The sequence below is a fragment of the Oncorhynchus tshawytscha genome, linkage group LG07 (genome assembly GCF_018296145.1).
Source record: "Oncorhynchus tshawytscha isolate Ot180627B linkage group LG07, Otsh_v2.0, whole genome shotgun sequence".
In the NCBI taxonomy this organism is placed as follows: domain Eukaryota; kingdom Metazoa; phylum Chordata; class Actinopteri; order Salmoniformes; family Salmonidae; genus Oncorhynchus; species Oncorhynchus tshawytscha.
This window is the reverse complement of record NC_056435.1, coordinates 7,267,691-7,556,048: the sequence shown is the minus strand read 5'-3', so window position 1 is coordinate 7,556,048 and position 288,358 is coordinate 7,267,691. Positions and strand designations below refer to the sequence as shown.

At 42.8% G+C, this 288,358-nt stretch overlaps 10 protein-coding genes and 1 pseudogene across 19 annotated transcripts; 7 read left to right on the top strand and 4 right to left on the bottom strand.

Annotated features, from left to right (window-relative positions):
• Window positions 1–22,043: 22,043 nt before the first annotated feature.
• LOC112255416 (complement C1q-like protein 2) lies at window positions 22,044–24,007 on the bottom strand. Its single transcript, XM_024428400.1, has 2 exons — window positions 23,167–24,007; window positions 22,044–22,616 (listed from the first exon to the last, which is right to left on the bottom strand). The coding sequence occupies exons 1-2, from the start codon at window positions 23,752–23,754 to the stop codon at window positions 22,437–22,439; spliced, it is 768 nt and encodes a 255-aa protein (XP_024284168.1). The 5' UTR covers window positions 23,755–24,007; the 3' UTR covers window positions 22,044–22,436.
• A 1,450-nt stretch (window positions 24,008–25,457) lies between these two features.
• On the top strand, window positions 25,458–32,141 carry LOC121846829 (proline-rich extensin-like protein EPR1). Its single transcript, XM_042324994.1, has 10 exons — window positions 25,458–25,482; window positions 26,742–26,985; window positions 27,250–27,364; window positions 27,547–28,368; window positions 28,662–29,115; window positions 29,162–29,237; window positions 29,355–29,538; window positions 29,832–30,752; window positions 31,046–31,802; window positions 31,867–32,141. Exons 1-10 carry the CDS (start codon window positions 25,458–25,460, stop codon window positions 32,139–32,141), a joined length of 3,873 nt encoding a protein of 1,290 aa, XP_042180928.1.
• Window positions 31,820–36,339, top strand: LOC112255407 (proline-rich extensin-like protein EPR1). 2 transcript variants are annotated; one of them, XM_042323985.1, is made up of 10 exons: window positions 31,820–32,320; window positions 32,614–33,254; window positions 33,530–33,644; window positions 33,827–34,102; window positions 34,367–34,858; window positions 35,126–35,386; window positions 35,521–35,614; window positions 35,714–35,833; window positions 36,028–36,127; window positions 36,291–36,339. In XM_042323985.1, exons 1-9 carry the CDS (start codon window positions 32,150–32,152, stop codon window positions 36,093–36,095), a joined length of 2,238 nt encoding a protein of 745 aa, XP_042179919.1. In that variant the 5' UTR covers window positions 31,820–32,149; the 3' UTR covers window positions 36,096–36,127; window positions 36,291–36,339. The 2 variants fall into 2 exon arrangements, with proteins under 2 accessions (XP_042179919.1, XP_042179918.1); XM_042323984.1 differs by having other exon boundaries at window positions 35,708–35,833.
• Window positions 36,340–38,618: 2,279 nt separating this feature from the next.
• LOC112255143 lies at window positions 38,619–47,668 on the top strand (annotated as a pseudogene).
• A 456-nt stretch (window positions 47,669–48,124) lies between these two features.
• On the top strand, window positions 48,125–58,068 carry LOC112253727 (acyl-CoA-binding protein). Its single transcript, XM_024425691.1, has 4 exons — window positions 48,125–48,205; window positions 48,816–48,933; window positions 57,259–57,321; window positions 57,427–58,068. The coding sequence occupies exons 1-4, from the start codon at window positions 48,197–48,199 to the stop codon at window positions 57,498–57,500; spliced, it is 264 nt and encodes an 87-aa protein (XP_024281459.1). The 5' UTR covers window positions 48,125–48,196; the 3' UTR covers window positions 57,501–58,068.
• Window positions 58,069–58,192: 124 nt separating this feature from the next.
• Window positions 58,193–78,496, bottom strand: LOC112253726 (secretin receptor-like). 2 transcript variants are annotated; one of them, XM_024425689.2, is made up of 13 exons: window positions 78,301–78,496; window positions 76,078–76,177; window positions 75,248–75,343; window positions 70,184–70,281; window positions 69,904–70,013; window positions 69,579–69,711; window positions 68,114–68,267; window positions 67,880–67,940; window positions 67,710–67,779; window positions 59,271–59,362; window positions 58,883–59,021; window positions 58,763–58,804; window positions 58,193–58,625 (listed from the first exon to the last, which is right to left on the bottom strand). In XM_024425689.2, exons 1-13 carry the CDS (start codon window positions 78,361–78,363, stop codon window positions 58,473–58,475), a joined length of 1,311 nt encoding a protein of 436 aa, XP_024281457.1. In that variant the 5' UTR covers window positions 78,364–78,496; the 3' UTR covers window positions 58,193–58,472. The 2 variants fall into 2 exon arrangements, with proteins under 2 accessions (XP_024281457.1, XP_024281458.1); XM_024425690.2 differs by having other exon boundaries at window positions 58,981–59,021.
• On the top strand, window positions 75,237–100,843 carry cfap221 (cilia and flagella associated protein 221). 3 transcript variants are annotated; one of them, XM_042323983.1, is made up of 25 exons: window positions 75,237–75,365; window positions 79,419–79,573; window positions 79,975–80,075; window positions 80,222–80,308; window positions 80,419–80,514; window positions 80,854–80,954; window positions 82,301–82,404; window positions 83,173–83,332; window positions 86,939–87,071; window positions 87,334–87,466; window positions 87,756–87,867; window positions 92,006–92,093; window positions 92,861–92,950; window positions 93,100–93,195; window positions 93,798–93,885; window positions 94,078–94,175; window positions 94,327–94,407; window positions 94,587–94,694; window positions 95,516–95,677; window positions 96,186–96,344; window positions 96,566–96,666; window positions 99,360–99,455; window positions 99,541–99,660; window positions 100,226–100,285; window positions 100,412–100,843. In XM_042323983.1, exons 2-25 carry the CDS (start codon window positions 79,441–79,443, stop codon window positions 100,545–100,547), a joined length of 2,643 nt encoding a protein of 880 aa, XP_042179917.1. In that variant the 5' UTR covers window positions 75,237–75,365; window positions 79,419–79,440; the 3' UTR covers window positions 100,548–100,843. The 3 variants fall into 3 exon arrangements, with proteins under 3 accessions (XP_042179917.1, XP_024281456.2, XP_024281455.2); XM_024425687.2 differs by lacking the exon at window positions 75,237–75,365 and adding an exon at window positions 78,891–79,029; XM_024425688.2 differs by lacking the exons at window positions 75,237–75,365; window positions 93,798–93,885; window positions 94,078–94,175; window positions 94,327–94,407 and adding an exon at window positions 78,888–79,029.
• Window positions 100,844–138,109: 37,266 nt separating this feature from the next.
• Window positions 138,110–178,987, bottom strand: LOC112253728 (gamma-aminobutyric acid receptor subunit gamma-3). 2 transcript variants are annotated; one of them, XM_024425692.2, is made up of 9 exons: window positions 178,115–178,987; window positions 177,398–177,549; window positions 167,255–167,322; window positions 161,716–161,936; window positions 159,824–159,906; window positions 148,513–148,650; window positions 145,515–145,667; window positions 142,292–142,500; window positions 138,110–139,862 (listed from the first exon to the last, which is right to left on the bottom strand). In XM_024425692.2, exons 1-9 carry the CDS (start codon window positions 178,165–178,167, stop codon window positions 139,551–139,553), a joined length of 1,389 nt encoding a protein of 462 aa, XP_024281460.2. In that variant the 5' UTR covers window positions 178,168–178,987; the 3' UTR covers window positions 138,110–139,550. The 2 variants fall into 2 exon arrangements, with proteins under 2 accessions (XP_024281460.2, XP_024281461.2); XM_024425693.2 differs by having other exon boundaries at window positions 138,110–139,832.
• A 2,758-nt stretch (window positions 178,988–181,745) lies between these two features.
• Window positions 181,746–213,931, bottom strand: LOC112253731 (gamma-aminobutyric acid receptor subunit alpha-5-like). The gene is made up of 10 exons (XM_042323982.1): window positions 213,117–213,931; window positions 212,403–212,487; window positions 212,094–212,218; window positions 210,542–210,609; window positions 206,268–206,488; window positions 203,239–203,321; window positions 191,927–192,070; window positions 187,306–187,458; window positions 185,130–185,341; window positions 181,746–184,866 (listed from the first exon to the last, which is right to left on the bottom strand). The coding sequence occupies exons 1-10, from the start codon at window positions 213,133–213,135 to the stop codon at window positions 184,561–184,563; spliced, it is 1,416 nt and encodes a 471-aa protein (XP_042179916.1). The 5' UTR covers window positions 213,136–213,931; the 3' UTR covers window positions 181,746–184,560.
• On the top strand, window positions 188,033–244,853 carry LOC112253730 (gamma-aminobutyric acid receptor subunit beta-3-like). Of its 4 annotated transcripts, XM_024425695.2 has the most exons (11): window positions 188,033–188,532; window positions 214,792–214,839; window positions 215,516–215,607; window positions 215,746–215,813; window positions 230,682–230,902; window positions 232,897–232,979; window positions 234,215–234,352; window positions 236,931–237,083; window positions 240,646–240,893; window positions 241,041–241,124; window positions 241,578–244,853. In XM_024425695.2, the coding sequence occupies exons 1-11, from the start codon at window positions 188,405–188,407 to the stop codon at window positions 241,932–241,934; spliced, it is 1,620 nt and encodes a 539-aa protein (XP_024281463.1). In that variant the 5' UTR covers window positions 188,033–188,404; the 3' UTR covers window positions 241,935–244,853. The 4 variants fall into 4 exon arrangements, with proteins under 4 accessions (XP_024281463.1, XP_024281464.1, XP_024281465.1 ...); XM_024425696.2 differs by lacking the exon at window positions 241,041–241,124 and having other exon boundaries at window positions 188,034–188,532; XM_024425697.2 differs by lacking the exons at window positions 188,033–188,532; window positions 214,792–214,839 and adding an exon at window positions 215,038–215,429.
• A 16,024-nt stretch (window positions 244,854–260,877) lies between these two features.
• Window positions 260,878–272,396, top strand: LOC112253732 (NEDD4 family-interacting protein 2). 2 transcript variants are annotated; one of them, XM_042323981.1, is made up of 8 exons: window positions 260,878–261,157; window positions 267,208–267,388; window positions 267,744–267,877; window positions 268,268–268,355; window positions 269,246–269,370; window positions 270,337–270,403; window positions 270,619–270,723; window positions 271,195–272,396. In XM_042323981.1, exons 1-7 carry the CDS (start codon window positions 261,128–261,130, stop codon window positions 270,720–270,722), a joined length of 729 nt encoding a protein of 242 aa, XP_042179915.1. In that variant the 5' UTR covers window positions 260,878–261,127; the 3' UTR covers window position 270,723; window positions 271,195–272,396. The 2 variants fall into 2 exon arrangements, with proteins under 2 accessions (XP_042179915.1, XP_024281468.2); XM_024425700.2 differs by having other exon boundaries at window positions 260,879–261,157; window positions 267,741–267,877.
• The last annotated feature ends 15,962 nt before the right edge of the window (window positions 272,397–288,358 follow it).

Here is a 288,358-nt window from a genome sequence, read left to right as displayed (position 1 = left end):
GGCTCCTGATCTGGATCAGGGACAAGCATTGTGTAAATTGCATCCAGAAAAGTGAGCATATGGCCGGTGTTGTACGGACCCAGTGTGGCATTGTGGTGGAGGACCCCGTTTTGAGTGATGGCAGCACACATAGTTATATTACCCCCACGCTGTCCAGGGACATTGGTATTTGCCCTCTGTCCTATTACATTTCTTCTGCGGCGCCTGGTTTTGGTGAGGTTGAAGCCAACCTCATCCACATAAATAAATTCATAGCGAATTACATGGGCATCCAGCTCCAATACTCTCTGTAACAGACAAAAGGATATACAAATGAGTAAATATGGTATATCTGAAGTACTGGAAGTAGTGTTGCATACATACCTCTACAAAGTCATGTCGCATATTCTTGACAGAGTTTGAGTTTCTCTCAAATGGCACCTTGTAAAGTTGTTTCATCGTCACTCTGTGCCGTTGGAGGATGCGTTGTATGGTCGACAGGCTTACAGCATTGAGGTTGTTAAATATGGTGTCATTATTCAAGATATGCTCTCTTATCCCTCAAATCCTAATTGCATTGTTGGCCAAAACCATATTTATAATTGCAGTCTCTTGAACATCTGTAAACAATCGTCCTCGTCCTCCATGATGTCTTTGCCTTTCCACTCTGTACAGAATTCAAACACAGTATGTGTTCAGCATAGGAACTGTAAACAATGTACAAAAAAATGTAGTACAGCATGATAACCAACCTCATTCATTCAATGTAGTGCAGTAAATGGATGGCTTAGAGTTATAAATGTTTTTGCAATACTATGCAGTCATACGTATTTTACAGTACATTACTGTAATGCTAAAATAGTCATTAGATAGTTGCATACCTGTTCTCATTTCTGAAGGTTCGAATTATGGATGCCACTGTAAATCGACTCAAAATGGGCTGGATTCTCAGTCCAGCCTCTCTCATGGTCAAACCGTGGTTTATCACATGATCAACAAGTGTTGCCCAAATCTCATCAGAGATGGCTATCCTTCCTTCTCTTCTTTGCCCTCGTCCTCTTCTTCCTCTTCCTCTCCCTCCTACTCCTCTTGCTCTCTGTCCATTGTTGGCATCCATTGTTCAAAACAGGTAATCTGACCTTTGACCTATTTATAGGCCTATACTACAGTAAAGCAGTGATTGGTTAGTGATCGGTAGGAGGGAGTTTTGGCCTTCCATGGTGACATGACCATGTGGTTAATTATACTGAACAAAAATATAAACGCACATGTAATGTGTTGGTCCATGTTTCATGAGCTGAAATAAAAGATCCCAGAAGTGGTCCATAGGCACAAAAAGACAATATCTCTCAAAAATGTGTTTACATCCTGTTAGTGAGCATTTCTCCTTTGCCACCTTACAGGTGTGGCATATTGTGTTGGGGACAAGAAAGGGCCACTCTAAAATGTGCAATCTACCATAAGCTGCCTCCAACACTGCTTTAGAGCAGGGATTACCAAACTTGAGTACGCACACCCTCAATTTCTCAACACAGCAACACACCTACATCACACAATTGGCCAAATAGTAAATATTCTGCTCAAAACCACATTTTGTTCATTAAATACCAACTCTACATTTCAAAATGCTAAAAAAAAAACTTTCTCTACATATGCTAACTCTATCAAAACACGACAAACCTGACTCAATATCTAATAATTCTGTCAAACCACTAGCACATGATTTCTATCCAAGGGGAACATATAGTCAATCATAGCACAAAGACTTTCAAAATACTAACAGTTGATGGCATTTCAAAAACTGCATTACTTTTCATGTTTCAGTTCTGCCTACAGACAATAGACAATATGACATCCATTGTTTTTTATAATTCAGTTTCCTTTTACTGTAAACCACTCTACATTTTTTGTTTGAGTGTCGAATGTGTGCATTTTTGGCAACATACTATCTAAAAGTGAATGAGTCATCTTTACTTTATAGAATGTACAGTAGATAAAATAGTAAGTGACAGAATTGCTGCAGTAAAATCTTTATTAGCAACATGAAATTGCTGCCGGTCATCAACAACACATCCAACATACATGACCTTTGGTTCAACAACACATCCAACATACATGACCTTTGGTTCAACAACACATCCAACATACATGGCCTTTGGTTCAACAACACATCCAACATACATGGCCTTTGGTTCAACAACACATCCAACATATATGACCTTTGGTTCAACAACACATCCAACATACATGGCCTTTGGTTCAACAACACATCCAGCTTACATGGCCTTTGGTTCAACAACACATCCAACATACATGACCTTTGGTTCAACAATACATCCAACATACATGGCCTTTGGTTCAACAACACATCCAACATACATGGCATTTGGTTCAACAGCACATCCAACATACATGGCCTTTGGTTCAACAACACATCCAACGTACATGGCCTTTGGTTCAACAACACATCCAACATACATGACCTTTGGTTCAACAACACATCCAACATACATGGCCTTTGGTTCAACAACACATCCAACATACATGACCTTTGGTTCAACAACACATCCAACATACATGGCCTTTGGTTCAACAACACATCCAACTTACATGGCCTTTGGTTCAACAACACATCCAACATACATGGCCTTTGGTTCAACAACACACCCAACATACATGGCCTTTGGTTCAACAACACATCCAACATACATGGCCTTTGGTTCCAAATGTGTAAAAATAAAACACAATTACAGTAAAAAAGGCACAGAAGGGAAAAACAGTAAAATGCCCCGTCCTGTTCTAATCTATACCATCTTCAGCATTTGGCCACATGTTCTCGTCCACATCACATCTTATGTCGTCTCTCGCTATGCACCTTGGATAGAAATGCTTGGCCTGCCTTATCAACCCCTGGCAGTCTTCAGCTGAGATGTGTCAGCAGCCGGCATCCATTGCGTCCAGGAGGGACATTTAGTCATGTGGCCGATGATCATACACTTTCCACCTCCAGGCAGAAAAAAAATCCTCAATGGAGTTGAGGAAAGGTGAGTAGGGAGGAGGAAAAGGCAAACCATTCTTGGATAGGCTGCAAACCAGTTTGTGATTGCATGTGAATGGTGGAATGCTACATTGTCCCATGCAATCACACATGTCCTCATGTTTCCTCCCACCTGTTCCCTTTCTGCTTCTGGCACCAGTTGTTGGTGGAGGTCATCTCAAAACAAAAGGCGCTCAGTGTTGTAGGAACCAATCTGGCATTTCTGCAGGACCAAACCAGCACTCGGGGCTGTAGCACAAATTGTGATATTAGCTCCCCTCTGACCTGGCACATCAACTGTGGCCCTTTTCCCGATGATGTTTCTTCCCCGCCGATGTGTTTTTGCCAGGTTAAACCCTGCCTCATCTACATAAATTATTTAATGTGGGGTCTGATTAGCCTCCAACTCCATGACTCTCTGAATGAAATCAAACACAGTATGTGTAAATGCTTTTCCGTATGTCCTACTGTATGTACTGTAACTCATGTTTACATGTAGCATAGTGTAAAACTCACTATATAACAAGACATATTGGATAGACACCATACCTGGACGTATTGGTGCCGGAGTGTCTTGACCCGCTCACTGTCTCTTTCAAAAGGAACTGTGTACTTCTGTTTCATTCCAACTCTGTGATTGGTCCGAGCCAATGGTAGTCAGGCTGATGCTTTCCACGTTGTGAAATACCAGATTGTCCTCTACAATTTTGCATTGTCAGCAATGTCCAATCCTACAATGGCATACTCTTGGTCTTCACTGAGCTTTCCTCTTCCCCCAGAGGTAAGAAGATGTTGCGTCATTTAGAGGAACAAAAATACAACATATGTACAGTATTTGCATTGGGACTGGTGGCCTACAGTTACTGTGTGACATAGCAACAGTAATGATAGAAGATGCCCTTGTGAAATGCATTACATACCTGTTGGTTTGTTGAAAATTCTCGGATAATGGAAGCCACATTTAACCGTCTGAGATTAGGCTGGACTCTTTCTCAGCGATATACCATGGTTTATCACATGGTCTATGATGGTGGCTCTTATTTCATCAGTGACAACACCTCTTGCTCTCCTTTGAACACCACCACACATTTTTACTCCTCTCCCCCTCCTTCTCCCTTGCCCTAGTCCAACTACTCCTCTGCCTGGTCCAGCTACTCCTCTGCCTGGTCCAACTACTCCTCTGCCTGATCCAGCTACTCCTCTGCCTGGTCCAACTACTCCTCTGCCTGGTCCAACTACTCCTCTCCCTGGTCCAGCTACTCCTCTCCCTGGTCCAACTACTCCTCTGCCTGGTCCAGCTACTCCTCTCCCTGGTCCAACTATTCCTCTCCCTTGTCCAGACACTTGTTTCTTTCTCTCTGCTCCTCTGTGTTGTTCTGTATCCACATTGAACAAAATCAATCCAAAGAGTCCCATTTTTACTGTGTATGTCCACGTAATTGAAAGAACTTCAACACCTGGTTATGTTGAGATTGGAATCAGCTGTGGTTGGTCTATTTTACACAACGTACAGTAAATCAGCTATTTCTCAATGTTTTAATGATCTGTTCATTCAAAAATGCTTATCAGCTGTTTCAATATAGCTTTTGAGCTGCTGTTGTTGCAGAAGTAGAGGTTTTATACTATATTTAAGGTTTTGAACATTTAGGTCTTCATTTCTGGCATGCTGTGTGCAAACATTTGTAAATATGACAAGAAAGATCTATGATTTTGGTATTGGGTAAGCTTGTATGTAAAGAAAATGTAAGCATTTTAGAAATGTATTAATTGACTGCATATTCTGTGAAAACAACATGACTTGTGTTAATGGTATAATCCACAACAGATGGATGTTGTGCTAATTGTGTTTAGAGTTTTGAAAATATGACTACAGATTTAACAAAAGGATGTTAGCGATTGTAAAAAATTGTACAAATTACATTTTTAAAAATATATTGAAAAAATAATTATTTTTCTTCACATTTTCAAACAGTCAATTTATATTTTCCAATGGGGCTATACATTTGGGTGAGTTTTTTTTGTCGCCTGAGTAGCCTCGTTTCACTGCCAAAAATAAAATTAAACTATCTAGTGTTCAGCAAAATAACAACACAATGTCAAATACAGGTAGCCTACTCAAATAATTAACATCCAATCACATCAACCGTTACTCTCTCGTGTGGGAATTCCACTAACGGTCCATATGTAGCCAAACGTAGTTGCTGCTCATGTTGGTATCTGTACTGATGGTGCAAAAGCCATGACAGGGAGACATAGTGGAGCCATAACGCACATGCAAGCAGTTGCTCCCAACGCCATTTTGGTACACTGCAGCATCCACCTAGAGGCTCTTGCTGCCAAGGGAATGCCTGACAGCTTGAAAGACGTTTGGACACTACAGTGAAAATGGTTAACTTTGTTAAAGCAAGGCCCCTGAACTCTCGTGTATTTTGTGCATCGACCATGTAACACTTTTACAACTAACAGAAGTGCTCTGGTTATCAAGGGGCAAAGTATTGACACATTTTTTTTAAATTGAGAAACAAGCTTAAAGTTTTCTTTACTGACCATAATTTTCACTTGTCTGACCGCTTGCACAATGACAAATTTCTCACACGACTGGCCTATCTGGGTGTTTTTTTATCTCGCCTGAATTATCTGAATCTAGGATTACAGGGACTCTCCGAATTATCAATGTGCGGGGCAACATTTAAGCTATGATTAAGAAGTTGGAACTCTTCTCTGTCTACATTAACATGGACAACACACAAGTCTTTCCATCATTGTGTGATTTTTTTTTCAAATGAACTCAAGCTTACGGGCAATGTCAGATGTGATATAGCGAAGCACCTGAGTGACATGGGTACGCAATTACGCAGGTACTTTCCCGAAACGTATGACACAAACAACTGGATTTGTTATCCCTTTCATGCCCTGCCTCCAGTCCACTTACTGTTATCAGAACAAGAGAGCCTCGTCGAAATTGCAACAATCGGTTCTGTGAAAATTGAATTTAATCAGAAGCCACTGCCAGATTTCTGCATTGAGCTGAGCTCAGAGTATCCTGCCTTGGCAAATTGCGTTGTTAAGACACTGATGCCCTTTGCAACCATGTACCAATGTGAGAGTGGATTCTCGGCCCTCACTAGCATGAAAACTAAATACAGGCACAGACTGTGTGTGGAAAATGATTTAAGACTGAGACTCTCTCCAATACAACCCAACATTGCAGAGTTATGTGCATCCTTTCAAGCACACCCATCTCATTAACCTGTGGTGAGTTATTCACAATTTTTGATGAACAAATAAGGTTTTATATGTAAGATGGTTAAATAAAGAGACAAATTATAGATTATTATTATATCATTATTTGTGCCCTGGTCCTATAAGAGCTCTTTGTCACTTCTCACGAGCCGGATTGTGACTAAAACTCACACTCATTCTTATGTTTAATAAATGTATCGTATAGTGTGTGTGGCAGGCTTACAATGATGGCAAAAAAACTACATTTGAGAGTACGCTGACCCTGGTGCTAGTGGGGGTACGCAACTGGAGGTTGAATGTTTGAAGGAGTACGGGACTATAAGTTTGGGAACCACTGCTTTAGAAAATTTGGCAGGACGTCCAACCGTCCTCACAACTACAGACCATGTGTAACCACGCCAGTCCAGGACCTCCACATCTGGCTTCATCAGCTGCAGGATTGTCTGAGACCAGCCACCCGGACAGCTGTTGAAACTGTGTGTTTGCACAACCGAAGAATTTCTGCACAAACGGTCAGAAACCATCTCAGGGAAGCTCATCTGTGTGCTCATTGTCCTCACCAGGGTCTTGACCGGACTGCAGTTCAGCGTCGTAACCAACTTCAGTGGGCAAATCCTCACCTTTGATGGCCACTGACACACTGAAGAAGTGTTTCAACTGTACCAGGCTGACGACAGACAGCGTGTATGTCGTCGTGTGGGCGAGTGGTTTTCTGATGTTAACATTGTGAACAGAGAGCCCCATGGTGGCGTTGTTGTGATGGTATGGGCAGGCATAAGCTATGGACAACGAACACACTTGCATTTTGTCAATTGCAATTTTAATGCACAGAGATACTGTGACGAGATCCTGAGACCCACTGTCGTGCCATTCATCCGCCCGCCATCACCTCATGTTTCAGCGTGATAATGTACGGCCCACATGAAAAATGTCCCAGTTCTTCAATGGCCTGCATACTCACCAGACAGGTTACCAATTGAGTATGTTTGTGATGCTACGTGTATGACAGCTTGTTCCAGTTCCCTCTAGTATCCAGCAACTTCACACAGCCATTGAAGAGGAGTGGGACAACGTTCCACAGGCCACAATCAACACCCTGATCAACTCCATTTTAGTCAATGCCACTCCGACATTGCCCAATCTAATATGTATATATTTCTTGTTTTACTTTTAGATTTGTGTGTACTGTTGTGAATCGTTTTTTGATACTACTGCACTGTCAGATACTAGTGCACTGTTGGAGCTAGGAACACAAGCATTTTGCTACACCTGCAATAACATCTGCTAAATATGTGTATGTGACCAATACAATTTGATTTGATTTTGGGAGATCTGTTGTGCTGCATGAGGCAAATGATGATCACACCAGATACTGACTGGGTTTCTGATCCATGCCACTACCTTTTTTTAAGGTATCTGTGATCAACAGATGAATATCTGTATTCCCAGTCATGTTAAATCCATATATTAGGGCTTAATGAATTTATTTCAATGGACTGATTTCCTTATATGAGCTGTACCTCAGTAAAATAGTTGAAATTGATGCATGTTGTGTTTATATTTTTGTTCAGTGTAATTAATAGAACAATAAGAAAGTAAATTCCAAACCTCTCTGCCAATAACAGATAACTTTCTGCATTCCCCGCCCCACTCAAATCACTCCCAGACAGTCTTAGCTAAATTCTTGCTTGAAAAATTGCCTTTTGCTAAGAAGCTATTTTCGTTAGTTTTTATTGAAAACAATCACGGTAAGGTACCCAGAAATTATTTGATATTGAGATAAAAATGTTATTTTGATTAGAATGAGCTGTCAACCCCTTTGACCCGCCCCCGAAACAAACAAACAAACAGAAATAGTGTTTTATGTAAACCAGAGAATATTAATGGATTTATATAAGGGCTGTCTAGAAAGATGGGGGAATGAGTGGGGGATGAGGGGGTGAGATGGGGTTGGCAAACGTCTCAGGGCCCAGAGGAGGAGGGGGAGAGGGGGGCACAGCTGGTAGACCTGTGAAGCAGAGCTAGGAAAGGATCCAAGTCTCTATTATACCCTCTTCAACTCCTCTCCTCTTTCTTAATTTCTTCCATGTGTTCTTTATTCTAACAATTTAAACACTTTGCCCACAGTAAGGATTGGTGAACTTTAGAGAGAAATCATAGATGTGACACCGTGGCCCTCCGTCCCCTCAACCCACAGCAAAACACAAATAAGAAGTGATTGCAGTCGAAAGTCATAATTATGAGTAGTCAAAATGAGGGCCAGCACACTGTTTTGATTCGTTTTTGTTGTGGGATTCTTGTGTTTTGTGATTTGACTATACTCTCATTGTTAGATATGACGTCTGTGGACGTACTTGTCATATTTTGATTGCTGGCCACGAAAGAAGAAAATACAGTATGTTGCATTAGTTGCCTTGCTTAGATTGATTAAGGAATTGTACCCTCTTCAAACACAATGCCCTCATCATAGTGAGGAGTCCTGCACAGACCAATATTGCAGTAATTTGACCAAACCTTGTTCTTTTCTGAGTCCTTTTCTTCATTCATCAACGCTACAATTAAAAGCACAACCTGCAATTTCAACATTGAATGTATCTGATCATCAGGAAGTATTGATAATCCTTTATGTTGGTGAAGTCACGATTTGAATGTCAAATCCCCGACAGGGAGGTTTAATTTGCTCTTACCAATCAAACATATTTTGTTCTTCAGCTGTTGAGGCTCATTAGTAGCCTGTGGATGTGGGACCTCATCTCCCATTCAGCATTGTGGAGCCACTAACCTTTCTCAATGCCCCTGGAGGAGCAACTATCTCATTTGTATACAAGCCATGTCAATTTCAATGTTAAAGGGCGGCTAAATGCAATTTGTGTTGAGGTGAGCTTTAAAACAAAGGAAGTGGAAGTGTCTTTGTCTTAGTTTCCCTGATAAGTGTTTGGGATTTGTTTTACTTGTTTTTCTGATAGGCATATTGTATCCTGATTAGGGTTGCACAATTCTGGTAACTTTCCCAAGATTCCAAGGTTTTCCAGAAATCCTGTTTGGAAGATTACCACAGGAAATCAGGAATCTTCCATCCAGGGTTTTGGGGAAAACAGACATTTTTGCAACCCTAACCCTGATCTGATTGAGTTGATGGTGTTGTAAGAGTTCAGTGTTTGCCTTGGGGTTTTGGCTAATGTCTTCTAGTTTCATCATCCTTTTCTCCTTTTACCAAACGTTTTATGCATTTTTACTCAAACCCCTGTTTGATTATCAGAATACATTTTTTCACCTTAATCAGGAGTAAAAATGTGAGAAACAAATACAATAGAATGACGAATGGGCCACGCAAGCACGATCATCTCAAAAGCCGGAAAACTCAATGTCAAAGAGTTGAAGACTGGTAGAAGCTGAACGATTATGTGTCATACACAAGTGATAATGATCAGAGTGCCTGAGGAGGAAGAGAAAAGGATGAGAGAGGGAGGTGTGTAGAGGTGGTTGAAGGCAATGCAGAAGGCATGATGACAACTACCTAAACTGAGATTCTGAGAGGAGTCAGTGAGAGCCCCCATTGGTAACCCATTGGTAACCTGGGGGAGGAAAGGAGGGATAGAGGAGGGATGAAGGGGGATAAAGAGAAAGGGATGAGAGAGGGAAGCGTGTAGAGGTGGTGGAGAGTGCAGAGTGAGTGATGGGAACCCCCAGTTCTGAGAGGTACGAGCGATCCTTCCCTTGTACCCCGGGGGTGGAGGAGGGGGTGGAATGATGGATGGAGGGGTGAGGGGGGGTTGTCATGATGGATCACCGCATCCCTCTAAGCTCCTCATCATGCACAGGGTCCAGCCTAACAGAGATGTGTTTTTGACAGCTATACGCCATGTGGCCCATTCCCTACCCAATGAATCATCTGATCTCTGGCTCCAACAGGCAGCATAATGCAGATTGAGGGACATAATTCAGCCGGAGGCTTTGGATCTCCAGAGTCAGACCCTGTTAGGAGAAAATGAGGTGCCGGGACAAGGTGTGACAGTGGTGGCTGATAAGTGTCCAGAATGCTAAAGGGGGTGTGTGATTGTTCTGGATTTACAGAAAGTGAATATAACTTCATCCGTGGACAGATCATTTGATTCCAAGCTTTAAATGTAACCCTGTAGAGAGAACTGGGAAACTGTGAAAAGTGTTAATTTAACAGTTGCAAGTGAGGATGATATAACCACTGAAAAGTGTTAAATTCAACAAGCTCTCAGTGTTGATAGGCATTTGAAGACTCTGTGATGTCATGGCACATCGTGTTGCTGAGTTCGAAAGGACTGCACAGCAACTTGTTACGGCATCTGTATTGCATTGTAGCAACGACACAGGTCTTTCATTAGTGTGCAATGCATGGGATCCCAGGTCTGGCTTCCGAGTCGTAATTTGCAACCAGTAGCACTGTCTTTGGGGTCCCGTCCTTTCAAGTCTCTCAAACAGAACACACGTCCGAGTGAGACTTGAAAACCACAGTGCAATGAGAAATGCATCGTAATGATTTGAATTGCAACGACCCTGGCTACTGTTAAGATCTGAGTCCTCCCATTGGAACCAGTAGAGGTCACACTATATTTTTGGATGTACGATTAAACAATTCTAAAACGAGAGATTAAGACAGACACTAAACTCCCCAGTGATTGGCTGATTTTTCGATCAATACTTCTCTCCGTCGACTTTGAAAAGGAAATAAAAGTCAGAAGGAGAGACAAACTGATGTCTTGGATTTGTAGAATTTATCGTAGAGATATGTGACAGTGAATCTGAATGATTTCTGCCCAGAGACTAAACCAAACCGACTGTATTTGAATCCCTCAATCAGAAATAATCCCAAGCTTGATCTCGGTGTAGGTGATGCATTTGTTTTCTCCTTTCTCCTGAGGTGAAAATTGGAAAAACATTCTCTGCCTCGGTGTGTCTGTGTCTCTCTTGATTAAATCAACCCTTGTGTTCATGCAGCATAGTTTAATATGAGATGTTCTGTAGAAGGTATAATGATCAGCTTTTAATTATCCAACACCATATGTCATGGGTATGCCTATAATTTCCACAGGCACCTCATGTGACCTGTCTGGAGGGGACCCGTCTGGATGTCACCCTGCCATCCTACTATGCATTGACTCAAACTGAGAGGCGTTTAAAGAAACTGACATTGACACTTATCTGAAAACAATGACAGACTGATTCATGGGAAATTGAACTTTCCTCTTAGTAGCTTCTTCCAAACAGAAGTGAAAGGAAAATACCACTCAAAAACTATCTTTTAGTATTTGGGACCATATACCAAAAACATTTTGGTATATGGTCCCAAAGTGTTTTTCATGTCAGCAATCAAGTTTTCAAGATATAGAACTTTCAAAATACATAAAGTGTCACAGTATCGTCATCGACATGATCATCGTTCTCTGACACTTTCTGTGTTTTGAAAGTTCAACATGTTGAAGTCTTGACTGCTGACATGCAAAACATGTTGGGATTGTATCAACAGCGGACCAATAAAACAAATACCAATAGTTTTTGAGTGGTATTTTCCTTGAAGTACTTTGCTGTGTTTTGTGTATGCACGTGATACCTAGTACTGTATTTACATGATTCAAAATGCATTTCTCCATTTTCAAAGCAGGAGCAGAGACCAGAGTCATGGTCAGACTGTCTCACTCATGAGGCAGTGCAGTGGGCTCGGGGCAGAAGCGATCATTCCCGGGACAGGACAACACTGCCTGCAACTCAAGCCTGTCAGACCGAATCACATCAGAGCAAAGAGCCAGACTCGTCCTTTCATCTATCAAGGAGCTTTACCAGACTGCCTGTCACCCTCCAATCTTTCACCCTCATCCAGGAAGGATCATTCTGGCCCTCCATCTTGTGGCAAGTGACACCTCCTTGCTGTTGTTGATGTCTCAATTGGAGTGAGGGAGAACATTTCTCCCTCATGTTTTGTTTTTAGTGAGCGACTGCAGTCGAGACAAGGTCATCGTAAGGTTTTATAGAGGGAAATGTATATGAGTGTTCACAGCATAGGTGGCTTTTTCAGCTGCATTTTCCCTGCGATACCAAGGTGTAGGGTTCTGGCCAAGTCAATTCCCACTGGGCACATGCTGGTTGAATCAACGTTGTTTCCATGTCATTTCAACAGAATTACTTTGAACCACGTGGAATAGACGTTGCATTAACGTCTGTGCCCAGTGTGTTACCTCTCTCTTGGCCAGTTTGTTTGAGTATTTGGTAAGTTGATCTAGTGCCTATCGGCTGGGCTTAGGCTCAGTGAGGTAAAGTGGCCTTGAAAAAATGCCTTTGACCCAGGTTCTTAACCCGGTTTAGCATACTTACAACACTTAAGTAATTTATCTGTTACCTGAATATTTACATATATCAAATTATTTTGGTCTGGAGATCTTCCACATTATCATCAATCACTCCCTGAACCTAATATTCTCTCCAGACTGTTGTTTTTCCCTCAATCTCATGCCTCTAAATGTTTATGCTTTAACAACAGAAGAAGACAGCTCAGAGTCACTGATCTCAAATCTGTCAGGCCGTTTGTGTTTTTCCTCTTGAAAACTTTATTGAAATGCAAAATGAGGACGCCTCCCTGTGGCAAATTATGAATCAACACTATGAATCAACACAGCACTTTTTGAAGAGTTCCGAAATAGAACTCCCTGTGGCCTCTTGTGCCATTAGCATTTCTTTGTCACCTTGTCAGCTGCCTGCCCCCTGGCTTCCACCATACTTATGAGTGTTTCTGCAAACCGTCAGACTCTCAGTGTATCTCTGTCCATGACATTACACCAGAACGTTTACATAGGAATGTCTAGCCCACAGCTCTGCCGGAAGGGGTCTGTATAGCTACATACTACGCACCTATTCGATTTGATTGAGTCTTGAAATGTGCCTGTGTGCATGGTGATGTCTTCGGGTGAGTCGATGCAGGCAGCTCCACTTCCTCCCTTAATTATGAAGTGATGAGGCGGGGTGATGAGAGATATCATCACCACACACCACAACACTCTCCAGGGGATGTTAAGTGTGTAATATGTGTTGGTAGCACTTTGACGCCATTGGTAATGCGTAGGATACATGAAAGGTGGATACATTATAGTCTACATGTAAAAAAGGAAATGGACAAAAGTTTTCAATATCGACTATTGAGTGTATTTGATGAAAGCATGAAAGAATGGCTTTTATCAGGCTGGTTATTTTGGGGAAAATAGTAGGGTATGCATTTAGTCATCTTGAACACAGCGAAATAAGTCAACAACTTAGCCAGAGTCATGTTGAACCAGACTGGCTAATATTTGTTTTGCATGATTGCTGTTTAATTGATAGACAGCTGTTTAATCTGCCTGCCTCCAGGTGGAAAGCTGGTAAAATCATCACTTAGAGACACAACACAGTCAACCTCTTAGGAACGAAGTATGCTGTTCGCTAGACATGGTTCCTCCAAGGACTCTTAATGACTTTTCAATCAATACCTATCCATGGGTATGTTCAGCTGGAAGAAAATGTTATGGTACCATCTGAACTTGACCAATAAGAAATTCTCCTTTTTGTTTTGCTCTGGTGTGCCCTGCTGAACACAACCCAGGTCTACACACATCCACCATCATTCACCTCCCATGATAGATTGAATTTGGATGACTGATACAGAGTTATTTGGGTTTTCGGACATTTATTGACTTCTTGTTTGAAGTCTTTTGATTATTTGCATGCCTGTTTGACATTTTACTGCACTGTTAGGAGCTAGTAACACAAGTATATTGCTGCACCCGCAATACCATCTCCTAAGCTGTGTACGCGACCAATAAACTTGGTTTGATTTGATGATACGTCAATAATGAACTCATCGTATTAAATTGAAAAGACACACCTTGTTCGGTGCAAATGTACCTTCATTAGTCTCTCTCTCTCTCTCTCTCTCTCTCTCTCTCTCTCTCTCTCTCTCTTTCCTCCTCTTTAAACACACATCCATCTATCATCCTCTTTTGCCACTGACAGCCCCTGAGACATCAAATCAAATCAAATCAAATTTTATTTGTCACATACACATGGTTAGCAGATGTTAATGCGAGTGTAGCGAAATGCTTGTGCTTCTAGTTCCGACAATGCAGTAATAACGAACAAGTAATCTAACTAACAATTCCAAAAAACTACTGTCTTATACACAGTGTAAGGGGATAAAGAATATGTACATAAGGATATATGAATGAGTGATGGTACAGAGCAGCATAGGCAAGATACAGTAGATGATATCGAGTACAGTATATACATATGAGATGAGTATGTAAACCAAGTGGCATAGTTAAAGTGGCTAGTGATACATGTATTACATAAGGATGCAGTCGATGATATAGAGACAGTATCTACGTATGCATATGAGATGAATAATGTGGGGTAAGTAACATTATATAAGGTAGCATTGTTTAAAGTGGCTAGTGATATATTTACATCATTTCCCATCAATTCCCATTATTAAAGTGGCTGGAGTAGAGTCAGTGTCATTGACAGTGTGTTGGCAGTAGCCACTCAATGTTAGTGGTGGCTGTTTAACAGTCTGATGGCCTTGAGATAGAAGCTGTTTTTCAGTCTCTCGGTCCCAGCTTTGATGCACCTGTACTGACCTCGCCTTCTGGATGACAGCGGGGTGAACAGGCAGTGGCTCGGGTGGTTGATGTCCTTGATGATCTTTATGGCCTTCCTGTAGCATCGAGTGGTGTAGGTGTCCTGGAGGCAGTGCGGCAAGGGTTGCTACACCTGGGAGGAGATCCTGGCGGGAAAGGATCACCTTCCATGGGAACAGGTGGAGGCAGCTAGGATATGGGGGCAGTTGTAGAAAGGGAATAAGAGGACAGTACTGCAACAGTGTCTGGGAATATAGATGGACCACAGCATTCACCTAAAAGTAATAAGCCCCTCAGTAGAGGTCTAATGAGTACCGTAATCTTATTCAGTTCCTACAGATGACAACATATATCTGAGAAGTTAAGAGCTTCAGCTGAAGTCCATTTGTGTACGTTACTCCATGTACACGTTTTCATAGCACCAGCAAAACCCTAGTCGTAATCTCATGTACACTGAGTGTACAAAACATTAGGAACACCTTCCAAATATTGAGTTGCACACTGTTTTGCCCTCAAAACAACAGCCTCAATTTGTCTGGGCATGGACTCTACAAGGTATTGAAAGCATTCCACAAGGATTTTTTATTTATTTTTTATTTCACCTATATTTAACCAGGTAGGCTAGTTGAGAACAAGTTCTCATTTGCAACTGCGACCTGGCCAAGATAAAGCAAAGTAAAACATGGGATGCCGGCCCATGTTGACTCCACTGCTTCCTATGCTTCCCCCAGTTTTGTCAAGTTGGCTGGATGTCCTTCGGGTGGTGGACCATTCTTGATACACACGGGAAAATGTTGAGCGTGATAAACCCAGCAGCATTGCAGTTCTTGACACACTCACATTGGTGTGCCTGGCATCTACTACCATACCCAGTTCAAACCACTAAAATGTGTTGTTTTTCCCATTCACCCTCTGAATGGCACACATACACAATCCATGTTTCAATTGTCTCAAGGCTTTCATCTCCTTCCCTTCATCTACACTGATTGAAGTGAATTAAACAAGTGATATCAATAAGGGATCATAGCTTTCACCTGGATTTAACTAGTCAGTCTATGTCATGGAAAGAGCAGGTATTCTTAATGTTTTGTACACTCAGCGTAGACTGTATCATGTATATTGTACTGTAACACCCTCACTTGGACCAGTAGGGAGGCCACATCAGAACAGAGAAAAACATCAGATGAGAGAAAACAGGCATATGTGACTCACGGGTTTGTAATGTTTTAATTTATGTGTGAAAAAGCCCCTATGCCCCCATATAGAAAATATACTACAGTTGTTATGGTATTGTCACACCCTGACCATAGTTTGCTTTGTATGTTTCTATGTTTGTTTGGTCAGGGTGTGATCTGAGTGGGCATTCTATGTTGTGTGTCTAGTTTGTCTGTTTCTGTGTTTGGCCTGATATGGTTCTCAATCAGAGGCAGGTGTTAGTCATTGTCTCTGATTGGGAACCATATTTAGGTAGCCTGGGTTTCACTGTGTGTTTGTGGGTGATTGTTCCTGTCTTTGTGTTTGCACCAGATAGGGCTGTTTTGAGTTCTCACGGTTATTGTTTTCGTTAGTTTATTCATGTATAGTGTCTTCATTAAAGAAACATGAATAACCACCACGCTGTGTTTTGGTCCGCCTCTCCTTCACCACAAGAGAACCGTTACAGAATCACCCACCACAACAGGACCAAGCGGCGTGGTAACGGGCAACAGCAACAGCGGCGCAAAGAGGAATGGACATGGGACGAGGTATTGGACGGCAAGGGTTGCTACACCTGGGAGGAGATCCTGGCGGGAAAGGATCGCCTTCCATGGGAACAGGTGGAGGCAGCTAGGAGAGCAGAAGCAGACGGAGAGAGGAGCCGGCGATATGAGGGAACACGGCTGGCAAGGAAGCCCGAGAGGCAGCCCCAAAAATTTCTTGGGGGGGAGGCACACAGGAAGTGTGGCGAAGCCAGGTAGGAGACCTCCTGTGCTTACCGGGGGGCTGGAGAGACCGGACAGGCACCGTGTTATGCTGTGAAGCGCACGGTGTCCCCAGTGCGGGTGCATAGCCCGGTGCGGTACATTCCAGCTCCGCGTATCGGCCGGGCTAGAGTGAGCATTGAGCCAAGTGCCATGAAGCCGGCTCTACGCATCTGGTCTCCAGTGCGTCTCCTTGGGCCGGCTTACATGGCACCAGCCTTGCGCACGGTGTCCCCAGTTCACCTGCATAGCCCAGTGCGGGCTATTCCACCTCGCCGCACTGGCAGGGCGACCGGGACCATTCAACCGGGTAAGGTTGGGCAGGCTCAGTGCTCAAGAGCTCCAGTGCGCCTGCACGGTCCGGTCTATCCGTCACCACCTCCACGCACCAGCCCTCCGGTGGCAGCCCCACGCACCAGGCTGTCTCTCCGGTTCATCCTTACAGGGGCTCCCGCCTGTCCAGCGCTGCCGGAGCCTTCCTCCTCTCCAGCGCTACCAGAACCTTCCTTTCCAGCGTTGCCGGAGCTTCCCGTCTGCCCAGCGCCATCTGAGCTTCCCATCTGCCCAGCGCCATCTGAGCCACCCGTCTGCCCAGCGCCATCTGAGCCACCCGTCTGCCCAGCTCCGCCTGAGCCACCCGTCTGCCCAGCTCCGCCTGAGCCGCCCGTCTGCCCAGCTCCGCCTGAGCCGCCCGTCCTGCCCAGCTCCGCCTGAGCCGCCCGTCTGCCCAGCTCCGCCTGAGCCGCCCGTCTGCCCAGCTCCGCCTGAGCCGCCCGTCCGCCCAGCGTCTGCCCAGCCGCCTGAGCCGCCCGTCTGCCCAGCTCCGCCTGAGCCGCCCGTCTGCCCAGCTCCGCCTGAGCCGCCCGTCTGCCCAGCTCCGCCTGAGCCGCCCGTCTGCCCAGCGCCGCCAGTGCCGCCCGTCTGCCCAGCGCCGCCAGTGCCGCCCGTCTGCCCAGCGCCGCCAGTGCCGCCAGTCTGCCCAGCGCCGCCAGTGCCGCCAGTCTGCCCAGCGCCGCCAGTGTCGCCAGTCTGCCAGGAGCCGCCAGTCTGCCAGGGGCCGCCAGTGCCGCCAGTCAGCCAGGGGCCGCCAGTCAGCCAGGGGCCGCCAGTCTGCCAGGGGCCGCCAGTCAGGCAGGGGCCGCAGTGCCGCCAGTCAGCCAGGGGCCGCCAGTCAGCCAGGGGCCGCCAGTGCCGCCAGTCAGCCAGGGGCCGCCAGTGCCGCCAGTCAGCCAGGGGCCACCAGTGCCGCCAGTCAGCCAGGGGCCGCCAGTGCCGCCAGTCAGCCAGGGGCGCCAGTCAGCCAGGGGCCGCCAGTGCCGCCAGTCAGCCAGGGGCCGCCAGAGCCCCTCTGCCCAGAGGCACCAGAGCCCCTCTGCCCAGAGGCACCAGAGCCCCTCTGCCCAGAGGTGCCAGATCCCCTCTGCCCAGAGGCGCCAGACCCCCTCTGCCCAGAGGCGCCAGACCCCCTCTGCCCCGAGCAGCTGCCCCTCAGTCCAGTGGGGTCATGTAGTAGGGTCGCCGTAGTTAGGAGGCCAAGGAAGCGGACAAGGTGGCGGACTAAGACTATGGTGAAGTGGGGGCCACGTCCAGCACCAGAGCCGCCACCGCGGACAGATGCCCACCCAGACCCTCCCCAATAGGTTCAGGTTTTGCAGCCGGAGTCCGCACCTTGGGGGGGGGTACTGTCACACCCTGACCATAGTTTGCTTTGTATGTTTCTATGTTTGTTTGGTCAGGGTGTGATCTGAGTGGGCATTCTATGTTGTGTGTCTAGTTTGTCTGTTAATGTGTTTGGCCTGATATGGTTCTCAATGAGAGGCAGGTGTTAGTCATTGTCTCTGATTGGGAACCATATTTAGGTAGCCTGGGTTTCACTGTGTGTTTGTGGGTGATTGTTCCTGTCTTTCTGTTTGCACCAGATAGGGCTGTTTTGAGTTCTCACGGTTATTGTTTTCGTTAGTTTATTCATGTATAGCGTCTTCATTAAAGAAACATGAATAACCACCACGCTGCGTTTTGGTCCGCTTCTCCTTCACCACAAGAGAACCGTTACAGGTATAAATACTATAGTATTCACTTTAGTGTTTTTGCAGATGTTACTGTAGTATTCACTCAAGTCTGTAAAAACATACTGTAGTACTTACTTTAATATTTACTGTAGTATACTGTACTATTTACAGTTAACTAGGTAGGACTCCCATCTGAACAGATAGTGCAAAGCTTCTGCTCTTTTCTATAACTGGTAGGGAACACAATATATGGTCTTTACTTGGCATGTAGGTTTCTTACTTGTACAAATTGCATAATGGGTGAGGGGAATGTTCAGGGTAAATGCTAATTAAATACTGTAGTATTTACTATTGGTTTTTTTTCAAATGTTTTTGCTGACATCATTACTGTAGTATTTACTAGTGTTTTTTTGTGGATAATGTAGTATTTGCTACAGTATACTACAACATTCTATAGTAAGTATTACACATAATCGAGGGATACTACAGTGTGTAATATTGCTTTCTACAGTATTGTACTATATAATTCTATAGTAAGTACTGTAGTATTCTATAGTAAACTGTAGAATTCTTTTCATGTGAGCCTCTGCGAGTCAATTTATGAGTGCCAATAACCCTTAACTTTACACTAACCTTAACCCTTTACCACATTCCTAACCCCAATGCTAAGCTACAAACAAAATCTAAACAAACCGACGGCCTCAGGTAGTAGAATGGACAGATTATTATCACCTTCTTTCAGGGGTGGAAAAAATACCCAGTTGTCATATTTGAGTATAAGTATAGATGCCACCTTAATAGAAAGTTACTCAAGTAGAAGTGGAAGTCACCCAGTAAAATACTTCTTGAGTAAAAGTCTAAAAGTGTTTCTGAAGAACACCTCCCACGCAATCTGAAGAACACCATCCCAACCGTGAAGCACAGGGGTGGCAGCATCATGTTGTGAGGGTGCTTTGCTGCAGGAGGGACTGGTGCACTTCACGAAATAAATGGCATGAGGCAGGAAAATTAGGTGGATATATTGAAGCAACATCTCAAGACATCAGTCAGGAACTTAAAGCTTGATCGCAAATGGGTCTTCCAAATGGACGATGACCCCAAGCATACTTCCAAAGTTGTGGCAAAATGGCTTAAGGACAACAACGTCAAGGTATTGGAATGGCCATCACAAAGCCCTGGCCTCAATCCTATAGAACATGAAAAAGCATGTGGAGGCCTACAAACCCGACTCAGTTACACCAGCTCAGTCAGGAGGAATGGGCCAAAATTCAACCAATTTATTGTGGGAAGCTTGTAGAAGGCTACCCGAAACATTTGACCCAAGTTAAACAATTTAGAGGCAATGTTACCAAATACTAATTCAGTGTATGTAAACTTCTGACCCACTGGGAATGTGATGAAAAATTTATTTTATTTATTTATTTCACCTTTATTTAACCAGGTAGGCCAGTTGAGAACAAGTTCTCATTTGCAACTGCGACCTGGCCAAGATAAAGCATAGCAGTGTGAGCAGACAACACAGAGTTACACATGGAATAAACAATTAACAAGTCAATAACACAGTAGAAAACAAAGGGGGAGTCTATATACAATGTGTGCAAAAGGCATGAGGAGGTAGGCGAATAATTACAATTTTGCAGATTAACACTGGAGTGATAAATGATCAGATGGTCATGTACAGGTAGAGATATTGGTGTGCAAAAGAGCAAGTAAATAAATAAAAACAGTATGGGGATGAGGTAGGTGAAAATGGGTGGGCTATTTACCAATAGACTATGTACAGCAGCAGCGATCGGTTAGCTGCTCAGATAGCTGATGTTTGAAGTTGGTGAGGGAGATAAAAGTCTCCAACTTCAGCGATTTTGCAATTCGTTCCAGTCACAGGCAGCAGAGTACTGGAACGAAAGGCGGCCAAATGAGGTGTTGGCTTTAGGGATGATCAGTGAGATACACCTGCTGGAGCGCGTGCTACGGATGGGTGTTGCCATCGTGACCAGTGAACTGAGATAAGGCGGAGCTTTACCTAGCATGGACTTGTAGATGACCTGGAGCCAGTGGGTCTGGCGACGAATATGTAACGAGGGCCAGCCGACCAGAGCATACAGGTCGCAGTGGTGGGTTGTATAAGGTGCTTTAGTGACAAAACGGATGGCACTGTGATAGACTGCATCCAGTTTGCTGAGTAGAGTGTTGGAAGCCATTTTGTATAAATAAATAAAAGCTGAAATAAATCATTCTCTCTACTATTATTCTGACATTATACCTTCTTAAAATAAAAGTGGTGATCCTAACTGACCTAAGACAGGGAATTTTTACTAGGATTAAATGTCAGGAATTGTGGAAAAACTGAGTTTAAATATATTTGGCTAAGGTGTATGTAAAATTCCAACATCAACTCTAAATTAAACAATGCAAACGACACCATTTTCTTGTTTTTAAAATGTAAGGATAGCCAGGTGCACACCCCAACACTCAGACATCATTTACAAAAGATGCATTTGTGTTTAGTAAATCCGCCAGATCAGAGGCAGTAGGGATTACCAGGGATGTTGTCTTGATAAGTGTGTGTTGGACAATTTTCCTTTCAAAATGTAATGAGTACTTTTGGATGTCATGGAAAATATAGGGAGTAAAAACTACCTTATTTTCTTTAAGAATGTAAATGAAGTAAAAGTTGCCCAAAATGTAAATGGTAAAGTACAGATACCCCCAAAACTACTTAGGTATTACTTTAAAGTATTTTTTACTTAAGTACTTTACACCACTGCCTTCTTTGTCAAATAGCCACTAATCTTGTGGAGATCGAGCAAATAAAGATCCTCACCATAAACTAACCCTAAAGCTGTGCACTTCTTTTGAAGTGAAGCATAAAGGAAAACATGAAATGTTTGAAGGAAAATCACACATTTCAGTCTTGACGGATGATAGAATGTATACGTGAGGAGCACCTTCACTAGTGCGAGTATTGGATGACAGGTTGTCACTTTAACCTGAAGCGTTGCTCCATAAGACTCATCCAGGCTGTGGTCCCCGTGTTGTTCAGCAGGTAGAACATAGTGCTTGTAACGCCATGGTTGTGGGTTCATTTCCCACGGCGGACCAGTACAAAAATGTATGCAGTCCCTAATTACTGTAACTCAAATTGTCGTCATCTTTTTTTTTAACATCCAATGAGACAAACTGTAAAATAACATTTATTGGTACATCAGGAAAAAATATAATGCACTGTTGACCTAGTGGCATAAAATAAAACACAACTCTGGATGTACCGAACACATGGGTTATATGATTCTATCTCTGTGCATTTGACCTTAGCTACATATAGGCTATTTCTCCAACATAAGGTGATCCTATTGAGTAAAACAAACTGCTGAATCAAGCAATCTTACCACATTCAATCAAACGACCTCAACTGCTATATCGCCTATTTATCCTATATATTATTGGTGGTTAGAAGACCATTACAAGCACCCTGCTCTTCAAAGGAAATGAGAGAGCGAAATTACAGATGAAGTTCTGTTTGGACCTCATTCGGAGGAAGAGTCATGGGGTAGCCTCAAACTTGTCAGGCTATTTAATCTGGATACAAAATGAATCCAGAGAAGGTGCTATACTTGTTGTTGTTGCCTCCGTGTGCTTTGCCACCGTCCAGTTTGACATAAATCTCATCCCCGGAGTCCAGGTGTAGAACTACGCTGTTACCTGCGTAATCGTAGTTCTGGTCTGCGTCCTGTGCAATAGCACTTGCCCGAACCTGTGTAATGGAAGGGACACACAAAATAAGTATAATCCTCATGAACTTCATATTTTATGGTTATTTTGATTTCGTCTCTTATGGTCAGACAAATTCATCCACTACCACTTTGTAGATTACATCATATTATACCACTTTGGACACAACTTTGGGCATTTCCTCAGTTATGGTCAGACAAATTCCTCCACTAGCACTTTGTAGAATAGGTTATATTATGTCACTTTGGACACCACAGAAGGGGGAACGAGGGCTTAAGCAGCTAAACGATCAAGCATTTCTTTACTGTGGTAATATAATGTATAGCCTACCCGATTTAACTGAGTTTACCATTACTAAGCATATGTCCTAAATGTCCTACCATAAAGCCGACAAGTGCACTAGCCAAAATTATATAAAGTGAGTGCATACAATTTGTGCGTGTGGTATAAGTTTTTCTCCATACCCTTTGGGTTTTTGCGTGCATTTATAGTATGTTCTAGACATGAATTGTTTTCAAATTAATGAGAATACAATATTTTCGTATATGCTATTTGAATTAAATAATGTTTACCTGTCCGTTTTTGCACAAGTCTGCCCACATGCTTGTCCCGTCGCCTCCTCGCATTAACACGTGGTATGTGAAAAAATACATTCCGGACACTTGGCAAGTGAACTTGCCATTGGTTGGGTCGTATTGATTTCCCAAGTTTGTGACAACATCGTCGAATTTAAGCACCTCATATCCTTCGTGTGGGTTCTTCAACCCGACATAGAACGCAACCTTTGTTTCACTGAGTGCAGTGTTAACCTCGTCCGTGTCCGTTTCGGTCTTTGCAGTCCCCGTTACCGCGGGGTAAACAGCTTTCCCGGAATCGCCCCTGTCTCCGGGTGGTCCTCTTGGGCCGGGAGGTCCTGGTTCTCCCGGTGGACCTCTTGGTCCCGGTTTCCCAGGTCGCCCTAATTCACCTTTGGAGCCTTGCGCCATTGGCGGCGGCGGGATGGCATTCGTGTCCTGCATGAGCTCCATGGCCGTGGCGCTGGCGGGTTTCGAACTGTATGGATCACAGATCATTCGACAGGTGCCCATCATCTCATAGTGAGCCGAAGTCTTGGTACTTTGCACAAGCAGCGGTATTACTATGATAAGGGCCAACACCATGACGATGCCAACCACAGCGGCCACAAGTCGCTTCCTCTGGACTATCCGAGAAGCGAGCGATAGAAAGTCAGCTGAGCTTGGAGGAGTAATAGTGGAATGTTTGCGTGCGTAATTAGAAGGAAAAAAAACTGACACCAAATATATTTTCTTCCTCAATGCAACTATTCTATTTTGTTTTGTCCATAAGCCTTGGGCACTCGTGCCAGAGCAGACAGACGAAGGGGTATGAATCTTGGCATGGATGGGCGCTCGCTGGTTCTCAGCACTGATTTGGAGCGCTCCTATTCTATTCCAGTCCTACCGGGATCGCTGACGTAACACATGCGGAGTAAAGCCTTTTGCAATTTGGATTAAGATCGAAACAATAATCGGGCAATCTTTATGTATGAATTACAAATCCTCATAGTACAGCAAGGAAGATATGGAATTAGAAAGCATTAAACACTTTGATCCCATCATTTATATTTTGAAACACGCAAACCATGTGGCTGTTCAGAACATGTCCCCATATAATTAAAGAGAATAGAACAGCCATTATTTGCTGAAACAAAAAGCTCTGTGTGCGGGGCAGGAGCTGTCCTTTCAGCACCACTCCCAATCATTGTGGATGCTGAAAATCCACACGAATCAAAACATTTAGCCTATGTATCAATGCGCTTTTAAAGGAACTTAACAACTTAGTAATTTTGCTGTAGGCCTCTCTAATATTTGTTTTATTAAATATTAGTTCGTCACGTCCCCTTTGTAACAAATGGCATACCCCACACTATCCATGTCAACCTACATTTACATTCACACATTCTTGTATTCTGTCTTCAATCTCCAACAAAGTGACGGTTTCATTTCTGAAACAAATCGTTTAATCCTTTTGTTCCAGAGCTGGGGTTTAACATCTCACACCCTGTCTCAGCAGCTAAGCAGTCAGCTAACAGCAAAGCTCAAGTTTATTCCCGGTCATTCCTTGTTATTGAGTCTGTCATTATTGGCTACCAATAGATACTAGTAATGCAGACAGACTAAATATTTTCTATGCACGTTCCCATATACTTAATAACAGAATAGTAAATTAATGTGTTGCTGTGAGTGTTCCCTTAAACCCCTTTGTTTGTCTTGTTGGCTAGGCCTAGGCTACTAGTGGAATATTTGCGGGAAATATTTAGAAACAATCCATCGATACAAATGTGAGTGACCAAAACTTTACTATAAAATTCTTTATTGTTTTTCAATTATAAACAAACACAAGGAAGTGGCCAAATATTTGACTCAAATGAACAACCCGTCCCATGTCAATAGTGGTCGCGTGCAGTGTGATTACTTGCATTATGACTCAAAGTTGTGTTACCACATTTACATAATGAGTTCCAAGAATCTCTGTGAGTTCCAATCTGACGATGAGTACTGTGACGTTTTCTAGACTGTAAATAACCCCGAGCAATCAATGTTCGTTTATTAGTAGCAACGACTTGTTTCTAGAGACTACTACTTGGATCACTCTCTGAAACCGTTAAGTTGTCTTGTTCCGAATGTTGGAGACCTTACCGGAAACTGTACCGGAGATGTTGGATGGTGCAGTGCGTCTGTGTTGAAGATTGACTAACCTTGGATCCAGCAACTATGGATCCATATAATGTGAGTAAACAAACACTTCACTCTGGATCAGGGTGGTAGCAATTAGCCTATTAGCTCTAGTCCAGGGCGGTAGTATGCGTACCTCCACCGTAGACCAGAGTTAGCAAGTACCTAGTGATTTTTGTTGTTGTTGATTTCACGTTGAATTCACCTTAGTTTACAACTTAACCAAAATTAATTCAAAACTATATGTTGAAATGATGTCTGTGCCCAGTGGGTTACTTAAGCAATAAGCCCTGAGGGTGTGTGGTATATTGCCAATATACCACTGCTAAAGGCTACTCTTTACATGATGCAACATGGAATGCCTAGATACAGGCCATGGTATATTGGCCATATAACACAAACCCCCTGAGGTGCCTTATTGATATTATAAACTGGTTACCAATGTAATTAGAGCAGTAAAATACATGATTTGTCATTCCTGCAGTATATGGTCTGATATACCACGGCTGTCAGCCAATCAGCATTCAGGGCTCTAAAGTTCTGGCAACATTCAAAACGTTTCCTTTAGGTCCATGGAATGTCAGTAGTATGATGTTACAGTCAGAACATTCCAGGGACATAGGCCTAGGCCTGGACATTTTCCAGTTTGGTCCCTGTTTGGTTGTGAGTAACCAAACATTGGGATCAGGAGTTTCTCAAAATATTCTCAACATCAGCTGGTTGGTTCCTTAAAGCTAGAATCCTTAGTTATTGATTAATTAATGACATAAACCCATTTGATTCTTATGTAATATAACTTATACATGCCTCATGATCTTAATTCAATTGTCATACGTACCCCATCAGAACCCAAAATATAAGTTTGTTTTAATCCAATGTGTGGAAACAATGTAAATGTAATGGGGGAAAAACACTGTATAACCTTAAAACATGGTTAAAACTGTAATGTTGATATCATGGATGGCCAGCTCTGTCTGAATTTGAGAGTGGTTACATTTCTCCAGGCCCATCCCTCAGTTTTTTACCAAAACAGAGGGCGGCATCTCCGTTTTGTTATTGTTTCAATTAAGGATTCTAGCTTTAAAAGGTCTCATTATATTGTTTTCCCCATTACATTCTGAGAACATTAACAGGGATTCAATTTAAACTGTACTTTAGAGCTATTGTGCTTTGATAACAGGTTTTACTCTTTAAAGTTGTTTTCATTTGACTGTCTCCATGTTGATTATGTTGTTAAGGCTGATGCGGATGGGTTTTACAAGGGCGATGATTATGGATATTTCCACTGGAATGAAAAATATGGCCATTGGGGTAAGCATTTCACACCTCTGTTAGGACTTGGTTGAATAATTTTATTATCATTCCTTTATGTAAATGAGAGGATCAAGTTTCTACTCTTATTCTTTTTACAGAGAGGTGGACCCTAAAAAACAATGAGTACATCTATGAGTATGCGTACAAGTATGAGAATGAGAACGACTATTACAACCACCAGGATCAACTTGGTCAAGGGGCCAACTGGGTAAAAGAAGCTGGTTCTTCTCAGATTGTTGATGCTCCTGCCCATCTCCCCCTCCCTACGCCCTCTGATCTCCCTCAGCAGAGCCCACCGGAGCAGCCTGGAGTCCTCACAGCATTCCCTGGTTCTCTTGCAAAGTAAGTACTTTGTTCGTTAACACAGCAATGACATCTGCACAGCTACACTGTCCACAAGATACATTCATGTTGGAATTTGGAGTGCTATGATTACACTGAAGTTGATTGAGATGTTGGACTAACGTAATGGCGTTTCAGATTACCTGTATTACCCAGAGTATCTAGATTGTGTTCAGATCTGAAATCTAAAGACTTTTTCGTATCCACGGTGTGAAACCTCCTTCCACCCATTCTAATCAACCTGGTGTGTTTCCTCTCCTGTAGCTTTGGGACTCTTGAGAAGATGATTGAGGTTGCATGGCAGAAGTGTCAGGAGTACCAATCTATGTTCTTCATGTGGTACTGTGTTACCCTGTTGTGCATACAGAGTAGGGCACAGGTACGTTTCTCCTTTGGAGGAGACAGCATGAGTTAGGATGTAAGATGAGGGAGAGGATGATTATTATGGTTTCCATTTTCATAAGTAAGCAAACAGGTATGTTTTAGGCCATGCGTCAATTACATTATAATTGATTTGTGTTGTTTCTGAACTAACCTTCTGTTCTATATCACTATATATAGCCCACCTCTACACCAGTGAAACCCATCGTGGTTGAGCTTCCCATTTCTACACCAGCGAAGCCCATCGTGGTTGAGCCGCCCATCTCTCCACCAGTGAATCCCATCGTGATGGAGCTGCCCAACTCTCCACTAGTGAAGCCCATTGCGGTTGAGCTGCCCATCTCTCCACCAGTGGAGCCCATTGTGGTTGAGCTGCCCATCTCTCCACCAGTGAATCCCATCGTGATGGAGCTGCCCAACTCTCCACTAGTGAAGCCCATTGCGGTTGAGCTGCCCATCTCTCCACCAGTGGAGCCCATTGTGGTTGAGCTGCCCATCTCTCCACCAGTGAAGCCCATTGCGGTTGAGCTGCCCATCTCCCTACCAGTGAAGCCCATTGCAGTTGAGCTGCCCATCTCTCCACCAGTAAAACCCATCATGGTTGAGCTGCCCATCTCTCCACCAGTGGAGCCCATTGTGGTTGAGCTGCCCATCTCTCCACCAGTGAAGCCCATTGTGGTTGAGCTGCCCATCTCTCCACCAGTGAATCCCATCATGATGGAGCTGCCCAACTCTCCACTAGTGAAGCCCATTGCGGTTGAGCTGCCCATCTCTCCACCAGTGGAGCCCATTGTGGTTGAGCTGCCCATCTCTCCACCAGTGAAGCCCATTGCGGTTGAGCTGCCCATCTCTCCACCAGTAAAACCCTTCATGGTTGAGCTGCCCATCTCTCCACCAGTGGAGCCCATTGTGGTTGAGCTGCCCATCTCTCCACCAGTGAAGCACGTCATGTTTGAGCTGCCGATCGCTCCAGTGGAAGCTGAGTCGCTTCAGAGATTTGAGGTAGGCTACTCATTCCAAACTGTCCCTTTTAATTTGTAAATCATGGTCCTAGTTTAACTACAATCAGAAATTCACACGTTTACTTATGCTTCTTAGAAAATTTTAGCTTATTTAGTCAATCTTTTCTTGACTCTTAATTTCTTAAAACTTAATTGTTGGTTAAGGGCTTGTGAGTATGCATTTCACGGTAAGGTCTCCACTTGTTGTGTTCGGCGTATGTGACGATAACAATTTGATTTGTTTATGTCCTTTCCCAATTTGCCCAACCACCTCCGAAACATATTCCACTGAAGGGTTTGACACAGCGACATAAAAAAAGAAAGACAGACATGGAAACTTCAGTTCCACAGGCCAGAACTACTCTTCCTCCTCCCTCCCTATTGGATTATTTCGCTCCACCTACAACTCAGAGATGTCATAGGGCCCAGGATTTCTTCCCTCCACCTCCAGTGGAGCCCATCGTGGTTGAGCTGCCCATGTCTCCACCAGTGAAACCCATCATGGTTGAGCTGCCCATCTCTCCACCAGTGAAGCCCATTGTGGTTGAGCTGCCCATCTCCCCACCAGTGAAACCCATCATGGTTGAGCTGCCCATCTCTCCACCAGTGAAGCCCATTGTGGTTGAGCTGCCCATCTCTCCACCAATGAATCCCATCGTGATGGAGCTGCCCAACTCTCCACCAGTGAAATCCATCATGGTTGAGCTGCCCATCTCTCCACCTGTGAAGCCTGACTCTTCTTTTCATTGTTGGTTAAAACTTCATTGTTGTTGAGCTGCCCATCTCTCCACCAGTAAAACCCATCATGGTTGAGCTGCCCATCTCTCCACCAGTGAGACACGTCATGTTTGAGCTGCCATCTCTCCACCAGTGAGACCCGTCATGTTTGAGCTGCCCATCTCTCCACCAGTAAAACCCATCATGGTTGAGCTGCCCATCTCTCCACCAGTGAGACACCCATGTTTGAGCTGCCCATCTCTCCACCAGTGAGATCCACGTCATGTTTGAGCTGCCGATCTCTCCACCAGTGAGACACGTCATGTTTGAGCTGCCCATCTCTCCACCAGTAAAACCCATCATGGTTGAGCTGCCCATCTCTTCACCAGTGAGACACGTCATGTTTGAGCTGCCGATCACTCCAGTGGAAGCTGAGTCGCTTCAGAGATTTGAGGTAGGATACTCACTCCAAACTGTCCCTTTTCATTTGTAAATCATTGTCCTAGTTTAACTGCAATCAGAAATTCACACGTTTACATATGCTTTTTAGAAAACTTTAGCTTATGTAGTAAATATTTTCTTGACTCTTCTTTTCTTAAAACTTCATTGTTAGTTAAGGGCTTGTGAGTATGCATTTCACGGTAAGGTCTTCACTTGTTGTGTTCGGCGTATGTGACGATAACAATTTGATTTGTTTATGTCCTTTCCCAATTTGCCCAACCACCTCCAAAACATATTCCACTGAAGGGTTTGACACAGCGACATAAAAAAAGAAAGACAGACATGGAAACTTCAGTTCCACAGGCCAGAACTACTCTTCCTCCTCCCTCCCTATTGGATTATTTCGCTCCACCTACAACTCAGAGATGTCATAGGGCCCAGGATTTCTTCCCTCCACCTCCAGTGGAGCCCATCGTGGTTGAGCTGCCCAACTCTCCACCAGTGAAGCCCATTGTGGTTGAGCTGCCCATCTCTCCACCAGTGAAGCCCATTGTGGTTGAGCTGCCCATCTCTCCACCAGTGAAGCCCATTGTGGTGGAGCTGCCCAACTCTCCACTAGTGAAGCCCATTGCGGTGGAGCTGCCCATCTCTCCATCAGTGGAGCCCATTGTGGTTGAGCTGCCCATCTCTCCACCAGTGAAGCCCATTGCGGTTGAGCTGCCCATCTCTCCACCAGTGAAGCCCATTGTGGTTGAGCTGCCCATCTCTCCACCAGTGAATCCCATCGTGATGGAGCTGCCCAACTCTCCACTAGTGAAGCCCATTGCGGTTGAGCTGCCCATCTCTCCACCAGTGGAGCCCATTGTGGTTCAGCTGCCCATCTCTCCACCAGTAAAACCCATCATGGTTGAGCTGCCCATCTCGCCACCAGTGAAGCCCATTGCAGTTGAGCTGCCCATCTCTCCACCAGTAAAACCCATCATGGTTGAGCTGCCCATCTCTCCACCAGTGGAGCCCATCGTGGTTGAGCTGCCCATCTCTCCACCAGTGAAATCCATCATGGTTGAGCTGCCCATCTCTCCACCTGTGAAGCCTGTTGTTGAGCTGCCCATCTCTCCACCAGTAAAACCCATCATGGTTGAGCTGCCCATCTCTTCACCAGTGAGACACGTCATGTTTGAGCTGCCGATCACTCCAGTGGAAGCTGAGTCGCTTCAGAGATTTGAGGTAGGATACTCACTCCAAACTGTCCCTTTTCATTTGTAAATCATTGTCCTAGTTTAACTGCAATCAGAAATTCACACATTTACATATGCTTCTTAGAAAACTTTAGCTTATTTAGTAAATATTTTCTTGACTCTTCTTTTCTTAAAACTTCATTGTTGGTTAAGGGCTTGTGAGTATGCATTTCACGGTAAGGTCTTCACTTGTTGTGTTCGGCGTATGTGACGATAACAATTTGATTTGTTTATGTCCTTTCCCAATTTGCCCAACCACCTCCGAAACATATTCTACTGAAGGGTTTGACACAGCGACATAAAAAAAGAAAGACAGACATGGAAACTTCAGTTCCACAGGCCAGAACTACTCTTCCTCCTCCCTCCCTATTGGATTATTTCGCTCCACCTACAACTCAGAGATGTCATAGGGCCCAGGATTTCTTCCCTCCACCTCCAGTGGAGCCCATCGTGGTTGAGCTGCCCAACTCTCCACCAGTGAAGCCCATTGTGGTTGATCTGCCCATCTCTCCACCAGTGAAGCCCATTGTGGTGGAGCTGCCCAACTCTCCACTAGTGAAGCCCATTGCGGTGGAGCTGCCCATCTCTCCACCAGTGGAGCCCATTGTGGTTGAGCTGCCCATCTCTCCACCAGTGAAGCCCATTGCGGTTGAGCTGCCCATCTCTCCACCAGTGAAGCCCATTGTGGTTGAGCTGCCCATCTCTCCACCAGTGAAGCCCATTGTGGTGGAGCTGCCCAACTCTCCACTAGTGAAGCCCATTGCGGTTGAGCTGCCCATCTCTCCACCAGTGGAGCCCATTGTGGTTCAGCTGCCCATCTCTCCACCAGTAAAACCCATCATGGTTGAGCTGCCCATCTCCCCACCAGTGAAGCCCATTGCAGTTGAGCTGCCCATCTCTCCACCAGTAAAACCCATCATGGTTGAGCTGCCCATCTCTCCACCAGTGAAGCCCATTGCGGTGGAGCTGCCCATCTCTCCACCAGTGGAGCCCATTGTGGTTGAGCTGCCCATCTCTCCACCAGTGAAGCCCATTGCAGGTTGAGCTGCCCATCTCTCCACCAGTGAAGCCCATTGTGGTTGAGCTGCCCATCTCTCCACCAGTGAATCCCATCGTGATGGAGCTGCCCAACTCTCCACTAGTGAAGCCCATTGCGGTTGATCTGCCCATCTCTCCACCAGTGGAGCCCATTGTGGTTCAGCTGCCCATCTCTCCACCAGTAAAACCCATCATGGTTGAGCTGCCCATCTCGCCACCAGTGAAGCCCATTGCAGTTGAGCTGCCCATCTCTCCACCAGTAAAACCCATCATGGTTGAGCTGCCCACTCTCCACCAGTGGAGCCCATTGTGGTTGAGCTGCCCATCTCTCCACCTGTGAATCCCATCATGATGGAGCTGCCCATCTCTCCACCAGTGAAGCCCATTGTGGTTGAGCTGCCCATCTCTCCACCAGTGGAGCCCATTGTGGTTGAGCTGCCCATCTCTCCACCAGTGAAGCACGTCATGTTTGAGCTGCCGATCGCTCCAGTGGAAGCTGAGTCGCTTCAGAGATTTGAGGTAGGCTACTCACTCCAAACTGTCCCTTTTAATTTGTAAATCATGGTCCTAGTTTAACTGCAATCAGAAATTCACACATTTACATATGCTTTTTAGAAAACTTTAGCTTATTTAGTAAATATTTTCTTGACTCTTCTTTTCTTAAAACTTCATTGTTGGTTAAGGGCTTGTGAGTATGCATTTCACGGTAAGGTCTTCACTTGTTGTGTTCGGCGTATGTGACGATAACAATTTGATTTGTTTATGTCCTTTCCCAATTTGCCCAACCACCTCCAAAACATATTCCACTAAAGGGTTTGACACAGCGACATAAAAAAAGAAAGACAGACATGGAAACTTCAGTTCCACAGGCCAGAACTACTCTTCCTCCTCCCTCCCTATTGGATTATTTCGCTCTACCTACAACTCAGAGATGTCAAAGGGCCCAGAATTTCTTCCCTCCACCTCCATTGGAGCCCATCGTGGTTGAGCTGCCCATCTCTCCACCAGTAAAACCCATCGTGGTTGAGCTGCCCATCTCTCCACCAGTGAAGCCCATCGTGATGGAGCTGCCCAACTCTCCACCAGTGAAGCCCATTGTGGTTGAGCTGCCCATGTCTCCACCAGTGAAGCCCATCGTGGATGAGCTGCCCATCTTTCCACCTTTGAAGCCTGTTGTTGTTGAGCTATCCATCTCTCCACCAGTGAAACCCATCATGGTTGAGCTGCCCATCTCTCCAACTGTGAAACCCATTGTGGTGGAGCTGCCCATCTCTCCACCTGTGAACCACCAGGATCAACCTTGTCAAGGGGCCAACTGGGAAATTGAGGCTGGTTCTTCACAGATTGTCGATGCTCCTGCCCATCTCCCCCTTCCTACGTCCTCTGATCTCCCTCAGCAGAGCCCACAGGAGCAGCCTGGAGTCCTCACAGCATTCCCTGGTCCTCTTGCAAAGTAAGTACTTTGTTTATTAATTCAGCATTGGCATCTGTACATCTCCACTGTCCACCAGATACATTCATGATGGGATTTTGAGTGCTATAATTACACTACCTTTACAGTGAAGTTGATTGAGATATTGGACCAATGTAATGGAGTTTCAGATTACCTGTATTACCCAGAGTACCTAGATTGAGTTCAGGTCTGAAATCTAAAGACTTTTTCGTATCCACGGTGTGAAACCTCCTTCCACCCATTCTAATCAACCTGGTGTGTTTCCTCTCCTGTAGCATTGGGACTCTTGAGGAGATGATTGAGGTTGCATGGCAGAAGTGTCAGGAGTACCAATCTATGTTCTTCATGTGGTACTTTGTTACCCTTTTGTGCACACAGAGTAGGGCACAGGTACGTTTCTCCTTTGGATGAGACAGCATGAGTTAGGATGGATGATGAGGGAGAGGATGATTATTATGGTTTGCATTTTCATAAGTGAGCAAACAGGTCTGTTTTAGGCCGTGCGTCAATTACATTGTATTTGATTTGCGTTGTTTCTGGATTAACCTTCTGTTTTATATTGCTACATATAGCCCATCTTTCCTCCAGTGAAACCAATCGTGGTCGAGCTTCCCATTTCTCCACCAGTGGAGCCCATCGTGGTTGAACTGCCCATCTCTCCACCAGTGGAGCCCATCATGGTTGAACTGCCCATCTTTCCACCAGTGAAGCCTGTTGTGGTTGAGCTGCCCATCTCTCCACCAGTGAAACCCATCATGGTTGAGCTGCCCATCTCTCCACCAGTGAAGCACGTCATGTTTGACCTGCCGATTGCTCCAGTGGATGCTGAGTCACTTCAGAGATTTGAGGTAGGCTACTCACTCCAAACTGTCCCTTTTCATTTGTAAATAATGGTCCTATTTTAACTGCAATCAGAAATTAACACCTTTACATATGCTTTTTTGTTGTTGTTGCTTATTAGTAAATATTTTCTTGACGCTTAATTTCTTAAAACTTCATTGTTGGTTAAGGGCTTGTGAGTATGCATTTCCCGGTAATGTCTACACTTGTGTATTCAGCGCATGTGACGAATACAATTGGATTTATTTTGATTAGTTTATGTTCTTTCCCAGGGTGCCCTACAACTGCGGAAAAATAAGCCACTGAAGGGTCTGACACAGCGACATAAAAAAAGTAAAAAAGACATGAAAACTTCAGTTCCACAGGCCAGAACTACTCTTCCTCCTCCCTCCCTATTGGATTATTTCGCTCAGCCTACAACTCAGAGATGTCAAAGGTCCCAGGATTTCTTCCCTCCACCTCCAATGGAGCCCATTGTGGTTGAGGAGCCCATCTCTCCACCAGCGAATCCCATCTTGGATGAGCTGCCCATCTTTCCACCAGTGAAGCCTGTTGTGGTTGAGCTGCCCATCTCTCCACCAGTGAAACCTGTTGTGGTTGAGCTGCCCATCTCTCCACCAGTGAAACCTGTTGTGGTTGAGCTGCCCATCTCTCCACCAGTGAAACCTGTTGTGGTTGATCTGCCCATCTCTCCACCAGTGAAGCACGTCATGTTTGAGCTGCCGATCGCTCCAGTGGAAGCTGAGTCGCTTCAGAGATTTGAGGTAGGCTACTCACTCCAAACTGTCCCTTTTCATTTGTAAATCATGGTCCTAGTTTAACTGCAATCAGAAATTCACATGTTTACAAATGCTTTTAAAAAAAACTTTAGCTTATTTAGTAAATCTTTTCTTGACTCTTAATTTCTTAAAACTTCATTGTTGGTTAAGGGCTTGTGAGTATGCATTTCACGGTAAGGTCTACACTTGTTGTGTTCGGCGTATGTGACGATAACAATTTGATTTGTTTATGTCCTTTATATTCCACTGAAGGGTTTGACACAGCGACATAAAAAAAGAAAGACAGACATGGAAACTTCAGTTCCACAGGCCAGAACTACTCTTCCTCCTCCCTCCCTATTGGATTTTTTTGCTCCACCTACAACTCAGAGATGTCAAAGGGCCCAGAATTTCTTCCCTCCACCTCAAGTGGAGCCCATCGTGGTGGAGCTGCCCATTTCTTCACCAGTGAAGCCCATCGTGTTTGATTTGCCCATCTGTTCAGTGGAAGCTGAGTCTCTTCAGAGATTTGAGGTAGGCTACTCACTCCAAACTGTCCCTTTTTTACATGTAAATCAAAGTCCTATTTTATCTGCAATCAGCAATTCTCATGTTTATTATTTACTCCACCTCCTCGCTGCCTTTTGGATTTTTTCCCTCCACCACAGGGATGTCAAGGGGCACAGGATTTTTTTGATTCACCTCCACCACAGGGTTGCCAAATGGCCCTACATGGAGTTAACCCATATTCAATGAGAGCAGGTGATTATGCTTTAGCTAGCTCGCATTTCACAGAGAGATAGAGAGAGAGAGTTCAGCTAGTCATTTACCTTATATAACGCTGATTTCCATTAGTAACAGGTGCTCCAATGAGCAAATATCCAGGTTATCCATGTACAACTACCAAAGCTGGGCCTGGAATATCAGACGCTTCCCTGGTTCACATGCTCAGACCTCTCTCCCCGATGTTGGTGCCAGAAGGTAAATGCCCTTTTGAACACTGAATAATCTCTCTACTCTTGTAACAAGCCTGATTGGGCTGGTGAGCAAAATAATGTTCACCATTGACTATTCTACATCCTAACTGGGTTCAGGCTTCAATCAAATTTTTTTTGGTAGCACATGATTTACGTTTAGTTTAACAATTGATTAAGGCTCTCCTGAATTGTGTTCAGATGATGGAGGATGGGACTCTGCTGGGGATCACATGTCCACCCCTGGGACTCCCTTCTACATGGGTTGACTCTTCCACTGGACCTTTGAAGCCCTTTAAAGGTACTACATTACTTAATCCAGCTCACATTTTTGACACAACAATCCCAAATAATCTATTTCAGTAAATGTAATTCCAGAGGTTGATATACTGTAAGTGCACGTTTTCAACGGTAAAGTATCTTTGTGGTAAGGGATGTCACAAACTTTCTCTTTCTCCCATAAGCTATTTTGCCCGAAGAAAAGGACGCAGTGGAGCATAGCATTTTTCTTTTTAAAATAAACTCAAGCATACCCCACTTGGTCTTAAAATAAACTTATAATAAAAAAACAAGTTTGCTTATTCCTGTTATTGATTTATTGTAACTACAGTAGATTTTAACCTAGCAATCCCACACTATCAGTCCATTGGATACCAAATATACCAAAAGGATGTGTGAAACAGTAGCCAGTTTAGATGTATGTATTGCTGTGACATTGGTAGCTTTAAACCCACACAAATAAGGTGATGGACATGTGGGCTATGTAATCAAGATTACATCGCCCACATAGTTGATGTCCTGCTTTTCCCGCCGTTGCAAGTGAATCATCTCTATCAGACACGAAAAGGGTGATTCAACCCAACACTATCAGAGTTCCATTGTTGATAGACTAACACATGGAGGACATGAACTGATGCTGGCTGCAGGCACACTACTGTCAGATCCAGACATATTCCTTAGGGTGTGGGTGGACTTGAGCTATAATTTCATCAGCAACAGGCCTGGCTATCTCAAAGACAGATTCAATCTCATGTTACCACTTTAGCTGTCTGATTATCTCTATAATCTCGATAATCCAAAAATGATATAGTAACAGGTCACTGAGAACATACACACGAAGAGATTAGTGGTCATCGAAGTATGGATGAAACAGTTCTTCAAAGAGAAGGACAACATGACATGGTTTACCCACATCTGAGTAACTGCAGTGGCCAAAGAGTGGCCAAAGTGGCCAAAGAAATGGCAAGCTGTTGTGTTCGAAAAGGAAACTCCGGTACACTGGTTCTTATACGATCCACAATGTGTATAATGGATCTCAAAACTCCCCTCTGTTTTCTATATATAGCGTCCATTACATTTCAACCAATAAAATAAATACACCACTCACAAAAGAATACAAGTCAAATCAATGAACTTTTATCTGATTGTGTAGATCTTGAAGAAAAACGAGTGTGAGGATCAATTTTATATTAAGTTGGACGTGTTTCATATAGCACAAGTGAAACCGAACTCTCTCTGTGCTCCATCCAGTTCAGTATAAACACATTTGTTTCCATCAACAAAGGATAAATGCTTACTGCCTCATTACTCACATGGCTGCTGATGTGACCTTTCCCAGGGATTTGAACAATACACCTTCAGGAGATAACAAAACAAGGGAAAGAGGGAGGCAGGGCGCACCACTATCCATGCTATGGAGGTCATTGCAATGAACGACCGCTGCCCTGTGGTAGAGTCATAGGGTACAATTTCCCTAATCACGCAACTTGTTCGGAGGATGCTATGTTTTCAGAGGCCAATGGAGGAAGAGGACTCAATCAAATGTCACATAGCACAGTACAGTATATCCAACCTTAGTTAGGAACATGCAGACTGATATAGGGTACAATTCAGTAGATTTTTTGAAATCATGTGATTCAAATGAGCAATGCCCATTGAAATATCATCAGCAAACTCCCAGCTAAACACAGAATTTGATGTTGATCTGCGCTGCTCTCTGTGTATGTGTACAATTTTGAAGCACCAAAGTGTTCCATTGTCAATACGTTGACCATGAGTTGCTACTGCTGGCTATACATGTCTGCTCCCAGGCTCCAACTCTAGCCTGACCCAGTTCTCCAGCCCAGTCTGTGTTATCTGATGCAGTGAGACTGACTCACAGAGTCATGGTCCCCTGGGCTGCATTAGTGCCCACTGCCCATCTCATAATGACAACACGTCCTCAGTTTGGGAGACAGATTTGGGCAATAGTTGATGTGGTGCCAGTGGAGGAAGGTTTTTAGACTTGGCTGGATCTCTGTTGACCTTTGACCCTAAAGGTCACAGAGTGACCGGTAGTCCCTTGTTCTGTTACAAATCAAGTCTTTACATTATAAACTTAAAACATGTTGTAGAAGAGAAATAATTTATCCCCTCACTGTAAGTAAACTGAATGTGGCAATGATTCTCTGCTGCTGGTAGTCAAATGCATTCTTACAGTTGTTGGCATGAAGGGAAATATTACATGTTAAAATAGACTGAAACAGAGGCTGATGTATATGAAATATGTATACAATCTACATGAAAAAACATTGGTCCTGTATCAAAGACAGTCATTTATTTCCAATAAATCACATTAAATGCTCTGTGATTTATTGATTACAAGATGGATTAGTGTGATATTACACTCCAAATCAGTCGGACGAGTCAAAGGCTGCCGATGGTCATATATTTGTGTGATTCTGTGAGCAAGGCTGAGGCTTTCCACAGAAATCCCAGCTTTACCCGCTCATCTTGACCGATGGAGCCGGGAAGGTTACAGTAATGCTGCAGAGCAGCCAGGGCTTGGGAGCAAGTCAGGCGGGGAAATGGTTCGGACATGCCTGGCATCCAACATGAGCCCAGATAGAGCTGTCGGCTGAGATGAAAGTTAACCACGAACACTGATGCCATAACGGATCTCGGGGATTAAAGTCAGAGTTTAAAGTGGCCTTAAATGCTGCAGCAATATATGGCGATGGCTGACAGAAATGTCTTCATAACCATCTTATGAAATGGAACGGACCGCTACAGTCGTTGGTTAATTGCCTTTAGTCTACTTACATTATGTAGGCCTATTTTGGTGTAGCTAGTTAGTTAAATTATACACAAGACATTTTTAGAAGTTGACCAATTTTGTCGAAAAGAGTTGGTACTTCCATGTTCTGTATTTTTGGGCAAAAAGTTAGCTAGGCGTTCAACCAAGCAAGGACAGGTAGGTAACGTTAGCCTGCTCAGCTAGCTAACGTTAACTGTTAGCTCTCCTTTGAGTAGGAGTAGCGTTAGCTAGGTAGAGTATCAATATGCGCAGCCATGGCTTCAATACCTCAATGTCTAAGTATTGAAGCCAGTACACCTGCAAGAGGTGTGCACAAATGAAGGATGTCTAGCTAGTAACTTTAGTAACATGTAGTAAGTAGTAGGTTAGTTAGCAAGTTGAATCAAGTAGTAACGTTACATCAGTGTTAATTTGTGTCAGTAACACAGTCTTTACATTGAATGCTGCACAGACATAATTGTCTATTGATAGACATTTTACAATGTTAGCGACTTTTCGCTTTTTTCAGCTCAGGACAGGATGCCCAAGGAGGAGATGGAGAGGCCTCTATTACTTGGTGGTGCTAGCCCCAGACATCTCAAAACCTCCATGTCCGATCCAGGTACCCCCTTGGTTGGCATCCTGGGCACAGGTGACTTCTCCCGCTCCTTAGCCACCAGGCTGGTAGCCTCTGGGTACCAGGGTGGTGGTGGGCAGCCGCAACCCCAAGCACTGTGCCTCCGTCTTTCCCGCGGAGGCTGAAGTGACCACCCAGCACCAGGCTGCCACCCAGGCCGACCTGGTGTTCGTGGCCCTCTTCCCCGAGCACTACTCCACCCTAGCTGGACTGAGGGAGCCGCTAGTGGGGAAGACTCTGGTGGATGTTAGTACTGGTACTAAGATCAACAGTGATAAGCAGTCAAATGCGGAGCAGCTGGCCAATATTTTCCCAGAGAGCAGTGTGGTGAAGAGTTTCAATGTGATCTCGGCCTGGAGCCTGCAGAAGGGGCCAAGGAACGGCAGCAGACAGGTAAAGCCTAGGTGATCTGCACACACAACAGTGCCAGAGAAGACAGACATTACTACTCTGAATTACATTCTGATACACCGGTATTGATGCAGGGACCGGTTTGGGTTTTTACTTTACCAGTATTTGAATGTTTGGTTTGTTAAATGTGATACGCCATGTGTAATGTCAATTTTGATAGTTTACTATGCTACTTGAGCCATCTCTCTCCGTGTCACTTTCCACACAGCCCTAGCCACGCAATAAGCGCATTTGATGTTCCTCAACCACGAGACACTTGCGTTCAGTCTGCATGGTCAATGCAGCACATGCAACAATGTTGATGACAACAATGCTGTTTTCACGTTGCTTCTTAATATAAATCCACTGGTGTTCTATAATTACACTATTAGTTTGTGTTTCTTACATCAGCAAACAGCTAGTTTGTCTTTTTCTTAGGAAGTTGCCCTAAATCTTGTGAGACGCTAATTGTTAGCCGCTAATACATGTACTGAGTAAGAGCAAACGTAGCTAGCTAATACAGCCTGATAATACCAGTGATGGTGTAGACCAACACCAGCATGTTGTTTGTGCAATAGTATCTTCTAAATCAAAGAGGAATATGCAAAGCAAGAATGTTAGCTACATGAAGTAGCTAAGAGAGAACATGCAATGTAGCCAAAGCTTATCGGGTCCCCTAGGAAATACTTAACAAAACTTTAATTCCTACCCTGTCACAATAACTTCTCCCTGTCATTTTTATTCGTTGTCATCTCAAACAACGCTCTATTCAAAGTGCCCACTATTATATTCTAACTATAGAATTAGAATAGTCCTTCTATTTCCACGATTCCAACAGTTTTGCTCTAATTCGCAAGTCAAATTGCAATTGCAACATTTGGTTAAAAATAAGTCCCAAGATTATTTGTCAGTGTGGAAATTCTCAATTGAGGTGTGGTGTAAAAATACTTCTTAAGTCGTTTTTTGTTGTTGGTATCTGTACTTTACTATTTTTGACAACTTTTACTAAACTACACTCCTAAAGAAAATACTGTACTTTTTGCTCCATACATTTTCCCTGACACCTAAAAGTACTTGTTACATTTTGAAAGCTTAGCAGGACAGGAAAATGGGCCAACTCACGCACTTGTCAAGAGAACATCCCTGGTCGTCTACTGCCTCTGATCTGGAGGACTCACTAAATAAAAATGCTTTGTTGGTAAATTAGGTCTCTTGGAGTGTGCCCCTGGCTATCCGTAAATAAATTTAAAAAAAGAAAATGGTGCCATCTGGTTTGCTTAATATAAGGAATTTGAAATTATTTATACTTTTGATACATACAGTTGAAGTTGGAAGTTTACCAACACCTTAGCCAAATACATTGAAACTCAGTTTAACAATTCTTGACATTTAATCAGAGTAAAAATTCCCTGTCTTAGGTCAGTTAGTATCACCACTTTTATATTAAGAATGTGAAATGTCAGAATAATAGTAGAGAATGATTTATTTCAGCTTTTATTTATTTCATCACATTCCCAGTGGGTCAGAAGTTTACATTCACTCAATTAGTATTTAGTAGCATTGCCTTTAAATTGTTTAACTTGGGTCAAACGTTTCGGTTAGCCTTCCACAAGCTTCCCACAATAAGTTGGGTGAATTTTGTCCCATTCCTCCTGACAGAGCTGGTGTAACTGAGTCAGGTTTGGAGGTCTCCTTGCTCGCACACACTTTTTCAGTTCTGCCCAGAAATGTTCTATAGGATTGAGGTCAGGGCTTTGTGATTGCCACTCCAATAATTTGACGTTGTTGTCCTTAAGCCATTTTGCCACAACTTTGGAAGTATGCTTGAGGTCATTGTCCATTTGGAAGACGCATTTGCAACCAAGCTTTAATTTCCTGACTGATGTCTTGAGATGTTGCTTCAATATAACCACCTAAATTTCCTGCCTCATGATGCCATCTATTTTGTGAAGTGCACCAGTCCCTCCTGCAGCAAAGCACCCCCACAACATGATGCTGCCACCCCCATGCTTCACTGTTTGGATTGTGTTCTTCGGCTTGCAAGCCAATTATATTTTTGTTTCATCAGACCAGAGGACATTTCTCCAAAAAGTACGATCTTTGCCCCCCATGTGCAGTTGCAAACCGTAGTCTGGCTTTTTTATGGCGGTTTTGGAGCAGTGGCTTCTTCCTTGCTGAGCGGCCTTTCAGGTTATGTCTATATTGGACACGTTTTACTGTGGATATAGATACTTTTGTACCCGTTTCCTCCAGCATCTTCACTAGGTCCTTTGCTGTTGTTCTGGAATTGAGTTGTACTTTTCGCACCAAAGTAGGTTCATCTCTAGGAGACAGAACACGTCTTCTTCCTGAGCGGTATGACGGCTGCGTGGTCCCATGGTTTTTATACTTGAGTACTATTGTTTGTTCAGATGAACGGGGTACCTTCAGGCGTTTGGAAATTACTCCCAAGGATGAACCAGACTTGTGGAGGTCTACAATTTTTTTTTTCTGAAGTCTTGGCTAATTTCTTTAGATTTTCCCATGATGTCAAGCAAAGAGGCGCTGGGTTTGAAGATAGGCCTTGAAATACATCCACAGGTACACCTCCAATTGACTCATATGATGTCAATTATCCTATCAGAAGCTTCTAAAGCCATGACATAATTTTCTGGAATTTTCCAAGCTGTTTAAAGGCACAGTCAACTTCGTGTATGGAAACTTCTGACCCACTGGGATTGTGATACACTGAGTTATAAGTGAAATAATCTGTCTGTAAACAATTGTTGGAAAAATTACTTGTGTCATGCACAAAGTAGATGTCCTAACCAACTTGCCAAAACTATAATTTATTAACAAGAAATTTGTGGAGTGGTTGAAAAACTATTTTTAATGACTCCAACCTAAGTGTATGTAATCTTCCGACTTCAACTGTAAGTACATTTTATTAATTACATTTACTTTTTATACTTAAATATTTAAAACCAAATACTTTTAGACTTTTACTCAAGTAGTATTTTACTGGGTGACTTTCACTTTTTACTTGAGTCATTTTCTATTAACGTATCTTTACTTTTACTCAAGTATGACTATTGGGTACTTTTTCCACCACTGTTATTGAGTGCAAGAAATGCAGAAATGATAAGTGCTGAAATGTGTTTTGGTTGAAGTTGACTTGAACAGTATAAAACAATCAGGAGTCACATAGAATGTATATGTTGCCACCCTAGGATCACTCACTACTCATAAAGCAAATGTAGGACTTTTATTTTTCAAAAACTAAAAATACCGTCCAATTGTTTTGAAATACTTTGATAGAATATTTTGGCCATATTACCTAGCCCTACTGTTTTATCGTTTTTTTTGCTCTAAACTGGACAATGTCCACAGTATGTAATGTTACACGTTTCGCACATTCTCGAGTTGCAACCATATTATCACAGGTGTTGGTCATACGGTGTTAATGTAGCTAAACTATGTGATGTGGGCTATTGGTGAAGTATTGTGTCTCTTCAGTTGGGTTCTCCTTGGTGAAGATTCCCTTCCCTGACACTCTTCTGTGACACTCGCCTCTTTACTATCCAGGTGCTGATTTCTCTATCTCCTGGGCAGAGGAGAGGCGGCCCATGTCAACAGGGATGAAGCCAAGACTGCGGCAGATCTGGAATACAGGTCCACCCGTACGCCACGGCGGGGAAGAGCACATTCTACAAAATTCCGGTGGAGGTGGTAAACGTGACACTCCCCTCTGTGGCCTCGGTGACCCTGGCTCCTACCTGCCCGGTCTCGTGGCTGCCTTCCTGCAGCTGTCGTGGGGCACCAAGTACAGGCGTTCCCCCAACTGGTTGGATCGCTGGCTGCAGCAGCGGAAGCAGTTGGGCCTCTGTGCTTTTCTCTGCTCGGCGCTGCACGCCGTCTACAGCCTGTGTTTGCCCATGCGCAGGTCTGCTCGCTACAATCTGCTCAACGCTGCCTTCAAACAGGTGAGAAAAGCATCAGTAAACTATTTATAAATAGTTTAGCCTACATACTATTCATGAATTAGTATTGCTATTATACATGTATAGTTCTAAAGCATTAAAAACATTACATCAGCATTTAGAACGTTTTCAATATGGTAAAACATTTGTAATGGCTTATTCATAGTGTAACCACCTGACATCACAGTAAGCAACAATGTGTGTTTACTGTGCAGGTGAAGGTAGACCAGGAGGACTCGTGGGTAGAGGAGGAGGTGTGGAGGATGGAGCTCTATCTGTCTACAGGCATCTGGGCCTTCTCTCTCTGCTCACTGCCCACCGTGGGCAACTCGCTCAACTGGAGGGAGTTCCGCTTCGTACAGGTCAGCACATTTGCACAGACACCTTTTCTGTGTACATGAGCAGTAGTTCAACGAAGCAGTCAAAGACTTGCAAAACACATTAACATTGTAGCCTTACTGTAGAAAGACAACCTCTGAGCTGTGTGTGTCAACTCTTCTCCTCGCATGCTGCGGGATTCATAAAGGTTGGATGGTTCCATTTCCCAGGGATTTGTCCTTCTTTGGAGCGTTTAGATCTTTCCCTTCATATGTATGCTAAGCTGATCCAGTCGGCGCCAGATTAGTCACATGCTGCTAGTCCGTGTGATAAAAGGCCTGGGTTCTGCTTAGCCTGTCTGCCTACAGCCCGGAGCCGCAGTAAAACATTTGAGCATTATTCTCCATCAAGATTACAGTCCTGCAGTCCCTTGAGCGTGCAGCCAGCCAGACATAGTGTAGCGAGTTCAGTCCGGCTTAGTCGTAGTGCTGGCGACAGACGGACATTGCTTTAAGTGAGTTAGGCTGGTATTAGGAACTGTTAACTCGCACTGACTCTTAACAGAGCCTTATCTCATTTTACCAATAATTATACATTTTACGCCCAGGCTCTGTCGTAACCGGCCGCGACCGGGAGGTCCGTGGGGCGACGCACAATTGGCATAGCGTCGTCTGGGTTAGGGAGTGTTTGTCCGGTAGGGATATCCTTGTCTCATCGCGCACCAGCGACTCATGTGGCGGGCCGGGTGCAGTGCACGCTAACCAAGGTGTTTCCTCCGACACATTGGTGTGGCTGGCTTCCGGGTTGGATGCGCGCTGTGTTAAGAAGCAGTGCGGCTTGGTTAGGTTGTGTATCGGAGGATGCATGACTTTCAACCTTCGTCTCTCCCGAGCCCGTAAGGGAGTTGTAGCGATGAGACAAGATAGTAGCTACTAACAATTGGATACCATGAAATTGGGGAGAAAAAAGGGGGTAAAATAAAAAATATTTTTTTTTAAATACATTTTAGTATTTTATGTAATAAACATGTATACTGGACAAAAATATAAACGCAACAATTTCAAAGATTTTACTGAGTTAGTTCTTATAAGGAAATCAGTCAATTGAAATAAATTCATTAGGCCCTAATCTATGGATATAACATGACTGGGGAGCGGTGCAGCCATGTGTGGGCCTTAGAGGGCATAGGCCCACCCACTTAGCAGCCAGGCACACCCACTGGAGAACCAGGCCCAGCCAATCAGATTGAATTTTTCTCCACAAAAGGGCTTTATTACAGACATATATACTCCCCAGCACCCCCCTGTGTTGTGTGACAAACCTGCACGTTTTAAAGTGGCCTTTTATTGTTCCCAGCACAAGGTGAACCTGTGTGATGATCATGCTGTTTAATCAGCTTCTTGATTTGCCACACCTGTCAGGTGGCTGGATTATCTTGGCAAAGGACAAATGCTCACGAACAGGCATGTAAACAAATTTGTGCACAACATTTGAGAGAAATACACTTTTTTTTGTATATGGATTTTTAAATTTCAGCTCAGGACCAACATGTTGCGTTTTATATTTTTGTTCCATGTATATTTAGGGATGAGGATGAAACGGGTGAGTCACGACTGAACCTTCCCACTTGTCAAGAGTAATTATAATTCAGCTGCTCTCTGTAGTGCCCTGTTCTGTGCTAATAATTAGAGGGACCACACACATGGACACAGACACACACACACGCGCGCGCTGACTACAGGGGCTCATTAAGGACAAATGTTGAGCTTGTAGGTCATACTGTTCCCTTGGGCCTCTTTACTACACTCGTGCTTCCACGATGAGCACATATAATATACCACTCAAATCACCACTTCCTTTCACCTCACTAAGATGTTGAGTTATTAAAAGGTTTTGTAGAAGGTTCAAAGGTCAACAATCCGCTCCCAGATGTTCAGTACATCTGGGTAGGCCAACTTCATTTGCATGTAGTCTTTCATAAAGGGGTTTGATTGGTTATGTATGGAGTATTGGGGGGATGATTATATGTTCAAGAGTTTAAGTGTATTTTTTAAACGTTTTAATGTGAAATGGGCCATCACCTCCAGATCTCACAACCTGACATATTGAATAAAATAAACCTGGATTTCAAACCAAATGAACTTATAGTGAGTACATCTGAAGGTGGCTATCACCCAGATTCAATTCAAATAAGTTAATTATCATGGTCCTCTGTCTCTCTTCCTTCCAGTCCAGACTGTACTACATGGCCCTGTTGATGGCCACCCTCCACACGCTGACCTACGGCTGGGGCCGCGGCTTGGACCTGGAGCAGTATCGCTTCTACCTCCCTCCCACCTTCCTGCTGGTGCTGGTCCTGCCGCTGGCTGTGCTGCTGGGGAGGCTGACTCTGTCCCTGCCATGCGTGGCTCTCCGGCTGAGTCGTATCAGGAGGGGTTGGCAGAAGAGCCGAGCCATCCGGTTCACACTGCCTGAGGACGAGTGTAAGGGACCATCACAATAGGACGTCAGTAATGTTTGAGAGAGATGCTTGGTTTAGTCTTACATGCAGGATTGAATGAAGGAAGCATGGAAGACGCATATATACACACACGGGCAAGTAGAGATGGGAGAGAAGTACTGACTGTCATATTAAGGGATGTAATATCACCAGCCTTATGCATCAAAAGCAGTTTAGGGATTTCAATGGCCTTTGTTTTACTAGTGAACATGCTACTTGTTTGGATGACATGTCATCTATAGCACTACCATTTACCTTGTTATATTTATCAAGAGAAATGAACTATGGTTCTATTACTCACTAAGCCTCTGGCACATGTACAGTGATGCATTTTGGAGATGACTATTATAGTGCTGCTTTAAATTTGCTGCCTCTACTACCTTTTAACTAAATTGGAAGCCAGACATTGTCATTGTCTTCCTACTTGTTTCTTAGCCAGTCAGATACTGGGCCTCCGATGCTATCAGGTTTAAAAAAATAAATACAACATTTGTACTGTCAGGCTTTCACTTCAACGTGAGCGAAGCCTGGGCATCTGACACTGTAGTTGCAGTGCTGTTAGATGCCTCAGCTCTGCCTGCCCTGCTCGCGGCTGAATCTGGCTCAGCTGTCTGACATGCCTGCCCTGACACTAAGGTCAGTCAGAGCCAAAATGTTGCACCTCACAGCAATGTCATAGGTTGTTCGGGGGTGTCATGCCTGCTTCTGCTGTGTAATCACTTCTTACTACTCGGAGATGTGTTAAGAAAATAGACCTTTCTATTTTTTGCCTTAGACTATTTTTGCATTGTTTTTATGTGTCATTGAATGCACTATAATGTTTAGACTACCCGGTCAGAGTCTTTCAAAGATCAAATGTATGCCAAAGATTGTGAAAATATATTGTCAAAGATTGTAGAAATGTACTATCAAGTCCCATATTGTTGCTGGCACCAAACCGTGGAGGATGGCTCATGTTGTGTTTGTGTTGAAGTTACACTGTTATGTAGGTATAATTTAAATATGATGTCATTGTTCAATAAAATTTGTACATTTCATACAATCAAACTAACCTGTTGTCATGGTGACTCAACGGTACATGTAAAATTGTAAGAGCTATTTTATATTCTCTGACTTACATTATTTTCTTGTATCACTTGTATGGTTCTGTTAAATTCAATAAGTTCCATAGTTTTATTCACAAAATAAATTCCAAGACGTGTATTTTGATAGTGCTTATCGGCAGAATAAGCATACTATTTTCCACAATTTACCCATTCTTTGTTATGCAGAAGTTCATGAATGTATTTAATTGCCTCTCACTATCCTTACTGACCTGGAGATTGACTGTGGACACCTGCTGTCCTCTTGTGGTAGCTATAGGCTATTGCATTTGTCACCTCCCATTTCTTCCGCTATTCCAATGGGATTTGAGGTGTCGCAACCTACTCAAAGGTTAAAGGTAAGACAGAATCACGGAAGTGAGCATTTCCACATGCAAGGAGTAGCTAGGGCTTTTTCTGTGGAACAACATGTCTATGGTAAACAGAAACGTATTTGTATATATAAATATGTGCAGTTAACTAACCCAAAGTCATCTGTCAAAATGTTACTGATACCTTCCAGGTGTTAATACCTGAATCTGTTATGCATTTATTTTTTTAAATATTTGTAATTTTTTGTAGTTGAATCTACTGCATGTAGCTTTGTGTAGACGTGCATTTTCACTGATGTGTGTGGCACATAGGATTGACTTTGTCATAGTGAGATTCTTTTTTGGTGTTAAGGTATTCATCCTATTTTCAGTCAGTTAGAAATGTTTTTAATACATGGCACAATGTGGTGTGGAAGACTTCTTTGGCATCAGCTCAGTTGTCATTGTTATAATATACATATTGTCAGTGTATATATATATTTTTATAACTATCCTTGTGGGTACCAGAAGTCCTCCACAAGGAACATATGAACAAGTGGGGAGATCTTTTCAGTCCCCACAATAATATATATATTTTTTAAAGGGGTTAGATGTAGAGTTAGGGTTAAGGGATAGGTTAATTAAGGTTAGGGGAGTGAGATTTTGGATGGGAATCAATTATTTGGTCCCCACAAGGATAGCAATACAATACTTAATAGTACTTTTTTTTTTCCAAGGCTGAATTTGAAAAGGCTGCCGATGCGGTGAGGAGGCTGACGGTACAACCTAGCTACGCTGAACTAGCAGTAATATATGGTTTGTACAAGCAGGCGACACTTGGCAACATCAACACGGGTGAGTCATTCTGTTCAACCTGTCCTACAGGCTGCACCTCATTGATAAAACCAAATCCCTGATTATTTCCTACTCTTTCTGGTACCACTTTAAGCATCAAGATATAATGACACAGTGCGTTCGGAAAGTGTTCAGACCCCTAGACCTTTTCCACATTTTGTTACATGACAGCCTTATTCTAAAATGGATTTAAAAAATACAAAACATTTTCCTCATCAATCTACACACACAAACACATAATGACAAAGCAAAAACAGTTGTTTTTTAAAATGGTTGCAAATGTGTGTGTATATTTTTATTTAACCTTTTTATTTAACTATGCAAGTCAGTTAAGAACAAATTCTTATTTTCAATGACGGCCTAGGAACAGTGGGTTAACTGCCTGTTCAGGGGCAGAACGACAGATTTGTACCTTGTCAGCTCGGGGATTTGAACTTGCAACCTTCCGGGTTGCTAGTCCAACGCTCCAACCACTAGGCTACCCTGCCGCCCCGGCATAAAAAAAAGGAATACCTTATTGACATAAGTATTCAGTCCCTTTCATCCTCTGTGGGGACAAATGCGAATCAATCGCTCCGTCCTCAAATTCCGGACTTGTCTCCGTGCTGTTTGTTGCTACTTTGCCATCTGCCAAACTTGAAGGTTTTTACTTTTAATACATTTACCAATGTCTTTGTTTTTTAAAAATTCAACTTTTTCACCCGGACGCTTTATCTTTACATGGTTCTACAGGACCTCCACCAGCCGAAAAAGCTAAGTAGTTACATTAACACTGCCATCTAATTGCAGTTGCTGTACTCATAATATACTGAAGAACTATCGCCTTATGGTGAGGATAACTGTGTTGCAAGCACAGCTTCAGATGCAACCGTTAAGCAAGGGCAATTTAAGTGTAGGAAAGGATGAAACCGCATCTGTGACACCAGTTAAGTACAGATCGTAGTATAAATGTCCCCGCAGCCAGACCATTTTCTTAAGGCTTCTGGAAAGAAATGCTGTCGGCATGCTCAACTGGTATCGCTCATTCAGCCAACAGAAACTTTCAACCGGTTGTCCTAAACAGTTGTCCCTTTGGGCAGGTGATTTTTAAAAAGTGAAAAGAACCAAATTGCAAATATTTCCAGTAAGCCTGAAACTGATCTTTGTGAAAGATAGACAACTGTATGGCAGTCCGCCTGCTTTGATAATTTATTTACTGATAACAACCGAAATACAAAGAATTTCCAGGACTTGTTTTTTAGATTCCTCCCCTGTATGTGAAAGGTAGGAAATATGTGGCACTTCTGCATGTAAATATACTGAACAAAAAGTATAAACACAACATGGCTTCATGAGCTGATCTTTTCTGCCAGCCAGGCAGCTTAGTGGAGTCTGCCGCTAGCATAGTCACTGTAGTCATCGAGTAATTATCTCTGGCCCCTTCCCATTTAGCGGGAGTGTTGAGCTCTACAGCAGTCTCACAACTCAATTGCTGGTTGAAAACCGTTTTCTGCCCCTCCCAAAATATATAATTTGTAGATAATTGGCCCTCTTTCTGGGACTCCCCCACGAACAGGAGCAAGCCTGGCTTGCTGAGGAGTGACGGACTCCATCCAAGCTGGAGGGGTGCTCTCATCTTATCCCTCAACTTAGACAGGACTCTAACTCCTCTAGCTCCACAATGAGATAGCGTGCAGGCCAGGGTGCATGCAGGCCGGCTAGGCAGCTTAGTGGAGTCTGCCGCTAGCATAGTCAGTGTAGTCCGCTTAGCTATCCCCATTGAGCCCGTGTCTGTGCCTCGATCTAGGTTGAACAAAACATGGCTGTGTTCGCCTTAACAATCTCATTGGAATAAAGACCTCTTCCATTCCTGTCATTTATTGAAAGCGATTGTGATAATATCTCAAAACAGGACTACTTAATGTTAGACACCTCACTTCCAAGGCAGTCATAGTCAATGAACTAATCACTGATCATAATCTTGATGTGATTGGTCGGACTGAAACATGTCTCAAAGCCTGATTTAATTTACTGTGTTAAATGAGGCCTCTCCTCCTTGTTACACTAGTGACCCTATACCCCGCTCATCCCAAAAACATTTGTCACAAGAAATTTGCTCCCTGGTATACAGAAAATTCCTGAGCCCTGAAGCAAGCTTCCAGATAATTGGAACGGAAATGGCGCTCCACCAAACTGGAAGTCTTCCAACTAGCTTGGGAAGGCAGTACCGTGCAATATCAAAGAGCTCTCACTGCTGCTCAATCATCCTATTTTTCCAACCTAATTGAGGAGAATAAGAACAATCCCCCCCCAAACAAATGTTATCCTGTCGCAAAGCTAAAAAGCAGCATTCAACAAGATAGGATAGCTTTGACTTTAGCAGTGATAAATTCATGAACTTCGATGAAAAGTTCATAATCGTTACAAAGCAAATTACAGACTCCACTTTTGAATCAGAGTATTTCTCCAAAGATCAGTTGTCCTGAGTCTGCACAGAACTGCCAGGACCTAGGATCAATGGAGACAATAGTTATGGTCTCTAAACTGTCAAGCTGCCTACTGGACCCTATTCCAACTAAATGACTAAAAGAGCAACTTCCTGTGTTTGGCCCTCTTATGTTGAACATAATAAACTGCTCCCTATCCTCTGAATGTGTTCCAAACTAACTACAAGTGGCAGTAATAAAGCCTCTACTGAAAAGGCCAAACCTTGACCCAGAAAAAGTAAATAACTATTGGCCTATATCGAATCTCACATTCCTCTCAATTTTTTTTGAAAAAGCTACTGCCTTCCCGAAGACAAATAATGTATACGAAATGCTTCAGTCTGGTTTTAGACCCCCATCTTAGCACTGAGACTGCACTCGTGAAGATGTTAAATGACCTTTTCTAAATGGCATCAGAACAAAGCTCTGCATCGGTCCTCATGCTCCTAAATGTTAGTGCTGCTTTTCACACCATTGATCAACACATTCTTTTGGAGAGATTAGAAACCCTAATTGGTCTACACTGACATGTTCTTGCCTGGTTTGGATCTTATCTGTTGGAAATATCAGTTTGTCTCTGTCGATGGTTTGTCCTCTGACAAATCAATTGTAAGTTTCAGGGAACCTCAAGGTTCTATTTTAGAACCACTATTGTTTTCATTATATATTCTACCTCTTGGTGATGTCTTTCTGAAACACATTGTCAACTTTCACTACCATGTGGACGACACACAGCTGTCCATTTTGGTGAAACATGGTGAATCCCCAAAATTGCCCTCCCTGGAAGCCTGTTTAGACATAAGGAAGTGGAGGGCGGGATATTTTTTAAACTTTTAAACTCCGACAAAACAGATGCTAGTCCTAGGTCCCAAGAAACGAAGAGATCTGCTGTTGGATCTGACAATTAATCTTGATGGTTGTACAGTCATCTCAAATTAAACTGTGAAGGACCTCGGTGTTACTCTGGATCTCTTTTGACGTACATATCAAGAATATTTCAAGCACCGCTTCTTTCCATCTTCGTAACATTGCAAAAATGGTACTTTTTGTCAAATTATGCAGAAAAACGAATACATGCTTTTGTCACTTCTAGGTTAGACTACTGCAATGCTCTACTATCCGGCTACCTGGATAAAGCACCAAATAAACTTCAGTTAGTGCTAAACACGGCTGCTAGAATTCTGACTAGAAACAAAAACTGTGCTCATATTACTCCAGTGCTAGCCTCTCTACATTGGCTTCCTGTTAAGGCAAGGGCTTATTTCAAGGTTTTACTGCTAACCTACAAAGCATTACATGGGCTTGCTCCTACCTGTCTCTCCGATTTGGTCCTACCGTACATATGCACGGTCACAAGATGCAGGCCTCCTTACTGTCCCTATAATTTCTAAGCAAACAGCTGGAGGCAGGGCTTTCTCCTATAGAGCTCCATTGTTATGGAATGATCTGCTTATCAACGTGAGAGATGCATACTCTGTCTTTAAATCCATACTGAAGACTCATCTCTTCAGTAGGTCCTATGATTGAGTGTAGTCTGGCCCAGGGGTATGAAGGTGAACGGCAAGGCACTGGATTGATAAACTGCCCTTGCTGTCCCTCCACTGGGATTCTCTGCCTCTGGCCCTATTACGGGGGCTGAGTCACTGGCTTACTAGTGCTCTTCCATGCCGTCCCTAGGAGGGGTGAGTCACTTGAGTGGGTTGAATCACTGACGTGATCTTCCTGTCCGGTTTTGCGCCCCCTCTGGCTCGTGCGGTGGATGAGATCTTTGTGTGCTACACTCACCCTTGTCTCAGGGTAGTAAGTTGGTGGTCTGTTGATATCCCTCTAGTGGTGTGGGGGCTGTGCTTTGGCAAAGTGAATGGGGTTATATCCTGCCTTGTTGACCCTGTCCCCCCGGGTATCGTCGGACGGGGCTGCAGTGTCCCCCGACCCACCCCTGTCTGTCTCCATTATCTATGCTGCAATAGTCTATGTGCCAGAGGCCTAGGGTCAGTCTGCTATAATTCTCCTGTCTTATCTGGTGTCCTGTGTGAATTTAAGTATGCTCCCTCTAATTCTCTCTCTCACCCTCTAACCCCTCCCTGGAGGACCTGAGCCCTAGGGTCATGCCTCAGAACTACCTGGCCTGATGACTCCTGGCTGTCCCCAGTCCACCTGGTCATGCTGTTGCTCCAGTTTTAACTGTTCTGCCATGGCTAGGGAAGCCTGACCTGTTCACCAGACGTGCTACCTTGTTCCGGACCTGCTGTTTTCGACCTCTGAATGCTCGGCTATGCTCGACCTACAACCAATGTGATTATTATTTAATCCTGCTGGTCATCTATGAACATTTAAACATCTTGAAGAACAATCTGGCCTTAGATGGCCTCTCCACCCGGCACAGCCAGAAGAGGACTGGCCACCCCTCAGAGCCTAGGTTTCTTCCTAGGTTCCTTCTTTCTAGGGAGTTTTTCCTTGCCACTGTGCTTCTGCATTGTTTGGGGTTTTAGGCTGAGTGTCTGTATAGCACTTTGTGACATCTGCTGATGTAAAAAGGGCTTTATAATTACATTTGATTGCTATGAGACTTGAAATTGAGCTCCGGTGTATCCTGTTTCCATTGATCATCCTTGACGTTTCTACAACCGGATTGGGGTCCACCTGTGGTAAATTCAATTGATTGGACATGATTTGGAAAGGCACACACCTGTCTATGTAAGGTCCCACAGTTGACAGTGCATGTCAGAGTAAAAACAAAGCCATGAGGTCGAAGGAATTGTCCGGATAGTGACGAAGCACACGGAGGTGACCAAGAACTTGATGGCCACTGAATGAGCTCCAGAGTTCCTCTGTGAAGATTGGAGAATCTTCCAGAAGGACAAGCATCTCTGCAGCACTCTACCAATCAGGCCTTCATGGTAGAGTGGCCAGACTGAAGCCACTCCTCAGTAAAAGGCACAGCTTGGAGTTTGCCAAAAGGCAAAAATATGGGTGTGCCAAGCTTGTAACGTCATACCCAAGAAGACTTGAGGCTGTAATCACTGCCAAAGGTGCTTCAACAAAGTACTGAGTAAAGGGTCTGAATACTTATGTAAATGTTTAATTTCCGTTTTTGTATTTTTTATCAATTTCTAAACCAGTTTTTGCATCGTCATTATGGGTACTGTGTGTAGATTGAGGAAAAGCAACAATTGAATCCATTTTAGAATAAGGCTGTAATGTAACAATGTCAAGCGGTCTGAATGCTTTCTGAATGCATTGTACTTATAAGAAGTTGTGAGTTTGGCCAGGAGTTTTGTGGCACTTTGAGGCACTATGCTTTTACTGATATTTCTAGCATTGTCCACTAGTGCTGCTGCAGGTAGGAAATGTTCTGTAATTGACACAAGCGGTCTCCACTTAATCAATCCATGTCTGGTTGGCGCGGGGATCGCTTAAGCTAGGGGAGGCTTAGCGCTGAATCACACAAAGCCTATTATTTGGCAGGGAATAAGATTTGTACACCTCACTTTTCTCAAACTGATCCTCTCCAACGCACTCAGAAGTTGTATTATTTAAGGGCAGTTAAAGAGGACCATCAATGAAACCAACCATGAAAGTATATTGAAGTGAATTCGGGGAGTAGCCCTGATCAGGACTCGAACCCGGATCCATCGACTGTCAAGCCAACACCTTAACTGTACACCAAGAGGTTTGGACTTCTTGGCGTAACGGTTCATGTGTTGGCTTGACAATCACAGTTTCAAGTCTTGGTTGGGGCTACCGCCGAAGTTTGCTACAACATATAGTACTTCCATGGTTGGTTTCATTGACTCTCCCCTTAAACTGCCCCTAATTGACAACTTTGGAGTCCGTTGGGGAGGATCAGTTTGAGCAAAGTGAGGTTTAGAATCACTGATCTACAAACAGTATTCCTTGCCAAATAATAGATTTTGTGCGATTTAAGATTGGCAGAGCTACGCATCCCCTGACTTAGGCCATGCCCATGCCAAACACACAACTGGATAGGGATTAATTGGAGACAGCTTGTGTCAGTTACAGAATTTCCTAGGATTTCCTACCTACAGCAAAGCTACTAGATGATGCAGGAAATACCAATAAAAGTAGTGCCTCAGTGCCCCAACTTCTGACCCTACTTTTAAGCAGTTATCAGCCTTTAAAGTGTCTTACTAAAAGGCGTATAATTTAGCATCTATGCATTTCTCAAGAGTTACAAAATGTATTGACTTAACAATTGTTTAGCTGCCTTTAGTCTGTAAGTAAACCGTTTCAAACCATTCAGGGATTGACATTAAGGGTTGCCTTATTGCCTGTGGCAAGTGACCTGAACAGTTGCACCAGTTACTGTTCAGTCTTTGGGCTGAAATAAAAGATCAGAGAAATGTTCCACATGCACAAAGTGTATTTATCCCAAATGTGTTTGCATCCCTGTTAGTGAGCATTTCTCATTTGCCAAGATAATCCATCGACCTGACAGGTGTGGCATATCAAGAAGCTGAGTAAACAGCATGATCATTACACAGGTGCACCTTGGACTTGGGGACAAAGGGCCATTAAAATGTGCAGTTTTGTTCCTCCAGGTTTTTACTGAATGTGCAATTGGCATGATGACTGCAGGAATGTACACCAGAGCTGTTGCCAGAGAATTAAATCTTAATTTCTCTACCATAAGCCGTCTCCAATGTTGTTTTAGGGAATTTAGCAGTACGTCCAACTGGCCTCACAACCGCAGACCACGTGTAACCACGCCAGCCCAGGTATTCCACATCTGGCTTCTTCACAAGCTGGATAGTCTGAGACCAGCCACCTGGACAGCTGATGAAACTGTAGGTTTGCACAACCGAAGAATTTCTGCACAAACTGTCAGAAACCTTCCCAGGGAAGCTCATCTGTGTGCCAGTCGTTCTCACCAGGGTCTTGACCTAACTCTAGTTTGACGCATAACTGACTTCAGTAGGCAAATGCTCACCTTCGATGGACACTGGAGAAGTGTCCTCTTCACGTATGAATCCTGGTTTCATCTGTACCAAGCAGAGAGCATGTGTGGGTGAGCGGTTTGCTGATGTCAACGTTGTGAGTAGAGTGCCCCATTGTGGGATTATGGTATGGGCAGGCATAAGCTACGTACAACGAACACAATTTCATGTTATCTATGGCAATTTGAATGCACTGATACCGAGACGATATCCTGAGGGCCATTGTCGTGCCATTTGTCTGCCGTCATCACCTCATGTTTCAGCATGATAATGCACGGCCCCATGTTGCAAGGATCTGTACACAATTCCTGGAAGCTGAAAATGTCCCAGTTCTTCCATGGCCTGCATACTCACCAGACATGTCACCCATTGAGCATGTTTGGGATGCCCTGGATCGACGTGTGCGACAGCGTGTTCCAGTTCCCGCCATAATACAGGAACTTTGCACAGCCATTGAAGACAAGTCGGACAACAATCCACAATGAACTGCCTGATCAACCCTATGGGAAGGAGATGTCAGGCTACATGAGGCAAATGGTAACACCAGATACTGACTGGTTTTCTGATCCACGCCACTACTTTTTTTTTACGGTATCTAACCAACAGATGTATATTTGTATTCCCAGTCATGTGAAATCCATAGATTAGGGTCTAATTCATTTATTTTCAATTGACTGATTTCCTTTTTATATGAACTGAACTGGAGAAGTTGTTGCTTTTTACATTTTTATTCAGTGTAGCTTATTTTTACATTAACAGTCAAGTGATCATAATCTTCGGGTAACCAAAAAAAATACTCCTGACCGATGGGCAAGTGTCTATCAGACTGCTAATACCTGCCAGTTAAAGCAATATTTTTTTGTTGTAAGAGAACTTTTAAGATGTCTGCATTGTGTCCACAGAGCATCCGGGAATATTTGACTTCCAAGGAAAATCTAAATGGGATGGTTGGAAAGCACAGGAAGGTAAGTATTTTTTTTGGACAATGTATTATTCTGCTTTTCCACTCTCTCTGTTTTGAATGTAACACAAATCTTCAATGTGTCTTGTTTCTATTTTCAATCCAATAGGAAAGTCTAAAGAAGATGCCATAAAAGAATACATTGCCTTTGTGGAAGAAATGAAAGCAAAGTATCCAATGTAGAGGTTCTTTAGGACATTCGTGCACTTTTTTATTATTTTTAGAACCATTTTATAATTAAGCAATAATGCCTGAGGGGGTGTGGTATTATGGCCTCCGCTTTGCGTTGTGCCTAAAAACAGCCCTTAGCCATGGTATATTGGTCATATACCACAAATCCCAGAGGTGCCTTATTGCTATTATAAACTGGTTACCAATGTAAACATTACAGTAAAAATAAAATGCTCTGTCATATCCGTGGTATAAGATCTGATATACCATGGTTGTCAGCCGATCAGGACTCGAACCACGCAGTTTATAATAGGTTACAATGAACAAGAGGAAAAGGGACCAAATCTGAGATTTTACATGGGTAAAGTGTTTAGAGACAACCAAGATGACTGGTCTAACCAACGCTCACCAGCAATTTGTTTATCCTGTTGAAAATGTGCAGCCCTTGATCTGGGTATTTATTTCAGAAAATGTCAACAACAAAAAAAATGAAAATAGAGTACATTGGTGCAAAAGAACAGTAAATTATGTTTCTTAAAATATCTGTCTTCCAAGTATAATAAAAAGTGATAATTTTCAATCATGCTGATAAATTCTCTGGACAAAAGGCTGGTCATAACCAGACCTCTTTCCAGGATTTCTCTTTCACATGATGATGATGAAGAGCTGAGTCCTACTTCCCCTTTTTGAATATGTTCTTGTTTCTTAGGATTTCCACTGAACCCAAATGTCCTAGATATTTAAGGCCTGGTCCACTGTCCATAGTCCTAGAAATGTTGCTTGAGGGAATGGCAAAAATCACAGTACAGTGCTGTTTCCCATGCCATGTCCAAGTCTTCAAGTGTGGCCAAGTGATTCTGTGGACCATTCCTCAAGTTCTAGAACTTAAGTTCCCTTGATGTCTTGAGAGTCATCTGTATAAGTGTTTTTAACCAGTATGTCTAGATCTCCAGTGATTGGTGGGGAGTGGGGGGGGGTCTAAGGTCATGCCAGGCTGGCTGGTCCGGAACAGGGAAGCAAGGAGACCTGGGTAAGGGGAGAGACACTTTGGCTCATGGAACCATGCTGTCTGGGCTCCTCGTGTAGATGCTGCTTCAGCCTCCACCTGCGCCATCTCCTCTGTACCTCGTACTGTACCTGTGTTTGGAGGGGATGGGGATAGTGTATCATCGAGCACTAGTTAATCAGGGCTGCTGCCTAATATTAGCAATTGCCCATTTATACCACTTATTTCAACTTGCATAATAGTTTTGAGAAATGGGCAAAAAACCTACCTCTCCATTTAGAAAACAGTATAGAACAGCAACTCCAAAGCCCTGAAAAGGAATAAAGGGGAATTTAGACATCAATTAGTATTCCCGCAAAGTAAAAAAAGAAAAGTCAGTGAAAATTACCTGTGTTGATGCAAGAGCCAGCTCAACAAAGGTCCATATTTTGTATGTTAAACCACTGACTTTTATGGGTAAGAAGGCAAAGAGGATGTAGTACACACCAAAGAGGGTCACCAAAAGAAAAGTCGATTTGGTAAGTCTCCTGAAAATATCCAAGGAAAATGTTCAATTTTACAATACACAAAAGACACGACTCAATACTGTACACATGTTTTGAGAGATTCCATTAGTTTGCCATTGTGCTGGTCATTCAGGTTTGACTGGGCAACACTTACAGAATGTTAACACGGGTTCTGTAACACTGTTAGCAAGTAAGTCATTATTTTAGCCTACAAAATAAACATCCTTAATGCTTTGGTAATGGTACAGTATGGTCATGTTGACAACTCACTTGTATTGGCTGAATTCATTTCCATGCATGTCTGGCATCTGTAGTTTTCCCACCAGAATTCTTAAGATGCTCAGAAAAAATACCAAATTAATCTGCAATGGAATGGCAACAAATGATTACCGTAGGGAGTAAAAGTAATATTTACATAATCAGTTATAAAAAACAAACAAATTGTATGTCACATACGCCGGATACAATGGTGGAGACTAACAGTGACGATGCTTGCTTACGAGCCCTTTCCAACAATGCAGTAAAAAAAAAATACAAGAATGAAGCTAAAGTGCATTCGGAAAGTATTCAGAACCCTTGACTTTTTCCACATTTTGTTTCTTACAGCCTTACTCAAATAGATTACATTTATTTCTTCCCCCCTCATTAATCAACACCCCATAATGACAAAGCAAAAACAGGTTTTTAGAAAGTGTATTTTTTTAAATACAGTGCCTTGCGAAAGTATTCGGCCCCCTTGAACTTTGCGACCTTTTGCCACATTTCAGGCTTCAAACATAAAGATATAAAACTGTATTTTTTTGTGAAGAATCAACAACAAGTGGGACACAATCATGAAGTGGAACGACATTTATTGGATATTTCAAACTTTTTTAACAAATCAAAAACTGAAAAATTGGGCGTGCAAAATTATTCAGCTCCCTTAAGTTAATACTTTGTAGCGCCACCTTTTGCTGCGATTACAGCTGTAAGTCGCTTGGGGTATGTCTATCAGTTTTTCACATCGAGAGACTGACATTTTTTCCCATTCCTCCTTGCAAAACAGCTCGAGCTCAGTGAGGTTGGATGGAGAGCATTTGTGAACAGCAGTTTTCAGTTCTTTCCACAGATTCTCGATTGGATTCAGGTCTGGACTTTGACTTGGCCATTCTAACAACTGGATATGTTTATTTTTAAACCATTCCATTGTAGATTTTGCTTTATGTTTTGGATCATTGTCTTGTTGGAAGACAAATCTCCATCCCAGTCTCAGGTCTTTTGCAGACTCCATCAGGTTGTCTTCCAGAATGGTCCTGTATTTGGCTCCATCAATTTTAACCATCTTCCCTGTCCCTGCTGAAAAAAAGCAGGCCCAAACCATGATGCTGCCACCACCATGTTTGACAGTGGGGATGGTGTGTTCAGGGTGATGAGCTGTGTTGCTTTTACGCCAAACATAACGTTTTGCATTGTTGCCAAAAAGTTCAATTTTGGTTTCATCTGACCAGAGCACCTTCTTCCACATGTTTGTTGTGTCTCCCAGGTGGCTTGTGGCAAACTTTAAACGACACTTTTTATGGATATCTTTAAGAAATGGCTTTCTTCTTGCCACTCTTCCATAAAGGCCAGATTTGTGCAATATACGACTGATTGTTGTCCTATGGACAGAGTCTCCCACCTCAGCTGTAGATCTCTGCAGTTCATCTAGAGTGATCATGGGCCTCTTGGCTGCATCTCTGATCAGTCTTCTCCTTGTATGAGCTGAAAGTTTAGAGGGACGGCCAGGTCTTGGTAGATTTGCAGTGGTCTGATACTCCTTCCATTTCAATATTATTGCTTGCACAGTGCTCCTTGGGATGTTTAAAGCTTGGGAAATATTTTTGTATCCAAATCTGGCTTTAAACTTCTTCACAACAGTATCTCGGACCTGCCTGGTGTGTTCCTTGTTCTTCATGATGCTCTCTGCGCTATTAACGGACCTCTGAGACTATCACAGTGCAGGTGCATTTATACGGAGACTTGATTACACACAGGTGGATTGTATTTATCATCATTAGTCATTTAGGTCAACATTGGATCATTCAGAGATCCTCACTGAACTTCTGGAGAGAGTTTGCTGCACTGAAAGTAAAGGGGCTGAATAATTTTGCACGCCAAATTTTTCCGTTTTTAATTTGTTAAAAAAGTTTGAAATATCCAATAAATGTCGTTCCACTTCATGATTGTGTCCCACTTGTTGTTGATTCTTCACAAAAAAATACAGTTTTATATCTTTATGTTTGAAGCCTGAAATGTGGCAAAAGGTCGCAAAGTTCAAGGGGGCCGAATACTTTCGCAAGGCACTGTACATATCACATTTACATAATTATTCAGACCCTTTACTCAGTACTGTGTTGAAGCAACTTTTGGCAGAAATTACAACCACAAGTCTTCTAGGGTATGACACTACAAGCTTGGCACATCTATACTTTGGGAGTTTTTCCCATTCTTCTCTGCAGATAACCAAGACAATGCAGGAGTGTGTGCTTAGGATCGTTGGCGAAGGTTCACCTTCCAACAGGACAATGTCTGAAGTCCTGAGTGCTCTGGAGCAGGTTGTCATCAAGGATCTCTCTGTGCTTTGCTTCGTTCCTGACTAGTCTCCCAGTCGCTGCCGCTGAAAAACATCCCCACAGCATGATCCTGCCATCACCATGCTTCACTGTAGAGATGTTGCCAGGTTTCCTTCATACGTGACGATTGGCATTCAGTTCAAGGAGGACAATCTTGGTTTCATCAGAATCTTGTTTCTCATGGTTTGAGTCCTTTAGGTGCCTTTTGACAAACTCCAAGCGGATTGTCATGTGCTTTTTACTTATGGCCACTATACCATAAAGGCCTGATTGGTGGAGTGTTGCAGAGATGGTTGTCCTTCTGGAAGTTTCTCTCATCTCCACAGAGGAACTCTGGAGCTCTGTCAGTAACAATCAGGTTCTTGGTCACCTCCCTGACCAAGGCCCTTCTTCCACAATTGCTCAGTTTGGCCAGGCAGCCAGCTCTAGGAAGAGTCTTGGTTGTTCCAAACATCTTCAATTTAAGAATGATGGAGGCCACTGTGTTCTTGGGGACCTTCAATGCTCCAGACATGTTTTGGTACCCTTCCCCAGATCTGTGGCTCGACACAATACTGTCTCGGAGCATTACGGACAATTCCTTCGACGTCATAGCTTTTTGCTCTGACGTGCACTGTCAATTTTGGGACCTTATATAGACGGGTGTGTGCCTTTCCAAATAATGTCCAATCAATTGAAATTACCACATGTGGACTCCAATCAAGTTTTAAAAACATCTCAAGAATGATCAACGGGACTCAATTTCGAGTCTCATAGCAAAGGGTCTGAATACTTAAGTAAACAAGGTATTTCAGTTTCACTTTGAATGATTTTGAAAAATTTCTGTTTTGACTTTTTCATTATGGAGTATTTTGTGTAGATTTGAATACATTTTTTTTCTCATCAATCTATTTTAGAATAAGGCTGTAACATAACAATGTGGAAAAAGTCAAGGTGTCTGAATTTCCAAATGCACTGCAACAGGGAGTACCAGATCAATGTGCAGGGGTATGAGGGACCGTATTTGAGGTAGATATAGACACGAAGGCTGGATTAGGCATCAGGATAGATCATAATAGAAGTCAAATAAAGCATTAGAGTAGCAGCATATGAGTGTGTGTTGTCAGTGTGTGTGTGGTTTTTCTTGTGTACCAAACATTAAGAGCACCTGCCCTTTCCATGACATAGACTGACCAGGTGAAAGCTATGATCCCTTATTGATGTCACTTGTTAAATCCACTCCAATCAGTGTAGATGAAGGGGAGGAGACAACATATTGTGTATGTGTGCCATTCAGAGGGTGAATGGGCAAGACAAAATATTTAGGTGCCTTTGAATGTGGAATGGTAGTAGGTGCACCGGTTTGAATGTGTCAAGAAATGCAACACTGCTGGGTTTTTCATGCTCAACAGTTTCCTTTGTGTATCAAGAATGCTCCACTACTTAAAGGACATCCAGACAACTTGACACAACTGTGGGAATCATTGGAGTCAACGTGGGCCAGCATCTCTGTGGAACGCTTTTGATACCTTGTAGTCCATGCCTGACAAATTAAGGCTGTTCTGAGGACAAAAAAGAGGGTGCAACTCAATATTAGGGAAGTGTTCCTAATGTTTTGTGCACTTGGTATGTGTATATACAGTCAAACGTTTGGACACCTACTCATTCAAGGGGTTTTATTTTATTTTTTACTGTTTTCTACATTGTAGAATAATAGTGAAGACATCAAAACTATGAAATAACACATGGAATCATGTTAAACAAATCAAAATGTGAGATTCTTCAAGGTAGCCACCCTTTGCCTTGATGACAGCTTTGCACACTCTTGGCATTCTCTCAACCAGCTTCATGAGGTAGTCACCTGGAATGCATTTCAATTAAGAGGTCTGCCTTGTTAAAAGTTAATTTGTGGAATTTCTTTACTTAATGTGTTTGAACCAATCAGTTGTGTTGTGACAAGGTAGGGGTGGTATACAGAAGATAGCCCTATTTGGTAAAAGACCAAGTCCATGTTATGGCAAGAACAGCTCAAATAAACAAAGGCAAACGACATTCCATCATTACTTTAAGACATGAAGGTCAGTCAATGCGGAACATTTCAAGAACTTTGAAAGTTTCTTCAAGTGCAGTCACGAAAACCATCAAGCTCTATGATGAAACTGGCTCTCATGAGGACCGACACAGGAAAGGAAGACCCAGAGTTACCTCTGCTGCAGAGGATAAGTTCAGTAGAGTTAACGTCACCTCAGATTGCAGCCCAAATAAATGCTTCACTGAGTTCAAGTAACAGATACATCTCAACATCAATTGTTCAGAGGAGACTGTGAATCAAGCCTTCATGGTTGAATTGCTGCAAAGAAACCACTACTAAAGACACCAATAAGAAGAGACTTGCTTGGGCCAAGAAACACGAGCAATGGACATTAGATCGGTGGAAATATGTTCTTTGATCTGATGAGTCCAAATTTGAGATTTTTGGTTCTAACAGCTGTGTATTTGTGAGATGCAGAGTAGGTGAACAGATTATCTCTGCATATGTGGTTCCCATCGTGAAGCACGGAGGAGGTGGTGTGATGGTGCTTTGCTGGTGACACTGTCAGTGATTTATTTAGAATTCAAGGCACACTTAACCAGCATGGCTACCACATACGCCTCACATCTGGTTTGCATTTAGTGGGACTGTCATTTGTTTTTCAACAGGACAATAACACAACACACCTCCAAGCTGTGTAAGGGCTATTTGACCATGAAGGAGAGTGATGGAGTGCTGCATAAGATGACTTGGCCTCCACAATCACCCAACCTCAACCCAATTGAGATGGTTTGGTATGAGTTGGACAACAGAGTAAAGGAAAAGCAGCCAACAAGTGCTCAGCATATGTGGGAACTCCTAGACTGTTGGAAAGCATTCTAGGTGTAGCTGGTTGAGAGAATGCCAAGAGTGTGCAAAGCTGTCATCAAGGCACAGGGTGGCTCCTTTGAAGAATCTAAAATATGTTTTGATTTGTTTAACACTTTTTTGGTTAGTCCACAATTCTATGAGTAATTTCATAGTTTTGATGTCTTTTTGTCAACAACACAGAAAATAGTAAAAAATAAAGAAAGGGTTAATTAAATGGTTACCCAGACTATGTATGGCTATTTAGCAGTCTTATGGCTTGGGGGTAGAAGCTGTCTCGGAGCCTGTTGGTCCTAGAGCTGTTGCTCTGGTACCATTTGTCAGACTGTAGCAGAGTGAACAGTGAACTTGGGTGGGTGTCTTTGGCAATTTTTCGGGCATTCCTCTGACACTGCCTGATATAGAGGTCCTGGGGCCGGATTCACGAAACATTACTTACGAAAAAACGTATGTTTCTTAAGGGTAAAAAAATAAGAAGTTTGTAAGTGCAATTCCTCAAAATGTTCTTTGGAATTCATAGTTTTCTTAGGAACTTCTTTCCTAAGAAATATCTTTCCTAAGAATATCGTTCCTAAGAACTGGCATTGACATTAGTGACAGGCTTATTTACTGGTTTCAAGCACGTGACAGGGATGATAAGATTTGGGCACTATAATAGTTTTGATATTTACATTTTATTACATTTATTTATATGCGCTGTCTATTTTTTGTTGTTGTTGGCTCGCGATCTCTTTATGCACAAAAACAAAAATGTATTTTCACACATTATAGCCATCAGACAAGCTATATCAAAAACAAAAATGGATAACCTCAATAAGGTTTGGTTGTTCAATAAAAAGCTCTTTAAAGGCTTCATCAAACAAGAGCTTGAAGTGATGGAGGAATTAGCAGCCAAGAAAAGGTTGCTGTTGGGTACACTCAAACGGCGGGGTCACTGCAGAGACCAAAAAGAGATGATGGGTGAGAGTGGCTGAGTCTGTCTCTGACGTCGGTGGTATGGCAAGGGCCAGTCACGCTAACGTAAGAAATAGTGGTCCGACATCTAGTCGGCTGCTAAGAAGTTGTCCACGATAAGTGTTTCCAACTTAGCAAATTTGTCGCTATATTTAGCGAGTATTCAGATCCCTCTAGCGACACATTTTCAAAAAATTGACTAGCAACAAGTTTAGCGACTTTTCTGGTGTTGTTGGAGACTTGAAGACTCTGACGTGAAAGCACGTGTCGTTCTTACTCTTCTCAATGAGCAGCGGGTGCTGCCTAAGTGGACCATAAGGTTAAAAACCAAACCAAATTAAGAAAACTAGCACGCCCCCATTCAAACACATAAAAATCATATTTCAACCAAGCAGGTGTGACACGAAAGTCAGAAATAACAATATAATTCATGCTTTACCTTTGAAGATCTTTTGTTGGCACTCCAATTTGTCCCAGAAACATCACAAATAGTCCTTTTGTTCGATACACTCCTTTTTTATATCCCCAAAATGTCCATTTATTTGGCATTTCATTCAGAAAAACACCGGTTCCAACTCGCCCAACATGACTACAAATGATCTAATAGGTTACCTGTAAACTTGGTCCAAACATTTCAAACAACTTTCCTAAAATGTAAATAATCAATACAATTTCAGACGGAATATACTGTCTTCAATAGCGGATAATATCAAAGGTTGCATGCCCCAAACAAAAGGGTCCACTTGGCTTGACACTCATTCTGAATAGCCGTACTTCTTCATTTCTCAAAGGAAAAACATCAACCAATTTCTAAAGACTGTTGACATCTAGTGGAAGCCATAGGAACTGCAACCAGGTGCCTCATAAATCTAGTTACCCATAGAAACCACAGTGAACTCAACAAAACAACATTTCTGGATGGTTTGTCCTCTAGGTTTCACCTGCCAAATAAGTTATGTTAAACTCACAGACATTATTTGAACAGTTTTAGAAACTTTAGAGTGTTCTCTATCCAAATCGACATGCATATCCTAGCTTCTGGGCCTGAGTAGCAGGCAGTTTACTTTGGGCACGCTTTTCATCCGGACGTGAAAATACTGCCCCCTATCCCAAAGAGGTTATTAAGAAGGTTTTGTGAATCTGGCCCCTGAATGGCAGGGAGCTCGGTCCCAGTATTATACTGAGCCTTCCACACCACCCACTGTAGCGCTTTGCGGTCGAGAGCATTGCATTTTCCATACCAAGCGGTCATGCACCCAGTCAAAATGCTCTCTGGTGCAGCTGTATAACTTTTTTGATGATTCGAGGGCCCGTGCCAAATCTTTTTGGCCCAAGGGGGAAGAGACATTGTTGTGCCCTCTTCATGTCTGTGTGGGTGTGTGTTTACACCATGTTAAGACCTTAGTGATGTGGACGCCAAGGACCTTGAAGCACTCAACCTGCTCCACTACAGCCCCGTCAATGTGGATTGGGATATTCTCTCCCCTCTCTCCTGCAGTCCACGCTCAGCTCCTTGGTCTTACTGACATTGACGGAGAGGCTGTTGTCCTGGCACCACACTGCCAAGTCTATTACCTCCTCCTTGTAGGCTGTCTCATCACCATTGGTGTTCAGGCCTACCACCATTGTCGTCAGCAAACTTGGTGTTGGAGTTGTGGGTGAACAGGGAGTACAGGAGGGGACTAAGCACACACCCCTGTGGGGCCTCCGTGTTGAGGGTCAGCGTGGCGGAGGTGTTGTTGCCTACCCTCACCATCTGGGGCCGGCCTGTCAGGAAGTCCAGGATCCAGTTGCAGAGGTTCAGTCCCAGGGTCCCGAGCTTGGAGGGGAATATGGTGTTGAACGCTGAGCTGTAGTTTATGAACAGCAATCTCACATAGTTATTTCCTCTCTTGTCCAGGTGGGAAAGGACAGTGTGAAATGCAATTGAGATGGCATCATCTGTGGATCTGTAGGGGCAGTACGCTAAGTGGTTCCAGGGTGTCTGGCATGATGGTGTTGATGTGTGACATGACCAGCCTTCCAACGCACTTCATAATTACAGATGTGATGTGCTACAGGGTGATAGTCATTTAGGCAGTTTACCTTGGAGTTCCTGGGAACAGGTACAATGGTGGTCAGCTTGAAACATGTTAGGATTACAATCCAGGACAAGGAGAGCTTGAAAATGTCCGTGAAGACACTTGCCAGCTGGTCTGCGTATGCTCTGAGAACGTGCCCTGGTATTCTATATCGAACAATGCATAGGCCTAATCATTAGTTATCACCAGCGATTGATGCACTTACAATTATGAAGAGTAGGACTGGTAATCGGAGAATCCACCAAACCCAGTCATGTACCCTTGTCTCCCAGCAGCTTGAGGAGAAAGGGAAACATATGCATGTATGTGAACTATGATGATGCAATTGTCATAGACTATTTTAAACAGATGACATCCCATTCATCTGTATCTCACCCTTCATCCTCATAGAAGTATTTTGCCAAGCCCCAGGATACAATGACAATCATTGGCAAACCTATGTAGGAAAACAAAATAGAAATGGTTTAGTTAAATCCAACCCTCTCAATTCAGTTAATAGTTCACTATCAAGTCTGTCTTTTAACAGATCAAAATGACATGACATTGCTAGATGACAATGACATGGTATCAGTAGTGTTGTTGTAATGTAGAGGGGACAGGTGTCCGTACCCCAGCCCAGGATGATGTACCACCAAATGTGTTTCTTCTTGGAGAAGAAGGAGATGCTGACCAGGGTGTGGAGGTAGTGTCCCTCCACCAGCAGCCAGCTGTAGTTAGCCATGATGCAGTAGTTGGAGAACATCACCACTAACTTACACACCATCTACAGGATATGATGAGAAAAGATATATACACTACATGACCAAAAGTATGTGGACAACTGTTAGTCAAACATCTCATTCCAAAATCATAGGTATTCATGTGGAGTTGGTCCCCCCCCAATTGCTGCAAAAACAGTCTCTAATCTTCTGGGAAGGCTTTCCACTAGATGTTGGAACATTGCTGCAGGGACTTGCTTTCATTCATGCACAAGAGCATTAGTGAGGTGGGGCACTGATGTTGGGCGATTAGGCCAGGCTCACAGTCGGCATTCAAATTCATCCCAAAGGTGTTCGATGGGGTTGAGGTCAGAGATCTGTGCAGGCCAGTCAATTTCTTCCACACCGATCTCGACAAACCATTTCTGTATGGACCTTGCTTGTGCATGAGGGCATTGTCATACTGAAACAAGAAAGGGCCTTCCCCAAACTGTTTCCACAAAGTTGGAAGTACAGAGCTGTCTAGAATGTCATTGTAGGCTGTAGCGTTAAGATTTCCCTTCACTGGAACTAAGGGGCCTAGCCCGAACCATGAAAAACAGACCACTATTCGTCCTCTACCAAACTTTACAGTTGTCACTATGCATAGGGGCAGGTAGCGTTCTCCTGGCATCCGCCAAACTCAGATTAATCCTTCGGACTGCCAGATTGTAAAGCGTGTTTCATCACCCCAGGGAACGCATTTCCACTGCTCCAGAGTCTAATGGCGGTGGGCTTTACACCACTCCAGTCAACGCTTGGCATTGCACATGGCAATTGCACATGGCAAACCCATTTCATGAAGCTCCCGACAAACAGTTATTGTGCTGATGCTGCTTCCAGAGGCAGTATGGAACTAAGTAGTGAGTGTTGCAACCGAGGACAGACAATTTTTACAGTTGACCGGGGCAGCTCTAGCAGGGCGGAAATTTGATGAACTGACTTGTTGGAAAGGTGTTATCCTATGATGGACGGTGACTCGTTGAAAGTCACAGAGCTCTTCAGTAAGGCTATTCTACTGCCAATGTTTGTCTATGGAGATTCCATGGCTGTGTGCTCGGTTTTATACACCTATAAGCAATGGGTGTGGCTGAAATAGCCGAATCCACTCATTTGAAGGGTTGTCCACATACTTTTGTGTGTATATAGGAGCGGTATTTTAGTATGTTCATATCATGTTGAAAGATGAATAACTTTTATCAAAACAAGGATTTTTTTCAAGAGTTACAAAAGTAAGTTATTCCACTTTCACACACTAAATTACTAATTTCTCTATCAATGTGTTCATCCATTCACACATGCATTGACAGTCACTACAAAGGACAGTAGATACGTACTGGGTAGTCATCACAGTGGTAGAAGTCTTCATCGGTGAAGAGCACAGAGTCTTTGATGAAGATGAAGGTAGCACGCAGGATGAAGGAAACGAAGAGTTGGATGTGGATGTAGTTTCTGGTGCAGTGCAGTTTCCTAGACAACAGGAAAAGTGTAAAAGCAGTTTGAAATGTCCTTGACCAACATGCTTTTGTAATATGTTTAATCCCCCACTGAGACCCAATATTAAGATACGCATGTTGGTTACAGCGTAGTTTACTGGGTACCCAAAATGGATTATCACATTTTCATCATAACAGTTCTTAGACTTGATTCTCTGTTTCTCACCTAAAGAGACAGAGGATGGTGATGGCGATGGTGAGAGAGAGTAGAGAGAGAGCGTAGCCTGCAGTGTACATGGTCTTCACGTAGGAGAAGTACATGTGGGAGTCATGTGACTGGGAGGAAAAAGAGACCTGGGGTAAGAATTGTTTTACATAAATTGTCCGTATTGTTAAATCAATGCTCAACACTTATATGGCTTTCCCTTATTTTTTAAGTACTTGTCCTGCATCAAATTTAAAAAAAACATTGATGTAGCACATAGTAAAAGTACAAATGTACCCACCTCTCCAAGTAAGTGGAAGGTTTCGTTGAAACATGCATGCTCGTAAGGAGGGAATGGGTCCGTCCAGCCCGTGTCTGTGCAGTTCCGGTCCACTTTACCTGGAAAATCATACAGCCTCATCAATACTTACTATACTGTTCAAATAAACTAATTATGGCCGGGAAAATAGTCGGCATCAGAGTAAAAAATATTGACCATAGAACATACCTAAGATTTTCTAAGACCTACGTAGTACGCAGGTTCAATCTCTCAGGTATTTTAGTGCAGGCAGTAGTTATTGCAGGCTTCATTTGTGTTACGTAAGGTTGTCATAAAATCACTTCTTGATGCCTCTGTTTCCACAAGCAGACCTTTTATGAACTCTATACCACTCCACTGTCCTTTTAGTCTATCGCCTGTATGAGCATCCATCAACAATTTATGGTAGAAGGACAAACATTTTTGTATTGAATGGAAACAAATTATCTTGTTGATGGATGGGTGGGGGTCTAACACATAACGGCCAGGGGTGGGGTGGGGTGGGGGTCTAACACATAACGGCCAGGGGTGGGGTGGGGGTCTAACACATCATAACAGCCAGGGGTGGGGTGGGGGTCTAACACAACATAACAGCCAGGGGTGGGGTGGGGGTCTAACACATAACATAACAGCATAACAGCCAGGGGTGGGGTGGGGGTCTAACACAACATAACAGCCAGGGGTGGGGTGGGGTGGGGGTCTAACACAACATAACAGCCAGGGGTGGGGTGGGGGTCTAACACAACATAACAGCCAGGGGTGGGGTGGGGGTCTAACACAACATAACAGCCAGGGGTGGGGTGGGGGTCTAACACAACATAACAGCCAGGGGTGGGGTGGGGGTCTAACACAACATAACAGCCAGGGGTGGGGTGGGGGTCTAACACAACATAACAGCCAGGGGTGGGGTGGGGGTCTAACACACATAACAGCCAGGGGTGGGGTGGGGTCTAACACATAACGGCCAGGGGTGGGGTGGGGGTCTAACACATAACGGCCAGGGGTGGGGTGGGGGTCTAACACATAACGGCCAGGGGTGGGGTGGGGGTCTAACACATAACGGCCAGGGGTGGGGTGGGGGTCTAACACATAACGGCCAGGGGTGGGGTGGGGTGGGGGTCTAACACATAACAGCCAGGGGTGGGGGTCTAACACATAACATAACAGCCAGGGGGGTCTAACACATCATAACAGCCAGGGGTGGGGTGGGGGTCTAACACATCATAACAGCCAGGGGTGGGGTGGGGGTCTAACACATCATAACAGCCAGGGGTGGGGTGGGGGTCTAACACATAACGGCCAGGGGTGGGGTGGGGGTCTAACACATCATAACAGCCAGGGGTGGGGTGGGGGTCTAACACATCATAACAGCCAGGGGTGGGGTGGGGGTCTAACACATCATAACAGCCAGGGGTGGGGTGGGGGTCTAACACATAACGGCCAGGGGTGGGGTGGGGTCTAACACATCATAACAGACAGGGGTGGGGTGGGGGTCTAACACATCATAACGGCCAGGGGTGGGGTGGGGGTCTAACACATAACAGCCAGGGGTGGGGGTCTAACACATCATAACAGCCAGGGGTGGGGTGGGGGTCTAACACATAACGGCCAGGGGTGGGGTGGGGGTCTAACACATAACGGCCAGGGGTGGGGTGGGGTCTAACACATCATAACAGCCAGGGGTGGGGTGGGGGTCTAACACAGGGGTGGGGTGGGGGTCCAACACATCATAACAGCCAGGGGTGGGGTGGGGGTCTAACACATCATAACAGCCAGGGGTGGGGGTGGGGGTCTAACACATAACGGCCAGGGGTGGGGTGGGGGTCTAACACATCATAACAGCCAGGGGTGGGGTGGGGGTCTAACACATCATAACAGCCAGGGGTGGGGGTGGGGGTCTAACACATCATAACAGCCAGGGGTGGGGTGGGGGTCTAACACATAACGGCCAGGGGTGGGGTGGGGGTCTAACACATCATAACAGACAGGGGTGGGGTGGGGGTCTAACACATCATAACAGCCAGGGGTGGGGTGGGGGTCTAACTCATAATGGCCAGGGGTGGGGTGGGGGGTCTAAACACATAACAGCCAGGGGTGGGGGTCTAACACATCATAACAGCCAGGGGTGGGGTGGGGTCTAACACATAACGGCCAGGGGTGGGGTGGGGGTCTAACACATAACGGCCAGGGGTGGGGGTCTAACACATAACGGCCAGGGGTGGGGTGGGGGTCTAACACAACATAACAGCCAGGGGTGGGGTGGGGGTCTAACACAACATAACAGCCAGGGGTGGGGTGGGGGTCTAACACAACATAACAGCCAGGGGTGGGGTGGGGGTCTAACACAACATAACAGCCAGGGGTGGGGTGGGGTCTAACACAACATAACAGCCAGGGGTGGGGTGGGGGTCTAACACATAACAGCCAGGGGTGGGGTGGGGGTCTAACACATAACAGCCAGGGGTGGGGTGGGGTCTAACACAACATAACAGCCAGGGGTGGGGTGGGGGTCTAACACAACATAACAGCCAGGGGTGGGGTGGGGGTCTAACACATAACAGCCAGGGGTGGGGTGGGGGGGGTCTAACACATAACGGCCAGGGGTGGGGTGGGGGTCTAACACAACATAACAGCCAGGGGTGGGGTGGGGGTCTAACACATCATAACAGCCAGGGGTGGGGTGGGGGTCTAACACAACAGGGGTGGGGTGGGGGTCTAACACAACATAACAGCCAGGGGTGGGGTGGGGGTCTAACACATCATAACAGCCAGGGGTGGGGTGGGGTCTAACACAACACAACATAACAGCCAGGGGTGGGGTGGGGGTCTAACACAACATAACAGCCAGGGGTGGGGTGGGGGTCTAACACATCATAACAGCCAGGGGTGGGGTGGGGGTCTAACACATCATAACAGCCAGGGGTGGGGTGGGGGTCTAACACAACATAACAGCCAGGGGTGGGGTGGGGTCTAACAGCCACACATAACAGCCAGGGGTGGGGTGGGGTCTAACACATCATAACAGCCAGGGGTGGGGTGGGGGGTCTAACACAACATAACAGCCAGGGGTGGGGTGGGGTCTAACACAACATAACAGCCAGGGGTGGGGTGGGGGTCTAACACATCATAACAGCCAGGGGTGGGGTGGGGGTCTAACACAACATAACAGCCAGGGGTGGGGTGGGGGTCTAACACAACATAACAGCCAGGGGTCTAACACAACATAACAGCCAGGGGTGGGGTGGGGGTCTAACACAACATAACAGGGTGGGGGGTCTAACACATCATAACAGCCAGGGGTGGGGTGGGGGTCTAACACAACATAACAGCCAGGGGTGGGGTGGGGTCTAACACAACATAACAGCCAGGGGTGGGGTGGGGGGCCAGGGGTGGGGTGGGGGTCTAACACATCATAACAGCCAGGGGTGGGGTGGGGGTCTAACACATCATAACAGCCAGGGGTGGGGGGTGGGGTCTAACACATCATAACAGCCAGGGGTGGGGTGGGGTCTAACACATCATAACAGCCAGGGGTGGGGTGGGGGTCTAACACATCATAACAGCCAGGGGTGGGGTGGGGGTCTAACACATCATAACAGCCAGGGGTGGGGTGGGGGGGGTCTAACACAACATAACAGCCAGGGGTAACAGCCAGGGGTGGGGTGGGGGTCTAACACACATAACAGCCAGGGGTGGGGTGGGGGTCTAACACATCATAACAGCCAGGGGTGGGGTGGGGGTCTAACACAACATAACAGCCAGGGGTGGGGTGGGGGTCTAACACAACATAACAGCCAGGGGTGGGGTGGGGGTCTAACACAACATAACAGCCAGGGGTGGGGTGGGGGTCTAACACATCATAACAGCCAGGGGTGGGGTGGGGGGGGTCTAAACACATAACGGCCAGGGGTGGGGTGGGGTCTAACACATCATAACAGCCAGGGGTGGGGTGGGGGTCTAACACATCATAACAGCCAGGGGTGGGGTGGGGGGGGTCTAACACAACATAACAGCCAGGGGTGGGGTGGGGGTCTAACACAACATAACAGCCAGGGGTGGGGTGGGGGTCTAACACATCATAACAGCCAGGGGTGGGGTGGGGTCTAAACACATAACGGCCAGGGGTGGGGTGGGGTCTAACACATCATAACAGCCAGGGGTGGGGTGGGGGTCTAACACATCATAACAGCCAGGGGTGGGGTGGGGTCTAACACAACATAACAGCCAGGGGTGGGGGGGGGGTGGGGTGGGGGGGGTCTAACACACATAACAGCCAGGGGTGGGGTGGGGTCTAACACAACATAACAGCCAGGGGTGGGGGGGGGGGTCTAACACATCATAACAGCCAGGGGTGGGGTGGGGGTCTAACACATCATAACAGCCAGGGGTGGGGTGGGGTCTAACACAACATAACAGCCAGGGGTGGGGTGGGGGTCTAAACACATAACAGCCAGGGGTGGGGTCTAACACATCATAACAGCCAGGGGTGGGGTGGGGGTCTAACACATAACAGCCAGGGGTGGGGGTCTAACACAACATAACAGCCAGGGGTGGGGTGGTGGTCTAACACAACATAACAGCCAGGGGTGGGGTGGGGGTCTAACACATCATAACAGCCAGGGGTGGGGTGGGGGTCTAACACATCATAACAGCCAGGGGTGGGGTGGGGGTCTAACACATAACAGCCAGGGGTGGGGGTCTAACACATCATAATAGCCAGGGGCGGGTTTTGGGTCTAACACATCATAACAGCCAGGGGTGGGTTTTGGGTCTAACACATCATAACAGCCAGGGGTGGGGTGGGGGTCTAACACATAACAGCCAGGGGTGGGGGTCTAACACATCATAACAGCCAGGGGTGGGGTGGGGTCTAACACATCATAACAGCCAGGGGTGGGGTGGGGGTCTAACACATCATAACAGCCAGGCGTGGGGTGGGGGTCTAACACATCATAACAGCCAGGGGTGGGTTTCGGGTCTAACACATCATAACAGCCAGGGGTGGGGTTGGGGTCTAACACCAGGGGTGGGGTGGGGGTCTCTCACCTTCTGATTTGAAGAAATCGGGACAGTTGTGTGATGCAGTTTCCCCTACAAAAGCAGGAGACCAGCAATTCAAGTGGTCCCACATACCCTTGCAGTCTGAATAAGAAAAACAAATCAGGTACAGTCTTCTTTTTTCTCTCAAATTCTAATCATCAAAGTGTGATGTTTGGTGGTTTGTTGTCATGCATTTTAAGGCAAACAGGCAGTCCTTGTTTGATCGTTGTGAATAATTTACATTTTAGTCATTTAGCAGACGCTCATATCCAGAGTGATTTACAGGAGCAATTGGGGTTAAGTGCCTTGCTCAAGGACACGTCGACAGATTTTTCACCTAGTCGGTTCGGGGATTCTAACCAGTGACTTTTCAGTTGCTTGCTCAACACTCTTAGGCTACCTGCCGACCATAGTACAGTAATAACAAGAGGAGCAAGACAAACATCTCTGATAATGAGCTGTTCTCACCATCATGACAGTAACGTTGAACTCAAAGTGGGCAAGTAACCACAATGATAATCCGGTATGTTGAGATGTAACCTACTCTACTGCCACTAGAGGGAAACCTAGTCCACTGTCAAACTGGCCTGGTTCCCAGTGATGTGCTGATGTGTGGTGCTGTTTCAGATTTTGATACCTGTGGGACTGGAAATGATTATACTCTTATGTGGTATGCATATCATATAATGCCATTTTTTTTTAAATCTAAGAACATTGACTATTATGGAATAGAGAAGGAACATGTTGCCCTATATTTGTTTAGCTTAGGAAAACATGACAAACCATGCTGGGTGTGAATTTCTCAGGGGGAAAAAATACAAACGGTCTCATCTCACCTGGTTGGGGAGTTTTGGATACATTATGCAGTCGCAACTCATGAAGGCACCTCTCCTCCTCTCTAATAAGAATGATGTACGGCTCACAGTCTGCTTGAACCTTTCATAGTTAAAAAGAAAAAGAATGTGTGCATGTGTCATCTCCCCATAGCCTACAGTGCCTTCAGAAGGTATTCACACCCCCTGACTTTTTCCACATTTTGTTGTTAGACTGAATTTAGAATGGATTAAATTTAGGGTTTTTTTTGTCACTGGAATTAAGTGGAATTATGTTTTTTTTAAATGTTGTTTTTTAATGTTTACAAGTTAATAACAAGCTGAAATGTCTTGAGTCAATAAGTATTGTTATGGCAAGCCTAAATAAGTTCAGGAGTAAACATATGTTAACAAGTTACATGTTTTTTTAAATGTTTTTTTTTATGACTACCTCATCTCTGTACCACACACATACAATTATCTGTAAGGTCCCTCAGTCGAGCAGTCAATTTTAAACACAGATTCAACCAGAAAACCATGGAGGTTTTCCAATGCCTCGCAAAGAAGGGCACCTATTGGTAGATGGGTAAAAATGTTAAAAAGCAGATATTGAATATCCATTTGAGCATGGTGAAGTTATTAATTACACTTTGGATTGTGTATCAATACACCCAGTGACTACAAAGATACAGGCATCCTTCCTAACTCAGTTGCTGGAGTGGAAGGAAACCATTCAGGGATTTCGCCATGAGGCCAATGATGACTTTAAAACAGTTAGATAATAGCAGTGGTAGGAGGAAACTGAGGATGGATCAACATTGTAGTTACTCCACAACACTAACTTAATTAACAGAGTGAAAAAAGGAAGCCTGTACAGAACAAAAATATTCCAAAATATGCATCCTGTTTGCAACAAGGCACTAAAGTAATACAGAAAATAATTTTGCAAAACAATGTACTTTTTGTCCTGAATACAAGGTGTTATGTTTGGGGGAAATTCAACACAACACATATGGAGAGGACCACTCTCCATATTTTCAAGCATAGTGGTGGCTGCATCATGTTATGGGTATGCTTTTAATCGTTGGAATGGGCACAGGCAAAATCCTTGAAGAAAACCTGGTTATGTCTGCTTTCCACCAGACACTGGGAGATGAATTCATATTTCAGCAGGACAATGACCTAAAACATAAGGCCACATCTACACTGGAGTGTTCCTGAATTGCAGAGTTACAGTTTTGATTTAAATCTGCTTTAAAACCTATGGCAAGATTTGAAAATGGTTGTCTAGCAATGATCAACAACCTATTTGACAGAGCTTGAAGAATTCTGAAAAGAACAATGGGCAAATGTTTCACAATCCTGCTGTGGAAAACTCTTAGAGAGACTTACCCAGAAAAGACCAACAGCTGTAGTCTCTGCCAAATGTGAAAATAATACACACTGAGTATAACAAACATTAGGAACACCTTCCTATATATATATATATAATATATATATTTGTTTTTATATTTATATTTTTACAAAATGTTAGATGTAGATCATTGAAATGTAGATCATTGACAAAAATACATAAATATGTATCCCACTTTGTAACAACAAAATGTGGAAAAGGTTAAGGGGTATTAATCATTTCTGTGTATAACACATAAAAAGTATTCCTTAGTTTGTAATGTTCTCAAAATCTAAAGGCATAACCTTCAACCTAGATTCTCTTTCCATGACATAGTAGACTGACCAGGTGAAAGCTATGATCCATTATTGATGTCACTTGTTAAATCCACTTCAAATCAGTATATAAAGGTAAGGAAACAGGTTTAAGGAAGGATTGTGAAGCCTTGAGACATGGATTGTGTGTGTCAATTCAAATGTGAATGGGCAAGACAAAAATATTTAAGTGCCTTTGACCAGGGTATGGTAGTAGGTGCCGGTTGAGAGTGTCAAGAACTGCAGCACTGCTGGGGGTTTCCACGCGCAACAGTTTCCCGTGTGTATTAAGAATGGTCCAGACCAGACATCCAGGTATCTTGGCACAATTGTGGGAAGCATTGGATTCAACATGGGCCAGCATCCCTGTGGAATGCTTTCGACACCTTGTAGAGTCCATGTCCTGACGAACTGAGGCTGTTCTGAGGGCAAAAGGGGGTGCAACTCAGTATTAGGAAGGTGTTCCTAATGTTTCGAACACTCAGTGTATAACTCTTCCAAACATGCCCAGCTGTTTCAAACACACGCCTGTATTCTTACCTTCATGTACATGCCCAGTAGGATTCCAATAATTCCAATATGCATTTTGTCAGTCACAAGCATTATTTACCAGTAAACTGTAACCTAATTATAGACTTGAATGAACTGTAAGCTGACTTTCGGTACTAAAAGTCTGAAATAATCGTCCAATTCAAAGCAGCAAGACATCAATCAGCATCCACTGGCTTTGTCCAAACCAACTGCATGTTTTGTTTGTGCAGTTCTTACAACTGACCTTTTTATAATAGACTAATAACAAAGACAATATTATATGAAGATAAGCAGAAACTGCTTCTCCAATAGAAATCAACGATAACGCTTGTAGGCGAAGTCATGGCGATGTTGGCTCGCTAAACTCATGCGCAGAAATACCATTGGGTCTAATGGTCGTCTCACGCTGAACTGCGCATGTGCACGCCGTCATATCAAAGGCGCTTGTTTTCACTTTCACGAGATTGTAGTAATACAATGTTCAACTACTTAATACATTGGCTTACACTAGGTTGTGCCTTTAGATAAATTAATTACTAAAGAATAATTGTTCACTTCTGTCATCGACTTCTCAAACCACGGTCTTGTCTGCTTGGTCTGTTTTGCAAGCGTTCCCAGAAGTCTGGGGATGTTGCGCCTCTGGGTTTAGAAACTCTTTGCGAGTCCTAACCGCGTCCCACCGAGGTATTACTATGGCGACGAGAGTGTTTGGTGGATGTTCTGTAGGTGAAACAACAGGTACGTGCCGTTTTCAACCTTGAAAAGCACCGACATCGTGCAACGAATAAAAACGTGTGTTGTTTATGAGCTACCAAATCGAACCTATATTTTTTTGTTTACACACTAATATCTCCTGAAAGTCGCACGGTTGTCATGAAGTTTGATAAAAAGCTAGCTAGCTGTTCCTCTTTGCTGTGCTAGCTTCCACTTTCTCTTGCTAACCCGTCCCTAGGTAGTTTGCTAATTTTCCAGTGTCAACTGTAGCTGCACATGCACAAAGTTGGCTTGCTAGCTTTGTGTCATTTGGTTCTGTTCATTATCCCATGGACAACATTGCATCTTTGAAATGCAAGCTTTTACATATCTGATGTGATATGAATTGTGATATTGTTTTCTATCTTCTTCAGCCCTGTTTTTAATGGAGAAGTGATGGAAGTGGCACACACTGCATCAGAGACATTCACAGACAGTCAAAGGAAGAAGACCCCTCTTCCACTGTGCCGACTGGTGGAGGACAGAAAAAGAAGTCCCTCTGATGTCCCTCATCACCTACTAGAGACCCGTAGGACCCTTACACTTTAACGATTTGATACATCTCAGTCATATATTTAACGGGCTATATTCAGTCAAGAAGAAAATGTTTAGGGTAGTAGAGCACTTAGGGCTAGTCCTATAATATGCATGCTCATGATGCTATCTGAGTTACCGTTGACTACATTATACAGTGTGTGGCTCCTCAGGCGTTTTGGCTTCTTATATTTTACATTTGAGTCATTAGCAGATGTTCTTTTCCAGAGCGACTTACAGTAGTGAGTGCATACATATTCTTTGTACTGGTCCCCCATGGGAATCAGACCCACAACCCTGGCATTGCAAGCACCATGCTCTATCAATTTGAGCCACCTGGGACTAAGCAGATGGTGAATACATATATCTCTTTTATATTATACTTATACCTTCCAGAAACCTATACCAAACTCAAGAGCAACAGTGCAATCGAAGCAGAACCCTCAGCACTTCACTTCAGTGGGTTTAAACTGGGGAAGGACTATCACAGGAGCCTGGTGAGTGAAGCAATGAGCTCCAGCAATGTGTTGACTTTTCCAAGAGAACAAAAGACAAAGCACTGACTTTTAGATCCATTGTGCAGTTATATGTACTTCATTTACCCAGGCGTCATGTAATTAGTCTTTGTTTTAATCTTCCTCAGAAATTGATCAACATATCATCTGAAGTGATCAACATTCACATTATCCCCACCCAAACAAAGCATTTCAAAACAAAATATTTAAAAAAGGTATTTGTTTCTTACTATTTGATGTCAAGTTATGCATTCCGTCTATAATCTTTGATTTGTATGCGTGTCAGTGTTGATGCTTAATTCCTCCATTTTGATCATCTGTGCAGCATCGTCTTGTCCCTGGACTGTCCTACACAGTGAAGGTACACTTCTGTCCTGACGAATGGCGCTACTTCTACGACTGTATTCGGATTCATTGCAAGGTTGGAATCCAGTGCTATGTTAGTTTCTAATCAAGTTTGCTTGCTGTCATGTCTGACAGTGATCTCTTCAACTTCTACTTCTAATCTATTCAACTGTCACTCAAAATAGGGATTTGCTGTGTTTATGCATCACATGTTGTTTGTTGTCAACATTTCTCTCCATAGTTGCTGCAAGGTAAGCCTGGTCCCAGATCTGTTTGTGCTATCATGCAAACTTCTAAGGTCATTGGCAAACTGATCTGGGACCAGGGTACTGCTACAAGGTTCCCTCCTGCTTTTAGAACTCCAGGAAATGAATGTATCAGGGAGCATTGCTATTCTCTCTCAATCTCTCTCCAGGGGGAAGAGAACTTACAGGTTCCAGTCCATGCCTATCCCATCATCGATGACTTGCACATCCCAACACACATCACCATACCAGCTGTCCCGCTGGGCCAGAGGTGAGGTGAGGTGGACATTCGTGTCCCTCTGTGCATCCTTGCCTTTTGAATAGTCTTTCAACCCATCAATGAAACTTTCTACGTGAGTTGCATGGCCACTCATATCCCTTACATTAAAAACACATCACCTGTGAAATCATGTGTTTTTAGAACACTTCACATATGATCACATTTCCACATGTGCAGTTTCATGTTATCACATTAATTTTGCATAAGATCACATGATAACATGTGTTTTTGGAAAACTTCACGTGAAATTAATTGTTTTTTTCTGTAAGGGATAGGCAACAACTACAGCCTAGTCTGCTAAGTGCACCAGTTTCTGAATTAGCCTGCCAGATAAACATGATGAGTGGCAACAAAGGCCTGTTTGTGGAATCAACTTATTGTGTTATTATGGTCATGTAACGCATCACAGAAGTTTGTTTTTAATAATCTCTGTTGACACTAATGATGCGGTGAGCAGTCAATATATTAAGAGTCCATTTGCACAGGTAGATAGCTAATCGTAGTTCTCTAAGCCGCATGCTGGGATATTTGCTAGGGTGAGTAGTATTTGTCTTGCATATTCAACAATCTTCAGTTAAAACAATACGCTTGGAAAGAGAATACTTTACAAATATCAAAATATAAATATTTGTAGGGCCATAGAGATATAATAATTGTTTACATTTTACCGATTGTGACGCAATATACTTTCCATTATTATTTTTAAGATTGCATTTTTATCTCTTGTTGAAAATGATTGTCTTTTGAACTGAGTGGCAGGCTGAATTTGATTTAGCTTTACATTGTAGGTGTTACGGTTTTCTAGGTGTGAAGGAGAGTCGGACCAAAATGCAGCGTGTAGATTGCGATCCATGTTTAATGAACGAACGTAAAACACGAATCAATAACAAACACTACAAAACAAAGAACTTAACGAAAACCGAAACAGCCTATACTTGTGTAAACTAACACTGAGACAGGAACAACGACACATAGGACAATCACCCACGACAAACTCAAAGAATATGGCTGCCTAAATATGGTTCCCAATCAGAGACAACGATAAACACCTGCTTCTGATTGAGAACCACTCCAGACAGCCATAGACTTTGCTAGATAACCCCACTAGCTACAATCCCAATACATACACATCAAAACCCCAAGACAAAACACACCACAATACAAAAACCCCATGCCACACCCTGGCCTGACCCAATACACGAAGAAAAACACAAAATACTTAGACCAGGGCGTGACAGTAGGCCTCAATGAACATGTAGGCTGTTGTCCCTTTCTTTCTGGGACTGCGATATCTGTGCTTGTTATCTTTGACCTTTGACCCATCTTTGACCTTCCAGTGTCAGCCATGTGATCCCTCTGAGCTGCAGCTGTCCCATTGACTTTGAGTTCCAGGTGCACATCATCCAGCCACACAAGGCCTTCTCTGTCCAGCCCCTGTCAGGTAACTCCAATCAACAGACTTGGTAGCACTTAGGCCACTGAATGAAGTCATAATTACACCATTATGTTAGAGTTCTGATGACAGATGACAGAACAAGATAGAAACAACATCTCAGTCAGACAGACAGTGAGGATAACCCCTGTATTATTCTATCTACAGTTGGAATATATTCTGGGATTAATGTATTAAGCCCATGAGTCTCCTTGCCAGATATGTATCAATTTATTTTTTAGTATTTGACGGTAGGATAATTTCTGGTTTAATAATAAGGTTCCGGCTACGTTTTTGTGTTAGTTCCTTGAGGTGATTAGTTTAAAATTTGAACCACATAAACATTTTTTTGCTGGCTCCCAGACACCCAGACTCTGCTCTATGAACTCACGTAATATGATTAGCTCATTACCCAGTCGACCTGTGATTCCTTAACACCACCATCATGTCTTGTGTTTGAATTACTGTGGAAAGATGCTGACCTTGACACAAAGCAGTCAGGGGGGGGAACTGTGCTGTTTTGTCTCTGGCATTGATGGTGATGCTATCCAGACAATGAGTGATGCTGGAACTCCAAGGTTATGCAAATAGCCTAGTACTCAGACTGGGTAGAGAGATCTGAAGAAGTGTCTCTCTATGTTTCCCATGGTTTGAGGGTATCGAAGTGTTGAGTTTAAGTAGGCCTACGTATTGTTTTCCTTTCAAAAATGCATTATTGGTCACATGTAAAATTCTGAGTTTGTCAAGACCTAGTCCTTTGTTTGTGTTTGATTCTAGGAGTGATTCCAGCCAATGGGAAGGTGGAGGTGACCGTCACATTCAGGCCGTTCAAGTATGACACGTCCCAGGTCACTCTACAGGTGGTCATCTCCCAGTTCAACTCCAAACCCTACGTCTGCACCCTCAGCGGGTCCTCCTCGCCCCGCCTGGCACTCAGGTATCCCAGAACTATTCTTAAATGTTAAAGGTTAATTCATCAAACACTATATTGAATTATGCCATTTTTTACCAGGTCACAGTTACAATTATATACATATTTGATATATGGTCGGCAAAGTTCCTGTTTTCTTGGTTTGTATCACGTTATTGCTTATTATTTTCTGTCATTGTGAGTTCCATCAATTGATGAGCCAAACATATTTCTTGACTGATAATGAATGGAAAACATGTGATTGTTAAGTGGTTACAATATCCTTTTGTAAACAATGCTTAAATACGTTTCATAGAGCGAGTGCTATTGTGAGAGAGACCAAGTGCTGCACGTGTACTGTATTGAAGCTCTCTGTCTACAAACTTTGAAAATAGAAATTGTACAAACATTTAGAGAGATAAAACTTAACCCTTGCAGAGAAGAACCATACAAGTGCATACTGTTCCATTTTCAAACATTCAAACGTTTCTCTATTTCTAAGTGTGTATATACCACATTAGGAATTTTACGGTTGATAGATACTTGAATAATTTCCCACCCAAAAAATGTATAATGATGTATCATGTTTATCTACATTTATTGAAAATGCACGTACAGGTATATGGTTCTTCTGCACGATTCTAATTATGATGATATCCTTTTTTTCCATTGATTTCTGTTCATGACTAAATTCTTTGTTTAGTCCTGGGCTACAGACGCAAAACCACGCACAGTCACTTATACTGATAAACAGGTTGTTCTTGTTCTCGTGTCTGTATATAAAATATCATTTTTGATTCAGTTCCCATGAGAAAATGGGTGCACTCCATCACTGACAGTGAACGAGTTTTACTCCCCTGTGTTATGACTAAGGGAAGTTAATGATTTATCAAGCAAGGGAACTGCAGTCATATCAAAAATGCATCGGTATCCAATCCATTCAATGCACACATGTACAATTCATGTCTATATTCTCTCAAGGCTTCAAAATCCTTCCTTAACCTGTCCCCTCCCCTTCATCTACACTGATACCATGGGAAGATTATTGTTTATTTTGTTCAGCAAATATTGATAGGATTTATCTACTCTTATAATGCCAACAGCCCCATGTACAGTATCAAAGTCCAATTATTAGCTAAGTACACAATTAAGTTATTAATGGCAGATAAAGCCTGGTAAGTTATTAGTCATCTATGGCTATGTTGAGCTCTGGAGGTTTTCCAGCAGTCAGTCCCCAAGGTACAGTACTTAGCCCTATCTCTTTTACTCAGTTAGCATTAGGTTTGGACCCTAGGCCTAGAGTGATGGAAACAAACTATTATTGACATTTTACTGCAGTGGGCTAAATCACGCAGAGTGTTTCTTGGTAGTCTTAAACAAATCTACTGTGAATCAGAAGTTTACACCTCACACAAGTGGTTATGGGCTTAATAAAAGAAGACACCTGTACCATGTCAGGTTATAAAGTTGAAGTGTATTACATTTTGACTTTGCATCCCAATATTACAGTTTATGAACATCACAGAAGACTGAAATATAACAAAACCATTTGACATAGAAACACCGATTTTCAAAAGGTGTTTTTAAATATTGTTTAATAATTATGAAATTATTCAAACATACACTGCTCAAAAAAATAAAGGGAACACTTAAACAACACAATATAACTCCAAGTCAATCACACTTCTGTGAGATCAAACTGTCCACTTAGGAAGCAACACTGATTGACAATAAATGTCACATGCTGTTGTGCAAATGGAATAGACAACAAGTGGAAATTATAGGCAATTAGCAAGACACCCCCCAATAAAGGAGTGGTTCTGCATCCCAATATTACAGTTTATGAACATCACAGAAGACTGAAATATAACAAAACCATTTGACATAGAAACACCGATTTTCAAAAGGTGTTTTTAAATATTGTTTAATAATTATGAAATTATTCAAACATACACTGCTCAAAAAAATAAAGGGAACACTTAAACAACACAATATAACTCCAAGTCAATCACACTTCTGTGAGATCAAACTGTCCACTTAGGAAGCAACACTGATTGACAATAAATGTCACATGCTGTTGTGCAAATGGAATAGACAACAAGTGGAAATTATAGGCAATTAGCAAGACACCCCCCAATAAAGGAGTGGTTCTGCAGGTGGGGACCACAGACCACTTCTCAGTTCCTATGCTTCCTGGCTGATGTTTTGGTCACTTTTGAATGCTGGCGGTGCTTTCACTCTAGTGGTAGCATGAGACGGAGTCTACAACCCACACAAGTGGCTCAGGTAGTGCAGCTCATCCAGGATGGCACATCAATGCGAGCTGTGGCAAGAATGTTTGCTGTGTCTGTCAGCATAGTGTCCAGAGCATGGAGGCGCTACCAGGAGACAGGCCAGCACATCAGGAGACGTGGAGGAGGCCGTAGGAGGGCAACAACCCAGCCGCAATGACCGCTACCTCCGCCTTTGTGCAAGGAGGAGCAGGAGGAGCACTGCCAGAGCCGTGCAAAATGACCTCCAGCAGGCCACAAATGTGCATGTGTCTGCTCAAATGATCAGAAACAGACTCCATGAGGGTGGTATGGGGGCCCGACGTCCACAGGTGGGGGTTGTGCTTACAGCCCAACACCGTGCAGGACGTTTGGCATTTGCCAGAGAACACCAAGATTGGCAAATTCGCCACTGGTGCCCTGTGCTCTTCACAGATGAAAGCAGGTTTACACTGAGCATGTGACAGACATGACAGAGTCTGGAGACGCCGTGGAGAACGTTCTGCTGCCTGCAACATCCTCCAGCATGACCGGTTTGGCGGTGGGTCAGTCATGGTGTGGGGTGGCATTTCTTTGGGGGGCCGCACAGCCCTCCATGTGCTCGCCAGAGGTAGCCTGACTGCCATTAGGTACCGAGATGAGATCCTCAGACCCCTTGTGAGACCATATGCTGGTGCGGTTGGCCCTGGGTTCCTCCTAATGCAAGACAATGCTAGACCTCATGTGGCTGGAGTGTGTCAGCAGTTCCTGCAAGAGGAAGGCATTGATGCTATGGACTGGTCTGCCCGTTCCCCAGACCTGAATCCAATTGAGCACATCTGGGACATCATGTCTCGCTCCATCCACCAACGCCACGTTGCACCACAGACTGTCCAGGAGTTGGCGGATGCTTTAGTCCAGGTCTGGGAGGAGATCCCTCAGGAGACCATCTGCCACCTCATCAGGAGCATGCCCAGGCATTGTAGGGAGGTCATACAGGCACGTGGAGGTCACACACACTACTGAGCCTCATTTTGACTTGTTTTAAGGACATTACATCAAAGTTGGATCAGCCTGTTGTGTGGTTTTCCACTTTAATTTTGAGTGTGAATCAAATCCAGAACTCCATGGGTTGATAAATTTGATTTCCATTGATAGATTTGTGTGATTTTGTTGTCAGCACATTCAACTATGTAATGAAAAAAGTATTCAATAAGAATATTTCATTCATTCAGATCTAGGATGTGTTATTTTAGTGTTCCCTTTATTTTTTTGAGCAGTGTATATTAGTAACATTCCACAGAAGAGGCCACTAGAGGGCAATTTGGTCATTATAGTGCAGGAAACGTGCTACATGCATTTATTGGTGTTGTTTCTGACCCAGTCAACAGGAGAAAGACATGGCACACGCAAGAGAAGTTTTGTTTGTTGACAGTCGAGAGCCTCCACCTGTCTCCTTGATACAGCCTCTGACCAAAACCAAGCAGAGGTCAATGCGGACACCTGAAAAGTCAAAGGTACCGCAAAGCATTTAACTCCAGCTGTACCACGGGTGCGTTTCCTGAAAGCCTTCTAGCTGACATCACACCTTGTTTATCTTGACAACCCAGCTGCACAGAGATGAAAAGTCATGCTAGAAAAAAGGACAATGGTAGCGACGGGGCTTTCCAGAAACTCACTCCTGTTCATTTAGCAGACTATGCTACGATGTCGATAATGAGGTAATAATATGAATATGAACATATCTTGTGTGTGATTGGTTTTGTATGATTTCAATAGACCGTAAGGGAGAGAAGAGAGAGTGATGTGAAGCTGAGCCTGAAGACTGCAGTTGATGTGTCCACCCCTGCTGGAGTGGTCAAGATACTGATACAACAGACTGATAAACTGAGCTCTAAAGACCTGAGGGAAGGTACCTGGACAACTTTCACATGAGTAATCAACTTTCACACCAGTAATTAACATACATTAGATTTTCTCTAAGAGATAAGAGAGTGTCATTCAAAAATCACATGTATAGAGGGGAGAAACCCGGTTTGTTGGATGACTTGTTTGCTAGTGTGACTGAAAGCTCTCAGATGATTCAAATTCTGGAATGCTTAATTCATTGCCATTTGGGTCTGCTGCAGACGGTATTTGCTGCTACTAAGTTACAGATATATATATATATATATATTTTTTACAATATATATTTTTTTCAGCCATGATGTCCCAACCTAAGCTGGGCCTCCAGACAAGACAGATGAAGGAGGCGCTCTTTGAGACCAGGGTTCAACAGGACATCCAGGAGGAGAGAGCCAATCATCTCAGATGGTGAGGAACCATAATTTACTCACGTTAATAATCATAAACAGTGCATTCGGAAAGTATTCAGACCCCTTGACTTTTTCCACATTTTGTTACATTACAGCCTTATTCTAAAATTGATTAAATTGTTTTTTTATTCATCAATCTACACACAATATCCCATAATGACAAAGCAAAAACAGGTTTGAATTTGTTTTTGCAAATGTATAAAAAATATCACATTTACATAAGTATTCAGACCCTCTACTCAGTACTTTGTTGGAGAACCTTTGGCAGCGATTACAGTCTCAATTTTTCTCGGGTATGATGCTACAAGCTTGGCACACCTGTATTTGGAGAGTTTCTGTCACGCGTGCTCCCCCTGTCTGGTGTTCGAGGGCGTCATGCGGCCCATCATTACACACACCTGTCACCATCATTACGCGCATCAGCGCAATATGGGACTCACCTGGACTCCTTCACTTTGTTGATTGCCCCCTCTATATCTGTCTGTTCCTCAGTTTGTTCCCTTGTCAGCATTAATGTCGTTATGATTTTCACGTCCAGACACTGTCTTGTCTTGTTTCATGTCTGTTTATTAATTAAATGTTCACTGCCTGTACTTGCTTTTCATCTCCAAGCGTCTGACCTCACAGAATGCTGACACCAAAATTTGAAGCGTCGGGGAGTTTTTGTTTTTTGTTTTTGTTGGTGACGGCGGGTCCGTGTGCCGCTGCCGGAGGAGCCTGGGGTGCCTCAGTTGGCTTGTTGGGTTTCCACGCCTTAGCTGGCTCGAGAGGTTCCCTTGCCTTGGTTGGCTCAGCAGGCTCCCATCCCACATCATGCCTCAGCCGGCTCGTTGGGCTCCCACACCTCAGCCGACTCTTCAGACTTCCACTCTTCAGCTGGCTCGTCAGGTTCGCCCAGGTGGGACGTCGGGTGGCGCCACTAGGGGGGGTACTGTCAAACATTCTCTCGCTCCCCCTCTCTGGCGCTCGAGGACGCAAGGCGGCCCATCATTACGCACACCTGTCACTATCATTGCATGTATCAGCGCAATATTGGACTCACCTGGACTCCATCACTTGGTTTATTGCCCTCTCTCTATTTGTCTGTTCCTCAGTTTGTTCCCCGTGTCAGCATTAATGTTATGTTTTTGATGTCCAGACGCTGTCCTGCCTTGTTTCATGTCTGTTTATTAATTAGATGTTCACTCCCTGTACTTGCTTCCTGTCTCCAAGCGTCTGTCCTCACAGTTTCTCCCATTCTTCTCTGCAGATCCTCTCAAGCTCTGTCAGGTTGAATGGGGAGTGTCGCAGCACAGCTGTTTTCAGGTCTCTCCAGAGATATTAGATCAGGTTCAAATCCGGGCTCTGGCTGGGCCACTCAAGGACATTCAGAGACGTGTCCTGAAGCCACTCCTGCACTGTCTTGGCTGTGTGCTGTTGGAAGATGAACCTTCGCCAATGTCTGAGGTCCTGAGCGCTCTGGAGCAGGTTTTCATCAAGGATCTCTCTGTACTTTGCTGCGTTCATATTTCACTCGATCCTGACTAGTCTCCCAGTCCCTGCTGCTACCATCCCCACAGCTTGATGCTGCTACCACTATGCCTCACCGTAGGGATAGTGCCAGATTTCTTCCAGACGTGACACTTGGTATTCAGGCCGAAGAGTTCAATCAGACCAGAGAATCTTGTTTCTCGTGGTCTAAGTCCTTTAGGTTCCTTTTGGCAAACTCCAAGTGGGCTGTCATGTGCCTTTTACTGAGGAGTGGCTTCAGTCTGGCCACTCTACCATGAAGGCCTGATTGGTGGAGTGCTGCAGAGATGGTTGTCCTTCTGGAAGGTTCTCCCATCTCCACAGAGGAATTCTTGAGCTCTTTCAGAGTGACAATCAGGTTCTTGGTCACCTACCTGGCCAAGGCCCTTCTTCCACGATTGCTCAGTTTGGCCGGGAAGCCAGCTCTAGGAAGCGTCTTGGTGGTTCCAAACTTCTTCAATTTAAGAATGATAGAGGCCACTGTGTTCTTGGGGACCTTCAATGCTGCAGACAGTTTTTGGTACCCTTCCACAGATCTGTGTCTTGACATAATCCTGTCTCTGAGCTTTATGGACATTTCCTTTGACCTCATAGCTTGGTTTTTGCACTGTCAACTGTGGGACCTTATATAGACAGGTGTGTGCCTTTCGAAATCATGTCCAATCAATTGAATTTGCCACAGGGGGACTCCAATCAAGTTGTAGAAACATCTCAAGGATGATCAATGGAAACAGGATGCACCTGAGCTCAATTTCGAGTCTCATAGCAAAGGGTCTGAATACTTGTGTAAATAAGGTATTTAAAAAAAAAAAATGTTTTAATAAATTTGCCACATTTTCTTAAAACCTTTTTTCGATTTGTCATTATCAGGTATTGTGTGTAGATTGATGAGGGAAAAATGTATGAATCAATTTTAGAATAAGGCTGTAACGTAACAAAATGTGCAAAAGTCAAGGGGTCTGAATAATTTCCGAATGCACTGTACAGTCATGGCCAAAGGTTTTGAGAATGACACAAATATTAATTTTCACAAAGTCTGCTTTCTCAGTTTGTATGATGGCAATTTGCATATACTCCAGAATGTTATGAAGAGTGGTCAGATGAATTGCAATTATTTGCAAAGTCCCTCTTTGCCATGCAAATGAACTGAATCCCCCAAAAACATTTCCACTGCATTTCAGCCCTGCCACAAAAGGACCAGCTGACATCATGTCAGTGATTCTCTCGTTAATACAGGTGTGAGTATTGACGAGGACAAGGCTGGAGATCACTCTGTCGTGCTGATTGAGCTCGAATAACAGACTGGAAGCTTCAAAAGGAGGGTGGTGCTTGGAATCATTGTTCTTCATCTGTCATTCATGGTTACCTGCAAGGAAACACGTGCCGTCATCATCGCTTTGTGCAAAAAGGGCTTCACAGGCAAGGATATTGCTGCCAGTAAGATTGCACCTAAATCAACCATTTATCGGATCATCAAGAACTCAAGAGAGGGGTTCAATTGTTGTGAAGAAGGCTTCAGGGCGCCCAAGTAATTCCAGCAAGCGGACCAGGACCGTCTCCTAAAGTTGATTCATCTGCGGGATCGTGGCACCACCAGTACAGAGCTTGCTCAGGAAGGGCAGCAGGCAGATGTGAGTGCATCTGCACGCACAGTGAGGCAAAGACTTTTGGAGGATGGCCTGGTGTCAAGAAGGGCAGCAAAGAAGCCACTTCTCTCCAGGAAAAACATCAGGGACAGACTGATATTCTGCAAAAGGTACAGGGATTGGACTACTGAGAACTAGGGTAAAGTCATTTTCTCTGATGAATCCCCTTTCCGATTTGTTTGGGGCATCCAGAAAAAAGCTTGTCCGGAGAAGACAAGGTGAGTGCTACCATCAGTCCTGTGTCATGCCAACAGTAAAGCATCCTGAGACCATTCATGCGTGGGGTTGGTTCTCAGCCAAGGGAGTGGGCTCACTCACAATTTTGCCTAAGAACACAGCCATGAATAAAGAATGGTACCAACACATCCTCAAAGAGCAACTTCTCCCAACCATCCAGGAACAGTTTGGTGACGAACAATGCCTTTTCCAGCATGATGGAGCACCTTGCCATAAGGCAAAAGTGATAACTAAGTGGCTCGAGGAACAAAACATATTTTGGGTCCATGGTTAGGAAACTCCCCAGACCTTAATCCCATTGAGAACTTGTGGTCAATCCTCAAGAGGCGGGTGGACAAACAAAACCCCACAAATTCTGACAAACTCCAAGCATTGATTATGCAAGAATGGGCTGCCATCAGTCAGGATGTGGCCCAGAAGGTAATTGACAGCATGCCAGGGCAGATTGCAGAGGTCTTGAAAAAGAAGGATCAACACTGCAAATATTGACTCTGCATCAACTTCATGTAATTGTCAATAAAAGCCTTTGACACTTATGAAATGCTTGTAATTATACTTCAGTATTCCATAGTAACGTCTGACAAAAATATCTACAGACACTGAGGCAGCAGACTCTGTGAAAATTAATATTTGTGTCATTCTCAAAACCTTTGGCCATGACTGTAGATTACTGTATCTATGATTATGTATTAAATGTCATAGGTCACTCAAACTGTACTGTAGATAAATGTATTTTTGATTAAGGCAAGTTCACCTTGGGAAGGATCCTGTCTCGACACAGACCAAAATGCAGGTTTTGGAGGAGAGAGATGTTGCAGATTTTGAATATATGGTAAGATTTGTAACCTATCATGATAGTCATAATAATCATAAAACACTGTTGCTGTATGTTGTATATCCAACATGTTTCGTGTTTTCCTCTGCTCTAGCTTTGTTTTCTCATCACTTGGGCAACCAGTTTTTCTCCGGTTTGCATACCATATTGTTAGTATGTTTTATATACACATTACCAAAAGTATGTGGACTATATTTAGAGTTTTATTGAGAACAGCCAGTAAATGTATAAGTAGTAACTTTTCCTTAGATATACAACATGAGGCTGTAATGTCAGAGGGAGCTGCTGCTATTGCTGTTTCTTCTAAAGGGGAACAGATGACAGATCTCTCTCAGGACACTTAACAGCACTTCCTCTCCACTCTCTCTGTTTATTGGCTGTATTTACTGTGTTCTTTACAGGCCACCATTGTTTTTAGAGAGGCCAACCACTCCACTTGGGGATTGGATAAACTCCTTTCAAGTGTTTTCTCTGGAATCTGGAGCTCAGGCCAGAAACCGAAACAGCCTTTAACACCTCTTCCCTATGCCTTCTGCTGATCTGTGTTTCATACATTTGTGTAACAGAGGTAGTTTAGTGACCTTTCTAGTGTGATGATCAGTAACCTTAGCTGAGACTTGAAGAGTTGCATTGGCTCCCAGAGCAAATGTCTAGGCGTTTGGCTTAGTGGGCATTCTCCCGGGATTGATCCCTGTTAGTAACACTTGCTCGTATTCTAAACATGACGAACCCCCGTCTTAATTGAACGTCCGTCTTAATTCCAGGTTAGAAAAGGAGAGGTGAGGGAGGAGAGGGACTTTGCAAGAGGCCAACCTAAGCTCTCTACCAGACGGGTCCTGCGTAACACAGGCCAGGTAAGCATGTCGAAGTCAAAACGGACCTGTTTGCCTTTAAAATGGCATCAAATGGAATGGATATAGCTTTTTCCCCCCCGAGTATGAGAGCTGCTTGTTTCCATTTTCTTTTTCACAATCAAAACGTCTGTTCTGTTTGTACCTTCCAGGCACCGGTGGGCACGCCTTCCTTTCGCATGTACTCCAGCAGTCATCTGGAGATCAGGCAGAGAGCTCTGAGGCTCTTCCAGCAGGCAGCCCGCAAGGTACAGTACTTAACCCTTTCTCTTTCACTCTATTGGCCTTAGTTTAGGCCCTGTAGGCATAGAGTGCCTCATTCCAGCCCACTCAACACAATGGTTTTTCACTCACAAACCACAAGCCAAAACCCTGTGTGACGGTGTGTATACTCTCTATGATAACGATCTTAAGCCATGCCATAAGATGGTGTAGTAGTAATTTTGTAGTGGGGCACAGTCCAGTCTAATGAAAGTAGTAAGAAGCTAAGAATAGACATTCCCTGTAGTATGTCTGGGATGGGAGTTCCTAAGGTCAGTTATATTTAATGATGTGGCCTACATTTGAATAAATTCAACCAAATGTCAAACTGTAAAACCAGTATGTTATACAATACCTCATAGGCAGTTGGAAAGCTGACAATGTCCAAGTCCTGGTTCTCTTTAATATCATATTTCTCCCAAAGCATACTTGAAAATATATATATATTTTTAGTATTTATATCATTCTCTATTTGAGCAAGAAAGATGTGCTGCAACAGATGTCATACAGCACGAAGAGGGTTTACTCATAAACATGCATAACCTTTCGAAACAACACAACTTCTAAGTGAGTGCACCATGTGTTTCAGGTGGTGATTCAATGTCGTGTGAACAACAGACTGGTCTCGTTGAGGAGGCTGATTCGAAGCTTGAAGCGCCTGTCCACAGGAGTAAGAGGTATTGCGCTGTTGAGACCCCAAAGGGCAAACGTGTTCTCTATTTGACACAGGCATATGATCAAAATACATATCTGAACGATGCAGCACACACATTTGTTGTGCCAAAATAAAAATCTATCTTAAAGTTATTTTACCCCCAAGTCATTGTGATGTTGGAAGCGAGCAAGATGCATGCATTTTTCTGTTTCAGTTGAGGAGGAGACCTTTCATCTCCCGAAGATCTCACCAGACAGCGTGATTCCGTTCACATTCCCTATCTTCTCTCTTCCTAACCAGTCTGATGAACTGGTAAGTGCAGTGCGCTTTGATAAAAAGACATCTTGCGTGGACTACTTGCAAAGAAGGAACACTGATTTGATTTGCCCAGTAGTTTGTATTCATTGAAATGATTTAGTGAAAATGACCATAACGTAGTGTTGCCCTTGTACTTTATGCCCAGGCTCCCAATGCATTGGGTGCCGTCCCTGTTAGGCCTATTGAGGTCCTGGTCAAACGACACACTCCATTCTTCAATCTGAAGGTACGTTTACGTGAGAGGTCTTTGCCTGAATAAAGAATCATTGATATTGCTTCTACATTGTAGCACTAACAACTAGCTATTTTTGCCTTTCTGTCACGCCTGATGATGACAGAGATTTGGCTTGGAAATGGTACAGTAACATGCTCACTTGTGTCCCATTACGTGTGTTGTTTTTCAAGGTTCCCCAGCACTACAAGTTAATGGGGTACCAGCCTGTTTCGGCCTTTGAGGCTGCCGCTAGCTACATTCCCCCAACCCAGCCCAGGACGCTATGCACTGGGGCACAGGTGAGCCACGAGACAACTCACCAGCAACACTGTGGGACACTTACATTGGTGGTGTGTAATACACAGATCCATTTATACAAAAGCAAATAAATCAAAGTCAATCTTTTAAGCCTTTTATGAGATGATAAACAAGTGATATGATATAAACAATGTAATAGAACAGCAATAACCCTGAGAACGGAGAATGGTTCGATTGATTACTTAATGGTGTCACTGTCAGAGACTAGGATCTGCTCTGCTCCTCTGACATCCAATAGCGTGTTTGTATTTGCTCAAACTGATACAGCAATAACCTCATTGTTTATGGAATCCAACCATTAAAAAAAAAAGAATTCCTATAGTTTCCCATGGTTGACAAGACCATGACAAGACGACCATTGACCACCCTTCTTCTTAGCTCTCATCATACAAGCACTTACTCATTTATGGACAGCTCTCCATAGCAAACTCTTTACTACAACATTACTTATTATAGAAACATCCTACAACTGTCAGATCTGATCTTTAGGACAACGTCAAGTAGGATTTTTGCAATTGCAGAACTAGAGCTTCTAACTGATTGGCCCCATCTCATTGATATGATTTTGATAGTATATCTCTGCTCTTGCCAGCATGGCTGTTATACAAGACTGATACATCTTTTACATTTTTTTCTCTGCTGGATCATATTCATTAGGAAACACTGTAGGAAAACATTTTGTAACGGCAAACAAAAATGTATGTTTGGTATTGAACATGTTCAGGTCGTCTCTCCTGTTTCAGTCTTTCCTTCGGTTTCCTAATGCACTGGTTGCTTGCGTGGTTGTGTCCCTATCTTTCAGGATGAATTGTTGCCCAGAGTGATCCGTTCTCCCTCGGGGTGTGCAGTGGCCAAGCCAGAGGGCGAGGAGGATGTGGAGCAAGAGGACGAGTTTCCCAGTCTGAGCTTCACGGCCCCCACCGCCCTGCTGAAGCCTCCCTACGCCCACCCCCTCAGAATCTTTGTAAGGCAATATCACAGAATATGATAGAACACATGTATTTATTTATTTACAGTATATCAGTGGAGGCTGGTGGGAGGCGTTATAGGAGGACGGGCTCAGTGTAATGGCTGGAATGGAATATATGGAACGGTATGAAACACATCAAACATATGGAAACCACATGTTTGAGTCCGTTCCACTTGTTCTATTCCATTCCAGCCATTACAACAACCCAGTCCTCCTATAGCTCCTCCCACCAGCCTCCACTGCTGTATATATATATAAATGTGTTCTATTTTACATATCTACAGTATGGACCACATCTATGTCATATCTCTAGTAATAATGATTGGTGTTACTGTCATGGATAGTGTTGGAAATGTTTTGTTGGAATCTCTGTCCTGATGATTCCCACAACAGCTGTTCCTCTTCTCAATAGTGGAATCATTGACTGGGCCTGAGAATATCGATAATTGTGAATAATTGTACACTGTTCATGTTCCATGCTGGACTTTGTTCTGCTTTGTAGAACCCAGCCCCCGGTCTCCATGCCTTCAAAGCAGACCCCCTCTACCTAGAGTGTGATCTGGAGTTCCACCTGTGTCCACTGCCCCGGTACACCATCCCAAAGCCCTCTGTGTTTGGAATGCACACCCCCAGCACTCAGAAGAAATTTTTGGACCGAACAGTAAGTCTCTTTCATGTCAACAGGAGTTATTCATTTAAAAAAATCTTACATTTTTGTGTACTAGCATTGCATTTCTATATAATTAAAATATAATTTAAAAAAATAATAGAATAGAATACCTTGAATGTTCCCACAATATGGACATTTGTAGTAATTGAAACTAAAGCCAAAGCCGTTTTTACAACAATTACACTGTGTTCTTTATCCTGATCAAATTGCAGGATGTGATCCGAGGTGTGATGACCTGGAAGAAGTTCCCATCGGCCGCCCTGGCCGCTCTGTCCAACACTCCCACACTCACCAGTAGCTGGGCCCCGCGCGTGTAAGGCTCCAGTAACACAGCTTTATAGGGCTGTCTACCATTCACACAACACATACAGCTGCGTAGAGAGACCGCCAAAGTGACTTAACGAATCATGATGTACTAACTCATCTATACTATGTCTTCTTGAGCAAACAGTACAAAGTATAGGCTGTTGTTCTTCACACACAACTGAACACTTTTCTTATTAGCTTATCTTGTTTGATCATCTTGTTTGACCAGCCAAGGTGTCATGGTACTGGGATGCTATGGTTAGGTAGATAGCACAGGAGGTTGGTGGCACCTTAATTGGGGAGAATGGGCTCGTGGGAATTCCAGGAGTAGAATCAGTGGAATGGTATCAAACACATGGTTTCTATGGTTTCCAGGTGTTTGATGCCATTCCATTTGCTCTGTTCTGGCCATTATTATGAGCCGTTCTCCCCTCAGCAGTAGTTAGTTAGGGTGGTTTGCTATTATATTCAGATTGTCCATTGATTACAGATAACTTCAATGAAGGCACCGCACGCAACCAGTAAGTTCTTCTACCAACTCAGCACTTAAAAAACCTCCTACCCTTCCTCAGAGCATTTGACTTGACGAACGTGGAAAACCCTTTTGCTCCTTGGGAAGTACACTGTAAGTTATAAACTCAGCAAAAAATGAAACGTCCTCTCACTGTCAACTGCATTTATTTTCAGCAAACTTAACATGTGTAAATATTTGTATGAAAATAACAAGATTCAACAACTGAGACATAAACTGAATGTTCCACAGACATGTGACTAACAGAAATGGAATAATGTGTCCCTGAACAAAGGGGGGGGGGGTCAAAATCAAAAGTAACAGTCAGTATCTGGTGTGGCCACCAGCTGCATTAAGTACTGCAGTGCATTTCCTCATGGACTGCACCAGATTTGCCAGTTCTTGCTACCCCACTCTTCCACCAAGGCACCTGCAAGTTCCCGGACATTTCTGGGGGGGAATGGCCCTAGCCCTCACCCTCCGATCCAACAGGTCCCAGACATGTTCAATGTGATTGAGATCTGGGCTCTTCGCTGGTCATGGCAGAACACTGACATTCCTGTCTTGCAGGAAATCACGCACAGAACGAGCAGTATGGCTGGTGACATTGTCATGCTGGAGGGTCATGTCAGGATGAGCCTTCAGGAAGGGTACCACATGAGGGAGGAGGATGTCTTCCCTGTAATGCACAGCGTTGAGATTGCCTGCAATGACAACAAGCTCAGTCCGATGATGCTGTGAAACACCGCCCCAGACCATGACAGACCCTCCACCTCCAAATCGATCCCGCTCCAGAGTACCGGCCTCAGTGTAACACTCATTCCTTCGACAATAAATGCAAATCCAACCATCACCCCTGGTGAGACAAAACCGCGACTCGTTAGTGAAGAGCACCTTTTGCCAGTCCTGTCTGGTCAGCGACGGTGGGTTTGTGCCCATAGGAATGTTGTTGCCAGTGATGTCTGGTGAGGACCTGCCTTACAGCAGGCTTACAAGCCCTCAGTCCAGCCTCTCTCAGCCTATTGCAGACAGTCTGAGCACTGATGGAGGGATTGTGCATTCCTAGTGTAACTCGGGCAGTTGTTGTTGTTGCCATCCTGTACCTGTCCCACAGGTGTGATGTTCGGATGTACCGATCGTGGTCTGCCACTGCTGGAACGATTAGCTGTCCGTCCTCTCCCTATAGTGCTGTCTTAGGCGTCTCACAGTACAGACATGGCAATTTATTGACCTGGCCACATCTGCAGTCCTCATGCCTCCTTGCAGTATGCCTAAGGCACGCTCACACAGATGAGCAGGGACCCTGGGCATCTTTCTTTTTTCAGAGTCAGTAGAAAGGCCTCTTTAGCGTCCTAAGTTTTCATAACTGTGACCTTAATTGCCTACCGTTTGTAAGCTGTTAGTGTCTTAACGGCCGTTCCACAGGTGCATGTTCATTAATTGTTTATGGGTCATTGAACAAGCATGGGAAACAGTGTTTAAACCCTTTACAATGAAGATCTGTAAAGTTATTTTCATTTTTACGAATTATCTTTGAAAGACAGGGTCCTGAAAAGGGGACATTTCTTTTTTTGCTGAGTTTAGGCCATCCACAAACTTCCTCCAGCTGGCTCAGTGTGTTTGTGTGTGTCCACTTCTTCCAAGGATGTTCTTGCTGGCTTCATCTCTGCCTCCAGATCATTTGAATGGCTAATCCTAAACTGTAGCACATTAACTAAAGATCCAGACCAGTGCAAGTCTCACAGACAGACTGATGAATGGAAACACAGTGATTTACTTCATATTTACAGGGTGAGGGGGGACCGGTACTCTGTTCCCTTGTGTAAGATCTATGGCCATGGTGCAGACTCCTTTCTGGAATCCATTCCAATGCCAGGGTTACTAAGAGCCAGCGCTAATATCCTCTGCTTTGTTGAAGTAGTGTCCAAACAAGTCCAAGTGAAATGTTGCCTATACAGTTAAGGAAGGCCTCTACACCAAACCATAGGGCTGCCTAGTCATCTGACGTGAAGATATTGGAAACATCAACAGAATGTTATTCTGTATGTTTATACTCAGCTGTACAAGATGGGCTAAAATTATGTTTCCTGTATAAAGTTGAGATAATTGACTGACTCAATGACTCAACTCTGTGTACCAGTCCTTTAATGGTCTACGGGTCTCTATCACCTGACCGTGTGTTCCACCAGGTCTGACCCCTTCAACAGTGACATTCTGCCCACCCTGGCGCCCACAGCTCTGAATGGCCTTCCAGAAGATATGACAGAGGAGCTACTGGATGGACAGTAAGCACTAACACACGCTGACAGACGGACTGAAAGTAACAGGAATCCATTTCAGAGGGTTTGTGTGACTGGTGTGTTTTACCAGATCTGAAAGCACGGGAGTATCTCTCACGCCTGAGATGATCCGAGCTGAGTTTCCCCTGCCAGAGAATGTACCTTCCACTCCCAGACAGCTGAAAGACGACAGCTTTAAAGATGACAGCAGGTATACTGTTCACACACACACACACACACACACACACACACACACACACACACACACACACACACACACACACACACACACACACACTGCAGGACTAGGAGCATCATGCATCTGTGTTTCCACTAAATTAACCTCTAATCCCTATGAGGAATACTGGCATTTAATTTAGCCTACAACTCAATCAGTGTGTCTTCCCTTGAGTCCTTGCCAATTGTCATCAATCAATAACTTGAATTAGCATTTTTGTCACGCACTCCATTTTCTGTTTCTTCCTTCATGTTTGGTTTGTCATTATGTCTGTACATCTACTGACGGTGTGGCATGCTAATTGTTTGTAATTCGATTTGTCAAAAATCATATTATAATCAAATGATCTCTTCTAATTTGGCTAAAATTATGACGTTACATCAGCATGACGCAGAGATAGTCAAGAGACACAGAATTAGAATGCTGTTGCTGTACTACTGTCCCCTTGTGGCCAGGTTGGGATTGTAAAAGAGGATGTTAGATGAAGGTAAGATAAAGGTGGAGATAACAACAGCTCATTGTGCTTCTCCTCCACTAGTTCCCTGAGTCCCTGTAAAACTCCCCAGATGATGCCTCTCAGTACAGCAAACATCTCCAGGTGAAAACAACACAACACCTATCCCTTGAGACATATCTCTTTTTTTATGTAATGGAAGATTTCAAAACCAAGAACAATAGGTATGATTATTCATATTTGTAAAACTTTTACTCATAACTTCTACAGGGAATCAAGAGAGCAGCAGCTGGAGATGTTTCTGAAGTCTCAGACCAATAGACTTGGTGCCAAGGTGATGGCGCGACTCAACCACCTGAATATTGTGGGCAAGGCTAATTCACCCTCTACACCAGAGAATAAATAGTGCTATATTTGTTATGAGGCACTTAAGGTTGATGCAGGAAATGTCAGATTACAGTACCAACATACATTGACTGATATATTTCATATAATACATTTCACTGTAAAATACATCATTACTGTAGCTGCTAAGTGCTATTGTATAGTTACCACACCACTGATGCTGTGCCCATTGTCTTGCATTGACACTGACCAATTCATCCAAGGACATTTTCATTTAAAAACAGTCTTTATGTACTTTAAAGTTTGGCTTCTTGTTTTATTTAATTAATGACTGGCCTTTCTGGCAAATAAAATAAAATAATTGATAAAGGAATGATTCCAAATGAATACCTGTGTGTCACGGATCCACAGTTAAAGCAATCTCTATTGCACTCCACACTGCTCTTTCTCACCTGGCCAAAATGAACACCTATATGAGAATGCTATTCATTGACTACAGCTCAGTGTTTAACACCATAGTGCACTCCCAGCTCATCATTAAACTAAGGATCCTGGGATTAAACACCTCCCTCTGCAATTGGACCCTGGACATTCTGAAGGGCCGCCCCCAGGTGGTGAGGGTAGGCAAAAACACAAACGCCATGGTGAACCTCAACACGTGCCCCTCAGGCGTGCCTGCTTAGTCTCCTCCTGCACTCCCTGTTCACCCATAACTGCGTGGCCACGCACGACTCAAACATCTTCATTAAGTTAGCCGATGACACAAAGGATCATGGTAGGCCTGATCACTGACGATGATGAGACAGTCTACAGGGAGGAGGTCAGAGACCTGGCAGTGTGGTGCCAGGACCACAACCTCTCCTTCAACGTCAGCAAGACAAAGGAGCTGATAATGGACTACAGGAAATGGAGGGCTGAGCACGCCCCTATTCACATCGACGGGGCTGTAGTGGAGCGGGTCGAGCGATTCAAGTTCCTTGGTGTTCACACATCACATAGTCCAAACACACCTACACAGTCGTGAAGAGGACACGACAACTCCCCTTCCCCCTCAGGAGGCTGAAAAGATTTGGCAAAAAGTTCTACAGCTGCACCATTGAGAGGATCTTGACTGGCTGCATCACCGCTTATTATGGCAACTGCTTGGCATCTGACTTGTAAGGTGCTTACAGAGAGTACATCACTGGGGCCAAGCTTCCCGCCATCTAGGACCTCTATACCAGGCGGTGTCAGAGGAAGGCCCTAAAAATTGTCAAAGGCTCCAGACACTCTAGTCATAGACTGTTCTCTCTGCTACCACACGGCAAGCGATACCAGAGCGCCAAGTCTAGGTCCAGGAGGCTTCTAAACACATTCTACCCCCAAGCCATAAGACTCCTGAACATCTTGTCAAATGGCTACCCAGAGTATTTGCATTGCCCCTCCCCTCTCCACACCACTGCCACTCTCTGTTGTCATCTATGCATAGTCACTTTAATTAACTCTACCTACATGTACATACTACCTCAACTAACCGGTGCCCCCGCACATTGACTCTGTACCGGCACCCCCCTGTATATATTGTTATTTTTTTACTGCTGCTCTTTAATTACTTGTTACTTTTATCTCTTATTCTTATCTGTATTTTTTGAAACTGCACTGTTGGTTAGGGGCTTGTAAGTAAGCATTTCACTGTAAGGTGAACCTGTTGTATTCGGGGGCATGTAACTAATAACATTTGATTTGATTTGACACCAGATAAGACATGAGAATTTCACCAGATAGGACAGCATAGAAACTCGAGGCTGACATCACCAAGAGGTAGAATATATACAGTAGAGAAAACAATAGTGGTCCTAAAACTGAACCTTGAGGAACACTGAAACTTACCCTTAATTTGTTAGAGGAAAAACCATCCATTGATAACTTTCCGACAGATAAGATCTAAACCAGGCAAGAACTTTTCTGTGTAGACCAAATTAGGGTTTCCAATCTCTCCAAAAGCATATAGTGATCGATGGTGTCAAAAGCGGCACTAAGGTCTGATGCCATTAAAAGGTACCACCTTCAGAAGCTTTTAAAAACATTTTGTTGAGAGGAATGGGAGATTTGATATAGGCCAATAGTATTTTTTTACATTTTCTGGGTCAAGGTTTGGCTTTTTCAGTAGAGGCTTTATTACTGCCACTTGTAGTGAGTTTGGAACACATTCAGAGGAAAGGGAGCCATTTATTATGTTCAACATAAGAGGGCCAAACACAGGAAGTTGCTCTTTTAGCCGTTTAGTTGGAATAGGGTCCAGTAGGCAGGTGGAAGGTTTAGAGGCCATGATGACCATTTTTATGAATGTGTCGAGGGATACAGGATAAAAAAACGTTAGTGTCTCCATTGATCCTAGGTCCTGGCAGTTCTGTGCAGACGCAAGAGGAGACTGTAATTTGCTTTCTAATAATCATTATCTTTTTGTCAAAGAAGTTCATGTATTTGTTCATCCTCACTTGGGGAACGCTTCTTTTTGACAATATAAAAAAAAAGGTTGGATTATTTTTATTCTACTCAATCAGGTTGGAAAAGTAGGCTGATCGAGCAGCAGTGAGGGCTCTTTGATATTGCACGGTACTGTCTTTCCAAGCTAGTTGGAAGACTTCCAGTTTGGTGGAGCGCCATTTCCATTCCATTTTCTGGAAGCTTGCTTCAGGGCTCAGGTATTTTCTGTATACCAGGGAGCTACTTTCTTGAGATAAACGTTTTTTTGTTTTTAGAGGTGCAACTGCATCTAGGGTATTATGCAAGGTTAAATTTAGATCCTCGTTTAGGTGGTTAACTGATTTTTCAACTCCTATGCCCTTTGGTAGGTGGAGGAATGACAGGAATGGAGGAGGTCTTTATTCCAGTGAGATTGCTAAAGAGAACACCGCCATGTTTTGTTTTTCCCGACCTAGATCGAGTCTCAATCGGGAAAGCTGAGCTGACTACACTGACTGCTAGCGGCAGACTCCACTAAGCTGGCAGGCTGGCTAACAGCCTGCTGCCTGGCCTGCACCCTATCTCATTGTGGAGCTAGAGGAACCCTGTCTATGTTGATAGATAAAAATGAGAGCACTCCTCCAGCTTGGATGGAGTCCATCACTCCTCAGCAGGCCAGGCTTGGCCCTGTTTGTGGGTGAGTCCCAGATAGAGGGCCAGTTATCTACAAATTCTATCTATTGGGAGGGCAGAAAACAGTTTTCAACCAGCGATTGAGTTGTGCAAGTCTGCTGTAGAGCTCATCACTCACCCTAACTGGGAGGGGTCAGAGACAATTACTCGATGCCAACATATCTTTCTAGCTAAGTTACACACTGAAGTTATGTTGCGCTTGGTGACCTCAGACTGTTTCATCCTAATATCGCTGGAACTGACATAGCAAAATCCTTAGCTCTGTCAGTCTGTGGATTGCTTCTATGAGTTAGACAGAGAGACACAGGATCTCATCCAAAACTAACCAAAATACAGTGGTTTGTTATGGATCAAATATGAATATGTGCTGTACTGTATATTTGGTTGAAATGACAGTTTCTCAGCTGAGTGTCTATGTCCCTCTTTAGACCCTCTTCAGTCTGTCATCTGCCCTTTTTTCAATCTCCCTCCTCATGTTCAACATTTTCCCAGACTCTCATTGATTTCAAAGCATCTGCCGTCGTTTCCCGACACCACCTCTATCCTCTCCAGCAGCCTTCTGACCTGTGTGCCATCATCGTCCCCGCTCACATTGTCAAACACGTGGTACCTGTTATTGCATTTCTCCACCAGCTGCTTCCAGTTGACTTCTCTCTCCAAGAGCTGCTCTATCCTCGAGTCCTCCTCCCTCAGAGCGTCACCCCCAGTGAACAGCACGATGGTGTATCACCAGATACTTTCGATGGGAAACTCTAGCTGCTCTTCCACCATCCACTCCTTCCCCCTGAACGTGTGTCCATGACTAGCAGGAAAATGTGTGGTCCCCTGGAGGACACATGAACACGTTGTACGCCAACCTTTGCTTAGCGCTCTCCAGGGAGTCCAAGGGGAAATAGCGCCCCCCTCTAGGCAGGGATGTCCATCACAGTGACCCTTCTTCCAAATACTTCCGCTTCTCGTTTGGGCTCTGACAGCGAACTCCTCTTGGCCTAGGATGGTGTTTCCTGTTGAACTAGTGGCGGCTCCCCAGGAGGTCAATCCTCAGCTCTGAGAGACGATCTTGGTTCCTGACTGTAGAACAGATCTAGAATAAGTTCCTCCCCTGTCCATGTGATATTATTCATTATGATCTAAAAGGCTAAACTGATCCTAGATCAGCACTCTGAGAGGCTTTATGAATACAGGCCCAGGCATACTTTACCTTCAGTACATACATCTGAAAAATCACATTTTCTCATTTTCTTAAAAGCCATATACTGTACTGTAGCTACCCTGCCAAATATGACTATTAACACTGTTAATGTGACATTAAGTCTACTATGTTGTAGGCCTACACATTATGCAACCCAAACAAACTTTGATTAGAATGCAGGTTTACTATTGTCAGTCATGTTCACACATTTTGTTGCACTCCCGCTTTCCTCCAAATGGTAAAGTCCTCTAATCTCGTTAATGTTGATGGTAGAATCAGTCATTCAATTGTCAGAAATGGCTAAATTACGGTATACGGCATGTTATGACTAGCAGTGCTGTTGTCAGCAGCACTCGTCTATTTTCACTTCTTGTTGCAGTGCAGATAAAAACGTTTAGTCTTTTATGAGTCTCAATGTCCCTCCCTCATTTAACTCTGGAGGAGGGCCAATATCATGTCATTTAACTCTGGAGGAGGGCCACTATCATGTCAATTAACTCTGGAGGAGGGCCAATATCATGTCATTTAACTCTGGAGGAGGGCCACTATCATGTCATTTAACTCTGGAGGAGGGCCACTATCATGTCATTTAACTCTGGAGGAGGGCCAATATCATATCAATTAACTCTGGAGGAGGGCCAATATCATATAATTTAACTCTGGAGGAGGGCCAATATCATATCATTTAATTCTGGAGGAGGGCCAATATATCATTTAACACTGGAGGAGGGCCAATATTTCATTTAACACTGGAGGAGGGCCAATAGCATATCATTTAATTCTGGAGGAGGGCCAAAATCATATAATTTAACACCTGAGGAGGGCCAATATCATATAATTTCATTCTGGAGGAGGGCCAATATCATATAATTTCATTCTGGAGGAGGGCCAATATCATATCATTTCATTCTGGAGGAGGGCCAATATATCATTTAACTCTGGAGGAGGGGGGGGGCCAATATCATATCATTTAATTCTGGAGGAGGGCCAATATCATATCATTTAATTCTGGAGGAGGGCCAATATCATATCAATTAATTCTGGAGGAGGGCCAATATCATATCAATTAACTCTGGAGGAGGGCCAATATCATATCATTTCATTCTGGAGAAGGGCCAATATCATATCATTTAACTCTGGGGGAGGGCCAATATCATATCATTTAATTCTGGAGGAGGGCCAATATCATATCATTTAACTCTGGAGGAGGGCCAATATCATATCAATTAACTCTGGAGAAGGGCCAATATCATATCAATTAACTCTGGAGGAGGGCCAATATCATATCAATTAACTCTGGAGAAGGGTCAATATCATATCAATTAACACTGGAGGAGGGCCAATATCATATCAATTAACTCTGGAGGAGGGCCACTATCATATCAATTAACTCTGGAGAAGGGCCAATATCATCAATTAACACTGGAGGAGGGCCAATATCATATCAATTAACTCCGGAGGAGGGCCACTATCATATCAATTAACTCTGGAGGAGGGCCACTATCATATTATTTAATTCTGGAGGAGGGCCAATATCATATCAATTAACTCCGGAGGAGGGCCACTATCATATCAATTAACTCTGGAGGAGGGCCACTATCATATCATTTAATTCTGGAGGAGGGCCAATATCATCTAACACTGTAGGGGGCCAATATCATAACATTTCATTCTGGAGGAGGGCCAATATCATATCATTTAACACTGGAGGGGGCCAATATCATATCATTTCATTCTGGAGGAGGGCCAATATCATATCATTTCATTCTGGAGGGCCAATATCAAATCATTTAACACTGGAGGAGGGCCAATATCATATCATTTAATTCTGGAGGAGGGCCAATATCATATCATTTAACACTGGAGGAGGGCCAATATCAAATCATTTAATTCTGGAGGGCCAATATCAAATCATTTAATTCTGGAGAGCCAATATCAAATCATTTAATTCTGGGGGCCAATATCAAATAATTTAACACTGGAGGAGGGCCAATATCATATCATTTAAATCTGGGGGGGGACAAAATCATAATTAACTCTGGGGGAGGGTCAATATCACTTATCTTTTTTAATGATCCATCTTTGGACAATGAACTAGACTGTATTTTCCGTGAAGTCTCACCTCTCCCACTAAAATCAAATATATGATATCATATATATATTTATAATATATGCCATTTCACAGACACTTTCATCCTAAGCAATTCATGCATACATTTTTGTATGGAGAGGCCCCAGCAGGAATTGACCCCACAATCCTTACATTGCAAGAGCCATGCTCTACTAACTGAGCCAAACAGGAGCACTGTGATGAGGATGATAATAAGGATGATGATTATGAGGATAATGATGATGCTCTACTCACATCACAATCTCTTTGTCCATTACAGCATTTACAACATGTCAACATGTCAATTGTGTACTTTACTGCATTGGAGAGGATTAATTTACCATTACCTTAATCTCAATCTAATCCATTTTCTGTTTGAAAAGTGATTTAATTCCAGGAATGGACACAATTAAGACATTTTATTTCCCTTGAATCTCAGAATTCTTTCTTACGCTTTTTATCTCTGTTGGAGAGGCAAATAACTCTAATTTCTCTGTTATTTGTGCCAGAAAATAATTACAGACTGACTACAGTCAGTTTTTATAGTGTCTTCGGAAAGTATTCAGACCCCTTGACTTTTTACACATTTTGTTATGTTAGAGCCTTATTCTAAAATGGATTTTAAAAATCCTCAGCAATCTACACCCAATACCCCATAATGACAAAGCGAAAACTGGTTTTTAGATATTTTTTCAAATGTATTAAAAATAAAAAACAGATTTTATTTACATAAGTATTTAGACCCTTTGCTATGAGACTTGAAGTTGAGCTCAGGTGCATCCTGTTTCCATTGATCATCCTTGAGATGTTTCTACAACTTGAATGGAGTACACCTGTGGTAAATTCAATTGATTGGACATGATTCGGAAAGGCACACACCTGTCCATATAAGGTCCCACAGGATTGTGTCAAGACACAGATCTGGGGAATGGTACCTTATTTTTGTAGCATTGAAGGTCCCCAACAACACAGTGGCCTCCATCATTCTTAAATGGAAGAAGTTGGAACCACCAAGACTCTTCCTAGAGCTGGCCGCCCAGCCAAACTGAGCAATCGAGGGAGAAGGGCCTTGGTCAGAGAGGTGACCAAGAAACCGATGGTCACACCTACAGAGCTCTTGAGTTCCTCTGTGGAGAAAGGAGAATCTTCCAGAAGGACAACCATCTCTGCAGCATTCCACCAAGCAGGCCTTTATGGTAGAGTGGCCAGACGGAAGCCACTCCTCAGTAAAAGGCACATGACAGCCCACTTGGAGTTTGCCAAAAGTCACCTACTGTAAAGACTCAGACCATGAGAAACAAGATTCTCTGGTCTGATGAAACTAATGTTGAACTCTTTGGCCTGAATGCCAAGAGTCACGTCTGTGGTAAACCTGGCACCATCCCTACAGTGAAGCATGGTGGTGGCAGCATCATGCCTTGGAGATGTTTTTCAGCTTCAGGGACTGGGAGACTAGTCAGGATCGAGGCAAAGATGAACGGAGCAAAGTACAGAGAGATCCTTGATGAAAACCTGCTCTAGAGCGCTCAGGACCTCAGACTGGGGTGAAGGTTCACCTTCCCAACAGGACAATAACCCTAAGCCAAAACAACGCAGGAGTGGCTTCGGAACAAGTCTCTGAATGTCCTTGAGTGTCCCAGCCAGAGCCCAGACTTGAACCCCATCGAACATCTCTGGAGAGACCTGAAAATAGTTGTGCAGCAATGCTCCCCATCAAACCTGACAGAGCTTGAGAGGATCTGCAGAGAAGAATGGGAGAAACTCCCCAAATACAGGTGTGCCAAGCTTGTTGCATCATATCCAAGAAGATTCAATGCTGTAATCGCTGCCAAAGCTGCTTCAACAAAGTACTGAGTAAAGGGTCTGAATACTTATGTAAATGTTCTATTTTTTAAAATATTCTTTATAAATGAACAAATATAAAATAAAATCATGTTTTTGATTTGTCATTATGGGGTATAGTGTGTAGATTGATGAGGGTGAAAAAAACAATTGAATCAATTTTAGAATAAGGCTGTAATGTAACAAAATGTGGAAAAAGGGAAGGGGTCTGAATACTTTCCAAATGCACTGTATATGCCTCAATGTTATGGCTGTTCTAAATGATTCCCCTTTGTCTTTTATACAATAGACCAGATGTGCAACATGATTAACTCTCATTAAAAAAAAAATATTTTTTAAGTGTAATATAAAATGTACCAAATTTAATTGACGTCAGTTGGCTATTTGAACTATTCAGGATATTCACTCCCCCCCCTCCAAAATATCAGGAGATTAGTTTGATTTAATCCCTCAACTTCACATTTTAAACCCTTTATCATTTGATATCTCATTTTGTAGTGACAGCGTATTTGGACCTGTGCCTAAAAGCATTAACAATACAATACAACAATCCTTCACTCTCCTGGGGACCGTAGGCTGCTGTTGTCTATGATCTTTAAACCACATATTCTACACAGCTCATACTCTTATGCATCACAGATCATGAATATCAATGAGTTGTACTTTTCCTTTTGGGTACCTCCATTTAAAGAGGAGTAGTGGGTACATCAACACAGTTGTGTTTTCTGTTAAATCCCTCAACCGTTTGACTGTACTAAGTATGATGTGACTCTATTTAAAATGCACTGGCTATAAGAGTGGAAGAGTGGTGATGAAATATAATTCATTAATCTGGCAGTCACACAGGTTCTGTGTAGATTTTGTACTGATGGTTGTTGTGGTGACAGCCTCAAACTAGTGCCACCACTATCCTTAAAGGAAGTACACAAAAATAGACCTTTATTTTAGGACTTTGTTTACACAGATTTGAAAGGCTTGGGAGGCATGGGTGCCTGGCTGGGGTTGAGGTCATTTCCGATCTTTCTTTTTCATCACGTCAAATGAGAACAGAGAACAGATGATTCCACTCGTGGTGTGGCACAGAGTGACCCAAACCAGACGGTGAACTTGGGTTGGCAGATGTGGGCACTGCATGCTTCTGTCTCGCTCAAACCACTCCATCCATCTGCACAGGCAGAATATATTTGATTTTAAAGGCGGAACCCACATTGACAGCTGTGTCGTGTTCAGTGGGGAGCTACGAGCTGAACTTATCCAATAAGAACACAATTTTTTTGGTTCAGTTGCAAAATGTTTCATTATTGTGTGCCCAATTGAACACAACCCTGACATGCAACTTCAGAGATGTACGAGGACTAGAGTATCTGGCCACCGTGTGGCGCCAAAGCCCTCAATTGAGAATCACCTCCTAAACTGATGGTGCCTTGTATGAGACAGCCAGGCCTCGTACCCCACACAGGGCACAGTGGTCAGGTGCTTTGTCTGCTAGCTGGCAGAACACTTCGTTACTTTGGAGAAAGATCAGAATAGGACAGCTGTTGGTGTATTAGTTGGATGACACATTCATTCATTAGGGTTAAATTGAAACAATAAGAATCACAGATGTGCCCAATCATTGCTTTTCACAAGGGAACTGAAGACAGAGAACATTCTGTAATAAAAACAACCCAAAGGTATGCCTATCCTGATGATAGTTGGGATTAAATATAATTTTCCCTTTCTTAGATTACGCCATTCTTAAAGCTGTAGCATTTATGTTCGTGCTTGTTCCAGTTGTTGCATTGCAGCACCAAACGAATCATTTTAAAGCGTTTGTTCATAGAGTCCTACAGTGGAGGTGTCATAATACCCATAAAACTAGCGGTCAAACAGGGAAAAGTTTCCAATCGTTTTTCCACCATTCATTTTTCACATAGGGGATTTTAGAAACACTTAAAATAAGGGCTGTGTTTTGTGTAGGCTTACTCTAGCGTGACATTTTGAAAACCATGTAAATCTCTCTCTGAGAAGGTGACTTTATCAGTATATTTGGCTCTATTTACTTTCAGATTTGAAAAAATGCTAATTAGCATCAAAGTATACATCATGCAAGACTATGAATCCCTGCAAGCTCCTTCATGCCATCTCTAGCTGATACCTTTGCTAACAGGTATTGTGTCAACTTAAAATTTGCACAAGACAGTTTACAGAATTGTCTATTTAATAAAAAAATATAGCCTATTTATTCATTACTACATTTAGCTAACATTAGATAGTTAATCCAGAGATTCTTGCTTTAGTATTGATTGGGCAGTCTCATCCAGATCATCATGGGATTTGTAGTTCTTTATGATAGCCACGCAGCTAATTAGCATTTTTTTGGGGGGGGGGGTAAATACAGTCGAATACATTGATAAAAGTCACCTTGTCCTAGAGAGATTTACACGGTAATAAAAACGTCAAGCCTGGGTAAGCCTACATGAAACACAGCCCTTATTTTAAGTGTTTCTAAAATCCCCAATGGGAAAAATGAATGGTGTAAAAATGATTGGAACCATTTCCCTGTTTGACCTCTTGGTTATATGGGTATTATGACTCATACTGTGGTACTCTATAGCCTTTTCTAATGGTATGATCATATTCTCCCTATATCTATCAGCCTCAAGCCGCTGATACTGTAGTTTAGTAGTAGCAGGAGCTAAAGAATCCTTTCAATTAAAACATGCGTTCATTGGGATGTGGGATTATTTGGCCCTGATTTAGCCTGCTGGGGTTTCATCAGAGTGTGCTCTGCTCAGGGATTAAGCACATAGGACCTGCTTAATCTTGGCCACAGATTACAGTGTTCTCCTATGGCCTGCCCTGTTTGCCGAGGCTACCCACAAACCCACCCACATGGATGACAGACAGATGATAACGCTCCAATGGGACATTTGTGTTTAGCGTTACATATAATTTACCTCACTTCAGACATGTCCACTCGCCTCATACCTTGACTGGAATGTACTTACATACATACATACATACATATGGTGAAGTGTGCATGGATGGATAGATGTTCATACGATTTAAATCAGGAAATGATTCTGTGTTAGTAATACTGTGTACTGTACGTAGCCTGCTTTCCATTAACTCACTACTTAGAGATTTGATGGGTTGAGGGGATTGGTTTAAACGATGACCTGCTAGTTCCATTGCATGAAGCTACTGCTTATCTAGCAATGTTTGGCTACCACGCGGTTCACATGTGGCGCGTAGTGATTTCTGATTTCCTACCTCAACAAGTCCTTACCCTATGCCCCTCAGGCCAGCCCTGTGTTGCACAGCTCGAGTGCCGTGGACAACATGAATCGAGTCACGTTTTCCCCCAAACAATCTTATCAAGACAAGGGTTTTACCCACCATCCTAGTCGGTTATTAATCAGGAGTGCTGTGCAGACGTGCACTCCCACTATGCACGCTAGTGTGTATACACGCCCCCTGGACATAATCTGCCCAAATATCAGTGACAACAGCACAGCTGTTGGAGAATCCTCTCGGGATCATCGTCGGACTGGAGCGATAGAGCAGAACCGCCTGGGATTAGGAAGAGAGTATCACCCGTAGCATTTTGCGCACAGTAAATAAGTGTGTGTGTATGCACGTGTGTATGTGTGGTGGGGGATGAGTGTGTGTGTGTGTGTGCAGAGCCATATATAGACCTTAAATATATGGCCCTGTGTGTGTAGCTATGCATGTGTTTGCTTATGTGGGTGTGTCCAGAAGTGATTCCCTCAACCCAGCCCCACTTGGTTGACCATACATACATTGTGGACACAGCCACTGCTGCCACATGCAATAAACAGACAATTACCTGCTACAGCAGATATTACATTTGATATATTCCTCATAGTATTGATACATGTCTTGCTAATAGGGTAAAGACAGTAGTACAGTATGATGCCGTGTGTAAGTGCTTAGAGTAACATTGTTCCATAATGCACACACATCTTAATTTCATTTGATAGATGGTATGACTGACAGGGGACTTCAATATCGATGTGTTCTATAAATCATTGCCACTGTAAGATTGGCCAACAAACCTTGACCCGTAGACCTGCAGGTAGCCCTTACTGATTTAAACCAGGCCTCTGCCTCGGTACGTTTTTTAAAAAAACTGCTCACATCATAGAGATGGATAGATGGTGCTTCTACATCTGCATTGCTTGCTGTTTGGGGTTTTAGGCTAGGTTTTTGTTTAGCACTTTGTGACATCTGCCGATGTAAAAAGGGCTTTATAAATACATTTGATTGGTTGATTGATTGATGGTACCCCTCCTATCTTTGCCATTGATCGCTCTGTGACAGCATCAGCAACACAAATGGATGGCTATCTCCATATTAAAATAGTCAATTGTCTTATTTTGTGTTTCAAACAAGCTTAAAGCCATCATTGGCAATATACTGACATCATGTCATGCTGGAATGTTTTAACAGGAGAATACTTCATTGGCTGATCCCTCCCACTGACCTGGATTAAATTCTTACCAAGTACAGACAAACTCGTTTGAGGAAGAATAATATGCGTTGATCATTGGCCGATCACTCAGAAACCATAGCAAATCCCACCAAGTTAACTGAAAATGCTGAAAGCCCTTCATGGTGTTGCCTGTGCCATCACACCATCACAGTATTTTGTGGCAAGTGGGCCCTCTATCCATCTCTATGGCTCACTTCTACTACAGTTGAGTGGACTAAATTTAGATAAACTACCGATCAGATGAATTATAGATTTTTCTGACGCATCTCTGTGATCTGACCCGAAAAAAACCTCAACACTAATGGTTCCTGTCATTTCCTTTATGCACTATGTGGTAAACTGTGATTTATCCTCACGTTGACAGGAGGACATAGCCAGGTTATATTGATATTTGCTCAGGGTTAGCTGTCAGGTGTGTGGGGAGGGAGTGTGGTTTGTTGGTGTGGTGGAGGGGAAGCCATGGTGGTGGTCTGACAACCTGGATCCCCCCCTCAGACGTAAGCCAGGCAAACCTTTCCAAATAAAAGCCCTATATTTAGGGAATTGAGCAGGAAGAGTTGTTTTGTTGTTAGTCGTGTCTGTTTCAGGGAGAGGTAACATATTCTCTTAAGTTTATTCCTAATTTCTATTCCTCCTTTTTGGTAGAGACAGATATTCGTTATTTGTGCTAAGCTAGATTGTCAGAGGAGCAATGTGTTGCCTCAGTTTTAGGACGGGTGTGGTGAAGGTACAGTGGATGGGGGTGGCGGTTAGGCGCCACAGAGGCATGGAGATTCTGGCGGATGGATCAAACACAAGCCTGTGTGGTTGTGATGCAATCACAGACGAAACTGAGCAACCGTGACAACATTCAACATTGTGACTTGTATTTAGCTTACTCCATCAACATACAGTACATGCACTCATTGGGTATTTATGTTACTGAACAACTAGCTATATGCAGCACGTGATGAACCTTCTGTACAATTACAACAAACAGTCAGTCATTGAGAATACATTATCTTTGACAATAACGACCTGACCAAGATGGAGGAATGAACTGTGCAGCAAGCAGACAGGTGACAACGTTACAGACAAAGCAGACAATAAAAAAATATATATAAATCAACTCATAAACGGAAAAAGAAAAATACATATTTACAACACATCAATGGGGTGCAACACATATCATTAAAAACATAAAGGACACGGCTACAGTTAAGGCAGTGTTTCCCAAACTCGATCCTGGGGACACCAAGGGGTACACATTTAGGTTTTTCCCTAGCACTACACAGCTGATTTAAATAATCAAAGCTTGATGATCATTATTTAAATCAGCTGTGAAGCGTTAGGGCTAAAATCAAAACGTGCACCCAGGGGGGGCCCCCGGGGTCGAGTTAGGGAAACGCTGAGTTAAGGGCTAAAAGCAGTCACGGGATGGATAACCAGGTTGTTTAGACTGTTGACGAAACTGGAGAGATGAAGGAATCATTAAGTGATCATTGATTATGGATATATCTGGGTGGTTGAAACTCTGAATGCTGATTGGCTGACAGCCGTGGTATATCAGCCCGTATACCACGGGTATGACAAAACGTTTATTTTTACTGCTCTAATTACGTTAGTAAACAGTTTATAATAGCAATACGGCACCATGGGGGGGTTTGTGGTATATGGCCTATATACCACGGCTAAGGACTGTATCCAGGCACTCCGCGTTGCATCACGCTTAAAAACAGCCCTTAGCCGTAGTATATTGGCCATTTACCACACCCCCTTCGGGCCTTATTGGTTAAATATAAACCATGCGTGAGAAGAAACACCCTATAATGAGCCTTGTGTTAAGCTCCTCTCTCTCACTTAACCCTTAGCAGGAAATGGATCATTAGTGAGTGAAAAGCCCATATACATCCTAGTTGCAGGGATAATAGCAGTAATGTATTCACTCAATAACTTAGAATCAGGTGTGTTATGGTCGGAGTAGAACTAGCTCCAACAGGAGTGTACTGCTCCCTAGAAGGAAGATTAGCCACCTATGCCCTTTAATACGTTTCCACATCCGCATACAGTCCTCTTTTCTCTCTTCACCTACGTCTGTGTATTACTTATTCACATAGCACTGTGGTGGCAAAGCTTGCAATTCTCACCGGGTGGATTCCTTCACAACAGAAGAATTGAAATGCCTCCATTATACCGAACCGTGTGTATATGCCGGTGTCCTTGTGTCAGTGAAAGAGGATTTGCTCATTTATCTGCCGAACAGGAACGAGCGATAAGGTTTCCTGGAGACGGAAAAACCAGGGTCCTATTCATAAGGCACCAAACGAGAAGAAGAAAAATAAAAGAAACAGGGAAGGACTATCTGAACTCGTCCAACAAGAAACACTTATTGTTTCCCATTGCAAAACGTTTTGCTACGGTGTGCATCAATGAACATGACACAGACCTGGTTGTCTGCCAAACACACCAAGCTTTTCGGCAACAGAGCAGTGTCACCCACAAAGCAGGCAATTAACATGAGCTTCTCACCCCTTAATTATTTCTAAGCTTTCTTCCATTTCCCAAAGATAGAAATGTAGAGTTGTGCACCACACACCCACTTGTTATCACAATGGCAAATTTCCAGCCTCTACTTCGAGATATTTAGCTGTAAAGAGTCGTAATTAGGGTAATAGCGGGTATAGTAAATATGATCCCTTTGCATCGGTGTCTCTACTTTTTTGTATGTATTTTGTGTAACTCATGAAACCATTTCCCACTTACCCCAACTACCAGGATACGTATGTGGCCCAAGGTGATTTTGTTATGGAATTTCAAACCTTTGTGACTGCATATCAACCATCCAATCAAAGGAGAAGGGAAAGTGGTGACTTCTGATTTGTAACGGCCATTGTTGGTGGAAGAAGAGGAGGACTAATGCGCAGCGTGGTAAGTGTCCATATTGATAATTTATTATCATGAACACAAAATAACGAGAACGAAACGAAACAGTCCTGAACGGTGAATACAAAAAACACTGAACAGAAAAGAATCACCCACAACTCAAAGGTGAAACCAGGCTACCTAAATATGGTTCTCAATCAGGGACAACGATTGACAGCTGCCTCTGAGAACCATACCAGGCCAAAAACAGAAATCCCAAATTATAGAAAAAAGAACATAGACTGCCCACCCCAACTCACGCCCTGACCATACTAAAACAAAGACAAAACAAAGGAACTAAGGTCAGAACGTGACATGATTAGAGTTCACACTTAACTGTATTTGTTCTACTGCTCCTGATAGCGGAAGTAGTGAACATTTCCTATTGGAAATGTACAAATAAAATATGTTGAAAATCAATTTATTGTGGCGCAGCGGTCTAAGGCACTGCATCTCAGTGCAAGAGGCGTCATTACAGTCCCTGGTTCGTTTCCAGGCTGTATCACATCCGGCCGTGTTTGGGAGTCCCATAGGTCGGCGCACAATTGGCCCAGCGTCGGCCGGGGTAGGCCGTCATTGTAAATAAGAATTTGGTCTTAACAAGTTCAATTTAAAAAATGTAATATATATTTTTTACTCCTCTAGTGTCTCTTGACGCACCCTTGCATCAATCGAAGTAACATAATCAAAAAAATCCCTTTTCAAAATCCGTCAGTTTAAACTAGAGATATCTGTCTAGATATAGGACATACACTTCAAAACCTTATTTCTTATGATCTATTTTTCACCATTTATTAATTCAATATTTTCTCTCTTTTTTAAAAATATCTAATTTTTGTGTGAAATGTTAGTAGGAAAACATAAAAAACCCTCTTAGCTATTCCAGCTTCCCATTAAAGCTCAGCACAATGCATTTACACACACGCATACACACACACACACACACACACACACACACACACACACACACAGAGAGAGAGAGAGACACACAGACGGACATTAGGAACTGGTTTAGTGTGTGTTAACTACAACAGTAGTAATCTGATACAATTCCGCAGTCTGCACACACACAGTCTCATGCGCCGTATACAGAGATAGCTCCGTGGATTAGAGTGGGTTTACAGTAACAGGCTTGTATGTGTGTGTCATTACCGGAGATTTCCCTGCATGTGCCTCCAGTGGAAAAGAACTATGGGATCTTGGAGAGAGAGTCCTGCACATGAAGTTTCCTTGTTGGGACAGAACTGCAGGAATGTTACTACTAAGGCAGAGGGAGCAGCCCGCCCTTGGAGCACCAAACCTTTCAAAAGGCTCATCACTTATTCAGACCGCTGAGCGTGTAGTTCACGAGGGACTACTGTCAAGTTTGGCATGGTGAATCATTTGTTCTTGCCGTGTCGTGTATGCAATACAGTATAACCTCACCCGAAATGTCTCTTTCTCTACACTGACGTTTTAACCTTCTACTTTGCTTCAAATCTTAATAGTAAACTCCCTGACGACGGTAATTTGGCATTGAGGTCAGGGATGGGGGTCAATTCTTTATAAACAAGGAAGTGATTTTCAATTAGGAACATTAACATTTTTGGGATTGTAATTTCAGTTTACTTCCTGAATTTACCAAACTGAAATGGAATTGGCCCCAACCCTGAATAGGGTGGTCTGTGTGTTCTACACTGAGTGTTCAAAACATTAAGAACACCTGCTCTTTACATGGCATAGACTGACCAGGTGAATCCGTCTAAAAGCTATGATCCCTTATTGATGTCACTTGTGAAATCCACTTCAATCAGTGTAAATCAAATCAAATCAAAATGTATTGGTCACATACACATATTTAGCAGATGTTATTATGGGTGTAGCAAAATGTGTGTGTAGATGAAGGGGTTGGAGACAGGTTAAATGATTTTCAAGTCTTGAGGCAATTGAGACATGGATGACGTCTCAATAGAGAAAAGATTGAAGTGCCTTTGAACGGGGTATGGTAATAGGTGCCAAGCTCACCGGTTTGAATGTGTCAAGAACTGCAATGCTGCTGAGTTTTTTACTCTCAACAGTTTCCCAAGTGTTTCAAGAATGGTCCACCACGCAAAGGACATCCAAACAACTTGGCACAACTGTGGGAAGCATTGGAGTCGACATTGGCCAGCATCCCTGTGGAACGCTTTCAACACCTTGTATGATGAATTGAGGCTGTTCTAAAGGCAAAAGTGGGTGCAACTCAATATTAGGAAGGTGTTGCTAATGTTTTGTGCACAGTGTATATCTGACAATAGAAACTCCTCAGGTAGCGTACAGTACCTGTGGCAAACCACTCTGAATGCTAATCCAAAAACATACAGTACCCAACTGAGAGTTGAATTTGATTCAATCAGTTTGGATTCAATTTTCCCACATCAAGTATGATGCACATATTCAAACCAATTATAAACTAAGGAGGGAGTATTTTCGTCCTTGATTTGGTATTCATGAAAAAGAACACACCCAGTTCTCAATCAAACACTTCACTGTAGTTGCTCAGTGTCTATCATCCGAGTTAATTCAAAGTAAATCGAGTTTAGTGGGCTTTATTTTCCCTGTTTGTTTCTAAGCGGAGTTCTACCAGTCTCTGTAGCCTTCTGTTCTCCGTGCCGCCCCCCCATCTCTCCACATCCGCAGGTGGTGTCTGTAATTGTCAGTGCCGCTTGGCGATTGGCTAGTCTTCGCTCCACTTGCCAAGGGTGATTCAATCAGCACCTTCCGAAGCATAGCTGGTGGCATGTTAGACCAAACACTTGGTTTGAAGAAAGTACATTGCATTGGTTGTGGCTTTGTTTTTTATGATAAGTAAGTCACTTAGTCAGTGGTGTATCAAAATCTGATTCTGCTAATTAGCACTTTTAAGTCCCTGAGTTTTTCCATTTTAAAAGACCACTAATGATCTATGCTCTCTGCTAAATAATCACTTCACACAAGCATGCATGAATTACTACTATAGGTAAACAATACCTCTATGTAAACTATGTAGATGTTTAACTGGAGTTTCAAATCTGCAGCACCACACTGCTGATTGTTTCAAAGCAGTTTAGTCTCAAACATGCACTTTTTGTCCTTAAAAAAATCCCCCCCCCCCCTTTTTTATCTCAGTGGGACAAACTGGTAAAATTATAAAGGGGAAAACAAGGATAATCCTGAAATATTCTGATAGTGTTGTGTTAGATAATAATGTAGAATCACAATGTCACAATGACCTAAACCCTTGTCCTGCTAGCAGACTAGCCACACAGCGGTGGAGACAAGACACCTCTTGGTTTATGTTCTATTCTCTGCCCCACCACCACAGGGCATCTTTGGCTCCTCTCAGCTCCCATGGAAAAACATTACATAGCAGACCCAACATCTCCCAGACTAATGCATTTTTCATTTGTCATTAATATTCATTATTGTCAGCCGTACAGGAACAGGAAGCTCATCATATATCCTTCCCCTTTAATGCCCGGAGCCTGCTACCAACTGGTGTCATAGGTTATAACTGCATGTCTCAGTGTTCCGAATGAAATCTATCAAGGTTTTGGGGATATGTCAGGGATCGTTTTCCTTATGCATTATTCATGTCATAAAAACATTTTTAAGGATTTGGAGATTAACAGAAATAACGGAAAAGGCATATTATTGACTTTGCCAATTACAAAAATCTGGTACCTCTCCAATAAGCAAGCTTTACCATCTATTGTTCCTATCTCCTATCTTCCCATCTTCCTATGTGCCCACTTCAATTCTTTACCTTATGGACTCAGAGTGTAAATAGGCCGTTGGTGAGAAAAACTCATCTTTTTGAGTGTTCTGTTTTGGTCAATGTTGATTGAATGATGTATACATTTACAGGGAGAGTGTAAACATTTGGAGCAATTTCCTCCTGTGTCATCCTTTCATTTCAATGTCATTTCCCATCGGCTGATTTATGCTGTTTGTCTGTAACTGAAACGTCCCAGAGTCTCTGCTTTACGACTTTCTCACCGCTGCCTCCACCACACAACCTTGAATTATTATGGAATTTATGAACAGGAGGTTATATTTTCATTCCAGATATCACTCTGCCATACAATTTGAGAGTTTTATCTGTAGGAGTGAAGTGGAGAGTATTGTACTGTATATATCAATGATGTCGCTCTTGTTGCTGGTGATTCTCTTATCCACCTCTACGCAGACGACACCATTCTGTATACTTCTGGCCCTTCTTTGGACACTGTGTTAACTAACCTCCAGACAAGCTTCAATGCCATACAACTCTCCTTCCGTGGCCTCCAACTGCTCTTAAATGCAAGAAAACTAAATGCATGCTCTTCAACCAATTGCTGCCTGCACCTGCACGCCCGTTCAGCATCACTACTCTGGACGGTTCTGACTTAGAATATGTGGACAACTACAAATACCTAGGTGTCTGGTTAGACTGTAAACTCTTCTTCCAGACTCACATTAAGCATCTCCAATCCAAAATTAAATCTAGAATCGGCTTCCTATTTCAAAACAAAGCATCCATCACTCATGCTGCCAAACATACCCTCGTAAAACGGACTATTCTACCGATCCTTGACTTGCGATGTCATTTACAAAATAGCCCCCAACACTTTACTCAGCAAATTGGATGCAGTTTATCACAGTGCCATCTGTTTTGTCACCACAGCCCCATATACTACCCACCATTACGACCTGTATGCTCTCGTTGGCTGGCCCTCGATTCATATTCGTTGCAAAACCCACTGGCTCCAGGTCATCTATAAGTCTTTACTAGGTAAAGCCCCGTCTTATCTCAGCTCACTGGTCCCATAGCAGCACCCTCCCATATCACGCACTCCAGCAGGTATATTTCACTGGTCACCCCCAAAGCCAATTCCTCGTTGGGCTGCCTTTCCTTCCAGTTCTCTGCTGCCAATGACTGGAACAAATTGCAAAAATCATTGAAGCTGGAGACTCATATCTCCCTCACTAACTTTAAGCATCAGCTGTCAGACCAGCTCACAGATCATTGCACCTGTACATAGCCCATCTGTAAATAGCCCATCCAACTACTTCATCCCCATATTGTTTTCGTTTTTTTGCTCCTTTGCACCCCAGTATCTCTTCTTGCACATTCATCATCAGCACATCTATCACTACAGTGTTTAATTGATCAATTGTAATTACTTTGCCACTATGGCCTATTTATTGCCTTATCTCCCTAATCTTACCCCATTTGCACACACTATACTGTATATAGATGTTTTTCTATTGTGTTATTGACTGTATGTTTGTTTATTCCATGTGTAACTCTGTGTTGTTATTTGTGTCGCACTGCTTTGCTTTATCTTGGCCAGGTCGCAGTTGTAAAGGAGAACTTGTTCTCAGCTGGCCTACCTGGTTAAATAAAGGTGAAATAAAATATCGGGATGTCTTTGAGAATTGAGGGTGTTGAAAATATAGTGACCATAAGAGCATTCTGTGACTTTTCTTTATAATCGATCCATCACTCATAGTTCTGATCTCCCAAGACAACCCTCCAAGGCTGGACCTTCCGATGGTCCTTCAAGCTACAATACAAAACACTGTCTAGGAACTACTCTCATATCCAATCTACCAAGTTAATTCCATACATATTTTCATAACTGCCAATTCAGTTACTGTTTTTCTCTTAATCTCTTGATTTACTCGTCCCAATCCCAGATGAAGATGCAGCCGTCAGTCAGTGCATCAATTATAATCACCATCAGTAATATAGAGCATCACTCAGTAAAATGCAATGAATTGCAATTTTGCTGTCGCTTTTCCATGTGTGACTCTTTTTCTGAGATATTTAGTACAGTGTCCATTTTAGGACACCCTCAACCTCAAGCCGAGTGAGGCAGAGGGTGTCCTAACATGGACACCATAAAGGAGCTCTACTGAGAAGAGAAGCGGGGCTATATGCATTTATCTTCTCTCAAACCAATCAATATGCCACTGTAACCCAAGGCCATGCTATCGGAAAATTGCCAACGCAGATTACAATACCAGGCAGCAGGAAACTCAACAGAAACTCACTTTATCGTATAGGCTGCAAAACAACAAATGACTTCTGTCTGTGCATGGTTTGGTCAACATGCCATCAATACCCCCGGGCTACAGACTGAGGTTTGAGGTATCTGAAATCCATCCCACTTTAGGCCTAGAATCCGTAGCAATCGACCCTTTGTGTGACCGCACCATCTTGCCTTGCTGTCGGCGACTGGTACGAGTTCCCATCTTATTTTAGTCTTATTATAGTGTCACTCTGGAATCTCACCAACCGAACGTTTGCCCAGGTATATCTAAAGGGCATGTCACATTTCTACACTGGAGGGATATTGCGGAATGTGCAAAGTCAGTATTTGTACTATAAAGTGGGGAACAAATAGCCTGGTCCCAGATTTGTTTGTATTGTACTCTTATAACAATTGCTTAACAAAAAATGTTTGGCATGACAATGACCAGGAGTTGGCAATACAGCACACACAGATCTGGGACCAGGCTAGGTAACAGATATGTAGTTATAAGGGCTCAGGGACAGACCCAGATGCAGACACGGGAGGCAGATGGTTTGAGTGTTTGATATTTATTTGTTCCAAAAGGGGTAGGCAAGAGAATGGTTGTGGACGGGCAAAAGATCAAAACCAGATCAGAGTCCAGAAGGTACAGAGTGGCAGGCAAGCTCGGGAAGGCAGGCGGGTTCAGAGTCCAGCAAAAGCAGGAGCACAGGAAACACACGCTGGTTGACTTGAAACAGACAAAACGAACTGGCACAGAGAGACAGGAAACACAGGGATAAATACACTGGGGAAAATAAGCTACACCTGGAGGGGGTGGAGACAATCACAAGGACAGGTGAAACAAATCAGGGCGTGACAGTAGTAAAATAACTGCCCTATAATTTATGCAGTGAAAACCTCCTGTGTATCTCTTTTTACATAGTGTTGGCGCTGTAAACTACAGTATAAATCAGTGTTGTAGTGACTCAGACTCAAGTTAGGATTTTCATGACTCGACTCGGACTCAACCAGTGGTGACTCGGACTTGACCAGTTACCACTTTGTAGTCAGAAAATCTCTCCCTTTTGCATAACTCAACATACTAGTTACAGCAGCAAATGTTGGATAGCTGTATTATCTGTTTAGACTTACAAATGTGCCACCCTGTAATGAAATGTAGCAACAACAAAAAATGGTTGGACAACAACTTTCAGCGCTACCAAGGGACATATGACTTGAGTATAAAGGACAGAGACTTGGACTCTAACACTGCGGACTTGTGACTCGGGACTCGACTCGGACTCGAGGTTTAGTTACTTTATTACATCACTGATATAAATTGCTGCTGAAAATCAATCCAGTCCATTCAACATACTGTAGAACCAGCCAAGCTTGTCTTTTGATATGTGTCGAATGAGATTTTACACAGGTGACACTCGAAGCAGCTTGATTTGAAAAACGTTGATGATTGCCACGAGACAACGAATTTTACAGGGCAGTGACAAGCAGACAAGTCGATCCTTTATGTGTATAGCTAAATATCTATTTTCGCTGCTGATTCTCCTTTGAGCCCCGCCACCTGCGGCTGTTGTTTTCACGCAGGCGTCAGAGGCAGATCTCTTGTGGTTTCACAGCTTTGGTAGCATCAGCAGTGCCACTAGAAAAAGGGGAAAAGGAACGAATACATGGCTGATTGGGTTATAAATAGTCTTGACGGGGGTCTCTGCCTCATAATGGGCCTATGAAGCACAGAGAAAAGCAGAGTAAAAGCAGCATGCATTCAAAGTCACACAGAAATGTTTTATTCTACCAGATATGCTGTAACATTCTTTTGAGTAAGAATACAGTTAGGTATTTTGCGATCTTGTCTCATCGCTACAACTCCCCAACGGGCTCGGTAGGCGAAGGTCGAGTCATGCATCCTCCGAAACATGACCCGGGATCAAACCCGGGTCTGTAGTGACGCCTCTAGCAATGCAATACAGTGCCATAGACCTCTGTGCCACTCGGGAGGCCCGAAGTGATCTCACTTTTAAGCGAGATCAAGCATGAGAAGTAACATTCCATGAATGCATTCATTTTATTTTGAGTATGACTGTGTTCTGGGGAAAGGCTAGCACAGTGTATCTATTGACTTACCCATTTTAGATATCTAATTTGCAAACTGAGAGACGTGACCATATTATAAACCTGTGGTTCAAAGACACGTGACATGATGTGACACACATAAGCTGTGTGTGTGTTTAGCTATGATACATAAAATGTGTGTGTTTAGCTATGATAATAAACTGTGTGTGTTTAGCTATGATACATAAGCTGTGTGTGTTTAGCTATGATAATAAGCTGTGTGTGTTTAGCTATGATAATAAGCTGTGTGTGTGTTTAGCTATGATACATACGCTGTGTGTGTGTTTAGCTATGATACATAAGCTGTGTGTGTTTAGCTATGATACATAAGCTGTGTGTGTTTAGCTATGATACATAAGCTGTGTGTGTTTAACTATGATACATAAGCTGTGTGTGTGTTTAGGTATGATAATAAGCTGTGTGTGTTTAGCTATAATACATAAGCTGTGTGTGTTTAGCTATAATACATAAGCTGTGTGTGTTTAGCTATGATACATAAGCTGTGTGTGTGTGTTTAGCTATGATACATAAGCTGTGTGTGTTTAGCTATGATACATAAGCTGTGTGTGTTTACAGGGATGCAAACGAGTCATCTTTTGGCGGAATTCGCCGTTTTGAATCCAAAATAGGCGACCTACGTGATTTGTGTAGATCTGATGAGAAATGTTTGGGAGGGAGGGGTTTTGGATCACTACTGGTTGTAAGCGAACAAGTGATGCGCGTTTGGAACAATACTGGCTGTATCCGAAGCTCAGCCAGTTGTTCACATAACATAATGCAGCACACGACTGAAGAGAGAAGAGACAACCAATTTGCTAGTTACAGCATCAGCGTGCGCTCTGGAAAGTCAGCGGGAGAGTGGAAAGACAGTTTGCCAGTTTCAGCAGCGCATACCCTGAATGATAATAAAGAAGTGGGTGAGAAGCCTGACCACGAAGACGGGGGTGAGAAGGTGATGAAGCGTACTTCATGAGTTGTAACCAAAAAACAACTGGCATTTGGAAAGTTTAAGGTGAGGGAGAAAGTAGTGGAACAAGTATTGTTAGCATTGTTAAGTACAGTATCTTGCTAGCTGGATCGAATTCTCTGTTAGCTAGCCAGATAAATGTTGAGCAACATTAGCCAATTTAACTGATCAACTAATGGAGTTTATGGTGTGAAAATTAATTGGCTAATACAGTCAGACAGCTAACATTATCTAACTAACGTTACAACATCAGATGAGCTGGGCCTGGCTTAAGCTGGATGCCATTATAAAGGTGAAAGGAACACGACACTTTCCCTCACACTTTTTCAATACAGTGGATAAAAAGAGGTATGCCATGTGTACTCTGCCTGAAAGAGATCAATTACGCCAACAACGGGTATCATGCTCTGCTGGCACATTGTAGAACCTACGTCCACAGGAAAAAAGTGTACAATGTAATAATGTGCAGTGTAGCCAAAATATATCGCTTTTGTTGTGTTGAATTTGACAGTAACACTTGTGTGAGTGAGGTGGGGATTATTACAGTTTTTTACTCAGTGAACGTTATTTTTCCACACATGTAGCCTTGTGCACTTGATGATGTCTACTATAGTGGCCACTATAGTAGAGCAAAAATAGAATGCCTGTTTGTTTCTACTTTAAGATGTTTTTCTTCTCCAAGTGCAATATTTAGATGTGTGTGGTCAGCATTCTATTATAAAGGCTGTCATGGGCAACAGCAATATTAGTGCATTGTTCTTTCTCAAGACTTGAGTGTAATTTGCAGTAAAGTCTATGCAACATATTACATTGGATTGCTTTCTTTACATTTTTTTTGTTGCTGTGAGTTAGGTTCACATTAACCACATTTTATTTTACACAGAGACTGATCATGTAGATCATATTTTTGGTTGTTTATTTAGTTAAAACCTGCATTTCCCCCTAGCAGGGATTTTTTTTGCATGTTTCAGTGCCAAAAAAAAAGTATTACCTTTTTGGGCTCTCACCAGTTTGCATCCCTGATTTAGCTATTTTGTTCTGGTTTTATAGATATCGCCTGTTGTTCTTCCCGTATCCTCTCTAGGAACCAGTATGCACACAACACACACACACACTACGATCGTTATAATGATTGGACCAAGGCGCTGCGTGCGTAGAATTCCACATGTTTAATAATTAATAAACTCACCAAACAAAACAGAAGAAAAACAAACAAGTGACATTCTGGGCTGCTCACAGGCAGCTACACAAAACCAATAACGAGAAACAAACGTACAGCCTTGTAGGTCCCACAAACAGGTGGGAAAAGGCTACCTAAATATGATCCCCAATCAGAGACAACGATAGACAGCTGCCTCTGATTGGGAACCATACCAGGCCAACATAGAAATACAAAAACTAGACTACATATAGAAATAATAAACTAGAACACCCCCCAGTCACGCCCTGACCTACTCCACCATAGAAAATAAATGCGTTCTATGGTCAGGACGTGACACACACACACACACACACACATTTGTTTGACTATCAAACAATTGATTCCCATTCCAATTATTTTTCCCCCCAACCTTAACCCCAAACCCTTAACCCTAAATCCTACACCTAACCCCTAAGCCTAATATCGCCTTTTTCCTTGTCGGAACTGGCAAAATGTTCCTACTTTTCCTTGTTTTACTATTCTTGTGAAGATTTCGGGTCCCCACAAGGATAGTAAAGCCAAACACACACACTTGGAATGCCCAATTCCAGGAAAGGCCTTTGAGGAAACAGCTAGTCCATGCGATGATATAGCCTCGGGTCTCATAACAGATTCCAGAAAATGAAGTGTGATAACAGAAGCAGGGCTAATGGTTCATTCTTCATCAACACTTTCCCCATTATTGGCATATACAATTTAGAGATGATAATCATTATGGGCAGCTAATGTCTTTGGAGATATCAACATACTCCATTTGGCGAGGTTCTCACTAGTTTGGTGTTGGGAGAGGGACATCTGAATGTTTGCACTGATGCATGGTTTATGTATATGGGCAGACTGGGGTGATGTGGGCATTGATACCACACATTTTAGTGTAGTACTGTCAATTGAAGTGCTACCCACTTTACTGCCTTTATTGTCAGATCCTCACATTTGAGCAAGTTTAATTTCTTTGTCACGTTCTTCTCACATTCTTCAGATTTATTTTCATCGAACCTTAGTATTGACAGTTTAGTCTCTTCGGTCGGTGAATGTCGATGAATGTAGGTAAGCCTAAGATCGAGATTTGATATGCATTCGGTAACTAGTTGACCCACACTGGATATTGGGGAAATAAACAATGGAGCCTTCCCATCGGAGCATCAACAATGAATACTTTTTCCATGCGTGCAGCTCAGTATTATGCCTGCGTCAGCTTTGGTCATACATTTTAGACCTGTTGGTGAATTTCAGTGAATGGAAGCCCTACTGTAGGTCAAGAACTTGACCTTAAGTCGCATTTGTCAAGAAACAATTGGTCACAATGTTCATCAAGAAGACACATTTTAGAGAAGCCAGAAGGGCCAATGAGAGCCTGTGGAAAGGTTGACCCACACACTAAAGTCAATGACACTTTGACAAACGATGAGCCTCAGCCTGCACGTTTTTGTGACATGTACACAAGTAGACATTAAAGGTGGCCAAACAGGAGAGCAATTTGCAAAAGGCAGCAACTCCGACAAGTGAGGAGGAAAATATTGATATGGCCATATGGTGCCACATTTGCACGTGTGTCTCTTGAGAGGACAAAGGAGAGAGGCTTCCAAGTCTGGGTTTGTTTCAGCTTGTTGTACCTACTGTGCTTCTACTCAACTTCTGCTTGTGTACACAATTTACAAAACGGCCTGACTGGTATGGCATTAATATAGATATGCCTTCGCTAACGAAGAGCTACAGTAGCAGAGTTATGGGGCAGATTCTAGGTGGTTGACAGGTGTGTAGCGTCTACTTTATGCAGCTTAATGTTATGTTGTAGACAGCCTTGGAGTTACACTAGTTGCTTGAATTTACATTTTTTTTGGAGCGGCAAGACCTCTTTTTTTTTCTATTTCTCCCCAATTTTGTGGTATCCAATTGGTAGTTACTGTCTTGTCTCATCACTGCAACTCCCGTACGGACTCTGGAGAGGTGAAGGTCAAGAGCCATGCATCCTCCGAAACACGACCCTAACCAAGCTGCACTGCTTGACACAATGCCCACGTAACCTGGAAGCCAGCCACACCAATGTGTCGGAGGAAACACTGTACACCTGGCGACCGTGTCAGCGTGCATGCGCCCGGCCTGCCATAGGAGTTGCTAGAGTGCGATGGGACAAGGACATCCCTGCCGGCCAAACCCTCCCCTAAACCAGACGACGGTGAGCCAATTGTGCGCCGCCCCATGGGTCTCCCGGGCGCAGCCGGCTGCGACAGAGCTTGGACTCGAACCAGGATCTCTAGTGGCACAGCTAGCAACTGCGATGCAGTGCCTTAGATCACTGCACCACTCGGGAGGCCCAAGACATCTAATTTAAGTGTGGAATTGTGCGGAACTCAGTCCAGTTTTAAACTTACTTTTGAAAGTTGTAAAAGTAGAATGCACAAGGAGCAATTTCCAAATCGGGAAGTGCATCATCAGTTCCTTTTGTCATGTTAGTCATTGCATACCTTAGAGAGCTATTTATAACTTGTCAGAAATGTCCAGATCAACTAGCTGTCGTGTCTTTGCTATCATTAACTGAAGACTGATAATTTTTATCAAAGATTCTCTGTAATTAGTTAGTATGCGATCAACTGATTAATCACGTAACTAATTAACTAGGAAGTCGGGGCACCAAGGAAAAATATTCAGATTACAAAGTTATCATTTCCTAAAATAACTTTTCAGATATTTTATCTGATCAATTAGTCTTCAAATGAATTAATTATTTACTTTACCTCATGTTAGTCTCATTCCAAACGTTGTAAACAAACAAACAAAGGTAAATGTAATGATAGCAGGATGTGCCCTAGTGGGCTAAACTGGCATGGCAGCTTGTTAGACAAAGGAGAGGTGAGGGTCGACTAAGAAGTCACTACAGAGTTAATAATTATAACAATTGAAATGCTAATCCTTTACACATGAACTCTCACTCATTCGGGAACAATTGCAATCAATATATATATTTACGCTCAGTATGTCGTCTTGATCGCTGGTGAAAAGTCTTTCTTTTGTAGAATTGTCTGTCTCCCTCTCTCTCTCTGTCTTGGTTAGAGGGGATAGTTCAAAGTGACATTCGTTATAGAATGCATGTTTCGGCGGTTGTCGTTCTTCGCGTTCAATGATACCGAATTCCTAGTTGCAGACTAGTAATTAATATCAAAGACTTGTTCTCATTCTGTCGGTATCGATAGTCTTAAGAGTTTAACCACGTGGTATGGTTAAAAAATTCAGCAATGGTCTACAACCTTTGTTCCCCTCCTAATGGAGAAAAACATGGTCTGGTGATAATTTCTCAAAGTTGGGTTTTATTCGGAATGGCAGAAAAGGGCTGTCCCAGGACGCCTGACCCTAACTGGGCTCAGGGGCGGTCCTCTGATTTAGTTCAAATCCAATTCCCTTTTTGAGTTTTCGTTCATTAAACAGTCCAAATCCCATTGGAAAATTGTGTAAACAGTATCATACTCACTCATTCATCTTATACAACAATTAGATGTAAACCTTATATCTGGGGCTATTATATAAACAGTGTTATGGTAATGTGGCCACACCGTCTCCCATGAGCTTCCCAAGTTGTGACAAATGGACCAGTTCGCTACCTGGATTCTTCACCGATCTTTTACACTTTCTCCGGAACATGAAATTTGTTCGTACCTCAAGTTCTGTGAGGTGGAAGGATTTCATTTGTCTCCATGAAAAACTACTCTCTATAACTGTGTGTCCATGAGGTCTTCTCAGGAATTTACAACCTCTGACCACAGCAGCCTAATTGAAGGAGGCAAGGGGGAGGCAGGGAGAGTGGGATGGGCTTGCTATACCCAAAGAGGCCAACGTCAAGACATAGCCCATGTCAGCTAACATTTTTTTTTAAATTTATTTTTTAGCCCATATACATGGTTGTAATTTTTTTGTCACTCAAATATCACATGAATATACATGTATAGAATTGCCATGTGTATTGTGTACCCCATGACAAAATGTGTAGAATTGCAGGAAATAAGCATTAAACCTGCAAAATTCTCTCCACTAACAAGAGGGGTGTGAACAGTATGTATCATGAACAGTCCATGTGGCCATAGAAATAGAGGTGGCGCATGCACATGCGTGCAGGGGGGGGCTCGAGATGTTCTCCAATGCTGGAAGGGGGCCCCCAGAGTGAAAACATTTGGGACCCGCTGTTGTAGTCGACAGTACAGGTGAGATTGACTCTACACTACAACATTTTGGATTTGAGCTCAAATGTTTAATATGAGGCAACAGTACAGAATGTCCCCTTTTATTTTCATACATATCTGTTGAATGAAAAGCACTTAATGCAGGGGTAGGCATTCCTGGATACTGGAGTGTCACAGGCCCCTTTTGTTTTTGACTTAACTGACCTGGAAGACCAGGTGTGTTGAATTTAGGCAGTCATTGAACTGATCAATTAGCTCAGTTGGTCAGGTGTGGTGCCTAGTTGGAACGGTACTCCAGGAAAACCTGGTTGGCTACCACTGACTTAATGTATCTAGTCGCCCCCATGTGAAGAAGTCATAGGTATTCGGACAAATATACTGATGGTATCATTAAGTATGACTCAGGGCCACTTTTTCCCATCTAACATGGTCATGGATTCTCGTAATCCTTTTGGGAGACCAGTCAGGCATATGCACAGTCTTTTGTGTGCCCTTAATTTACTGCTAATTGTAATTACAAATCAGTTATATAGGCAAAACATGATATATATATATATATTTTTTTTGAGTGTGCCTTCAGCCCTGTTTCTGGTTTTCCAGGATGTAAATGATTTATGTTTTTCTTGCTTTCCATGGATTATGACTCATTACCTGGGAACAATACATGTTTGTGATCCATATGGGTAGTTTCTACTGAATGTATTAAAGTCACATTGGACTGGAACAAAATTTGTATGCAATGACTTATAAACAATGATTCATATGTACAGTGCATTTGGAAAGTATTCAGACCCCTTGACTTTTTCAACAAAAAAAATATGTTACAGTCTTATTCTATACTCTCAAACTCTGTCAGGTTGGATGGGGAACATCGCTGCACAGCTATTATCAGATCTCTCCAGAGAAGTTTGATCAGGTTCAAGTCTGGGCTCTGGCTGGGCCACTCAAGGATGGTCAGAGACTTGTTCCGAAGCCACTCCTGTGTTGTCTTGACTGTGTGCTTAGGGTCACTGTCCTGTTGGAAGGTAAACCTTTGCCCCAGTCTGAGGTCCTGGGCACTCTGGAGCAGGTTTTCATCAAAGATCTCTCTGTACTTTGCTCCGTTCATCTTTCCCTCGATCCTGACTAGTGTCCCAGTCCCTGCCGCTGAAAAAACATCCCCACAGCATGATGCTGGCACCACCATACTTCACCGTAGGGATGGTGCCAGGTTTCCTCCAGACGTGACTCTTGGCATTCAGGACAAAGAGTTCAATCTTGATTTCATCAGACAAGAGAATCATGTCTCATGGTCTGAGAGTCTTTAGCTACCAAACTCCAAGCGGGCTGTCATGTGCCTTTTTACTGAGCAGTGGCTTCTGTCTGGCCACTCTACCATAAAGGCCTGATTGCTGGAGTGCTGCAGAGATGGTTGTCCTTCTGGAAGGTTCTCCCATCTCCACAGAAGAACACTAGAGCACTGTCAGAGTGGCCATCAGGTTCTTGTTCACCACCCAAACCAAGGCACTTCTCCCACGATTGCTCAGTTTGGGCAGGCGGCCAGCTCTAGGAAGAGACTTGGTGGTTCCAAACTTCTTCCATTTAAGAATGATGGAGGACGCTGTGTTCCTTGGGACCTTCAATGCTGCAGACATTTTGTGGTACCCTTCCCCAGATCTGTGCTTCAACACAATCCTGTCTTGGAGCTCTACGGACAATTCCTTCAACCTCATGGCTTGGTTTTTGCTCTGACATGCACTGTCAATTTTGGGACCTTATACAGGTGTGTGCCTTTCCAAATCATGTCCAATTGAAATTACCACAGGTGGACTCCAATAAAGTTGTAGAAAATCCTCAAGGATAATCAATGGAAACAGGATGCATCTGAGGTCAATTGCGAGTCTCATAGCAAAGGGTCTGAATACTTATGTAAATAAGGTATTTCTGTTTTTCATTTTTAACGCATTTGTAAAAATGTCTAAAAACCTGTTTTCGCTTTGTCATGGGATATTGTGTGTAGATTGCTGAGTATTTAAAAAAATCCATTTTAGAATAAGGCTGTAACGTAATAAAATGTGGCACTGTATGTGTACAGTTGATGTCGGAAGTTTACATACACTTAGATTGGAGTCATTAAAACTAGTTTTTAAACCACTCCACAAATTTCTTGATAGCAAACTATAGTTTTGGCCAGTCGGTTAGGACATCTACTTTGTGCATGACACCAGTAAGTTTTCCAACAATTGTTTACAGACAGATTATTTCAGTTATAATTCACTGTATCACAATTCCAGTGGGTCAGAAGTTTACATACACTAAGTTGACTGTGCCTTTAAACAGCTTGGAAAATTCCAGAAAATTATGTCATGGCTTTAGAAGCTTCTGATAGGCTAATTGACATAATTTGAGTCAATTGGAGGTGTACCTGTGGATGTATTTTAAGGCCTACCTTCAAACTCAGTGCCTCTTCGCTTGAAATCATAGGAAAATCAAAATAAATCAGCAGAAATCAATTGTAGACCTCCACAAGTCTGGTTCATCCTTGGGAGCAATTTCCAAACGCATCAAGGTACCACGTTCATCTGTACAAACAATAGTACGCAAGTACAAACACCATGGGACCACACAGCCGTCATACCGCTCAGGAAGGGGACGCTTTCTGTCTCCTAGAGATGAACGTACTTTGGTGCAAAAAGTGCAAATCAATCCCAGAACAACAGCAAAGGACCTTGTGAAGATGCTGGAGGAAACAGGTACAAATGTATCTATATCCACAGTAAAACAAGTCCTATATCGACATAACCTGAAAGGTCACTCAGCAAGGAAGAAGCCACTGCTCCAAAACCGCCATAAAAAAGCCAGACTACAGTTTGCAACTGCACATGGGGACAAAGATCATAGTTTTTGGAGAAATGTCCTCTGGTCTGATGAAACAAAAATAAAACTGTTTGGCCATAATGACCATCGTTATGTTTGGAGGAAAAAGGGGGAGGTTTGCAAGCTGAAGAACACCATCCCAAACATGAAGCACGGGGGTGACAGCATCATGTTGTGGGCGTGCTTTGCTGCAGGAGGGACTGGTGCACTTCACAAAATAGATGGCATCATGAGGATGGACAATTATTATAATTAAATTATGTGGATATATTGAAGCAACACCTCAAGACATCAGTTTAGGAAGTTAAAGCTTGGTCGCAAATGGGTCTTGCAAATGGCCAATGACCCCAAGCATACTTCCAAAGTTGTGACAAAATGGCTGAAGGAGAACAAAGTCAAGGTACTGGAGTGGCCATCACAAAGCCCTGACCTAAATCCTATAGAAAATTTGTGGGCAGAACTGAAAAAGCGTGTGCGAGCAAGGAGGCCTACAAACCTGACTCAGTTACACCAGCTCTGTCAGCAGTAATGGGCCAAAATTCACCCAACTTATTGTGGGAAGCTTGTGGAAGGCTACCTGAAACATTTGACCCAAGTTAAACTATTTAAAGGCAATGCTACCAAATACTATTTGAGTGTATGTAAACCTCTGCCCCACTGGGAATATGATGAAATAAATAAAAGCTCAAATAAATCATTCTCTCAACTATTATTCCGACATTTCACATTCTTAAAATACAGTGGTAATACTAATTTACCTAAAACAGGGAATATTTACTCGGATTAAATGTCAGGAATTGTCAAAAACTGAGTTTAAATGTTGTTGGCTAAGGTGTATGTAAACTTCTGACTTCAACTGTATGTCATAAAGTAGATCAGCAGTAGCATCTGTGAGAGCCTGCTGTTCCAGGAGAATCTCCCTATGTGGACAAGGAAGTCCCCAGTTAGTCTCCAGATCCAGCTTTAAATGTCTAACGCAGGCATTTTTATCTTAATGTCAAACCATTTCTGTGTGACAATTAAGTACCTTACTGTGATTCTTTTAAAATAAAATGCTCAAAAAGAAACAAAAATATCTTCTTATCAAAGGGACTGTCTGTGTGGAGAGGGAAAAACTGATATTAGTTGTTATTGGCAGAGAGGTTTCAAACTCTTTTTCTTATTGGTCTAATTTACTGCATAGTGATGTCACTATTGAAGGCCAAAACTCCATCCCAATAAAACAGCCAGAAATGTCAGGCAGTCTTTTCATCCAGCTTTAACACTAAAAGGGAATTATCATAATTTTCACAAGTTCCCATTATTATTCCAATCACATAGTGTGGAAATATATATAAACACAGGAAAATAACATTTTTGACTGCACTGGACCTTAAACACCCCCACAACCCTCATCATCTCATACCTTTACTTACACACACACACACCCCTGGGATTTCCTGTCCAGGTGTCCTATCTCTCAGTCATGTATGCATGACTAAGTTCATTTAAGTACTGTACAGTGGAATACGAAAGTGTTCAACCTGTAATTAAAATGTATTTTGGGGGGTTTATATAATTTGATACACAACATGCCTACCACTTTGAAGATGCAAAATATTTTTTATTGTGAAACAAACAAGAAATAAGACAAATAAACAGAACTTGAGCGTGCATAACAATTCACGCCCCCAAGTCAATAAGTTGTAGACCACCTTTTGCAGCAATTGCAGTGCCTTACAAAAGTATTCATCCCCCATGGCGTTTTTCCTCTTTTGTTGCATTACAACCTGTAATTTAAATTGATTTTAATTTGTATTTCATGTAATGGACATACACAAAATAGTCTAAATTGGTGAAGTGAAATGGAAAAAGTAACTTGTTTACAAAAATTCAAAACAATTCTAAATGATAGTGGTGTATGCATATGTATTCACCCCCTTTGCTATGAAGCCCCTAAATAAGATCTGGTGCAACCAATTACCTTCAGAAGTCACATAATTAGTTAAATAAAGTCCACCTGTGTGCAATCTAAGTGTCACATGATCTGTCACATGATCTCAGTATATCTACACCTGTTCTGAAAGGCCCCAGAGTCTGCAACACTACTAAGCAAGGGGCACCACCAAGCAAGAAGACCAAGGAGCTCGCCAAACAGGTCAGGGACAAAGTTGTGGAGAAGTACAGATCAGGGTTGGGTTATAAAAAAATATCCAAAATGTTGAACATCCCACAAAGCACCATTAAATTCATTACTAAATTCACGCCGATGATGCGGGCGGCCATCACTTGAACGACTGTATCTTTGTCAAATAAGCACCAATCGGGGTCAAACAAAGCTAGCTAGATAGTATCCAGAAACCATGTATATGTCATAAAATGTAGCTACTAACCTTGTAAAACAGCATGCCTTTTCATTTTGGTCAAAAACTATAAGGAGTTATGAAGTTATGAAAACTGGTTGTTTTGTAAATGTTGAACTTATATGGCTACTAATACTTGGAAAGCTAAATCAAAGTCCAAGTTAACAGATTTGACGATATTCTTGCGAAAAATTTAATATGAACGCAAATTTCTCCTTCACGATTTGCTCAAATGTTTCTGGGGACTTTCTGGGGACAAAGTCTTGTAGTTCACTCATACTTAAAGTTATCCATCTGAAATGTTGCACATACACTGCTGCCATCTTGGGGACACTATCGGAATTACAACCAGAGTGATGGCTAGAACTATGACCTTTCACTTGCATTTCAAAGATGGTGGTAGAAAAAAAAACGTTTTTTAAAATTTGTATTTTCTTCTACCAGATCTATTGTGTTATTCTCTTACATTCAATTCACATTTTCACAAACTTCAAAGTGTTTCCTTTCAAATGGTATCACGAATATGCATATCCTTGCTTCAGGGCCTGAGCTACAGGCAGTTAGATTTGGGTATGTCATTTAGGTAATTCCAAGACATTTAAATGTTTCCCCTTAAACCACTCGAGTGTTGCTTTAGCAGTATGCTTAGTGTCATTGTCCTGCTGGAAGGTGAATCTCCATCCCAGTCTCAAAAAGACTGAAACAGATTTTTCCCTGTATTTAGCATCATCCATCATTCCTTCAATTCTGACTAGTTTCCCAGTCCCTGCTGAGGAAAAACATCCCCACAGCATGATGCTTCCACTCCCATGCTGATGGTAGTGGTATTCTCGGGGTGATGAGAGATGTAGCGTTTTCCTTGATGGCCAAAAAGCTAAATTTTAGTCTCATCTGACCAGAGTACCTACTTCCATATGTTTGGGGAGTCTCCCACATGCCTTTTGGCGAACACCAATGTTTTTTTCTGGCCAATCTTCCGTAAAGCCCAGCTCTGTGGAATGTACGGCTTAAGTGATCCTATGGACAGATACTCCAATCTCCGCTGTGAAGCTTTGCAGCTCCTTCAGGGTTATCTTTGGTCTCTTTGTTGCCTCTCTGATTAATGCCCTCCTTGCCTGGTCTGTGAGTTTTGGTGAGCAGCCCTCTCTTGGCAGGTTTGTTGTGGTGCCATATTCTTTCCATTTTTTAATAATGGATTTAATGGTGCTCCGTGAGATGTTCAAAGTTTCAGATATTCTTTTATTACCCAACCCTCATCTGTACTTCTCCACAACTTTGTCCCTGACCTGTTTGGAAAGCTCCTTGGTCTTCCTGGTGCCGCTTGCTTGGTGGTACCCCTTGCTTAGTGGTGTTGCAGACTCTGGGGCCTTTCAGAACAGGTGTAGATATATTGAGATCATGATCTACACTGACACTTAGATTGCACACAGCTGGACTTTATTTGACTAATTATGTGACTTTTGAAGGTAATTGGTCGCACCAGATCTTATTTAGGTACTTCATAGCAAAGGGGGTGAATACATATGCACGCACCACTTTTCTGTTTTTTATTATTTCGAAAAGTTATTTTTTCCATTTCACTTCACCAATTTGGACTATTTTGTGTCCATTACATGATATAAAAATCTATTGAAATTACAGGTTGTAATCCAACAAAATAGGAAAAACGCTGAGGGGGTTGAATACTTTTGCAAGGCACTGTATGTTAGCATGTTTACACACACACACCAGGGGTATCCATATTCCGTGGTGAGCTCCGGGACCGTATTCAAAAAGTATCTCAAAGTAGGTGCTGATCTAGGATCAGGTGTCCCCTTTGCATATGATCTCATATGATCTACACTGCTACTCTGAAATGTTGTGAATACAGGCCCTGAACAATAACATCTGGTTATTTCTATATGGGGACACTAATTGTATAACGATCTACTCTGCAATAGACATGAATCGTGTGTAGAGTTAATTTCCTTCTGTGGGAATAAAAGGGTCTGTTTTGGATTTCCTTAGCCTACTTCCTAATAGGAATGATTATTGTGCATAATGACTTTTCATTTTCTTGCCTCCCTACTTCGAAACAACAGGATGCACAGTGTGAGGTTTAAAGTGTGCTATCGCAACCACATCAGAGACAAAACCATTCCTGCATTTTGAAATATATTTCTATCTAAATAACTACAGTGTGTGTGTGTGTGTAAGTAAGATCACAGTTTGCTAATGATTCAAATGACCTACATGTGAATGCAAGCACCTACACACATGTGCACACACACACTCCAGACCTTGAGCAAAGATAATTTTATTAATTTAAGCAATACCACAGACTGGATTCTCTAAAAAGCATAGCTGGTTCTCTCAGATCTGCTGTAACAAAAGGGTGCGTTCCATCAGACTTAGAAAATAGTGTTTGATTTATTGTAAATACATTATATCAAACTAAGACACTTATGAAGTGCAATATTTGTGTTGTTATACAGAGTTGAAAACCACTATTTGTTGTTGGTCTAAAGTATGATCTACATTCAACTATGGAAATAGCATGAAAACATCTCTCACATACACGTTCTCTTAAAACATAGAATACAGGATACTACCATACTTCTAAGTCACACCACTGCAGAAACAACAGTGTTACTTACAGTAAATAAAACTATTTTTAACTCCAAAAACACACCTTTCACAATTCTTTGTGATGTTATTATCTGTTTTCGTACAACAGCTACTGTATGATGAGCTATACATGTTCTTACTCAATAAAATAGCAATAGTGTTGCTGGAGAGAAACCATAAAAAATTTATTATTACTGTACTGAATACTAGCACAATATATACGGTACTGTATTGACCCAAATGCTACCCTGGCCCTCAGCCTATGATGTATTGTCGGCCTGCTGTATGGAGATAAATGTATGTCCACATTCTGTAAATTAATTAAACCACATCTCAATATTACTTTAGTTTGAAACCTTACCATTCCTTGTCCTCAGACAATGTATTTAATTATCAAATAGTCTATTAATACTCTCTGGAAAACTCTGTTACTAAAGAAAACTTTCTTAGATACATTATTTTACAAAAGTAGTATTTTCATCTTTCAATTATTATGTTATGGTGTGTTGTAGGTATACTATGCATGTTCTTGTTGTATATCACCCTTGGTAGGAAACATAATTCAAATGTTTATGATATAAATGTATATTAATCTAAACCAAATCAATGTTATCAATGACCTAATATTTAAGATCCTGTTGATGTCTAAAATAAATAATATTGAGGTTCTATATATTTCAAATGGCTTGCGATGACTATGCAACTAACTAAGAAATACAAAGCAACAATAGAATCATTTCATAGTGCAGTCCATCCTAACTATTGATTGTTTTTAATGAACAGTATAGCATGCGTTGAAATGGCGGATGTGGGATAACCTATGTAGGAAAAACTCCAAAGCTTCTAGTCCCCTTATTGCACCTCTGTATAGGTGATGGCCCCTTCCTGAAGAAGGCACTATGGATGCTTCATTATCTCTTATCTGACTAGCATCCTGGTGTTAGGGTCTCACAGCTGTCTATTGGTTGGCTACACTAACCCACCAACCAATCAAGTGCCAACGTGCACAAAGCTGCCACTGAGTGACATCTTATGTCTTGTGACATCTCCTCTTCCCATGTGAGTCCTTCCATACTTGTCCAAACGAATTCTATCAAATCCAACTGAAACTGCTAAAGGTAGAGATAAGAGACCCAGTAGACGATGTTGAACAGGAGGAACGACGTAGGGAAGAAGACTCTCGAGTAAACGTCCAGTTCCTTAATGTCGACATGGATGCGTCCTTTCCTCCACCCTCCCCCCTTACACTCCTCGTAACAGCAGAAGAAGCTCTGGCAGTCCTTCCCGTCCAGACACTCGTACACGTCCTCATAGTCCTGCCAGTATGAGTAGTTGTTGTTCAACGGTACCACGGTGGTGGGGGACCTGGGCCCCATGTCTAGCATCGAGTAGGTCTGTGGGAGGGGACAGAGGAAGGCCATCTCCTTAGATGTGTAAGCGATAAAGGGAGAGAAAGAGAGGGAGTGTGAGAGAGGAGGTAGGGCAAGAAATGTGGGGAGGGGGCAGAGGAAGGAAGACCTCATACAGGGATGCAGCTTAAGCCCCACCCTCTTCAACATATATATCAACGAATTGGCGAGGGCACTAGAACAGTCTGCAACACCCGGGCTCACCCTACTAGAATCTTAAGTCAAATGTCCACTGTTTGCTGATGATCTGGTGCTTCTGTCACCAATCAAGGAGAGCTTACAGCAGCACCTAGATCTTCTGCAGATTCTGCCAGACCTGGGCCCTGACAGTAAATCTCAGTAAGACCAAAATAATCGTGTTCCAAAAACGGTCCAAAATCGCCAGGACCACATATACAAATTCCATCTAGACACTGCTGCCCCAGAGCACACGAAAAACTATACATACCTTGGCCTTAACATCAGGTAACTTCTACAAAGCTGTAAACAATCTGAGAGACAAGGCAAGAAGGGCATTCTATGCCATGAAAAGGAACATAAAATTCGACATACAAATTAGGATCTGGCTAAAAAATACTTGAATCAGTTATAGAACCCATTGCCCTTCATGGTTGTGAACCAAGAATTCACAAAATGGGACAAACACCAAATTGAGACTCTGCATGCAGAATTCTGCAAAAAAATATCCTTGTAAAGCACCAAATAATGCATGCAGAGCAGAATTAGGCTGATACCAGCTAATTATCAAAATCCAGAAAAGAGCCGTTAAATTCTACAACCACCTAAAAGGAAGCGATTCCCAAACCTTCCATAACAAAGCCATCACCTACAGAGAGATGAACCTGGAGAAGTCCCCTAAGCAAGCTGGTCCTGGGGCTCTGTTCACAAACCCAAACAGACCAAACAGAGCCCCAGGACAGCAACACAATTAGACCCAACCAAATCATGAGAAAACAAAAAGATAATTATTTCCAATGTGTCAAGTAATTAACAAAAACACAGAGCAAACTAGAACACTGTTTAGCCCTAAACAGAGAGTAAACAGTGGCAGAATACCTGTCCACTGTGACTGACCCAAACTTAAGGAAAGTTTTGATTATGTACAGACTCAGTAAGCATAGCATTACTATTGAGAGAGGCCGCTGTAGGCAGACCTGGCTCTCAAGAGAACACAGACTATGTGCACACTGCCCACAAAATGAGGTGGAAACTGAGCTGCACTTCCTAACCTCCTGCCAAATGTATGACCATATTAGAGACACATATTTCCCTCAGATTACACAGATCCACAACAAATTCGAAAAACAAACCCAATTTTGATAAACTGCCATATCTATTGGGTGAAATACCACAGTGTGCCACCACAGCAGCAAGATTTGTGAACTGTTGCCACAAGAAAAGGGCAACCAGTGAACAACAAACACCATTGTAAATACAACCCATATTTATGTTTATTTATTTTCCCTTTTGTACTTCGTTACAACACTGAATATGTACATAATATGACATTTAAAAATGTCTATTCTTTTGGAACTTCTGTGAGTGTAATGTTTACTGTTCATTTTTAATTGTTTATTTCACTTTTGTATATTATCTACTTCACTTGCTTTGGCAATGTTAACATATGTTTCCCATGCCAATAAAGCCCCTTGAATTGAATTTAATTGAGAGAGGCAACAGGGAGGGGGCGGGGGGACAACAAAAGCCAGACAGGAGACAATAAATACATGTGGGCAAACAAGGGAGAAAGACAGATGGAAAGATGAAAAGAGACAGAGAGAAAGAGATGAAGAGAGAAAGAGAGCTGATTCGTTGTGAGTGGAGCTGTGCTGTCATGCATTAAAGCTCCGCAGCGGGCCGTGTCCTCCCACACCCAGCAGGACGCTGTCATAGCCCAGGCAGGCAATGAGATAGAACCCCTCGGCTTTAGTGCTCTACCTAAGCTGGGACTCACTCACTGGCTCGACAGCACTTACACGACATGACATGATGACATGACACGGCATTTACCAAGTACACTCTGTGACCGGTAGCTAGTGCAAGAGGATGGATATATGAAGGCTGGGGGATAGACCAGACCTCAACCCTCACCGGGGGGGCAACCTCCCAATTTGCTACCATGCAGGCCAGAGACACTGACTGCAATACTATCACAACCCGTGCACAGTGCGACTGATGCAAGAGGATGGAGATATGAAGGATGGACTAGACCTCCACCCACTGAGACCATAATCGCTACCATGGCTAGAGCTATTGACTGTGACAACACACACAACCTCGGTCCATGTCTATAACAGCATTACACTGCATCGAGAAAAGTTACACTGTTTCGTCATATGGAGGAAAGGTACACAATTACATGGTACGGAGGAAAAGTACACCATTACATCGTATGGAGGAAAGGTACACCATTACATCATTACATGGTACGGAGGAAAGCTCACCAGTCTCTGTGTCTTGTTTGTCTTGTTGTAGCGAGGCTTCTGTGCCCTGTAAGCGTAGTAGTTTTGGATGGCGTACTCCATCATGGCCGCAAAAACAAACAAGAAGCACACAGTGACGAAGAGATCCATGGCCGTCACATAGGAGACTCTGGGTAGGGAGGTCCTGGCCACTGTACTAAGGGTGGTCATTGTCAACACAGTGGTGATACCTGAAAGGACAAAGTCAGCATCATAACACAGATTGTTCACCTAGTTTGCTTGGGGATTCGAACCAGCGACCTTTCGGTTACTGGCCCAACACTCTTAACTGCTAGGCTACCTGCCACCCTGTACTAGCTGTTTGATATCGCTCTTGGCAAAACGACTGCAATATTTTTCTCTGGCAATAGTCTGAATATATTTAGCAAATACGTTAAGATATTTGATCAATTACCGAGGGTTTTAGCTTTAGAAATAAATGGACGTTTACATCAATACATTGTCAGTGCTTAAATATACTGAACAAAAATATGAAGGCAACATGCAACAAGTTCAACGATTTTACTGAGTTACAGTTCATATGAGGGGCCCTAATCTATGGATTTCACATGACCCGGCAGGGGTGCAGCCATAGGTGGGCCTGGGAAAACATAGGCCCACCCACAGGGGAGACAGGCCCAGCCAATCAGAATGAGCTTTTCCCCACAAAAGGGCTTTATTACAGACAGAAATACTCCTCAGAGGATCCCGTATGTGAAGAAGTCGAACGTGGAGGTCCAAGACTGGCGTGGTTACACGTTGGTCTGCGGTTGCGAGGCCAGTTGGACGTACTGCCAAATTCTCTAAAACGACGTTGGAGGCAGTTTATGGTAGAGAAATGAACATTAAATTATCTGGCAACAGCTCTGGTGGAAATTTCTGCAGTCAGCATGCTAATTGCACACTCCCTCAAAACTTGAGACATATGTGCACATTTAAAAGTGGCCTTTTGTTCTCTCCAGCACAATGTGCACCTGTGTAATGATCATGCTGTTGAATCAACTTCTTGATATGCCACACTTGTCAGGTGGATGGATTATCTTGGCAACGGAGAAATGCTCATTAACCCATTTGTGCACAACATTTGAGAGAAATAAGATTTTTGTGCTTGTAGAAAATTTCTGGGATCTTTTATTTCAGCTCATGAAACATGGGACCATCCCTTTACATGTTGCATTTATATTTTTGTTGAGTATATATAGTGAAAAGTGAGCTAAATGTACCGGCTGAGATTTTGCATGTATAGAGCCTTTGATATAAAGTGATGGGTGTGACACGCACACACACTCATATGCACACACACTCTATATACAGTACACACACACACACACACTCTCTCTCTCTCGCTCTTTTATGCACATCACCAGGAACCTCTCATTTGATGACTGAATGTGGTGCTGTTTCCTAGCAGTTACCATGGAGACAAGAAGGCCCATCTATTTTGAGCTGATATTTCATACTCAATCCCCCCTTCCTTCAGACTCTGCTGGCCACGATGATTACCTTCACCTATTTCCCTTACCTTCTATACATACTTTGGCACTTAGTCAGCAGAGTTCCTTCTTAACTTTCAAACAGGCAAGGTGTAAGAGCAACTTCAACTGTTTCCTCCAAATAAAATGGCAAAAATGTAATAAATGACAAAAAGGTATCGTAAAAAATACAATAAAGAACAGAAAATAATAGATACAAAGAATGCATGTGGAAAGATGTCAGTACACCTACACTAAATTAGGGACACACAGACCCATAGATGTCATATGAACAGATACAGCACATAGAAAATAAACAGAAAGAACATTGTACAAAGATAGTCTACAGTGCTGTCGTGACACAGAGAAAGAAAGAGAGAGAAAAGAAAGTGACAAAAAAGAGGGAGGGGGTCACACTGTATGAGTCACTGAACTGAGCATCCCTATCCCTTACTCCCTGTCAGGTATAGCCTGATAGTCATTACCATCTGTGGTGGCCCTTACTCCCTGTCAGGTATAGCCTGATAGGGCCACCACAGATGGTAATGACTTACTCCCTGTCAGGTATAGCCTGATGGTAATGACTATCTGTGGTGGCCCTTGTGAACCTGGCTCTTTGGGAATGTCACCCAGTACACCCCGTCACTGCCACCAAACCACACTACACCCTCAGGGGGCACCTGCATGTCAGCACCTGCCTCCTCCTTAGCCCCCTACCACCACCAGCCACTCTGACATATCTCCTGCTCTTTGCAGTCAGAGCCCATTTTCCTTATCACTCCTCTTTCTTTTCAACCCGCTATCGATCAGCGGGGAGGCCCGGAAAATCAACGCTGCGCTTTTGTGCCCCAGAATAGACACTAAATGACTTCTTTTGTCAACGAGAATGGGATATTTATCTTTACTCCTACAGTCAGCATCCTTACCTGTTAGCAAGGGGAAAGACAAACATGTTTCCGGGCGTATCTTTGTACGGTGTCGTAACAGGTGTCAAGACTGCCGAGGGAGACTATTCAATGTGATTGTGGTGGTTCAAGGATGGTTTGGTGATGAAACGGACTCGTTAATACACTTTAAGCTTCGACTTGTTTAACCACCATTGCAAATGTGGTTGTGTTGTCACTTAGTTAAAGGTCATGTATAATGCTAATACTGTAATTTGGACAAAATGTGATATATATGACCTTGAAGACAAAAAATGACTTGGTCAAGGTCACCTACAAGAGCTGTCTGGAGGAATTGAATCGTACTTACCGCAAAGTTCAACTCAAACTCCAAATCACCTTCAACTACATAATCCAGACGAATGCACATGCACTAATGGAAAGCATGCATCGGGGGGAAAAATCATGAATGAATTACAAGCGTAAACAAAAAAGGTGATTGTTAAGCCTTGATGAATTACAAGCACATCGCATATACAAAATAAAATGGTACAAGAATCTGAAAAGCAGAACATAACATTGCGTAATTGGTCTCTGGTCTAAACAATAAAATATCGATTTTTCATGCAATCTGCCATTGTGGTACCCTTCTTTTCAACCAACCAGCTAGACTCAGCCGTATTTTTTCCCCTTACAGAATAACACATGCGGAGGTAGTCATTTCTGAACACATACAGTGCACTACATAAACACTGGTGGAACAGGTTTGATTGCATCCTTGGGGTTCTTCATCTACTTATTATCACATCAGTGTGTATCCTGCCAAATGGTATTCTTCAGATCAGGTACCTAGTGCTGTTCTGGCAGGGGCGGCATCACTATTGATCCAGAAGGAGACCCAGGAGAGCACCACGGTGAGGATACAGGGGATGTAGGTCTGGATGGTGAAATAACCCATTCTCCTGCTCAGGTCAAAGTACACTGTCATGACCACATAATCACCTGGGAGAGGGGGCGAGAGGGGGCGAGAGGGGGGGAGGGAGCAAGTTAAGGAGGAAGAGAGTGGGGGGGGAGTGAGGGAGAAAAAGAGTGATTGAGGGAGAATCAGAGCGTCAGGTGGAACAAGAACAAGCCAGCATGGGGAGGGAGAGAGGGGTGGAGGGTGGGAGAAAGAGAGAGATTGAGGGAGAATCAGAGCGTCAGGTGGAACAAGAACAAGCCAGCATGGGGAGGGAGAGAGGGGTGGAGGGTGGGAGAAAGAGAGAGAGAATCATGAGATATAGCATCAGGGGGAACCACAGAAGATGGCACCATACACAATGCTTCAGGGAGTCTACTTTGGTGGGTTTTGAAGAGGGATGCTGTAACAATAGAAAGAAAGGAGGCAGATATAACAGCGGTAGAACCAGAAGTCCCTGATGGCAAGGTGGCATGGGAACTGTCCACTCGCCATTTTCCTCATTACCACGCTACAGCACAATACCTATTCATTTCATGCTGGATGAAAAAACAACAAGAAGAAATTTAACGCTTTGTTTTCCCGAGTTTGTCGAGATGTAAATTAATGACATGCTATTTTTAGCTGCAGGAGCAAGCTAGCTAATCATCATGCAGCATGATGCAAGCTGGGAGTCAAGAAAAAGGGAAAACAAGATGAGAAACGTCTAATTTCCTTGAACAGAACTGAGGGAAGATCTGTGGAAGAACTCTGGCTTTCATGAGTTCTCCACTCAGAACGTGGACTTGTGTCACAGTGCACCATACGCAGAATACATCATTTATTGGATCACCTGAGTTTTCTAGACAAGTCTTCAAGACTTTCTTTTCAAAATGGATATCAAATCATCATTCTCCAAAAGGAATAAAGTACAGCATGAACAATGTCACCTATGAAATTTGAGAATAGGGTCAATATGGGTTAATTACAGCTTGAGGATTCATACACGAGATCAATTTATCAGCCCCTTAAAACGCTGCTACATTAATCTTCGATGCTGTCACGAATGCATTAAAAATGTATTGCAAAGTCATTCCAGCAAGCACCACTCATGAGTATAATTAGATACCTGTTTGTAAAACACGACCTTAGTCGCAAGGAATGATGGTTGGAAATAAATAGATGTAGAATTCAGTATTAAAACCAAACCACATCCTAGGCCTCTGAAAATCATTTAAGTGAATAATTAAATATTTTGAATCTTTAATCCTGATGGTTTGTATAAAAATATGTTTGCCTTTATACCGGATGGGACTACTGATAAGCTTCAAGCAGCCTACAGAGAAACAATATGTTAAATGTCACATTGAATTATGAAAACAGGTAAATGCACTTTCATTGTGCACTATTTTATTACACAGTGAATGATAAAGACAACGTCTACTCCCTGAGCACTACTCTTAAGTTCACTACCACCACAATACTACTCCTACGTCTACTACCAAAGTACTACACCTAAGTCTACTACCACAGGACTACTCCTACATCTACTACCAAAGTACTACTCCTAAATCTACTACCAAAGTAGTACTCCTAAATCTACTACCAAATTACTACTCCTAAGTCTACTACCACAGTACTACTCCTAACACAGAACCCAAACCGACTGCGCGCATGCGCTATGGTGCATACATTTATTTTGTCCCCCCACACCAAACGCAATCACGACACGCAGGTTAAAATATCAAAACAAACTCTGAACCAATGACATTCATTTGGGGGCAGGTCGAAAAGCATTAAACAAGTATGGCAATTTACCTAGTTAGCTTGCACTTTCTAGCTAATTTGTCCTATTTAACTAGCTTGCTGTTGCTAGCTAATTTGTCCTGGGATATAAACATTGGGTTGTTATTTTACCTGAAATGTACAAGGTCCTCTACTCCGACAATTGATGCACACATAAAACAGCCAACCGAATCGTTTCTAGTAATTTCTCCTCCCAGGCTTTTTCATCTTTGAACTTATATGGTGATCGCATCTAAACTTTCATAGTATTACTATGACGACTGGCAAAACAGTTTCTTTCAATCACCCACATGGGCATAACCAATGAGGAGATGACACATGGGTACCTGCTTCTATAAACCAATGAGAAGATGGGAGAGGCAGGACTTTCAGCGTAATCTGCGTCAGAAATAGAAAGGCGTTCTATTTTAGCCCTTGGCATTGCAGATGCTCGTTGGCGCGCGCGAGCGAGCAGTGGGTGCAATAATTGAATAACTTTCTACATTTATTTTGCGACGCTCGCGCACGGGACGTGTCCGGTCTGGTCAGCATGTTAGTCTACTACCAGAGTACAGCTCCTAAATCTACTACCAAATTACTACTCCTAAATCTACTACCAGAGTACTACTCCTAAGTGCAATTTCAACCTGTTTTCTGCCCTGCCAAATGCTGTCTTTGTCATTTCCATGGGACAATAAAACTACATATCTTGACTATCTTCCAAGAAAAGGTATTGTCTTTGCTCTCTGGCAATATCTTGCAAAACTGGCAAAGCAATTGTCTTTGCAATGCGATAGTTTACAAAGACTGGAAAAGCAATTGACTTAATCCAGAGTGGTGGCACCAGACCTCAAGACACCAGCTGTTAATGCCTGCTGTCTCCCGCTGCTAACAGACAGGAGAATATGACAGATCATTTACAGTAAATGTAGATCATTTTATTAAAAAACAGCTAAAAATAGCACTTTGTCCTTTTTCCTTGGAATCGGTATCTAATCATTCAGAGAGAAATGGGATGGAGAACACAGGAGCCAGTGAAGGGCTGTGATGAGGATTTATTTTATTGGTTGTGAAAAACAGGTCAGCTGTTTGGGTATTAAATGTACGATAACTAATTTACTGTACCTGCTGTTGTTTTTAGGACGTCTGTGGTATTCCGCAGGCCCATAAAGTCAAACTGGTAGAGGCGCCAGTACTTCTGGTCTGAGGTTTCGATGGAGTTCCTTTTCCATCTGTAAATCATTTCATCCTTGGGGTAACCATCTGTAAGTCAAGTAAACACACAGTGACCCTGTGACCCTATGGTAGCATTTCATTCTAATAAAATAAGATTTATGCTTCAATCTGACAATGTACATGTTTCATTGTAAGCACAAGCATTTCGCTACACTCGCATTAACATCTGCTAACCATGTGTATGTGACAAATAAAATTTGATTTGATTTGATTGTTTGATGGGTCTTACTGGCCATATTCCTATGTATGTATTATATAACCTACTAATTGCATACTGTTAAATACACTTAAATACGGGAACAGCACACGCACACGCCGGCACACACGCACACACACGCACATAGCACCACTAGACCTTTAAAAAGTAAAAAACAGGGCCATAGTAAAGTGCTGTAAGAGCAGATGAAAAGGGACAGAACCAAGTGTAATGGGATACTTTGAGTTACTGTGAGAGTTGTGTTGATGCTAGAGTTGACCTTCCCTTTTCACAGAAGTGTGTGTGTGCCTCTGAAATCTAATTTGAAAGCCATGCAACGGAAATGAATCACTTCATTGTGCTCTGATGATTTCAAGCAGGTGAACTGTATCCCATTGACATGTTATTATGAGGTGTGTATCTCACACACATGCACAAAGCGACAATGTTATTCACATTAGCGAAAGCTACAACAAAGGGAAGCTGGTGAGATGATGTGGAATGTGCTGAGTGCATGTCCATATCTTAGAAACTATTATGCCGTGAAAGTACAATACAATAACGAGGAGGCAGAAAGCTATGTTTAGGCTAGGGCTCAGCTGCAAGTTGGGTATCAGGGTTTGGCTCTGGAGTTGGCACTGCCTCCTAAAGGTGTGGTGTCCAGGGCATCCAGGCCAATGAGAAGGGGGCTGCAGCTTCATGCCCCTGCAGCTGATCCACATGGCTGCGGTGCACTTTACTGTCAGGCGTCCGAGTCCTGTAAGAGGCCGGTCCAGTGGCTTCTTCCACAACTGCAAGGACCTACATAGGGCCTCGAGAGTAGTTCCTCATGTACACAGACTCGTCAAGTGGAAAACACCTTAAATGATCACAGCCCCTGTCTGCATCACCCTCCTGCCTTAGACGCATGTCACTTGCCATGTCCGGGTGCAGCTGATCTAAAGCAGTTGTCAATCGCCTGTTCGTTAACAGCTCGGCTGGAATCTTGCCAGTAGACACCGTCGTAACATGTTGAGACAGCAGGAACCTTGACAGTCAGGCCTGCCAGTCACCCACCAAGATATAGATCTTCCTTGGTTGTCTGAACCATGTGTTCAGCTTGGCCATTTGAGGACGGATGATATGGGGCTATGGTGAAATGTCTGATTCATTTACACCCAGCAAACTCCTTAAACTCAGTAGAAGTGAAGGCAGCTCCATTATGACACCAGGACGTCACACAACCGATGAATGGCAAACAGCAAATGGCGGGTTCTTATTACAGCACCACAGGGCATCAAGATAACCATGGCTACTTCCATGCACTTTGAATGGGAATCTACTATAATGAGAAAAGTATTTCATTTGAATTACCCAGAAAAGTCCATATGAAGACAAGCATTTCTTTGTGGTCCACTCCCATGGGTGCAAGGCAGCCTTGGGTGAGCAGGGTGTGACTCCTGACAGGGAACAGAGTGACGCACCACAGCCTAAATTTCCATGTGCATCCCGGGCCACCACACATATCTCCGTGCCAGTGCCTTCATCCTCACTATTCCAGGATGCATATCATGCATCATGGAAAAGACCCCCTCGCTCGCCATGCCAGGTACCACAACCCGACTGGCCCACAACACACAGTTCTTGTGAACCAACAGCTCGTTCCGACGATACCATTGAAACCCAAACGGTCTGCCAGGAACCTCAGAGGCCCATCCATGCAGCAACCAGCGAAGCACTCGGGACAGGACAGGATCCTTGAAGGTCAGTGCGGCTTTCCTAGAAGCATGGAGAAGGGCATCGGGCACCACCTTCTACAGCATCCCTTCCCAGGGAGGTGGTGGCTCAGACAAAGGGGTAGTGAGTGACAGGCAAATCAGGGCATCTGCATTAGCCAACTGCTTCATGGATGATAGCAGAGCTCATAACTATATCCCAGTACTCAGACTCCATCTGACCATGCAAGTGAAAATATTTTTGGGCATGGGCTTCATATGATGAAGCACACCCATCAAGGGCTTGTGGTTGGTGTAGACCACAAAATGGCGACCTGACAAATACTGATGGAACTTCATGACAGCAAAAATGTTCGCCAGGGCCTATTTATCTGGGTGTGCATACTACTGTTCAGCGACAGTTAGGGTCCGAGATGCGTAGCACACAGGTGCTTCCCAACCATCATATTCCACATGACTAAACAAAGCCCATATGGAGATTCATCACAGACCAGTAACAGGGGTTTTCTATTATCATAGTGGGCTAGCAGCCCATCTGCTTGCAGCAGCTGCTTAGCCTCTTTATAGACTTCTTCATGAGCGGCCAGGTCCAGTAGGCGATGCCAGGGCTGTAGCTTTATCAAGCAGGAAGCAGTTGTAAAAATTGAGATGCCTCAGAAACGACTGAAGCTCAGACTTGTTCTGGAAAGAAGGTGCCTCCTTAATGGCCTTCACCTTATCCTGGGTTGGTCTCACGCCTTCCTTGTCAACGTGGAACCCCAGGAACTCAACACTGGGTGCAGCAAAAATGGACTTCTCTCTCTCAGGCTGTGGCCCCCCCATGGGTACTATAGACAACATACTTCTCAGGGTCTGGGTGACAGTTTACCAAGTGTGTCTGTTGTGTGGTCCTAGTGGGCATGAATGAACTGCCTGAGGCCTGGGACTGGGACCTTTGTCAAACAAAGTCGAGCTATATGTCCCCTCCGTTTACAGTAGTGACAGGTTGCAACCCTAAACCTACAGCTGTTGGAATTATGAGCACCTCCACATCTGAAACAGGCTTTGAAGTCATCTCTGGACTCCGCCCCCTCCGTGCGCACCGGCCTACTACGTTCAGCGAGATGAATTACAGGAACAGTCGGAGGACCTGGTCTTTCAGGGTGAAGCAGGCAGGCATTATTTGCAGCAGTCTCAGCTGCCAAGGCTTTTACCTCAGCCACTCTAAATATCAGATTGGGCTCAGCCAATAGACTCATCTAACAATTCTGTCAAGCAGCATTGGCTCCAGTGCACCGAAAGCCTGCGCAGACCAGCAATGAAACTGGAGATATTCTGATTTGCCTTTTGGTTTACAATTATGAAAATAAAATCTCTGCACAATTTCTGATGGATCTAGGCTGAAAGGCCACTTCAAACATGTCACTATGTGGGTAGAGAACCTAATGTACACTGAACAAAAATGATAAACGCAACAATTTCAAATACTGAGTTACAGTTCATATAAGGAAATTGGTCAACTGAAATAAATTAATTCGGCCCTAATCTTTGGATTTTACATGACTGGGAAAATTGATACAGATGCCTTAAAAAAAGTTAGGGGCGTGGGTCAGAAAACCAGTCAGTATCTGGTGTGACCACCACTTGCCTCATGCAGCGCAACACATCTCCTTTGCATAGAGCTGATCAGGCTGTTGATTGTGGCTTGTGGAATGGTTTCCCACACATCTTTAATGGCAGCCCACACCTCTTCAATGGCTGTGTGATGTTGCTGGATATTGGCAGGAACTGGAACACGCTGTCGTACAGATCAATCCAGAGCATCCCAAACATGCTCAATTGGTGAAATGTCTGGAGAGTATGCTGGCCATGGAAGAACTGGGACATTTTTAGCTTCCAGGAATTGTGTACAGATCAGTGCAACATGGGACCATGCATTATCATGCTGAAACATGAGGTGATGGCGGCGGATGAATGGCATGACAATGGGCCTCAGGATTTAATCACAGTATTCAAATTGCATTCAAATTGCCACCAATAAAATACAATTGTGTTTGTTGTCCGTAGCTTATGCTTGCCCATGGGGCGCTCTGTTCACAATGTTGATGTCAACAAACTGCTCGCCCACACGACGGCATGGTTACACATGGTCTGCGTTTGCGAGGCCAGTAGGATGTACTGACAAAATTACATTGGAGGCAGTTTATTGTAGAGAAATTAACATGAAATAATCTGGCAACAGCTCTGGAGGACATTCCTGCAGTCAGCATGCCAATTGCACACTCCCTCAAAACTTGAGACATCTGTGGCATTGTGTTGTGTGACAAAACTGCCACAATTTAGAGTGGTCTTTTATTTTCTCCAGTACAAGTTGCACCTTTGCAATGATCATGGTGTTTAATCAGTTTCTTGATATGCCACACCTGTCAGGTGAATGGATTAGCTTGGCAAAGGGGAAATGCTCACTAACAGTAATATACAGAAATGTGTGCACATTATTTTTGAGATATGTTTTTTATGCATATGGAACATTTCTGAGATCTTTTATTTCAGCTCATGAAACATTAAACCAACACTTTACACGCTGTGTTTATACATTACATGAACAAAAGTATGTGGACACCTGCTCGTCAAACCTCTCATTCCAAAATCCTGGGCATTAATATGGAGTTGGTCTTTGCTGTTATAACAGCCTCCACTCTTCTGGGAAGGCTTTCTGCTAGATGTTGGAACATTGCTGCGGGGACTTGCTTCACTTCAGCCACAAGAGCATTAGTGAGGTGGAACACTGATGTTGGGCGATTCGTCCCAAAGGTGTTCGATGAGGTTGAGGTCAGGGCTCTGTGCAGGACTATCAAGTTCTTCCACAATTATTTTGACAAACCCTTTCTGGATGGACCTCACTTTGTGCATGGGGGCATTGTCATGCTGAAACAGGAAAGGGCCTTCCTGTTCTCTTGGCATCCACCAAACCCAGATTCATCCGTCGGAATGCCAGATGGTGAAGCGTGATTCATCACTCCAGAGTCCAATGGCGGTGAGCTTTACACCACTCCAGCCGACGCTTGGAATTGCGCATGGTAATCTTAGGCCTATTGTGCGGCTGCTCGGCCATGGAAACCTATTTCATGAATCTCCCGACAAACAATTCTGGTGCTTCCACTTTGCTTCCAAAAGTAGTTTAGAATTCAGTAGTGAGTGTTGCAACCAAATATTTTTACGCGCCGGTCCCATTCTGTGAGCTTGTGTGTGTAACAGTATAACTTTAGACCGTCCCGCGAACCAGGAACCCTCTGCACACATCAACAACAGTCACCCACGAAGCATCATAACCCATCGCTCCACAAAAGTCACGGCCCTTGCAGAGCAAGTAACATCACCGATTGAAACGCTAACTAGCCGTTTCACATCCGTTACACTCACCCCCCTTTTGACCTCCTCCTTTTCCGCAGCAACCAGTGATCCGGGTCAACAGCATCAATGTAACAGTATAACTTTAGACCGTCCCCTCGCCCATACCCGGGCGGGAACCAGGGACCCTCTGCACACATCAACAACAGTCACCCTCGAAGCATCGTTACCCATCGCTTCACAAAAGCCACGGCCCTTGCATAGCAAGGGGAACCACTACTTCAAGGTCTCAGAGCAAGTAACGTCACCGATTGAAACGCTAACTAGCCGTTTCACACACGTTACATGTGGCCTACTATTTTGCAGCTGAGCCATTGTTGTTTCCACTTCACAATACTCTACTCAGCAAATTGGATGTAGCCTATCACAGTGCCATCCGTTTTGTCACCAAAGCCCCATATACTACCCACCACTGCGACCTGTATGCTCTCGTTGGCTGGCCCTCGTTTCAAATCTGTCGCCAAACCCACTGGCTCCAGGTCACCTATAAGTCTTTGCTAGGTAAAGCCCCACCTTATCTCAGCTCACTGGTCACCATAGCAGCACCCACCTGTAGCACGCGCTCCAGCAGGTATATTTCACTGGTCATCCCTAAAGCCAGCTGCTCCTTTGGCTGTCTTTCCATCCAGTTCTCTCTTATAGTCTTATAAGTCTTATGGTCTTAGATCTCCCTCACTAACTTTAAGCATCAGCTGTCAGAGCAGCTTACCGATCATTGCACTTGTACACAGCCCATCTGTAAATAGCCCACCCAACTACCTCATCCCCATGTTATTTATTTTTGCTCCTTTGCACCCCAGTATCTCTACTTGCACATTCATCTTCTGCACATCTATCACTCCACATCACTCCAGTGTTTAATTGCTAAATTGTAATTATTTTGCCACTATGGCCTATTTATTGCCTTATCTCCCTAGTCTTACTACATTTGCACACACTGTATATATATTTTTCTATTGTGTTATTAATTGTACGTTTGTTTATCCCATTTGTAACTCTGTGTTGTTGTTTGTGTCGCACTGCTTTGCTTTATCTTGGCCAGGTCGCAGTTGTAAATGAGAACTTGTTCTCAACTGGCCTACCTGGTTAAATAAAAGGTGAAATATATATATATATATATATATATATTTTTTAATTGAAAAACAGCTCTTACAGTTGACCGGGGCAGTTCTAGCAGGGGTGAAATTTGACGAACTGACTTGTTGAAAAGGTGGCATCCTATGACGTTGCCATGTTGAAAGTCACTGAGCTCTTCAGAACGGGCCATTCTACTGCCAATGTTCGTCTAAGGAGAATGCATGGCTGTGACCTCAATTTTATACACCTGTCAGCAACAGGTGTGCCTGAAGTATATACTTTCGTACATACAGTTGAAGTCGGAAGTTTGCATACACCTTAGTCAAATACATTTAAACTCAGTTTCACAATTCCTGACATTTAATCCATGTAAAAAAATCCCTGTTTTAGGTCAGCTAGGATCACCACTTTATTTTAAGAGTGTGAAATGTCAGAATAATAGGAGAGAGAATGATTTATTTCAGCTGTTATTTCTTTCATCACATTCCCAGTGGGTCAGAAATGTACATACACTCAATTAGTATTTGGTAGCATTGCCTTTAAATTGTTTAACTTGGGTCAAACGTTTCAGGTAGCCTTCCACAATAAGTTGGGTGAATTTTGGCCCATTCCTCCTGACAGAGCTGGCAGTTTTGTAGCGGTGGCATCTTCCTTGCTGAGTGGCCTTTCAGGTTATGTAGATATAGGATTAGTTTTACTGTGGATATAGATACTTTTGTACCTCCAGCATCTTCACAAGGTCCTTTGCTGTTGTTCTGGGATTGATTTGCACTTTTCGCACCTAAGTGCGTTCATCTCTAGGAGACAGAACACGTCTCCTTCCTGAGCGGTATGATGGCTGCGTGGTCCCATGGTGTTTATACTTGCGTACTATTGTTTGTACAGATGAACGTGGTACCTTCAGGCATTTGGAAATTGCTCCCAAGGATAAACCAGACGTGTGGAGGTCTACAATTGTTTTTCTGGGGTCTTGGCTGATTTCTTTTTATTTTCCCATGATGTCAAGCAGAGAAGCACTGACTTTGAAGGTAGGCCTTCAAATTCAGCCATAGGTACACCTCCAATTGACTCAAATTATGTCAGTTAGCCTATTAGAAGCTTCTAAAGCCATGACATTATTTTCTGGATTTTCCAAGCTGTTTAAAGGCACAGTCAACTTAGTGCAAGTAAACCTCTGACCCACTGGAATTGTGATACAGTGAATTATAACTGAGATAATCTGTCTGTAAGCAATTGTTGGAAAAGTTACTTGTGTCATGCACACAGTAGATGTCCTAACCGGCTTGCTAAAACTATAGTTCGTTAACAAGAAATTTGTGAAGTGGTTTAGAAACATGTTTTAATGACTCCAACCTAAGTGTATGTAAACTTCCGACTTCAACTGTATGAGGTATTTTTGTTCAGTGTAGAATACGTCACCGTCCCGCACACACAGAGCAGCACAGTGCATTTACTTTCGTAATTTCCAATGTCATTAGCCACAAAAAAACATTCCAGCCTTTCAACATACTCCTCCCGTTGTCTATGCTTTTCATCAACAAACTCCTTAATCTTCCCATAAAAAGCCATGATCACGTCAGAAAAGGAAAATCCACTTTTATTTATTTAACTAGGCAAGTCAGTTAAGAACAAATACTTATTTATAATAACGGCCTGCCTCAGCCAAACTCTAAGATGACGCTGGGCCAATTGTGCACCAACCTTTGGGACTCCCAATCACGGCCAGTTGTGACACAGCCTGGAATCTAACCAGGGTCTGTAGTGACACCTCTAGCACCGACATGTAGTGTCGTAGACCACTGCGCCACTCAGGAGACCATTTTATGTTTCCTCACAAATCCTCTTCAAACATTCTAGTCCAGAGTCGCCTCGTGTTCAGAACTATGTCCGTGACATAGTGAAAGTACAATCCAATACTGAGGAGGCAGAAAGGAAAGTTTAGGCTATTTACTCCATGGTGCAGGCAATAAACATGAACGCCATGTCGGCAGGTGACTGAACTTTTACACCCACTGTATGGGGCGGGCACGCTATATATGGGAGTGTCTGTGCGCGCTCCTTAACGTGCCCACAACAACATTACTCAATACATAACAGAAACCACATACTCTCCTGTCTCCATTAAGATGGGTGGAGTACAGTCAGTACACTGCAAGATTGACTCTTCACTGGTAAATGTCAGTTATTGACATATCCCACTCTGTACTGTAGGTTACACTGAAACGAGCCATGGTAGACAGCCCAGACAACCTCCTCTCTCCTCTGCACAGATAATAGCTTGGGTCAAAGCAAAGAGAATGTATAAGGGACAGATGTCTATTAATCCTTGTATAGCAGCCTATATGCACTGTGCTCTAGGTTCGGTCGTATATAAACACTTCAATGGACAGAAATGACTAATCTCTTACCTGGGATTCTCTTTTTTTCATTAGATTGAGTCACGATGCGCTTCCTGCTTAAAGGGATAGTTCACCCAAATTACAAAATGACATTGGTATCCTTACCCTGTAAGCAGTATATGGACAAGGTATGACATCAATCCATGCTTTGGTTCAGTTTCTCTGGCACGGTTTCCAAATGCTAACTTTTTAGCATTTGTGGCACAAAGCCCATTCAAGTCATGGGCCCATTTTTCGCTAATAAGTGACTTTGCTGAGCTTCACAACTCATTTGTGATACTTTGGGATGATTTGAACGATGTGCAAACATTTGTAATGTCGGTCCCATGACACAAATGCTAAAACATGAGCATTTGAAACAGTGCCAGGAAAGGTAAACCAAAGGACTGATTGCTGTCATATCTAGGCTGCTTACAGGGTAAGGAAACCAAATAAGTCATTTTGTAGTTTGGGTGACCTATCCTTTTGAAGATCTGAAAGATGAGAAGTCCACATTGATTTAATAACAAAATAAAATAAATGTTTTAGATAAATCAATGGAGGCTGCTGAGGGGAGGACTGCTCATAATAACGGAGTGGAACGGAGTGAATGCAATGCCATCAAACATGTAGAGACCATGAGTTTGATGCCCTTCCATTTTTTCTGCTCCAGCCATTAACACGATCCTGTACTCCCCAATTAAGATGCCACCAAACTCCGGTCGGTGAAATGTGTTATTTTACAGGGTCAGTCATAGCAGTACGGTGCCCTTGGAGCAAATTATGTGCCTTGCTCAAGGACACATCGGCAGATCGTTCACTTTGTCGGCTCGGGTATTCAAACCAGCCACTTTCGATTGCTGGCCCAACGCTCTAACAGCCAGGCTACCTGCCGCCATTGTCGCCATGGGAGCACAACACGCCACATGTCCAATGTTCTTTTCCCTGGGGTAAGTGAAAATATCAAACAGTGAGGATGTGTCTGTCGGCTCAGCCACGCCAGTGGGTGGGTGGTGTGGAGGAATTGATAGAGTGTTCCCCTGTTTCCAGGTCAGAGATTAAGCCTATTCTCTATTGAGCATGCTTTTTAAACCAGGACTACGCTCAATCTGTGTCTGGGCAATCAGACAAAGATGTTGATTTACAACAACAAAAAACATTCAAATCCAGAATAATATGATAGGACTATTTTCTGAAGGTGACATTTTTGAGGATGACTTACTGTATGGATGTACATAGAGTACACAGGCTGTGGATGGTGAAGCAATGGTGGTTCATTGGAAGGGTGGGGAAATGGAGGGGGGGCGATTTATTGTAGACTTTATAGAAGTAAGATCAAGGTCTTTATCTGGGAAACAGCTGGAAATCCATTAGCTTCAGTGTGCATGGCCTTCACATCCTGTTCCCACCAATTCTTTAATTAGGGTAGAAATTCAATGTTCTACTTCACTTAATAATAACGTTCTATGTTCACTTCCCATTCTGCCTGAGCTGAATTTTGTCCCATTTTATTGCAGGTGACGTGCTGTTGTTGTGTTGTTAATGGACTGCCCAGAAAGCCTGGTCCTTTTCCATGTGGCTTTAAAGAATGGAAAAGAGGTACAGAGTAGGTTTGCATCAAGCTTTCACATTGGTGACTCACACATTCTCATGAAAGACTGCAGAAAATCTTTCAGGCTACAAACCTATATACCTTTCAGAGAATCTGCCCAACAAGCCTCCTACTCAAAACAGTTGTATGTGCATCGACCTCATACTGTGACAGAATAGAAACGGTATCATTTGGATCTAGTACATTGGACCTGTAGTGACCAATGGGGTTCATTGCGGATACCTCCATCGTTTATATAAAAGTGAGTTGTAAGACTTACCGTACGTGGGTGAGAAGAAAATGCCCGGGATAGTATGGTCTGACTTTTGGTGTCTATTGTGTATCATACTGTGATTGTCTTGTGCATAAATAAGGTGCTGATTGTTGTATATATTAGGGGTATGTGAGACACCTGTCCAGAGTTGATTATTAGGAAATGGAACTATACTAATTTGCTCAATTTATGAAACAAACAACAATTTGGTCTGTCATTTTTTGTTGCAAATACCATTGCTGCCTAACCTTGCTGCCCCCCCCCCTTCCCTCTTCAAAAGGATCAGAATGGAACTAAGCTTTCAAGCTTTATTGTGTTACCCTAGATGATTTTCTTAAATTGTATGTGGAGGCGTCAATTAATCAATCTATATGAAATATATGACCTATTCTCATGCATTTTTCATGTATCTATATGAAATATGATGTTTCCTAATGTATTGTTCATATATTAAATATACTACTTTTCCCCATATATTTTTCATAAATGTACATGATTTCCCCATATATTTTTTTATATGTTTATACAAAATGTGACATATGAATGGGTGACATGATTGCCTGGCCGCACAATACTCACAGCTAGAGAAGACCAGGGGACAGGAGTGCTCATCCATAGGGAAGTTGTGGAGCTGCAGCTGGCACTCTGCATTGATGGTCAACCTACAGCACGAGTCAGAGAGAGGCCGTGAGTGAGCATTGCCATTGTTTCTCACATACACCACTGGTGATGTGAACGTGTCATTTATTGATGAAGACAGCATAGGGTGTGAAATAAGGGAAGGCTTGATGTTGTTCTTACATACTGCACATGCTGAGAAAGAGACAGAGCCATAATGCGGAATTTCACTGCTATGCTGTTTCCATTTTTTTTGTTAGTGTGAAAAGAATGAGCGATTGCAGGGATAACAAACTGGCACCTTGTTGCATGCCTGTGAGAGACCTAATGGGCCACCTATTATCCTGACATGACTGCCAGTGCCAGGGGGCTGGAGATTGCCGGTCGGCCGGCCAGCTGGTCGCCTCCGAGTCTGGTGAGCCCTTCAAATTGTTATTTTCCTTGAGTAACAAACTCCGGCAGACTAGTTAAGAAAAATGACTGGATGAAGAAATGCTCTCGTCCCGGAGTTATGTAGGTCATCGGACCAAATTTCACCCTATTCGTCTTCTCTTTTTTCTTCTCCTTCTCCTCTTCCTGTCTCCCTGATAAAATGTCACTCTTGTTTACATTGGCTTGACTGAAGTTCACAGTGAAGAGGAATTAATGAGAGCTTAGATGGGAGCTTGATTCACTCCATTGTTTTAATCAGACCAGGATGCCACTCAAGAAGATTTATAGATCTGCTAAATGATAATGCTGATGAATAATGCTAACTGAATGCTTACTGAAAATGCTCATTAATAATGCAAACTGATATTGCTCACTGACAACGCTCAATTATAATGCTCAAATCAAATCACATTGTATTGGTCACGTACACATATTTGGCAGATGTTGTTGTGGGTGTAGCGAAATTCTTATGTTCTTAACTTCAACAATGCAGTAATACCTAACAATACACACAAATCAAAAAAATCGAAAGAAAGGAATTAAGAAATATAGAAAAATTATAACTAGCAATGTCAGTGTCCGGAATATAAATATATATGTATATGATGGTGTGTATAAACATTATGGGCATTATATGACGCTAAATAACAAATCTCAGTGATAATGCTCAATAATAATGTTCAGTGAAGGTGCTCATACACTGTATAATGCTAAACGATCATTCTCAAAGATAATACTAACCGATAAAGCTCACTGAGAATGGCTGATAATGGCAGATCTTGTATGATTTCGCCTTGGAGCCAGCCAGGTCAGTGCTGACAATAATTAACCTGCCCACACATTATTTTCCTTTGTCCTGTGCTTTGCCTGTTGCCAAGGGAATGCCTCAGTCAGTGACGCAAACAGCAGGGTGATGTCTCTTTTCTCAATGGAGGTGAGTCCACGGTTGAAAACGTTGCAAAAAAGGACTGAATGGATGACATTTATGCCCTAAAAACCATGACCTCCCTAAGACAGTGTACTTCAGTGTGTAAAGCGAGTGTACCAAGTATGCTAACCCACATAATGGAGCAATGATGAAAGAGACAAAACAATGTCTGTCTTATCATAGAGTAGACAGATGTTTATTTCTGTGTAATGGCGTAGCAACAGTATGTGGCACAGACGTCAGTGTGTTTGTGCCACCTTCTTATACTGTGTTGAACTCTACCTGAGTTCTGAGGACGTTAGAATATTCTAGATCTTCAGTACAAAGACAGGTAGTAATGACACTATTTTAATTTATATTGTCTTTTTCTTTCCTTTCAAGGGAAAACCCAATGTTTGCTACACTGTAAATTCTGAACTAAGATGGAACGATAGTTGGCTGTTCAAAACAACAATGTCTGTGACATCTGATAAAGAAAAGCCATTTATTTTACCTCAGCGTGTATAATATCTTCCCATCGTTCCAGATACGCAGAAGCTGATTGGGCATCGTAATCCAATGAGAGTCTGCGTTCTTGGAGTTTCTGAAGATGGTGTCAGGGACCCAGATCATTCCCACCATGTTGCTGTTTAGAGTCAGGATCTTCATAGTGCTGTTGTATTGCAGACGGCTGTCGATCCACGTCTGTGCAAAAATGATGTCAATTTCGTATTCCTGTAACAAAACAGAACAAAGTGACCGTTAACATACATGTATTATTACATATTTTATGAAACATTTGGGTCCCAATTCTCGAGAATATATATTATTTTTCATTGAGAGAAGCTGCACATCGCTGTGTTGATGGTCTACCCGAACATAGAGACAGGACGAGACAAGACCTTTGTTCTCTTAGACAAAACATAACATAAATGATTCTATGATAAGACAAGTTTAAATTGCCTTAACATTTAAAAGTGCTAAAAAATAGAAGTATTTCTCTTTTCCTAATCCCTTATGTTGACGTCCCCCGGAAACCACATCTTGATTCTGACGGGTGACCTTTTGGAAACTTTTACAGGCACATGGGACCTGACTTTAATGCAGCACTAATTAGAGTGTGATGGGTGCAGCACGACTGTAGCTGTTACCATGACCTTAAGGAGTAAAAGGACAGTCGATCACACAATACGTCAGTCTAAAGAGTATATTACTCAAGCCTCCCAGACAATAGCCACAGTAATTTATAATATCTGGTTTTGGCTCAGTTGGTAGAGCGTAGCGCATAGCACAGGTTTAATGGGTTTGATTCCCGCTGGGGCAACCCTAAGAAAAATGTATGCATGCATGACTGCAAGTTGCTTTGGATAACAGCATCTGCTAAATGGCATACATTAATGTATGAGAAATAAAGTGAAACGGGCTTGATCAGACAAACTAGTATCACAGATAAGATACATCATTTACCTACATGACTACATTTGAATTAATAATGCTGATCTAACATTTTACAATGTTATTCCACCCATGAGTTTCTCACTAGCTAAGTTCCGAAGATAAATGTGAAATCAGTGATTAATCGCTAAGGAAATCTGAAAAACCCAAAATACCAGGTATGCATTTATTCCGCTCTCTCCCCCTCTAACAGCTTCTGTGTAGTCCTGTAATACCCTTGAAATGCAAGATGAAGGTCAATAAACTGTTTGTATAAATATGAATAGATATTTTCCTCAGAGGCATCGCAATTAGTTTCACTTCAGTAACTTAATTACAACCTTAAGACTGCAATGACATTTCATAGTCTTGAAAAAATGGCTAAAACAAAGAAGATGACTTGCTTCCTAAACCACTGCTAGACCCGGCTTCCTTACATCATAAGGGTGTGTACAGTAAACTACTGTCATCGGACAGTAACTCAGGGTATCTTTTATTTATTTAACCTTTATGGACACAGCGAAGTCACACTGAGATCCAGGTCTCTTTTACAAGGGTCAGTGCTATCCGGAATCCTTGGCACGTCCCTACCCTAAACCCTAACCTTTAACCCTAGCATTACCCTAACCCTTGGATTTCCCAAGGATCCCAGTACAAAATGCTCACATTAGGAAAGGGCTAATCAATCCCGGCGTGTGCACTCATCACTAATCATGAGTACCCTAGGTCTCTAATTAAGGTCTTATCATGCCTGTAGGGGACTACATTTTCCAAATTCAGTCTACCCCGGAGTCTATTCCATCTCTACACTAAATGTAAGGAATTTAGAAAAAGCCTTATTATCTACCTCAGATGAGGGCCATAAGCAGCTGGATATGATTGCTACTGTTAAAATCATCACTCTGGCAATAATATTTGGTTATAAAATACACGCTGTGCTCAAACAGCTTATCAGTGTAGAGATGGAAAAACCACATCCTCTTTCCTCGTTCTGTGTCATTAACGATTATGGAAATCATTATGAAAGCTCATACCCACGCTTTTAATGACTGATGCTACAAGACGTGAAAAAGGCAAAGCAACAGTCTTACCACGATGAACGTGAGTTCAAATTAAACGTAAAAAAAAGAGGTAAATTATGAATGTACCTTAGCCTCTCTGTCGGTCGTTACAAGGCTAAGAATTACTCCCAGAGCGCAACTTCCAGGCCAACACTAAGCACCCCTCATGAATTTAAAGTCCAACAGCAGGCACTAAAATGAGCATGTCAATTGCGACATTATGAAAGGTCAAGTGAGAAAAAATGATGCTCAGAGGAATTACAGCATTACAGTACAATGCCACGATTTGTAAATCCACAATATCAACCCATTAGAAGTACTCACAGTCTTGTGTATGATTCATTACACTTGCTTCCACACACATTTCTGTTCTACATTGTTTATTTAGCCTGGTCTCAGATCTGTTTGTGATCTTGCCAACTCCATTGCTGTCATTGTTAAGCCAAACTTTTTTTTTCAAATTATATATATATATATATTTATAGAAAGGCTTACAGTGAGGAACCAAAAGGTCAGCCTTGTGTAAAAGGTTGGCCAACAATGGGCAGCTTGCATGTAGAGAGCTTTGAACTTTTGCATGTTGTGTATGGCTGGCTGTGGCTTCTGCTACAGGTAGCCCCGTTGCCTTGGACACAGAGTGAGCCTCCCAGATATAGCCTAAAAATAGCAATTTCTTTCGCGGAAAATTGTGAAGATGTCCCTTCAAACAAAATGTGTCAATAATTCAGTGAGTACATCAAGTAACCAGTGTCATTAAACGATGGTCATTGTGGTTGAAATCTACAATCCAGAAACTCAATGTGTGGGAGAATCTGGGAGAATCTGTGAAAACAATTGTTGAAAACAAGACAATGAAAACATTGAAATGTCTCACATTTTTCTTTTCTGATATATACTGTACTAAAGTAATGGTATTGGATTAGCCCAAGGGAACCACTGCGTTCCTCTGTTGGCTAACAAAAAAATATATATACATTTTTAACACTAATTGTCACTGTAAATCCTAGCTGACAGCTGTCAAACTATATGAGTATGGATATTGGATGGCAAAAGCTAATGGAATCCAACAGACAAAGTATTTCCTATGCTCATTGCTCTATGACGACAGAGGTATGATGACACCAATTATTAGAAAGGGGAGATACGATCTGGGCCTGTAGCCTTCATATAGTCCCATATAATCCTATAGCGATCTACTGGAATATGGAGGAGGGTAGATAAAGTCTAAAGTTCATACTAGCACACCACATAGAATACACACCAAATTCTGAATATGAGTTGTTAAAAGCATTGGGCCAATGACTGAACGGTTGCTGGTTTGAATCCCGAAGCCGACTACGTGAAAAAAACTGTTGCTGTGCCCTTGAGCAAGGCACTTAACCCTTATGCTACTGTAAATCCCTCTGGAGAAGAGCGTCTGCTAAATGACTAAAATGTACATGTAAGTGGTATAGTATGGATATTGGGACAGATGTCCCGATGCAATCCTTTAGAGATCTATCAGAAACTGAAGGTTAGACAGACTGCAAAATAGGATGAGTTCTCTGTTGGTCGAGTAAACACTACCCACTGATCTACTGTTGTTCCCCTGAGACCTGGTGTCACATCTTAGATGCACTCCATTTTAAACATGGCGTCGTCAAACATCCCTCTTCCTCTCTGTGGGGTGGCTCCTCACTAGTTAACATTATGTAAGCCGTTGTTATCTAGGTTAGACATTTTGGCAGACTCTTATCAATCTATTTTCATTCTGAGGAGAGCAAACAATCAGACAGGTTCTGAAGAACTTATTTTTGTCTTTATTGGCGCTAATCCTGTGGAACATAAAAAATAACCATGCCCCGGAGAAGAATATTGATTCCTCATATTAACACAATCTTTTTTCACTCAGCAAAAATGCACCAAATAACATCATAGATCCATCATTTTTCAATGGCACCACATGAAGCACTGTAGCGTTGCGAGATCTCATGGAGAGAGAGTCATTATCTTTAACTGATGGACTGTAGGCCGAGATTACTGTGGCATAGTGTCCTCTTTTGGTCGGCTAATTCGACGTGCTATCTTTCCTGAATAGCACCAGCAACTATGACCACTGCGCTCTGAGATAATGGTACTTAATCAGACATGCTCCCATCACACTCTGTCCTAGATTAATATCTGCTTCAGTGACGTTGACTCATCCGAGGACTCAGTCCCGTCGGTGTAAATAAACCCTAACCATTCCCCGATGGCAAAAAAAGACTCTCCTTCTCTTTTGATCGCTAACAATGCCGATGGAACATCAGGTCTGGGTGACTACATACTAAGCTTATACTGTAGATATGGCTTAAACAGAAACAATTATAGTAGAGTACATACCATGAACATAGAACATCATGTCTGAGTGAGTAGCCTTTGTTGACTATACAAACCCAATATATATTATTGCACATTATCAATATGGATGGGTATTACACAGTTCCAAATTATATCAAATACTATGTCCATAGAACATCATACCTGGGTGAGTCTTGACTGCCAACCCTACTGTATATGAACATGTAACAATTACAGTTGATGATCAATATGGATGCCCTGTTCCATACAACCCATCGACTTGACCTGCTGCTTTGTCTTCCAGAAACAGAGTTCTGATGATCTAAATGCGTTAAATGGACATTCGAGGCACGGGAGGTCACTCCTCAGTTCACAGGGTGATGCTCGGGGTGCACTGAAGTGTGACGGGGGGTTTGCAGCTAAGCCGAGCTGAAGAAATCGGTTGTTTTTCTTTTCTTCCTGGCTTTTGTAATGTTGCCAGGACAAACAGTTACAGGGGCGGGGCTAAGGGAGGGTGTTGGGTGCTCCTATAGGCTGTCGTAGTCTAGCCAAAGTCACATCGTGGTGGAGATCTGTGTGACTCACCAATCACGGTGTATCTGAAATAATCAGGTAAAAATCCAAGGTGGGGTGAACATCATTCAGTTATGTGATCATTCAGTTAGCTGTTGATTCTAAACAAAAATGGCTATATGGCCTGAATGAACTTCACAACAATAAAAAATAACACTCTACAAGATCACAAAACATAGGGATATTACATATAGGATCAATTTAAGTAAATAAGCAACAAGGCTTAAGCACTCTGATGTATATCATGAATAACACACTAAGGGTTGTTCTTACTACAATGGGAGCTAGAGTTGTATTACACCCTCACACAGTATGCATTCAATATCCATTGCGCTATCACTGCTAAGCATTTGAGCGATTTTACATTTGAGTCATTTACATACAGAGCATACCGATAACTGTTATACCCGTAGTAACTGTGTCTGAGCACTGTGACCACAGGCTCTATTTCTCATTCCATCACCCACACATCCCACTTCACCACCAGATACAACTGCTTTCCTGTGCAGCCCAGCTCACAGGGGATATGAAGGACGATGGAAAGTGCATCTTGCCTTTACTCTCTTGGCCCACAGTTGACCTTTTTTTTTCAAGCGGCACAGAAAACCAAAGTAATCCAATTATGTTCATGATAAGCAGGAGAGAGAGAGATAAATATTCACTTACCATGTCTATTGATGATACAGGTCCGATGCTATTGACGTATATGTCGACGTCGATAAGCGTTGGTTTAACTGAAAAATACAGAAGGAGAAATCACTGTAAAAGCACATTTTAACAACAACCAAGTGTAGTAGCACTGCCAAGCCTAGGGTGCCATGTCGAGAGTGTTTGAAAGGACATGCCTACATATCTGTCGTTGACTCTGGTCGACTTTCAACCGTGTCTGAGGGAGGAAAACACCTGACACATATTGATTTTGGGGGTGAACTATCACTTATCATAAGTGATGCTTATACGAGAAGTGGTTCACCAGTTTCATTCCAGGCAGTCACCTTTCACTTGAGACATAGGAAACTGTTTTCCGCACGGCTCAAATCTATTGAAATAACATGCCATACACGATTCCAACCCTACATTTCACAATTCAATTTAAAGCCTGTTCTCTGTACCTAATCTTACAAGGCGTCGCTGTAATGAGCAGTTCACGCTTGCGTGGCTAAGTGCACCTCTGTCATTGCACATTAGCCTCTTTCATAGGCTTTGGCAACTTCGGCAATTAACTGTTGAGGTGGTGCAGTACACACATCAGACTATGACAGAAAAATACCCACAAAGACCTATTTTAATTGCGACAGGGTGTAATGGAGGAATAGATATGAGAGTTTTGCCGAATTCAGACGCAAGAAAATAGCAGAGTACATTAGTCTTTTTTGAAATGTGTCTTTTTATGTATTTATTGTTTACTTCAGTTTATTTAGTAAATACTTCTTTTTTTTACATTTCACTGTAAGGTCTACCTACACCTGTTGTATTTGGCGCATGTGACGAACACAATTTGATTTGACAAGACATGATTAAGTTCCACTTTAGCCACTATCATCAAATAACACAATGTACATGTATGGCAGCAACTTTTTTGAAGTCACTGGGTAAAGTACTTTCCTGGGGTTCCTGGGCACCCCTGGGTGCACATTTAGTTTTTTTGTCCTAGCACTATACAGCTGATTCAAAGAACCAACTAATCACCAAGCTTTGAATCAATTGTGCAGTGCTAGGGCAAAAACCAAAACATGTTCCCAGGAGGGGCCCCAGGACTGAGTTTCGGAGACCCTGCTTTAAATGAAGTAAAATGGTGCTATTGGAGTATTATTCAAAATAGTAGTACAATAGTTTCTGTCAAATTCAATATAATCATGACATATGGGAAGGTGAATGCACTGCCCATACGAATCCCCATATGTTTAATCTACGCTGCTTTGACTTGAGTTTGTTCACTTACTGTTATCTGTGATTTATTCGCGCCAAGGCCGGCCCTCCCTCCCTCCCCTTCCTGATCAAGCAAGCATGATTACAACTCCCCATCTGCAGAGTAAAATGCCCCCATGAGGGTTTTAATGGAGGAGCAGCTTTTACACCCAGTTAGCCTGTCAATGTGATGAGAAATACATTTGCCCTAGTCAGCCCCGCCGGTCTCATTCACCATGACCGCTCAATTCTCCTAGTTTAATTCCCCATACATTGTATTAAAATGTTTTCTGTTGCCTTTGCATTGCTGTTGTCTGGTCTGATCTTTACTGAGCTGGCGTCATATGTATCAAGTGTCTCAGGTAGGAGTTCTGATTTAGGATCAGTGTTGACTGTTAGATTACATTGAATATGATTCCATGGACAGTGGGATCCTGATCCTAGATCAGCACCCTTATTTTGAGACAGTTATAAGCTATATGACAGGCTCTCCAGTGTCTTTGTAGCACATGGGGATGTGTGAAACGTACTACTCAGCCTGTGTCACCACTTGTGCCGCTGATTCATTAACTGTTCGGTGGCGCCGTTTGGTAGAGAATTCGGGAGGGTGGTCACGTGTGCTAACAAAGCAGATGTCCTGGGTTTGAGCCTTGGTGAGCCGCGTGACAGACATTATGCCTTGTCCAAGGTCTGCGTCTCGTGCTCATTTACTGGGCTAAATACCCTCAGTAAAGCCTCTCTCGTCAGCCTCCAGTCGCTTTCTTCCCCTCTATCTCCTGTCAGCCAGAATTGTGACAAGCTAATTTCATCTTTCACAACAACAATCCAAACACAAACATCTTCAGATGAGATCAATGGGCGCCGGGTGATATCTGTCATCTGTCTTAGGAGTCGTGTTAACAGTGTCTGCATCCCAAATGGCACCCTATTCCCCATATTGGGCTCTGGTTAAAAGTAGTGCACTATAAGGGAACAGGGTGCCATATGGGATGCAGTGAGGGTTAGATCGAGCCTTGCTGCACTCTGTCTTCTACTTCACTCTGCCAGACAGACAGAGGTCATTAAAAGCGAGGTGGTAGACAGACATGACCTAGTGTGTTCTGGGAGTTTGGGGACAGACTATATTAAAACAGGAAGTGAGACATCTCAGATGGCTGTGTCCATGGTCTCAGCTGCATCCTGAAACTAATATCCTCTAATTGTCCTGATCAAAAGAGAGACTAGGGGACGAAAGCCAGAGAGAGCTGTAGTTGATAACCACAAAGCATTTACTGGTGACAGTATTGCTGTACAATTAAAAAAGTACATTTGAAAATGTTAATGAGACCCAATTCAATCAATCACATAGTGGAAAATAAATTCTATGGGTATAAACATAATGTAACTACAGAAAGGACAGGTGTAGTTTTTGTGTTGATTAGCTGAGAAATACATATAGAATCCATACAGGATCTCTGACTTGATTTGTGGTGTGTTGGTTTTGTCACAATTAACACTCTGGCTGCATTTACACAGGCAGGCCAATTCTCGTTGTTTTTCCACAAATTGGTCTTTTGGCCAATCACATCAGATCTTTTTCAGAGCTGATTTGATTGGTCTGTTTTGGCTGCCTGTCAAATACGCAGCTTCTGACTAACATTTTGAGTGAACCTGCATTGTTTCTCCTTTATCTGCAATTGATTGAATTAGGGACCCAAGTCCACATCATCTCAACATAATTTCATGTTGCCTCTAACCATTTAATTGATTTTCATCTGCTCCCCATGTCTTGTTAGGGTCCCTGACAAGACTTATTAGGCCATTTTCTTGAAAAGTAGACACAGACTGGGGACACCATGTTTTGGGACATGTATTTCGATCTAATCTCACCAATTACGCACCAAATAGCAGGAGTATATGGGCCTGCTTTGGGAGGAGAAAACAACAGCAAATTAATCTGTTGCTGGGTTCCAGTGTTTGTGAATGCCCCGGCTAAATATCTGAGAGTCCCTTTAACGATAGCACAGGGAATGGGTTAATAGCCTATTAATCAACCAGGCCCTGCTTTACTGGAGTTGAGACCTGTGAGACCCACACTAACAGTATTAAGATCAGCAGAATGGGAGGGGGCATATGGCTATAGTTCATTATATGAGAGAGACTTTGAACATGCATTATGCACCTCTGGCGATCCTATCTTCATTAGGATGTGTGGTTCTGTTTCAGGTCCTGCCATTGTGGCTCCTGCTAACCTGATCACTGTAGAGCCGGAGGAGACGGCTGAACTTTATCTGATGGGAAACAGGTAACATTAGGTTGAGTGATCACTGTTATTTTCTGACGGAGGGGTATCCAAGATGGATGCTCAGTTGCTTGATATGACCAGTGAGGTTGTTTCCTCCATGTGTCTGTGGGTAATTTATAGCATCAATCTTGTACGGTCCACAAGTGGGACAAGTTGGTTGATATACAGTACCAGTCAAAAATTTGGACACAGGTACTCATTCAAGAGTTTTTCTACATTGTAGAATAATAGTGAAAACATCAGAACTATGAAATAACACATGGAATCATGTAGTAACCAAAATTCCTAATATATTTTATATTCTTCAAAGTAGCCACCCTTTGCCTTGATGACAGTTTTGCACACTCTTGGAACTTTCTTAACCAGCTTCATGAGGTAGTCACCTGGAATGCATTTCAAATAACAGGTGTGTCTTGTTAAAAGTTCATTTGTGGAATTTATTTCCTTCAATGCGTTTGAGCCAATCAGGTGTGTTGTGACATGGTAGGGTTGGTATACAGAAGATAGCCCTATTTGGTAGGAATAGCTCTATTCTTGCCATATTATGGCAAGAATAGCTCAAATAAGCAAAGAGAAATGACAGCCCATCATTACTTTAAGACATGAAGGTCAGTCAATCTGGAAAATGTCAAGAACTTTGAAAGTACTGTATTAAAGATGTTCCGTCTTACACATTCTAAAAGGGCAGATGGGGAATGTAAAGAGTAAGCAGCAGACAGACAGAGGACCCCCACACATCCCACCACCCACCCTGAAGCATATTCAGTTCCATATTACATCCCCTCTTTCATTTAAAAAAAAAACAGAATAAAGATTAGTTGTGCATTAAAATCGTCAGGAACTGTTGCTTCCATTAGTATTATACTGTATATTTCACAGTAGATTCTGACAAAGTCTGGGGATTACACTGAGCTGGTTCCAAAGCCCTTTGCATTTGAACTGTGGAAATAATAATTTGTATTCCCCCCTTAAACACCCTAGTAATCCTTAACAATGGGAGGGTGGAAGACACTTAAGAAGTTGAACATCCATAAGCATAACCTCCATTCACACCCTTGCACCTCAGCAGTGCCCGTATCAAACCAATCAAAGTATTGCATGATTCTCTGGGCAACTGCTAGATTCAGGAAGTGGGGATGGCCATGGTGGAACTAAATGAGGAGTCAGAGATGAGTGCTCCCCTGATCAGATGTGGGTTCCATTTAATTGAGTGTCTGTCTGTCTGGGAATCTCGGCTCTCCTCTCCGGTGGGTGATCTAACCTAATTACGTTTTCAGGGGGCTTAAAATAGAGAAAGGGGTATCAGGCATTCCCTGTCTGCTGAAAGGTTGCGTCAATGTGTCACTGTGGAGAAGCTTGAGAGGACTGCGTTTTCCCAGATTAGCCAAGCTAAACCTATAGTATTCTAAAAGTCTACTAATCTACAGCCATTATCCATCTACTACACCTGAAGTAGATACAATGACAAGACCAATTTTGTGGGCCCCTGTTCTGAAATCAATTTAAATAGCGAACTGGATTTTGCGAGAGGACTGAGACTATCCAGTGCAGTCAAGCTAATAAGCCTTTAAGATTCTACAAGTTTACCGCTCTCTGACCGTTGTCCAGCTACTAAACCCGAGTAGATGAAATGTCCAGACCAATTCTGTGGCCCTCTGTTCAAAAAATAACGTTTTGACAGAAAACTGTGTCCTGTGTCTCGGATGACATCACTTAAAACCAGGGATAACGGCTCTGGAAGAATACATAGCTATCGTCAAGGATATTAACTCAGCACAAACAGCACAAGAAACTCAATGGCATTACCATCCAATAGCATACCGTCAATAACAGTCTACACAATCCAGGTAAAGTTGCACCACTTTCTCCAGCCAACCTTGCCGAAATATCTAAAAACCGATTCCATCTGATTGTGATCCAGCCAATGCAGCTTTAGCGCCGGAATCTCCATCCTGAAGAGATTGCCTGAAGACATTTGCTGAGGGCAAATGTGGAGGCTGTGCAGTCACATCTGACCCAGTGGAAATGGGTCAGTGGAAATGGGTAGTGGGTGTGCTGTTCTGTGCTGTACAGCCAGTCGAGCATTGTGTCTGGGTGAGCAAGGTTCATCTCCCTGAATAAGTGCCATCCAGAGTCAGAAAGGAAAATGAGTGTTGGCCTTGGATTGCCTTCATTGTGAATCTGGATGGTGTGATTTTGAAAATGGTTCAAACTCAACGTGGGGCCAAGCTTTGCATTGTGCTAAACTACAGTTTGTGCTAAACTACAGCAGTGCTACCCCCTCCAGAGTTATTGTCATAGGTGAAAATGTATAACTAATGTTTAAAATGCATCTTTGGGAGGGGATAAGCATTTCCGTTGAACAAAATCGGCCACCATGAACAGGGATGTTCAGAAGAGCAGCCGCATTCATTCTAAATCCATTCGTGTCTGAGGGCAATTTATATTTAACAGTGATGCACCTGCGTTTTGTCAGAAATCAAAGTCCCTCTTCAATCATTTCCAACAGCAGCCTGACTAATGCCGGGGTTGTTAATTCACACTTCAAAAAGATAGACTGGAGTGAGGATCTCCTCTTACCCACCCACACACTCTATGCAAACACACTCACCTTCACATGCCATGCTCAAACACACACAGGCAAGCACGCTCTCTCTCTCACACACACTAAAACACACACACTATATATATATATATATATAAGCCATGTTTTAGTTACTTGTCAGAACTTTTTGGGAAATAAATATGTATTCCCATTAGAAATCCTAACCCTAACTCTAAACCTAACCCAAACCTTAACCCTAAACCTTAAACCTAAAATAGCATTATAACTTTTCAGGAGATGCAAAATGTCCTGACTTTCCAGAATTGTTCTTATCTTCCTGTCTTGTCAGGACATTCTGGTCCAGACAAATAGGAAAACAAGTCCACACACACACACACACACACACACACACACACACACAGAGAGACTGGTGTAGGTACGTGTCTGATGAACGTGACACTTTCCCATGTGCTACAACAGCTGGCAGCGGGTGGCCATGCCACTCAGACAATTAGCAACATCAAGTGTTACTCACACTCTCACACCCTTCAACCTGGAAATAAACCCGTGACTTACATCTTTCAAGTGGACATGCCCTGTCAGCCATCAAACATAGCCCAACACATCCAGCCTAGCCCCATAGAGATCTAAAGGAGCAACCTTGCTAGAGAAGCAGCCAAGGTTCAACTCTGTTCTCTGTGAATGAATCCCTCTGAACTCTCCACTGTGCCCGTGCCTGCACTGGAGGAGTGCCACGTGAGGAATGCTACTTCCTGAGTTTGATGCTGATGTACCGTGGTGTGATTCCCAAACTGGGTGGTGCATCATCTTGGCATGCTGAGGAATAATATTCTGACCCACTTTGCCTAGGATCCCCTGACAACCCAAAAGGAAGCTGACATAATAAGGACACAAAAGCAGCCACTTCAACCCATGTGAGCTGAACCGGGAGATGCATCAATATCCATAATCTGTGAGGTTGGAGCTCTGAACTCGGGGATTACAATGTTCCAAGGTGCAAAGCATTGTAGTATACGGCTTGTATAACAGGCATGTAATATATTCATACATGTTTATGAATATACAATGCATATTATGGGATTGTACAGCATTCAAAAAGGAGCATATGTCTACAGTAAATATGTGGTTTACATGGCCACATGAATAAAAGACAATAATACAACTAGAATAAAGAGTACATTTGGCCCTATTTGTAATACATTACATCTGACCTTCAGACATTACTGTAAAACCCCTACATGCAAAAGGGGCGGACTGGGACAAAAATTTGCCCTGGTATTTTATCCACACCAGCCCACATCACTGAGCGCACTACCAACTCAAAGCAAACTGTCACTTGCCACATCCTCATGATGATGGTGGCAAATTACGACTTGCTTTTTGAAAGTTCTATACCTTGAAAACGTGATTGCTGACATGCAAAACATTATGGGACTGTATCAACAGTGTACTAATACATCAAAAATGTATATGTTTTTTAAGGTGATTATTCCTTTAAGCTTTATATGTTATAAAAGCCAAGCTAATGACTAAGGATATATTGCAAATTAGAGCCTGTCATGTGTGTTCCCCTGAATCAACACATACCCTAAGTATCAATTACTAATTACTAACATTATCCCAAGGTGTAGCTGGTGCCACTACCTTTTACAGTTGGTGGCACCAGCCCATGATTTGGTTGCCCACTGATCAGCCAAAGGCTCATTACAAATTAGTATAACAGTGAAATTAAAAAGTTTTAACAGGCCATGTCGCTTTTTTCATATATATATATATATTTTTTTAATGGTGTGTGTCAATTTTGACCAGCACACCCATCTACAAAATGATCCAGCCCATCTGGCATCTGCTAGAATTGCCAGATGACCAATCTGCCCCTGACATCATCATGCAATGTATATTAGTCTTTTTATTTATTTTATTTCACCTTTATTTAACCAGGTAGGCAAGTTGAGAACAAGTTCTCATTTACAATTGCGACCTGGGCAAGATAAAGCAAAGCAGTTCGACACATACAACGACACAGAGTTACACATGGAGTAAAACAAACATACAGTCAATAATACAGTATAAACAAGTCTATATACGATGTGAGCAAATGAGGTGAGATAAGGGAGGTAAAGGCAAAAAAAGGCCATGGTGGCAAAGTAAATACAATATAGCAAGTAAAACACTGGAATGGTAGATTTGCAGTGGAAGAATGTGCAAAGAAGAAATAAAAATAATGGGGTGCAAAGGAGCAAAATAAATAAATAAATACATTTAAAAAATACAGTAGGGAAAGAGGTAGTTTGGGCTAAATTATAGGTGGGCTATGTACAGGTGCAGTAATCTGTGAGCTGCTCTGACAGTTGGTGCTTAAAGCTAGTGAGGGAGATAAGTGTTTCCAGTTTCAGAGATTTTTGGAGTTCGTTCCAGTCATTGGCAGCAGAGAACTGGAAGGAGAGGCGGCCAAAGAAAGAATTGGTTTTGGGGGTGACCAGAGAGATATACCTGCTGGAGCACGTGCTACAGCTGGGTGATGCTATGGTGACCAGCGAGCTGAGATAAGGGGGGACTTTACCTAGCAGGGTCTTGTAGATGACATGGAGCCAGTGGGTTTGGCGACGAGTATGAAGCGAGGGCCAGCCAACGAGAGCATACAGGTCGCAATGGTGGGTAGTATATGGGGCTTTGGTGACAAAACGCATGGCACTGTGATAGACTGCATCCAATTGGTTGAGTAGGGTATTGGAGGCTATTTTGTAAATGACATCGCCAAACTCGAGGATTGGTAGGATGGTCAGTTTTACAAGGGTATGTTTGGCAGCATGAGTGAAGGATGCTTTGTTGCGAAATAGGAAGCCAATTCTAGATTTAACTTTGGATTGGAGATCTTTGATGTGGGTCTGGAAGGAGAGTTTACAGTCTAACCAGACACCTAGGTATTTGTAGTTGTCCACGTATTCTAAGTCAGAGCCGTCCAGAGTAGTGATGTTGGACAGGCGGGCAGGTGCAGGCAGCGATCAGTTGAAGAGCATGTACTTAGTTTTACTTGTATTTAAGAGCAACTGGTGGCCACGGAAGGAGATTTGTATGGCATTGGAGCTTGCCTGGAGGGTTGTTAACACAGTGTCCAAAGAAGGGCCAGAAGTATACAGAATGGTGTTGTCTGCGTAGAGGTGGATCAGAGACTCACCAGCAGCAAGAGTCGACATCATTGATGTATACAGAGAAGAGAGTCGGTCCAAGAATTGAACCCTGTGGCACCCCCATAGAGACTGCCAGAGGTCCGGACAGCGCAAGATTTGGTTCTTAGTTGCCACGATTATATGTACATGTGAAACTTTTAGAATCGTGAAAACAAATGAAACAGTGGTGTCTGTGGTGGCGTTCATTATCATATTCATCCAATTATTGTATTGAATTATGCTCCTGCTATATGTACACTGAACAAAATTATTAACACAGCATGTAACATTAAAATGCCACTCTAAAATGTGCATTTGAGGTAGCATGCAATTGGCATGCTTACTGCAGGAATGTCCGCCCAAGCTGTTAATAGAGAATTGAATGTTCATTTCTCTACCATAATATTTTATGACCAGCATTCAGTTTCTGACAACTGCCTTTAATCTAGATTCCATTTGTAATCAACAAGGGACATATGGGAGAGGGAGAGCGTTGTGTCACGGAAACTAACCTAGGCCTACTGTACAATACAGTGTCCCACTCATCGTTAATGGGCTACTATCATTCCTGTAATCTGGGTTGGCCATGTACTGGTAAACAAATAGGCTACCAAAATGTGTATCTGTTTATCTGGAATGATTTCCTACTCCTGCTTGGTTGATTAGGTTGTCAGGTGAAGCTCTGAGCATGTTGATGGGAGAAAAAAAACACACAAAACCACCAGTGAGCGAGCACCGCGCCCGAGGAGGCCCTTTCAACACTATGGACAGCGCGCTTCGTCATCGCGCACCTTCAATGGCTTATCACCAAAGCAATTTAGACACTCCATTGAAAGTTTTTATAATATCCGCAGTAAAAAAAATAGACAAATGTAACTCACCTCCAATATCAGGGCGTAGTGTCTTGTCGTAGTCCTTAAGTAAGTTATTTAATATGAGCGTTGCCTCGGCCTGGTGGTTTTTGGGAGCCAGCATCTGATTGACAGTAGTGTCCTCATAGTCCCCATCGTAGTCCCTTGGGTCTGGGTCGGAACTAAACATAGAAAAAATAAGTTCGTTTTATTAATAAAAGCTAAATCCTCAATATCACAGACATTAGATTATAATTCATGCATTAAAAATCGATCAGTTTTTGAATTCAGTGCATAACAAGTGCAGATGAAACCAAACTTTGAAGTGAAATCGTACAATAAGTAATTTATTGAACAGAAAAAATATATAATCCAAAATCAAACATCTCCTCAACACAAAACCATTTACAGCGGACGTTCCCGGTCTTACGAACAGTAATTAAACTAGGCTACCTACAGAATTTAACTACTTAGGCTACCTATTTATTATGTGATAGAATATACCATTAATATGAAAACACGTTCGACAATGAATAACGCAAATGGTAAGTATAAATAGCTATTTGCCCAAACATTGAATCTGAAGTTCAATTAATTCTCTGCAAGCGCGACGGTGTTGTTGCGTATCAAAGGCGCGCGACATACACAGCACATAATAGGCTCTAATTGATTTAATTCATTTTACCACAAGTCACATTTCGACTATGTAAAAACAACACCTATTATCATAACAGCAAAGAGACTTACCGCACCCGTTGGACTGACAGAAGTAAGAAAGACACCAGCAACTTGGTTGTCATTGTTCATGAAAATGACTTATGATGAAGACGGTGGAGACTTCTGCGTTGTTAGAGCGATGAGTATAGGGAGCCAGGGAGAAGGAGCGGTATATATAAACTGGAACTATGCACCCCGAGTATAGTTTCTTATAGGAAATCCATCAAATCTCCTGATAGTCGACCATGGATTAGGTTTAATTCATCCGCGTTCAGAAGTCGCCGAGATTGTTTGAGCCGCTCGGGTCCTTCTTTGCAACGTCAATGATCAACGTCTTAAACAGCAGCACCCCACCTCCTTCCGTTCCATTCAATTACAGTAACCAGTTTATGCACCGACATGATGACGTTATTGTTCACAAGGTACAGTAGGGCGTCTACCTACAGACCGAGACTCGTAAAAAGCCTTAAACATTAAAGTATGCAAGCAACATCTTAACTTTAACTAGCCTATTCACTTTCACACGTTTTTCATTGCAAATTGTAGCTCCTTGGATTACATATCATTATCAATATTGCTATAAAACGCTTTTACTTTAAGATAAATGATCACTTGATATATTTTAAGCAGAAAGCCATGGAAATGGCACCATATCCTCTCAAAGTTGCTCCCTTTCTGAGAAAAGGCTGGTTGCCTACAACGCTTTCCCAACCAAAGTCGTGCTCTCCCTGTTTTTAGGAAACATGAAAATGTACAGTAAACTATCGCAGGCTAAACCCTGATACATAATGCTATTGGCCACTTCGTGTTGGTAGCGTTCGTTTTTAGTATCCTTTACTTTCGATTAAACCTATAAAATAATCAACAAAACGTGAGGAAGTTTGCACTGAGAAGCCAGACCACTTCCATTCGGCTGGCGGCAGTACTGCAATTTAGGGCTACTATATCTGTCTGTCCAACCTGGTCTCAGAGCATTTCACATTATTCTGTACGTAAATCTGATATACAGTTTTTAGTATGATATGTTTGTTTCATATGGTATGTATTAATTAGTGAATGTCCACCACCCATTTCGTATGATATCCTACAAATTACAATTCTTATTATATGTTGCGAATTTACAAAACATACAAAATGTTGCAATTTTTCAAATGTACAATAGGTTACGGATTTGTAAAACATTCGTTGTGTTACGAATTCTTGCTAGGTAGCTAGGCGGATAACATTAGCTAGCTGGCTAATGTTAGCTAGGCTAGGGGGTTAGGGTTAGCTAAAAGGGTTAAGGTTAGCTAACATGCTAAGTAGTTGCTAAGTAGCTGCAAAGTAGATGAAAAGTAGTATGTAGTTGGAAAATAGCTAGTTAGCTGGCTAATGTTAGCTAGGCTAGGGGGTTAGGGTTAGCTAAAAGGGTTAAGGTTAGCTAACATGCTAAGTAGTTGCTAAGTAGCTGCAAAGTAGATGAAAAGTAGTATGTAGTTGGAAAATAGCTAACTAGCTAAAATGGTCCGTGTTGAGATTCAAACTCACTACCTTTAGGTTGCTAGACATTCTCGTTATACACCTACTCCCCCCCCCCCACCAACCACCTTACTGTTGGTTTTGCTTTAAGTAACCATCTGTCTTATTCCAAACAAAATATATCATACTAATTTGAGTGTCCCAGGTTTTCATTTACTATGTTACATCTTGTCTATGAGACCAGGCTGGTCTGTATGCCAGTGGAATAATACTGTACAGCGGATTTACCTTTTGATGTCTCAGACCCAAGATATAATCTGCCCTAGTAGGAAATAGCAGTTTCCCATGTATGGAGCAGGAACGCAGCCACAGGAGAGGGAGAGAGAGGCTTATTTTTCCCAGGATGCATATTATAATCCCACACCAATTAGAAAGCAAGCACCCATCTCTCCCATTTTGTCAAGCTAATGCATTTTGAAAGATGTTCATGACATATAAATACATCTGAATGAGGAAGTATTCTTCCAAATTCTCCAACCAATAGACCAATACCCCTGCTTTCTCACAGGTTTGATTCAAATAGATGGCGTATGTGGCTTTACTGTGTAATACAAGTAGCCTAATATACAGTGCCTTGCGAAAGTATTCGGCCCCCTTGAACTTTGCGACCTTTTGCCACATTTCAGGCTTCAAACATAAAGATATAAAACTGTATTTTTTTGTGAAGAATCAACAACAAGTGGGACACAATCATGAAGTGGAACGACATTTATTGGATATTTCAAACTTTTTTAACAAATCAAAAACTGAAAAATTGGGCGTGCAAAATTATTCAGCCCCTTTACTTTCAGTGCAGCAAACTCTCTCCAGAAGTTCTGTGAGGATCTCTGAATGATCCAATGTTGACCTAAATGACTAATGACGATAAATACAATCCACCTGTGTGTAATCAAGTCTCCGTATAAATGCACCTGCACTGTGATAGTCTCAGAGGTCCGTTAAAAGCGCAGAGAGCATCATGAAGAACAAGGAACACACCAGGCAGGTCCGAGATACTGTTGTGAAGAAGTTTAAAGCCGGATTTGGATACAAAAATATTTCCCAAGCTTTAAACATCCCAAGGAGCACTGTGCAAGCAATAATATTGAAATGGAAGGAGTATCAGACCACTGCAAATCTACCAAGACCTGGCCGTCCCTCTAAACTTTCAGCTCATACAAGGAGAAGACTGATCAGAGATGCAGCCAAGAGGCCCATGATCACTCTGGATGAACTGCAGAGATCTACAGCTGAGGTGGGAGACTCTGTCCATAGGACAACAATCAGTCGTATATTGCACAAATCTGGCCTTTATGGAAGAGTGGCAAGAAGAAAGCCATTTCTTAAAGATATCCATAAAAAGTGTAATTTAAAGTTTGCCACAAGCCACCTGGGAGACACACCAAACATGTGGAAGAAGGTGCTCTGGTCAGATGAAACCAAAATTGAACTGTTTGGCAACAATGCAAAACGTTATGTTTGGCGTAAAAGCAACACAGCTCATCACCCTGAACACACCATCCCCACTGTCAAACATGGTGGTGGCAGCATCATGGTTTGGGCCTGCTTTTCTTCAGCAGGGACAGGCAAGATGGTTAAAATTGATGGGAAGATGGATGGAGCCAAATACAGGACCATTCTGGAAGAAAACCTGATGGAGTCTGCAAAAGACCTGAGACTGGGACGGAGATTTGTCTTCCAACAAGACAATGATCCAAAACATAAAGCAAAATCTACAATGGAATGGTTCAAAAATAAACATATCCAGGTGTTAGAATGGCCAAGTCAAAGTCCAGACCTGAATCCAATCGAGAATCTGTGGAAAGAACTGAAAACTGCTGTTCACAAATGCTCTCCATCCAACCTCACTGAGCTCGAGCTGTTTTGCAAGGAGGAATGGGAAAAAAATTCAGTCTCTCGATGTGCAAAACTGATAGAGACATACCCCAAGCGACTTACAGCTGTAATCGCAGCAAAAGGTGGCGCTACAAAGTATTAACTGAAGGGGGCTGAATAATTTTGCACGCCCAATTTTTCCGTTTTTGATTTGTTAAAAAAGTTTGAAATATCCAATAAATGTCGTTCCACTTCATGATTGTGTCCCACTTGTTGTTGATTCTTCACAAAAAATACAGTTTTATATCTTTATGTTTGAAGCCTGAAATGTGGCAAAAGGTCGCAAAGTTCAAGGGGGCCGAATACTTTCGCAAGGCACTGTAGGCTACTGTATAGCCTATCTACATGCAACATGCATACACAGAGGATATAGGCTACTGTGACTGAAAACCATCCATTCTGTTTGATAATTTCTCCCTCCTGAAAACAGAATATAATAATATGGTAAAAAGCGATTTCAGTGTACTAATTTAATCAAATAATGTACATACATTTATTGACACTTTTTAGTCACATAATCCATTGATGCATATGCACTATGCTAAGCTACACCCTCATATCGATGAGCTATCATGTGTCTTTTTCTCAGCGTAGCATTGAAATCGCACATTTCTCCCTGCCTGCTAACACACACCGCAGCTGTCCACTCCATAGGAGCACCACCATTTGTCATCAGTTAGGGCTTAAATTGGAGGGAAGCACACAGGGCTCCTGAATGGAAAAGCAACTTAAGCGGAACTAAATCCTTGACAAACAGATGTATGGCAGATGTGGCTGCCACAGTGACTGATGGGATGGAATCAGTCCTCTCTCTCCCTACACAACAGAACCTCCTGGGCCAGTATTTCTGTAATCCATCAAGTCATCAGTGCAGTCCCCTCCTCTCCCATCCTTTGCTAGTTGCTATTAGTGACAAGGGATAGCTCATACATGACACCTCCATGGGGTCATGTTCCATTTGTCCCCTTTAAGATGTATTCTAAGTCTGATTGGTGAATTTTCTTTCAGAGGGATGCTTCATTGTCAAGTGCTTAACAAATTAAAAACATTTGACTGCGACCTCAAATTATGTACACATTTACACCAGTACAAGGAGAATAGTACACATAACTAATTAATATACTGTATCTGAAATTACATTAAATAGGTTTGATTTGTATTGGAATGACAGCATGTAATGGTGTGGCTAGTGGCAATTTACTTTGTGAAAGTCCTTTATCTTGAAAACATGATTGCTGACATGCAAAACAATTTTGGGACTGTGTCAATAGTGGACTAATGAAGAAAATACATACAAGTTTTTTTTTTGTGGATTATTCCTTTAACACAAGATGTCACATAGAGACATACAAATAAAGAAGTATTTTAGTCACTGTCTCTATATACACGAAGAATGTCTTTGTTGCCTAGGAGATCTGAATATAAAATAATAATAATACATGTAGTTATTGCGTTATCTACAACATGATACTTTAATGAGAACTGTAACGTCAGTGACATTTAAATTATCCATCCGTCACCAATATCATATCCATAATTATCTATCTATTCTCTCTCTGTACACGCTGTGTCGAAGAGTTTATATGATTCTAAGCAACAGCTTGTTACATATAGGCTGTATCTCCATCTTTTACTCAAGTAGGGATTCTTTTTTCTTCCCAGTATGGAGACCTTGAAGCACAAACTTATTCTTTCTTGTTTCATCCATTATTCTTCTTTCTCTCTTTCAAAAAAAAGATACCATCTCTGAGTCTCTTGAGTCTGTAACAAGAAAGTAGGTGTTACCACAGAGGCACCATGCCCCAGAGCCATACCCACATGCTCTCCTTCCCGTACCCTGAACAAAGCGCTCTGGGCCTGGGGTGAGGGTGGGTGGTCGTCCCCATGTGGTTGGTTCTCTCTCCAGGGGCCATATCAGATAGTGTTTAACAGGTACAAGCTCATTATCCCAGGCTAATTAGATCCTAGCGGACTTCAGGCACTGGGGCCAATCTGGTCATGACACAATGAGGATAGGACAGCAGTGTAGGAGGGATGTGTTCAGTAGGGCAAATGGTAGCAAAATGTTTTGAAACGGTAAATTAAAATAAGTGTTTCTTACTGGACAAATCCAGGAAGTCCCTTCCTGTTTCAGTCCGTTTTTCCCCCCATTTGATGCCTAAGGAAAACGTATCCTGTTATAGTACACGAGTTCAACCTTTCACACCAAAGGGCAGCTCAATACTTCAAAGTAGGCACCCTCTCCCTCTAGCTTAGGGAAAACACTTCCATTGCAATTGAAAAAGTCAGACCTAATCAACCAACCATTTTATAACTTGGTAATGATTAGAATGTTCCGACTGTGCACTTTCACCTAGGTTGATTAGACTGTATCATCAATTACATCACAGCGTTGTATCTTGCTAGCTTATTTGGCCTCTGTCTCCACAGTTAGACCCACGTTTGTCAAAAAATTATTAATCTGTACATTATATAGATAGAGGTAAGAAATAGTAACATTTTAAATTGGACAAACAGTACATGTGAGATGGGCAAAAATGACAAAAGTATAACAACGTATGTATCCAATAGAGATAAGAGAGATTTGTCCGCAGCATTATACAAACTTCACAAACTGACTGGAAATGACACTGAAAATCATTATTCGCCACTTTCCGTAACATCCTAGCTTCCGCTATCTTACTTCATACTACTAACACAGCATGTGTTTCTCAGTCTCCTATTCTTCAAGATGACAGGGTTATAAACAACAACATAAATGCCATGACCGTTTTCAATTCATTTGAGGCCAGGACAAATGTCCACACTGCAACATTTCAAAAGGTCCTTGTCGAGTTTCACTTTCAAAATGCCATTGATTTTCACTTTCAAAATGTCATTGTTGAATTAAAGCAATGTACAGTAGGTATAAAGAGGGAATATCAAGGCAAACATGGGTAGAGTATCTCTCTAAAAAGCTTCATGCAAATGACAGTATGAGAAAGACAGAACCCATCTCCCATCCTTTGTGACACAGTATCATTTTCTTCAGCAGCTTGTAGGCCAATATGGTTGAAGGTAGGGTGGTGTGTTTGACAAAGACACTATGTTGGAGCCAATATGTTGACTCCTTTGATGACCGGTTCTCTGTTGAGGTAGGTAGCCCAGTACACTAGGTTAAAGGTTCCAAATAGGACAGGGAAAACTATCCGGGACATTTTGTCGATTTTGCTCACGCTGTTGTAGGTTTTCTTGGGGTCCAGGACTTCTGTTTCAGACGATCTTAGTTGTATGGAGGTGCTGTTGGAGATGGTGGAGATAGAGATATCCTTAGTGATGTTGGGGGTGTAGTTCACTCCTGCTGTACAGACGTTGTTGGGCTTCTTAGAAAGCACCATAGGGTCCCTTTTCTGTTGAGATAAAACATTTAAAATGTATCATTTAATATTTAATACGGTACTATTTGTGTTGGATGGATACAAATAGTCAGTGTTACATGTCGACCCACACAAACTGGGGCTAAACGGTTTTTATTTTAACTGAACGATTTCTGTCAGTAATTATTATGCATGTACAGCATCAACGTTTCCATCACGTCATCGCAAAAATACGACCGTAGCTCTCTATCACTTTTCAATGGTGCGATACGTGCTGGGACCCTCCATGGACTCACCTTTGGGTGCTGAGCCTCCATGGCCTTCTTGCCATCCCACGCCCAGCTCCTCTTGGTGAAATAGTTGACGGTGGCAAACTCGATAAGCGCGGAGAAGACGAACGCATAGCACACAGCGATGAACCAATCCATGGCTGTGGCGTAGGCCACCTTAGGCAGCGAGTTGCGAGCGCTGATACTGAGAGTAGTCATAGTCAGCACTGTAGTGACACCTGATAGAAAAGCAGAGACGTCATGTTCATTAGGGCACACAGTGGAAAAGGTTTTCAAATGTTTTGCAATGGAAAAAATCAAATAAGAGTTACTAATTGGACAAGGCCATGTAGTCCCTCCTTGTTTCAGTCCGTTTTCTTCCATTCTCTGCCTAATGAACCCTACCCATGTATCATGAGTGAGCTACAGGTTGTAATATATTATTTAGTGTTTGGGAATCGAGTGGTTGACATAATCTGTAGTGACGTGTGGAAGCTGTAGACATTTTGGGATCATCAACTAGATTCAGCCACGGGCACATTTGTTCTTGAGCGGATGGTCAGGGGGCCGGAACATAATTACAAATCATTTGTAGACTGCAAATAGACCGCAAGAAGACCAAACAAGTATAATATTTCACAAAAACATAATCATTTTAAACATTGCTACATTTGTATTCAATAACATACAGTATACAGTATATACAACAGTTTGTGAACACACCTTCAAATTAGTGGATTCTGCTATTTCAGCCAAACCCATTTGCAGACAGCAGTATTAAATCGAGCACACCGCCATGCAATATCCATAGACAAACATTGCCAATAGAATGGCCTTACTGAAAAGGTCAGTGACTTTCAATGTGGACCCGTCATACAACAGCTCAGCCGCGAAGTGGTAGGCCGCACAAGCTCACAGAACGGGACCGCCGAGTGCCGAAGTGTGTAGCGTGTAAAAATCATCTGTCTTAGGTTGCAACACTCAATACCGAGTTCCAAACTGCCTCTGGAAACAACGTCAGCACAAGAACTGTTCATCGGGAGCTTCATGAAATGGGTTTCCATGGCCGAGCACACAAGCCTCAGATCACCATGCGCAATGCCAAGCGTCAGCTGGGGTGGTGTAAAGCTTGCCGCCATTGGACTGGAGACGCGAATGCATAGTGGCAACTGTAAAGTTTGGTGGAGGAGGAATAATGGTTTGGGGCTGTTTTTCATGGTTCGGGCTAGGCCCCTTAGTTCAAGTGAAGGGAAATCTTAACGTTACAGCATACAATTACATTCTACACGATTCTGTGCTTCCAACTTTTTGGCAACAGTCCTGTTTCAGTCCCTTTCCAGCATGACAATGCCCCATGCATAAATAGAGGTCCATACAGAAATGGTTTGTCAAAATTGGTGTGGAAGAACTTGAGTGGCCTGCACAATGCCCTGACCTCATCCCCATTGAACACCTTTGGGATGAACTGGAACGCCGACTGTGAGTCAGGCCTAATCGCCCAACATCAGTGGCCGACCTCACTAATGCTCTTGTGGCTGAATGGAAGCAAGTCCCCGCAGCAATGTTCCCAGAAGAGTGGAGGCTGTTATAACAGCATAGGAGGGACCAACTCCATATTAATGGCCATGATTTTGGAATGAGATATTCGATGAGGTGTCCACATACTTTTTTTGGTCACTAATAATAGCTCTCTCTATTATGGGTGGGAATACTTTGGAATAGATTTTCAAAATGAAAATCACTTCGAGCTGATTTGCTGGTGTTTTTACAGTCTTATTTCCAACAATAAATAAATTAAAGTATAAAAAAAACAATGTATTTATTTTTGCTCAGAAAACAAATAAAATCACCCGCCAGTTGGGAAACCCTGCTGTAGACATTCAGGGTTTTTTAGGGACAAGAGAAAGGTGTTCATCACCTGTGAAGTCTATAATTGCCTGAAAATCTATTTCAAATTGCCGTCATCATGGATGATACAGATAATTGTAGTTTAACCAGGTCGTTATTGTGAAAGGTAATGTGTTCTCAATGACTTATCGGGCTAACTAAAGGTTTGAATAAAAAAATCTAACACGATTCATGAAAATTGTGATAAGTGTACAGTATGTGTTGGGTGATGGGGCAACACATAGTATCCATTTTGAGTTGAAAGTACACTTTTTGCTAGAGTTGATCCAAGTGGTTGTGTTGAGGTCATACTAACCGAAAACGGTCCTGGCTGGTACAGATTCACGGTTGAGCCAGAAGGACACCTGGGACAGGATCACGGTCATGAAGCAGGGCATGTAGGTCTGAATGACAAAGTAACCAATCTTCCTCTTCAGGTAGAAGTGACACATCATGACTGTGTACTGTCCTGTTGGTTTAGAGGACGGTGGGACAAAGAAATGAATTATTGCGGTGGTAACAACGATGGAGATATACAGTAGAAGGACATAGTGAATCGCTAAGTCATCCTGCATTTTTATATAATTGTATTATATATATGATAATTTTATCGAACTTTATAATATGCACTTTTTTTTAAGTGTTATATATATTTTTTTAAACACATGACAGGGATGCAACAATCGGCAACAAATATAATTATCTAAGAAAATAACTATGCAGATGAATAAAATATGATAGAAAATGGTGTCGCTACAATATGTATGTTTTACACTCAATAATGTGACAGTTTCTGTCTGAGGTAAATGTTTAGAGGTAAAAAAAGGGGAGAGAAAAAAAACAACATATCCTGTTAACCAACTGAAGATTGCATTTGAAGCTTTAAAAAAAATCCTTTCCAGCTTCCCACAGCCGGCGCCTGATAAACTATAGAAAATCCACTGATGACTGCTGCGTTCTCCAGGCAAAATCCGATTTCTGTATCTCACTAATCCCCTGTCACAATCTGCATCCTGCCATCAGGGAAAACGCTAGCTCAGTCCTGCCCACTCACTCAGCTCGGCTCTGCTCGGCTGTGCTCTGGCCTCGCACACTCGACAAGGACGCGACGCTACCAAATCTCCAGCGACTGACGGACAGATATCTGCACACCTTAGCTCTTAGTTAATCACAATTCTCCCAGGGGTGTGATGGAGGGGGGCTGACCTGGTGCCCCATGGGAAGTTTGTGTTTCTGTGAGCCAAAAGGACGCAGGGCCAACGCAGGCACCATCATGTCTCCAGCCCCAGAAGCCCCAGCTAGCCGGCGTCTTCTCGGCCCACCGGGGAGACACCCATGACTCCCAGCCTCTCTCCGCCTCGAGCGAGCGACCGACCGGGGACCGATCTTCCATCCGGACTGTTTGCTATTGATGCATGGAGCCCGATGAGACTCATAGAGGAATGAACATGTACCTTTGGTGGATTTTACTGCAAGGATTCTGGAGCGTTTATGGGGAACTTCCATTCATTGCAGACAATAACGCAGCCATGTTGGTCAACTGGTGAGTACTAAGGCAACGGTGGTCCCAGAATGTTCTTGAAATACTTTACTTACATGTAAATATGCAAATATAAATAAGAAAACAACTGGAATAGGCTGGGTTTTAGGATTATGTCCAAAGGAGACATTGCATAAAGGCACACTGTTCTAAACCCAACTAAGGGACTCCATTTTGCAGGATAAACTATATTTCCCTCTTTTACCAAACAGTGTACTATATCATTTTAGGGGAGTACGGTACTTATTTTGTAAATGTACTGTGAGGGGATATAGGATGTCATGTCTCTAAACCGAGCCGTTTGATAATCTCGTCTTGATTTAGCCATAGAGGGATTGTACCTAAGATTAGGCACATGCTAATTCAAGAACCACAACAGAACTGACCCACTGGATTCCCATCGGGGACAGTGAACTCTACTGACTTGGCCCTGGGCCAGACAGACGGCCTACAGCCACCGCCTGACCTCCGCAGCTCTCATTTGTCTCTTGCTGGCAAGCAGAGTGGGCAGGTGGAGGAAAGGAGATGCGCAGAAACACACTTTTAGCTCACGGGCCTACTGAAGTTTGGGGTCAGTCCACAAATGGACTATAGTTGACACTTTACAGTGGCCCCGCAGGGAAGCTTATAGGATCCTGTTGCCTACTTAACAGGCAGGGAGGGTTTTAGTTCTTATCCATGATCAAGGGAGATTGCCATGGAGGGACTGTCCTGCCGCTCCTCTCCTTTCATGGCCAAAGAGTTAAACGGCTGTGATGATGACTCTGACTGGGCTGGATGGTTTCTGCTATTCTACGCACAATACTAGGGAAATCCACACTTTTAATAGCCATTCTGCAGACAGCAGCTGATGTATATTACAATTCCACTTTACATAAGGGAATTAAGCCTTTCAGTCCCACGTGTCCCTGCCCGGGAGCCTGGGATGTCCAATCCCTTGGGGGGCTGTGATGTCGTCCTCTTATGCAAAAGCCTGATGGGGCAGTCAACATGGGATTAACCCTTGACTCAGGACAGGAATAAGTGAGTCCACGTGTAGCCTAAGTGACAGCTGGCTACTTCCCTTCCTGCTCTTGCTCCTTCTCCAAACTATTTCCTTCCCCCCCTCTAGCCTATAGTGAAGTACAGTGGAGTTTGGAGAAGTCAAACTAAAAATGACATTGAAAGGAATATGACACTTTCCCCAAAATATAAATTCCCTAACTTAATCGCCAAGAGTCTACTGACACACTTGTGCGTCAATCTAAGTAACATAATAACAGAATCCCCATGAAAATCGGTCAGTTTAAGATGGAGATATTTGCATGGGCTATGTCTGAATCCACCTCATCCGCCTACGTCAGCGTTCCACACCTGCGGTGGAAGGTGGCCGAGCTACATCGTTGTTTGTCAGACCAGGAGACATCCCGGGCTTTGGTCTTCTCACGAAAACGTCTGTAGCGTCCGAACGGTTTGGCCTACCAATTAAGATGACCACTCTATGGAAAGATGAGGCTTTCGTTTTGCTCTACGACCCCCAGAAGTGTCACAGGACTCGTCTGAAGGTAACCCATACAAATGAACGGAAGAATGGAGGTAGTTTTGTGGCAACAAAAATGATGGGTTAAATGTGTCCAAAAAAACCCACATATTTCCTGAGCTTTCTTATGTCTCCTAGATATAGGACAGACATTTCAAAACCTTCTTTTAAATCCATTTTGAATGTGTTACTCAATGCGTTTCTATGGGCTATAGTAGTAAAGGCCAAAATACAATATTTGATCAAACATTTTTTTCATATATTCTTTGATACCTAAAGGGGTCCTACAAATCTAAATCAAAATGTCTCAATCTACATTCCATTCCAACATCCATATGTGCATAGCAATTAGAATGCATACCGTAATACATTGCTTAATTCTAGGGTATGCAAGTGTGGATATTGTAAGAGTAACAATTCCCTGTCTTTGTTTAGTTAGGGTCACCACTTTATTTTAAGTGTAATGTCAGAATAATAGTAATGATAATAATGATAGTAGTAATAATGATTTATTTCAGCTTTTATTTCTTTCATCACATTCTCAGTGGGTCAGAAGTTTACATACACTCAATTAGTATTTGGTAGCATTGCCTTTAAATGGCTTAAAAGCTTCCCATAGTAAGTTTGGTGAATTTTGGCCCATTCCTCCTGACAGAACTGGTGTAACTGAGTCAGGTTTGTAGGCCTTCTTGCTCGAACACGCTTTTTCAGTTCTACCCACAAATGTTCTATAGGATTGAGGTCAGGGCTTTGTGATGGCCACTCCAATACCTTGACTTTGTTGTCCTTAAGCCATTTTGCCACAACTTTGGAAGTATGCTTAGAGTCATTGTCCACTTGGAAGACTCATTTGTGACCAAGCTTCCTGACTGATGTCTTGAGAAGTTCAATATATCCACATAATTTTCAGTTAGCCATGCTAGCTAATAAGTTAGCACTTTAGCGAGTGTACTCGGCAAGTAGCCAATACTATGACCTTCCTCATGATGCCATCTATTTTGTGAAGTGCACCAGTCCCTCCTGCAGCAAAGCACCACCACAACATGATGCTGCCACCTCCGTGCTTCACGGCCGGGATGGTGTTCTTCGGCTTGACAGCCTCCCGCTTTTTCCTCCAAACATAACGATGGTCATTATGGCCAAACAGTTGTATTTCTGTTTCATCAGACCAGAGGACATTTCTCCAAAAAGTACGATCTTTGTCCCCATGTGCAGTTGCAAACCGTAGTCTGGCTTTTTTATGGCGGTTTTGGAGCAGTGGCTTCTTCCTTGCTGAGGGGCCTTTCAGGTTATGTTGATATAGGACTCGTTTTACTGTGGATATAGATACTTTTGTACCTGTTACCTCCAGCATCTTCACAAGGTTGATTTGCACTTTTCGCACCAAAGTACGTTCAGGCATTTGGAAATTGCTCTCAAGGATGAACCAGACTTGTGGAGGTCTACAATTTTTTTTCTGAGGTCTTGGCTGATTTCTTTAGATTTTCCCATGACGTCAAGCAAAGAGGCACTGAGTATGAAGGTAGGCCTTGAAATACATCCACAGGTACACCTCCAATTGACTCAAATTATGTCAATTAGCCTATCAGAAGCTTCTAAAGCCATGACATTATTTTCTGGAATTTTCCAAGCTGTAAAAAGGCAGTCAACTTAGTGTCTGTAAACTTCTGACCCACTGGAATTGTGATTCAGTGAAATAACCTGTCTGTAAACAATTGTTGGAAAAATTACTGTGCACAAAAATGCACAATGTAGATGTCCTAACCGACTTGCCAAAACTACAGTTTGTTAACAAGAAATTTGTGGAGTGGTTGAAAAATGAGTTTTAATGACTCCAACCTAAGTGTATGTAAACCACCAACTTTAACTGTACCTCACCTCGACTGGTGTAGATGTCCTCAGAGCCTGCGGTCTGGCCAATCAGGTGGTACTGGTTGAGACGGGATCCGTCTTCTGCCACCACTACAGACTTGGCAGCACCGGTTTGCCAGAGGTACACCACCTCAGAGACTGGATAGGCATCTGAAAGAGAGAAACAGGACACTGTGAGGATGCTAATGAGATATTATACAGGCCAGGGCACATATCAGGAACTAGCATGTCTCAGATCGAAATGATAGTTGAAACTCAGATCTTGGGTCAAGTGACACTAGGATGAAGCTATTTCTAGGGCTAAACGTTCTTCTGGCAACACAATCGGAGGCCTATATCGTGTAAGCATGACATGCATGCTGGGGAAGGAACATAACAGTTTGTTACTTATGTCCAGGACACAAGGTTCCTCATATTCTACTCTAAGTGAAACTAAGTAGTGGTTTGGTGTTCAAGTTGATTTATTTAGCAAATGCAATGTCCTGGTGCCAAAAAGTTGCTTCTGATCCTGCTGTGTTGAGTACAGCTAGGCACCCATTGCGTTTGTGGATTTGTCACTTATGTGGTGAATGGTTTTCTCTCTAAGAACAGATCTTAAGAGACAACATAGCTATACCCAATCTCTTTTCCTTTACCATAGTAAGGAAATTGACTGGAAGCTGTACAGTATAGACTAGAATAAGGGACTCTGCCAACTTTGGCCCTCTGGGGGCTTCAGGCTTGGATTGAACTGTGGTTGAGCGCATGTTTGCAACACAACACAGCTTGTTAATCACATAGCCACAGTGGCTGATTGGAGCTGACAGTGTCGGCTCACGCTGACCCCCAAGGTCTGGTCCAAATTACGCCTCTGCCACAGCAGAGAGGGTCATCAGGCATCGTGACATACAGAAAGACACAGATGCATACGTAGACAGACAGACAAATGGTTAGACGGACAGACAGGCAGGCAGGCAGACACACACACAAACCCACCAACTTCAGATTGTAGCCTACTAGTTTTTTTTGCTCAAGTCAGTGATCTGTAATCAAATAATTTCCCAATTAATCTAAAAGGGAAATTATTTCTCTTGTCAGCTCTCTGTGTGGATTACAGGAGGGTCCAGTGTGGAGGTCACTCTAAAGCTGAGGCAAAGCCCTAAAGACTCATGACATCCACAAGGAGTTGCATTGGCTCCTCTCCTGAAACACTGACCCAAGATAGAACACAAAGGCCTGCCAACCATTAGGATCTCTTAATAGGCTGTATCAATAGAACAGTCTGGATCGAGGAGTAATACAATGTTCAGGTCAGGTCAGCTACAGTTTACAGTAGCCAGGTAGGGCATGTCAAATATGAAGATTTTGGAGATCTGTTACAACCAGAAACACACTTTTTACACTACTCATAACAGACAGTTATCATTTGAAGTACAAATGTATCTATTTTTCCTTTTTTGAATTAATTAACAAAAGTATTGTTACTCTCAAATCATGAGATATATACTATGTACATTCTACACTGAATAAAAATATAAATGCAACATGTAAAGTGTAGGTCCCATGTTTCATGTGCTGAAATGAAAGATCCCAGAATTATTCTAAACACATAAAAAGAGCTTTTTTTCCTCACAAATTTGTTTACATCCGTTAGTGAGCATTTCTTCTTTGCCAAGATAATCCATCCACCTGACAGGTGTGGCATTTCAAGAAGCTGATTAAACAGCATGGTCATTACACAGGTGCACCTTGCGCTGGGGAAAAGGTTGAGGACAGGTAGAAGTTTGTAAACCAGGTCAGAGTCAGATGGGTACAAGACGGCAGGCAGGCTCGAGGTCAGGGTAGGCAGAATGGTATGGCAGACAGGGTCAGGGCAGGCAGAAAAGGTTGGAACCGGGAGGACTAGAAAAACAACAGGAGTACAGAAAAATACGCTGGTAGGCTTGACGAGACAAGACGAACTGCCAACAGACAAACAGAAACCATCGGTATAAATACACAGGGGATAATGGGAACAAATTGGAGACACCTGGTGGGGGGTGGAGACAAGCACCAAACAAGTGAAACAGATTAGGGTGTGACAGTACCTCCCCTCTAGGGGCACCACCTGGCGTCCTACCCGGGCGCATACCTGGTTGACCGGGATGCCGGCGGTGAAAGTCAGCGATGAGGGCCGGGTCCAGGATGTCCTTAGCGGGGACCCAGCACCTCTCCTCCAGGCCATAACCCTCCCAGTCAACCAGGTACTGGAAACCCCTGCCCCGAGGTTGAACACTCACGAGGCGTCTCACCGTGTATGCCGGATGGCCATCAATGAGACAGGGAGGGGGGTGGGCCTGGAAACAGGAGACAAAGGGCTGTGAGACAAAGGTTTAATCTTAGACACATGAACCATGAGATGTACACGGAGGGAAGCAACAGAAGACAAACAGCGGTGGGACTAAGGATTTTAGAGATTGGAAAGGGGCCGATAAAGCGGGGGGGAAGTTAAATGGGATTCCACCCTGTGGGGCAGATCCCGAGTGGAGAACCATACCCTCTGCCCGAGACGATAACGGGAGGAGTTCTTAAGGAGAGCGGACCGGGATCTCTTCCAGGTACACCGACAGCGACGGACTAACATCTGGGCTGAGGGTATGCTGACCACTTCCTCTTGCTCTGGGAAGAGTGGAGGCTGGTAACCCAGGGAACACTCGCTAGGTGAGAGCCCAGTGGCCGAGCAGGGAAGGGCGTTCCGGGCGTACTCCACCCACACGAGTTGCTGGCTCCAGGTGGTAGATTGGCCGAGACGAGGCACGGAGTGCCATCTCCGGGTCCTGATTGGCATGCTCCAACTGGCCGTTGGACTGAGAATGAAACCCGGAGGACAGGCTAGCCGACAACCCAATGAGGGTACAGGTAACTTGCAGGTAACTTGGGGAGGGGAATGAAATGGGCGCCTTTAGAAAACCTATTCACCACTGTAAGGATGGTGTTGTTGCTATCAGACAGAGGGAGACCAGTGACCGGGATATATGCAACCAGGGGCGATGAGGCACCAGGGAGTGGTTGAAAGAGGCCAGCCGGAGCTTGCCGCTGAGTCTTGTTCTGATCGTCCACAGTGTGGAGACATCAGAAAACATAGTGGGCCACCAAAAACTTTGTCGGATGAAAGCCAGGGTCCAGTAGGAGCCGGGATGATAGGTAAGCGTTGAGGAATGTTCCCATTCCAGGACTTGGGGAGCGGGTCTGAATCAGGGCCCCCTGGGGTCCGGCTGGGAATGCTGCACGTTGTGGACCAGGCTCTTGATTCCCCAGACAAGTGTAGTAGCGAGAGAGGAGGTAGGGGAGGATGGTCTCTTGGTCTGCTGGTGTAGCCGCAGAACTATACAGGCGAGAGAGAGCATCAGGCTTAACATTATTGGGCCCAGGGCGGTATGTGATGGTAAAGTTAAACCGAGTGAATAACAGAGCCTATCAAGCTTGTTTGAAGTTGAAGAGTTTAGCGGTGCGAAGATATTCAAGTTTCTTAAGGTCGGTCCAAACTAAGAATGGGTGTTCTGCCCTTTCAAGCCAGTGCCTCCACTCCTCCAGCGCCAACTTGACCGCAAGAAGCTCTCGATTACCAATGTCATAGTTCCTCTCAGCAGAATTCAGGCGATGAGAAAGGAAAGTGCAGGGGTGCAACTTTTGTCCTGGGCCGAACATTGGGACAAAACGGCCCCCACTCCAATGTCCGAGGAGTAAACCTCCACCACGAACTGACAGGATGCCCTGTCGGCAGCTTAAGACCATGGGAACCTTAGGATAAGTGAGTGCAGAGAGGGAAGAAGCCAGGGTGCTGTGGCTCCGAATGAAGCAGCAGTACAAAACATTGCAGCTGCACTCTAGAGGTGGGTTGGGGCCAATCCATCACCACTCTCACCTTGTCAGGCTCCATCTGAACATCCCCTTCAGCGATGATCTATCCCAGAAAAAAGATAGTGGAGAAATGGAATTCACAACCTCAGCTTTCACAAACAACTGGTTTTCCAGGAGGCGCTGGAGGACATGTCGGACATGCGCTTGAACAGAACGGGAGCAAACAAGGATGTTGAAGGCGTTCTTCCACTCGTCTCCCAGCAGCCAGAGAGGGAATATAGCCGCCCATGAGGCAGTGTGGTGGAGGAAGTCATTGGCGCAATCATGTAAACGAGTCGCCCGTCCCTGATGATTCCATGGGGCGATGTGGAGGAAGGGAGGTGGCGCAAGCCTTGCTGAAAACCTCCAGGAGGTCCTGGTCCTCCGTGGGAACGGCTTTTCCAGAGCCCGCAGGAGGACATCCTGGGACAGACTGCGCCGCTTTAAGGAAATGTGAGTGGCAGAACGGACTCCAACCCAGGATAGAACCAGTGGTCCAGTCAATCAGGGGGTTGTGCCTCTGGAGCCATGAAAATCCCAAAACAACAGGAACATGGGGAGATTCAATATGTAGAAGCTGTATGGACTCAATGTGATTGCCTGACACTCACAGGTTAATGGAAACCGTACTGTGAGTGACCCTGCCAATGGAGCGTCCGTCCAGTGCTCTGGCGTCCATGGGAATGGAGAAGAGTTGTGTGGAGATGCTCAGATACTAGAGTAGCGTACACAAAACTCTCGTCAGCCCCAGAGTCAATGATCACCCGAAGAGATTTAGACCAATCACCCCACAACAGGATTACATGGAAAGGGGTACGAGTAATAGGAGTTAGAAGACTCCCAGTATGGCCCACCAGCGTACTCGTATCTACTGATGAGCCTGGTCTTTTACTGGACAGGTGGATATATAATGCCCTGTAGCACCACAATACAGGCAACTGTTGGAGCTCAGCCTGCGTAATTGTTCCTTAGGCGACAATCTAGCCCTGCCCAGTTGCATAGGCTCTGGAGTAAACGAGTCACCCGTCCCTGATGATTCCAGAGGGGGCTCGGGTGACTCGCCCTTACAGACATCAGCGTTATGAGATACACTATCTTCGAATGATCCAAAGGAAACGAAGAGGGTTGCAGCTCAAAAGATGAGGGAGCAATGGGAAAGAAACGCCCGGCAGGTTCCAGGATCCCCAGCATAGCGCTCCGGAGGAGGTAAGTGGGGTTCTCAGGAAGCCGGAGTAGGCTGGACAAAATCACCATTGGTAGCACGATTACTGAGCAGCTGGGAGGTCTCCGTTGTGGCATGTTGCCTGATTGATAGTCCATGGAATTTCTCCAGTAATGATTTGAAACACTGGACATGGCGTTCCGCCAAAGTATGTCCTTCCGTAAGGTAGCTCCTAATTATTCCAATGGTGCCTCAATGCAGGGAGAGTGCTGGGTCAGTCATGGCCAGTTCATACTATAACGACACAGGACAAGACCCAAATGCAGATACAGGAGGCAGATGGTCTGATATTTATTAATAGACAAGGGGCAGGCAAGAGGCATGTCGAGGACAGGCAGAAGTTCTTAAACCAGGTCAGAGTCAGATGGGTAGAGGACGGCAGGCAGGCTCGAGGTCAGGGCAGGCAGAATGGTATGGCAGGCGGGCTCAGAGTCAGGGCAGGCAGAAAAGGTCAGTACCGGGAGGAATAGAAAACAGGGACTAGAAAAACAGGAGTACGGAAAAACGCAGACGACGAACTGGCAACAGAAAAACGGAACCACCGGTATAAATACACAGGGGATAATGGGAACAAATGGGAGACACCTGGTGGGGGAGTGGAGACAAGCACAAGACAGGTGAAACAGATCAGGGTTTGACAGCCACAGATGTCTCGAGATTTGAGGGAGCGTGCAATTGGCATGCTGACAGCAGGAATGTCCACCAGAGCTGTTGCCAGATAATTATATGTTAATTTCTCTACCATAAGCCGCCTCCAACGTTGTTTTAGAGAATTTGGCAGTATGTCCACTCGGTCTCACAACTGCAGACCCCGGGTATGGCGTCATGTGAGCAAGCGATTTGCTGATGTCAATGTTGTGAACAGAGTGCCCCATGATGGCTATGGGGTAATGGTATGGGCAGGCATAAGCTAAGGACAATGAACACAATAGCATTATATCGATGGCAATCTGAATGCAGAGATACCGTGAAGAGATCCTGAGTATGTTTGTCATGCCATTCATCCGCTGCCATCAGCTCATGTTTCAGCATGGTAATGCACAGATTAGGGCCTAATGAATTTATTGCAATTGACTGATTTTATGATATGAACTGTAACTAAGTAAAATCTTTTAAATTGTTGCACGCTGCGTTTTATATTGTATGTAAAGTATAAGGGTGCAACCTTTAGGGTAGTCAGAAACCTAGTCTCGGGATTCAGGAAAGCACTGGCTAGGACATTACCTGCAGTCCAACAAAGAGAATTCAATCAAGTGCAGATGAAGGATTTACGCTTTATCAGAGGTGTTAACCTCATTTAAACTGAAACAACTAGCAAGCTGTTCCTCTCCTGAACACTGTCACTGTAGAAACAGTGTTGGATATTGACGTGAAACCACACCTGCCCTAAAAATACAGCGCCAACATTCTGAGAGAAACCTCAGAAACAGCACCTTTCCTATCTGCTATCAATTTGAGGCCTAGGTCTCTTTAAGCATGCAGGGAGATGCAGAGGAAAGTGGATAGTGAGGAATAATGGACCAGTCAGAACCATGGGAAATAAGTGGAGGTACAGATATAGGATCTTAATTTGAGAGAGTTTGCTTATAGCAGGGAAATAATCCTACAGCAACAGGAAATTTGAATTGTTAATTTGATTGTAATTGACGGACATTTTTCATAAGTCAAAATCCAGTCTGAAATTAATTTCAAGGTGGAAATTACAAATTTGAGAAGAATTTTAAATCCTCAAATACACTACATGTACATGTTCTGCATTGCAGAAAAGTTCTCCTGCAACAGGTTGATCAAATTAATATGCTGCATCTGTATAGAGTCCTCAGCATTTGTAGATGGTTTGTAAATAAAATTGAAAAACACAAAGGCCTAGAGAACCAGGAGAACCAGGAGAACCAGGGAAGAACCACAGGAACCTGGAAGAAAGAAAATGAGACACAGAGAGAGAGAACACTGAGAGAGAGAGAAAGAAAATGTGAGGGTGAGTCATGTTCTTCAAGGCTATACACTGTACCAGTCTACTTCATTTCAACTTCATTTCCATGTTCCATGTAATTTTTGTAAATATCTTCTTTTTTTTCTAATTAAGGATGAAAAGAATGACTGTAGTTTAATCCCCGGATGACAAAGTGTCTTTCTGGATTAAAGAAAATAATCAAAATGAGGTACACTGTGAATGTTCCTAGGGACTAAACAAGCATTTCTCCCTCGTTGTAGGAGGAAAATGCCTGTGTGTGTGTGTGTGTGTGTGTGTGTGTGTGTGTGTGTGTGTGTGTGTGTGTGTGTGTGTGTGTGTGTGTGTGTGTGTGTGCGCGCGCGCGCGCTTGTGCGTGTGTGTTGGGTGGGAAGAACAAAGAAAAAGAAAGTGATGGATCAATGTAAAGTGCAGTAACTAAGCAACCGAGCTCAATAGCATGTCATAGCACTTTGCTGTAGTACTGGTACTACTTGCCATGCCTAGTGGATTGCTATTTACAGTCAGACTTCTTGGATGGCTTTAGCCCGAAAGCCAGGGCCAAAATGTAAAGTTGGGTGGGTTTAGAAGCATTAAGGATAATGACGCGGGAGATACCACGATTTAGTAGTAGAGCTAAAGGATTTGGCAGGCGGTGCCTGTCACCTATGCCAACTTAACGGCAACCTCTCCCCGACTGAGATTGCACGGTACAAACCCATCTATTACATAACATGAACATTAGGAGTTGCAATAGATGAATGAGTAACTGAATGAACGAATGGCTGAATGAGTGAATAAACAAATGAATAAACAAACAAACAAATACATGGACAATGAACAAGTGAACAAATGAAATGATGGACAGATTTGATATCATCTTTGTTTACATACTGTCCACACACCCATATATCTTAATCTGAAAACCTGAGCCATCTACTGTACCTGTGAGGAGACTGTGCTAGTACCTAATAGTATTAGGATGGTTTTACAGCATCTAAAACCCTCCTGTGATTTTAATTGACCATGGGAATAGAAAAGAGCTACACCGTGCATACAGCAATGCACTGATTGAGCCTTGCCTGTAATACGCAACCCATTTAAATCAGCCTCGTATATCAAAAGAGGCTGTGCCTAGGTCCCAAATGGCTCCCTGTTCCCTATATAGTGCACTACTTTTGACCTGAGTCAAAAGTAGTGCACAAAATAGGGAATAGGGTGCCATTTGGGGCATTATGCGGTCCTCTGTACTCTATATACAGATAACCTTGTGTTAGCAATGCATGGACGACAATAGAGAACCCAGCCCCTAAAAGCACTTCAGTTCACCACAGCTCTGATCGGTTGAAGACTGAGAGAGACTTGAGTGCCATCATTCCATAGACTTCAATGACTGTTTATTACAGCACTCTTGTAGATTATTTCTGTATCATGACATAGTTTTTTACACCAATTTAACCATTTTATGAATTTAGATGTAGAATAGTGTCAAAAGGGCCCATTTTTGACCTGTGATGTATTTTTACTGGTCATTTCAATATTTTACTGTTCCTTGTAGTACAGTGCACTAGTTATGAGGTAATCTTCAAAAAAGAGTGCCTGCTAAAAATACAATATGCAATAGTGTGTCAAAAAAGCATAAGAAGGCGATCCCACATCTCAAGTATGACGTTGCATTGACCCCCGAATGACGTCTTAGCAGCAGCAGCATGGTCAAGTCAGACATTTTCCATGCTAATCCACAGACCTATACAAATGTAGGCTCTTAATTTGTTCCAGTTTGTTATAGAAGGAAAATAATCAGGAAACAGGAAATAATGAATGGACATTTTTGTAGAGGTTGATACATATTTCATTAGGGCAAATCAAGTCTAAAATTGCAATGTGAAAATGACAAACTTCAGAAGCATTTTTAACTCTCAAATAGACTCCACATTTTAAATGTCCTGCGACAGTTCTCCTGCAACAGGGTGATCAGATTACAATCCCACATCTGTACAAACATACACATACTCCCTCCTCCCCACACACTAGCACATCCATTGTACTTATCATGGACATTATTTGATAAGACTTAGTTTTTCTGTGCCGCTTGAAAAAAAGGTCAACTGTGGGCCAAGAGAGTAAAGGCAAGATGCACTTTCCATCATCCTTCATATCCCCTGTGAGCTGGGCTGCACAGGAAAGCAGTTGTATCTGGTGGTGAAGTGGGATGTGTGGCTGATGGAATGTGAAATAGTGCCTGTGGTCACAGTGCTCAGACAACTGTTATACCCGTAGTAACTGTATCGGTATGCTCTGTATGTAAATGACTCAAATGCAAATGTTTTCTGAGTGTCTGGTCTTTTTTTGTTAGGGCAAATCTAGTCTGAAATTTCAAAGTGGAAATTCAAAACTTTAGAAGCCTTTTTAAAACTCAAATACACTACAAGTTTGCATTTCCTGCTTAGCAGAAAAATTCTCAGCAACAAAACAGTGATCAAATTAAGATCCTACACCTGTAGGGGCAGTCCAATCAGCTAGGTAATCTGGCTATATACGTCCAATGGTGTGACAAAGCCCAGGGTTTACTATAGTGTGACATGCTCAGGGCATTCCTATTAGCTTCCCTGGAACTATCCATCTGTGGTGACCCCGTCTAAAAGGTCAAGGTACGGCTGAGCTATTTCAGGCCAGCACTTAAACCAGGCAGGCAACACCCATACCAACCCCGCCTTGCCCCAACCCACAACACTTCAGGAGAATGTTAACATAACAGGATGAGATGCTTAGCCGCAGATGCTGGTGTGACACCTGGATAAAACAGTACAAGCAGTTTCCAGTTCTGGAAATCCTCTGGGTTTAGGAACGTATGGTTTTCAACTTGAGAGGGGGGTTGAGGGGTTTCACCTAACTGTTGAGAATTCAAATAGTAGAATACGCCGGGTGACATTTCGAAACTCTGTTGTGCATAAGCAGTTTTTTTCTTGTTATGCCAGTCACTGACAGTCACTCAATTAGCCCATGTCAGCATGAAAAAAAAGGTGAATAGGTCTTGCCAGCTATTTAAACTTGTTGTAGTGGCGGCAGGTATCCTGGAGCTTAAGAGTGTTGGGCCAGTAACCGGACGGTTGCTGTTTTTAATCCCTGAGCCGGCTCTGTCTGAGCACTTGAGCAAGGCACTTAACCATAATTGCTGCTAAAAGTCACTCTGGATAAGAGCGTCTGCTAAATGACTAAAATGTAAATGTAGTAATCATGGCTGAATTACCAACCAGGCACGATGGGCCATTGATTTTGTTTGTCACTCTCACTCAAATACTATATTAACATGGCATAAGTCATTGCAAAATGTGTCAAATTTCCGGAAACTAGCTTTAAAACTGTAAATAATTTGCTCTATCCCAATAGCATAATGTGTTGAATTACAGGAAATTAGCTGTAAAACTTCTCTCCGCTCCATGGCAAAATGAGTAGAATTGCATAGAATGAGTTATAAAATTGCTAAATGTTCTCTTCGCCCCATGGCAAAACGTGTAGAATTGCTACATTTTTTTCTATGCCCATGGCAAAATGTGTGGAATTGCAGGAAATGAACTTTTAACTTTTTCTCTCCGCCCTCAAGAGGGGGGGCTACTAAAATGTTTCGCCAGCGAGGTGTGGGGTCCCCCAACCAAATCTCGCTGAAGGTGCACACAAAGGCTAGGGCCAGCCCTGCCTGACCATAGTCTGCTTTTAGGTCTAATTAGTAAATAGGAATACAACCCTGGGAGCCCTGGTGAGGTGGTACAGTAGGATAGCCCAGGTGCTGAGGACACAGGCCACGTGCCAAGTTACCAAAGGTAATTAAGGGCCTGGTTACCTGAGGTAATTAAGGGCCAGGTTACCTGAGGTAACTAAGGGCCAGGTTACCTGAGGTAATTATAAGGCCAAGCAATTTGATTAAAGGATGGATAAACCTTTTGACCCTCCACCTAGTTTAACTGAACCGGGTTTAGCTCCTCCGGCTTCAGGATTCAGGTCCTTCCTTATTGCGGCGCCGTCGTTGTGGCTGGATCCTGTGTTCTTTCCTTGTTCCATATGTACCATCCTATACTGTGCAAGTTCAATTGTCTCTTTAGAGGAATTGATTTGGTAGTTTGCTGAGTTGGAGGTTTACCGAGGTATAAATAATGCTGTCATTGACTCATACTCCGATCATAAGAAGTCTGGGCCTAGTAATGTTTATACGTATGGGATCTGTGCCATTGTATTATTGGGGTGGCAAAGCCTAATACACCAAATATCAACACATGGCATTGTACTCACAGCTTCCAAACTTCAAAGGGCAAGCATGAGCATCCATTGGGAAGTCCTCCAACTGCATGGGACACTCTGCCGATATGGTTAACCTAGAGAAAGACCCAAAAGATCAAGACAATAAACCCAAATCTCCTGCAGATATACTATGATAATCCTGTTCATTACAAATCCAGTGCTGCCGTCATCATCGACATCTTCGTCTCCAGCGCTAATGTTAGTTGCATAGATAGCACAGTGCCTGTACGATTACATCACAGGGTTTATTTTGTATTTTTTTTCTCCCCTTGTAGGCCTCATCATTTCTAGACAGAAACACCAAGAATTTACCCTGCTCCAAGCACATGGCATTACATAGATTATACTGCCATCTTGTGGTGGTTGTATTATTTGTGAATTCCCGGCTGAGGTTCACGTCAAATCCCCCATGTGCTGTATGTCAAGAGTGGATTCACAGAGAACTTCTCCACAAAGTAACCACACAGAGTAACACATTGATATAACAATGAAATGAGGCCACCTCTAGTCCTTGAGGACCATATGGACTCAGGTTGTGTTCACTTCACTGCATCATTATTCAATGTTATTACTTTGCTTCTATGTGTCAAAAACAGCTGACATGTTTCAAGATCTTATTGGATCATATGAAGCCCAATTCTCATTGGTCTGCATTATGAACAGGAAAGGCTGCCATCATGTGGTTATAAGAGAAACTGCAGAACTGGAAATTGAATAACCTGATTTTTCTGTCTCACAAGGAAAGTATATTGGTATACAGGTATGATAAGCTATATCCCAATGTAGGTCCATGCATAGAGAGCTGCCTTTTTCCCTAACAAAATTAGGGCTACAAATCCCCCCTCAAGTAACATGTAACAGGTGTCATCTATTCTAAAACATCCCATGTAATCCATTTTTTTGCATTCACAATAATGAACCTGCATTTGTTGTGTGATTAACATTTACGTGTTATGTGCTGATGTCACCAGTGCACGTCAAAGTAATGGACATGCCAAAAAGACTGCACTAGTTCCTTAATATGCATATTTCATGCATCAGAGCTACAGTTTGCTATGGAAATGAGAATACTACATGATGCTCTCGTGCTTTAACCTCTTCTGCATCATAATATAATGGGGTGCAGCCTGTTCTCGTTACGCACATTCATTATGATGGAAATAGATTAGAACACTGTATGAATTATTTGTGGCGACAAATGTATGACTTGCTCTGAAATCTCTGTTGCTCTCGGCTAATGTTTCGGGAATTCGGGGGAGGGGGGGTTGAGAATGCAATCACATTTAGTCATTATCTCCACTGGAGAGAAGGAGCTTTCCCCTGATGTCTGTGGATTCTGAAAGGCTGGACCATGCAATAAATCTAGGTAGCGCGCTAATCTCCTTCCTGGTAATGGAAACACATTAGGAGACAGGAGTAAAACCGGAGCGATTAAAAGCAGAAACGTCCTGATGTTTCATTTCCTGAGTCGTTGGGAAATCTATTATCTTTTTAAATGATGGGCCTGATATCCGCTTCTTCTTCTTCTTTCACTCATCAGATGGCGATTCCAGCGACGGCGATGCCTGATCGTGCTAAATAGTGCCAGGTCACATGGCCATAAGGGGTTAATATGGTTCATCTATTTCTCTTGCATCTATATATCTGGCATTAAGATGATCTTAGTGGGTGGTATTGATATGGAATAAATTATACCTCCTAAAATGATACCAGGAAGTCCTGATCTATTCGTATGATTGCTATTGGTTGTCATCACTTCCTGTTCCTGTCTATTATGAATTCAAGGGTGAATATTTAATCTAATCTGCCACATATTGGTCAGTGTTCCATAACATACATAATACAGCATCACAAAGAACAAAAGAACAGAAAGTTGTCTGAGCCTACGTTACCAAGAGCTGGGCTGAGTAGAATAGCTGTGCAGAGGCTTTTGTTACCTCCTACACACAGACAACAACAATAACCAAACCAGTTCATGGCCATATGTGAATCGTGGCTGGCTGTATTTCAGTGAGCGTAACGTTTGTTTTTCAGACACAAAGCTCAGATATTATTCTCTAAGCCTTTCGGGTGGGGAAGGGGAGGTTCAGCTAACATATGGAGTTGTTTTATGATGGTCATACCATGGATCATTTAGCTATTTGATTTGGAATTGTAGGACCCCTGTAGGTATTCCACAAAAATATTTAATTTGGTCTTTACTACTATAGCCCATAGAAACGCATTAAATAACATTCATAAATGGCCAAACACATTTTGAAGTGTCTTTCCTATATTTAAGAGATATAAGAAAGCTAAGTAAATATTATTGTTTTTTGGATACATATTTAACCCCCTTTTTTTCCCATTCATTTATTTTTTAAGTTACCTTCAGACGAGTGACACTTGTGGAGATCATAAATCCAAAACGGAGAACACCATCGTATTTGTGAGAATCTCTCCTTTCCATAGTAGGGTCATATTAGTTTGTAGCCCAAACGGTTCAGACGCTACAAAGGTTTTAGTGAGAAGATCGATTTTGGGGATGTCTCATGGTCTGAAAAGCACTGCTGCAGCTCGGCCACCTTCCACCGTAGATGCAGAATTCTGACATAGGCAGATGTGGTGGATTGAGACGCAGCCCAATCAAAGAAACGGACATCTCCAGCTTAAACTGACAGATTTTGATGGAGATATTTTTACTATGTTACTTAGTTTGACGCATGGGTGCGTAAATAGACTCTTAAGGATTATGGTTCAGGGTCAGAGTTTCTCTTGGTCAGTCCACATGGTCAGTCCAAATTCAAGGATGTATTCAGTGAGGTGAAACATTTAAAACGTTGCAGATAGAAATGTGATGAATGATTACTGATTTAGAATGACAGAAATCCTATCTCTGTTCTACACCATACCTTTCTATCAGATAGAAATGCGATGAATAGACCTGACACGATTCCCCATACTACATTACCGGTACTCCTATCTGTCCTATGTGATACATTTCTAACTGAAATAGCACTGAACGGTCCCGTGGTTGGTACCTCATAGTGTAGAGCAGCGTCCCGTCATCCTTCAGTCTCAGTAGCTTGTTCGGTGTGGTCATGTTGTGGGCGATAGACTTTTTCCCGTTGAGGAAGAATGTGTCTGGGGTCCAGATGTTACTGGCCAGGAGGTTGTTCAGAGGCAGCATCTCCATGGGTCCTTTGAAACACAGGCGCTCATCTTTCCAGCTTTGTCGGAAAAACACATCAATGGTGTATTCCTAAGGTGGAGAGAAACATGGTGTTGATACATGGTGAAAACACTCAAGAGTCAAAGCCCATGGGGCCAATTACATGGACACATACAGAACTGCTATTTTAATTTGATCACTCAGACTCAGAGGATGTTCCTGTGCAGGAGGAAATGCAACGTGTGGTTTACCTGAGATTTAAAAAGGTTTTAAAATATTATTATTTTGTTAATTATTTTATTTTATTAGATTTTATATTTTCGACTAACCTTACAACCCCTCTCCTCATTGGAGTAAACGAACAAACAACAACACTTAAGCTTCTACTTCCAGCTTCTACATGCTATCTTCAGGAAAGTATTGACTTTTTCAACATTTTGTTACATTACAGCAGTTTTCTAAAAATGGATTGAAGAATGAATAATCCTTCGCAATCTACACACAACACCCCATAATTACAAAGCAAAAACAGGTTGACATTTTTGCTAAAAAAATATATAAATAAAAAAATGTATTTACATAAGTATTCAGACCATTTGCTTTGAGACTCAAAATTGACCTCAAGGGCACATCCTGTTTCCATTGATCATCCTTGATGTTTCTACAACTTGACTGGAGTCCACCTGTGGTAAATTCAATTGATTGGACATGATTTGGAAAGGCACACAACTGTCTATATAAAGTCCCACAGTGCATGTCAGAGCAAAAACCAAACCCTGAGGTTGAAGGAATTGTCCGTAGAGCTCCGGGACAGGATTGTGTCAAGACACAGATCTGGGGAAGGGTTCCAAAAATGTTCTGCAGCATTGGAGTCCCTAAGAACACAGTGGTCACCATCATTCTTAAATGGAAGAAGTTTGGAACCACCAAGACTCTTCCGGTCAAGAAGAGTTGGTCAGGGAGGTGACCAAGAACACAATGGTCACTCTGACAGAGCTCTAGAGTTCCTCTGTGGAGAAAGGAGAATCTTCCAGAAGGACAACCATCTCTGTAGCATTCCACCAAGCAGGCCTTTATGGAAGAGTGGCCAGACGGAAGCCATTCCTCAGTAAAAGGCACATGACAGCACACTTGGAGTTTGCCAAAAGGCACCTAAAGACTCTCAGACCATGAGAAACAAGATTCTCTGGTTTGATGAAACCAAGATTGAACCCTTTGGCCTGAATGCCAAGCATCATGTCTGGAGGAAACCTGGCACCATCCCTACGGTGAAGCATGGTGGTGGCAGCATCATGCTGTGGGGATGTTTTTCAGCGGCAGGGACTGGGAGACAAGTCAGGATCGAGGCAAAGATGAACGGAGCAAAGTACAGAGTGATCCTTAATTCAAATCTGCTCCAGAGCGCTCAGGACCTCAAACTGGGGCAAAGGTTCACCTTTCAACAGGAGAACGAGCCTAAGCACGCAGCCAAGACAACGCAGGAGTGGCTTTGGGACAAGTCACTGAATGTCCTTGAGTGGCCCAGCCAGAGCCCGGACTTGAACCCGATCGAACATCTCTGGAGAGACCTGAAAACAGCTGTGCAGCAACGCTCCCCATCCAACCTGACAGAGCTTGAGAGGATCTGCACATAAGAATGGGAGAAACTCCCCAAATACAGGTGTGCCAAGCATGTAGCTTTATACCCAAGAAGTCTCGAAGCTGTAATCGCTGCCAAAGGTGTTTCAACAAAGTCCTGAGTAAAGGGACTAAGGCTGTAACCTAACAAATGTGGAAAAAGTCAAGGGGTCTGAATACCTTCTGAAGGCACTGTCCTTTTTAGACACAATATATTTTGCAATAGTTATCTTTTATTTGTTTTTACTCCTGTCCTTCCACTACCCTCAACCCCTCCCGCCTATTTCTGAAGACCATCCAGTTTGATTTCTATTTCCCTTGTATTTTTTACTGTGCTTTTTCACTAACGTTTTGAACCTATATACATTTTACGGACACAGTATGTATTTACATTTGTTGTCTTGTTGTTATTAGTCCCACCCTTCAGCTCTAGTCAACCCCTCCCATACAGTTGAAGTTGGAAGTTTACATACACTTAGGTTGGAGTGATTAAAACTCGTTTTTCAATCACTCCACAAATTTCTTGTTAACAAACTATAGTTTTGGCAAGTCGGTTAGGACATCTACTTTGTGCATGACACAAGTCATTTTTCCAACAATTGTTTAGACAGATTATTTCACTTTTAATTCACTGTATCACAATTCCAGTGGGTCAGAAGTTTACAAGCTGTTTAAAGGCACAGTCCAGAGGACATCAGCCAAGACCTGAGAAAAACAATTGTAGACCTCCACAAGTCTGGTTCCCACCTTGGGAGCAATTTCCAAATGCCTGAAGGTACCACCTTCATCTGTACAAACAATAGTACACAAGTATAAACACAATGGGATCACGCAGCCGTCATACCACTCAGGAAGGAGACGCGTTCTGTCTGCTAGAGATGAACGTACTTTGGAGCGAATAGTGCCAATCAATCACAGAACAACAGCAAAGGACCTTGTGAAGATGCTGGAGGAAACAGGTACAAAGGTATCTATATCCACAGTAAAACGAGTCCTATATCGACATAACCTGAAAGGCCGCTCAGCAAGGAAGAAGCCACTGTTCCAAAACCGCCATAAAAAAAGCCAAACTACGGTTTGCAACTGCACATGGGGACAAAGATCATACTTTTTGGAGAAATGTCCTCTGGTCTGATTAAACAAAAATATAACTGTTTGGCCATAATTACCATCATTACATTTGGAGGAAAAAGGGGGTGGCTTGCAAGACGAAGAACACCATCCCAACCGTGAAGCATGGGGGTGACAGCCTCATGTTGTGGGGGTGCTTTGGGAGAGACTGGTGCATTTCACATAATAGATGGCATCACGAGGAAGGAAAATTATGTGGATATATTAAAGCAACATCTCAAGACATCAGTCAGGAAGTTAAATCTTGGTCACAAAAGGGTCTTCCAAATGGACAATGACCTCAAGCATACTTCCAAAGTTGTGGCAAAATGGCTTAAGGACAACAAAGTTAAGGTATTGGAGTGGCCATCACAAAGCCCTGACCTCAATCCTATGGAAAATGTGTGGGCAGAACTAAAAAAGTGTGTGCGAGCAAGGAGGCCTACAAACCTGACTCAGTTACTTCAGCTCTGTCAGAAGGAATGGGCCAAAATTCACCCAATTTTTTGTGGAAAGCTTGTGGAAGGCAACCCAAAATGTTTGACCCAAGTTAAACATTTTAAAGGCAATGCTACCAAATACTAATTGAGTGTATGTAATTGTCTGACCCACTGGGAATGTGATGAAAGAAATAAAAGCTGAAATAGATCATTCTCTCTTCTATTATTCAGACATTTCACATTCTTAAAATAAAGTGGTGATCCTAACTGACCTTGTGAAAAACTGAGTTTAAATGTATTTGGCTAAGGTGTATTTAAACGTCCGACTTCAACTGTATCTCTTAACACCATCCATGTTGGATTTCCATTTGCCATATATATTTCAACGGTGCTGTGATGTTTCACAAAAGTACTGAACCTTTCTATTGTCATAGTTTCTACAGAATGGGTGATTTGCAAAGTCATAATCAATCGATCAGTAATATAATCATATTTTTGGCAAAAAAAAATCTTTGATTTACAATCTGTATAAACTATGAGAATAAAACGCTTTTTTAAAGTTTGCAATTCCCCCCTTAAAATGTCTTGATTTACACGAAAAGTGTATCAACGCCCACAAAAATATCCATGAATTATAATCCACATAATAATTCACATTTCCTGTTGCTGCAGGATTCTTTTCCTGCTGTGAAAAAAAACAATATTAAAAGCAGATTCTCCATTGAAATAACGTTTCAGTCCAGGACTGTGCTTAATCTGCATCCTGGAAACGGGCCCATCATGTATTTCTTTATAAAATATTGATGTATTACGTAACAAGAAAACGCTGAATACATGTCATTTATATGCATCTAGGATAATTGTAGTGTGTTCGTAACATCTACAGGAGGGTTTGGAGTTGCTCCTTTTGCAAATAATTACATTAGTGGACGTCATTGAAACCGTGGATTATGAAATGGGCTGTAAATTGACTCACCATTTCAGTATCTGAAACTGGGCCAAAGCTTGTGACAAATATATTGGTTTTGATCTCCGTGACCTTTTCTGTGGATAGAATGGGATTTGGAATATGACCGTGAACATGAAGAGACAAGAGACAGGGACAAATTCAATTTATGAGTAATCATCATCGAGATTTCCATTTAAAATCTTTACAGCCTTCAATGACAGAAACCATTCTAAGGAAGTGAGTGCAGCTCTGTTCTCCAACCCCATTTTGGCAAATCCATGTTGGATGTATCCGTGTTACATTAGCGACATTTATAAAACAAGATTTAGAACGGGGGGAAAAATTGATAAAAAAATCACTAAGAACAAATCGGTGGAAGAACATTTTCTTTTCTCTAAGAGATGCAGGATATTTCTATCTTCCGGTGAACACTCTTCGACTCCCTCTCTCTCTCGTCTGAATAGAGGTCTGGATCTCAAGGTTACTTTTTGCAGATGGAGGTGGTGGTCATGAGGGGGGCTGTGTGATATATATGGCGTGTTGGCAGTGCAGTTCCTTCTCACTTAGGATTGATCTATTACTGTGATTGCTTTGCTCTTGGAATATATTCCAGTCAATGCAATTCTGTATATTAGAACAGTCTCTTCTATTTTTCTCACTGAATCCAAGAAGTCTATCGAGTGTGATTTTACAGAGGGGGAAAATGCTATGCTGGATCACAAATTATATATGAGGCTAAGCATTGGCATACTGCAGTTTCATGAGCCCCCCTTTAATAGCTTATCTCATGCTATTCTAAACATTTTGCCATGAAACTGAGAGAAAATGTTGCGGTTTTAAAGTTAATTTGCTAATCATTTTGCCATGGCTTATGATGTGTTCATATGCTATCTGGGGGAGGTGACCTCCAGGGGGGCCCCCAACCAAAAGAAAACGCCCCAGAGCTTGCCCCCCCCACGTGGGGCCACACAGCACCTCTCGGTATGGAGCGCAGTTCACTATGCATTTATCATCTCATCAGCTGGTAACTTTTCTTCTTGTGACAGGTCAATTTGCTGCAGCATAACCTGCATAGTCTTTAGGCTACAGTAATATAATTGCTTTAAATCAGTGCACACGCAGGCACACTCTCTTAGTGTTTCTCTTTCCCATCAAATCCCTTCAAGTTGCAAAAGAACCAAAATACATTTCAGTATAAATTCTAACAAAGACAAACTGTACGTTGAAACAGAAACATCCACATTTTACACTGTATTTTGGTTCTATAAATCTCCTGCATCAACATGCTAGAATGGTTCTGCTGCACCTGGCTTGAGTGTACTCTGAGGAAATCTAATGTCAAATAAGGGATTTTCCAGAACACAAGAGTATTAGTGAATGACATTTGCCCCAATAAAATTAATACTGATATAATACTGCATTGTACTGTACTGTATTGCATTGCATCGTACTGTACTGTATTGCATTGCATCGTACTGTACTGCATTGTACTGTATTGTATTGCATTGTACTGCATTGTACTGCAACCTCTAGTGATATGAGTTTGGATCAGAGTGGTCTGTAAGTCGGTATACATAACCTCCAAGTCCTGGTCTGAGTCTGTTGTCGTAGCCGTCCAGCAGTCCGTCCAGTATCCGTGTGAAGATGGTGATGTTGTCATTAGCCTCTGCCTCTTTCAATGCCTCTGCTGTGGTCTGGCCAAGACTGGGAAAGACAGAACATCAATCAGGCTGGTTAGTTCCACATACTGTAACATGGAGACTGTTTGACAAGGCTAGTGTTGATGGAAATCAAGCACATCATAGTTGGGCATGTACAGTATATCTACTGTTCAAATGAGGATGTAATGCAGTGTATAGTCAGATTGGATGGTAAACGCTTCACTTACCCCACGTGACATGTAATGCACACCAGCAAGACAGAGATCCACACGTGTTTCATTGTAGAAAAGCTGGGCATTTTGTCCTCTATGTCTGGAATAACAACATATAATCCACAATCAGTACTTTCAGTAGTATGTATTGTCATCATACTTCCACTCCTACTTATCCTACACTATACTCCTACATTATACTCCTACCAGACAATTATTACTACAGTACTACTAACACTATAGTACACTAATGATACTGTAGGTACGTTGGTGTTATACTGTACCCCACCCTTCCCCGATACACACACCTGACCACACACACTTTCAACTAGCAGCCCTATAATGGACCTACAAGAGTAATCAGTAGGCTAACCTTGATAGAATAACTGTTTGAATCTGTTAATATACCAGTCATGTCTTTCTACATTCCTGGCTGACGTCCTTGTGTGCATTCATTTTGCCCAATGCTAAACACCTTGTTGCAGCAGTATTATAACATCTCCCCCTTTTGCTGCAACTGTTCGTGTTCGCAGTAGCACTGTATTGGTGGTCCTCACTGCGTATGAATTCGCAGGCAGTGCAATAGGTTTTCAATGTAGGCTAATGATGTACCCTCGCTGTTCCCTTTCCCCAGACACCCCCCTCATACCCCCTAACAAAAGAGGGAAGGAGGGTGAGCGTGCTTCTGATGCCATCCTCATGCATAAAAGAGGGGTAAAAATCAATTACCTGTAGAGAGAGCCATCATCTTGATTTAAATCCAGGTTAGAAAACGATACAAAACCCGCAGCAATGAAAGTCAAGGGTATGCTGCTGCTCCTTCAGAGGGATATAGATATTCTCAGTTTATATTTGCCACCGCAGGCAGTCTCGATCGTGTATTGTTCTCTCCTGATTTGCTTGACTGACTTCCTACTCATGTCAAGCAGATGTTTGCGTCTTGTGCTGCCACCTCCTTCCCGCCTTTTGGAGATGAGAGGTTTTAATGCCGAGCCCTCATCTTTGGTCGTGACAACAACGTTTTTCGTGTCCCATACCCTTGGTCTCAAGTAATTTGTCCACTTAGAGCGGCCCGGCGCCCCATCTAAATCAGAAATCACACTCACCTCCAGTTGCCGCTCACATGCACACACTGCAACGATTTGCTAACCGGTGCGTTATCATAGGTGCGACAGTGAAAACGATCCTCCAGGAACTCCAAGCGTCACTTAACTTTCCCCTGTTATCTTACTTGCCACTGTAGGCTACTCTAGCCTATGCACATTGCTTTGGTTAGTTAAAACGTAATCCTCTCCCGCAAGCTAATATACTGTCTAGTCGAAATCAATTTAATCAATGAGGGGCAGTGGGTTGATCCATCCAGAAGAAGAAAAAAATAAGGCTATATCCCAAGGACCCAATAAAACGGTTTACCTATTCAGCTACATGTTCAATTTTGGTCCTCTCTGTTTTACCTAGCCTTTTCTCTCATTCAGTGGGAAATGCGTCAGCTTTGTTGAGAAGAAAATGACCGCTTATTATAGCTTTAATGCACATGGTACTGCTGCCTCCAGAGTACTGCCTATGATTTCGATCCGACCTATTATGCCACGATGACTCACCAGCCTAAGGTCCATCATTGGGAATTATAACGGTAATGACTCGAGGAAATCGACAATGAACGCACTCAAATATTAAAAGAAGGATCGCAATAAATCAATGTCTATCAAAAGGTGTGATTAGACAATCTTTCCTAGAAAAAAAAAAAACTTTTTTTTTTTTTTTTTTACAGTTATCCTACATCAAACAAAGTCGTTATACCAATTGCCATGAGAGGGTACTCTAACTCCATATCTATCTTTTGACAGAACATTATGCTGACTAATCATATTTCACTCTACTGTAGCACGGTATTCATTACAATCAATAGTTGACAGTGAATTATTTGCACCAAGTAGACACATGTTGCACTGTCTTGAAAATTGCTACGTTTGTCTGAGTTATTTAAGTGGTGCTAAGGTGTTTCAGCTCCATGTTTGAGCTGTACAGCTCCGTACCTATAGCGCGTTCTGACCCTACCGTAATTCCATCGGGTGGTGCTAAAACTAACTTGTGCATGGAAAACACTCATTCCTAAAGTACAATGTTTATCATATAAAGCACTTCCAGTGTTTGGGAAGGAGAGTATGCCAAGTGTGTCCTATTATAAGAATATCTCATGGTCCAAAAACAATTAACCCACTGCATACCTACTATAGCGACGCCTACAACTAAATGGACTCAATTACAGACTTTACACTGTGTTGTATGTTACCAGGTGTGCGTTATCACCGTATATATAAATCATAATCACCTTGTGTGACTGTGCAGGTGTAAATAAAAGTGTTTTACTGAGTCATATTTCCTCTTTTCGTCCACCCCCCAGGAATGCAGTCGATGGAAACAAGAAGTTGTTTGCAATCTATGATACCAGGTAAGTACATCAGTCAGTTAGACTGACAGTCCCCACGGGCTCGAATGGTCGATTTTGATTATTGAATGGGGCTTGGAGGAAGGGAGATAGACCCCTTATGACCCTTTGCATCAGGTATAGCAATTCAGTCTAGGCCTACATCTATTTGGCCCATTATGTGAAATCTTATAGGGATTAGAACATATTCAGGTTTAGAGTCAATTAGATGAATATCTGGAGTGAGCGGGTTTGGCTCCAATCCAAGCCATTACCTTTACTGCCTCCACCGGTGGCGTCTTTGCCAGTAGCCTACATACATTTCAGTGAGGAGTATAGTTCTTTCATGTCTCCCGGTTGCATAGAGAGAGAGGAGAGAAACCCGAAATACAAGGGATGTCAAACCGAACAGATCTGAAGGGTGTGAAAAGCCAACGACTTCTTCCACGAGAACTTGCCAATGGAATAATCTGATTTGTAAACATATTGTACCGTTTTTGCGTTGCATTTTTTCCCCCACCTAAACAGTAAGGAATGTGGGCTTTTCTGAGTGGAAAATTATTTAGTGTTCTTTCAGCACCAGTGATTGTAGCTGTCGTTTGTTGCGCACAAAGGTGAGTGATCTCTCTAGTAAAAGTGTGACGGGAAAAACGAACGTGCAATTTTGTAGTAAACATAATCTTTTTTGTTGTTGTTTCAGCGTGAATGAACCAGGGAACATGTCTTTTGTGAAAGAGACGGTGGACAAACTACTAAAGGGATATGATATTCGTCTTCGACCAGACTTTGGAGGTACGTTTTCAAAAGTGGGGCAACCATGTTGCAGCGTGTCCATGTTTACTATGCAGATTCGCACATCTTGGGCTCATATTGCAGCCATTTTTCGAATTCATTGTCATTGTAAATTATACCATTGCATTTGCATTACAGGGGCCCCTGTTGCAGTTGGCATGAGTATAGATGTGGCGAGCATAGACATGGTATCCGAAGTCAACATGGTGAGTGAACCCCCCCCCATACTGTAAACTTGGGACTCACACAATTGCGTTTTTTGCTTTGCCCACTTTCATATAGTACTTGAATATGTTTCTCCTGGGATTCACGAACTGCGTAAACTTTCATTCAAAGTCATACAATAATGTCCTACAATTAGAGTTATTGTGTGCCTAACTATGTTTCACAATGCTTGTATTCAGCCAATATCACGTTAGATACCAGCCGCTGTCCATCAGACTAGTGCTGAAAACATATGGTCTACATTTAGGATGCAGTGGTACTCTGCTCTGCACTCTTTTGTCAGTTGTCTTGTGTTTGTATGTGTGTTTTTACTCCAACTCAACATTTCTGAGTCATTCTCCCCTTGATCTTGTTCGTCAGTTGTGCTACATGTATTGGTATGTGGCATTGGAAAGTGAAAAGTACAGTATGTTCAGCAACTCCAGCACTTCAAAGAGGAGTATTAGAAGCTTAGACATGGGCATTCTCTCTCTCTCTCTCGCTCTCTCTTGCTCTCTCTCTCTCACAATTAAATTAAATTCAATTCAATTTGCCTTATTGACCTGAAGTAACAATGTACATATTGCCAAAGCTTACTTTGGAGATTTAAAATATTAACATCATTAAAATAATAATAATCTATTGTCAACAGGACAACAGCAACAACGATAATCAAGGGTCAAAATAACCATACATTGAACAATGGCATAGAGGACATGTGCAGGTTGGTTGGTCTGACAGACACTGTACCTCATCTTATGGCAGGCAGCAATGAAGTGCCCTGCCAACGCAGAGCTCTCTGCGTCCTCCCCCAACAGGCCGGGTAGTTTGTTCTCATCAGAGAGGTCTTTGAAACCTTGAATACGTTTTTTTTATTACTCTCTCTCTCCCAGCTCTCTCTCTTTCTCTCTCTCTCTCGCTCTCTCAAGCTCTCTCAAGCTCTCTCTCTCACGAATGCACGTGCACGCACACACACACACGTACCTCTACACCCCCACTCTGCACACACCTTTACCCTGCCCTGCATCTGTGGCTTGTCTTTGAATACACCTGCCTGGGCTCAACTTCTTACAACTGTGCATGTGCAGTGTGTATCCTGGAAAGTGGCGCAGCATGTGCACAGCAGCTGTTCGCGTTTCTATCAGAAATAATGATCTCTGGGCTGCTCCCCTATCTGGGACTGGCATTTCAGGTGAGAAGCCACTTAATTCACCATGTGCGCAGGATACAACAGTACAGTGAAATTCTTACCTTGAGAATGCAGTGTTAATAATAATTAATAATAATAATAATAATATAGATAGCAAAAAAATATTTAAATAATAACTACGATGTGAGATTTTTAAAAAACATATCACATTTACATAAATAAGGCAGAGTCAGTCTTCCCAAACGTTTGACCTCTGTCATTGCCAACAAAGGGTATATAACAAAGTATTGAGATAAACTTTTGTTATTGACCAAATACTTATTTTCCACCATCATTTGCAAATAAATTCATTAAAAATCCTACAATGTGATTTTCTGGATTTTCTTCTCTCATTTTGTCTGTCATAGTTGAAGTATACCTATGATGAAAATTACAGGCCTCCCTCATCTTTTTAAGTGATAGAACTTGCACAATTTGCCCCACTGTATATAGAGAAAAGAGTCAGCCCGAGAATTTAACCCTGTGGCACCCCCATAGACAGCCAGAGTTCCAGACAACAGGCCCTCCGATTTGACACACTGTACTCTATCTGAGAAGTAGTTAGTGAACCAGTCGAGGCAGTCATTAGAGAAATCAAATTAAATCAAATCAAATTTTATTTGTCACATACACATGGTTAGCAGATGTTAATGTGAGTGTAGCGAAATGCTTGTGCTTCTCGTTCCGACCATGCAGTAATATCTAACAAGTAATCTAACAATTTCACAAGAACTACCTTAAACACACAAGTGTAAAGGAATGAATAAGAATATGTACATAAAAATATATGGATGAGCGATAGATACATTTATTACATCCAATTTTTAATGATTAATGTGGCTAGAGATTTGAGTCAGTATGTTGGCAGCAGCCACTCAATGTTAGTGATGGCTGTTTAACAGTGATGGTCTTGAGATAGAAGCTGTTTTTCAGTCTCTCAGTCCCAGCTTTGATGCACCTGTACTGACCTCGCCTACTGGATGATAGCGGGGTGAACAGGCAGTGGCTTGGGTGGTTGTTGTCCTTGAGGATCTTTTTGGCCTTCCTGTGGCATCGGTTGGTGTAGGTGTCCTGGAGGGCAGGTAGTTGCCCCCGGTGATGCGATGTGCAGACCTCACTACCCTCTGGAGAGCCTTGCAGTTGTGGGCGGAGCAGTTGCCGTACCAGGTGATACAGTCCGACAGGATGCTCTCAATTGTGCATCTGTAAAAGTTTGTGAGTTTTTTGGTGACAAGCCAAATTTCTTCAGCCTCCTGAGGTTGAAGAGGCGCTGCTCCGCCTTCTTCCCCATGCTGTCTGTGTGGGTGGACCAATTCAGTTTGTCCGAGATGTGTACGCCGAGGAACTTAACATGTTCCACCTTCTCCACTATTGTCCCGTTGATGTGGATAGAGGGCTGCTCCCTCTGCTGTTTCCTGAAGTCCACGATCATCTCCTTTGTTTTGTTGATATTGAGTGTGAGGTTATTTTCCTGACACCACACTCCGAGGGCCCTCACCTGCTCCCTGTAGACCGTCTCGTCATTTTTGGTAAGCCTACCACTGTAGTGTCGTCTGCAAACTTGATGATTGAGTTGGAGGCGTGCGTGGCCACGCAGTCATGAGTGAACAGGGAGTACAGGAGAGGGCTGAGAACACACCGTTGTGGGGCCCCAGTGTTGAGGATCAGCAGGGTGGGGATGTTGTTTCCTACCCTCACCACCTGGGGGCGGCCCGTCAGGAAGTCCAGGACCCAGTTGCACAGGGCGGGGTCGAGACCCAGGGTCTCGAGCTTAATGATGAGTTTGGAGGGTACTATGGTGATAAATGATGAGCTGTAGTCCATGAACAGCATTCTTACATAGGTATTCCTCTTGTCCAGATGGGTTAGTGCAGTGTGATTGCGATTGCATCATCTGTGGACCTATTGGGGCGGTAAGCAAATTGGAGTAGGTCTAGGGTGTCAGGTAGGGTGGATGTGATATGGTCCTTGACTAGTCTATCAAAGTACTTCATGATGACGGAAGTGAGTGCTACGGGGCGATAGTCATTTAGCTCAGTTGCCTTAGCTTCCTTTGGAACAGGAATAATGGTGGCCCTCTTGAAGCATGTGGGAACAGCAGACTGGGATAAGGATTGATTGAATATGTCCGTAAACACACCAGCCAGCTGGTCTGCGCATGCTCTGAGGACGTGGCTAGGGATGCCGTCTGGGCCGGCAGCCTTGCGAGGGTTAACATGTTTAAATGTTTTACTCACATTGGCTGCAGTGAAGGAGAGCTTGCAGGTTTTGGTAGTGGGCCGTGTCCGTGACACTGTATTGTCCTCAATGTGAGCAAAGAAGTTGTTTAGTTTGTCTGGTTTTCTTTTTATAGTCCGTGATTGACTGTAGACCCTGCCACATACCTCTCATGTCTGAGCCGAAGAATTGCGACTCTACTTTGTCTCTATACTGACGCTTAGCTTGTTTGATTGCCTTTTGGAGGGAATAGCTACACTATTTGTATTCGGTCATATTTCCGGTCGCCTTGCCCTGTTTAAAAGCAGTGGTTCGCGCTTTCAGTTTTGCGTGAATGCTGCCATCAATCCAGTTGCTGCGGGGGGATGCAGAGCTGTTGGCCGGGGTTGGGGTAGACAGGTGGAAAGTGTGGCCAGCCGTAGAGAAATGCTTATTGAAATTCTCAATTATCGTGGATTTATCGGTGGTGACAGTGTTTCCTAGCCTCAGCTCAGTGGGCAGCTGAGAGGAGGTGCTCTTATTCTCCATGGACTTTACAGTGTCCCAAAACATTTTGGAATTAGTGCTGCAGGATGCAAATTTCTGTTTGAAAAAGCTAGCCTTTGCTTTCCTAACTGACTGTGTATATTTTTTCTTGACTTCTGAAAAGTTACATATCGCGGGGACTATTCGAAGCTAGTGAAGTGCGCCACAGGATGTTTTTGTGCTGGTCAAGGGAAGTCAAGTCTGGAGTGAACCAAGGGCTATATCTGTTCTTAGTTGGGTGAAAGAGCATGCTTATTTAAAATGGTGAGAAAGGCACTTTTGAAGAACAACCAGGCATCCTCTACTGACGGGATGAGGTCAATATCCTTCCAAGATACCTGGGCCAGGTCGATCAGAAAGGCCTGCTCGCAGAAGTGTTTTTTAGGGAGCGTTTGACAGTGATGAGGGGCGGTCGTTGACCGCTGACCCATAACGGACGCAGGCAATGAGGCAGTGATTGATGAGATCCTGCTTGAAAACAGCGGAGGTGTATTTAGAGGGCAAGTTGGTCAGGATGATATCTATGAGGGTGCCCATGTTTACGGATTTTTGTACCTGGTACAATGTTTACGGATTTTTGTACCGAGTTGTACCTGTTAGGTTCCTTGATAATTTGTGTGAGATTGAGGGCATCGAGCTGAGATTGTAGGATGGCCGGGGTGTTAACCATATCCCAGTTTAGGTCACCTAACATTACGAACTCTGATGATAGATGGGGGCAATCAATTCACATATGGTGTCCAGGGCACAGCTGGGAGCTGAGGGGGGTCTATAGCAAGCGGAAACAGTGAGAGACCTATTTCTGGAGAGATGGATTTTTAAAAGTAGTAGCTCGAGCTGTTTGGGAATAGACCTGGATAGTAGGACAGAACTCTACAGGCTATTTCTACAGTAGATTGCAACTCTGCCCCCTTTAGCAGTTCTGTCTTGATGGAAAATGTTGTAAATGGGGATGGAAATCTCAGAATTTTTGGTAGCCTTGCTAAGCCAGGATTCAGACACAGCTACAACATCAGGGTTGGCGGAGTGTGCTAAAGCAGTGAATAAAGCAAACATAGGTAGGAGGCTCCTGATGTTAACATGCATGAACCCAAGGCTTTTCCGGTTACAGAAGTCAACAAATGAGAGCGCCTGGGGACACACAGGGCCTGGATTAACCTCTACATCACCAGAGGAACAGAGGAGGAGTAGGATAAGGGTACGGCTCAAGGCTATAAGAACTGGTTGTCTAGTGCTTTCGGAACAGAGAGTAAAAGGAGCAGAACGCTGGGCATGGTAGGATAGATTCAGAGCATAATGCACAGACAAGGGCATGGTGGGGTGCGAGTACAGTGTAGGTAAACCTATGCATTGAGTGACGATGAGAGAGGCTGCATCTCTGGAAGCGCCAGTTAAGCTAGGTGCGGTCTCCGCATGTGTGGGGGGCAACTGAGGCATGTAGAGCGGGACTAGGGGCTCCGCAGTAAAATAAAACAATGAGAGCTACCCTTAACAACAGTATACAAGGCATATTGACATTAGCAGGAGGCATAAAGCAATCACTGGTGTTGATTGGGAGGGCTAAGACAACAACGGATAAACAGCTAAGACAACAACAACAATGGGTAAATGGAGATGAATGGGAGGTCAGTTAGCCACACACAGGGCCTGAGTTTGAGGCTGGGGCCGACAGATAAACAAAATGAAGTACCGTGTTAATGAACAGTCCAGTAGACATCAGCTGTGTAGCCGAGTGATCATAGGGTCCAATAAGCAGCAATGGACGAAACAGGGAGCTGCTCGGCAGTCATCACTACGTTAGGCGAGCAGGAGACACGGCGCTCAGAGAGTTAGCGGGCTGGGGCTAGTAGCTGGGTCCTCACCGACATCAACGACGCAGAGGCCGGTTGAGAGCACATCGGCCGAAATACGTCAGCAGACCAGTCGTGATGGATCGGCGTGGCTCCGTGTCGACAAAGGGTCCAGGACAATTGGCAAGAGAGGTATTGTAGTTGGTGTATTTTGTTTGCTAGCCGGGGGAATGGGCCTAGCTCGAGGCTATCCAGGCTAAAGCGGCTGGTGTCTGTGCTAAAGGTAAAGACTGCTAGCAGTGACTAACAATGACTAAATAGCTAGTAGCTAATTCTGAAGGATAGCTTCTGATGCAGGTACCAGTTATAAGGTCTAAAAAAAATAGCAGATCCGTACCACGTTGGGTGAGGCGGGTTGCAGGAAGGTATACTTAATTTGAAAATGGAAAAAGAGATTGAAATGTATACAGAAAATGTTTAAAAGCTGAATATTTACACGGGACAAAAACAAACACATCTTGCTACTACGCCATCTTGGTTGAGGCCACTGTGTTCTTGGGAACCTTCAATGCTGCAGAAATTTTTGGGGGACCCTTACCCAGATCTGTACCTTGAGACAATCCTGTCTCTGAGCTCTACTGACAATTCATTCGACCTCATGGCTTGGTTTTTGCTCTGACAATGTAATAGTGTAATAGTGACCAGTAGCAGAATAAATAGATACAAACTAATGGTAATGGCAATCAATAATCAATGGATTCCAACAGGCCCCTCAGGCGCTACGCCTGCTGCAGGCCCATTCTGCTAACCTGCTAGCTACCTAGAGCTACTTGGAACCCTACTAATTCCACGACTGGTCTATCAGCGTCACCCAACGAAGAGGCAAAAACAGACTTACCCCCATCGCGACGTCCCCCAAAGGCTAACTTGCTAGCCCCGGTCTACTAACTGCTAGCCCCTGCTAACTGCTTGCTTGCCTGCCCCGGTCTGCTAACTGCTAGCCCCTGCTAACTGCTTGCTTGCTAACCTGGTCTGCTAACTGCTAGCTTGTTTACCCCCGGCCTACTAACTGTTAGCGTGTTAGCATCGGCCTGCTAACTGTCTGAATGGCCGTGTTCCCAGTCAGCCCAACCACTCACTGGACCCATATGTTCACCTGGCTATGCATGCCTCTCTCTAATATCAATATGCCTCGTCCATTACTGTCCTGGTTAGTGATTACTGTCTTATTTCACTGTAGAGCCTCTAGCCCTGCTCAATATGCCTTAACCAACCATGTTGTTCCACCTCCTACATATGCGATGATATCACCTGGTTTAAATGTCTTTAGAGACTATATCTCTCTCATCATTACTCAATGCCTAGGTTTACCTCCAATGTACTCACATCCTACCATACATTTGTCTGTACACTATACCTTTAATCTATGCTATCGTGCACAGAAACCTGCTCCTTTTACTCTCTGTTCCGGCCAGTTCGTATAGCATTTAGCCGTACCCTTATCCTACTTCTCATCTGTTCTTCTGGTGATGTAGAGGTTAATCCAGGTTAATCCAGATTCCCCCCCCCCCTATCTTCTGAGCTCATGCTACTAGGTGACCTAAACTGGGACATGCTTAACACCTCGGCCATCCTACAATCCAAGCTTGATGCCCTTAATCTCACACAAATTATCAATGAACCTACCAGGTACAACTCCAAACCCGTAAACACGGGCACCCTCATCGATGTCATCCTAACTAACTCACCCTCCAAATACACCTCTGCTGTTTTCAATCAAGATCTCAGCGACCAATGCCTCATTGCCTGCATCCGTAATGGGTCAGCGGTCAAACGGCCTCCACTCATCACTCAAACGCTCCTTAAAACACTTCTGCGAGCAGGCCTTTCTAATTGACCTGGCTGGGTATCCTGGGAATGACATTGACCTCATCCTGTCAGTAGATGATGCCTGGCTATTCTTTAAAAGTGCCTTCCTCACCATCTTAAATAAGCATGCCCCATTCAAAAAAAATTGAACTAGGAATATATATAGTCCTTGGTTCACTCCAGACCTGTCTGCCCTTGACCAGCACAAAAACATCCTGTGGCGTTCTGCATTAGCATCGAATAGCCCCCGTGATATGCAACTTTTCAGGGAAGCTAGGAACAAATATACACAGGCAGTTAGGAAAGCTAAGGCTAGCTTTTTCAAACAGAAATGTGCATCCTGTAGTACTAACTCAAAATAGTTCTGGGACAATGTAAAGTCCATGGAGAATAAGAACACCTCCTCCCAGCTACCCACTGCTCTGAGGCTAGGAAACACTGTCACCACCGATAAATCCACGAAAATTGAGAATTTCAATAAGCATTTCTCTACGGCTGGCCATGCTCTCCACCTGGCTAACCCTACCTCGCTCAACTGCCCGGTACCCTCCAAAGCCCCCACCATTTCTCCTTTACCCAAATCCAGATAGCTGATGTTCTGAAAGAGCTACAAAATCTGGACCCCTACAAATCAGCCGGGCTAGACAATCTGGACCCTCTCTTTCTAAAAGTATCTGCCAAAATTGTTGCAACCCCTATTATTAGCCTGTTCAACCTCTCTTTTGTATCGTCTGAGATTCCCTAAGATTGGAAAGCTGCCGCGGTCATCCCCCTCTTCAAAGGGGATGACACTCTAGACCCAAACTGCTACAGACCTATATCTATCCTACCCTGTCTTACTAAGGTCTTCGAAAGCCAAGTTAACAAACAGATTACTGACAATTGCAAATCCCACCGTACCTTCTCCGCTATGCAATCTGGTTTCAGAGCTGGTCATGGGTGCACATCAGCCACTCTCAAGGTCCTCAACGACATCATAACCACCATCGATAAGAGACATTACTGTGCAGCCGTATTCATCGACCTGGTCAAGGATTTCGACTCTGTCAATCACCACATTCTTATTGGCAGATTCAACAGCCTTGGTTTCTCAAATGATTGCCTCGCCTGGTTTACCAACTACTCCTCTGATAGAGTTCAGTGTGTCAAATCGGAGGGCCTGTTCTCCGGACCTCTGGCTGTCTCTATAGGGGTGCCACAGGGTTCAATCCTCGGGCCGACTCTCTTCTCTGTATACATCAATGATGTTGCTCTTGCTGCTGGTGATTCTCTGGTACACCTCTACGCAGACGACACCATTCAGTATACTTCTGGCCCCTCTTTGGATACTGTGTTAACTAACCTCCAGACGAGCTTCAATGCTATACAACTCTCCTTCCGTGGCCTCCAACTGCTCTTAAACGCAGGGAAAACTAAACGCATGTTATTCAACCGATCACTGCCCGCACCTGCTCGCCTGTCCAGCATCACTACTCTGGACGGCTCTGACTTAGAATACGTGGACAAATACAAATACCTGGGTGTCTGGTTAGACTGTAAACTCTCCTTCCAGACTCACATTAAGCATCTCCAATCCAAAATTAAATCTAGAATTGGCTTCCTATTTCAAAACAAAGCATCCATCACTCATGCTGCTAAACATACCCTCGTAAAACTGACCATCCTACCGATCCTCGACTTCGGTGATGTCATCTATAAAATATCCTCCAACACTCTACTCAACAAACTGGATGCAGTCTATCACAGTGCCATCCGTTTTGTCACCAAAGCCCCATACACTACCCACCATTGCGACCTGTACGCTCTCGTTGGTTGGCCCTCGCTTCATACGCGTCGCCAACTGGCTACAGGTTATCTACAAGTCTCTGCTAGGTAAAGCCCCGCCTTATCTCAGCTCACTGGTCACCATAGCAGCACCCACTCGTAGCACGCGCTCCAGCAGGTATATCTCACTGGTCACCCCCAAAGCCAATTCCTCCTTTGGTCGTCTTTCCTTCCAGTTCTCTGCTGCCAATGACTGGAATGAACAAAAATCTCTGATGCTGGAGAAAATCTCTGATGCTGATATCTCCCTCACTAGCTGTAAGCACCAGGTGTCAGAGCAGCTCACAGATCACTGCGCCTGTACATAGCCCATCTGTAAACAGCCCATCTATCTACCTACCTCATCCCCATACAGTGTTTATTTATTTATCTTAATCCTTTGCTCCCCAGTATCTTTACTTGCACATTCATCTTCTGCACATTCTACCATTCCAGTGTTTAATTGCTATATTGTAATTACTTCGCCACCATGGCCTATTTATTGCCTTAACTCCCTTATCTTACCTCATTTGCACTCACTGTATATAGACTTTTTGTTTTCTTTTGTTCTACTGTATTATTGACTATGTTTTGTTTATTCCATGTGTAACTCTGTGTTGTTGTATGTGTCGAATTGCTATGCTTTATCTTGGCCAGGTCGCAGTTGTAAATGAGAACTTGTTCTCAACTAGCCTACCTAGTTAACTAAAGGTGAAATAAAAAAATAAAAAAAATAAATGGACAGCAGTGTGAAAAATGTGGCAATTTTTCATACACATGACATTCTCAAGAACAAGGCGCAAAATGGAATATACAGAGAGCCAAAATAGAAGAAAGAGATGAACTAATTAATTCACTGATTACATAATGAATGTTCTGGGTGATGTTCAATTAAGACAACAAGTTTTGGATGATGTAATATTCATCCTGGAGGATGTTCATGTGTCTCAGGATGCTGATCGAGGATCTGTTTTGCCCTTTAGATCATAATAAATTGAGGTTACGTTGACACGGAGGACCTAAACCTGGATCAGCACTCCTCCTTTTGTGACACCTGACACATACGGACCCTGGTCTTGTAGTGATTGCGATCGTTCTAGTAAGCACTGTAACCCGACCAAGTAAACCATTAATATGCTTTGATCTTCCTGAAACCAGGGACAGTTGTTTACGTTGGAACAGGAGCCTCTTTTGCGCCGCGACAATGGAAGTAGCCTGTAGGAAATGTGTAAATGAGATGCTCCTCTTTTCCCTTTGATAGAAGAATCTCTTTGAAGATAATATGTAGTCCCGTGGGGACTCTATATCTTTGAAATGGCAGAATTAGCTCTAAAACACTGGCTGGTCCTACATGTGTAGGTAAATACTGCTCTGTGTATAGTCAGTGATCTTGGGTTAATAAGCTGTTCTCTCTCTCTCTCTGTGAGAACCTCAGTGATGGCTACATTTGCAGTTTGTCTTCCAAAGGGATGTCTTCTCTCTACTCTTAACACTGCATGGAGAAGGCAGGGGAGAGACTGTCATAGCCGTAGCCATCAGTTACCATGGGAACTAGGGTAATTACTAACACATACTGTATGACTGTGGATTGACTGCACCCAGGTGATGGTAGAACTTGAAAAACGGTATTGACCAAAGAAAATTGATGAACCATCTGAATGGCCACTGTGCACTTCCTTTGTTATATTTCCCCAGTTTATTGAACAATAGATTTTTACTTAAATGACTGTCCATTTCAGGTTAGTTGAATCTCAAGCAACTGGAGTAAAAAGAGAAGAAATGTTGTAGGGTAGCTTCAGTCAAATTGTTGTTGTATGGAGAAGATATGAACCCATAAGGGACCGCAGAAATGGATATCGATTTGAATTCGCTATGAGATAGCCCGAGTAAACAGCCATCAGTCCCTCTGCAGAGTGGGTGCGTGGGTGCAGAAAATCTGTCATATGGAGTGGATATTTTTTCTCTCTCCAACTGTTCCTGTCATTAATGTTAGCTTTTCTCTGTGTCTATCTGAAGAAATCCTGCCCCATCTACAGCCCATAGACCATACTGACCCTGGAATTTACATATAGGTTCATTTTAACCTTCCATCAGGAACTATGTGCAACCAGATGTCGAAGGGCACCATTATCACCATAACCCCTATGAATATTGGCAGGTCTACTAGGGGTTGTGAGCAATTGGTCTCCTGAAGTTACGGCCGTAATTCCCAGAGTGCTGTAGGAGAGTTATAAGAGGTGTAGTGGGGTTATGCTTAAACGCTGACCCCCACTTTATCATTTTTGATTGCTATCGGACATGATTCTATCGATCCATGAAGCCAGCTCTCTGCAGTAGCATGATCCCGCTACAAAGTCTATATAGCGAGTGTGAGCGTGTGTGTGTGTGAGCGCGTGTGTGTGTGTGTGCGTGCGCGAGTGCCTCCTTTTGTGCATGGCAAAGCTGAAGATGTGTGCCCACATTTCCGGTGCAATGCTTTGGCCCAGCATCATATAATGTCATTTGTGTCGGTGTACACAGGCAGCTATTTATCCCTTCAGTCTTCTGTGTAATTCTTGGTCGATTCCTGCCCCTGGGGAATCACTTGTAAAATCCTGTATGAATCCTTTTATCACAGTTTTAATTTATCTATCAAACCCCACTAATGCACGTACAGAGAGATTCATTGTTATCGCAGCCAAAGCTCTGTGTGTTTAGAAGCCATTATTATCCATTACATCTCTATATACGGCTCTGGGTCTCCCCTCTCATAGTGTATGTAAGATCATTTCTGGGGTAATCAGCTCCTACCACTAAAGGCCCTTAGAGTAGATCAGAGACCATGCATGCTATTTTTAAGATGCTGTTGAGGTTCACCACAGAAGTGGGGAGAGAGGGTGATTACCCGCAGTGAAAAATGGGCTTCCAAAGAAGAAATCTCTTGGGGAAGCCTGTGGAATTGCTTTGAAAATTACCGACTGCGTCAAATGATTCTTTACTGAGTTTGGATTGACAATAATGTATAACCGAATTAGCGAGATTGATTTGTTTTTATAACTGTGTTTGCAATTTGAGGGTCACTGTTAGTGTAGTTTATCGCTGTTTGGCTTAGTATGTTGTTATTGATGGCTACTACGATGTTAGCTGACTATTGTAACTGCACTATGAATATCTCCTGTTTTAACATTTTATTTAACTAGGCAAGTCAATTAAGAACAAAATCTTACTTACAATGACAGCCTAGGAACAGTGGGTTAACTGCATTGTTCAGGGGCAGAACAACAGACCTTGTCAGCTCGGGGATTCGATCTAGCAACCTTTCAGTTACTGGCTCAACACTCTAGCCACTAGGCTACCTGATTTGCATCAATCTGTTTGATAATATATAGCTAAGCACCTTATAGAGGTTGTGTTTGTGCCTACAGTACATGATGGCATGTGGGCACCGTATGCAAATAAGCCTTACATAGCTACTCACAATGTCAGTTTGAATTGTATTGGCTAATGACCTTGGGGTCTACGCATAACTTCATCTTTCTACGAATGCGTGATGTCACAAGGAGACCATTTTGTAAATGCGCTAAACATACACGGATTTACGGCAAGGGGTGAGATCAAAGTATTACGGACGTTGTTGGTGGGATAGGGCCCGGTTCATAAAGAGTGGTTTTGTGTGAAAGCATGATCGTGATAAGCTAGTTGTTTGATAACGAGGAGCATCTGTTGGAGACAGGGAGCAGATGCAATGACAAATGAGAATAGTAGGCTACTGCGTCGGTCAGTGTACAGGGGATCATCACACACAGTAGGTTGATCATCACACAGGGGATTATCACACACGGTAGGTTGATCATCACACAGGGGATCATCACACACGGTTGGTTGATCATCACACAGGGGATCATCACACACTGTAGGTTGATTTAAATGACCCCACCAAACAAGAGCAGGTTCAACTCCTTCAAAGCCTGCGTCCCAAATGGCACCCTATTCCCTATGCAGTGCACTACTTTTGCCCAGGGTTCACTGTGTAAGGGTGCCATTTGGGACGCGCTCAGTATCATCAGTAACATTAGGTCACTAAATAAATTACAGAAGGACAACAAAAAAAACGCTCTCTTGGAGAATGTAGTAGCAGTAAAATTGCAGTAATATGGATGACCATGACTGACCATTCCTTACAGGGTGCGTTATTGAAAGAAAATAAATCAAAGGCTATACACAAGCACACACACACACACACACACACACACACACACACACACACACACACACACACACACACACACACACACACACACACACACACACAGAGAGCTAAACAGTGCGCATTAAACATGCAAGGGGCCTTCCCCTCAGTCCTTCCAGGTTGATACCAGGTTGATTCCTCCTTCGAGGAGATCACCACAATTGCCACTGTAGCATGACAGCATCAGTGTGATAAACTGTCTGATTCAGAGTCAGACTTCACAAGGGGAGCAAGTACTCCTTTATTTGAAAAGCTCTGTGATTGTCCCTGTGCAAGATTTATAAGAATTCCAAGGCAGCTGCGGCTTTGAATGCAGGACCCGTCTACAGTGGTTATTTAAATCATTCATGTCCTTTCATGTAAAGACTTATCTAAAACTACATCCCTGACTGGTTCACACTTCTCACCCCTGGAACACTCCCATCTTGAAATACCTGAAATAATCTCCGGGGACAACATTGAACAGTTAGTTGGAGGTGTACGGAGTCATACATTTAGTGTACATTTTGTATCTCTTTATCCTAAAAACTGATCAAATGGAGGGAGTACGTGCCTCCTCACTTTCAATTGGCATGATGTCTTGCCTCTGGCTCTCCTCCATAGCAAGCTGCAAAGACTGAGTAGGCTGCACTGAAATATTGGACCCAATACTACACAATGTAATTGGCTTTAGTCAGAGACCATGTGGTTGGCTCCACTCATAACAGTGCTGCTGGCGTAGAGAGAGAAACACATTGCTGTCGGGTATTTTGGAGTGTGTGGCGGAGCCACTTGGACAGACTCCTGGTACAGCCTGGCCCTGCCTACAGTATGGCTGTTGTGTAATCGCCATTAGGACTGTGGCTGAATCACACAGCCATGCCACACTGTTCCTCCTGCTACCTGGTGGGAAGCCTTCTACTGCGGCGGCCATTTTGACACAGAGGGTCGGTATTGAGGAGAAGTGGAGTGGGTTGAGTGGGTCTGAGGGGAAATTTGGAAAATCAGTTTGGTTGGCAGGAGGATGTGTCAGAGTAGCACACTGTGTGCCATCACGTTGCAACCTTTCCCCTCACCATTCAGACAGCTTGTGACTGTAAACTCCACATATCTCCTCCCAAAATAGGCTTATCCACAATCATTCTCAGAACTATGGGATGCAGACTCAAGAAACACACACACACACACACATGCACTGTATGTCAATAAAAAATAAGAAAGTGTATATACTACAGTATACTAACATCACCATGTGTTAATCTCCTTCCAGGACTACACTTTAACCATGTACTTCCAGCAGTACTGGAGGGACAAGAGGCTGGCGTACTTAGGGATCCCTCTGAACCTCACCCTGGATAACCGGGTAGCAGATTCACTCTGGGTCCCTGACACCTACTTCCTGAATGACAAGAAGTCCTTTGTCCACGGTGTGACGGTCAAGAACCGCATGATCCGCCTCCACCCGGATGGAACAGTGCTCTATGGCCTGAGGTGGGTTCCAAAGCAGTGGAACCAATGGGTTCTAGATTAATGCATCCAAGACTGATTCATTTGAAGGGATATCACAATATTTGATTATTTTATAGTAATAAATGCTGTGTGGTATGTATGAGCTGCTAGTTTTTTTAAATGTGTTTTTAAAGAAGTGGGACATTCCCACTCCTCTCTTTCTTTCTGTTTATTGGAATAGCATAGACAGAGAGGAATAATAGAGGAGAGAGACCAAAAATAGCAGTGGACCAGATTCTCAACCATGCTGAAGTGATCTTTGTGTTCCGGAGGCAGTGGCTTAGACCACTGGTCCACCTCTAGGCCACCAGCTGCTATGTTTTTGGCTTGTAAATATAATCCCTTCCTATAGGCTCAATTTCGACATATTGGTGCAGTAGCGTGTACACTGTCAAGCTTTGTTGAAACGTGTATTTTTCAAACATATGGTAAGATCAGAAGAAAACAACATAAAAAAAAAAGAAAATGTATAGATGATGATGCAGTCTCAGCTGTTGCTTTGTTATGGTTGCCTGTTTCAATATCCATAGCCCATTGGCCTTTGTTGTTTGACAAGTCCTGAATTGTTCATCAGGATAATAAATATGTATAATGCATGGTTTTCTTCCAAATTGAGCCATCCAGCATGGAAATTCAATGATTTTTGCATATTAATCACTCACACTGGACTAGTTTTGAATTATACGTAGTTGGATTCAATACAATGCATTGATTCTGTTCTTTTAACATCCTGTAAATCTGTTTCATGTACCCCCTCTAAAGAACGTGTGCGTGTGCGTGTGCGTGTGTGTGTGTGTGTGTGTGCTTGCGTGCGCGTGTGTGTGTGTGTGTGCGTGCGTGTGCGCTCGCTTCACGTGTGTAGGTGGAATCATCCATCTTGTCTAATAGCTTCTGACAAACACACTCGTCTGGATGTAATGCATTTCTGAGATGACAGTATAGCTATGTGACCTGGCATTCTTATCCACAAAGACATATATGACGTATTGCTTTAGATTGTGGAGCTTAAACTGTCTAGTGGTTACAGCTTCACTAATGGAGTCCAGAAATTCAGCAACCTGTACAAACATGATTAGATTCTGACTTCTTCAAGCCAAGGGTACATGGGGAAGATCAATCCTTGTTGTACCGAAGATATTCAACCTCACGATCTGACCAAAAGGACAAAACCCCTAGGGTTCATAGCTATACCATTTAGTAGACACTTTCATACAAAGCAACTTACAGTCACGAGTGCGTATATTTTACGTATGGGTGGCCCTGGGAACAAACCCATTATCCCGGCACTGCAACACCCTGCTCTACCAACTGAGCCATACAGGACCACAGTCCACTCGTCATTATCCCAACTCAATCAATCACTCACCCTGAAACCCACGGTCCAACTGTAAGTGATACTGTATGGAATGGAATCCCAGAGTAGGATCTCCAGACATTACTATGTGGAATGTTCCGATGTTACATTACCTGTCCAGTAAAGTAACCGAGACGTGAGTGTACTGTAATGATGAGTTCTGGTTCTGAAGGCTTATTTCGTCATATCTGGTCCACCTGGCTGAACCTGATACCAACTGAAACACTATGAGTGAAGATCAATGCACATATATAGTTTCTCTTCAACAATTATAGTCTATACTGGAATGTATTCCGTTTCAGCTCGTCTTACTTACAAGTGGGACCAGAGAGTTAGCCTCTCTCTCCGTGGAGTTGACTGTGGTTGTTCAGGAGATCATAACGTGATGGGTGAATAACATCATACTGTAATTATATGGTCTCATGCACAGGTGAGAAGATTAGGTGGATCCACAGCAGACACTATGGCTGGAGTACGTGTGTGTGGGCTCCGGTAAAGCTTAAGTTAACGTGATCCAAATTTCCCCCTTGTGTGTGTGTGTGTGTGTGTGTGTGTGTGTGTGTGTGTGTGTGTGTGTGTGTGTGTGTGTGTGTGTGTGTGTGTGTGTGTGTGTTGACCTCAGGATCACAACGACGGCAGCCTGTATGATGGACCTGAGGAGGTACCCTCTGGACGAGCAGAACTGCACTCTGGAGATCGAGAGCTGTGAGTGACCTCATTACCATCAACCTCTGAAATGACTATTTCTCTATTATATTTCAGTATTTCAAAATTTTACTATATAAAACAAAATGATGTGTATACCATTTTACTATTTCAGTATAAATAATATTTTAGTAAAAGATATACAACCACAATGGAGATTACGGTGAGACTGGATGTTAAATGTCCAATGCAGCCGTTTTTATCTCAATATCAAATCACTTCAGGGTAACAATTAAGCACCTTAATAAGCATCTTATTTTCAGTTCAAATGTTAAACGAGAAACAAAAATGGACTCTTTGGGAGTGGTCGGAATGGGGAGGGGAAAACTGAAAACTAGCTGTTATTGGCAGAGATGTTTGGAACTCTCTTTCTTATTCGTCTATTATACTAATTTACCACATGGTTGTGTCACCAGGAAGGCCAAAACTCCATCCCACCAAAACATGTTGAAATTTCAGGTGGTCTTTTCATAGCTCTTACTCTAAAAGGGCATTATCATAATTTTCACAATTTCACAGAACTATTGCAACCTCTGAGTGTGGAAATATACACTGAGTACACCAAACATTAGGAACACCTTCCTAATATTGAGTTGCAAGGACTCTACAAGGCATCGAAAGCGTTCCACAGGGATGCTGGCCTATGTTTTAACTACATTGGCAGCACGTTTCCTCCATGTGCTGCCAATGCTTCCCACAGTTGTGTCAAGTTGGCTGGATGTCCTTCGGGTGGCGGAGCATTCTTGATACACACGGGAAACTGTTGAGCGTGAACAACCCAGCAGCATTGTAGCTCTTGACACAAACAGGTGTGCCTGCCACCTACTAGCATACCCCGTTCAAAGGCACTTACATTTTTTGTCTTGCTCATTCACCCTCTGAATTCACCCTCAAGGCTTAAAAATCCTTCTTTAACCTGTCTCCTCCCCTTCATCTACACTGATTGAAATGGATTTAACAAGTGTTAGAGTTGTGTCAATGACATCAACAAGGGATCCTAGCTTTCACCTGGATTCACCTGGTCAGTCTACAGTATGTCATAGAAAGAGCAGGTGTTCTTAATGTTTTGTATACTTGTATACAGAACACAGAAAAATCACGTTTTTAATTGCCCTGGGGCTTTTTTGTGGTTAAATTGAGAGAGTGGAGTTTTAATGATCTGTGACTTAGTTTCTTCACATGGTATCCCGCTCCAGGAGGTTCATTCTAACCCTGTCTTTCTTTCTGTGGTTCAGATGGATACACGACAGATGACATTGAGTTCTACTGGAAGGGAGGAGACAATGCGGTGACGGGGGTGACACGCATTGAGCTGCCACAGTTCTCCATAGTGGACTACAAGCTGGTGTCCAGAAATGTTGTCTTTTCCACAGGTAAAAAACACATTCTCAGAAAATACACAGCCCGACCATGTTATTTTCCATCTAGCATTTTACCCAACCAGTGCTCCACTATGAAACTCTTCACTGCTACTTCAGTTTTCTAGTGGCTGTATCTTCCAGTTCGGAAGAAATGTTATCGGTATCATTGACACCGTTTGCTGCGTGGGTGCGTGCATGTTCCTGTATGTCAGGGTGTGAGAGTTTGTATGTATATGCACTTGCTTGTATGGGAGAATTCCTCGCCTACCTTTATTTGAGAACCCGATGGCAGCCATTACATTTGAGCGTCCAGTGTGGCCCCTCTATACTCTTTCCTCTCTCCCTGGCTCCTCTGTGGCCCCCTGTCTCCCTTCTCCCTGGCTCCTCAGTGTGGGCCCCCCCTCTTCCCTCTCCCTGGGTCCTTGGTGTGACCCCCTGTCTCCCTTCTCCCTGGAGGGCCCCCTCTCTACTCTCTCCCTGGCTCCTCTGAGGACCCCTGCATCATACTTCAAAGGCCTGTCTCCCTCCCCGAGCTTGGCTAAAGACCAACTTTCCTCCATGTGCTACTGTTGCTGGCTTCACTCACAGAGACTCACACAGGAGCAGTGAATGATGGTAGGATGGCAATTACCCAGCTGTTTTCTTCAGCTCTTTAAAAGAGAGAAGCCACGGAGAAGCAGCCTGGGAAACAGGGCATCAGAAATTCATGTGGAAAATAAGGCCCAGAGCATCAATTATTCCCCTCCAAGCTCACAAGGAAACATTGCCATAAGGATTTTAAGTTTTAATGTCATGTACACGAGTAGAGTGAAGTGCCTTTCTTGAACCCAACAATGCAGTAATCAATCAACAATATAGTGCTAAAAATAACATGAGGTAGAACAAAAACACACAGGAAACAGAAATAAGAAGTACACAAGAAAGTAAGTAAGCATACTATATACAGGGTTAGTCAGTTCCAGTACCATATTCACAATGTGCAGTGATACTGTAGAGGTAGATATGTGTAGGGGTAAGGTGACTAGGCATATATGATAAACAGAGTAGTAGCAGCGTATATGATGATTGTATGTGAGTGGGTGTGCGGGTGTGTAGTCAGTATAAATGCATGTGCATAATATTATGTGTGTGTGAGCAAATTATGAATTGAGTGTTTGTGTGTTGGAGCGTCTGTGTGTGTGAGTGTGCAGGGCCCTGTGCGTGTGCATAGAGAAAGTACAATGTAAATAAATGAAATACAAAGGTCAACTCCGATTGGTTGTTTCAGATTGTTTTCCCATGCTCCCCCCTCTCACTTTAGTAGTGGATAAAGGGGATCTGTGTTGAACTGGTGAACGTTGTCAGAACGTTGTCAGAACGTTGTCAGAACGTTGTCGGACATCGCACCCTTGCATTACGAGAGTTTTCGCGGTCGTGGTCGTCAAGGGTGTTGTCATGGTTACCATATCACCATCATCGCCATCCTCCTATTCCTTCCTCTCCTCCTTCTCATCCCCCTCTTCCTCCTCCTCATAACATACGGTGTACTCTCCCACTCGCTGACGTACGTCCAGAGACACAGCTAGTGTGAACGCTTAGTTGCACACCTACATCCTCTGTATCACCAATCTTCTTTCAACACCTACTTTCGCCTCCCACTATCTCTTGCATAATGTTACCTTTCTTAAAGGGACAGTTCCCTCCCTTGACGAATGTACCACATCTCACGTATACAGTACACGGACAGCAATCCGTGGATCCAGATAGTTTGTGATTCGAGAGTTTGATTGTTGTTTTTTTTCCGAATGTTTGTGTGCAAATCAGTGGGAGTGGTATGATCCGTGTTAGCGTGACTCAAACCCCGTGCTTAAATAAATAGCCACGGTAATGTGTAGTATTGGAGGAAAGTTTTTAGGTCAACTTTTCTTAGTAGCAGTCAAAGGACTTCTTCCTATCGCTTAGAGGTGTACAACTGACACCCTTGAGTTCTGCATTCCTTCTGGTACTCGTTTTGTCCTTGGCGCTTAATGGATCAATAAGTGTCATTGATTGGCTCAGGAGTCCACACACTTGGATACCCAGATGTTAATTTGTCTCTGATTAACAAGGCAAGGCATGGACGAAAACCAGCAGACGCTATGAACCTTGAGGATCAGAGTCATGCATCACTGGTGTAATGCTATACAGAGAGGAATGTGCAACTCAAATGGACATTTACGATGACAGATATGTGATAAAGTGTGTTTTTCATAAACCAGGTCAGAGAAGAAATACATACATTACCAAATGCCTAACATATCAAGCTCCAAGACTTTTATACATGCATAAATTATGAAATAGTTTAAAATAAATAATATATGTCGATTGAAAGTGCAACATTTTCTATCATCACAGTTAGTATTGAAATATTTTATTATTTGCCTCGCATTCAGCCACCGTGTGTCAAATTGTTGTGAAGTATGGTTCAAGGATGCTTGTTTCCATAGTGATAAATCCAACCCATGCTGCCATTGCCATAGAAACAAAAACAAAAACACGAGGTGTTCCAGTATGCTCCTCGAACCAAGAAGTCGTTCATTCTATTCAACCTCTCAACATCTTGTTTTCATAGGTGCCTACCCACGACTGTCTTTGAGCTTCAAGCTAAAGAGGAACATCGGCTACTTTATCCTGCAGACCTACATGCCCTCCATCCTGATCACCATCTTGTCCTGGGTCTCCTTCTGGATCAATTACGATGCCTCGGCTGCAAGAGTGGCATTAGGTTGGTGTACAGCCCCATATGTTACACATTGTACAATATTAACAAGCCTCTGAATCCCGTTTCCCTATCATGTGTGACTGATCACAACATCCCACTAATTGTACAGTCTTAGAAAAAAAGGTGCTATCTAGAACTCAAAAGGATTATTCGGCTGTCCCCATAGGCGAATCCTTTGAATAACCCTTTTTGGTTCCAGGTAGAACCCTTTCCACAGGTGCTTCTACATGGAACCCAAAAGGGTTCTGCCCGGAACCAAAACACTTGGAACACTTTTGTAGGGTCACACATACGGTCTAGTCCGTGAGATAATTATATTCTAATTCTATTTTGATGGTCTACTCTGTATTACTGAATGGACAGATTCCCCTGCACTCTCTCATGACCATAAAGCACAGAATTGGGAGGTCTTTGCAAAGGCCTGCAATATCCGGTGGCTTGCTAATAAGGAGTCCACCAGAGAAAAACATTAACTCCCTCAGTGATATATCGTTATGGGATTTCCTTTGCCACACAGAAGGGTGCTTTGTGGCGGCTGCATCCCGGTAAGAGCAGCAATCAAGATATCAATGCAGTGGGGAAACAATTGAATTGTTTGAAGGTAAAATTGATTAGGGAGCCGTGTTACAGTGAATTCCAAATCCAGACGACCCACTTGGCCCTAATCTTGTTCCAGCACATTTTCTTCACTCTCGTGGTGTACCTTTACTCAATAACTCTGAGCAAAAAGAAATAAAACTCCCCATTGAGTTACAGTACGTACATTTTAGCAGACTCTCTTATCCAGAGCAATCCATTTTTTCATACTGGGTCCCACGTGGGAATTGAACCCACAACTCTGACCTACGGCGCAGTCAGTGTAGCTCACCACCTCCATGCATTCAGTGATATACAGGATGCGTGGTGCGAGTAAAGCAGGATACAATAACCTGGACCTGTACGTGCAGTGTTCAGCAATGTAACACTCCGAATGTTTGTTCAAAGCACCAGTGCTGTTCCATGTCCTCTAGAGTTGATAAGGCTGATGTGATAATACTTCTTCACTTTTAGACTAGAGTATCTTCTGACACTTGAGTGTGGACCAAATCTCATTTTCTTGATAACCTCGCACTCAATTTCAGAGAACAGACGATAGGAATAAGGTATCGATAATGCCGTTAGCAAGCAGAGTGCTACAGGATCTGAAGTCATTTGCACGATGCTTTAGTGGCTCCTTCATAATGATTATGCAGCAGAAATAGAGTAGGGAGGCTGTCTGAAACATACAATTAGAGAGGCATTAAAGGGGCAGTCTGGGATTGGTGGATCCATTTTTTAAACTTTTAAATGAATGATATATACTGTATATACAGTGGGGCAAAAAAGTATTTAGTCAGCCACCAATTGTGCAAGTTCTCCCACTTAAAAAGATGAGAGAGGCCTGTAATTTTCATCATAGGTACACTTCATCTATGACAGACAAAATGAGAAAAAAAATCCAGAAAATCACATTGTAGGATTTTTTATGAATTTATTTGCAAATTATGGTGGAAAATAAGTATTTGATCACCTACAAACAAGCAAGATTTCTGGCTCTCACAGACCTGTAACTTCTTCTTTAAGAGGCTCCTCTGCCCTCCACTCGTTACCTGTATTAATGGCACCTGTTTGAACTTGTTATCAGTATAAAAGACACCTGTCCACAACCTCAAACAGTCACACTCAAACTCCACTATGGCAAAGACCAAAGAGCTGTCAAAGGACACCAGAAACAAAATTGTAGACCTGCACCAGGCTGGGAAGACTGAATCTGCAATAGGTAAGCAGCTTGGTTTGAAGAACTCAACTGTGGGAGCAATTATTATACATCTAGTTTATTGTTAAGTAGCAAACCAGTATGTTAGCAGATGTGGAGTACTTACCACTTTCTCACTTTTGGGAGGTACTATTTAAATGCATAATACCTACACACCTGACATTTTTCCTTTGAAAGTGGCTAGAGATAGAGAGAGAAGTAGAGAGAGAAGTAGAGAGAGAAGTAGAGAGAGAAGTAGAGAGAGAAGTAGAGAGAGAAGTAGAGAGAGAAGTAGAGAGAGAAGTAGAGAGAGAAGTAGAGAGAGAAGTAGAGAGAGAAGTAGAGAGAGAAGTAGAGAGAGAAATGGAGAGAGAAAGAGAAATAGAGAGAGAGAAAGAGAAATAGAGAGAGAGAGAGAAAGAGAGAGAGAAATAGAGAGAGAGAGAGAGAGACAGAGAGACAGAGGCTGATAGAGGCAGTGAGAGTGAGAGAAGCTCCATAAAAATACATTTATCCCCAGAGAGTCCGGTCTCCTGATGAAAAAGGAGGGAGGCCCACGGGCACATGGCCCTGTGATTAAATTGTCAGGTCGGTGGGTGCAGTGAAGGACAGAGAGTAATAGAACCACAGAGGGAACACCGATAAAGAAGATGGCTGCCGTTCAGCAAAACCCCAGAGATCGCTGCAATGAATAAAAGCAAAAGGGGGAGAACGCTGCTGTTCCTCAGAGCGAGAAAAACATGCACGCACGCACACACACACACACACACACACAGACTGACACAGCAAACCAGTAATACTTAAAACTGTCCCCTTTAATGTACCAATAAATCAAGGAAAGGGCCAGATTGATCCTACACTCTAACTACCTCCAGTGTTGCTTTATGACAGTACTAGCTACTGGTGCACATGGTTTATATTTCTTGTAAAGGAATATACATTTCTGCATGGACAACAGATTAAGCATGTGCAAAGAAAGCATTGTCTCCATGAAGAGACCTTTCTTTAGGACATAACGTATAGTATATTTAACATGAGACATTCAATTCAACTTCTTCCACTGTTAAAATGTCACTCACAGCTGGAGACTGAATGTACACAATTATTCAATGAGTTGTTTGGGGTTGGTGGTGTCCGAGGGGCAAGTAGAGGACACATTTTTGAATTTTTACCAGGGGAAGTTATTTTGGCTCAGAGCACAACAAGACTAGCCAAGTCCCATTCGTTATATACTGTAGCCAACTCTTCTACCATTGTCACACCATGCGTGTTTTGGAGGATTTAATTGGCCAAAGCACAAACAGACTGGAGCACCAAGCTACAACGAGGCAATCCAAAATTCTATCAAATAATTTTCTGCTCTGTCCTGGGAGGTGGTTTGGCCAGAACGTAATTACAAATAATTAGTAGACTGAAAATTGACCACAAGAATCCCAAACAGACATGTTTGACCAAAACATAATTATTTAAAAGCTTGCTTACATTTGAATATGATCACGTGTCTCTCCATTAAACGTGTTCCCACGTGTTCCCACGTGTTCCCACGTGTTCCCACGTGTTCCCACGTTTAATGGAGAGACACGTGATCATATTCAAATGTAAGCATGGTTTTAAATGAATAAATTTTAGTTCCCATACTTGGGAACATATTTATTTAATTAAAATCACTTGGAGCTGATTTCCTGGCTTTTTTTACAGTCTTTATGTCCAACAATGAAAATGAGAAATATTCTCAGAAAACGTGTGGGGCCAGTTGGGGAACCCTGCCTTAATCTGTCTGTTGTAATCCAGGGATCACCACTGTGCTCACCATGACCACCATCAACACCCATCTGAGAGAGACGCTCCCCAAGATCCCCTACGTCAAGGCCATCGACATGTACCTGATGGGCTGCTTCGTCATGGTCTTCCTGGCCCTGCTGGAGTACGCCTTCGTCAACTACATCTTCTTCGGCCGAGGACCACAAATGCAGAAGAAGCTGGCAGAGAAAGCCGAGAGGGCCAACAATGAGAGGGCGGCCAAATACGACACCAATCGGGTAAGTCTTCATGAAGATCTCTGTCGAGATGCTCTAACTTCATCAAAGTTCTTCCAAGTTGTCGGGCGTTATCTTTGCGGTCCGCACACTCTTAACGACGGCAGATCAGAAACTCTATAAATATGGTGTTGTTTTTCTTGTGGACAGTCTCCTCAGGAAGGAGGTAAAACGTCATCTCTTAAGCTGACTAAGCAGCCTAATAGAGCAAAAACGCTCCGTGTCTCACAGTCGGTGAGTCTTGACCAGCGGACACGTATTTTTTTCACTATCTGTCTGACTTGTCTGTCACCATTGACTGACATTACATGTTTCATGTCCGCATGAGAATTTAATGAGTCTCGACGTGTCGCTTGTTACCCAAGTTGTCATTGTCCTTTGTTCAACTTCTGGTTTGACGTTTGCACGTCCAATGCAAGTCTGCAAGCCCGCTAATGTCTATGTTCCATAGTGTCGCTACAAAAAAAGATATTGTGCTGTGTTGTCCATTCGAACGTTCATTCAAAGTGCCTTGTTCTCATTCCTGCATAGTCTCAAATCTTGATTCTCCAATGTCTGTCATTAGTCTAAATGGGTTTATCGTGGACATAGTTCCGGTTCTCATCTCACCCTTGAACCCGTCCAGAGCAGGACCATCATGTTGTCGTAGCTCCAGATAATACATCAATCCTCTACTTCCGTCTCCAGGCGGAGTCCCACGGTAATATCCTGCTGACCACCCTGGAGATCCACAACGAGGTGGCAGGAAATGAGGTCACCACCAGCCTGGCGGACAGCAGGAACTCCTCCGTCATGGGATTTGACAACACCAGCACAGGTACTGGCGTCCAGTGCAGGAAGGCGAGCCGGTCCTCGGGTCCTCGCCACAGCCTCGACAGGCACGCCCAGCTCAAGAGGCACAAACTGCGGCGGCGCTCGTCGCAGCTCAAAATCAAAATCCCTGACCTGACGGACGTAAACGCCATCGACAGGTGGTCGCGGATTATCTTCCCCTCCGTTTTCTCCCTCTTTAATCTAATCTACTGGATGTATTATGTCAACTGATTGACTGACTTTAGGGTTAGGTGGTGTTAGAGTATTTTTTTTTTCCTTCGTCATTGTTTTGTCTTTTTTACGCGACAGGAAATGTTTTGCTATCGAAAAACAAAGGACTGCCTCTATATGGCACAGACAATGCTTTGACTTCTTTGTTAAAGTTTTTATATTTGCAGTCATACTCAAATTATGGATTGCTAATTCTGAAAATGTTGTACAGAACTATGTGGATAAATACCCATACCGTAGGACTGGTACTGTATATTTCCCAGTATTCTTGCCCCTCTGTAGTTTGATAATGTAGATCTTTATACCCAATTCAATATGTGCAATTTGCAAGAAAGAAAAGGTCATTCTTACATTGTTTTTTTAAACAAACCCAAATAAAATAAAAATGTTATGTAATGTATTATGCATATACACAATGAATTGTAATGAATACTTTATAATTATTTACACATTATTTGTCATTTATGCGAATCAATGCAAAAAATATATACTCATGTTTTGTGATGCTTTATCAGGTATATATTTTTTGTCTTGGTCAGATAATATAATTTTTAAGTGCACATACAGTATTTGCAAATTTTACAGTGAAGTGGTCCTGTTAATGTATGTCTATGTACAGTGTATTATTATTATTAATAGTAGTATTGCTATTATTATTACCATTATTACATACTGAACTATACAATTTTAACATAGGTGCAAATTAATGTCTACTGTTGAGGGTTTAATATCTCAGGTTCTGCATTTTGCTAATTGGCAACCATTACGTTTTCAAAATCCTGTCAAACAGTCTTGAAATTGGAATATTGATTGGTAATCTAAACATACCCACCACTGCACTCAATGAATCTGTCACGGTTCACATATTTTCTATCTGATATTGTGAATGCATGACAGGATTTCACTCAGTAAATTGACGACATTCCTTTAAATCAGCTCCATCTTTGATAGCTGTCGATCTCTCCTGCCAACGGCCTAGTGCTATGTACTGTATCACATGTCTTTGTGAAATGTTCTGATATTTTTGTAAGGTGGTACGTTGACTAAAGCTACAGTATATTAACTCCCTCTCTTGCGCGCTAGCATTGTAGAAAATAGATTCCCTCGGTTCACAGCATTCCATGGAAGTGGCAGGGTTGAGGGTTTGTTTGGTTTTTAGCATTTGACTGATCTTTACTGCTGAAATGACCTCCAACTGTAAATATAATGTATATAACAGATTTGACGTAAGTGTGCAATTTTTTAAATTTGTGGTTGTCTAATTAGTTGTCTGTTTTTATAAGACAATGTGAAATACCGATGACATTTATGTCCTCTTTAAATGCTTGAAAATCTATCGAATGAACATGTGGGGTTGATCATATTTTTGGGGGATTCCTTTCTTCAGGTTTAGAAGCGATGAATGCCATGAGACTATCTGTCAAATGCACAGACAATATAAATAATACAACGAAACACATTGTAAATCAAGGGCATTGCGAACCACTGATATACACAGTACATCATCCATTTCTATATTTCTATCATCTATTCGGCACAGCTATCATAGAAGCACATACGATGTGTCAGTCTCTCAGTTTTACAACTGATGCATGAATTCTGTTCTGCAGGGCAAGGACAACGAGCCATACTCATTAGATTGTAACCAAACATCGAACGCATCCCATTAGGAAATGTAACCAACGGCATGGAAGTAGCTAACATTTGGTGAAACATTGCCGTTGTCCATATCATGCTGCTCTGGGCGAGAGAACATGCCTAGATGGCACTGTCTTGTTTCTCTATGCATGTTATATTGCATGAGTAATGTCGATTAAAAACAACAAAAAACTTAACCCTACCATCTTAAACCTGTATCGCAGGTTAGAAGTACAGTTCCAAGAGATTGTGATAAACTGCCATTCTCTGGTTGGTTACAGAGCAACCAATCATATCCTGGGGTCAATGGCTGGGATTCACAACGACAGTCTTCAAATATATAACACATGTATATACGCATAAAGAATAAATCGCGTGCCCATGTATTTTACCATTACCAACTTGCAGCCAATTGCTTATAGTAGTGACATGTATCTCTGGTATGTAAATATGCTTTGCTACTTGATCATTAAGCTTGTTGTGTGTTTTGGGTTTGAGTGATATAATGGTAATATGTGTGGTTACACACGCTGGCCTATAACAGTTCCAGACCCCGGGGTTTCCCTTCTCTACTGTGTAGATGAGGCCGTGTTGGCTGGGTCTTGGTGTAAGATGACTAATATCTCTTGGTCTTGGTGTAAGATGAGTCATTTATCTTGTTCTTGGTGCAAGATTAATCAAATATCTTGTTCTTGGTGTAAGATGAGTAATCTTTCCCGAGACGTAAAGACTTGAGTTAGCCCTTCAGAGCTAATGCATAGTCTTTAGATCAGAGGGCTGACGGTCTTGTGGCATGCAGGAGACCTGGGTTTGAATCCCAGTCAGTCACATTGGCACCTTCAATCTGACACTGTTTCATGCATTAAGTGCACTCATCTTTGCTGGCTTCTAATGTTGTCTGGCCCATTATGGAATGTCAACATGTTCTGTTCTGCCATAAATGTATATTTAGGTATAGATATCTGTGTTTATGTTTCTCTCCCTTATTTCTGTAGGTTATAATGTTGCTCTATTAATGAAATAATATCAATTGTATGACAGTAATATCGGGTTTTGCATCCATTCAAATCCATGATTTCTGTAACACTTCTGTTATAAGCTATAGCAACAGGATGAACAATGGACAGACTTCAAAGACAACATTTCCTGTTCCTAATGCATTTCTGTTGAATGATTGAATCTAGACAAAGCCCAATAGTTTATGTTTTATATGTCAGGTGAAGATAAACAAATGATTACCAGTATTCCTGGATTGTGATTAAAACTGTATTTATCAATGAATATGTGTGTGTGTGTGTGTTGCATGTTCTGATATGCCTTCCGTGACTGTAAATACACAAAATAGGTGTTCATAGCCATGTACACTGAATATAAATGCATTTTTATCTCTCACAGTGTACATATTAACTCTTAAGGAAGTGTTTTTTTCATTACTCAAAGGGGTTCATTTAACACTGGATTAGTGGGATTCATGTGTACACTGAAAGTGTTACATTTAACACTGTCCCAGTTTCATTTGCTATGTACAATTATGATCTTCGACGGCAATCATGGACTGTAGGTCTGTGCCTCCTACAAATTGGGTATTCACACTCTCGTACACGTCCAAAAAGTGCTTCACACTCTGCCTCTCCACCATCCAGCCATCTAGCTTAATTAAAGCAAGGGCCCTGGGCCGTGACCTACAGTATAAGTCGTCCATTACTCTGAAGTTGGACCCGCCAGACATACGATCATTTTATCTGAGTAAGGAACCATCCACACTTTAGGTCAACCTGCCTGGGGCACAGAACCAACAACACACTTAACCCGCACGGTCCGAGGGATTACACTATGTCATAAAGTGCCCCAAAACACAACCCTTTCCCTTGGAAGTTATGGCATCAATGAATCATGCGACTCCACCTCCTGAATTTATTATACCGTTTATTTTTTATTTAACTAGGCAAGTCAGTTAAGAACAAATTCTTATTTACAATGACGGCCTAGGAACAGTGGGTTAACTGCCTTGTTCAGGGGCAGAACGACAGATTTTTTTTTTTTACCTTGTCAGCTCGGGGATTTGATCTAGCAGCCTTTCGGTTACTGGCCCAACGCTCTAACCACTAGGCTTGCTGCCACCCCTGTTACTAGTAAGGCCAACAGGGTTTTGTATGCCAAAGTGCAGCCGACTCATCGTGGTTGCCGCCAACAAAACAACACATCTAAGGAGACGTTGAGATGTAGCCAATAAAACTCACTTATACACTATAGGCAATATAACACGATGGAGACATAAGTGTTATGACTCTGTTACCAGTAACCTTATGGGGCAAGTGGTGTGATTGTGGGGGTCGCCATAGAATACACCTATTTTGTGTAGGAGGTGTGGTTGATAAATTGGTTGTAATAACAGGCTGAGGGAAAATGATTCTGTATTTCCTGGAGGGGATCTCAACCCAGCATTAGAGTGTACAGCCGCCAGAAAGGTGACAGAGGCAGCTGTGGAATAATTGTCACACCCTGATCTGTTTCACATGTCTTTGTGATTGTCTCCACCCCCCGCCTGGTGTCACCCATCTTCCCCATTATCCCCTATGTATTTATATCTGTGTTCTCTGTATGTCTGTTGCCAGTTCGTCTTGTTTGTCAAGTCAACCAGTGGTTTTGTCTCAGCTCATCTCTCTTTTTCTCACCTTCCTGGTTTTGACCCTTACCTGTCCTGACTCTGAGCCCACCTGCCTGACCACTCTGTCTGCCCCTGAGCCTGCCTGCTGTCCTGTACCTTTGCCCCACCTCTGGATTATTGACCTCTGCCTACCCTGACCCTATCTGCCATCCGGTACTGTTGCCCCACCTCTGTTTTACTGACCCCTGGCCGCCTTGACCTCTCTATTGCCTGCCATTGTTGGATTATTAAACCATTGTTAATTCGACATTGTCTGCATCTGGGTCTTACCTTCATACCTGATAATAATGGTGATATTCAGGCTTTGACTGACCAGTAGGCACCATTGAAATAATTCTCACTTTTATTACACCAATGATCAACCTCATTTGATCCATTACTATTATGATTCTACAGATATGAAGGCACAAACCCCATGACAAAATACAGCCAATCACAAGCACTCTACGTTGTGATTAAACTTTACGTAGTATCGGTATAAAATACCTAATATGCAGTGGTTTCAAGAGTTAATCATATACAGTATGCAATATTTATCCACCCTAAGGTACCATGGGGATCTGGCGACTACATATAGACGGTGGAAATGAATTTCTTTGCAGCCTACCAGTTCTCTGAGGTAAAAAACAATAGTGTATATGAATAATTGCAGGGGAAACTGCTGTGGTAGGCAGTTCAAACCCCAGGCACCCCCAGCTTCAATAGGGTTGCTCATGATAGATTTGTATACTTTCTTACTTAAAACTTGGGCTCCACGGATCTCGATCCCAAAGTTGCATTACATAACATACCATTATTAGAATCATCTAAAGATAACAGGACTCAGCACTTTGAGCAGGCAGAGTTATGGTAATTTGCCCACCCAGTTTGTTTCATGAAATGATTATCAACACATCCAACCCTGGATGATATTCCTGTACTGTTGAAATAAGGCATACGTTCTTTGAGTCACCCATATTTAGTCTAGGATACGGCTACCAAATTCTCCCCATACAGTACACTTTCTCCTCCCTTCCCCCCATACAGCACACTCTCTTCTCCTCCCTTCTCCCCATACAGTACACTCTCTTCTCCTCCCTTCTCACCATACAGCACACTCTCTTCTCCTCCCTTCTCCCCATACAGTACACTCTCTCCTCCTCCCTTCTCCCCATACAGTACACTCTCTTCTCCTCCCTTCTCACCATACAGCACACTCTCTTCTCCTCCCTTCTCCCCATACAGCACACTCTCTTCTCCTCCCTTTTCCCCATACAGTACACTCTCTCCTCCCTTCTCCCCATACAGTACACTCTCTCCTCCCTTCTCCCCATACAGCACACTCTCTTCTCCTCCCTTTTCCCCATATAGTACACTCTCTTCTCCCTTCTCCCCATACAGCACACTCTCTTCTCCTCCCTTTTCCCCATACAGTACACTCTCTCCTCCCTTCTCCCCATACAGTACACGCTCTTCTCCTCCCTTCTCCCCATACAGTACACTCTCTCTTCTCCCCCCATACAGAGCGTGCACTCTTCTTCTCCCCCATACAGAGCGTGCGCTCTTCTTCTCCCCCATTCAGAGAGTGCACTCTTCTTCCCCCCTCCCCCATACAGAGCGTGCACTCTTCTTCTCCCCCATACAGAGCGTGCACTCTTCTTCTCCCCCATACAGAGCGTGCACTCTTCTTCTCCCCCATACAGAGCGTGCACTCTTCTTCTCCCCCATACAGAGCGTGCACTCTTCTTCTCCCCCATACAGAGCGTGCTCTCTTCTTCTCCCCATACTGTGCATGCTCTTCTCTTTCCCCCATACAGTGCAAGCTCTTCTCTTCCCTTCACCTCTCTTCTCCTCGTTTCTCTCCAACGTCCATGCTGAAATAAAATGGTGTTTCCACTTACGAGAACACTATTAATTTCTGTCTCAACATTTTAATTCCAGATATTTTTTTGGGACTTCACCTCTCTCTGACCTTGTGATACCACCTCAATACTTCGCAAATAACCCCGCCAACACAAGAAGAGCCAACCCAAATTCCATTACCAGCTGGGTTGCTGTTTCCAAAGCCTGCCAAGTGAACTGAACTCAATTACAAACATGTCTTTGGGGCTTGAGGAAATGGTGCAATTCTCTAACAGTATCCCTTGCAAGACATTGAAACGCCATAGAATGGTCCTATGTTTGAGTTCAGTCAGCTTACTTTTCCTGACCATTCACAGCCTTTCCTCTTGACCAGAACACCCTGGTCTAATCCATTGATCTGCGAGATTGACAAAACCTGCTTTATGCTGCATTCTGTTATCTAATTCACAATCTCTCACCAAAGTTTACCTGGCCCTACATCAATCAATGTGACAGTATCCAAGTGCATCAAACACAGATCTTTGTGAAAGCCGGAAGAGTCAAAGCCAGTAGCTTGCAGGGCACCAGATAACAGCAAAGCTGTTTTGAACCACAGGGATCACCATCCAATAAAGCTTGTTGTTGGCCTGAGAGAAGTCCTCATCTGGCAAGACAGTACATGGCTTGTCACCAAGGGAGTAAGAACATATTTACGTTGAGAGTATGAGAGGAAGCTGTGTTCGCAGTCCTTGCATTATCACATAAACCCATTATTTGGTGGCAGAAAACATTTTGAACTTGAAGTTACATCAATTTGACATGAATTAGAATACAAATTAGAACGTCTACGCTTCATTTGTGCAGTTGTTTAATGCAGAGTTGCCTTTGAACTTTGCGAGAGATTGTTCTATCGTGAGGTGTTACAGTTTAGGGTTTCTTGTATTCAATATCACAAGTGATGGCTCGGGTATCTCACCGGTTTTGACCTCCATATGGTCAATATTTGTTGTTGTGTCTGAAATTGCAGTCCTAGTTCCTGTCAGGACATGTCACAACTAATAACAACATTAGTTTCCTTTAATCTAGGGACCTTCCAGTTTGTTCATTATTATAGATACAAGGGGGTCTTTGGAGGGATGACAGACACATTGTGATAGATGGCTGAAATGTTTGGCCCCGGAAAGTCACAGAAACCACTCTAGAGGTCAGTAGACGCCATGTTGTGGAAGAAAAATATCTACCTCTGTATCTACAGAATCTACCCCAAAGTTTGTCCTTCACTATGTTCTCTTTGAAAAAGAGAATTCCAAATCCTACCTTTACTCTTAGGTTTATAGTAGACAAGACCCTGTGGATCAGAAATTAATTGTGTACGGCATTTAACATACAGTTGAAGTCGGAAGTTTACATACACCTTAGCCAAATACATTTAAACTCAGTTTTTCACAATTCCTGACATTTAATTAGGTCAGTTAGGTCAGTTAGGATCACCACTTTATTACAGTAGAGAGAATGATTTATTTCAACTTTTATTTCTTTCATCACATTCCCAGTGGGTCAGACATTTACATACACAAAATTAGTATTTGGTAGCATTGCCTATAAATTGTTTAACTTGGGTCAAACGTTTCGGGTAGCCTTCCACAAGCTTCCCACAATAAGTTGGATAAATTTTGGCCCATTCCTCCTGACAGAGCGGGTGTAACTGAGTCAGGTTTGTAGGCCTCCTTGCTCGCACACACTTCTTCAGTACTGCCCACAAATGTTCTATAGGATAGAGGTCAGGGATTTGTGATGGCCACTCCAATACCTTGACTTTGTTGTCCATAAGCCATTTTGCCACAACTTTGGAAATATGCTTGGGGTCATTGTCCATTTGGAAGACCCATTTGCAACCAAGCTTTAACTTTCTGACGGATGTCTTGAGATGTTGCTTTAATATATCCACATAATGTTCCTCCCTCATGATGCCATCTATTTTGTGAAGTGCACCATACCCTCCTGCAGCAAAGCACCCTCACAACATGATGCCGCCACCCCCGTGCATCACGGTTGGGATGGTGTTCTTCGGCTTGCAAGCCTCCCCCTTTTTCCTCCAAACATAACAATGGTCATTATGGCCAAACAGTTCTATTTTTGTTTCATCAGATCAGAGGACATTTCTCCAAAAAGTACAATCTTTGTCCCCATGTGCAGTTGCAAACCATACTCTGGCTTTTTTATGGCGGTTTTGGAGCAGTGGCTTTTTCATTTCTGAGCGGCCTTTCAGGTTATGTTGATTTAGGACTGGTTTTACTGTGGATATAGATAATTTTGTACCTGTTTCCTCCAGCATCTTCACAAGGTCCTTTGCTGTTGCTCTGGGATTGACTTGTACTTTACACACCAAAGTACGTTCATCTCTAGGAGACAGAACGCGTCTCCTTCTTGAGCTGCGTGGTCCCATGGTGTTTATACTTGCATACTATTGTTTCTACAGATGAACGTGTTACCTTCAGGTGTTTGGAAATTGCTCCCAAGGATGAACCAGACTTGTGGAGGTCTACAATTTTTTTCTGAGGTCTTGGCTGATTTCTTTTGATTTTCTCATGGTGAAAAGCAAAGAGGCACTGAGTATGAAGGTAGGCCTTGAAATACATCCACACAGGTACACTTCTAATTGACTCAAATGATGTCAATTAGCCTATTAGAAGCTTCTAAAGCCATGACATCATTTTCTGGAGTTTTTCAAGCTGTTTAAATGCAGAGTCAACTTAGTGTATGTAAACTTCTGACCCACTGGAATTGTGATACAGTGAATTATAAGTGAAATAATCTGTCTGTAAACAATTGTTGGAAAAATGACTTGCGTCATGGACAAAGTAGATGTACTAACCGACTTTGCAAAACTATAGTTTTAACAAGAAATTTGTGGAGTGGTTGAAAAACGAGTTTTAATGACTCCAACCTAAGTGTATGTAAACTTCCGACTTCAACTGAATAAACCATTCTCACATCAGCGCGATGCCCATCTGCACGACTCGTGCACTGACACGTGACTGTCAAACAAACACAATACACCAGAGACACATCTCATTTGTTTTTCTACTTCATAGCTTGAAAGAGATGGCATTGAACATGCTGCACCAATTAAACCAAATTGGTAACAGTGCATTCATAACGCTGTTGAACTGTATGTTTTGGTATATATTTGAGTACCCCAAAGTGCCTAATAGTAATTCATCTCATCGGCTTTATTGTGATAGGCTTTTCTTCAAATAATCCTTCTTATGTCTTCTTTGTTTCTCCCATTTCATTTGATTTGGGGGTGTTTCTGTTTGTGGGATGCCAATGCAGATATTATACCATGCAGTTCTGAATTTGTCGGTCCCTGCGCTAAATCCATTATGGGCCAAGCCACTCTTTCAGTGTTACGGTAATGACCGAATCACCATTGTTACATAATGGCGCAATCATTTTCACAATTGGGAGAAGGATGCAATCTAAAATGGTCAGGGTAACGTTAGTCCACAATTCCAGTTTACTGACCCCACAAGTCCTGCTCATAGTCCCAAAATCCACAGGAAAACATAAATGCTAATGTGTAACTCCAGCCACTGAAATTGAGATTTAGTTCTGCAGAGAACCCCTCTGAATAAATTATATCGGATTTTTTTTCCTCTTTCTCTTTTTTTTCCAGGCCTCCTGACACACTTTCTGCTCATTCATCAACAGCATAGTGAGTGAGAGGGAGGAGGGATGGTTCTGCATCAAAAGACTGTCTCGGTGACTGGGGGAATACATCCCTCTCTTCAGTGTGTGTTTGATGATGCCTTTCTGTTTTAAGAACTCAATGACACACTTCAGCTGGGTATTAGCCTACTTTCTCATCTTTCCTATGTTGTCTTCTATTCAGACCTGGGTTCAAATGCTATTTGAGTTTTCAAATACTTGCAGTGCTCATTTCAGTCTGCCTGGAGTGCCAGATCGGCGGCGTTAGCACTTTTGCAACTATTCTATTGGTTCCATTGCACCAGGTAAACTCAATGAAGACCATATCAGAGATAATTTCCAAAAGTATTTGAACCCAGGTCTGGTTTTCTTTGACATACAGACAAACTTCAGGATTTTTCCTATTACTGTGTATACTGTACATTACCTAGTACGTCAGAAGTTATGTCCTAGTTCATGTATTGTATCAGTCGTACACTTGAATATAACGGCAACAACTTTTAAGGTTGACTTTCAACTTCAAAGGATGCTACCTTCACGGTGCGCCTTCTGTTGCAAAATAACATCCTCTTATATAAGATCATCCTGACGAGGGAAACGTGACGAAGCCTGAAGCTACCCAATGGAGCATAGCTTACTGATCTAACTTAAAAGGGTAGTCCCATGAGATACCACAGCGATGGAAACCAGTGAACATTGTTAGTAGAAGTCAAACTATTTAAGTTTGATACCAACATTATAGACTTGTCTTTGTCACGGGGGGGGCTCTCGGCGATTTGGAGAGGAGGAGAGTCTTGTCCAATGTCTCCAAATGATACCCACTCAATAAATATTTTTTTGTGGCAGTGAGAAGAGAAGACAAGATTGTGGAGGTTGTGTGTTTGGATACTGGGTGACGTGGGAGGCTTGGCCACAACTGCCCCTGACTGATTAAAGGTAGAGGAACGTGTCTCTGGGCCTGAATGTACTGTATAATCAAAATAATGACTTACTCTTTAGCAATACAATGCTGGCTTATTCAAGAATCCATTCCACACTAAAAAAACAAAACAAAGAGTTGACCTTTACCGAATTCGAAGTATGGTTTGGCTGTCTTAGTTTCAATGGGAAGAGGATGCATCAGTGTTTTATAAGTTAAAGCTGCACAATGCAGAAATTGCTCCACCATTTCCTGGTTGAAAAAAGTTGAATAGTTCCTCTAATTTCCATTTGACAAAGCAAGTAAGTATATGTTTTTATTTTCCATAACCAAAAATATTGTATTTTCAGCTGTTTGAAGCTGGTGGACAAAACTGAAAGTAAAAGACATAAAAACTTAAAGCAAAGACAGGAAGCATAGAAATGGCACATATAGAGCTTCTTAGATTTTATGTTGTTTTTTTGTCTTTTACTTTCTTTTACTTTTTCATTCAGTGAGTGACAGATCTATAACTTGGCTCGGGTCTCCCAGAAAGTTACACATTGCAACTTTAAATGACTGTGGTTTCTGCTTTACAGTACCTCCTGTTTCTGCATTTGTCTCAACCAAGGATGCCATGTAACCGTCACTACCTTTGGTATACTGACTTTTCTCAACTCATGTAGATGATGAGTCCATTCTGCTGCCCGGTAAGGATATATTATTAAAGACATGCTCCTGAACTTTGGCGACTACTAAGTCTTTTTTAAATCTCCCGCTTTGGGCTGGGTGTGTGAATGTGTAGTTTATACATGCATAATCTATGACAATAATTATTGTCTTACCACCAAATCCATAGTTTGAAAGCCACTGTATTTCTGAAAGCTGTGCTGCCCTACATTTCCCCCCACGTGGGTCAGCCCCCTAGTAATTTGAGTTCAACAATTGAGCTTAAGCTCCTCGCCATGTGAATGTCAGCTAGCAAGAGGCACATAATGCACACACAGGAGAGAGAGAGGGAGAGAGAGAGAGAGAGAGAGAGAGAGAGAGAGAGAGAGAGAGCAATGACGTTGCTGAATCTGTGATCTAGTAAGCAATTTTCTGGGACCACTTTTGGCTCGTGAGTGCTACTTTCAGAACTTCTGGCTAAAAAGTCCTTCCTTTTTCACTCAGTGTAAGGTGTTACTTGTAAGAGGTACTTCTAGGATAGGGCTTACTGGTATGAATCTTGTAAAAGTCGCATGATAATTTAAGCTTTGGACATTTCTGTTGAAGTCTTTGGTGGCTTTTTTAATAGATACGTTCTAAAAGGGACAGCTGGCATGTTTAAGGACAGAATTCAAAGGAGAGGTTTACAATTTAGTTGCTGCCAATCAAGAGTGAATGGGGGAGCTTGACTCATAATGGAAAACTGATCATTCTTCAAAGTAGACAAGAGAACAATGATCCATGCCAGCTTACCCTGTCATTTCTTAGGCAAGTGATACATGCCTTTTCAGTATCCAGTACAGTTCGTAGTATAGATTTCTCGGAGATTCCGCTCAACATTAACCTTGAATCACCAGGCCTTTCCTCAATGAAAGCATACATATTTCTCCACCAGCTCCATCCAAAATCGTTCATTCTGTACATTCATCCCATTTCTCCAATCTCCTGTGAGTCTTTAAACAGCATTACGGCAGATTGATTGGTGACTTCGCCTGGATCAGCATGTTTGAACCGAGCAGCACTCAGAGTGAGCACTGTAGCGGGCTTCCATTTGTTTCCCCCGTGACAGAAGCAATATCTATCCTGTAGACTCATTAGAAGACAGGGAACAGAGTGAGTAGCAGCTGGGCTCAGGGGAGAAGAGGAGTGGAGGAGAGGGATTGGGGGGGAAGACATTTCTTGCAGCACATGCCTTGAGATGGTTTAATGTTAGCCCTTTGCTGATAGCACCTTGGCCCCATTTATTAGCCATTGAGGGTTTATTTATGGGTGTCTCTGAGGCTGTAGTCGCTGTGATAGACAGTGTGGGGGAGTGAGAATAGCTCTGTCTTGGTATCACCGGATCTTTGAGTTGATCTCTGTACCCACCGGGAGAGAGCTATGTCTCAGCTCAAGTGAATAGGCCCAATGAGACTCTGACACTGTCCTAACATGGACACCACATGTATTGACTACCAAACGTATGTAATAGTAGCCAAGACACACAGCCAAAAGCTGGAAAACAATGTACTGGCAGTCAATTAAATCTGAAAGGTGAAAGGTGTTCCAGCTTTCCAAAGCCGGACAAATAAAGCGGAGTTATTTTGATGCTCTTACAAGACATACTGTACATTCAACCTGGTCTCAGAGCATTTTGTATTATACTGTACGTAAATCCGCGAACTCCATTTAGTATGATATGTTACTTTTCACATGGTATGTAATTCATTAGTGGATGTCCATGACCCATTTAGTATGATATGTTGCGTATTACAATTTGTATTATATGTTTTGAAGTTTCAAAATGTACAATATGTTACGTATTTGCAAAACGTATGATGTGTTACCGAATTCTAGCTAGGTGGCTAATGTTGTCTAGCTGGCTAACATCAGCTAGGCTAGGGGTTAGGAGTTAGGGTTAAGGTTCGGGTTATGTTTAGAAGTTAGGTTAAAGGGTTAGGGTTAGGGGAAGGGTTAGCGAACATGCTAAGTAGCTGCAAAGTAGCTAAAAAGTACTAAGCAGCTGAAAAGTTGCTCATGAGCTAAAGTTGTCCACGATGAGATTCGAACTCGCAACCTTTAGTTTGCTATAAGTCCAAGTTATACGCCCAGCCATCCACCCCGACCAACCACCCTACTTTTGTTTCTGCCATAAGTAACCATCTGCCTTACGTAACCATACGAAATGTAACATATCGTACTATTTTGATAGTCCAGGATGAACTTTTACTATGTTACGTCTGTATATGCAATTCTCTGAAACAGTAAACAAACTGGAGTTTCACTCCCTCTGCTGTACACTCAAGGTACATGTGTAGTGTGTGCCTCTCTGCCTACCACCTTTCTAACTGTCTACCATATTCATACCATCAGGACCTTAATTAAAAGAGAACCATACCCAGTAATTATGAAATGTTCTCTAACTATATCTAGCTAATTAAAGTATTACAAATGATCTACTAATGAATACCAAGTCATTGATTCCATTAGGTGACATTATGTGTATGTTTGGACATTTCAGTAGATTCAGCTATGGGATAATTACATATTTAATTCATAGCAATAACAGACGGAGGAAACCTGCAGTTGAAATACATGACATGATGACCTAGGAAGCTATTAAAGCATTTCATTGGTTCGTACACTGCCTCTAGACAACTGCTGACATGTGTGTGTGTACAGTAATGCAGCCAGAGTTCCCAGCATTCATTTTCTAAGTAATCTCCTCTCTTCTCCTCTCACAGTAATTATATTTATTTGGAGGCTGCTATTATTCAGAGGAAAATGCTTTCAACCTTGCAAGAGTCAAGAGAGGGTGTCTTTGTCATGGCGTACATCTCAAATGGCACCTTATTCCCTGTCTAGTGCACTACTTTTGACCTCGGCCGATAGGTGCACTATGTAGGGAATAGGGTGCCAATTGGTATGCACATAAGGTACAAGCCGCTGGACAGAAAAAATAAATACACTCATCTTTTGTTGGGTTTTCTAAAGTCCAGTTACCTTGTCATGTTGCCAGGTAACTGCAGCTACGTGTGGTGGGTTTGTGTCAAATACATGGTTAATGGCATTCCTGGCCACTGAAACAGGGCAGACGACCCTGTGAAATGACTTGAAGCATCACACGTACGTGTACACACACACATACACACAACTGCACGCATGCACTTGGCGTAATAAACACACAGAAACAAATACTAGAGCCTACAAAACCCAGAAACATTATCTCTACACCTTTAATAACCCTAATGTCTTCTCCTGTTCCCCATCTCTTTTAACCTGCTGATGTTGGATAATAGGAGGGCTCTTAGCAAAGATGTCTGAACTACTTAGATAATACAACTTCCAGTATGTAATCCTTTATTATAAAGCAATGGGATTAATGTAAGGCTTATTTCAATATCCCATGTGTAGTCATGATTCACTGTATTTGATGTGTTCGCCAAAAAAGAAATACATTGTGAGTAAAAGGAAGACTAGACATAAGTCAATAACAAAGCTAATCCCTTTCATCCTCTCTGCAACAGCACAACAGATACAGTTGTAACGTGCTTAGGCCAAGAACATGCAATCTCCAAAATCAACTTTTGTCAGAATTCTCACTTCTGTACTGCACTAACAATACGTTCTGTGTCTTTAAGGGAATCCAGGAATGTGTTTTAATACGATCTGACAGTCATTAGATTATACACACTTTACAGAAAAGGATAGATTTCCCTGGATGGACATTCAGGCTTTCATTTGGTTCACCGAGAGGTAGGTCCAGTTTTGAACTGCTGTGAGTAGAGATAACCGTCCCAGCTCTGTGAACCTTCAACCGGGCATGAGTCTGCCCGACAGCTACCTGGGAGAATCCAGAACCTAAAATCTCCATATTTAAGTTACCTTGATTCTGTCCACTCCTTTCCCTGTTGAGGTTGGTGATATTTCAATCACAGACACCCACTTGCCAAAAGCCAATGTTTCTTGACCCTTCACAGTATACCATTGGGGTCTCTTTACTGAAATTTCCAACAATGTTAAAGCTGTAATCCTTAATTGAAACAATTATAAAGTGCCCCCCCTCCCCACTGTGTTTTTGGTTTAAAAAAAGCTGAGGGATGGGGCCTGAGAAATCGAACCAGTCTCAAATTCAAAGCGAGAGCTATGGTTATGATATCAAAATGATAGTTTCAACCATGTTTTTAAGCTATATGGTGTTTGGTTACATTTACATTGGAGTAAAACAAGCTTATATTTTGTGTTCTGATGGGGTATAACAGTTGATCTTAGCTCATGAGGATTCTAGCTTTAAACCACCTAATTGAAAAAGGTACACCTAGTTGTTACTATTCAGTGCAACATACAAAGTGCCATACAGACACATTTCATTCCACTGCTTTCTGTTTATATACAGTCTCCCTCTTCATGCCCTTACAGGAGGGCTGCTTAGCGAGGGCTTGCCATCTCTTTTGCCTGAAGCATTGCCGAGCGAACTCGGATGGAAAACCATTTTGGGGTAGGCTTTGTAAATACCTTGAGAGCGTTGGGTGCCTCTGGAGTGCTCCGACGGTTTTGATCCAACTCTGCGTTTAGTTCTGTAGGTGTGATGCGGCTCTCGTTTGCAGTACAAATGTAGAACGCGGGCTCTCCTACATGAAGGGTATCTGAAGAAGTTATTGCCATGGGCTGTGTAATGTTCATCTTATCATCTTATGAAAAGAACTGCAGGTAAACCACGAGTCAACACAGGCCAGTCTAGTGTATCTATCTGCATGGGTTATCATGATTCATTGGAGGGTAGCATCACTCACTGTCCCACCTACGCAGCTAAAAAAGGACCCTGATTGAAGAACCCAGTTTGTAATGGATACACATGGAAGCAATAATAGCCTGGAGAAAACAAACAGTAATCAGATCACTGGCTCACCGGAACACATTAAAACAAGTGAGAAATGTGAACGTCATGGAATACCCAGTAAAATGTTCACATCCTAGGTACAATAGCATTTTATATATTTGTGAAATCATTTTGTTCAAGCAGGACTCCCACTGAGATGAAGAAGAACACCTGGTATTCCAGTGTGTATTGTCTATGCCTACAAGGATAAATGAAACAAATCTTCTTGAAAGTTGCATGTATAAGCTCACACAGCATCATGACACTCTACACTTCGGTTCCAGTACACCAAATGCATGAAGCATATCAAGATTTTGCTCAGCAGTATTATGTCCTTGCAGTGTTCCAAGCAGACCTGGATTCAAATACTATTTTGAATCTTTCAAATCCTTGTTAAGCCTGTCTGGATTGCCAGATGGGCGGGGTTTGTTATTTTGCTTCTATTCTATTGGTTCCATTACACAGAGGAAACTCAATCAAGCCCAGATAATATATTTGAAATTACTTCAAATAGTATTTGAACCCTGGTCTGGTTTCAGTAAGCTCGCCTGATTTGTTTCAAATGAGGAGAGCTGTTTAACTACACCATTTGTACTGATCAGCATGATGTAAGCAGCTGAGTCAGCTCGTTAGCCAAGGCTAAATGGCTGCCATGAGCACTAAACGTGGTCAGACATCACTGGTCGCAGTTGTAAGGCAGTCAGCATTCAGTAGCCTCAGGGGTGAGAGTGGTATATCTATTAAACTGTAAAAGCAACGTATGTGGGTGGCTCTTGGAGCCGTCTTAGACAAGCAGACCCAGCTCTGCTGACGACCTGCCTGTGACCCACAAGTCATAGAGCCTCTGGGCAGAGCACTCTGTTGTAATGATGGGCTGTGAAATGTCTCACTGTGTTCATGTATCTGGATAACTGTGCACTCATCTAATACATCTTGTATTTCATACATAAAAGGGCAGCTGTGAAGGCATCCTGGAGATGTTGATCAGTGAAGGTATTCAGCTGTTGCATGTTTGCATCTGGGCCCCAGCATGTTTGCGTGAGTGCCCTCCTCAGATGGCCCCAAACTCCCAGCGGAGGGAGTTAGTCTCAGGTGCCTATAAGATCTCGTGGGTTCTGACCCCCAATCCCCTCTTTCCCTAGATGATTTATATGCACACAGTTCTCTTATAATCAGGTGAGACAAAACTGGCCTGGAATAGAAACCTGCTCACACTGTAGCTGTATGGGACGGGGTTGGTCACCCCTGTTGCATGTTGTCAATGTTTTATATACATTTTCAGGCAAGGACACCTTTACTAATTGGTGTGATTATGGTGACTCCCTGTGGTCATGTATGAATACTGCAAGTTAAAATAAGAATCGATTCCTCTCAAACTCACACGTGTTGCGGTCATGAAGCTATTGATTTACTTTTGATATGTGGCAACAATCCAACAGTTACAAATGTAACAGCAACTGTAAATGTTGCTCTAATATTTGCTGTGTTGTTTGTAAATGTTCTCTTCTCTATTTGGTCTGATTGGATAACTATAATCTACTGCTCAGTTACTCCCATTGTGTTTGTAGTACACATGAGCCTAGATAGACCATATCTTGCACAGCCTGCATTGGATATAATTTACAACTGTCTTAGTCTAATTAAAGACTGAAACAGCCGTTTCAGTCTCTCCCTCCTTCTCTCTCTCTCCATTTCTCCTTTAATGGCCAAACACATATTTCACTAACAAGCACTAGCAGGGAAAGAAAACAGAAGGAAAATAGAAGTTGATTGGGTCCTCTGGGTTTGTTTTGGAACTCTCACTCCACGGTGGTAGGAGCCAAAGGGGCCTAATGTATTCTCTATGAAATCAGGGCCTCATACATTCCTAATATCCCCAATGTTCTCCCCAATGTTTTCTAACAAGGTCTCTCCTTACCAACGCTTACAGCAAGGATCATCAACTAGATTAAGCCGCGGGCCGATTTATTCTTGACTGGATTGTCTGTGGGCCACGTGGGAATACTTTGGAACAATCAATTGCAGATCATTTCCTGGTGCTTTTAGTCTTATGTCTAACAATGAAAATTGTACATTAAAAAAATATTTTAAAAAGTGTTTTGGCTCAGAAAACTTGGGGTGCCAAATAAAAACAACCCGCAGTCCAAATTCGGTCCGCGGGCCGCCATTTAGGGAGCCCTGGTTTACAGTTACAGCAGCCAATCCAATGAGTCCTGATATACTATAAACCAAGAGTACTACCAAGTAGGCCTATCTGTCCAAGTGCAAAGTCCCACAACCCAAAATGGGGAAATAGCTATTTTGCCGAAATCTACGGTTGTATTATAGCGAACAGTGTGTGTGCGTGTAGGCTTCTGACCGTCCGTCTCTGCCTCTCTGAATAACTATTGAGTTTTTTGCACCATCTAGTGGTCAAATGTTTTATATTCCCCAGTAGAGTAGAATGCCCAATTCCAATTCGACCACTAGCACCTATTTCCTAGCCTATACACGGTCTTGTCTACAGTCAAATCTGATGAGATTGGATAGGTATTAAGAATAAGATGACATTTTATATTTTCACCTTATTGTTTAGATTCACCCAATATCTTTCAGCTCTTCAGGGATGAAGGAAGTATAGTGGGTAGGAGTAGATTTGGAATTCGGAGGCATTGCGTCACAAGTCAAAAAGCCCTCTGTGTTTCCACTCACTCGACGTTTCCCATCGAAAGTAGTTTTGCTTCAGTTGAAGCGTAAATGGACGGTTTATTGTACGTCCCAGCGTGTATATTTAATCTACTTCACCTGAATGCTGTCCATTAAAAAGTAAAATCAAGTTACGAAATAGCTAAATACACGATTGTTGACTTTTCGCTTGCTGGCTAGCTCCGCCAGCTGAGTTTAACGTCAAGATGGACCAGGCAGCGAGCCGATACCAAGTGGTGAGCCAAAACAATCGACATTGCCATCTGTTTGGGAACTCCAACTAGTATAAACAACCTATTTACAATATTACTTGGTGTCAACCTAGACTATACATGTTTAAATTGACGGCTTGTATAATCAAACGGATGTTCCTCGTGCCTATCACTTCCGCATTATTCAGCAGCAGATCAACAATAGCTACAGTAGCTAACCTAGCTAAACGTTAGCTAGCAAGTTCCAATTCAATTTGAGTCGTTAATCATCCACATGACAGCACTTTATCACTTAGTTAACTCCACTTGTATTGGTTTTCTGAACGGATAAGTAACTTGGCTAGCTAGCAAACGTTAGTTCGCTGTATGTCAGCAAGTGCCAGGTAAGCTAACCCAGGCTGGACTTCAATTATATGTAGCCATTTGTGGCAACACTACAAAATAAGCTACCTCGCTCAAGTATAGTTAGAGCCCCCAAAAAACGTACATAATATAAACAATGTTCCATGACATCTCTGTAGTGATCAATAATTGGCTTTCCATGAGAACAATATACACTCCCCCCACAAAGAAGATGCCATTCATAGTTACATAATAATGGTCAGAAAAACAAGGTGGTTCGGTTATTGTTCAAGACAGTTTGCTAGGTAGTTATTAGCTATTTCAGCAGTGGTGGGGGAGGCGGTTTGAGGCCGCCCTCTTGGCCGCAGAGACATGTTGCTGTTTTAATTCAAAATACTTCCAATTCTTCACAATTTACCATGGGGCAGATAGCTTTAAAACTGTAAAATATTATAATTTCCTGCATTTCTATACATTTTGCCATGGGGCTGATGGAAAATGTGCAGTTTAAAAGTACATTTTCTGCAATTCACACATTTTGGCATGGTTTATACTGTGTTGCTCTTGTGCTATCTGAGTGACTCAAAACATAACATGCCATGATATTTGTTTTTATTTGTATTCCCCCAGTCTAGTTTTCATTTTGGTGGTTGTTAGTTCTCAAAGATGGTCTTACAAAAAAAAAATATAGCTCTGTTATGTTCTCTACATACATTATTTCTGGTCTTAGTCATTTAAGTTTACACTGAAAATGAACATCCCCCAAATTATTTTCACAAAAAAATAATATATATAAAAGATAGAAATTACAAAAATAAATGCATGCATTATATAGCCCTTGGTTCTCCCCAGACCTGACTGCCCTTAACCAACACAAAAACATCCTATGGCGTTCTGCATTAGCATCGAACAGCCCCCGTGATATGCAGCTGTTCAGGGAAGCTAGAAACCATTACACACAGGCAGTTAGAAAAGCCAGGGCTAGCTTTTTCAAGCAGAAATTTGCTTCCTGCAACACTAACTCAAAAAAGTTCTGGGACACTGTAAAGTCCATGGAGAATAAGAACACCTCCTCCCAGCTGCCCACTGCACTGAAGATAGGAAACACTGTCACCACTGATAAATCCACCATAATTGAGAATTTCAATAAGCATTTTTCTACAGCTGGCCATGCTTTCCACCTGGCTACTCCTACCCCGGTCAACAGCACTGCAACCCCCACAGCAACTCGCCCAAGCCTTCCCCATTTCTCCTTCTCCCAAATCCATTCAGCTGATGTTCTGAAAGAGCTGCAAAATCTGGACCCCTACAAATCAGCCGGGCTAGACAATCTGGACCCTTTCTTTCTAAAAAATTATCTGCCGAAATTGTTGCCACCCCTATTACTAGCCTGTTCAACCTCTCTTTCGTGTCGTCTGAGATTCCCAAAGATTGGAAAGCAGCTGCGGTCATCCCCCACTTCAAAGGGGGGGGGACACTCTTGACCCAAACTGCTACAGACCTATATCTATCCTACCATGCCTTTCTAAGGTCTTCGAAAGCCAAGTCAACAAACAGATTACCGACCATTTCGAATCTCACCATACCTTCTCTGCTATGCAATCTGGTTTCAGAGCTGGTCATGGGTGCACCTCAGCCACGCTCAAGGTCCTAAACGATATCTTAACCGCCATCGATAAGAAACATTACTGTGCAGCCATATTCATTGATCTGGCCAAGGCTTTCGACTCTGTCAATCACCACATCCTCATCGGCAGACTCGACAGCCTTGGTTTCTCAAATGATTGCCTCACCTGGTTCACCAACTACTTCTCTGATAGAGTTCAGTGTGTCAAATCGGAGGGTCTGCTGTCCGGACCTCTGGCAGTCTCTATGGGGGTGCCACAGGGTTCAATTCTTGGACCGACTCTTCTCTGTATACATCAAGGAGGTCGCTCTTGCTGCTGGTGAGTCTCTGATCCACCTCTACGCAGACGACACCATTCTGTATACTTCTGGCCCTTCTTTGGACACTGTGTTAACAACCCTCCAGGCAAGCTTCAATGCCATACAACTCTCCTTTCGTGGCCTCCAATTGCTCTTAAATACAAGTAAAACTAAATGCATGCTCTTCAACCGACCGCTACCTGCACCTACCCGCCTGTCCAACATCACTACTCTGGACGGCTCTGACTTAGAATACGTGGACAACTACAAATACTTAGGTGTCTGGTTAGACTGTAAACTCTCCTTCCAGACCCATATCAAACATCTCCAATCCAAAGTTAAATCTAGAATTGGCTTCCTATTTCGCAACAAAGCATCCTTCACTCATGCTGCCAAACATACCCTTGTAAAACTGACCATCCTACCAATCCTCAACTTTGGCGATGTCATTTACAAAATAGCCTCCAATACCCTACTCAACCAATTGGATGCAGTCTATCACAGTGCAATCCGTTTTGTCACCAAAGCCCCATATGCTACCCACCATTGCGACCTGTACGCTCTTGTTGGCTGGTCCTCGCTTCATACTCGTCGCCAAACCCACTGGCTCCATGTCATCTACAAGACCCAGCTAGGTAAAGTCCCCCCTTATCTCAGCTCGCTGGTCACCATAGCATCTCCCACCTGTAGCACACACTCCAGCAGGTATATCTCTCTAGTCACCCCCAAAACCAATTCTTTCTTTGGCCGCCTCTCCTTCAGTTCTCTGCTGCCAATGACTGGAACGAACTACAAAAATCTCTGAAACTGGAAACACTTATCTCCCTCACTAGCTTTAAGCACCAACTGTCAGAGCAGCTCACAGATTACTGCACCTGTACATAGCCCACCTATAATTTAGCCCAAACAACTACCTCTTTCCCTACTGTATTTATTTAATTTATTTATTTATTTTGCTCCTTTACACCACATTATTTTTATTTCTACTTTGCACATTCTTCCATTGCAAATCTACCATTCCAGTGTTTTACTTGCTATATTGTATTTACTTTGCCACCATGGCCTTTTTTTGCCTTTACCTCCCTTATCTCACCTCATTTGCTCACATCGTATATAGACTTGTTTATACTGTATTATTGACTGTATGTTTGTTTTACTCCATATGTAACTCTGTGTCGTTGTATGTGTCGAACTGCTTTGCTTTATCTTGGCCAGGTCGCAATTGTAAATGAGAACTTGTTCTCAACTTGCCTACCTGGTTAAATAAAGGTGAAATAAAAAATATATATAAAAGAAAGAAAAAAGAAAAGAAAAAAAATATATATATATATATATTTTGAACAAAAATTGAAACGCAACATGTCAAGTGTTTCATGAGCAGAAATGAAAGATCCCAGAAATGTTCCATATGCACAAATTTGTTTACATCCCGGTTAGTGAGCATTTCTCCTTTGCCAAGATAATCTATCCACCTGACAGGTTTTGCATATCAAGAAGCGGATTAAACAGCAAGAACATTACACAGGTGCACCTCGTGCTGGGGACAATGAAAGGGTACTCTAAAATGTGCAGTTTTGTCACACAACACAATGCCACAGATGTCTCAAGTTTTGAAAGTGTGCAATTGGCATGCTGACTGCAGGAATGTCCACCAGAGAATTGAACATTAATTTCTCTACCAAAAGCCACCACCAACGTCATTTTAGGGAATTTGGCAGTGCGTCCAACCGGCATCACAACCGCAGACCACGTGTATGGTGTCGTGTGGGTGAGCGGTTTGCTGATGTCAACGTTGTGAACAGAGTGCCCCATGGTAGTGGTGGGGTTATGGTGTGGGCAGACATACACTACAGACAATGAACACAATTGCATTTTATCAGCAGCAATTTGAATGCACAAAAATACAGTAACAAGATCCTGAGGCCCATTGTGAGGTCAATTTTTTTTTTTTTCATTGTGAGGTCAATATTTTTATTAAAGGTATCTGTGACCAACATGCATATCTGTATCCCCAGTTATACAGATATCCATAGATTATGGCCTAATTTATTTAAAATGACGGATTTCCTCCATATGAACTGTAACTCAGTAAAATCAGTGAAGTTGTTTCATGTAGTGTTTTATCTTTTTGTTCAGTATATATTGTTAAAAAAATACAAAATTGGAGTGGAGGTTGTCATTTAGAAGTGGCGGCCCACCGCTTCTAAATTAATATAGAGGAAACACTGGGGTTCTAGAGTAGGATGGGTAATGGATAGGGGAACAGTATTCAACCTACCTTTCTACTTGGCGATACTTCCATAATTATCGATTTGTTAGGCACCCGGTGTCTTATAAACACCTTTTTCCAGTTTCAGGTGGAACTCTGATAACGAGGAAGTATTCAGAAAGATATTGAATCCACTTTTTGTGCCAATTGAAAAATGACTCTTACATGTGTGTAAATATTTGTTTGGGTCGCGCTGTGTGACGCGCTCCACAGCTATGCTGCTGGAGGTTTGCTATTGCTCGGATGTCTAGTTGTCAATGTAAATGCCGTGTATCCAAGGCTAGGGTCACTTCTGGTTTAGTCCTGTATCGGCCCATCACTCTCGAAAGCAGATTTTTTTTTTTACAACTTTCATAGTCGTTATCATGCCATGTGTATTTAGGTTATCAATAATTACTTCCACAGACTGATTTGATATGGGATAAGTTAATTAGGCAGTTGTTGTAAGCCATTGAATAATGTTGCCTACTGGCCTTTAAAAGTCCAAATGCCCACTGCTGCACTATGCTGGAATGCTTGCGAACATCAGACATACCATGGTATGCCTTACCTTTTTTGCTTTTTTCAAAGTGCAAAACTTTTTCAGCCACAGCTGTGCTATTTTCGATCCTGCCTCTGCACTTTCCTCGGTCGCTAGGCAACTGTGGATTTGCCTCTGTCATCTCTTTCAGGTTTTGAGGGTAACCTGTATTTAGATGTGTCATACAGGCTGTTTTATAATGTAAACTCCCCAACCATCCTTGTTATTTGTGTACACTCATTCAGAACAGGTCTTTAAACATGTAGGCCTAACCTAACTATTTGGACTTTTATCCAACACGTATACTAGATGTATCAGATTAATATAGGACATACTGAGATAACCTCAGGAGTTCTTGTTTAGGCCTTGGTGTGCCGATGGTGAAATAACTCATTCACCACTGGCCAATTATGCAGTTGTTTAGCTCTTGCATAACTGGTGTCCTTGACACCGGATAGCATCGCACACACTCATTCTCCTGGCTTTGCACATTGACCCCGTGGTGCATAGAGTGCTGCTGGACATGATGCCAAACTACAGCTAAGCCACAAGTTAAACGCTGGTCTATTAACCTACGCAAACGCCAAGTGAGCTGCAAGACTAAAGCAACATTTGGCACTGCTGCCACACTGATCAAGGCCTAGGCTATGCATCCGCTTAAGCTACATCATTTGTCATTGGCCAGATATAAGGCTGTGCTGTCTTCTCTATAACATTACTGTCACCCTTCTTTTTCCCATGACCATGTTGTCTTCCAACTGGATGCTATGCTGGCAATTAGCCTAGATCACATGTTTTGGATGTCTTCAGTGCCCTTAGCACTGGAATCAAATGTTATTACAAAACACCAGATGATCTTTCAGTGTTGGGCCATGACCATATCTCTCCAAGCGTCTCAGTTTACAGGGTTTCCCTCTCCTTCCTCACCTTTGACATTCTGTGTCGTGAACTTGTGACGTTGGTTTTATTGAAGTGATACTTAACTCCTCTCTACCCCCCGCCCCCCTTCTCTCTCAGTTTGAGAATGATGAAGACGACTCCTGTGAGCCCTCCACCAGCGTCCAGCAGCCGTGCACCTCGGCCCAGGCCAACTCGTCCTCCCAGGCCTGCCCTGTCCCAGTAGCCCTGGGGGGGGATGCAGAGGCCCCACCTCCCCCGTATGCCAGCATCGCCCTGGGAGCCACCGCTGCCATGCCTGGTACAGAACCAAAAACTCCATATACTATCTGTTTGGCTCTTTTATCCCCATTCTACTCTTTAGTTTAGCTTATGTCTTTGCTTCTGCCTTTTCTGTGTCTCACTTTGTCTTTCTGCCCCTTTCTCCATCTCATTCTCTTGTAGCGTCTGTAGCTCTCATGTAGTTCTTTCAAACACGTTGGAACCAGCCAGTTGCCCTAAGTATAGGCCGATAATTCACACTCCTGGAATTAAGCCAATGTGATTTCCTTATTTGATTGAATTGATTCCGAACTCCATCTTCACCTTGTGAACAGTGTTCATTTGATTTGTTGTGGTCTAATTGGCCATGTCTCTTTCCTGTGGTCCCCCAGTAGAGAGCAGTTGTTACCCAAGGGATTTCCCCGTGCCGCCTCCCTACAGCGTGGCCACCTCTCTTCCCACCTACGACGAGGCAGAAAAAGCCAAAGCTGCAGCCATGGTACTCTCTGCTGTGGAGGTGATACCAGGGGTAGGACACACACACAGACACGTGTTTCAGTATGGGATGTTTACCCATGAAAACAGGATTATTCTGCTGGAATGCTGTAAGAAAAACCTCAATGCTGCTATTAACTACCCAGTGTAACAACATATTTCAGGATCAAAACAACTTTGATAGCTATATTGTCCAAGTCATAGCTACAACAGTATTTACAGTATGTTAGCTCTATTTTATGTAGGTCTAGTAAAAATGCACAATGAGCTTTATTTCTGCTTTCTCAACTCTAAAAGAGAAGGAAATGTCGACACACAACAGTACTATACGGCCCATCTCCTTATTCATTGGGATGACTGAGCTATTGCAACGTTTCTGCAGAAGAGATGGATGTTGTTTTCCTGTCCCATTTCTCTTAAACAGGACGATGACTTCCCTCCAAGGGATGACTTCAGCGATGTTGACCAGCTGAGGGTGGGGAACGACGGCATTTTCATGCTGGCCTTTTTCAGTAAGTAGATCTGTTGTTTTTGCACGAAACCCCCCGATTCTTCAGTGAGTTGACAAGCCCACTGAGCGGACTGGCCCATTTGATTAGGGAAACATAACAAAAGTTTGCTTGGATGAAAATGTGAGTAAGCAATTGAAGGTGTTTTCTATGGATTCACCACAAGGTGGCAACAGTCACTAATTGAAGACAACATGATCTGTTCCTCCAATAGGAATGGAGGTGGGAAAGGTCAAAGTAAGTCAGCTTAGCGATTCTCTGGCTGCATTCATTTGGCCTCAGAATGTGTCTTTAAGTATGTATAGAAGGACATTGTGATATACTGAAAAGTGACTCACTCAACAGAAATGTTAGTCAACCTTGAGTGGTGTCTATTTGTCTGTGCTTGTAACACGCTTTCTTTAAAAAAAATGTTTACCCCTTTTTCTCCCTAATTTCGTGGTATCCAATTGTTTAGTAGCTACTATCTTGTCTCATCGCTACAACTCCCGTACGGGCTCGGGAGAGACGAAGGTTGAAAGTCATGCGTCCTCCGATACACAACCCAACCAAGCCTCACTGCTTCTTAACACAGCGCGCATCCAACCCGGAAGCCAGCCGCACTAATGTGTCGGAGGAAACACCGTGCACCTGGCAACCTTGGTTAGCGCGCACTGCGCCCGGCCCGCCACAAGAGTCGCTGGTGCGTGATGAGACAAGGATATCCCTACCGGCCAAGCCCTCCCTAACCCGGATGATGCTAGGCCAATTGTGCGTCGCCCCACGGACCTCCCGGTCGCGGCCGGTTACGACAGAGCCTGGGTGCGAACCAAGGGTCTCTGGTGGCACAGCCCTTAACCACTGCGCCACCCGGAAGGCCCCTTAACTGCATGCTTTCTTCTGTCTCCAAATAGTGGCCTTCCTGTTCAATTGGATTGGGTTTTGCCTGTCATTCTGCCTGACCAACACCATCGCCGGCCGATACGGGGCCATCTGCGGCTTTGGCCTATCTCTCATCAAGTGGATTCTCATCGTCAGAGTAAGTGCAGTATTGGGTTAAAGCGGCCTAATCAATGTATCTAAAACAACATACAGAGTTGATTTCAATATGGGACAGGACATACAGTCCACCACTTCAAAAGCAGCCCATACAAAGTGTCTACTTCAAACATCAATGTTACAAATGGTTTACTTTAAATTAACAAGCTGGCTAGCAGTATCCTGCTTAATCCAGACAATTCTGTGCACGTAATTGCAGCAGGTAGCCTAGCCGTAAAGAGCGTTGGGCCAGTAAACAAAAGGTCGCTGGTTCAAATCCCCAAGCCGACTAGGAGAAACATCTGCCAGTGTGCCTTTGAGCAAGGCACTTAACCCTAATTGCTCTGGATAAGAGCATCTGCTAAATTACTAAAATGTAGTGACTTGAATGTTACAAAATAAATTTCAAGTATTTTCAGTATATCACTGCATATCCCAGGCATGGCTTGTGCAGTAGGAAGCAGATGCTTACTAAGGCTTGTTAGCCCTAGATGTGAGGAGGACGCCCTTAAGAGCAGGAACCCAGTGTGATCTCTGTGCTCTGGGCATCAATCAAAGCCCTGTACAATTTCCACATATAGAAGCAACACACTGGTGGGCATAGAGTTATTAACCCCGGGCTTTCATCATTGATCTGGTGCACACAGCTACTCCCACTAGATGTTGTGCAATACTAGGCTATACAGGAGTTTAGGCCTTTATCTGAGCAGTGCCAAATTGAAGGCCTGGTTTCCTGGGACTGGGCTTATTTTTTTTGTCCAGGAAACCGGCCCATAGTCTCAATTAGGACACCCAACATTCGAGGAATTGAGGCTTGAGGAGGCCTAATCCTAGCGCATGTACATTTCTGCCATGGTGATTCTGATAATCTGCATGTGTTTATAGTAACTGATTGTCATTCAAAAGTATTCTCATGATGGTAGGACGTGCTGAATTTCCATTTCCTGTAAATTCTACTTTCCCACAGTTCTCGGACTACTTTACTGGATACTTCAATGGGCAGTACTGGCTCTGGTGGATTTTCCTAGTCCTCGGTGAGTTTACTGATCTGCATCGCAAGTGCTGCATTCTTCAACTAGCCAAATGCTGAGGAATTAAGCTGTACTAATATATCCACCTAGAATGATGTACACCAATGCCATCTGTTGGCTGAAATGATGTACTACTAATCTTCCCACAGTAAAGTGAATTCCTTGGCCTTGGATGAATAGTGGTGTTTTTTACTAATGATTTCGGATCCCTTCCTCAGGTCTCCTGCTTTTCTTCAGAGGGTTCGTGAACTACCTGAAAGTGCGCAACATGTCTGAAAGCATGGCTGCGTCGCACAGAACACGCTTCTTCTTCCTGTACTGAGGTAAAACATATTTTTAATTTAACCTTTATTTAACTAGGCAAGTCAGTTAAGAACAAATTCTTATTTACAATGATGGCCTACCCCGGACAAACCCGGGCGACACTGGGCCAATTGTGCACTGCCCTATGGGACTCCCAATCATGGCCGGATGTGAACCATGTACTGCAGTGACGCCTCTTGCGCTGAGATGCAGTGTCTTAGATCACTGCGACACTCGGAGCCCAACTACTAATGAAGACCTTAATACACAGTCACCGCATACTAACATGTATAGTAGATATTATCCTTGAGACTTGACATTCATATAAAGACATGCATATAAATGAAGTTATTGTTTATGAAATAATACTATATCTTGTTGTTCCAATTTGTCTTTCTGTAAATGGCATGTTGTAATATGTTTTACCCGTAGTCTGCGAATTCTACAACAGTTGCGCTTTCAGAATTATTTTCCCACTTCCTTTGCTCCAGGTTGTCGCTCCAAACATTCCTCCTTAATGTGAAATTCCCTGAGGATTTGCGAGCCTTTTCTCGAATGACCAGGACAAAAAAAACACACAGTGAAAAGACGTGAGGAAGAAAAGAACCAGTGCGTCATTACAGCTGCGAAAGTCTGGCGTCTTTCATTAAAAGCAAAAACAGCTGACTCGTCTCTTTTTCAGAAAGTCTGTACAATACAGATTAACCCAGCTAAATATACCCTGTGTGTTTCTGATATTTCCACCGGCTTTGTTTGGCTCTGTCGATTTCAATTGCCTTCCTGATCTAACCCCTGTAATGGTCCCATCCTGCTTAATATCCCAAGTCTTGTACAGTGAATACACCTTAACAGGGGGGGTAGTATAGTGCAGTGTAGTAGCTGGGTCTACCTGTTGTGGATGTTTGTGGAAAAGCACACACAAGAAGATGGAAGAAAACAGTATGCAGCCAAGAGGTCTTATGCAGTTGTGTCCTTACCTGAACTGGATATCTGCCCCTAATGAGGAGGATGATGATGAAACGGTTAGTCTAGAGCTCTATCGGGAGTGTCAATATTACAATTTGAATTGTATCCCTTAATTTTAATCCCCGTATTTAATTGTCTTTGGTATAAAAATGTTATTTGATGAAACTCATGACTTTTTTATTGTGAAATGATTGAACTGTATCACAGCTTATGCCAATTTATATGTGTTTCTCCATCATTTGTGAATTGCTTATTTGTCATAGTGCGTATACTGATCTCTTTGTCAGTCCAATTTTGAACTGGAATTTGTGTTTATCCCTAAAAAGGATATCTGCCTTTTGCACCTTTTTTTTTATTTTCAAAAAAAGTAATTTTCATTAAGTTGATTATTGCAATTAGCCTGAACTGTGACATTTTAAAGTATTGTCGCCTTTCTTTAATGCTTGAATGATGCCTTTGTCATTTTGTTTCTGTTACACAGAAGCCTCATCAGCAATATCGAAAAACGTAACTTAAATGCATGATTATTCTGACCAAGTTGGTTATAATAGTATTCAGCTAAAGCAACGTTATTAATATTCTATTTGTATGTTTGTAAAACAGCCAAACTATTTTTGTCAGAAATGATTCTTGGAACATCTCTGGTACTCAGAGATGATGATGCGTGCTTGTTAACCCTTTAACCTGAAGTCTTGCAAAATGCCAATAAAGTTCCAAATGCACCCTGTGACTGCCTCATGTTAGAATTAATTTGATGTTGAATAGGCCTATCGTGTGCTATTGTGAGCCCTGGAGGATGTTGAATAGCCTCTCTTATTTAGGGCTGTGTCTGAAAACGCTACTAGCCGTTAAATCCTTGCTTCTGTCCTTGTTTCCTCAATTGCTCTCAAAGCGCAATGGAGGACAGGATACAAGGTCCCTCCCTCAAACCTCTTCCTCCATTGGTCTTTGATAGGAATTGAGAAATGGCCCATGACTGATTCTCTCTAAACCCTCAGAGGTTATAGTTTGGTTGTTGGTTTCGTTAGATGGCGTACATTTACCTCACTCTGGCATTTGTCCAACCAAATATGTTTTATCGAAATGACAAAGTATAAACTTGTTCCTGAAAAGCTCATTGTTTGCCATACAGAGGCCTGCTTTTACTGAATGCATGTGGGTTTTATTTGTTCTTTCTTTGGCTGTCCCCAATCCAGCCTCTTTATAAACTGTTAATGAGTGACCCATTTACAGAACTCCCTTCCGGTTGGCAAATGTTCTCTATTATAAGGCACTTTTTTTTTTCTCCCTTTTTATCAGGCCGGGATAGCTTAGACCCTACTTCTCACAACCTCAATACTCATCCACCTCCTCCCTCCCTCCCTCCATCCACCCTTTAACTAGAGCGATTTGGAAGAGAGGCCAGGGCACAAAGTAAACTCTGTCACACGCACAGGCCCAGAGGGAACAGTGCTGACAATTGCTGTCGGCAGCATATCTGAGGTCTCGTTAGCCTATAGCTCCTTACGGCCAAACTAAGCATGCGCCTGCCCTGCTACTACAGGTTCCCCGCTTCCCGGCCCGTTGTGGACGCTACCGGGGCTTTAAGTCAACACTCTGCTCACTCTCTGAAGGGTGATCAAGCTGAGCTCTTAGAATCAGTTGACTCAAAGATGACAACTCCCTCCAGGGGACAGGAGAGAGCGAGAGGGGAACTGAGTTGAAACTAAATAGTAGACAGTAATAGGGTTGCTGTGTGTGCTTCCTGATGGCTTTGGAAGTCGGTGTGTAAATAATCGTGTGTGGTGTGGATGCATAATGTGTACTAGTGAGTTTCATACATTCTATGTTGCTGATTTCTATGTTTGTGCCTGCATACATGAGGATTTGTGTGTGTGCATCTGTGAATGTGTCTCTGTGATGTATTAGCACACTCGCAATAAACATGTTGCCAAGAAACGGTGGGATATGTAATCTCAGCAGCACAAGGCTGCTACAGCTTTCAAGTGGGCACAAAACATTGTGGAGGGTGTGGAGGGAAGAGTGGCTTGGCTCACCTGTTGGTTTGGCAGATACACTCTTGTCTCTTTACATCAGAGTAAAGTAACCACAAATAGAGCCTTGGGCTCTCTGCTGTGTGTGGAGTGTTCTGGAAGGATTTCCTAAATGCATGCCTGCCTGTCTTCAGTCAAAGCTATGGCTATGGTTCTTTGTTATCGTCATACAGGCATGCTAGAATTCTCAGGCATACTGACTACTTCAAATTGGGTTGTGTACACATTTAGCTAATTAGTACAAGATCAGGAAATATTCCTTCTCACTGAATGAACTGACGTCAAGTGATGCTCATAAAGAATTGCACTTTTTGTGGCCGTAACCAAGCACATTTCCAACTGCAATCAAATCCAAAGGACTTACGTATTGTATGTCTGTGTGCGTTCGTGCGTATGCATAGCAATCCAGGCAGGTCTAAATCTACATAGGAACCCTTGGTCATTTCACACATCTGTGGGCTTTGGAAAACCCACCACAGCCTGACCCTATGGTCATCTCTATACCTAAAGAGGAATTCTACACCTGGCTGCAGAAACCAGTTCAAAGCCAGCCTTTCTGACACTGCATGCCAAACTATCAATACCCCTGAGGTGTCATGGTACAGTTTTAGGTGCAGGGTTAGTCAGAACGGGCCTAAATATTCAACAACTTCTATTTGGATGAGAAGAATTTCAGGGGACTGGAAGATGTAGGAGGATGAGTTAAGGATAAGCACATTAATAAGCACATTATGGCTGAGGTTCTTATAAGAGTTAGAGGGCTGATTTCAAAACGCAATACCCATAACAGCTGATCCAGTGTTGTTTAAGTTGCTAACCTCATGTTTATGGGTTTTACTGAGATATTGGAGGGCTGATGCTAGACCAGTCGTTAATGGCAGATTATAACCATAACCAATATAAAGACTTATCGAGGGGAAGCCAGGCCTCAGATATGTTGTGGGGACTGGTGGTGTGGCATTGGAGCTGGCAGGAAGGCTCAGATCTTTTGTGGGGACTGGTGGTGTGGCATTGGAGCTGGCAGAGAGTTTCTTGCGCTCACTTCCCAAGCGCTCTCCACTTTGACAAGGTTAATCTGCTCTGACGATGAGCAGTCGTGCACGGCTCCTCTTAGATTCCTCCCTGATTCCTTCCCATAGCTGTAACATGAACTCCTCCAGCGCAATAGGGAACCTGGAGAAGAAAGTAGAGGAGTGAGTGTTTCACGTTACTTCCTTGTGATGTAATCAAGGGATGCATCCTGTCAATGAGTTTTGATGAAGTGTGTGTGTGTGTGTGTAGGTTTGCATCAAGGGAAAGGAATATGGCACAAATAAATACCTTCTATGTGAGAGCCGACATGGACTTAGATTTGTCTTGAAATGGGAAACATTTTTATCTGCATCAAATCATTTTTTCAAAATAATTGTCAATGGAGTCAAATCAATCAATTTAAGAGGAACATAGCCTACAGTATAATCTGCAAATAAGCACCTATTCTTGTATTCTGAACTAAAATATCTAATCATGAAAAATACAACAGGTTTCTTGCGTAGTAAAACATACAATACATGTTAAACAGATTTTTTTTTTTAAACAGATATGTGTCACTTCTAGTCCCACATAAAAGTTGTTCTGGCAGAGCTCCATCAGGACAGGTTCTTCATGAAGTGAATCAAACCAGCTGTTGCTCAGCCGTCGCCGTGGCAACTGCCACACAATATTTGTATTAGGATGTGCGAGAGACATACGATACAGACAGTTCTGCTCGCGCCGCCCCTAGAGTACACAGCGTTATGCACAGCTGTTACGCACAAGAAAAACAGTGCCAGTTTTCTGCGCTGTCGATGACGAGCTTGTTTCAGTCTGTTGCATTGGGTCGTCTTGAGAATGGGTTCACGAAACAACCAAAGAGATGTTTCCAATTCCAGAACCCCAATATAACTGTTCCCTTTCTCTTGTTTGTGTTCCACATCATTTACCTCCTGTCTGTTGAGCCATCCATCCAGCAGCAGAGCGAGATATCAGCTCAACGTCTGCAAATATTGACATTCTTTGGAGGGTGCCACCTGGCCAACCTGTTGAGTAGTATTGCCCCACTTCCAGACCAGACCCCTTTTAGCCACACCCCAAATGGCAAGGCTTCCTACTGTAGAGTTTGATGTATTGTAGGCACAGAGAGAGAATATCATTCCTTTCAAATGCATTTATACAAACAGATGTTGACCTAACGTGCATTCGATACCTCATTAAAGAGTGCCTTGATTGGATAAGTAATCACCTATAAATTGTTCTATTTTAGATTACGGAACGGTGGCCACCATCATCCCCTTTGTTTTCTCCAAGTCCTATAGACTACCCTTTCAAAGAGCACGTTGCATAGTTATAGAGCTGTACAAGTTTGACCCATTTGAGAGCTCTGGCTCATTGTCTGCATTTGATAATATTTCCTATTTGGCAATATAGTGATGTTTCATCTTCGCCTGCCTATCTTGGCATATTTCTCTTGAAGCACACCGTCCAAGACAATTTGTCCTCTGCATAATACATTTTATTTTGCACTTAGCTAATACAGTGGAAGACTGTATTTTTACTATTTTTATGGTTTCCCATATTTCACAGATACACAGGAAAGCCATTTACGGTGCTGCTTGTGTTGACTCAACACAACTTACAACTGAGTGCTAAACCTGCCTTTTAAAAGGAATCTTGTTTTTTTTTAAAAACTCTCTAAATTGATGGTAGGTGGGTTACAGGCTGAGGGATATAATGTTCCTTTCACTGAGGTTGAAATGGAACAGTTTTTGCAGTTAGTCGTTTTTGCTTTAGTAACTGATTGAGGATCCGTTCTTCTTAACTCCTACTGCAACCTAATCTTAACCAACAACTCTTAATGAAAGCAAAGTTGGCCTTGCACCAGGGCATCGCTATTGTAATCCTCCATTGGGATTAAACAGTACCATGCTCAAATTCAGCAAAATATAATGTACTGAAACTAAAGTTGTCAATATAGATGAAAAAGAGGTGATGCTTGGAGTTTGCTGCCGTGTTTTAAATGGCACTGGCCAATCATCTACCATGGTGCGGCCACTTTGGCCCCAATGTTCCGTCTGGGCCACACAGTGGACTGTAGTGTTAGCCTGGCATGAAAGGCCTCAATCACCGCCTTTCACCCACAGCCTGGGGCCAGAGAGAGGGAGTGGGGAAGAGTGAGACGGAGGGAGGAGAGAAGAAGAGAGAAAGTGGGAGGGGGGAGAGCAAGTTAAACCTGCTTTAACTCTTTCGTGTTTAGCGAGAAACCCCTCCATGTTTTCTCAGCAAACACATTCTCCCCCATGTTCTCTCCATGTCCGAACAACGGCAGCCTTTGATTTGCATCACTTAAGGGCCCTATTAATATTTTGACAAGTTTTCTCAGAGATTAATTGAGGTAATGCCTGGGGCCAGCGATTATGTGTGGCCAAAAGCTCCATAAACCAACTTAAGCTTCATTTCCACCCCTCATTTTCCACTTATCAAACTGTTGAAGGGAAGCATGGCATGTCACCGTGATGCATAGGTGCCGTCTGTTTTTAGGCTAAATCCCAATACCTCCCCTTAGTCCTCCCCCTTGTTTTTGAGCGTCCCTGGGTGGGTGAGTGTCCCTCAAATGGAGCAACTAGTGGTAGGGAGAGCTGCATAATCCTAGAGAATGGGACATCACTACATTGCTCGCGTACAGCAGAATCCACCAAAGGATAGCCTACCACGCAATTCTTCCACCAGCACAATACCTGTACTGGCGCCAGAAAATGCTTTCCTTATATTTCTCATGCAACAAATGAAAGGACAGAAAATAAACAATGTTCTGTAATGCACCCATCATCTGGCTGTGGTTCAACGTGGGATAGTACTGAAGCAGGACTTTCATTTCACAATAGCAGTTTGACATGTAACAGCAGTTTGACATGTTTTTCTGCAATTTCCTAGGCATGAATGATTAACCACTGGAAGCCATAAAAGCCACTGTGCTTAACTAATATTTATACCAAATATTTTAGGGTCCATACACAGATCTGCTACATAGCTATAGGCATACAGCTCTTTTTATCCTCCACTACACAATAAGCATGAAAAGCGTTAGCTACGTTGCTTCAACTAGATTCTTTACATCCACTGGGTTTCACAAGATGACAGCCTGGTTTGCTCAGGTATCCCTCAAATATTAAACAACGCAAATGACAATTTATACAAATGTCAAACGCCCGTATAGCAGGCTAAATATATAGGGCGGCGCACAATCGCCCCAGCATCACCCGGGTTTGGCCAGGGTAGGCCGTCATTGTAAATAAGAATTTGTTCTTAACTGACTTGCCTAGTTAAATAAAGGTTCAATTTAAACATTAAAAAAATATATATATATATAGTTAGATGGCTAATGTTAGCTAGTCAGCTTGTTAAATAGCCATTTTTATGTGCATAATTGTTTGTCTCTCTATAAACTAAAATATTCCTCTTAACTGTAATTTTTTTGCATGACTAATTATGAAGGTATAATTACTTAGATTTGCTTCCATCCTAGTATTTTTGTCAGCCATCTTTTCTGAAGCAAAGCTCCAGCCTTGGGTCACAGAGCTTCATGTGAGTTTTGGGAACCGCTCCATAGGAAGTCTGCATTTCGATTAACTTTGTTTGAAGGGTCAACAAGAGGTCTGTAAAGGCACTACGCCTCACTCAAAGTTGAATTGGTATACCACTTCAACTCGATGGGGCTCCCGGGATTGCTCAAAATGGAGGGGTAGGCCTAAGGGTTAGGGCTAAGGGAGGGTATTTGGGACTGAGCCTTAGATAAACCGAACGGCAGTCATCCGAAATCGTAATGTCCTTCATGACCTGAACCATTCGGAATGTCAGAATGTTTGCAATAACCCTATATATTGATGACCTGAACTCCTGGCCCCAGCCTCATAGCAGACAGACATCATGCATTACTGCGTCATATACACCCCCGTGGAAGAGTATGGCTCCTGTCCTCCCAGCAGATGTTGGTTAATTGGCAAGCCAGCAGGCGCACAATGCAGTGAGTGTCCCCACTGCACAGGGTATTGGAGATAAGAACCACCTGCTTGTCTCACTCCACTCTCTCCACTAAGGTTCAGCCGCACTAGGATGGTGTCCAGACCACAGGCAGCTTTAGGAAAGACACATTTTTTGTTTGTTTCAAATTATTTCAATCGCATCAAATGTTAAACAGCCATAGCTTTTTTTAACCACAGACACATTTTACAATCAAAATTACATTAAACTGGCCTTTCACTCATTCCCCCTAGGATGAAAATTAGATGCAGAAAGACTAATTCAACTCCATCATATTCATGCATAAAATACCTAATAATGAAGAAGCATTGTAATTTAGAATTTTGTGGTTGAGGTGGAAAAAATTACAAACATCCTGAAAGTCTGTTGAGAGGGGCACTCAACATGTTATATTACAACACAGAGCGTTTTCTTTAAATTAAGCTTCTCTAATGTTAAGTGTGGTGTACCACAGGGCAGCTCTCTTGGCCCTCTCTTTTCTATTTTTGCCAATGACCTGCCACTGGCTTTAAACAAAGCCTATGTGTTTATGTATGCTGATGCTTTAACCTTATATGTGTCAGCAACCACAGCTAGTGAAATCACAACAACACTAAACAGAGAGTTGCAGTCGGTTTTAGAATGGGTGGCTAGTAATAAACCAGTCCTGGACGTCTCTAAAACTAAGAGCATTGTATTTGGTACAAATCATTCCTTAAGTTTAGACCTCAGCTGAATATGATAATGAATAATGTGGCTGTTGAGCAAGTTTATGGAGACTCAATTACTTGGTGTTACCTTGAATTGTAAACTGTCATGGTCAAAATATATTGATGCAGTGGTTGTGAAGATGGGGAGAGGTCTGTTGTCTGTGATAAAAAGATGCTCAGATTTTTTTGGGGCTCTAGTTTTATCTTATCTTGATTATTATCCAGTCATATGGTCAGGTGCTGCAAAGAAGGACCTAGAAAAACTGCAGCTGGCCCAGAACAGAGCGGCACGTCTTGCTCTTCACTGTAATCAGAGGGATAATATCAATACTATGCTGAGTAATCTCTCTTGGCTAAAAGTAGAGGAGAAACTGACTGCATCACTTATTGTTTTTATAAAAACAGTTTGTTGAAAATTGCAAATTGTTTTCAAAGACAACTTACATACAGTACTGACACACACACTTATGCCACCAGGGGTCTTCTCACAGTCACCAAATCCAGAACAAATTCAAGAAAACAGTGTTATATAGAGAGCCGTGATTGCATTGAACTCCCCTCCATCAAAGATTGCTCAAGTGAACAGCAAACTTGGTTTAACCTCACGCACATCGCCTCTGCCTTATTTGACCTAGATATTGTGTATGCACTGATATACAGTATCAGTCAAAAGTTTGGACACACTTACTCATTCCAGGGTTTTTCTTTATTTTTTACTAATTTCTACATTGTAGAATAATAGTGAAGACATCAAAACTATGAAATAACACACATGGAATCATGTAGTAACCAAAAAAGGATTCTTCAAAGTATCCACCCTTTGCCTTGATGACAGCTTTGCACTCTCTTGGCATTCTCTCAACCAGCTTCACCTGGAATGCTTCTCCAACAGTCTTGAAGGAGTTCCCACATATGCTGAGCACCTCTTGGGTGCTTTTTCTTCACTCTGCAGTCCAACACATTCCAAACCATCTCCTTTGGGTTGAGGTCGGGTAATTGTGGAGGCCAGGTCATCTGATGCAGCACTCCATCACTCTTCTTCTTGGTCAAATAGCCCTTACACAGCCTGGAGGTGTGTTGTCCTGTTGAAAAACTAATGATAGTCCTACTAAATGCAAACAAGATGGGATGCTGTGGTAGCCATGCTAGTTAAGTGTGCCTTGAATTTTAAATAAATCACAGACAGTGTCACCAGCAAAGCACCCCCACACCATCACACCTCCTCCAGAGATCATCCGTTCACTTCTGCTTCTCACAAAGACACAGCGGTTGCAAGCAAAAATGTCACATTTGGACTCATCAGACCAAAAGACGGATTTCCACAATCTAATGTCCATTACTCGTGTTTCTTGGCCCAAGCAAGTCTCTTTTTCTTATTGGTGCCCTTTAGTAGTGGTTTCTTTGCAGCAATTCAACCATGAAGGCCTGATTCATGTAGTCTCCTCTGAACAGTTGATGTTGAGATGTCTGTTACTTGAACTCTGTGAAGCATTTATTTGGGCTGCAATTTCTGAGGCTGTTAACTCAAACTTATCCTCTGCAGGTGTAACTCTGGGTCTTCCTTTCCTGTGACGGTCCTCATGATAGCCAGTTTCATCATAGCGCTTGATGGTTTTTGTGACTGCATTTTCCGGATTGACTGACCTTCATGTCTTAAATTAGTGATGAACTGTCATTTCTCTTTGCTTATTTGAGCTGTTCTTTCCATAATATGGACTTGGTATTTTACCAAATAGGGCTATCTTCTGTATACCACCCCTATCTGGTCACTACACAACTAATTGGTTCAAACGCATTAAGAAGGAAAGAAATTCGACATTCCAGCTCCATGAAGCTGGTTGAGAGAATGCCAAAAGTGTGCAAAGCTGTCATCAAGGCAAAGGGTGGCTACTTTGAAGAATCTCAATTTTAATTTGTTTAACACCTTTTTGGTTACTACATGATTACATATGGGCTCCTGAGTGGCACATCGGTTTAAGGCACTGCATCTGTACAGGAGGTGTCACTACAGTCCCTGGTTCAAATCCAGGCTGTGTCGCATCCGGCCTTGATTAGGAGTTCCATAGGGTATGCGCACAATTGGCTCAGCATCGTCTGGGTTTGGCCGGGGTAGGCCGTCATTGTAAATAAGAATTTGTTTTTAACTGACTTACCTAGTTAAATAAAGGTTACATGTAAAAAAAATAAAAAAATAAATGTTTTTAAAAAGATATGTTATTTCATAGTTTGGATGTCTTCAATTAGTAAAAATAAAGAAAAACCCTGGAATGAGTAAGTGTCCAAACTTTTGACTGGTACTGTATATCGGTGCATACACAATATCTAGGTCAAATACGGGAGAGGCGATGTGCGGTGAACTTTTGCCAGGTACTGTATATAAATGTATTCAGTTTTGTTCTTTAGCTGTTCTTGTCTGTTAATGTTCTGTTTTAGTTCATGTTTTTTGCGGACCCCTGCTATGGCAACAGCTACTGGGGATCCTAATTAAATACCAAATACCCCATAAGTTATATACTTGACAGAAATCAGCTGAATCTGTATCAGTTCAATCCATCATGAATTCTGAAAAGTATTCTCACCAGGCTCCAAAAGGCCTTCTCGCGTCCTGCACCACTAGCACTCCATTATCTAATACTGACCCCTCTTTACCCCATCCTCCCTTATCCTCCACTCGTCCATCCCCGCCCCATCCCTCCATTTCTCCTCATCTACTGTGTCTCATCATGAGGGCCTGTGAACAGCAGGGTAGATGTCAGAGCTCTGCTGACACTTAAACAGCCCAGTCGGAGATCTGGCATTATGGCTGCATCTGGCAGCAAAGCTGCAGGATTGCATCAGGAAATCACACACGCACACACATATTCAACCCCTTTGCTATGGCAAGCCTACATAAGTTCAGGAAAAATGTGCTTAAGTCACAAGTTGCATGGACTCACTTTGTGTGCAATAATAGTCATTCAAAAATAATGCTAAACACTATCTCATCTCTGTAACCCACACATACAATTATCTGTAAGGTCCCTCAGTTTTGAGCAGTGAATTTCAAACAGATTCAACCACAAAGACCAGGGAGGTTTTCCAATGGCTCGTAAAGAAGTGCACCTATTGGTAGATGGGAGGGGAAAAAAAAATAATTTGAATATCCCTTTGACCATGGTGAAGTTATTAATTACACTTTGGATGGTGTATCGACACACTCAGTCACTACAAAGATACAGGTGTCCTTCCTAACTTAGAGGAAGCTATCAGGATTTCACCATGAGGCCAATGGTGACTTTAAAACAGTTACAGAGTTGAATGGCTGTGATAGGAGAAAACTGAGCATGGATCAACAACATTATAGTTACTCCACAATGCTAAACTAAATGACAGAGTGAAAAGAAGGAATCCTGTACAGAATGAAAATACTCCAAAACATGCATCCTTTTTGCAACAAGGCACTAAAGTAATACTGAAACAAATGTTGCAAAGCACTTAACTTTTTGACCTGAATACAAAGTGTTATGTTTGGGGCAAATCCAATACATTTTACTGAGTACCACTCTCAAAATTTTCAAGGATAATGGTGGCTGCATCATGTTATGGGTATGCTTGTAATCGTTAAGGACTGGGGAACTTTTCAGGATAAAAGAATACATGGAATGGAGCTAAGCACAGGCTAAATTCTACAGGAAAATGTGGTTCAGTCTACTTTTCTCCAGACACTGGGAGATGAATTCACCTTTCAGCAGGACATTAACCTAAAACACATCTACACTGGAGTTGTTTACCAAGAAGACTATAAATGTTCCTGAGTGGCTGACTGACAGTTTGGACTTAAATCTACTTGAAAATCTATGGCAACACCTGAAAATGGTTGTCTAGCAATGATCAGCAACCAATTTGACAGCTTGAATAATTTTGAAAAGAAATGTGCAAATATTGTACAATCCAGCTGTGGAAAGCTCCTAGAGATTTATCCAGAAAGAATCACAGCTGTAATCGCTGACAAAGGTGATTCTAACATGTATTGACTCAGGGGTGTGAATATGTATGTGAATTCGATTTTTATGTATTTCATTTTCAATACATTTGCAAAAATGTTTTCACTTTGTCATTATGGGGTAATGTGCGTGTATAAGGGTGAGAAAAAAAAAGGTTTTTCAATTTTGAATTCTGGCTGTAACACAACAAAATGTGGAATAAGTCAAGGGAATGAATACTTTCTGAATGCAATATTTATCCAACCCAGTGTGAAAGAGACCCATTTAACCTTTTACGTGTTTATGCAAATGAAAACAGAACAACAATGGTGTGGGGCCATGTTGTCAGGCTCACAATAGACCAAGGTGGCAGGGACAATAAACAGGAACTAGAGACTGACAGGATCTCCTGGTTGGCCCTTCACTGAACATTTGACCTCTTGTGACCTCTTGTGTTCCTGGGTACATGATAAGAACAGGTAAAAGAATAGCAGAATCTATTTTACCATAACTACAGAAGCATTTATTTTACTACACATTCTGAATAGTTTTAAGAAAGGTGTTCAACATCAGGTTCCTATCTGTCATTTCAACACCAAAACACATTACAACACACAAGAATTGGGAAGTTTGACAACTATTTCTTATAATAAATCCATTTCATACATCCCAAGGGATATGCAAACAAGGAGAAATACTCCTGAGTGGAACTGAGGATAAATCATAGGCCTGTAATCTGGGTTTTCAACAAGTCAAATCTACACTGAGAATCCTGGAAAAATGGCCACTTGTGCCAGGAAACAAATGGGCAAATATTGAAAGGGGTTGACCCTTCAAAACATCTTCACGCAACACAGGCATGAAAAGTGATGTAAAATACAACTTGGCACCCCCGACAATAGTTATGAGAGTGTTGCCAACAAAACCAAGTGCCATGTTTGATAAGAAACAAGAGGACATAATGCACACGTTTGTGTACTCTGAGAAAAAATAAGTACAATATTTGCTTCATTCTCAACATTCCTTTCATCAAACGATCTGCTTATGACCGTTATACATAGATCTATATAGTATAGTATATATAGTAACCAGTCACAATGTCACACATAAGAAATGCAAGAAGAGAGCCCTATGCTTCTCTCAAGTGTGCCTCAAAAAAGAAACTCAGCCTACATTTTCCTCCAAATAATAACATTTTACACTTGTTTCAGTCCAGTTTTTGCTGCTATTTTGATAGCACTCAAAGCCAAACAGCGTCCCCCATGTGTATTGGTAGATCAACCAGAGAATATCTGGTTTGATTTACACTATCAGAAATACAGTTTCACAGTGCTGACATGTGGATTGAGTCTAACTGGATCAGGGACGTATTGTTCTCCGAGCCATGGCAGGGAATAGGCTCCATCCAGACTTGTGTTCAAATACTATTTGAAATAATTGCATTTACTTTATCTGTGCTTGAATGAGTGGCTTAATGGACCAATAGAGTAGTCCCATAGCTGTATACCTAAGCCCAGCTTTCCCTCCAGGCAGGCAAGAGCAAACTCTCAAAAGATTTCAAATAGTATTTGAACCTAGGTCTGCTCCATTGTAATTAGAACCACGCTACAGGAACTGAATGAGTCAGCCCAGAGCAGAGCAGGAGATAAGCTTGTTGCGTGCTAGTCTCCTCAGAATCACAGGGGTGATGTCACTGTGCCTGGAGAAGGGTCGGAGGTTACTTTCATAACTTTATAACATGTTTGTGGTTGGACTTGGACAGGCATGCTACATGCTCCCCATCATATTTCAGAATGTCATACCATTAATCAGAAGTGGGCTACATTGGCTACCTGGACTCATTAACACGTGGCTAGTTCAGGGTTATAATAACTGACTATACATTTGCCTTAGGAACTGACAGCCATTGATTCAGATGAAATCTATAACAAGGAAATCATTGGGAGTGATAAAGAGTGATAAAATCGCTGGAAAATTGAATTTGCTTTATGCAAACACCAGGCATACAAATATATTATTGGGTTAGTGGTGATGATGACATTCATGCAAAACGTTAGAACAAGGTTAGTATTGAGACATTAGCTGTTATTAATTATTATGCTACTTTCCTTTTAGACCTCAAAACCCAAATCTAATATACCAACACGTATGCCTGCTCGCACATACACACTCATACACACTCACACAGATAGAGAGAGAGAGAGATGCCAGCATGGGACACAAAGCCTGGATTGTTCTGACTGTCTGTCCGTGTTAACAATGTGCCATTCTGTACCTCAGCAGAACTTAATGTATTCCAACTCCATGCCCTGACCTGCAATCCCCGTTCCCCTCCTCTCCCCCTTCTCCCCATCCTCTTCTCTGCCACATCCAACTCTTCTATATCTTTATCTCTCATCCTCCTCTAATATCCTTCCTTCATCCCTTTTTCCCCATCCAACTCAACTCTTTCCACTTTTCCCCTTCTTTTTGCTGCCTTCCATCCTCTCCTCTCTCCATCCCCCCATCCTCCCTCCCTGTGCCTCTTCCGACTCATCCATGCTTAATTTCCCCCCTGTCCTCCGTATCCCAAACAGGGCCCCTGGCCCCGGGCCCTTGTTAGGATCCCCTCTGCTCGGACAGAGTTTGGCTGGGTTTCTCTTCCTGCTCCTTGCATCCTAAAGAGAGAGAGAGGTGGGGGGACCATGAAATGGGGAAGGGGTCATGGTTGGGGGTTTGGGGGGAGAGAAGGGATGGGGAGTTGCAGAAAAAGAACAGAGGCTGCTTTGTCGATAGCAACGGCAAACGTTCTGGAAGCACTTTCAATCATTTGCTCTCTCATCCATACCCCAAACTCTAGTGCATTAATGCGATCAGCATCAAGCCTATTCGACAACAGTTTTTATTTTGCCCATACCCTTAAGTGAATAGAAAGCTAACTAATATTCCAGGCATGTATGAGTATCGCCCCCCTACTTTGCACCCTTTCCAAGAAACACGGCAAGGAATCTGAGGAGTGGGACCAGAAAGCTTAGCTTGGCACCAGTGGAGATGATTCTTAATAAGTGACTTCCTATTCTGGGAGCAGAGGCTTCGAGTTGCCAAAGTAAAGGTAAATCTGATAGTGCTTCACAGTGTAACATTATCTGATGACCTATAGAATAAGCATTGACAACATCATCCATAAATGGTTACAGAGGTTGCTTGAGGGTAGCTTCAGGTACTGTAGTTTGTTGAGAGCGTGGACCAGGGATTGCCAACAGGTGGTCCGCAGGACAAAATCGTCCCGGCAAGGTTTTTGTTTTTGTTTTGTAAAGAATACCATAAAACAATAATTGTGTAAAATCACAAGGAATTCAGCAAAAAACATTTAGGAAATCTGTTCCCAAGTATTCCCACGAATAAAAAATAGAGAAATCGTGTCTCAATATAATGAAGGTATGAAATGATTGTTCTTTTTTTTTAAATACAATCTCTTTTTGGGATTAGTTGTGGCAATTTTCATTGTTACCATCCGCTCATAATAGCTAAGCTAGGTGCATACATTATGCTCCTAGCCCTATATAAAAAGGTCCATTGTATTTTTCTCTTGCTCATAATTGGCTTGGAAGTAATTATCAGTTAGCAGTTGTCATAGGCCAAAAGATACCATGGAACGTCTTCAATGCCCACTTGAGCCAACTTAAGTGAAGATCTAACTGGGATTGTATTGAGCACATGGCGGGCCAATGCACTGGCCTCTAATGTCAGTCTCTGTATTGTAACTGTCACCCCAACCCCCACCGTGACTAGCACCGCCCAACACCAGCCCATCGGACCAACACTTGGCAGGCATACAGCTTGGCAGCACCCAGGCTTCTCTCTCTCTCTCTCTCTCTCTCTCTCTCTCTCTCTATATATATATATATATATATAGCACATTGACAATCCATGTCACAGTTAGTATAGTCTTACTGTCTGGGTTGTTCTAGAATCTGGTATGTCCCCATTTTGAGTCTGCCATTTTGGAACATGAGAGAATGCGTGGTGGGACAGTAAGAAAAACACACGGTGTTCGTTTTGGACCTATACTATGTTTTTGTTCCTCCGGCTTGGGACTATATGGCCAATGGTTACTGAACAATTTGTTGGTTCTTGTCTAGGCTACACAGTGGGGTTCAGGACTTTAAGTACCACATTCACTACAATTCTATGGGGTCTACAGCTCCACCAGCTAATGTATTTAGAAAAATATAGTTGTGCAACCAATCTAGTAGTCTATATCAACTTGGACGTGTGACATGGGAAATAAAACATGGCTTCCTGGGGCCCCTTTCTGTATTACAATGAGACGTTCACCTGAAGTTTTGTACAGAGCAGACACCTATAATGACTTTCCGTGAAAACATCACTGGCCTCAACAGGAAAGGGAAGTGTTAAAACCGCAGGGAGTGGGCCCTAGGTTTCCACACGAGTGTAAATGGCGTCAGTAGATAATTGGTTACAGTTTTCATATGACTGCAAGGGTTCCCTGATTAAAACTGGAACAGACTAGAATCGATGAGACCTGGTAGTAAGATGGTACCATTTGTGATTGAACTTAAGTTGATTTTGGTAATGTGTATTTTTAAATGAATGTTTTGTTACAAATGCCATCAAGGTAAGCTTTGTTTGTGTCCTACCATGTCAATCTGTTATAAACTACAATTTGCAATGGTAGACAGAAGTGTTCACTGGAAACTATTTCCCCAAAACATGAGACTACCTAATATGGCCTAAAACACACCTGAAATGGCATAATCACCTTCCCAGAGAACAGGTCCTCATTCTTTGTCTCTCCACCCAAGTAGCTGAAGAAATATTTATCCTATAAGAAGTAATTAAGCACAAGAGTACCTGTGAGATTTTTCCCCCTCCCTCCTTCCCTCCCTCTCTTTCCTCCCTCCTTCTCTCTCTGTAATTTTCTCTTAAGCCCCTATTCATCGTGGCTCT

What these genes read in the sequence shown, in the direction of transcription:
- LOC112255416 (XM_024428400.1), bottom strand. Translation starts at nt 23,754, where the DNA reads ATGGTGTTGGCCCTTATCATAGTAATACCGCTGCTTGTGCAAAGTACC. An exon ending in ACTTGTGCAAAAACGGACAG is followed by an intron (nt 22,617 to 23,166) that starts GTAAACATTATT and finishes TCCATTACACAG; the next exon opens with GTTCGGGCAAGTGCTATTGC.
- LOC121846829 (XM_042324994.1), top strand. Translation starts at nt 25,458, where the DNA reads ATGCGTACCTCCACCGTAGACCAGA. An exon ending in GCATACAGAGTAGGGCACAG is followed by an intron (nt 27,365 to 27,546) that starts GTACGTTTCTCC and finishes CACTATATATAG; the next exon opens with CCCACCTCTACACCAGTGAA. An exon ending in AGTCGCTTCAGAGATTTGAG is followed by an intron (nt 28,369 to 28,661) that starts GTAGGCTACTCA and finishes ATTCCACTGAAG; the next exon opens with GGTTTGACACAGCGACATAA.
- LOC112255407 (XM_042323984.1), top strand. Translation starts at nt 32,150, where the DNA reads ATGATGGAGCTGCCCATCTCTCCACCAGTGAAGCCCATTGTGGTTGAG. An exon ending in AGTCACTTCAGAGATTTGAG is followed by an intron (nt 34,103 to 34,366) that starts GTAGGCTACTCA and finishes GTTCTTTCCCAG; the next exon opens with GGTGCCCTACAACTGCGGAA. An exon ending in CCCATATTCAATGAGAGCAG is followed by an intron (nt 35,615 to 35,707) that starts GTGATTATGCTT and finishes GATTTCCATTAG; the next exon opens with TAACAGGTGCTCCAATGAGC.
- LOC112253727 (XM_024425691.1), top strand. An exon ending in ACTTGGCAACATCAACACGG is followed by an intron (nt 48,934 to 57,258) that starts GTGAGTCATTCT and finishes TTGTGTCCACAG; the next exon opens with AGCATCCGGGAATATTTGAC. An exon ending in TGGTTGGAAAGCACAGGAAG is followed by an intron (nt 57,322 to 57,426) that starts GTAAGTATTTTT and finishes TCAATCCAATAG; the next exon opens with GAAAGTCTAAAGAAGATGCC.
- LOC112253726 (XM_024425689.2), bottom strand. Translation starts at nt 78,363, where the DNA reads ATGCTTGTGACTGACAAAATGCATATTGGAATTATTGGAATCCTACTG. An exon ending in CGATTTCTTCAAATCAGAAG is followed by an intron (nt 70,282 to 75,247) that starts GTGAGAGACCCC and finishes ATGATTTTCCAG; the next exon opens with GTAAAGTGGACCGGAACTGC. An exon ending in GTACATCATCCTGGGCTGGG is followed by an intron (nt 67,941 to 68,113) that starts GTACGGACACCT and finishes TTTCCTACATAG; the next exon opens with GTTTGCCAATGATTGTCATT.
- cfap221 (XM_042323983.1), top strand. Translation starts at nt 79,441, where the DNA reads ATGGAAGTGGCACACACTGCATCAGAGACATTCACAGACAGTCAAAGG. An exon ending in AAACAAAATATTTAAAAAAG is followed by an intron (nt 80,309 to 80,418) that starts GTATTTGTTTCT and finishes TCATCTGTGCAG; the next exon opens with CATCGTCTTGTCCCTGGACT. An exon ending in CTAACCAGTCTGATGAACTG is followed by an intron (nt 94,176 to 94,326) that starts GTAAGTGCAGTG and finishes CTTTATGCCCAG; the next exon opens with GCTCCCAATGCATTGGGTGC.
- LOC112253728 (XM_024425692.2), bottom strand. Translation starts at nt 178,167, where the DNA reads ATGACAACCAAGTTGCTGGTGTCTTTCTTACTTCTGTCAGTCCAACGG. An exon ending in CTGTATCATCAATAGACATG is followed by an intron (nt 161,937 to 167,254) that starts GTAAGTGAATAT and finishes GTTTTGTTACAG; the next exon opens with GAATACGAAATTGACATCAT. An exon ending in TCCCCTGGTCTTCTCTAGCT is followed by an intron (nt 148,651 to 159,823) that starts GTGAGTATTGTG and finishes CTTGACTTACAG; the next exon opens with ATGGTTACCCCAAGGATGAA.
- LOC112253730 (XM_024425695.2), top strand. Translation starts at nt 188,405, where the DNA reads ATGGAGCCCGATGAGACTCATAGAGGAATGAACATGTACCTTTGGTGG. An exon ending in GCAGCCATGTTGGTCAACTG is followed by an intron (nt 188,533 to 214,791) that starts GTGAGTACTAAG and finishes TCCACCCCCCAG; the next exon opens with GAATGCAGTCGATGGAAACA. An exon ending in TTTGCAATCTATGATACCAG is followed by an intron (nt 214,840 to 215,515) that starts GTAAGTACATCA and finishes TTGTTGTTTCAG; the next exon opens with CGTGAATGAACCAGGGAACA.
- LOC112253731 (XM_042323982.1), bottom strand. An exon ending in ACTCAGACCAGGACTTGGAG is followed by an intron (nt 210,610 to 212,093) that starts GTTATGTATACC and finishes TTCTATCCACAG; the next exon opens with AAAAGGTCACGGAGATCAAA. An exon ending in CCCTTTGAAGTTTGGAAGCT is followed by an intron (nt 192,071 to 203,238) that starts GTGAGTACAATG and finishes TCTCTCTTTCAG; the next exon opens with ATGCCTATCCAGTCTCTGAG.
- LOC112253732 (XM_024425700.2), top strand. Translation starts at nt 261,128, where the DNA reads ATGGACCAGGCAGCGAGCCGATACCAAGTG. An exon ending in AGCCACCGCTGCCATGCCTG is followed by an intron (nt 267,389 to 267,740) that starts GTACAGAACCAA and finishes GTGGTCCCCCAG; the next exon opens with TAGAGAGCAGTTGTTACCCA. An exon ending in GTGGATTTTCCTAGTCCTCG is followed by an intron (nt 270,404 to 270,618) that starts GTGAGTTTACTG and finishes TCCCTTCCTCAG; the next exon opens with GTCTCCTGCTTTTCTTCAGA.